The sequence below is a fragment of the Chrysemys picta genome, chromosome 24 (assembly GCF_011386835.1).
Source record: "Chrysemys picta bellii isolate R12L10 chromosome 24, ASM1138683v2, whole genome shotgun sequence".
In the NCBI taxonomy this organism is placed as follows: Eukaryota; Metazoa; Chordata; order Testudines; family Emydidae; genus Chrysemys; species Chrysemys picta.
Genome location: NC_088814.1, coordinates 12,583,074 through 12,863,082, shown reverse-complemented (window position 1 = coordinate 12,863,082; position 280,009 = coordinate 12,583,074). Strand labels below are relative to the sequence as shown.

At 55.6% G+C, this 280,009-nt stretch overlaps 8 protein-coding genes and 1 long non-coding RNA gene across 21 annotated transcripts in view; 3 read left to right on the top strand and 6 right to left on the bottom strand.

The window, feature by feature from the left end:
- LOC101941646 (zinc finger protein 34-like) overlaps positions 1-4,286 on the bottom strand; it is a 27,791-nt gene extending 23,505 nt beyond the window's left edge. For 3 of the 7 annotated variants that reach the window (XM_065577735.1, XM_065577736.1, XM_065577739.1), the window contains exon 1: positions 3,876-4,183. The gene's annotated coding sequence lies outside the window, so the exon portion shown is untranslated. Of the gene's footprint in view, positions 1-3,875 lie in introns of all 7 variants that reach the window. The other 4 variants (XM_065577738.1, XM_005313009.5, XM_008176810.4 and 1 more) reach the window with 4 other exon arrangements.
- A 4,446-nt stretch (positions 4,287-8,732) lies between these two features.
- Positions 8,733-20,477, bottom strand: LOC101941363 (E3 ubiquitin-protein ligase TRIM15-like). 2 transcript variants are annotated; one of them, XM_065577751.1, is made up of 7 exons: positions 20,346-20,477; positions 19,543-19,611; positions 18,791-19,003; positions 18,169-18,191; positions 16,594-16,709; positions 16,287-16,319; positions 8,733-12,470 (listed from the first exon to the last, which is right to left on the bottom strand). In XM_065577751.1, the coding sequence occupies exons 1-7, from the start codon at positions 20,406-20,408 to the stop codon at positions 12,412-12,414; spliced, it is 576 nt and encodes a 191-aa protein (XP_065433823.1). In that variant the 5' UTR covers positions 20,409-20,477; the 3' UTR covers positions 8,733-12,411. The 2 variants fall into 2 exon arrangements, with proteins under 2 accessions (XP_065433823.1, XP_065433824.1); XM_065577752.1 differs by having other exon boundaries at positions 16,594-16,706.
- A 4,818-nt stretch (positions 20,478-25,295) lies between these two features.
- PRR29 (proline rich 29) lies at positions 25,296-44,724 on the top strand. The gene is made up of 6 exons (XM_005313011.4): positions 25,296-25,478; positions 28,043-28,133; positions 30,736-30,851; positions 35,884-36,083; positions 37,834-37,904; positions 38,496-44,724. The coding sequence occupies exons 1-6, from the start codon at positions 25,413-25,415 to the stop codon at positions 38,525-38,527; spliced, it is 576 nt and encodes a 191-aa protein (XP_005313068.1). The 5' UTR covers positions 25,296-25,412; the 3' UTR covers positions 38,528-44,724.
- Positions 44,725-49,197: 4,473 nt separating this feature from the next.
- Positions 49,198-102,837, bottom strand: LOC122172107 (alpha-2-macroglobulin-like protein 1). 2 transcript variants are annotated; one of them, XM_065577634.1, is made up of 36 exons: positions 102,538-102,837; positions 101,316-101,505; positions 100,698-100,860; positions 100,172-100,224; positions 99,115-99,135; positions 97,992-98,145; positions 95,899-95,983; positions 95,135-95,270; positions 89,219-89,333; positions 88,164-88,273; positions 77,680-77,844; positions 76,904-77,134; positions 75,335-75,398; positions 75,045-75,190; positions 71,981-72,130; positions 70,891-71,079; positions 67,769-67,892; positions 66,673-66,802; positions 65,865-66,090; positions 65,495-65,621; positions 62,728-62,849; positions 62,124-62,175; positions 61,095-61,169; positions 60,518-60,694; positions 59,963-60,044; positions 59,529-59,685; positions 58,205-58,279; positions 57,523-57,679; positions 53,960-54,165; positions 53,381-53,596; positions 53,106-53,230; positions 52,575-52,665; positions 52,082-52,150; positions 51,530-51,632; positions 49,922-49,963; positions 49,198-49,588 (listed from the first exon to the last, which is right to left on the bottom strand). In XM_065577634.1, exons 1-36 carry the CDS (start codon positions 102,606-102,608, stop codon positions 49,554-49,556), a joined length of 4,434 nt encoding a protein of 1,477 aa, XP_065433706.1. In that variant the 5' UTR covers positions 102,609-102,837; the 3' UTR covers positions 49,198-49,553. The 2 variants fall into 2 exon arrangements, with proteins under 2 accessions (XP_065433706.1, XP_065433707.1); XM_065577635.1 differs by lacking the exons at positions 95,135-95,270; positions 95,899-95,983; positions 97,992-98,145; ... (3 more) ...; positions 101,316-101,505; positions 102,538-102,837 and adding an exon at positions 92,758-92,897.
- A 22,365-nt stretch (positions 102,838-125,202) lies between these two features.
- LOC101942093 (alpha-2-macroglobulin-like protein 1) lies at positions 125,203-184,166 on the bottom strand. Its single transcript, XM_065577638.1, is given in 37 exon segments — positions 125,203-126,661; positions 127,001-127,042; positions 128,539-128,641; positions 129,089-129,157; positions 129,581-129,671; positions 130,112-130,236; positions 130,387-130,602; positions 130,867-131,072; positions 134,614-134,770; positions 135,409-135,483; positions 143,296-143,452; positions 143,723-143,804; positions 144,257-144,433; positions 144,817-144,891; positions 145,492-145,543; positions 146,101-146,222; positions 147,667-147,793; positions 148,029-148,254; positions 149,640-149,802; positions 151,106-151,217; positions 154,239-154,439; positions 155,075-155,224; positions 158,076-158,221; positions 158,365-158,428; positions 167,366-167,596; positions 168,145-168,309; positions 175,239-175,348; positions 176,297-176,411; positions 177,516-177,645; positions 177,910-177,994; positions 179,147-179,300; positions 180,139-180,159; positions 181,196-181,248; positions 181,722-181,884; positions 182,333-182,412; positions 182,415-182,521; positions 183,915-184,166. Coding segments are annotated over 37 exon segments (4,458 nt in total). The 5' UTR covers positions 183,986-184,166; the 3' UTR covers positions 125,203-126,626.
- Positions 136,316-138,362, top strand: LOC135977329 (myb/SANT-like DNA-binding domain-containing protein 2). Its single transcript, XM_065577637.1, has 2 exons — positions 136,316-137,240; positions 137,787-138,362. The coding sequence occupies exons 1-2, from the start codon at positions 136,700-136,702 to the stop codon at positions 138,254-138,256; spliced, it is 1,011 nt and encodes a 336-aa protein (XP_065433709.1). The 5' UTR covers positions 136,316-136,699; the 3' UTR covers positions 138,257-138,362.
- Positions 184,167-194,033: 9,867 nt separating the features above from the next.
- Positions 194,034-251,349, bottom strand: LOC101942890 (alpha-2-macroglobulin-like protein 1). The gene is made up of 36 exons (XM_065577633.1): positions 251,041-251,349; positions 249,849-250,038; positions 249,325-249,487; positions 248,430-248,482; positions 247,388-247,408; positions 246,270-246,423; positions 244,220-244,304; positions 243,814-243,949; positions 242,619-242,733; positions 241,564-241,673; positions 227,085-227,249; positions 226,307-226,537; positions 223,831-223,894; positions 223,542-223,687; positions 220,965-221,114; positions 219,863-220,057; positions 216,721-216,844; positions 215,626-215,755; positions 214,817-215,042; positions 214,447-214,573; positions 211,372-211,493; positions 210,764-210,815; positions 209,733-209,807; positions 209,149-209,325; positions 208,594-208,675; positions 208,158-208,314; positions 206,855-206,929; positions 206,086-206,242; positions 202,633-202,838; positions 202,054-202,269; positions 201,779-201,903; positions 201,271-201,361; positions 200,778-200,846; positions 200,227-200,329; positions 194,756-194,797; positions 194,034-194,422 (listed from the first exon to the last, which is right to left on the bottom strand). The coding sequence occupies exons 1-36, from the start codon at positions 251,109-251,111 to the stop codon at positions 194,388-194,390; spliced, it is 4,440 nt and encodes a 1,479-aa protein (XP_065433705.1). The 5' UTR covers positions 251,112-251,349; the 3' UTR covers positions 194,034-194,387.
- Positions 251,350-254,237: 2,888 nt separating this feature from the next.
- LOC135977359 (uncharacterized) lies at positions 254,238-270,509 on the bottom strand. Its single transcript, XR_010594813.1, has 3 exons — positions 270,354-270,509; positions 264,361-264,506; positions 254,238-256,147 (listed from the first exon to the last, which is right to left on the bottom strand). It is a non-coding gene; the product is annotated as an uncharacterized LOC135977359 (long non-coding RNA).
- Positions 270,510-274,894: 4,385 nt separating this feature from the next.
- Positions 274,895-280,009, top strand: part of LOC101941091 (alpha-2-macroglobulin-like protein 1) — a 62,385-nt gene continuing 57,270 nt past the window's right edge. For 3 of the 5 annotated variants that reach the window (XR_010594738.1, XM_065577461.1, XM_065577460.1), the window contains exons 1-5: positions 274,899-275,192; positions 276,209-276,398; positions 276,766-276,928; positions 277,402-277,454; positions 278,486-278,506. Coding sequence is in view for 4 of the 5 variants with exons in the window: in XM_065577461.1 (XP_065433533.1) it covers positions 275,122-275,192; positions 276,209-276,398; positions 276,766-276,928; positions 277,402-277,454; positions 278,486-278,506 (498 nt within the window). In the remaining variant the exon portion in view is untranslated. Of the gene's footprint in view, positions 275,193-276,208; positions 276,399-276,765; positions 276,929-277,401; positions 277,455-278,485; positions 278,507-280,009 lie in introns of all 5 variants that reach the window. The other 2 variants (XM_065577464.1, XM_065577463.1) reach the window with 2 other exon arrangements.

The window sequence follows — 280,009 nt, the reverse complement described above, 5'->3', positions numbered from 1 at the left end:
GCTCTAGAGAGAGGCAGCAGGTCCAAACCCAACCCAACCTTACCTGTGATGAGTGGCTTATACTGCAGTCTGCCCCAGGGTGCAGGGGCTAGTTGGTGACTGGCAGTGGCCTTATTCTGAGGTGAGGTAGGGATAGTGGGTGGGGGTTCCCCAGAGAGGGGAGACCTAGAGGCAGAGTGTGGGGGTATTGCCAGGGGGCAGCACCCCAGATCAAAGGGCACCGGGGTCTGGGAGGGACACGGGGCCAGCGGCAGCGGGACACCAGCCTGCAGAGGGTGCTCCAACAGCTGGATGAGCTAATTCCCGAGAAAACCAGGAGGAAGCACCACCGGGGTGAGTCCTGCTTGCTTACACGGGGGCTGGACTGGGCGGTGCAGGGGAGGGGAGGGAGGTGGTATTTCAGTGGGGCCAGGGGGGTTCAGCCCTCAGCTATTTTCTTTGGAGTAATATGGCCCTCACCGCTTTACGAGTTGTGCAGGCCTGTTATAGACTAACAGACGTATTGAAGCATGAGCTTTCGTGGGTGAACACCCACTTCTTCGGATGCAAGCTCATGCTCCAATACGTCTGTTGGCCTATAAGGTGCCACAGGACAATTTGCTGCTTTTACAGATCCAGACTATCACGGCTCCCCTCTGACACATAAACAAACTTGTTTGTCTGAGCGATTGGCTGAATAAGAAGTAGGACTGAGTGCAGTTATTTTTGTCCATAATTCTACATTTGTAAGTTCAGCTTTCATGATAAAGAGATTGCACTACAGTACTTGTATGAGGGAAATTGAAATTGAAAATTTAAAAATACTATTTCTTTTGTTTTTTTACAGTGAAGATACTTTTAATCAAAAATAAATATAAAGTGAGCACTGTACACTTCGTATTCAATTGCTTTCAAGGTCCCTTCGAGTTCTACGAGATAGGTATATCTCCATATAAATCAATCTATTTGAAAATGTAGAAAACATCAAAAATGAAATAAATGGTATTCCATTACTGTTTAACAGTGTGATTAATTTTTTTAATCACTTGACAGCCCTAGTTTTTACTAAGCAGAAGATCTAAACTTTTCTCCCGAGGGGCAGTTGTATCCTCCCCTCTTCCAGGCTTCCCTCCACATTAGACCTGGCTTTTCACCCCCTCCCCACCACCAAGGCAGAGACGCTGAGCCCCAGTTGTGTTAAGCATTTATTCTGCCACCAGGAGCTTGAGTCAAACCCTCTCTCTCATTCCCAGCCCAAGCAAACCCTAGGTGCGGGGCCTTCCGAGGACATGCCCACGTCAGAGGTAATGACACTGACTTGCTGGGCAACAGAAAGATGGGTGGAAGAGCCAGGAACAGATCTTATTAACACTGAGCTTCTTGCGAATGATTTTGTGACTACACAAATTGGTATTTCTTTCTCTGGATATCAGCCGGGAAAGTCACTAAATTGGTCATTTTGACACTTATTTCCTCGCCAGGGAAACTAAATCTAGTGACAAAAATCACTACCGTGGCAACACCCTTCCCCCCCCCCCCCCAGTTTTGCCCCTGGAGCAGACCCTGGGGAAGAACTGAGAGCAGCAGGTTCAGAGTTGTTTGCTCAGCACTGTAATGGGCCACCCTCTTATCACTTCAGAAATTATTGTTTCCTCTCTTGGTATCCTGCTGTTAATTGATTTATCTCCTTAGACTGACCTCACGCTTGGTAAAGCACCCCCAGCCTTGGAGAATAGCTAATGTGGTTCCTATTTTCAAGAAAGGGAAAAAAAGTGATCCGGGTAACTACAGGCCTGTTAGTTTAACATCTGTAGTGTGCAAGGTGTTAGAGAAAATTCTGAAAGAGAAACTAGTTGAGGACCTGGAGGTTAGTGGCAATTGCAATAAATTACAACATGGTTTTACGAAGGGCAGATCGTGCCAAACGAATCTGATCTCCTTCTTTGAGAAAGTAACGGATTTATTAGATAAGGGGAATGCGGTGGACCTAATATACTTGGATTTCAGTAAAGCGTTTGATACTGTACCCCATGAGGAATTATTGGTTAAACTGAAAAACATGGGGATTGATATGAAAATCCAGAGGTGGATAAGGAATTGGTTAATGGGGAGAATGCAGCGGGTCGTATTAAAGGGTGAACTGTCAGGTTGGAGGGAGGTTACTAGTGGAGTGCCTCAAGGTTCGGTTTTGGGACCCATTTTATTTAATCTATTTATAACTGACCTCAGAACCGATTGCAAGAGTGGGCTGATAAAGTTTGCGGATGATACGAAGGTGGGAGGCGTTGTAAATTCGGAAGAGGATAGGGATATCCTGCAGAGAGACTTGAATGACCTTGTGAATTGGAGTATCAGAAATAGGATGAAATTTAATAGTGAAAAGTGTAAGGTGATGCATTTGGGGATGACTAATAACAATTTTAGTTACAAGATGGGGACGCATTGGTTAGAAGTAACGGAAGAGGAGAAGGACCTAGGGGTCCTAGTAGACCGCAGGATGACTGAGTCGACAATGTGACGTGGCGGTGAAAAAAGCCAATGCGGTCTTGGGATGCATTAGGCGAGGTATATCTAGTAGGGATAAGGAGGTCCTGCTTCCGTTGTACAAGGCGCTGGTGAGACCTCATTTGGAGTACTGTGTGCAGTTCTGGTCTCCCATGTTTAAAAAAGATGAACTCAAACTGGAACGGGTGCAGAGAAGGGCCACTAGGATGATCAGAGGAATGGAAAACCTGTCGTATGAAAGGAGACTAGAGGAGCTTGGGTTGTTTAGTCTGACAAAGCAAAGACTGAGAGGGGATATGATTGCTATCTTTAAATATATTAGAGGGATTAATACAAGGGAGGGAGAAGAATTATTCCAGCTTAGTACTAACGTGGATACGAGAACGAATGGATACCCTGTTTCCCCGAAAATAAGACAGTGTCTTATATTAATTTTTGCTCCCAAAGATGCGCTAGGTCTTATTTTCAGGGGATGTCTTATTTTTCAGAAATGAAAAATGCCTTATTATCGGTGGATGCCTTATTATCGGGGAGGTCTTATTATCGGGGGGATGCCTTATATTACAACGAGAGGCAAAACTGTAAGTAGGCCTTATTTTCGGAGGATGTCTTATTTTCGGGGAAACAGGGTATAAACTGGCCGTGGGGAAGTTCAGGCTTGAAATTAGACGAAGGTTTCTGACCGTCAGAGGGGTGAAATATTGGAACGGCCTTCCGAGGGAAACGGTGGGGGCGAGGGACCTGTCTGGTTTTAAGATTAAGTTAGATAAGTTTATGGAGGGAATGGTTTAATGGTAAAACATAGTAGTCAAGGAAAACCAAGCAATGGTAGGTAAATAGATAATGGCTAAAAGGGGTCAGGATGGAGACTCTTGCCTATATGCTCGGGGTCTTACTGATCGCCATATTTGGGGTCGGGAAGGAATTTTCCTCCAGGGCAGATTGGCTGAGCCTCTGGAGGTTTTTCGCCTTCCTCCGCAGCATGGGGCAGGGATCTCTAGCAGGAGGGTCACTACCGATTGAAGTCACTAATAACAGGATTGGGGACTTCAGCAGCAGAGTCCAGGGAAGGGGTAGGGACGGTTTTATGGCCTGCAGCATGCAGGGGGTCAGACCAGATGATCATAATGGTCCCTTCTGACCTTAAAGTCTATGAGTCTATGTATTTATACCTGCTCCTGTATGTTTCACTCCATGCATCTGATGAAGTGGGTTCTAGCCCAGGAAAGCTTATGCCCAAATAAATGTGTTAGTCTCTACAGTGCCACAAGGACTCTGCGGTTGTTTTTGCTAAGGGGGGAACAGATTCCCAGGGGCTGCCAGCGCCAGGCCCCCCATCCCCTGGTGCGGGGGGGGAGGTTTCCTGCCCCACTCCCCGGAGTCTCAATTACCTGCAGTCTCCACTCAGGCGTTGATGTCTCTAGAGCCCGGGGCTACTCCCGGCCAGGGAGAGAGTCCGGCTGGGCTGGCCACACTCCCCAGCGGGGCAGAGCCCGGGCTCGGCTCCCCACGCCCCGCAGCTGCGCAGGATCTGATCTCACCGATCTCCCCTCGCCGCTTCCTGTGCCCCGGAATAGCCGCCCGGGCTCGGCCCAGCGCGGGGCGCTTCCAGCCCGGGCAGGAGCCGCCCCCGGGCACAGGGCCGGGGATGGGGGATAACGAGGGTGACACGTTCCCGGCTCCGGTTCCTGCAGCGCCCCGGGCAGGTCCCCCGGGGCCGAGCGGGGAGCAGCGCCCGGGCGTCTCTGTCCTGCAGCGCCCGCGTCAGTCTCCGGCTGCTGCCCCGCGTTAGAGCCGCTCTGGCCGCGGCCAGGGGCTGCTCGGGGCCGGGGCCGGGGCCGGAACCGGGGCCCTCCCCTGGGGGGCGGCCGGGAAACTCCCACTCCTGGGCCCTGCTCGGAGCAACTACAGGCGCCAGGGTCCCTTATCGTCACACCGGCCTCGGGGAAACGCTGTCCCTCTGCACCCCGCTGCCTCCTGGGCCCCCACCCGCATCGCCCCGACTCCCTGGGTCCCCCATCGCCCCTGGCTCCCACTGCCTCCCTGGGTCCCCCCCATCACCCCGACCCCTACTGCCTCCCTGGGCCCCCACCCATCTCTCCATCGCCCCGACTCCCACTGCCTCCCTGGGTCCCCCCATCACCCCGACCCCTACTGCTTCCCTGGATCCCCCACCCATCTCTCCATCGCCCCTGGACCTCGCTGCCTCCCTGGGCCCCCACCCGCATCGTCCTTGGCTCCCACTGCTTCCCCTGGGCCCATCACCCCGACCCCTACTGCTTCCCTGGGTCCCCCACCCATCTCTCCATCGCCCCTGGCTCCCACTGCTGCCCTGGGCCCCATCACCCCCATCGTCCTTGGCTCCCACTGCTTCCCCTAGCTCCCCCCCATCACCCTGACCCCCACTGCCTCCCTGGGCCCCCCACCCGCATCGCCCCGGCTCCCACTGCTTCCCCTAGCTCCCCCCCCATCACCCTGACCCCTACTGCCTCCCTGGGCCCCCCACGCGCATCGCCCCTGGCTCCCACTGGTTCCCCTGGGCCCATCACCCCGACCCCTACTGCTTCCCTGGGTCCCCCACCCATCTCTCCATCGCCCCTGGCTCCCACTGCTGCCCTGGGCCCCATCACCCCCATCGTCCTTGGCTCCCACTGCTTCCCCTGGCTCCCCCCCATCACCCCATCGTCCTTGGCTCCCCCCATCACCCCGACCCCTACTGCCTCCCTAGCTCCTCCCCCCATCACCCCGACCCCTACTGCCTCCCTAGCTCCCCCCCCATCACCCCGACCCCTACTGCCTCCCTGGCTCCCCCCATCACCCGGACCCCTACTGCCTCCCTAGCTCCCCCCCCATCACCCTGACCCCTACTGCTTCCCTGGGCCCCCACCCGCATCGCCCCTGGCTCCCACTGCTTCCCTGGGTCCCCCCCATCACCCCGACCCCTACTGCTTCCCTGGGTCCCCCACCCATCTCTCCATCGCCCCTGGGCCCCCACCCGCATCGTCCTTGGCTCCCACTGCTTCCCCTAGCTCCCCCCCCATCACCCTGACCCCCACTGCCTCCCTGGGCCCCCCACCCGCATCGCCCCTGACCCCCACTGCCTCCCTGGGCCCCCCACGTGCATCGCCCCTGGCTCCCACTGCTTCCCCTGGGCCCATCACCCCAATCCCTACTGCTTCCCTGGGTCCCCCACCCATCTCTCCATCGCCCCTGGCTCCCACTGCCACCCTGGGCCCCATCACCCCCATCGTCCTTGGCTCCCACTGCTTCCCCTGGCTCCCCCCCATCACCCCATCGTCCTTGGCTCCCCCCATCACCCCGACCCCTACTGCCTCATTGGGTCCCCACCCATCTCTCCATCGCCCCTGGACCTCGCTGCTTCCCTGGGCTCCTCACCTCCCCCCATCGCCCCTGGCTTCCACTGCTTCTCTGGGTCCCCCTCATTACCCCTGACCCCCACTGCCTCCCTATGCTCCCCACCCATCACCCCAGGCTCCCACTGCTTCCACAGGCTCCCTCTACCCCTCATCACCCCTGGCCTCCCTGGGTCCCCCATTGCCCCTGGATCTCCCACCCATCCCCCATTGCCTCTGGACCCCACTGCCTCCCTGGGTTCCCCCCCATCACCCCTGGACCATGCTGCTCCCCTGGGCTCCCCATCATCCCAGGGCCCCGCTGCCTCCTCCCTCACTGCCCTGAGCTCCTTTCTGCAGCCTCGCACCCTATGCCAACCCCCCTTCTTGCCTCTTGACCATGGTGCCCTGGCTGGTCACCCACATCACCCATATGTAAGGCCAGCCTTGATATTATCCTACTGATACAAGGGTTGCCCCTCTGGTGAGCGTGAGATGTCCTGGGCCTTGCCGGTCAGGTTCCTAGTGGAGGAGAAATCAGTGTACAGAGGCTGGGTGAATTCTAAGTGTGATTTGCTTTATTAACATAATACAGCAGTCCTGGAACAGAGGCAAACCGCACACGGGAAATCCCCTCCTCCCAAAATCTCAGCATGCACCAATGCCTGCTTCCCAGGAAGCTACTCTGTGCCAAGAATTGCCTCCAAATACAGAGAGACAGCAGCCGCTGTCTGCCACAGCTTCTCTCCTAGGACAACTGCATCACTGAATGCACAAGATTGTCTTCCAAAGGGACTGAACAAGAACTCATCAGCCTATGTAACAAGAAGGGCCACCTGGTGCCGCTCACCATAATAATCCTTCAGTGGGATGGAGCCAGAAGTTCTTGGATGAGAGGCCTGTTTCACCTGGGGCTGCCCTGCTCAGACCGTGAAGCGTATTGACAGCAAAGGGCATAATAATAAGCAAAGATTTCCCCCACCCAAAACACAACTGGCGTCCGGCAGCAGCGGCTGCACCAGGGGAGGCTGAGCCTCTCCAGGCCTATTATACCCACCGCCCGTGGGGCCGTGATTTCGGGTGGGTAGTCAGGGATGAGCAGGCAGCAATAGAAGAGCAGAGTCAGAGACTTCAAGCTAAACGGGCTACCCAGGATCTCACCAGCTTGGCAGGGGCGTGTGGTCATGGAGACCAGGGGATTGGGATTGCCTGCAGTGTCAGGCACACAATTTTGCTAGGAGACAGGAGTGTTATTGTTCTCAGAACGGTTGGGAGGGGGAGACTATAACCTAGAGGTGCCCAGGGAGGCATCCTGTCCATATTCAGTCTGGGATGGGACGTATCCAGTTGCCCTATGCTCCAGGGGGTGATCAAGGGGTGCCCTATGAGGGATTTTTTGATAGACACTGGAGTAGTTATCAGCTTGACTATCATAGAAATCATAGAATCATAGGACTGGAGGGGACCTCGAGAGGTCATTTAGTCCAGTCCCCTGCATTAATGGCAGGACTAAGTATTATCTAGACCATTCCTGACAGGTGTTTGTCTAACCTGCTCTTAAAAATCTCCAATGATGGAGATTCGACCACCTCCCTAGGGAACCCATTCCAGTGCTTCACCACCCTCCTAGTGAAATAGTGTTTCCTAATATCCAACCTAAACCTCCCCCATTGCAACTTGAGACCATTGCTCCTTGTTCTGCCATCTGCCACCACTGAGAACAGCCGAGCTCCATCCTCTTTGGAAACTCCCTTCAGGTAGTTGAAAGCAGCTATCAAATCCCCCCTCACTCTTCTCTTCTGCAGACTAAACAAGCCCAGTTTCCTCAGCCTCTCCTCATAAATCATGTGCCCCAGCCCCCATGATCATTTTCATTGCCCTCGAGTTTCCCGGTCTGGACGGCAGATGGATGACTCCATCCCCCTTAGGAGGGAGTCCCCGACCACCACCACCCATCTCCTCCTCTTGGAAGTGGTGGTCATGGAACCCACGTCCCTAGGACAATGCATCCCATGCCCTCTGGTCAATGGGGTCTCCTGATCCCTTCCCTCAGATGACTCTACCAAACCATTCTCCACCGTAGTACCTGTGCAGAGAGCCTGAAAACGGTTTCTTACCTCTCTCTGCATTGGGGGTATGTGTGTTCTCCTTCTTCTTCTGGAGGTCACATGCTGCCAATTTTCTTCCCCATTCTGCACTGCCCTCTCTGATTAAGTCTATGTAAATTACGTTCAGGGTTGTGAAAAAGCCACCCCCTGAGCGACGTAAATTACATCAACTTGAAGCAGTGTCTACACCGATCTATGTTGGCGGGAGACACTCTCACGCCGCTACAGTTTCCGCCTCTGATTGAGGTGGACTACTTATGCTGACGGGAGAGCGTTCTCCTGTTGGCATAGCACGTCTTCACCAGACACGCTGCAGCAATGCAGCTGCGCCGATGTAGTGTGGTAGCGTAGACTAGCCCTAAGTGCATTCAAAAAAGAACTAGATAAGTTCATGGAGGATCGGTCCATCAATGGCCATTAGCCAAGATGGTCAGGGATGCAACCCCATGCTTTGAGTGTCCCTAAACTGACTGGTGCTCAATCCTGGATTCTCAGAGGTGTGTGTGTGTGTGGAGAGAGGAAAAAGTCACACACCCACACACCCACACACACACACACCTCCCCCCCCCCCCGAGTTTTGGCACAATGCCCAGCTAACTGATTACACTTAAAAAGCAAAAAACAAAACAAACCCTGTTAAATCTGTTGCAAAATAAGAGTTGGTCTGGTTCGCACAGTCCTTGCACACACAACTAATCCCACTGATTTCAAAGAGTAAAGTCGGAAGGATCGGGCCCAGCAGCAATGCTTTCTCTACCCAGGGCATAAAAATATGATTGAAAAATTGTTTGAGAATTGAACAAACCAATTTAGTTTAATACACCAGGTGCATGTGATAGTCTGAAGCATTCTATAAAAATAATTATTAGGTTTGTTAAAAAAGGGTAACAAAGTGAACAAACGACTAGGTAAAAGTGGAGAATTGTGGTTAACAAAAAACCCTAAACAAACAAAACACGTTAAAATATATTAAACATACATGTTTTCTTCCAGTACATGAAACATGCAGCACAGCACATCGTAATGCTTTTTTACACTCAGTGGGGCTAACTTTTATTCTTATATTCAAATTCTGTTTGTGTTCTAATTCTCAAAGTTCACAATGCTACTGTATAAGTTAGCATAAGACACCATCATTTCACTTTCAGTGGTGCTTCTGTATTTTCTGCTGAGAAAGCTCTAACTCTGAAATCATCATCATAAATGAAGAGGATCTCATATTTACATATAGTATATCACATGCTCTATCTAGTTTAAGGAAGGTGGGGAGGGGCCCCCAAAATTTTTTAATCCGGACCTGCCTGGGCCACAACTGTTTTGGGAACCAAATGTTTTGCCTAGTTCCAAGTCACTTCCTGTGAAATTCTCTCCCCAGATCATCTGACACGTTATTGACCCAACCAACTGAACAACAGTGTGATCATATCCAATTACTTCAGCTAGTTGCACCATTTGTGGTGTACTGTTGTTCACCATTTCAGTATGGAGATTTAAAATATACGACTAGTTCCTTGGTAGCATGCCCAATAAATTGGAGCATTCTCTCCCGGTGACTGAAAGAATTTCCTCTCTGTCACCGTGGAGGGATGGGGGAAAAAAACCACAAGACTATTTTAGCAAATGGTCATCTGTTTCAAAGTCCCTAATAAATCTGATCTACATTCTGTCCAACAAAATATCCAGTTACGTGACCAAACTGCATTCAGGAAAGAGAAATCCATAATGCAGAGAAATATGATAATTACTGTGTAATACACTATGAATTCCAGAGGAGGTTCTATGTAGTGATTCAAAAGTCAGGAGGATAAATTCTCCCACTGTGTTCTCCTATGATCCATTCAAACCTGCTTCACTCAACACCACCTCATTATTTTCAACAGTTTTAGCATAATTGAAATGGGGGAAAACAGCAGTTTTTCCATCTGCTCAGCAGGAAAAAGCCCCAAAGTCACTTTTTCAATCAATGGAAACGGGGATTTAAGATCAGACCGACCACACTGGCTTTGGGATCCACTCAAATCTCCCCTCTAGGTCTGTGACACTTTCATTTCCAGTGCTTACAAGTATGTGATTCCGAAGCACAGAGCTGAGAACAGTGTGTCACATGACACTTTGAGAGGTGGAGGGACAGAATAAATTCTAAAGCCGTAGCAGTGAGGGAGTACTCTGACAATCACCCTGCTAGTGGGGGAACAAGAATACTCCTGAGGCAATTCTGTGCCACTGCGCAATGCAGAATTTTGCAGAAATTAATGGTTTTTACGCATAATTTCCTTTCCCCCCTAGAAATAGGCTGCGATGCTGCTGGCCGCCAGCAGGGGCCGCTGGACTCGGCTAAGCCCTGCTTGCACACACAAGACACTGCGGGGGTGGGGAGGACCAGGGGAGAGAGTAGAGAGTTCCTGGCAGCTGCAATTCCCCGCACGCCCCGAGGGAAAGAGCGGGCGGTGTGCGGGAAACTCCACACGAGCCTGGGACCCAGCAACAGGCGGTTTCTCCCTCTGGATCCGTGGCCAGTAGGGGGCTGGTGTCTGAGCTGGGAGGACCATGGCTGGACTCTGGGTGGTGGGGGGATGGGTGCCTGGGCTGGGGGGACCACGGCTGGGCTCTGGGTGGTGCGGGGATGGGTACCTGGGCTGGGGGGACCACGGCTGGGCTCTACACGGGAGGGGGGCTGGTGTCCAGCCTAGGGGGGCCACGGCTGTGCTCTGCATGGGAGGGGGGCTGGTGTCTGGCCTAGGGGGGCCACAGCTGGTCAGGGGGGGAGGAAGGAGAGCTGGTGTCTGGCCAGGGGTGTGTGTCACAGCTGGGCTCAAGGGGGGGGGGGGGAGCTGGTGTCTGGCCTGAGGGGGCCACGGCTGGGCTCTGACCACTCGGCTGGGCTCTGGGTGGGGGTGGGGTGGGGCAGAGAAACAGGGACTAGGTTGTCATAGAGGTTTCTTTAACTCTCTGCTCCTGGGGGAAATTTTGTGTGTGTCTGTATTGTTACAGTCATATTTGCTGACAAGTATTTTGAAATAAATTACCAAAATAATTGAAACTGGCATGATTATGTAGTATTTGTTTTCAGAATTTTAAAATATTGTGTGCAGAATTTTTATTTTTTTGGCGCAGAGTTTTTATTTTTTTGGCGCAGAGTTCCCACAGGAGTAAATAGAAATGTGATGCTTGGGATTGTCTGCACTAGGAAGAGTGATGGAGGTTGGGTCAGCTTAAGGAGAAATGCGCTAGCTAACCCCAACCATTTTAGCAGGGCTATGTCTTTACTGCAAAAATAGTTTAGTATTTAAATCAAGCTAGCTACCTCCACGGAAAACCCTAGTAGAGACAAAGTCCAAGTAGATTTTTACCTCAATGTAGCTAGTTGAGGTCATCCCTATCTCCCTATCTGGGACTGACAGACATTCCTGTCAGGAGGGGCACACACTCCCATGCCTTAGAGGATATCAAGGAATTGATAGAACAGACAACAGGCTTCACCCCAAAGAAAGATGAGCAGCAAAAGCGGGCAATTCACCTGGGGGATCTGAAGGACCACAGTGAAGCAAATGGTGCAAACAGCTTTAAAGGTCACTATGTGGGAAATAGCAAATGTATTATAAAAAAAAAAAACTTCGGCCAGCCCTAGCCAAGCTATTTATGGGATTACTCTCCCTTGTGGATCCTCTGATGCGTAATAAGGTGTGAGTTCTGATTGAAACTTTTCCCACATGCTGAGCATTTAAAGGGTCTGTCTCCTGTGTGGATTGTTTCATGTCTAATAAGGTCAGAGCTCCGAGTGAAGCTTTTCCCGCACTCTGAGCATCTATAGGGTCTCTCCCCCACATGCGTTCTCTGATGCTGAGTAAGGTTTGAGCTGTCAGTGAAGCTTTTCCCACAGTCAGCACATGTGAAAGGTCTACTGCCCGTGTGGATTCTAAAATGTGTAATAAGGTTTGAGTTCCGATTGAAGCTTTTCCCGCACTCAGAACAGGTAAAGGGTCTGGTTCCTGTGTGGATTGTCTGATGTGCAATAAGGTTTGAGCTCACACTGAAACTTTTCCCGCACTCGGAGCATTTAAAGGGTCTCTGTCCTGTGTGGAGTCTCCGATGTCTACTAAGGTGCGAGTTCCGATTGAAGCTTTTCCCGCACTCGCAGCATCTATAGGGTGTCTTGCCCATGTGGATACTCTGATGTGTAATAAGAGCTGAGCAGCTACTGAAGGTTTTCCCACACTCCGTGCAGGTGTTTTTTCTCACTCCTGGGGGGATTCTCTGCTGGGCTGTGGTTTCCTGGAGGTCCTGGCCACTTCCCCGACCATCCCCTGGCTGATTTCCCTGCTGCTTCTCTGGCCAGAACGGACTCTCATGACCTTTTCTCTGCTCACGACTCCAGTGAATATTCTTTTCAGATCTTTCTGATAACATCCCGGGTGGTTCCACATGCAGAGTATCTCCCTGCTGCGGATTCTCCTCCTCGTTCTCACTCACTGCCCCATCACCTGCTGCAACAGAGAGAGAATCCAGTCATGAGTCGTTCCCTGCTCTGGAGAAAGGGGGAAAACAAACCAAAATAACTGCTGGAGAGATGGAAAAAATCAGGAGCTGACTCCTCCCAAAACTTTCCCCCGAGGAGAGCGAGGACAGGACCAATCTGCCTCCACTCCGGGGGAAGGGGCGTCAGGGAGGAAGCTGTGCCAGATGTCAGTGAGGATGGGTGGGAAGCTTTGACCTCCTTCATGAGGACGCATCACATGCTGCGGACAACCCTAAACCCAGAGTTCACAAGGTCTTTATAGGGAATCCCAAGCTCTTTTCATTACACGCACAAGTTTTGAGTTAGCACAGATGGGAATGAGTTAAACTATCAGCTCCCAGGATCTCTTGGCTCTGAGCTTGTTCCACATTAGATTTGGAAACTGGAAACCCCGCTCAGGGGAAGAAAATAAGTGAGAGCAGGTGAATTTGTGGGAGATTTGTCACAATGTCCTATTATTTAAAGCAGTAAAATCCCAGAGCCAGCTCCCCAGGTGCTCAAAGCTGCATGATACTCAGCTAACGGGGAGACTTAACTATCCACATCTCTGCTGGGACCACACACAGCCAGATAAAAGAGGGGATCCTAAAATACAGAGAACACATTTCTACGTCCCAGAAAGAGGGAGCTCCAGCCAGAGGGGACACCGCCTGGATCCAGTTCTCACTGACACGGACAATGCGAGTGTCCTACAGAAGCAGAGACCGGTGAGCGTGAGCTAGAGGGGTTTCAGCCCAGTAAGGGATGGGAGGTGTCAATGAACGCAGCAATGCAGAGGTAACAGATGTCAGGAAATCTAGTGAGTCAGGTGCAGTGCGAGAGAGTATTAAAATTCCCCAGCATGTGGAACATGGCTGGGAAATTACAGAATATAATTCAGGAGCAAGAGACTCTTATTTTCTCTGCAAAAGGAGAATGTGAGAAACAAGAATCGGGCCATGTGGCCTCAGGAGGGACTGGCTCAAAGCTCCAAGGAGCCTGCAGGGTAGAGAGACTGTGGCTGCTGCAGACAGAGAGGGGGAAGCGACATTCTCCGAGTCCCCAGAAATCTCAGCACATTGTGACATAAACACCGAAGTGCCCATTTGTGCTGGGGAAGGGAGTGTGAGGGGAGAACGTAAGGACTGGGGAACAGTGTCTGCAGGCTCAGTGGGTAGGGAAGGGCACCCGTGGGGGGAAGTGAGTGATGGAGAGAGGACAAGAGATAAGAATGTGAAAAAAATATGTAAAAGAAAGTGAAAGTGGACTAAAGAAAATGGAGGGTGGGTTTCAAAGCAATGGGGCCTGGGCAGAGATTCTGTGTTAAGGGGCTGGGATCCCCCAAATCTCCCCTCCCCTGTGTAGCCCATGGAGCCCTCACCGTCATCTGGCAGAGGACTCACCAAACTGTGACTCTCCTCAGGGGACAAAGGGTGTCAGCAACACACTGTTGTCATTATCCGTACTAAAAATTGTCATGTCAAGTATCCTATGCAAACAGGTAACATGCCCGTCATTAATAGTACCGTGTGCTACACATCCTGGTCATATGTAAAGAATTATAGGCATGTGCTGAAAAGGTTTTTAAAATGTTTTTTATAAGCAGTGCATAAACTCAGCCTGCCCCAGACAAAGGGATGCTGTTTTCCTGTGTCCCCAATGGAAATGGAACCAGGTAGTTCCTGGGAGGACAAAGAAAAGCCATCTCCATATAACAAACCAAACCCTCAAGCTAAACCAAGTGCGGAGTGGGGTGGGAGGAGAGCCCATTTAGCACTCATGACGGGGAATGCAGCCTGCACACCAAGGAAGCCTTCCTGGCTCTTGGCACAGAGACAACAGTCGCTGGGTCACACAGCCAAAGGCAGCCATTCTGACACCCATCACCTAGGGGACTACGGGGGAGAAGCACCCTTTGAGCTCATACAAAGTGGATCTTTTTGGCCTGAAAACCCGGGATAGCTGGAACTGACTACAGCTGATCAGTGACTTCAGCCCTCATATAGGTTGCGCCGATCACAACAAGTCTTCCATTCTTCTCTTATCCCGGCCTTCCTTCTCCAGGTGTGGCCATGCCTTTGCAGGATAAAATCTTCCCATCTCTTTGGAGGTCAGCTGAGTGGTCGTTTCAGTTCCCGTGGGTACCATTCAGCGACAGCTGCAGTCCATCGATTGTCAGTGAGCCTTGCTATATGCCCACCCCATCACATTTTACTGTACCTGCTTTCAACAACATCCTACACTCCACTCTACTGTCTCATCACGTCATTGGGAACTTGGTCGCTGATTGAAATCCCCAGAATTCTTCTTTCCATCACCCTCTCCGTGACAGACAAGCTGTTGCTCCTCTATCTTCCTAAGCACCCATGTTTCGTTGCCGTATAACATTGCCGGCAGTACTGTTGACTTGAAGAGGTTGGCGTGTGATGACTTGTTGATTTTTCCTTGGAGGGCATCCTTGATAGAACTGAATGCGCGCCAACAGGCTTGCTTTCTTTGCGATAGTTCACCTTCCTGATCGTGGTGCGTGTTGATTTCTTGGCCCAAACAGACGTAATGCTCAACAACTTCTCTTTGTTCCCCCTTGACTATGACACCTCTACCCCGATATAACGCTGTCCTTGGGAACCAAAAAAATCTTACCGCGGTATAGGTGAAACCGCGTTATATCGAACTTGCTTTGATCCGCCGGAGTGCGCAGCCCCGCCCCCCCGGAGCGCTGCTTTACCGCGTTATATCCGAATTCGTGTTATATGGGGTCGCGTTATATCGGGGTAGAGGTGTATTTGGGCTTTTGGCAAGGCATCAAACCGCATAAATTTCATTTTAGAGCGGTTCATTTTCAGTCCAGCAGCTGGCCCGGGGCCCTGCCCAAGCAGGGGTCTGGGGGCCACCGGAGCAGTGGCCCCAGGGGGGACAGAGCAGCCGCTGGGTCCCCAGGGGCTCCCAGCTAAGATTTAATCAGGGGTATTTATAGTAAAGGTCACAGACAGGTTCCCAGGGTCAGTCCACATATGCTATAGTAGCCAGCTGCTCATCCAAACTTGGGCCATATACAATGCAGTGCTCTCTTCCTATTCATAGCCAGTAGTGATCAAATCTGACCCAGTGTTTCTCAACTGATGGGTCACGGCCCCCAGGGGACTCAGGAAAGGCGGTCATGGGGGCTAGGAAATACAGAAAGCTTTATTAGGACCTAAATAAAGAGAATCTCATTCCCCCAGAGCCTGCACACGCTTATCCCTCAAGGTCAGGGATTCTCTGTCGGCCTCTTGAAACACACACCGCGAAGGCTTAACACCCTTCCATTGGTCTGTTCTTACTTTAGAGTAAATGTAAGAAAGTGGCAAAAATTCTTTACCTCAGATAAAGGATCCCCAATGTGAAGTGTGAGAAACACTGATCTCCACTAGCGAAGCCCCCTCCTCCTTCAGAATGAGCCCCTGTACAGCTCAGTGCTCTCTTCCCTTCACAGCCAGTCTGCACACCGTATAGCAGCCCCATTTTACATTCAGGATCAGTCTAGACAAGGGTTCCAATCCCTCACTCCCGAGACTCTGCTGCCGCCCTGTGGCGACGCCCATTAAAGCTGCAGGCTGCACCGTGTAAGGATGTTGCAGCCTCGTCTCCCCATTTCACACCACTCAGGTTCTTGTTCCTTCCCTCAAAGGGAAATGCACCCGTCAGCTCAGGATTCACTCTGACCCCCACCAGACCTCACCGCAGGAGTGACCTGGGCAGTCGCTGTCCCACCGCTTTCAGGTTTATCTCGGGCTGGAGGCAGCAAGCCCCTGCCGCTAACATGGTTCTTGGTCTGAATCCCCCCCATGAGAGACAGAAACGTACCTGTGTTGTTCTCCAGCTCCAGTCGCAGAGTCTCTGGGGAAGGAGAGGATGGGAGAGGTGAGAATTCAGGCCCTCGCATTCATGGGCATATTCCTATTGGTTACTAACGTACCTGCTGTTCATTATGAGATGGTGACCCAGTGCGCGGCTGATAACTCAGGCAGAGCCAGCCCCACAGGCTACTCGCATGGGGAAGGGAAACTCCCTGAGCTGGAGCCCAGGGTCAGCGACACACTATAGCCCGACTCCTCCCCAGGGCGAGGGGCCCTCTAACCAGAAGGGACATTGCTGCCAAACTCCAATTCACCTTTGAATCCCAGCAGCACCTCCTGCAGGATAGCACTTTTCAGAGAGAAATCGCTGAGTCTCTTCTCCAGCTCCGCAAACCCCAGCTCTGGCTTCTGAAACGGCCCGTCCTCCCTGCTGAGGAAAGCAGGAAGGGTGAGACATGGGTCTGATCCCCAATCCCAGAAGCCCCCAAACTCTGGGAAACCTGCATCTGAGCTTTATCATCTGAGATGTCACCTGCCCACAGCCCTGTGCTCTCCATGGGCCCAGAGAGATGGGATGTGGGGAGCCTTTGGGGCCCTGAATGGAGACAGGTTCTGGTGCCCTCCCTGGGACACGCTGGGGTGCTGTGCCACCCTCCACTCTGGGTTATTCCAGTAACAAGGGGCACCAGCATTGGGATATGTGGAAAGGGAGGAGACAGAGACCAGAGAGTGGGCGTGTCTCATGTGCTCACAGTGGCCACAGACAGAGCCCAGGTCTTCTCCGGGGATTGAACCTGGACCATTTAATGCCAATAGCCCTGAGAACTTCAGCTAAAGCAGTGACCTCCGGGGTGTCAGCCCCATTGGTGGAGAGGCCTGTATCCCTTATCATTGTCCTTAGGCTAGGGCATAAACTGGGGACACCCAGGCACAAAGATCCAGGGGGGGGGGAATCTGCCCTTTATATAGAAAGCTTTTAATTACTGTTATTTATAAAGTACTTCATTGTCACAACTTTTTCACTCACTGGGAAAACAGCCACTTCTCTATTTCTACCCTGTTTCCCTGCCTTCCCCCTGCCCCTCTCTCTCTCATCTTTGTCTGTTGTGCCTCTCCTCTGTTCTTCCCTCCCTAGAGCAACTCCCTATTCCTACTGCTCAAGGGCTTCACACCTGTCCCCTCCCCATCCCACCTGCTACAGAGCTCAGCAGTGGACATTCAAGTGACATCATTTCAGCTACACACCAATGAGACTCCCAGGGGAGTTCACACATCTCTGAACCGGGTTTCAGGCTGTTTCACAGACTCAGGCCTGGGCTGCACTAGAATATTAGGTTGTCTTAACTACATTGCTCAGGGTGTGAAAAATCTACACCTCTGAGCAGCATAGATAAGCCAACATGAGTGCCCCGACAGACAGTGCTAGGTCGAACGAGGGTCTTCCATCGACCTAGCTCCTGCCTGTGGGGAGGTGGATCACCTACACCAGTGGGATGACCCCTCCCATCACCATAGGGAGCATCTCCACTGAAACGCTGTAGACAGGCCCTCAGGAAGGCACCATCGCCTCCCTTTGCATTTCGGAAGGTTTCTTTGCAACTGCGAAGGCTAGAAACCTAAGCTGAGATTCTGCACACTGTGAACACGTGATGTGGCCACGTAAACACATGAGCCAGGCTGGGTCCGGCCCACAGGCCCTATGTTTGCCAGTCCCCATTAGCTGTCAGATAGTAAGAGGCTCTTCTCCTTCCTGAGGCAGCCACTAAGGAAAGACGTGATCTCAGGCACTCAGCCAGCAGGTCACAGCGGGGGAAGCGCCGCAGTCAGGAGAATTCCAATTCTAAACCATCGCTTTCCACACGAACGGTGCCATGGAGCCCAGGACGTACCTGCTCTCAGTGCGTCCAGCACCCTGCACAGGGGGAGAAAGGAGAGGCAGTCAGTGGGCCTGTCCCAGGCTGGGGTGGCCTCCTGCTCTGCAGGGGAGTCACCACTGGAGCCGCGGGTATTTGGGGAATTTCAGACACTTGGGTTCACATCTCCCTTCCCCACTGCTGGGACATCTGCCCTCAGCAACCCCAGGAGTCCCTGCTAGGTCGCCATCGGGGAAAGTCTCTCCCCAGGCACTTGACAGGAAGAGAATATTCCCCCTAGTGCTGAGAGCCCCCCCAAGTCCCCTCACAACACTGAACCCACTAGCCTGAGATGACATGGGACCTTGGGCCTGGTGGGGGGGAGGGTGGGCTGGGAATTTCACCCTCAAAGTGCAAACGCAGATAGACATTTACAGGGCAGGAGAGACGGTCTTGGGGTTACAGCACCCAGGACTCCCAGGTCCCAGCCCTGGCTCTGCCACAGACTCACTGTGTGACTGGGGCAGGACTGCGCTCCGTCCTGTGCCTCACTTTCCCCTTTGTACAATAGGGATAATGTCCCTGACCCACCTTGTGAGGGGCGTTGGGGTCTAGGGCTGAGAAGCAGCGTATTAGCACTGCCATAAGCCAGTCTGACCTGTGGGGATTGGCTCCCTGGCTGCTGCTGCCCCTCCTCTCCAAGCAGGGAAATCTCCCCGGATGGTCTGGAGACGCCCTCATCCCGTCTCCTGACGATGGCTCTGGCTAGCTCTTCCAGCTGGGACAGCAGGAGCTGCTCCTGCTCCTCCAGAAACCCTCGCAGCTCCTTCCACTCCGCAACGATCTTCTGCCTCTCGGCTTCCGTCTGTTTCTGCAACCCAGGGAGAGGGCGGCTCGGTAACAGGGAGAATCAGACCTGTGCCCCCAGCAGATGGGAGTTATTTACCAGAACACAGGGTTGATGCAGCGGGTGATGGGAGCTCAGTTAGGCCAGGAAGGGTGCAGGAAGGAGCGTGGGGTGAGCTGCACATGGCTAACGGGGGGAGGGGGGGGGCTTTCCCCCCAAAACCTCATCAAATTGCACTTAGCCAAACTCTTCATCTGCCCACCCACATTTCCTCTCCTTCCCCACCCATCTCCCCTAGGCACTAGAGAGGAACCCTGGTCACTACAATATCTGAGCAGTCCTTGGGCAAGGTCTCTCCAGGCCACAGACCGACACTGTCCTGCACAGCAGCCTCTTGGACCCTAAACACATCATGTTGCCCCCACGTCTGACCCTGCCCTCTCCCTGGGCTCCAGTGGGGATGTTTCCTGGCTGAGGCTGGCAGGACGGGCCCTGCGTTTGGTGTCACTCAGGACACTCTGATCCCAGGCAAACCTGAGGGGCAGGGGGCTCTGGGCACCTACCAGCAGCTCTGCACTTTGCCGCTCCTCCTCGGCTTTTCCCTCACAGGCCAGATGCTCTCCCGGTGCCTCCTGGAAGAAGCGGGGGGAGGGATGTTACAAACTGCTCGAAAGAGCCTCACAGCTTCCAGATTTCAGGGCCCAATCCTGCCCTGTACATGCCTGTGCAGAGCCCCTGGGACTCAAACTTGCTTGGCAGATACAGTTCAGCCTCAGTGAGGAAGATCTCAGGGGGGCAGTGAGAGCAGAACCAGGTTTTCCAAGGAAGACACAGGACACCCTGGTGAAGTGACAGGGCTGCAGCCCAAACCTGAGCCCCAAACATTCCCCAGCCCCACCCACATCCCAAACAACCAACTTCAGACATTCCCCAACTTCCCCAGCTCCAACCCCAACATACCCAAAGTGCTGGATCTGAACATGGACCCCCTCAAACCCAATATCCCCCAAACCACCCCCCCAATGCTCCGACCCCTGCACACACACTGGCACACCCCCAAGGCCAAGCTTAAACCTCCCCCACATCTACAGACCAACACATCACGGACTATCCTGGCTAAGAGCCATTCACCAGCCGGGTCCGCGCCCCGTGCTCCCGGTGTGGACGCTCCCTGGGTCTCTACCCCGGCATCGGGGATAGTCCGGCTCGTCCCCTGGCCCCGACACCCCGGTGCTTCCCCGGCTGCGGGGCGCGCGGAGCAGGTGTGTCCCCGGGACCCGCTCCGACCCCCGGCTCCCCGCCGCGCCCAGCCCGGACCCCCCACGGGCCCCCCCGGCCCGTGTCCCGGCCGCGCGGCCCCGCCCACCTCGCCACCCCGCTGCCGGCGGGGCCGGAGCAGCCGCCGCGCTGGGCCCCCGGCCCCGGCCATGGCTCCTCGGCTGGACAAAGGGCTGCGGGCGGGGCGGGGGGCGGGGCCGCCCCGGATTGGCCGAGCGGCGGGTAGGGCCCGCGCAGGGGGGTTTGTGACGCTCGGGGACTCGAGCTCCCGAGAGAGGAGCCCGGAGCCCAGGCTCCGCGGGGCGGCGGGGGGGAGCTTGGGGGTCTCGGGCCGGGTTGCAAATCAGGAGGGATGGGGTTTTTGGTCAAAAACAGTCACGATCTGCTTCCTCCTGGCTAATGTGACAAATGGGTCCATTGGATGGTTGAGGCGCGCTGTTTCACTTTGGGTGTGAATACGTGAAAAGGGAGGTTAGGTTTGGGGTACAGCCCTGCCCCTGAGCCCAAGGTGAGACCAGAGTGGCCCCTTTCATTTTTTTCACTGGCTTCCTCCTTGCCTATTTCCAATGACTTGGCTGCCCATGCACCTGCCACTGGTCCAGGGCTTGCGAATCAGGAGGGATGGGGGGGGGGTTGTGGTCGAAAACACTCGCGATTTGCTTTTATGATTTGCATTATACACATGAACACAACTCTTAACTCCTTATTGCACAGTTCTACAGGGGTTCTAAGCAAGATTCTTAACAGAAGGTTAACAAATATTCTATGAGAGAGAGAGAGAGACTCCTTGCTAAAGGAGCTTGGTCTGAAAAAGAAAGCTTGCTCAGGTCCGTGCCTCAGTTTCCCTACTCCGCAGCAACTACTCAACAATTAACATGTGATTAGGGTCACATGCTGCCTGTGTTTGTTCAAGAATTTGTGACCAGCTTTGCACAATACTTTGGGGTATGCTCATTTATTAGGGTTACTCTTCTGGAGGGGGTGTGGTTGTGTAATTCTATCAATGTACTGCTTGTGTGCCCAATGGAATGAGTCGAACAGCACTTTCAAGCTGACACCCTTATTTGTCCCAGATTTAGCATGTCCCTATCCCCACGCTTACATCACAATTGTATTGGTAGTAACCCACTTGATGAGCAAACCCCAGAGTATTTTGGGGCGCTACAGGGATCTGTAGCTTAGGTAAAAGAAGCGTTGCTGCAGAATAAATGTGGAAGATACAAACACAAGAGGAAAGTTATTTATGGACTAATAGTGATAACTACTCAAGGAGCCTAAACACAAGAAGTTACATTATTAAAGGTTAATAGAAAAGAAAAGAGAGAGGGAAAATGAGGGTTTCACCCTAGGGTGACCAGCCGTCCCGATATTATTGGGACAGTCCCGATTTTAGGGGACTTGTCCCGCGTCCCGACCTTACATCGGTCGGGACGCACTTTGTCCCGATATCTGGACCGTCTGGTGGAGAAGGACCGCAAGCTGCTGCTGGCGCCGCTCGCCTCTTCTTTCTGGGGCAGCGCAGCTCCCGGCGCCCGCCCGCCAGCAGGAGCCTGCAGTGCAATGCCCAGAGGAGGTCTCCGCCGCGTGCTGCAGGGGCGGGGCTTGCAGGCGCGGGCAGCGGGCAAAGAGTCCCCCGCCCCCGCCCTCCCCCCTCGACCCAACCTGCGACCCTAGGAGCCAGAGGGACCTGCCTGCCAGATGCTTCCCGGGAGCCGCTCCAGGTAAGCACCGCTGGGACTCACCTCGCCCCCTGGCAGGTCCCTCTGGCTCAGGGGGGACTCTGTGTGCTGCCGGTGCCTGCAAGCCCCGCCCCGCCTTTCCCGGCCAATGGGAGCCACCCGCCACGGAGCTCGCGCTTGTGGCGGGCGCAGCACGTGGAGAGTCTGGAGACTTCCCTTGCTGCTCTCACCTGAGGAGCCGGAGACCTCCCAGCAGGGCTGGTGAGTGCAGCCAGGGAAGGGGGCAGGGTCTGATGGTGAGTGTCTGGGAGGTGTGGGGGGGGTGCTGGGCTGTGAGGGTGTGGAGGGCGCTGGGCAGTGGGGGAGATTTGTGTGTTTTGGGGTGCTAGGCAGTGGGGGCCTGTTGGGGGGGTACTGGGAAGTGGGGGAGATCTGTGTGTGTCAGGGCACTGGGTGGGGGGGGTCTGTGTGGGGCATTGTGTAGTTGTGGTGGTGGGGCTGTGGGGAAAGGCACAGGAAGGGAGAGGAAATCTGTGTGTATTGGGAAAATAGCGAGTGGGGGGTTCTGTGTGGGGTGCTGGGCAGGTGTGGTGGGGCTGTGGGTGGGTGGGCGCTGGGTAGGGGTAGTGGTGTGCACAACACTGTGCATTTGTTGTGGGGGAGCTCTGGGCATAGTGGGTTCAGGGGGTGCAAGGCATAATGGATACAGGGGGCACTGGGCAGGGGAACTGTGTGGCGCAGCATGGGCCCACCCCCAACAGGAAGGGGCATGCTGGTAGCACAGGGCCAGCCGGACCAGTGTGCCTCTGGCGATGCCATGCATGCCCCATTTCCCCTGGCCGGCCCCGCCCTTCCCGCTGCTCACCTCCTCAACTGAAGGCGGGAGTAGGGAATGCAGGGGTGGGTCCCGGCAGTGCTTACTTGGCGTGGCTCCCAGGAAGCGGCCGGCAGGTCCCTGAGGTAAGTGTCAGAGGCTTAATCCTTCTCCCCAGCAGAGTGGGTGCAGACCGGTCCACCTTGCTCATGGCAGAGCCAAGGAAAGGAGGCACCTGCCTCTGCACACGCTGATTCAGGCTAAGCACTGCTAAGCTGCTGCCCAGGTCACTTCCCCACCTTAGCAAGCAGGGATTACCCCTGGCAGCGTACATCTGCTTGATGTACATTGTCCCGATATTCAGGTAAAATTTTACATTTGGTTGTGAAGGTTACTGGGCATGCTCAGGTCGGGTGAACATGCTCAGTGCACCCCAAGTCACCCAAAGTCAGGAATTGGGAGCGGGAGCTGTTTGTGTCATTACAGGCCGGCTGGTGTCCGGGGCCGGAGCCGAGGGGAGCGGCTGGTGCTGGGGGAACATGGAACAGAGCCCGAGCAGTGGTTACAGGATGCAGGGGGTTGAGGGAGCTCGGGGAAAGCGCTGGGGCCGGGCAGGAAAGTGCCTCTGCACAAATGGGCCCAGGGCCCTCGGCTCTCGCAGCCCCGGGAACCTGCTCCCCTGTGGCAGTGATGCTGCAGGAGGGAGCCGCATTAACACCATGATTAGCCCCATGCTCTCGCTCCAGCCAGGACCTGCTCCGGGGGCAGAACCCAGCGAGTCAGGTAGCAAAGGGGGTGGGAACTGCTCAGAACGGCTTCACCGGGCCCATGAAGCAGCCCTTTCCCGCACCCACACCTTCCTGCTCTGGACCAATCCCTGGGAGGACCCCTTCCGTGTGCCAGGCTCCCTTAGGGTCTGACTTTGTCATCAGGGCAAGCCCCGGCCCCCTTGGCTTCACCGCCTCCTTCAGCCAAACCCTGGAGCCGCCAGCAGCACCCCTGCTTGGCACCGTGAGCTCCCTGCCTTGTACACCCAAAGGGAGCAACGCACCCCACCTTCAGCATGTGAGTGACTCTCAGGCTACATCTACACTACAGGGGGGGAGTCGATTTAAGATACGCAAATTCAGCTACGTGAATAGCGTAGCTGAATTCGACGTATCGCAGCCGACTTACCCCGCTGTGAGGACGGTGGCAAAATCGACCTCTGCGGCTTCCTGTCGACGGCGCTTACTCCCACCTCCGCTGGTGGAGTAAGAGCGTCGATTCGGGGATCGATTGTCGCGTCCCGATGGGACGCGATAAATTGATCCCCGAGAGGTCGATTTCTACCCGCCGATTCAGGCGGGTAGTGTAGACCTAGCCTCAGCCAATGTGGTAAAAGCATTGGGGTTTATTAGCTGGGGGGGGGAGGGATAGCTCAGTGGTTTGAGCATTGGCCTGCTAAACCCAGGGTTATGAGTTCAATCCTTGAGGGGGCCACTTGGGGATCTGGGGCAAAATCAGTACTTGGTCCTGCTAGTGAAGGCAGGGGGCTGGACTTAATGACCTTTCAAGGTCCCTTCCTGCTCTATGAGATGGGATATTATTATTATAGCTGTCTGCAGCACAGAGTAGACTGTCCTTGATTAGCACAGAGAACAGCTGGGAGAGCTACAAGAGGTGGCTAGGCTGAGGAGCATCCATGCCCACAAGGAATTCCTTGAGAGTATTCATATGAAGACCTCCAAGGCCGTGGAAGCTCTCCAGCTACAGAGGACTGCTGTCACACCACCGAGGGAGAAGGATGTGGCTCTGTCACAGGGAGGACACTGGCAGCTGGTTACTTCTGTTCAGCAGGGCAAGGCTAGGAGCCCCTGGGAGCAGAGAACCAGAGATGCCCAAGGTCCCACGGGAAGAGTGTAGTACAGCTGGGCACTGAACCCTGGTCTCACAAGGCCTCGTGCACTAACCACTGGACCATGCTGCCTTTCTGTCTTAGTAGCCCATGAGCTTTGGAAAATCCCACCAAGTGCATCTTCAGTGCCTGGTACCTTTACAAATCTGACCCTCCTTTGCTGCTAGGAGGTTCTGGTCCCTGGTCCGCAGTGGGAGCTGGGCGATTGTTCTTGCTTTAATCTGAGCTCAGCTGCTGAAATCTTTCTTTTTGGTCACTTTTCGGGTTTGCTGATACATGGCCTGGCTTTTGAGCTGTTCTCCCCAAAGCTCAGGGTGACGGCACCGTTGCTGGTGCGTGGCTAACCCCACGGGCGCAGGGATGTGCACCCGGAGCCACAGTATGAACCCCTGCCTCATGCTGGTGAGTGTTTCCTCGTATCAGGATCACCCTCTGGCCCTAGCAGGACGCTGGGGCTACATGCTTGTGCCCTCTAAGGCTAGGAATGCCAGAATGAAGGCTGCATGCACACCCTTAACTCTGCCCCCCGTGTGTGCCTGCTTCATTTCAGTGCAGGGGTTCCCCAGGGCCTGTGTCTCTGGGGACACAATGCACTGGGAGAGCCCAGCTGAGACGCCTTCTCTGCCTCCGGAGCAGGTTTGTTTACACACGGCATCTATAGCAACAAATTGTGCTGGCTGCCTACTGCTTTCTTGCTCCCTGGAGGGTTGCTCCCATCCAGTCCTCACTGGCAAGCTCCTTCCAGACGGGGGCTGCGCCTTCACCATGAATTTGGGGGCAGCTGAGGCCTGGGGGGAGACTCCCCCACGGGTGCAGATCATCCAACAGCCGGTAAGTAAATCCCGGAGACCGAGCCGCAGATTGAGGTCTTGCTGAGTTGCCCATGCATGGCTGGCTGGCACTGCCTGGCCCCAGGGACTGGGCAGCTATGGGGGAACCAGGTCCCGATTCCACAGGCTGGGCTTCCCTTTACCATGGTGAGAGACGTTCAGGGCACTGAGTTTCTAGCTGTTCCTCCATTCCTCTGCCAGGACTGCTCATGACAGCGTCCGCCCTCAGGAGACCTGGGCTCTCTGACGGGGCCAGGGCTGGGGAGGAGAATAGGGTGAGACAAGGGGGGCCGGGTGTGGGGTAATCAGGGGAGGGACTGGGATGAGGTGTGGGGGGGTTGGTGAGTTGGGGTGGGAGTGAGCGGGCCAGGAGTGGGGGGCACTGGAGCGAGGTGAGGGTGGAAGTAGGTTACCACCTTTGAAATGCAAAAACACCAGCACCCACCCCCACAAGGCAAACCCGCCACAACCCCAACCAACCACAAGGCAACTCCGCAACCCCTTGCAACAGCCACTTTATAGTGTTTAGAGAGAGAACACCCATAGAGAAGACTGACGACATCCCAGGTCCCCTCACTCTTGTGTGTTGGTGGGCAGACAGCGGCTGTGTTTTCAGTAGTTTTGATCTGTTATCGCGTAAACTGCGGCAGTGGGAGTGCTGCAGCGTCTCTGGCAGGACACAGACACTTTGACCATTAGCTAGCCCCGTGCAGTGTGACAAACGCAAATCTTTAGACACACATGGAAAAAAAACCCAGCAGATTAAATTACTTTTCTGGCAACAGCAAATCCATAAAAAAATGGTCAGGCCGGTCAAATACCAGCCAGGTGGTAAGCCCAGATGGGAGTTGGGGGTTGGGGTGAGGTGAGGCTGGGAGTCGGGTGGAATTGGGGTGAGGGAGGACAAGGGGCAGGTGGGATTGGGGTGAGGGGGGAGTTGGGATGAGGTGGGATGAGGGGGGTTGGGATTGGGGTGAGGGAGAACGAGGGGGGGTTGGGATTGGGGTGAGGGGGGTTGGGATGAGGTGGGAGTGGGGGGTTGGGGTGAGGTGATGCTGGGAGTTGGGTGGGATTGGGGTGAGGTGGGATGAGTGGGGGTTAGGATTGGGGTGAGGGGGGTTGGGGTGAGGTGGGAGTGGGGGGTTGGGGTGAGGTGAGGCAGGGAGTTGGGTGGGATTGGGGTGAGGGAGGGTTGGGGTGAGGTGAGGCTGGGATTGGGGTGAGGTGGGATGAGTGGGGGTTGGGATTGGGGCGAGGGGGGAGTTGGGGTGAGGGAGAACGAAGGGGGTTGGGATTGGGGTGAGCGGGGTTGGAATGAGGTGGGAGTGGGGGATTGAGGTGAGGTGAGGTTGGGAGTTGGGTGGGATTGGGGTGAGGTGAGGCTGGGAGTCGGGTGGGATTGGGGTGAGGGGGGGAGTTGGGGGGGTGAGGTGGGATGGGGGGGTTGGGATTGGGGTGAGGGGGGAGTTGGGGTAAAGGAGAATGAGGGGGAGTTGGGATTGGGGCGAGGGGGATTGGGATGAGGTGAGGCTGGGATTGGGGTGAGGTGGGATGAGTGGGGGTTGGGATTGGGGTGAGGGGAGTTGGGATTGGGGCGAGGGAGATTGGGATGAGGTGAGGTTGGGATTGGGGTGAGGTGGGATGAGTGGGGGTTGGGATTGGGGTGAGGGGGGAGTTGGGATTGGGGTGAGGGGGGTTGGGATGAGGTGGCAGTGGGGGGTTGGGATGAGGTGAGGCTGGGATTGGGGTGAGGTGGGATGAGTGGGGGTTGGGATTGGGGTGAGGGGGGAGTTGGGGTGAGGGAGAACGAGGGGGGTTGGGATTGGGGTGAGGGGGGTTGGAATGAAGTGGGAGTGGGGGATTGGGGTGAGGTGAGGTTGGGAGTCGGGTGGGATTGGGGTGAGGTGAGGCTGGGAGTCGGGTGGGATTGGGGTGAGGGGGGAGTTGGGGTGAGGTGGGATGAGTGGGGGTTGGGATTGGGGTGAGGGAGGTGGGATGAGGGGCGGTTGGGGGGGAGGTTTGGGCTGGGACTAGGCTCCTTGTGAGACTCCCCCGTGACTGCTCTTGGCTTTGCAGGGTGCGAGGCCCTGTCCGGAGCCCTTGCCTGCGAGGGCAGAGGGTCATCGAGGGCTGCCCCGTGCTGAGACCTCCCAGACATGCATGTGCTGGCAGTAGGGTGACCAGACGTCCCGATAAAATCGGGACCGTCCCAATTTTTTGCTGTTTGTCCCGATATTTTGCTCCACCGGCAGCACTCGGCTTTTTTTTTTTTGCCCCCCGCCTTCCCCCCCCCCCGCCCCGGGTTGTCCCAATATTTTCTTCATCTCATCTGGTCACCCTAGCTGGCAGGCTGCAGCAGGCCAGCTCCGCGCTCAGTGTGGGGCTCGCCCTCCAGAGGGGTGGGGTGCGGCCCCCCAACCCCCAGCCCTGCCTCTGCCCAATCACCCCCCCAATCCCAGCCCTGCCTCCCCCAATGGCCCCCTCACTCCCAGCCCTTCCTCCCCCCAATCGTTCCCCCCACCCCGCAGCCTTCTCACATTAGTTGCTCTCTGCATTATTTTCTAGATTCCCCAGCAGCCGATGACAATATTTCAGCAGATCCCTGGGATCCTGTCTCCTTTCACTCAGCCCGTAAGGCCAGGACATGTCCGAGAAGGTAGGAGACTAAAACACAAAACCTTCCCTGCAAGTTCAGCAACGCTAACAAATACTCAGGCTGAAATTCTCATGCTAAAAACCCACCAGAACAATGGTTTAAACGGACATCTTTATCCATCCGAAAGAAACCAAACAGCGCACGTCATCCCCTTCAAAGCAGGTACTCGTGACCCTGAGCCTGCTTGGTGCCAACTTGTAGTGGGCATAGAGGCTGCCTAGAGGTTTACAGGGATACCTTGGGTCTAATGCCTACACAACAGTATGGCAAAGCATGGCAGTGACGTCTCTACCAACAGCCAGTAAAGCGCTGGTCGTCCTAGTCACTGGGAGATGTATGTACGGGCGATATTTAAGGAGATATGTAGCCATACTGAAAACTATGCTCTGAAGGTGTGTAAGTTCAGACAGGTCATCTGAAGGTGATAAACAGATTCGGTTCAGGCAGGGGGTAGGAGACGCTTCTCTCTCCCTGGCTGACCTTTGGGTGTCTTACAACATAAGTCGATCTGCATCTGGTGCCATGAGCTAATCAAGATTGTCTAGTCAAGGAGAGATCATGAAATCTGCAGGAAGAAACAAACAGCAGGAGGTTGTCCTGTTTATGACTGAGATCAAAGAATTCGACCTACACCCTGAGCGGTGTAGGTAAGCCAACCTAACCCCCCAGTGTAGGCAGTTCTACACAGAACAAGGAGCAATGGTCTCAAGTTGCAGTGGGGGAGGTCTAGGTTGGATATTAGGAAACACTATTTCACTAGGAGGGTGGTGAAGCTCTGGAATGGGTTACCTAGGGAGGTGGTGGAATCTCCATCCTTAGAGGTTTTTAAGGCCTGACTTGACAAAGCCTTGGCTGGGATGATTTAGTTGGGGTTGGTCCTGCTTTGAGCAGGGGATTGGACTAGATGACCTCCTGAGGTCTCTTCCAACCCTAATCATCTATGATACTATGATAGCTTGATGGAAGAATTCTTCCCTTGACCTAGGCCTTGTCTACACTACACAGTTTTGTCGACAAAAGCTGTTTCATCGACAAAACAGTGGCGGTGCACACACTGCAATGCTCCTTCTGACAATACTCTGCTGCTTTGCCGACAAAATAAAACCACCTTGACGAGAAGCGTAGAACTTTTTGCAGCACAAAGTGTTAGTGTGTAGACACCGCACTTGGCTATGTCACTGTACATGGCCTCCAGGAGGTGTCCCACAATGCCCATCCTGACTGCTCTGGTCAGCAGTTCAAACTCCGCTGCTCTGCACCCAGGTAGCAGGCATTCACCCCTCCCCCTTTAAAGGCCTGGGAATTTTTGAAATTCCACTTCCTGTTTCCTCGGCGTGGAGATCTCATCTCGCATCTTCCCAGCGAGTAGGTGGCGAGTAGCACAGTGGGATAGCTACCCACAGTGCACTGCTCTCGCTGTCAATGCTAGAGCACCAACTGTGGACACGCTCCACCAACAGAAGGAGCGTCATGGGAACATGCACAAGTGGTGTCATTATACCAGTTTTTGATTGTCTGCGTAACTTGCGTTGACGAAACTGTGTAGTGTAAACAAGGCCCTAGTGATTAGCATCTCGTGAGGAGGCGGCTCCCCTATGCCAACAGGAGGACCCCTCCCATTGCTGCAGGTCGTGTCTACACCGGAGCACTAGAGGCGCAGCTGTGCCACTGTAGCATTTCAAGTGTAGACAAGCCCTTAGTCTGGTATCTCAGGAGAATGAAGAGAGACACCTGGTACCTACCTAGCAGACAGGCAGCCAGCACGCTTGTCTTCAGAATGGAGGGCCAGGGCCAGCCTGTCTGTTAAACTCTGGGAGGAAGAGTCTGGTTGAGCTAACCTGTATGAGACAGGGGAATGGTTGTTAGGTAAGTCTAAGCTCTAGAAGGCGTGCTATGACCTTTTTTTTAAAGATGGAACCAGTTGTTTCCAACACTTCTACCCACTTGCTATTACTTGAATCACTGTTAAATACGCTTACACTTGGTTTCCCCATGAACCAGTGCTGTGAGCTGAGAGGAGCGGTGGTCCCGTGGTGTCTCTGGTAATCTGGGGTGCTGGTCCTTTGGGAGCAGCGGATCTGGGAATTCTGCAAGTGGCCAGTGAAACGGGGGCTGGACACTCCAGGGGATGCTCGGGGCTGGGCGTGTGCCTGTTGCTAACCAGCAGAGTGGGCAGGTTGAGAGACAAGGGCTTGTGTTGCCCGTTGCCGGTGGGGAGCTGACCCCTTGCAAGCACAGACAAGCCTCCCTCATGCTAGGAGCAGGTGGTAGCGAGGTGCCTCCCAACCCTGGTCATCCACGGGTTGACTGTTTCGAAGCATCTTGCTTCATGCTTTTCTTAGGAGATCACAGCTGACATCTGCTCAGACCGCTGCAATTCCTGAAACCAGTGACAGGAATTCCTGACACAGCAAAGCAATGGCCAAGTCTCCTAAAATACGATTAACAGCCTCTTATCGATCTTCTAGGCGCTCTGTGCACAACAGTCAGCAAATAGCTTGGCGTTAGTCAGTCTAACTGACCTTTGCTTCCAACTGAATGGCTTTGCTCTCTCGTTCTCACCCAGCTCTATAATGAGGGGTTGTTCTTTTCCCCTTGGCAGATCTGATAGAGTTCATGATGATACAAAACGCCCAGATGCATCAGGTGATCATGAACAACATGACGATGGCTGCACTGACATCCTTTGGATTCAGCCCAGCTCCTGCTGCTGCCCAGGTAGGTGTGTCCGACTGGGATGAGATTGTCACGCTGTCCGAAATAGCCCACAACCATGAGCACCTGCCTCAGGGCAGACTGTCAGAAATCAGGGCAGACACCCCTAGCTGGTGGTGTGGTCTCTAATTAGATTTCACCAAGCCGGTAACAAATGTGAATTCCTGGATCACTATCCCAGTCTGACCATGGAGTCACAGACAGTCCCCTTGGACTCTCCAATCTATCTTGCCACCCCGGCAAACTGGACTTTGGGATAAATGGTCACTTACATCAAAAATCACACCACATTCAGGTTCCTTCCAGTCCCGAGAGCCCAGTCACTTACCCCAGATTAACTGGTACCCTAGATCTTACACCAAAGACAACCCCTGTAGCCAATTCTATAGTAAACTAAGTAAAGGTTTATTAGCTAAGAAGAAGGAATGAGAGTTAGTGAGAGGTTAAAAGCAGACTGTGAAGAACTTCAAAAAGATCTCACAAAACTAAGTGATTGGGCAACAAAATGGCAAATGAAATTTAATGTGGATAAATGTAAAGTAATATGATGGGGGCTAATTTAGCTACAACTAATCAGGAAAGAGATCTTGGAGTCATCGTGGATAGTTCTCTGAAGACATCCACGCAGTGTGCAGCAGCAGTCAAAAAAGCAAATAGGTTGTTAGGAATCATTCAAAAAGGGATAGAGAATAAGACGGAGAATATCTTATTGCCCTTATATAAATCCATGGTACGCCCACATCTTGAATACTGCGTACAGATGTGGTCTCCTCATCTCAAAAAAGATATATACTGACATTAGAAAAGGTTCAGAGAAGGGCAACTAAAATGATTAGGGGTTTGGAACGGGTCCCATATGAGGAGAGATTAAAGAGGCTAGGACTTTTCAGCTTGGAAAAAAGGAGACTAAGGGGGGATATGACAGAGGTATATAAAATCATGAGTGGTGTGAAGAAAGTGAATAAGGAAAAGTTATTTACTTGTTCCCATAATATAAGAACTAGGGGCCACCAAATGAAATTAAAGGGCAGCAGGTTTAAAACAAATAAAAGGAAGTTCTTTTATTAGTTAGTCCGCACTAGAGGGGGGTGAAGTCTAGTGCACACTAGTGTGTTACACACTAATAGGCCCTTGTGAGTGCTGCTGGTGCGCACTGAAAGTTCCCTAGTGCAATACCATTTGAAACAGGCCATTAGCACGCACTAAGGCCAGACGGTGCGCAACACACTACTGCAGACTAGAATCGACACCCCTCTGGTGTGGGCTTCAGGCTGAACCAGCTCCTTAATGCCAGTCAACATGGGTGTAAGCGCGGCCCTTGGTGCACAGGCTGGCTGTGCACAGGGCTGCGCGTTCACTGAACAACGAGGATGGAAGCAATTTATTGAACATAACAGCCCTGCAAAGGATTGAATGTAATAGTTGATTCAAAGCACAGTGATTAATATTTCATTCCCACAGGGGCAACAAATGTTGTTTCCCTTTCGGAGGACGCAGCAGCTGTGGGCAGTGTTTGTTGCTGAATAACTGTCATGTCCCCGATTCCTTCCCACCCCTCTGTAGCCTGGACGAGACAGGGTCCTGCGTGAGTGTGTGATCTCTGAGTTGAAGGCTGACTCGGGAGGTGTACATGCCAGGGGGCCGGAGGAGAGGGCTGCTGTGTTCTGAAAAGTGACTAAATGGCTCCAAGAGGGTAGTTTCGATGATTCCAGATCCGATGTGAGCGAGTAGATCAAACGGATGTTCTACTAGCTTATAGCCTCATAGACCCATAGGGCTAGGAGGGACTGCAAGATGCAGGATTCCCGCCTGTAAACTCCCCTGGGCTCCCAGAGTCAAGCTGGGTCCTTTCCTTGCTTTCCATCACCAGTTTTAACACCAAATCAGGCCCTCCAGGGCACCTGTGCAGCCCCATTGTCTTCAGTGGCTCTTGCCCTGGTGGAAGAGGCTGGAACTTAGCTACCATTTCTGTGGATGATGCACCAGGAGGAGCAGACTCCAGCTCCCTCTCCCTTAGCCTCTGTGGGCGGATGGGAGGGAACACCTGGGTTTTGTCCCTGTAGCAGGCAGATCTGACTTTGTGCTACAGGAGCAGCTGAGTTTGAAGGGCCCGTACTTGCGAAGATTGCCAGGATGTCTTTGGTGAACTCGCCGGCATTAAAGACACACATTGCTCTTGATTAAAACGTGAGGTAACCCCACAAATTGCTCCACCCAGGAAACTTTCAGGGGACCTTAGAAACCAGACTCAGCTGAATTTAGAAGTTACGGTATAGGAAAGCCAGGGGTCTGACGGGGTACATCCAACGGCGTTGGTAGAAAAAACCAATAAGGTTCTGCGGACATGCCTAGAACCAAAAGAACATAATGCAGCGTCTGCTCTCCAGGAAGGTATTTATAGACTGGTCCAGTCATCTGTTAACTTTCACTTGGATACCCTAGACTGAGCTTCTATAGCTCTCAGCGTGAGACAGGTTTGCCAGACCCCGAATCCTTCTTGTGCCTCTTTCCCAATGTGTCAACATCCTTTATAAAATGTGGACACCAGAACCGGACCCAGGAGCCAGTAATGGTCTCCCCAACGTTGTGTACGGAGGTAACACCACCACCCTGCTCCCATTCTGTATGCTCCTGTTCACACAGCCCAGGATCGCATTAGCTTTAAGCTGTGTTCTGCCCTGGCCCCAAAGTCCCATTCAGAGTCACTGCTTTCCAGTGTACCCCCCTACCCAGTAAGTGGGACCCACATTCCTTGTCCCTAGATGTTTGACCTGGCACTTGGCTGCATTAACGCACACATCGTTCAAGTGAGCCCAGCTCTCCAGGCGATGCAGCCTGTTCTGGAGAATTGCCCTGGCCTGATGACTGTTTACCTCCCCACCAAGGCTGGTGTCATCTGCAGATTTCAATGGCATTGCATTTTGCATGGTGGGGTGAGACTCAGTTACGCTGAGGGTTGCGGGGGGAGAAGTAGTTCCACAGGCCCCCACCACAATGCTAACTCTGAGACGGGCCTGCCTGGGCCTGGTAAGGGCAACCACAGGCTAAAATACTGCGTGGCGTGACTGGAGCACGGGCAGAGCCAAAAGGGGAGGCTCGCTGTAACAGGGTGGTCTTGGTAACCCTGAGCCTGACCCGGGAACCCTGCCTACCACCTTTTGTTTGGACTTCTGTCACCCCAGAAGGGGATTGACCAATGGGGTGACTCAGCCAGCCGGCTAACCTATGGGAATCCCAAGGAGAGGCAAAGCCCTGGTGAGGGAAATTGAGGCAGGGAGCACCTGCAGTGCCGTGCTTGGCCAGCAGAGGGTGCTAGAAGGCAGGCCTGCCTTGTGACACTTAGGATATGCCAGTTGGCAGGATGCCCAGTTTATAAACACTGACTCGCTCAATTTAAAATCAATCAGTCAATCAAATTGCAATCTCCTCCCCTCCCCACAGCAACAGAGAACTCAGCTGGGAACACGCGAGGGATTCTCTGCTCGCTCCCCCACCTGCATGGCTGGGAAGGGGCCAACGCCAGCCCCACATCCTAGCCCCGGGGGCTGTAAGGAAAGCTGCTCTCCTCATGGAGCTACCCCCCAGGCCCACTGCTTGGCTGAAGGCACCTGCTCCCCTGGCCCACCCTGAACACCTGAAACCAACAGCCTGGCTGCAGAGAGGAGCGCTCAAAAGTCAGGAAACGCCCAAGTCAAGGCAGCTGCCTCTTCCGCTGCCCGAGCCGTGTGGTGAATGGAGCCCGGCCCCATCCCCGCCACACACCCCGCCTCTGGCACCGCGCAATGCACAAGGTGGGCCGTCGGCACGTGGCATTTCACGACGTTTAAGGGCTTCCCTCTGCAGCGTGAGTGTTCACGCACCATAGCGCTTTGCATGGGATACAGCCGCCCCTGCCAGCCAGCCGTGGGCCGCAGCCCCAATACAGGAGCCTGCTGTACGGCAGAGCTCCCTGGCTGGCTCAGGCCCTCCATCTCCAAAGGCCTGCGGAGCTCAGCCCCTCGCCTGGGGAGCCAAGGGGACTCCCAGGGCCTAGCGGGCTGAGGCGTGACCCTCATGGCCGAGCAGGAACGGACTCAGCTGTGCTGAACGCCATCGGAACGACTTACCAGGGACTGGGGTGGATTCTCCATCCCTGGCCTTTTTAAAATCAAGATGGGATGTTTTTCTGAAAGCTCTGTTCTAGTTCAAGAAGGGATTAATTCATCCCTAGAGCCCACGGTGTACAGGTCAGACTGGGTGATCACTGGGGAACCTGCCGGCCTGACAGTCTCTGAAACACAAAGGGGATTTTTTCCCTCTGGTTCTCCAGCTTCCAGCCCATGCTGCCCAGTGTCACCGCACAGGGTGTCCCTAAGGCCTGGCCTGGGCTCCTGGAAGGTACTGCTGGCCCCATGACAGTCTCATGCTACAGCAGGAGATCACAGGACTTACGAGGAGAGGCTGAGGGAACTGGGCTTATTTAGTCTGCAAAGAGAAGCGTGAGGGGGGATTCGATAGCAGCCTTCAACTACCTGAAGGGGGGTTCCAAAGAGGATGGATCTAGACTGTTCTCAGTGGTGGTAGATGACAGAGCAAGGAGCAATGGTCTCAAGTTGCAGTGGGGGAGGTCTAGGTTGGATATTAGGAAACACTATTTCACTAGGAGGGTGGTGAAGCACTGGAATGGGTTCCCTAGGGAGGTGGTGGAATCTCCATCCTTAGAGGTTTTTAAGGCCCGGCTTGACAAAGCCCTGGCTGGGATGATTTAGTTGGGGTTGGTCCTGCTTTGAGCAGGGGGTTGGACTAGAACCTCCTGAGGTTTCTTCCAACCCTGATACTCTATGATTCTATGATCAGGGTCACCGGGTGTAAGCTGTAAGAGTGTCCGGCAAGCCCAGCTGTGAGCTGCAGAGCCTGTGAGCGTGGAGGCGTCTTGCTGGGCTTAGGAATCAGTTCTCTAAACACAGTTACCGAGAGTCAGGTAAAGCTTCAGGGATAGTGATCATGGCCAGGGGCAAGGAGACACCCCAAGGTGCCTTTTATTCCTTCCCTGCAGGTGAACCTGGTCCCTCTCCACACTGAAGATGAAGAAGCAGATGTGGTATTCCACCACCACTACGCACCATACCCCACCGCCACTCCCGGCCCCCCATGGCAGCCCCTGGCGCAGCCTCCAGCATGGGCACAGGAGCCCCCTAGCATACGCCACGTCAGCCAGGACCCGCACCCAGCGCCAGCAGGCCGGACTCAGGACGAGTGAGTAACGAGAATGCACCGTCAGTGGGGAGCCAGCCACAGGAGGCGTACGGAGCCGGAAGCTGAGCGCTGGGGAGGTGGACCCAGGCCAGCGGAGAGAGGAGAGGCTGGTGCCATGGGCAGAGAAGGGGGCTGATGGGTTTATCAAACGAGCAGGGAAGGTGGGAAACGCCCATCGCATCAGAGTGGGAGATGGGCGGAGCCAGCTGCAGGGAATCCAAGAAATCCAATAAATTCTCCCATTTAATTAACTTCATCCGCTCCTACCGGGTTAGAATCCCATGGACCTCACTCACCAGCTCCTGGGCCCTGCCTCCTCCCACTCAGACCCTGGGCCAGTCCCTTCTGTGGAGGCAGGGAGGGGTGCAAGGGGGGGACAGGCTGCTGCCACTGGGGTGGGGGAGCCATTCCAAGGTACGTATTAAACTCTCAGTCTGGGCACTAGCAGGGGCCTGTCTGGAGAGAAGGGAGTGTGAGGCCCCCCGTACATTGTGGGAGATATAGCTCGGCCCACAGAAGGGATTGGGGGCATGTGGAAACCGAACTGCAGCTCCCATAAGGCACTGCAGGGACAGACAAAGAGAAAAGTTTGGTTTGGGGACTTTCCGTTTTTTAACAAAAACGTGAATTTTCCCAGGGAGCGCCGTGAACACAGTCATTGGGGCAGAAACCCAATTTTTGGGCATCCTGTTTACACGAACAGTTTTCACCCAGCCCTCGCCACCAGGGGTGACGGAGAGCAGCCGGGGAAACTGGACAGTGGGATCTGGGGCCTCAGGGGGCAGCTAATTTTATAAGATATAACTAACCAGACCCGCACCTTCGACATTCATGTCCTTGTGGCTAGGCACTGGGGTGGGATTCAGGAGATCCAGGTTCGATCCCTGACCCTGACACAGACTCCCTGAGTAACGCTGGGATAGTCACATCATCTCTGTGCCTCGGTTCCCCAGCTGTAATGTAGGGATGGAACATTCCTCTCTCCTGCCCTTTGCCTTCTCTGTTCACACTGTGAGCTCCTTGGGGCGGGGAGTGGCTATCACTCTGTGTGTGCGCACGCGCATGCGTGTGTGCGCACAACGTGTGTGTGTGTCTGAATGGCCTGTGCAGGGTGGCTGAGGGCCGGGCTGCCCATATCATCCTGTCCTGGGCACGTCTCTGAGGCTCCTGGAGCTGGCCCCAGTGTGCAGCACCTGGAACAACAGTGTTTGTGCCTGTGTGCACGTGCGCACAGCACCCTGACACAACTGTGTGTGTGTGTCTGTGTGTGCAGCACTTGGCACAACAGTATGTGCAGCACCCTGACACAACAGTGTGTGTATGTGTGTGTGTGTGTGTGTGTGTGCAGCACCCTGACACAACAGTGTGTGTGTGTGTGTGTATATGTGCAGCACCTGGCACAACAGGGCTCCTCGACTAGCTGAGGCCCATGGGTGCTACTACAATAACTAGCACCCTGGGTGGGGAGAGGAGATTTAGGAGTGGGTGGGTGACAGGTGAAGCATCACTGGGAGATGGGCTACACCATGGGTTGGGGAGGAGATTTAGGAGCGGGTGGGAGTGCCGGACTCAGCCTTCCTACTGTGTGAGCCCAAGGGTCTTCTCTGCCTGGGCTCTCTGCCTCCAGGACTCCCAAATCTGTTCCCTCCACTAGTCCCTGCAGGCCGCAGTGGTTTGGCTTGTTTCGGGGGATGGGGAGCTCCCTCCCCCCCATCGCTGCTGACCCCCTGCCCTCGCTTTGTTTCCACAGCAAAGTGGTCCCTCCGCCCCCACCGCCCAGCGCCACGGGGACAGTGGGAGCTGACGTCCCGCCGGCCGTGGGTAAGGACGTCCTTCCCCGCCCAAGCCTGCCCATGGCACAGCTCCTGCCCGCAGGGGTGGCCATCTCTCCCCTCCAGCCGCAGACAAACCCCTTCCCCTTGTGGCTCCCCCCTGCCTGACGGGGGTTGTGAGGGGCCCAGCCCCACTCCTCCTCCCTCCAGCCTTCGCAGCACTGTCACTGCCACCTCCCCGGCTGCTTGCACAGGCCTTAAACCTCCCACGTCCCATGCCATGGGCCCAGCCCATGTACACAGAACTCACCTTCCCCTGTCAAAGGCCCAGGCCCCGGGTCAGGGATCCAGACAACAACAGCCCCAAGGCCCAGGCGCAGGGTCGGTAAATGCAGATTAGCTCCAGCCTGCTGCACAGCGTTGTAGGGCAGGAGCCTTCCTGCTGCTATCCCTGCCTGCTCCCCTTGGGCCCTGCTCCCACGGCCCACATGGCCAGGCCGAATCCCTCCCAGCCCTCGCTGGGCGGCTCCGGGCCCGGCGTTGGGGTCCCTCTGCCCTTGCATCCCTCTGACATCCGGCAGGGCAGGGCCATGGGCTGCCCCCTCGCTGCACTGCCACCACCTCCCCTTTCTCTCCGCAGAGTATTACGACTACACCCAGGGCAAGCTGTGAGCCTGGCTCTGTGCCTCCTGGGAGCTCTCCTCTTCGCCTGCATCCCCGTCCCTGCCTGGCTCCGGGGATCCCTGCTGCAGGAGGGGTTCCCCTGGCCCAGCGAAGCTGGTGCGTTGGGCCCTGACCAACCGCTCTGTCCTTCGTCCCCGCTCGTTAACTGGACTAGCTCCTGCAGTGACAGGCAGCCGCCTGATGCGTCCTCTCCTGTCCCTCACCTCGCTCCACCCCATGGAGCCGGAAGGGCAACCTGCCTGGACTCGCCTCTCAGCTACTAAGAAGGTGCTTCATTGTCTAGTTGTTTCCACAGTGTGGTTGTCCCCTGACGTGGCAGCTTCTCCTGCCCCAGGGAGGAAGAGGTTGTGCTATTAGGTGCAGCTACTGGCAGGGGGAGGGATGCGTCCTTCCCACCACGCACCCCACTCCCCCTTTTCTGTCTGCTGGCATCCCCTTGCTGTAGCCTCAGGACTAATGCATGTCTCCAGCATCCCTCATTTAACGTGCTTATGCCTCTCCTCCGATGACACATCAGCCGGAGCTCCCTTCTGCTGCTGCCGTGGAAGGGACCTCGAGGTTCCTGGGGAAGTGGAAGACCCCAGGTGTCTCCAGCATGGGGGACAGTGCTGGTGTCCTGGGCCCGGGTCTCCCAGGACGGGCAGGGCTGGTGCCTGGTTGTCAGCCATGTCTAAGCGCCACCTCTGCCCTCACTGTCCTTATGTGACAGCTACACTCTTGGCCCACACACCGGGGATTGAATCGGTGCCCTCCTGAGCTAGCTGTGAGCGCCTGGAGCTGGGGGCCGTGACAGCTGTGGATGGGCCTAAGGGGGAGCTGATAGACCCACCCACCAGTGGGTTACATGCGCCGCTGGTGTCTCCAGGATATGAGGGAACAAGCCAGCTGCCTGCCCTCTGCATCGCATTGAGATGAGCAGGAGGGCACAGGGCAGCGTCTGACGAGCAGAGAGGCAGGTGTCACGGACTCTCAGAATTCGTGCTCTCTCCCGGCTCCGTACAGTCCATGGGGGGGACCCCCTTCGGTGTGACAGCCCTTCTCGGGGGTCTGCTCTCTGTCAGGGGTCAAGCCACAGCCCCTTCTGCCTCCTGGAACCACACCTCTCTGCGCCTTAGCACGCCTGTCTCTCGCAGTGGGTCCTCTCAGAGAATCCACTTGCTCTGGACCCCCGGGCCCTCCATTCCCAGAGGGAATGATTCAACCCTGTTCTCTAGACCGGAGCGACTCTCAGCCAGCGTGAAACAAGGGTTTATTGAGCGTCTGAACACAGCACAGGAAACTCTCAGGGCCTCAGGCCTGGCCTCCCGCAGCACAGGACATCTAGGTCTGTCCCGCCTCCAGGTGGGCTCTGGCTGCTCTCCCCTCCGAGCCCAGAGACCCCCTCCTTCCAGCTGGGCATCCGATATCACCGTCCCCCAAGTCCCGCCTCCGTCCTTTGTCTTCTGTCCCAGGTAAGCAGGCTGCCTGGGCCTCCTCTGCTCCCAGCCTCTCCTCTCATCCGTCCTTTTTCATAGATTCTAGGACTGGAAGGGACCTCGAAGGGACCTGGAGAGGTCATCGAGTCCAGTCCCCTCCCCTCTGGCTGGAACTGGCTGGTCAGGTCACCGGGGTCCTCCCTCCGCAGCCCATTGTCCTCCCACTGGCCAGAACCAGCTGTGACTCCTGAGCTGGGCCTCCCAGTCACCAGGTCACCAGTCACTGGGGTATCCATTCTCCAGGCCGTTCGCTGGCCCTCTGTAACAACAAACTCCCTCTCCCGTCACCTCGTTAAACCAGTAACACACAGGGAAAGTGAGTCCCACCCCCTCTGCATGCAAGCCATTGAAAACAACAAGAAACCCCCCTGCTTCATCACAGCAGGCTGTGTCCCAAAGCGAGCAGGAGGCAGGAGATTGGGCAGGGTGGAGGCAGTGTCTAGCCGAGCCCAGCAGAGCGGTGGCCAGGAGGAGCAGCCCGGGGAGGCTGGGGGCAGACGCAGAGGAGGCCGAGCAGCCTGGTGAGGATGGGGCGGTGCTGCTGGGAGAGTCCTAGGGGAGCAGGCGCAGTGACCCACAGCGCTGGGGGAGGCAGTGGGGCCTAAGGGACAGCGGGATGGGGATGGGGGGAGTGGTTTGAGCAGAGGCCAGGGCTGACTGGCGCCTTGAGGAGGCAGGGGCTCTGAAGCCAGCTGGTGGTGGGGGGGTCCCCAGTGGAGAGGGGGCTGGCCCAGCCCTCTAGGCCAAGGGGCCATGTGGGGAGAGCTGTCTGCAGGGAGGGGACATGGGATCCCTGCCTGGGTGCTATGGGTCAGGAGATCCGCCAAGGGGCCGTGCCAACCTAGACACCAGCTGCAGAGCTGAGCCCAGGTCTAAGACACACCCAAGAGGAGATGGGCATGAGGGACAAGGACAACCAGGAACCCTCCTATCAAACCATCCCTAGGGCCTCGGGGAGGAATTCCCCTCTGCTGGGCTAGTTACACCCCCGTTCTGCCGGGCTGAGGGGTGGCTCTGCCTTCGTGGTGAGCCGTGGCTTTATGGCAGCTGGCCCGTGGTCTGAACCGTGCACAGGGCTGGCCTGTGGGTCTGTGCTGCGCCAGGCTGCTCCCTGCCCTGGGGTGCTGTGTGGCTGTGCCAGGCACAAAGTGGGTCACAGCAGCAGGGTGAGGCTAGGGGATGGTAGGTGAGGCACGTGGGGCAGCCCAGGCTAGGGGCCTGCCAGGCTGCATGGCCCGTGCAGGGCAGCTGAGGGCCGGGCTGCCCGTATCATCCTGTCCTGGGCACTTCTCTGAGGCTCCCAGAGCTGCCCCTACTCCAGCGTGGCTGGGACCCTGCTGGCCACCACAGCAGGAAACCCTCATGAGGTAAAAGGCCTGGCCAAAGGAGAGGAGCTGGGTCACTGCAGACCCCGCCCCATCCCATGGTTCCTCGAGGCCTCTCCAAACAGTCCAGCCGCCTGTAGGAACTGGGCTGCTGACCGAGATCACCCTGAGAGGGGGTCCCTGGAAAGGGGAAGGAGCCTTTCCTCCTGCACCTGACAGCCAGCTTCACTCCCAGAGGCTTGGGGGTGGGGGTGGGAATGGCCATCAGAGAGAGGGTTTGGGATGATCACATCCCCACCACCTCCAGATGGGGGGCAGGGGGTGGGGAGCAAAGCAGCAGCAGGTCAGCAGAGCAGATGAGTGATGGCCTCAGCTGAGGAGTTAATCCATCCAGGCCCTCCGCGATGGATCAAAGGATGGGCCACAAACTCTGTGCTAATCCCCTGGCTCCCCCCGGCAGATTCAGAGCAGGAGACCTGGGTTTCTTTAAAGAGAAGAACACGGAGCTTAGCATGTGAGGAACCCAAACAGATCCCCAAATAACCCCCAGCCCACTGTCCCTTGTGACGGCCCAACTGGAGGAAGGGCTCCCAGGACTGGCAAGTTATCATCTCAATTGGGACAATCTGGAGGTTACAAGGTGGCAAACAAATGAGGCCTTCATCTCCCACACCTTGTCTAGCCTGAAAGTCCCTCCCTGTCTCTAGCTGCCATGGGATCTGTATGCCCTGAGCCTGCTCCTTCTCCTGAGCCCGCCACATCCCTTCCCTACAGCTCCATGGGTCACCTCAGCCTTAGGTTGCCCGTTGTAGAAAGGTCACCTGATCGGCGGGGGCCCTGTGCCATTCCCTCTAGCTCTGGGATTCTCCAGCGCTTGGACCAGCTCTCCATAGACTTGCATGTACATTTGCATGCCTGATTTGTACATGCAGTCACAGCAACAGGGCACATGCAGCCAGCTGGTCACTAATGCACACGGTCCCTCCGTGCTTGGTTGCCCTCCAGGACAAAAGGGGGGACATAAGAATAACCATACTGGGTCTGACCAATGGTCCATCTAGCCCAGTATCCTGTCTTCCGACAGTGGCCAATGCCAGGTGCCCCAGAGGGAATGAACAGGCAACCATAGAGTGATCCATCTCCTTTGCCCATTCCCAGCTTCTGGCAAACATAGGCTAGGGACACCATCCCTGCCCATCCTGGCTAATAGCCATTGATGGACCTATCCTCCATGAACTTATCTAGTTCTTTTTTGAACTCTGTTATAGTCTTGGTCTTCACAACATCCTCTGGCAAAGAGTTCCACAGGTTGACTGTGTGTTGTGTGAAGAAATACTTCCTTTTGTTCGTTTTAAACCTGATGCCTATTAACTTCATTGGGTGACCCCTAGTTCTTGTGTGATGTGAAGGAGTAAATAACACTTCCTTATTCACTTTCTCCACACCGGTCAAGATTTGATAGCCCTCGATCATATCCCCTCTTAGTCATCGATTTTCCAAGCTGTAAAGGCCCAATCTTTTTAATCTCTCCTGATATAGCTGTTCCACCCCCAATCGTTTTTGTTGTCCTTCTCCGTACCTTTTCCAATTCTAATGTAAGCAGAGTCAGAATGAGCTCTAACCGGACATCTGGTGGTGAGCTGTGGAAAAGGGGCTGATCTCATTTGCATGGGCACACCCACCCTGCCTAGCACGATGGGACTGCTTGCCCAAATGGTCATTTTGGCTGCTGTGGGATCCCTAGTCTCTTTGTTATTGGGGCAGGAGTAATAAAGTGTTATCTGGTTATGTGAATCAAGGACAGTAGAACTCGCCCTCAACTGAGTAGAATTCCCCAGGCAAGGGACATGGGTGACCTGCCCATGAATAAGCCCAGTGAACTTAGAGAGACTAGGGATAGGTATGTGTATTTGGTAGTGCAGGCTCTGAGCACCACATTGATCCCTTCTTTCTCCACAGTGTAATAATAGAGCTAATTTTGACTCCTTTAGGAGGCTTGTTGTATGCTGTAAAACTGAAATCAGGATACCTAAATCTAAGCATTAGAGTAGACCTACTTTGGCCTAGTGGTTCTGAGTGCACTAGCACTGAGGCTCCCCTGCTAACAGCTGAAATCACTAAAGAGCTGAAGTTACTAAGAGCTGAAATAATTGAGTCAAAATGTGACTGTAAATAGAGAATAATCACTGAGCAAGTATGTTTCCAGTGGGGTCTCCCAGGAATCGGTTCATCACTGATAAAGTTTGCAGATGACAAATGTAAGCAGAGTCAGGATGAGCTCTACCCTGACATCTGGTGGTGAATTATGGCGAGTGTGGAAAAGAACTCCAGGGGCTGATCTTGTTTGCATAGGCACACCCACCCGCCTGGCATGAAACAACAGCAACTCAAAGTGGTTACTTTGGCTGGTGTGGGATCCCCAGTTTTCTCTGTTATTGGGGCAGGAAGAATAAAGTTTTGTTACCCTGATTCTGTGAATCAAGGCCAGTGGAACTGTTGTATGACAGAAGGACTGAGTGAGTCCTTCACCATTACCTAAGTAGCACTTGCTTGACAAGGGGCATGGGTTACAAAACCCAGTGAATTGAGAGGGGATGTGGACAGGGATTTGTACTTGATGGTATGGGACCCCTCTGAGGGTTTGAAACACCAATTGCACTACTGCTTCTCTCCACTGTTGAATGTCAGAGCTAATTTTGATTCCATTAAGAGTCTAGTTACAGCCTGCTGAGCTGAATTCCCGTTGGGCCAATGGTGCACTAGCACTGGGGCTCTCCTAGTATGAGCTGAAATTGCTAAGAGCTGAAATCACAAATCCTGTTTGTGGTGTTTTTCCAATTTAATGCTGATGTTGTTTACCTCATGTTATTAAACATTTTCTGTTACACTCAGACTCCGTGCTTGCGAGAGGGGAAGTATTGCCTCTTAGAGGCACCCAGGGGGTGGTACAATAATTGTCCCAGGTCACTGGGTGGGCGCTCTAGCCGGTTTTGCATTGCGTTATTGAAACGGAACCCCTAGATACAGAACCCGGCCCTTGTTGCTGCCAACTTAGATGGGCAGAAGGGTTACACACAGAAATTGGGGGAGTGGTAAATAATGCAGAGGACAGGTCACTGATACAGAGCAATCTGAATCGCTAGGCCTCTTCACCCCGAAAGCAGTCACAAATAACTGATATAATTAGGATGGGTCTATACGTATGTATTGTTTTTACTGTTATATTTGTTAAGATTTTTTTTGTAACCATGTTTGCCCCTGTAAGTACAAAACAAATGTAAATACATAAATAAAAAATTGTATATAACTGGTCACTATGACACCATACTTTTGAAGCTGTTTACCAGTCTTCCTGGTGCCATTAATAAATCCCTCTAGTACTGTCTGTGCTTGCCTAATTCTTGGGGAAAAGAATCTTTTTGCCTAACACTATGGACAGATTTCACAATGACAGAAAGGGGCCATGACCGGGACACACTGCAGTGCAGGGTCATAGAGAAGGCGCTGCAGAACGCCTACCACAAGGTGCAGAAGGCAAAGCGCCGCTCCGGTGCTGTGCCCACGAACTGCCAGTTCTACAAAGAGCTGGACACGATACTTGTGGCAACCGCACCTCCACTGCGAAGGCCACTGTGAATACTTTGGTGGCTCACGTGCCAGTCGAGAGTGCACTGAGCCAGGAGGAGGAAATCTTGGATGAAGATGTGGAGTGGGAGGAGGACCCAGAGGCAGAGGATGACTTGGAGGTTAGAGGTGCATGCAGCCAGGAGCTCTTCTCTATCCCGAAGGAGGCTAGCCAGTCACAGCTGTTGGAGCTTGGCAAAGTGCAAACAGTAGAGGAGGCCCCTGGGAAGTGGCTTTGAGTTTGGAAATTGCTGAAGTGAGTGGTTGGGGGCAGGAGGGTTGCAAAAAGCAGGCTTGTGTCTGTATGATGCACGTACCACCACATGCCTCGTCTGAGCGGCGGAACAGGGTGTTGATTGACTCCCTCACTTCACGGGAATCTGCCTCAGAGATCTCCACAAAACTCTCCTGGAAATACTGGGCAATCCGCTGCCACAGGTTCTTTGGCAGAGCTGCTTTGTTTCTTGCCCCATTAACAGTAACTTTCCCGCACCACTCTGCTGTCACTGGGTGAAAGGGGGCATTGCTGCCCACAGGCGAGCTGCATAAGGGCCAGGGCGGAAACCGCAGTCTTGGAGAAGACCCTCCCTTGATTCCCTGCTCACCCATCTTCTATAATGAACACAGCCTGTGGAAAATGTGGGCACAGTAATGATTATAAGCCTCCCCCCGCCTACAGTGCTGGCTCTCCCCAAGAGCCACGTGCCCAGTGGACAGTACGGTCCTGGAACACTGATTTCCCCTGCCCCTGAGGCTACTCACCAGTTTGGGGGTCTTGTGGCTCACGTGTGCTTGCCTGGGGTCAGCCAGTTACTGACAGGTATGTGAATAGTGGCTGTGTTTTAAATCACTGAATCAGTGGTCCGTGTGTTGCAAACAATACCGCTTCTGTAAAATGCTGTATTTTGGCTTCACAGATATGACCTTGGGAGCCCAGCCTCCCTCTTTGTGATCACCGGCTGAACGGCTGCATGGAATTAGAAAGCAGCCACAAAGAACTAAAGAGGACTTTCTGCGTGATGTCATGATGCACTCCACAGCCGAAAAACAAGAATTGAAAGAGAGGCGGGACACCGAGAAGAGGGATTGAAAGGAGAAGGCGGTGCGCCAGAACGAAGCCCCGGAGCAGCTCTTAAATATTATGGAGCGCCAAGCGGACATGCTCTAGGCACTACTAGCACTGCAAATAGAGCAGCTCCGCGCCCGCCCTCCCCTGCAGCTGCTGTCGCAAATCGCTTTCCCATGCTCCCCCCAGACACCACAAACACAGTCTTATCAACCTCCTGGCTCCAGTCTGTACCCGCTGCATTCCACTCCTGCCCGTCACAGTCCAGTCCTGCAGACTCCCACTACCCACTGCACTCAACACCCATCCCTCTGCAGTTTAGCCCTGCTGAAGTACAGTATCCGCTGCACTGTACTGCAAGAGACAAGGTTGCATATGATACCTGGATGTACACAAATCTTTAACTATCCCAGGATCCCACCACCTCCTAGGACCCTCCCTTCCCCCATCCCCCACAGTGCTGATGTGGTTTTTTTGTTTGTTTCTCTCCTCCGGTTGTTGTTTTTTAATAAAAGAAATGTTTTGGTTTTGAAAGAATCTTTATTCCATTAATTGAAACCAAACAGAGCCCTGCAAAGCAACAGGCAGTTTCCTTAAACCTTCATAGTGCATCGTCTGCACCTGTTACAATCACCTCCTAGCATTACAAGCACTGCACTCCCGAACATAGCAACAAATATTAGTGGCTTTCAGATTCAAATTGCTGCCTCAGGGCATCCCTGATCCTTATGGCCCTGCAAATCAGCCTCCAGGCACTGAGCCTCAGCGGTCCAGCCCTGTGTGAGGCTTTCACCCTTCCCTTCACAACTATTATTGAGGGTATAGCACGTGGCTATAAGCATAGGAATATTGTCATCGGCCAGGTCCAGCTTCCCATAAAGGCAGCACCAGCGGGACTTTAAACGCCAAAAGCACACTCAACAGTCATTCTGCACTTGCTCAGCCTGTTGTTGAACTGCTCCTGCTGCTGTCAGAGTTCCCTGTGTATGGCTTCATAAGCCACGGCATTAAGGGGTAGGCAGGGTCTCCCAGGATCACAATGGACATTTCAACTTTCCCTACGGTGATCTTCTTGTCCAGGAAGAAAGTCCCAGGTTGCAGCTTCCAGAACAGACCAGTGTTCCAAAAGATGAGCATGTCATACACCTTTCTGGACTAGCCTGCGTTAATGTCTGTGAAACGCCCACGGTGATCCACAAGCGCCTGGAGAACCATAGAGAAATACCCCTTGCGACTAATGTACTCGGTGGCTAGGTGGTCTGCTGCCAGAATTGGAATATGTGTGCCATCTATTGCCCCTCCGCAGTTAGGGAAGCGCATGTTGCCCAGAGTCACGGTCTTTCCCAGCAGGATGCGATTAATGGCCCTGCACACTTCCGTCAATACGAGTCCGACAGTCAGCTTTTCCACTCTGAACTGATTAGCGACCAATTGGTAACAGTCTGGATTAGCCAGCTTCCATGGTGCAATCACCAGCACTTCTCCAACGACAGGGCAGCTCTCATTCTCGTGTCCTTGCGCCGCAGGACCGGGGTGAGCTCATCCCACAGTCCCATGAATGTGTGTTTCCTCATCCGAAAGTTCTGCAGCCACTGCTTATCATCCTAGAAGTGCATGACGATGTGATTCCACCACTCAGTGCTTGTTTTCTGACCCCAAAAGCAGTGTTTCACTGTGGTCAGCACCTCCATGAATGCCACAAACAATCTCGTGTCGTAGCTACTACACGTGGCGAGATCAATGTCACACTCCTCTTGCCTTTGTAGTTTAAGGAATAACTCCACTGCCACTTGTGACATGTTATTCAGAGCCAGTAGCATATTGGTCAGCAGTGCGGGATCCATTCTTGCAGCCAGAAGAAGCAGGGCGCGCAGAACACAAACCGTTGAAAAATGGCGCCAAATGCGGACGGAAGCACAGGGATTGCTGGGACGCGAAGCAATGCATCACGGGTCATTGGGACAGGATCCGGGATGCCCTGCGATCCCTCCGCCTTCCCACAATTCTTAGCAGCAGTAGAGGAAGAGATGCTCAGTGGGAATAGCTGCCCTGAGTGCACCGCTCCAAATACTGCTGCAAGTGCCTCAAGTGTGAACACGCTATTGCGCAGGCAGCTGACGGTGTGAACACACAACCGCAGTTTCCCTTCAGTGCTCTCTGAGCGGTGATGGAACCGCCGGTGATGTAACTCTGCCAGTGTAGACATACCCTTAGACAGGCACGTGCAGCCCTCTGGGACGTATTTGTGCCTCCTTTCCAACTGAGACTGAGCTTGTGATCGTGACTCTTTGGTGAATCTTTCACACTCTGGCCCTGGGGAAAGCCCCTGCACCTACAAACTGCATCAGGTGCCTTTAACATCTGCACACAGGAAAATGAGCTTCCTGCTTTTAAAGGGGACCTGCAAAGAGTTCTTGCTTCTTTACGATGGACAGGGAGGGTCTGAACAGTCTATGGATTTATTTTTCTTGTTTCCTATTTACCCTGTAAGTATCAGGAATGTCGAGTCTGCTCTGCCCTGGGGTCTCTGGAGGACTGGCTGGGTATCCCACAGCATGTACATTTGGCTCTCATGCCATGGTTGACTGGGGATAGACCGTTCACACAGATCGCCTTTCCCCACAGTGTTCATTGGTCCGTGGAATTAAGCAGATGGTAACAAAACACAAACAGAACAAGCAAGAGTTGTAAGGAGTCGGACAAGCTATTCCTCCCTCTCTTAGGCCTTGACTTATAAAAGCAATTTAGTTCAACCCATGCAAGCCGGTAGAGGTGCTCCTGTCGGTCTGAGAGAAGAGTTGATTCTGGTTTAGCTTGAATTCCTAATTGATTGAACCTAAACTAAAATAACCTCCGTCACACCACAATAAGTGCATCCACACTGGGGTTTTCACAGGTGTAAGTAAACTGGTTTAAAAAACTAACTTCAGTTGAATTGGTTCATTTTCATGTAGACGCGTGTAACGAGGGCAGCTCTGCCAGGCGGGGCTGGAACCCGGGAGGCTGTCGCTGACGCTGCCTGACCCAGGGTTAAAGCCAAACCCCACAGCAATGACCGAAGGGCTGGGGAAGGGGACAGAGCCACGGTCCCAGGATCTCACTGCTCTAAGGATGCACAGGAGCCGTGTGAGGAGCAGCAGCAGGGCAGGAACAAAGGACAAAACAGCCTCACAAAGACATGGCAGGTTTATTATTTTGTTTTACACTGAACCTGCCTCTCCAGGCAGGATGGGCAGCAAACCCCAGGGGTCCCCACTGCAGCCACTGGTCCCCGCATGTGACAGACAGCTGGGATCACGCGGGCCGGTCTGGAGGCTGAGAGATGGGAGAGCAGGTGGGATGTTTGCAGAGCGAATGGGGAGGCGTTGGCTGAAGAAGGTGCTAAGGGGGATAGTGCAGCTGGTTCGGGGAAGAGCAGCAGCTGAGACGAGGCCTGTCCGTGCCCCCCCGATCCTGGGGTGTCGGCTGCCGGCGCGGGGCTCTCGGGACGGAGGGGAGGGGGCTGCCCAGCAGGGGTGGGGGCCTCATTGGGAATTTCCCATTGTGTTGGTGTCAGGGGCTTTAAACAAACACAAACATCCCTTGAGATGGGACCGAAATCACACCCCCCCCAGCAGACACCTGTAGACATGGCCCCCCAGAACTCTCTCAACACCTGATAAGACTGTCCCCTCAGAGTCACTCCCCAGCCTGAAGACAGATTCCCTTGTGTCCCACATAGACCCTTTCCCCCAGATGTCTCTCCCCCCACACACATGGTCCTGGTGGGTTCCATGCTCCCAGCTCCCCCTCCTTTGCCGTCTACAACACACACAGACCTCTCCGGCCCATGGACTCCCCCCACCCATAAAGTTTTGGGGACTGGAGTTATGTGTGGGTGCATCAAACCTACCTGAGCCGCAGGGGGCGCTGTACTCAGCCTCTGTGTGTTCACCTGCAACAGCAAGGGATGTAAGGAATGGAGGAGAGACCCAGTGGGGGGATGAGAACCCCTCCCCCTATTCCCACAGAGGCAAAGTCTGTTACCCCTCCCCCAGGGGAACCCTGCTGTATGTCTGAACCCTAGAAGGGAGTGAGAGGTCGCCCCCAGCTGTCTGAATGGGGCTGTGCGCTCTCTCCCATCCCCCATCTCCAAGTAAGTCAGATGGGCTTCATTACTCGCCCCTCCAGGCACCCAGGGAAACCATCCTGCCACCTCCTGGGCCCAGCACAAAGGGTTCTGGGGGCGTCTGAGAAGCTTGATGGTAGAGGAAATGTGGGGAACCCGAAAGGGTGTGTGTGACAAAGTGGGGGATTTTCTTGTTTTTTCCTTGGTTTTCCAAAGGTTTGCATGCAGAGGGAGTGGGACTCAGTGTCCCTGGGTGTTACTGGTTTAATGAGGTGAGGGGAGAGGGAGTTTGTTGTTCCAGAGGACCCGAGAGGGACCTTGGGACCCCAGCCGATGGGCTGGAGGATGGACACCCCAGCGACTGGTGACCTGGTGACCTGGTGACCCGGAGTCCCAGCTCAGGAGTCCCAGCTGGTTCTGGCCAGTGGGAGGACAATGGGCTGCGAAGAGAGGGCCCCAGTGACCTAACCAGCTGGTTCCAGCCAGAGGGGCCAGAGGACAGATGAGAGGAGAGGAGGACCAGGCGACCCTGTTTACGACCCAGTTTACCTGGAGAGAAGACAATGGACAGAGGCGGGGCTTGGGGCCGGTTATATCAGAGGCCCAGCGGGGAAGCAGGGGGGCTCTGGGCTGGAGAGGAGGAGCAGGCAGAGCCCCCCTGGATGCAGTGGAGACTGGGATGTGCTGTGCTGAGGGAGGCCAGATTTGAGGCCCTGAGAGTTTCCTGTGCTGTGTTCAACGCTCAATAAACCCTCCTGTTTTATGCTGGCTGAGAGTCGCTCCGGACTAGAGAACAGGGTTGCATCATCCCCTTCGGGGGGTGGAGGCCCCGGAGGTCCAGAGCGAGGGGACTCCTTGAGGGGGCCCACAGCAGAGACAGACGTGCTAAAGCTCAGAGAAGTGCAGCTCCAGGAGGTGGAGGGGCCTGACCCTGAGAGCGAGTGGACCCCTGAGAAGGGCTGTCTCACTGAACGGGGCACCCTCCACGGACTGCACGGGGCCAAGAGTGGGCACGATCAGTGAGTCCGTGACAGGGGGGACTCCCCTGCTCCTGCTGGGATAGCTCCAGTTACACCAGCCCCATGCGCCCCACTAGCCCGACAAGCACATGGCTGCCGTATCCCGCTAGGTGAGCCAACCCCACAGATCAAACCCGGGAACACGCCCCCAGCAGGTGTCTCCAGCTTGACCCCCGCAGGCCCACAGCTGGTCGGCTGCCAGCCTCTGCCCAAGTGCTGGGCCAGGCCTGAGCAGGGGGCTAAGATCAGCCATGGACATGGGTCACAGGGAGCAGGGGGGATTGCAATGGCACCACCCTCTACCCAGGCACTGGTTGTGCCACAAAGCCCAGGAGAGCGTCTGTAAAGGTGGCGGATCTCGGGCGGGACTCACCCGTCTCGTAGTAATCGTACAGTCTCACTGGGGCTGCTCTGAGATTCTTCACAGGGAAATCCTGCTCCAGGGAGAAGGTGAAACTTGCTGCCTCCTTCGTCAGCTACCGAGAGAGCGACAGAGCGAGCGCCTGGGTTGAATGTCTGCACTGGCAACTCGAACCCCCTCCTCCCCGAGGCTCGGCCTGGCCCAGCCGCTTCCCCCTGCCCCTGCAGCCTGGAGCAGTGAGAAAATGCTCCCCCCGAATCCCTGTTCCACCCCCCTGCAAAATGTGACCCCTTTCATCACACTCAGGGCCCAGCTCTAGCCCCCACAACCCTGAGCTCCCCATCGCTCTGTTCACGACCCTCGCTGGGGTTTGGCTGAGTCTGGTCCCATCTCCCCGTCCTTTATGGAAATGGGTCACTTGGAACCAGGGAAGATTTCAGTGACCCCACGCCGGGCGTGTGACACAGAGCCCAGGAGAGCAACTGTAATGAGGGTGGAGCCAGGGCAGGACACGCCCTCCCCGTTCACACCAGGCCCCCGGAGCCCTGAGCCTCACGCACTCACCTGGTCCAGATAGAGCGTCACCTGGTCATTCTGCACCTCCAGCCACTTCACCAAACGCTGCTTCTCCAGCTAGGAGCAGAGGGAGGAAACGGCTGAGCCAGGAATGGAGGGGCTGGGGCCGGAGTCACTGCTCTGCTGGGGGCTGGAACATGGGGCACCAAACGCTCCCGTTGCCGAGGGACCTGGCTGCCACCCCCAATGCCAGTCACAGCTGAGCACTGGGTGTCTGCTGGGGGAGGGGCGGGAGTCTAGACATGGGCGTTGTGTCGTAGGGGGAGCTAAGCAGGGTCCGGACCTGCTCAGTGACTGGATGCGAGACCCAGGGCTGCACAGTGCCCCACGGCAGGGGGCAGGGCTCTGCAGGGGGAGCTCCTCCTGGGGGTCAGAGCTGCAATCTGTGCTCTCCTGGGGGTCTGGGCTCTCCCCCATGGATCAGCCCCTGGTTTCATGCTGTGTGACTGGCCCGGCCTGTTCTCCTCCCTGGGAAGTTCACCTGCCGCAGGGAGCTCTTGACGGGGATGTAGCCGGACGGCAGCTTGACCTCGATGATGGCCATGTTGGTGGCTGGGCGCTCCCCGCTGTATCTGCAACAGGAGCCGTGCACTGAGGTCGGGGTTTGCCCTGGATACAGACCCCAGGGGGATGGAGGGGAAGGGGAGGCCTCCCGTCTTCTCGTCCCTGCAGGCGTCTCTAATGCCCTCTGCCTGCTCTGGGCTGTGATCCCCGCTAGCCCCCGGCCAGCCCTGAGCTCCCCAGGCAAGGGGCCCCGGCACCAGGAGCTCCTTGGGAGCCGACTGTCCATTAGATCAGCCCCGGGACCAGCCCTTTAGTCCCTGGCACATTCCAAGGGCCTCCTGCCTCTGCCCCGAGCCCTGTGGGGGGATGGCTCCCCCGACGATCGATTCCTGCCCCATCCCGGCCCTGCAGTGGGGCGGCTCTGCCCCGGCCATTTCCCCGTTGCCTGGGGCCTGCCCCTGCCCCCAGGCGCTCTGACCCAGCGGGGGTGAGGGGCTGGGGTTCGTACCGGGCGTGCAGCACGAGGCTGAAGCGGGATCTGGCGCTCTCGGTGCACTCCTTCGGCTCCGTCTCCACCCGCAGGTCAAAGGTCGCGGCGCTCTTTGGGGGCGGCACGTTGTAGCGCAGAGTCAGCTGGGAGACAAGCAAGAGGGTTGGGGCAGAGCCTGCTGCCTCCGCCACAGCAGATCAGAGCCTGGGCCCAGAGCCAGGCGCCGTGGGGCAGGGCAAGGGCACAACCAGTCACCGCTGGGCCGGCTGCTCCCCAGGGGCTCCTGCACTCACCTGCACAAAGACACAGCCCTTGCCGCTGGCCCGCACCGTGTACTGCCCGGGGATCTCCTGCAAGGCCGCTCGTTGCAGCACCAGCCGGTTGGCGTTCTCCACGTGGAATTGCTGCCGGGCCCCGGCCTGGGAGCTCACCGTCACCGACGCAGCCCCGCTCGCGCTGTGCGTCAGGGCTGCGTATTTGGCCAGGGCCTGCAGGGCCACCATCATGTCCTGGGGAGGAGAGTCACTGAGCTGCTGTCATGCTCTGGGGAGAGGAGCCCGGCTCAGACTCACTGCAGCAGGATCAGGACCCGCCGGGTCTCCCCCAGCAGACACCCAGTGCTCAGGTGTGACTGGCATGGGAGGCCGCAGCCAGGCCCCTCGGCCACGGGGGCGTTTGGTGCCCCATGTCCCAGCCCCCAGCAGAGCAGTGACTCCGGCCCCAGCCCCAGTCCATGAGGAGGCTCTGCACCCAGGACTCCCTCTCCCAGGAAGGGCCCCAGCTCAGCTTCTGAGATGCAGTCCCCAGGGGGCTCCTAACCCCTTCCTGCACCAGGGCCCCAGCGCTGGTTTACCTGAGGGCAGGGGTGTTACCTGCGTGTAGGCAAAGCCCCCGTAGGGGTAATGCTGCTTGCTGAGCCAGCGGATGATCTGGACAGCGGTCCCCATGTCGGCAGCAGACACGTTGGGCAGGGAGAGATAGGCCAGGAGCACGTAAGCCGTCATCTCCACCGACGGGGCATGGTTCCCATAGGGGCTGGGCAGGGCCTTCACCTTCCTCTGCCAGTAGAGCTGTCCCCCTAGGAGAGGGGCCGAGGGAAGGGCAGCCCCACGGCTGCAGTTACAACACAGTGGGTCACCTGTTTGCTTTCCAAAGGGGCCCCAGGGGCTTCCCGGGCCAGAGGGACTCCTGCTCCCCACTGAATGCAGCCACCTCTGGGGCAGGACACGGTAGCTGATTCACAGCGCACAGGAGGGCTACACAAGTGTAACACAACACCCCTGGGTGGGTTGTCAGCAGGGACTGAACCCTGGATCTCTGACTCAAAACCCCTGAGCCTCTGCTGCCTGAGCTAAAAACTCAGTCCCGGTGGCTCACTGGCTGCAAGTGACCCCTTAACCTATGTGGTGCAGCCGCTCGGGGGCCAAGGTGGTGCTAACCCAATGGAGCCCTAACAGGAATATTCCCCCCACCCCCACAGGCCCATTACAAATATTAGCTGCATTATAGCCCCAAACCAAGAAATAGCCCTGTGTCGTTGCACTCCATATTATTTATGAAAATATGCTCATGAGACTAATATGACATCACTGAGATACACGTTACGCAAGATGGCTCATGTGAGATATCATTGGAAAGGTTCTGATTTACTGAATGTGATTATCCAATTCTTATGCATGTATCATCTCTGTATCTAAAGTTAGGAATATGGACTATGTAACCATTAAAAGTGGGTGTGTATTGGGAAGACACCCACCGAGGACAGGCCATCAGATTTGATAGGCCGTCAGGAAGGAACAAGACCATGAAGATACTAATCTCTCTCCCTCCTGGGAAGTGTCCAGAGATGTAACTGTGGTGGTCTTGTCACCTGATTCTAAACATTACCTGGGACTTCTTGTAACTTTCCACTGGAAGAGAAGGGGGGTCAAGTCTGGGAAACAAAGGATTCCCGCCTTATGTAAATCCTATTTAAGGGTGGGGAGGAAGGCAAATGGGGGGACTCCTCTCCATGGCCTGTCTGCCCAAGAAGAAAGACTGCTAAAGCCACCTCGAGGGCAGGCAAGCGGGGAGTTCAGACTGAGACAGGGGTCCAGTCTGAAAAGAAATGTAACTGGAACTCTGAACCACAAAAACTTTGCAACCTGCCTAAAATAACATTTAGGATAAGAAATTACATTTTGTAACCTATTTCTTAAGTATATTAAGCTTAGCTTGTGTACTTTGTTTTATTTGCTCAGTAATTTGCTTTGTTCTGGCTGTTCTCTCTTATATTCCCTTACAATTCACCTTTTGTAGGTAATAAACTTATTTCTCGTTTATAATCTAACCCAGTTTGTACACTTTCGAACTGGGGAGGGGGCAGGAAGTCAGGCACATCTCTCTTCACACTGAGGAAGAGGGCAGATTTTTATGAGCTTGCGCTGTGGAGATTTTTCTATACAGCGCCAGACAGTATTATTCTGGGTTTATCTCCCAAAGGGATGTGCACGTGAGTGCTGGGGGAGTCATCACACACAGAGCTGACGTCAGTCTGTGTCTGCAGCTGGGTGTGGCCCTACCTGTGTGTGCTGCAAGAGGCCAGAGAGCCTAATTCAGCAATGCACGGAGGGAACCCTGGCAGGCTCAGTGAAATCCCAGTACATCAGATGGTATCCCAGAAGCGGGGTCCAACCCATCACAATACCAACCCCCCCGCAAACCGACACCCTGTTAAACAGGCCACGTTACATTAGATGAACGGATTTTGGGGGTAATACCAAACTGGGCGCCCCATGATCTGCTTGGGGCCCTAAGCAATTGCTTAGTCTACTTATGCCTCGTGCCACCACTGCTAGAAGGGGACAGAGAGCCCCTGACAGAATGAGGGGCCCCCGTGGCTGGGACAGGAGGGCAGCATGACCCAGGTGAAGGGCATGGATGGCGCTGACACTTGGTAAACACCACCCTCCATGGGGTCTTTGTGACCTCAGAGACAGGTCCTGTTACCCGAGGGCTGTTTTACCCCAGTGCCTAGTGGCCCCTCGGTGCCCCCAGCAGCAGAGTCCCCCTCTCCCCTCCCTGGGGCAGGAGCCACGTGCTGCTCCCAGCACTTCTTACCCGCCTCGGGGCAGGGCAGGAGGTGACACACACAACTCGCGGGCACAGACCAGCTGCAGCCGCCGCGCTGGGGCTTGGAGAGAAGGGACTTTTCACCTGAGCCGAGATACGACAGAGCTGCCTGGACTATGCAGGTGGTTCCCCTCTGTGGGGGGACGTCTCCCCAGGGCCTGGCAGGAACCGAGCGCGCCAGGCCTCAGCTCCAGGCACGGGTCAGTCTGAGCTCGAATGGCACCGAGGAGACGCACAGAGATCACTGGGGCGTGTTCATGACGAGTGCATCTGAAGAAGTGGGTATTCACCCACGAAAGCTCATGCTCCAATACGTCTGTTAGTCTATAAGGTGCCACAGGACTTGGCTGCTTCATGACAAGTGTGAGGGACCCAACCTGGCACTCCAAGCGCCCCCTGGCCTCATGCCGAGGGCTCCTTCAGCTCAGCACCGACGTGGGGCAGCACCACTTCCTGCGTCCCCAGCCGCGCTCCCAGTGGGCCTCAGGCCTCACATGGGACTTCCCGCCCTATGGGGAGCTGGCCCCAGGCTGCATCGCTCACACCGCGGCTGGGCTGGGAGTGGCACAAACCCAAGGGCATCTGTGCAGGGAAAGGCTAGGGGAACTGGAGCTGGGGGACATGGGGCAGACAAGGGGGCAGCCAGAGACCTGCTTCCCTGTACAACCCCCTATCCTAGAGACGGCAGGGCCTAACCGGCCCCAGCCCCAGCCCTGGCTCTGGCCCCGGCCCAGTGCAGTCTGTTTCCCTCCCAGTATTAACCGGGCCAAGCAGAGAAGCCTCGGGCAGGGACTCCCCAGCTGGGATGTCCCCAACACAGGATGGGGCTGGAATCCTCTGGCATCTCCCCAGGGCTCGGTTACGGCCCGTTCCCCTTGGGAGCTGCCTACGCAAGGCCCGGCGCCATGGACTCTGAGCCCACTGGACCCCTTCACGCTCCTGGCCCCGGGTGCGTTAGAGGGCTGGGTTGGTACATGGCGCTTTACCCCTCTAGGTTCTCAGCTCCGATCCCCCAGGCTGGCAGCGACCCAGCCTCGTCCCCCTTTGCTCCGTGCTCTGGGCACCGGGAAATGGCGGGACGATCTCACTCCAACTGTGAGGGAGAAGTGTCACCACGACAGAGCCCAGCGCGTCGGCCCCTCGCTGGCAGCCTCAGCAGAGACCACGGACTGACTGGGACACGGAGACCCAGCTCCTCTGCCAGGCTGAGGAGATCCCGGGGCGGGGGGCACCTGGGTAGGCAGGGCCCTGGGGGGCAGCTGGCCCTGCCCTGTATCTAGAGACCAGCAGCGAGGAGAGCACTAGAACGAGGTGCTGCCGGTACCGGCGCTGACGCTGTGCTGGGCCAGGCGCTGCAGAAGGGCGTCCCGCAGCTCAGTGCTCCCCGCCAGCCCGAAGGCATAGGCCAGCAGCGCCTGCGTGTAGAGGTCGCTGGTGCTCGACTCCCGGAGGCACTGGAGGGCCCTGGTCACCATGGGGTCCTGGGACGGGGGAGACACCGAACAGACTCCCCGTCAGGCTGAACCGGCCAGAGGAGATGCTCTGCACCTGGGCACGTCCCCCGGCAACCACCCCATGGGGCACAAATACCCCCTCCCGCCAGCCTGTCGTCACCTCCCCCGACCCATCCCCCCACCGCCACCCACACCCTGCACCCCACAAGCCTCGCCAGACCCCCTCCCCCGAGTGCTAGACACCGAAACAGCCCAGCCCCTCCCCAAGCTGCTGAATCTTCCTCCGACCCTGACCCCCGCTGAACTCCCCACACCACCCTGACCCCCACCTTGGTACCAACCCCCCACTGACCTGTCACCTTCTCCTCCCCCCACCAACCCGCCTCTCCCCTGCCCCCCACAGCACCGTGACCCCCGCCTTGGTACCAACTCGCCACTGACCTCTTGACTTCCCCTCCCCCTACCAACCCGCCCCTCCACAGCCCCCAACAACACCCTGACCCGCCCGAATCCTGCCGGCCCCTCCCCTGGGACAGCTGGGCTTGGCCTCACCGTGAGCGGCTGCCCCAGCTCCAGCAGCGCTGCTGTGATGTAAGCCGAGAGAGAGAGCTCGTCCACCACGCCGCCCTGAGGGGGATGGAGACATTGGGAGCTGGCTCAGACCGAACTGCAGGGCTCGTTGCCCGGAGCAGGTGAGCCGCTGCCCAGGACAGGCCCATTGGGACAGAGAAACCCGGCTCCAGTGCTCCGAGTGGCTGGATTTGGGTCCTGCCTCCTGATGGGACCTGTCAGGCCCATCTGGGTCCCGAGCAGCTGCCCCAACCCCCCAAGTCATAGCAGCCAGGGAGGCCACAGGGTGGCAGTGAGTTCCACAGCTTTGTTATAGGGAGAGGCGGTGGCTGCTCCATTGTCAAGGCTGTATAAAATTTCAGTATAAAATCCTATCTGAGCCCCCCTGGAACCAGAGGCTGGGAAGTTGGTTTGAACTGACATTTGCCAGATTTCCTGTGAAGACCAGGGGCCGTTTCTGCAGAGGCTGAGGGATTCGCCTCTCGCTGGGCGAGTTCCTGCTCATTAAATCGTCCCCCCATGCAGAAATCTGGACTTTGCCTAACATTTGTCTCCTTCTAGCTCCCAAACAGCCGGGTACAGCCCCGGCCCCTCCCGTAGTGTCCCGGCTCCCTGCAAACTCCGGGGCAGTGGCAGGAATTGGGCTGTGACTTGCGCTGGGTGGGAATTTCCTGCTGAAATGATTTCTCGACAGACGACGCAGTTTCCACAAAACCAAAACTTTGCAGGAAAACGTTACTAATGCTGAAACATTTCGATTTCTGTTGGGAAAATGGAAACGCAACATTCTACTGTGAGTTGGTGGGGCTCAAATCGCAGCCTCGCGGGTTGGTGACCTGAACCGAAACCTTCCATTGCAAACCGGTTCAACATTCAGCTGCACTAGCCTTGTGCCCCCATTCCCCCATGGACTCGGCTCCATCGGACTACATCTCCCATGATGCACCGCGACCACGCTTCTAACTGAGCCGCATGGGGAGTTGTGGGAGTCCCATGACTTCAGGGCTGGGCTGGGCCCTGCCCCTCAGGCTCTCCGTGCCAGGCAATGGGTGCGGGGTCTGCTCAGTGCCTGCGGGGAGACCGGGCTGTGCAGGAGCCAGGGGGGCTGGGCCAGGGCTGCTCCCTCGTTCGGTGCAATAACCCGCTGCCCCGGCCGTTCCAGCCATTCAGCCGTTGCTAAAAACCCAGGGAAATACCCCAAACCGACACGGGTGACAACAACCAGCTGCCATGAGAGGCCCCCACCCCCTTCCCCAGCTTGTCCCCTCCTCCCCCATCCCATCAGCCCATCCCCCCAGCCTCCCACCTGCAGGGCGTTGTTCAACAGCTTCCCCACACTGCGGAAGCAGCCGGTCTTCCGCTGGCGGCGCTGTAGCCACCTTAGGGCATCCTCTAGGTGCTTCTCGTCGATGGAGATGTAGGGTCTGGCCTGGCCAAAGGACTTGAGAACGAAGGCCGTCAGCCTGGGTGGGGAGAGACCCCGTGAGAGGGACACTCTGCAGGAGATGCTGCGGGCCAGGAGGGAGGTGCGTGGGGGACGGGATGGGGGTCAGCATTGTGGGGGTGAGCAGAGCTGTCAGGGGCGCCCAGGATGGCAACGGGGGGATTTCGAGTGAGTATGTGGGGCAGAGCTGTGTGGGGAGCAGGACTGGAGTAGCAGTGGGGCTGGGGGTCAGGCTGCAGCCTGGTAGGCCCTGCCCACCCAGAGCCCTGACTTGCCCGTGCCGTGCGGCCCCTCACCAGGTGTTGCCCGTGGCGTCTCTCTTCCTAGAGGCGCTGTAAGAGCCGTCATTGTGCTTATAGAGCAGCTCGCGCTGATAGCCTGCAGGGATGGGAGACAGACAGCGAGTCCTGGATCCGATCACCCCCAGGGGCTAGAATCCACGCCCAGCCTGCGCCCCGTGGGGCCCACTAGCCCTCCCCTGCCCCACGACGCTGAGACTCAGAGATTCCAGGGGTCGGTTAGAATTGGGGGACGGAGTTAAGGCTGAATAGGGCCCTGATCCCCCAAAACTCCAGTGCCCGAACCTGGGGCTGGATCCCAACCAGCGCCCCCTAGAGGGGAAAGGGCTCCTCTCCCATTCCCTGAACCCTGAGTCAAACAGTCCTTATGTCCTGGGCCTCAGGACTGGTGCCCCAGAAAGGAAAGGTCAAGGATCTAATTCCCTGACCCCCAGAGCCAGCCAGGGCCCTGATCTGGAGCTGGATTGGAACCCGGGCCCCAAAGATGGCTTGGACAGGGCCCTCGCATGGCCCCGCCATGCCCTGGGGGCACAGGGGCAGGAGGACACTCACCTCTCCGGAGGAATCCCTGGGCCTTGTCTCTGATCTCCGGGCTCAGCTGCCCGCTCTTCTCCAGGTACTGCTGGGTGTTGATGTTGTGAGCGAACCGGACCATGTTCTCCTCTCCGGATCCGTAGGGCATGGCCAGCAGGTGGTCTATGTTCTGCAGAGCTGTGCCCATTATGTCTCCTGGCACCAAGGGAGTCGGGGGAGCAGAGAATTACCAGGCTGCACAACAGCTGCTCCGTCCCTAACACCACGTCAGTGGAGTCCTGGCACGCGGGGGCCAGAGCCCCCAGTTCAATTCAGGCCTGGTGGGGTTACGTGGATACGTGGTGATGAATGGCCAAGACGCCAATGCCCTGACACAGCTTCATGGCATCACCGCGTGAGTCTATTGCCCCTCGCTGGGGACGAGGCCCTGGAGCACAGACTGCAGGGACCAGTCCTGCCCTGGCCCGAGACACCCACTGGACCTCATTGGTCTTTTCCATCCAGGATGCCCCAGCCTCAGAGCGCTGGGCCACAGACGGGCTGGATGGCGAAGGGCACCGCGCCCTGGCAGGGATGGGGCAGGGGAATTCCTTACCGTGGACAGTCACGTGGGCCTGCTCGGACCCCGCCAGGACATTCGCTGGCAGCTGCAAGGAGATTTCTTCGGAGTCTGCGTAACACAAAGGCAAAGACACACCGTTAAAGGCCTGTTGGGAACCTGCCCGTCTCCAGCCAATCAGATCCCTCCATTCCTCACCGTCTGGGGCTCTCGCCCAGTCACAGCCCCTCTCTCAACCCCAAGCTCCCCCAACCATGGCACATACGTGCCCTTGAGGGCGAGGGCTGGGGGTTCTCAGCAGAGGGTCTTGCCTGTGGGACTCGGTCCCTCTCCTGGCCCCAGAGAGCCGGTGTGACGAGCTCTGCAAGGAGCATCGTACACAGGGGACCAGGCTGCAGGGGAGGGGAGCTGGTGCAACATGGGCCCAGTCATAGGCGCCGACTTTACCTGGCGCCGGCGGGTACTTGCGCCCCTCCGGCTCTGGCCCCGCTCCAACTCCACCCCTACCCTGCCCCCATTCCAACCCCTTCCCCAAATCCCCATCCCTGCCTCCTCCCCTGGGCGCGCCGCATTTCCCCTCCTCCCCCCTCCCTCCCAGGCTTGCCGCACAAAACACCTGTTTCGCAGCAAGACTGGGAGGGGGAGAAGCGGAGCAGCGGCAGCAGGCTCAGGGGAGGAGGGGGAGGCGGAGGTGAGCTGGGGCTGGGAGCTGCCGGTGGGTGCAGTTTTTCCCCATGGGTGCTCCAGCCCCGGAGCACCCACGAAGTCAGCACCTATGGGCCCAGTGAGACTCGGGAGCAGGAACCGGACATGCTCGAGCCTTCGGCCCACGGCAGACAGTTCCATAACTGCCCACTAGGGGGTGCATCTTCCCCAGGCAGCTGGGCCTGGACCCTGTCCCAGGCAGGTAATTGGCCTGGATGCCCCCTGGTCCGGTCCGGCCTGGCGGCTCCTGTGCCCCTAGCTGGGCCATCCAGTGGCTCAGCCATCACTGACGTGCCGCAGCCAAGAGACTCCCCGTGTTAGTGACACCCACTGAGCCCCGCACAGGCGCTGGGATCCTACCTTCCTGGCAGAGCAGGGAGCTGTGCGCCTTCTCCTCCAGGATCCCCCCCGGCTGTGGGGAAGGAGCATCAGACAGAAGGTCAGGAGAAGGAACTGCGCACGTCACAGCCTGACAGGGCCTGCTGGGTCAGCCAGTGCCCCTAGCCAGGGCAGGATCATCCCCTACAGCCCGTGCTGTGGGGCTCGGGCACATCCAGCTCTCAGCGCCCCAGCGATGGGGCTCCCGTCCCTTCCCCGGGGAGACTCTTCCCAGCCCAGCAGATCTCGCGGCTTCTTCCTCTTCAGCACGGAGCTTCCCTCTGCTAGTTCCCTCCGCCTCCTCGAGCCCTCCCGTGTGTCACACTCAGCCACCCCCCTTGGGGCTGACCCCCATCTCTGTCTGCCCCAGGACTCTCCCACCAGCTCCCTGATCTCGCTGGGATGGGGCCACGTGAAGGGGCAGTGCAGGTCAGGGTCCGGGACGGGACGTGGTGCTGGGGCATTATTTTCTGTGGCAGGACAAAGAACAATCACAAGTGCAGACTCGGCCCACGGCTCCCAGGGGCTGAGACCCAGGCCCCGGATCTCCCTCCGCTCTGCCCAGAGGCCCCGACCAGACACTGACCTGGACCAGCAGGGTATTTATCACGGTGTTCACTCGCCCCTGAGCCGGCACCACAGCCAGCTCGTTGCCGCACAGCTCCTCGGTGCGCAGAGCCTCGGTGCTGACGGTGAAGTTCACCTCCCCTGCCGAGCAAGGCGGGAGACACCCCCGTTAGATAGCCCAATGCCCCTGCCGGAGGCAGAGAGGAGCCCATGTCTGAGGGGGCAGAATAGTGGAAGTAGAAGGGGGAGGGTAGTGAAGAAGGGAGAGCAAAGCAGAGGAAATGGAGAGCGAGAGAATGGGGTAGAAAAGAGAGAGAAGGAAAGGGAGGAAGGGAAGGACGGAGGGAAGTGATGAGCGGAGTGTAATGGGTTTCTTTGCCTTAGCCCTTGTGTGGGAACAGCGAATGGCCACCCAGAACCTGCCCCCTCCCTGCTGAAATCACTGACAGCTGCGTTCAGGGGGGGGAATCTCAGAACGTGACATCGCAGCAGCGGCCAGCGGGACGGCAGAGGGGTCCTGGCCTACAGGGCTCGGTAAGGCAGACTGCTGGAAGCGTGTGGGGAGAAACTTTGCTTGAATCTGATGTAGTTTGTTAAGGCAGGTAAGAACAGATTTAAAAATTTTATTAAAGTTAATGTTTAAATTTAATATACATGAGTTAAGAGGGAAGGTATTGTACATCTGGGTCAGACTTGGGTTATGAGGGATTACAGGTATTGGTTGCAAGGATGAAAAGATACATACATATCGCATAACCAGCATAGACCCAGATTGGGGTGCAAGGGTTTTTAAAGTGTCAGTGGATAAGTGGGCTCGGGTACGCCACCCATGGAATGAATAAGGAGTCCAAGTCAGTATCGGTGTAGCGGATAAGTACATGGGTGGGGTGCGTCCCTGGATCCGTCAGGGAAGGAAGTGGGCTATTTCCCTGGTCGGCGGTCTCAGTTACTCAGTGTGGTATTGACGGTGTCCTGTGATGTGTTCCATATAAATGTCTCTGGACCACCTGATGGTGTCGGACACCATGAGCTGTCTCATGAGCCGGGCATAGCGTCAACTGACTCCGCACGCTCTCAGAACCGGCTCGTTGTGGGGGTCCCACGAGCCCAGGGCTCCCATGATCAGGGCATGGATCTGGACCTCGAGCCCTGGGGTCTCAGAGTCTCAGCCAGCGGGGTGTACTTTGATGCCTTCCGTGCTCGGGCCTTGTTGAGGGCCAGTGACCGGTTTTCAAAAGGCACCGTGACGTCTACAATGAAGACCTTCTTCTTTTTTGCATCCGTCATGACGATGTTGGGTCGCAGTCAGCTGTCTGTCCCGGGGATGGCGGAGTCGAGGGTGATCTTCCCCAGGGACGGCGGGATGGCTTTCACCAGCCGGTTCTGGATGGTGTTGTGTCGGTGCCGCCAGACTCCGGAGTGCTGTTTGCATCCACACAGGACGTGGGGCAGGGTCTCGTTTGCGTAGCCACATTTCCTGCAGCGCTTGTCCTGGTTGCCATGGCGGATGGCTCCATTGAGGGGGATGCAGTTGAGTCAGGCCTTGTGGACAAACGGCCAGTCGGCGAACCTGGTGAAGCTGCCCCGGGGAGGAAGTGGTTGCTGGCGTCCCACTTGCTGGACACCTCGAACACCTTGCCCTGGTCCGGCTTCCGCTTGAGATTCTCGGCATAGTGGTAGCGGATGGTGTCCTTCAGGGTCCTTTCCAGCATAGCTCTGGCGGTTGGGGTGACGCTGGTGTGGTCCGGGGTCTTTAAGTATGGCACCAGTATTCCCAGCTCCCGGCGCCCCTCGCACCACTTCCATCAGCAGCTGATCCTCTTACCCAGGAGTAAACATCTTCTCTTTATTTTTCTTGTAACCATTTCTGACTGTTATGCCCCATTCCTTGTACACACTTAAAATCTCTCTCTTTGTGGTTCATGAATGTGTTTGATTGTTTTATCTAATCCAGTGTGTTTAAATCCAAGTGTCTGGGCAACTCCATGTGGGGTGACAGGACGAGTGCATGGTATTCTCGTAAAGGAATATTGGCCGTAATGTAACTTGTATTGCCAGGAGAGGGCAGGGGAGACAGGACAGACCTTTCTGGAGGAAGATCTGGGACTGGGGGATGTTGGGGTCACCCTGCAGTATAACCCAGGCTGGCGAGAGCCAGAGTGTAACCTGGGAGTGGCAGGCAGGCTGCAGTCACACACAGACGCTCAGGGTGTGGCTTGCGTGCTGGGGCTGTGTGTGAGCAGCCCAGGTGGGAGCTACTGAAGGCACCCAAGGGCGCAGGTCAGGGGTGACAGAGCTGCTCATTAGTCTGGATTGTGCCCTGCTATGGCGCAGTGGCTCAGCGGCAGAGAGACAGCGGCAGCTGGGAGCCAGCTGCAGACAGCAGCAGTGGAGGCGTTGCCAGTGAGTGGGGCCGAGCTGGCTCTGTGCTATGCTGCTAAGGGGAAGTCCCAGATATTGAACCCGACCCTTGCTGCTGCCAGCTCCACCTGGCAGAGGGGTTAACGTGAAAGGGGATTTTCTTCTGGGGTGTCCTCGCCTCCCCTCCCCGCAGCTCTTCCCGTCCCTTCCCCTTCCCCTCGGCCCTGTGCCCTGCTCCTCACTCCCAGCACAGAGCCCCCAATGCCCCTTACCGGTCTGTCCCCCACGCAGAGCCTCCATAGGCCCCTACCTGCCTCCCAATTGTAAAGGCTCCAGCACCCCTTCACTGCCCCCCCTTGCAGAGCCCCCCACCCCTTCCCTGCCCATCCCCTCCCCTCCGGCACAGAGCCCCCAGCGCCCCTTACCCAGGCTGCTCACCGTCACCTCCCACTGGAAGGTTTTCCCTTCGTCTGCACAGAGGCAGCTGGTGTAGGCGCCGTCCTCACCTGCCTGCACCTGGAACTGCGCAGACTCCGCCAGCGTCACTCGCACCTGTGGGGCCAACATGAGAGCCCCCTTAGGGCTGTGGGGGACGTGCTCACACGCGCAGCTCCAGCCGAGACGTGACCCCTCTGGGGCTCAGGCCTCCTCACCGCGATGTGCTTACCCCAGTGGTCACAGGATCACAGCCAGTGACTGCCGGTGTCACTCGCCGGCCTGCGCCACTGCCCAGCTCCCTAGCCCCAGGTCATCAGCCGCAGCAGACCCAGCCGGTCAGCCCCGGGTGGCGCTCACCTTGATGCACTGCCGCAGGTAGTTGAAGACGGTGGCCTTTAGGGTGAAGGTCTCTCCCCGGATCACAGAGTACGGCAAGGCCACCTCCACAAAGAAGGGTTTGAAGGCCGTGAAGGTGGCCGTGGGCGAGAGCCCAAAGCCGACCTCCGCCGTGCAGAACATCCCAGCTTTCCACTCCGTGATGGTGTCGGGCACCGAGACTGGGACGTCCTTGGAGCCCCCCTCGCTGGGCCGGGACGGACACAAACAGAGCATCAGACATGCGGCCGCCCCCTGGGAAACACCCATGAGCACAGCCACCGGAGACGTCCCTGCCCGACACTCCGCTGGGCTGGAGCCTAGGCAGTGGCACAGAAACAGGCCAATCCCGGACAGCAGAGAGGGGAAGAGCTGTCAGTGCCCCCCTCTCGTCTCCTCCTCTGCCCCACGCCAGGTAGCGCAGGATTCTTCCCTGCCCCGGGACTCTCCCGGCAGGGCTCAATGTCCCACGGGATGGGGATCCCCCCTTCCGCAGCCAGACACGTCTCCCTGTCAGGGGGCTATTCCTGGGGTCAGCCTCAATTCCCCCTGCTCAGGATCCCCTGCCCCTCCCACTTGTTCCCCATGTGCCACCCTCCATGTCCCCCTCCGGGGGGTTCAAACCCCTCCCATGTTCTCAGCGTCGGAGCTCCCGGGCACCGTGTGGGAATGAAAACCCCACGAAGGACATTGGGGTCGGGATGATAAACACCCTGCCGACCACGACGGGATCCAGGGAATGGCCTGGAGGCCACTCCGCAGGGACGGTTTGTGATACCTCCTCACTCACCCCACAGGCACCAGGTCCCACAGCCACGTCTCTGTGAAGTACGCATGTGGCGCTGGCTCCTCCTGGGTGCAGCGTTCTGGCACGGGCTGGGTATTGCTCACTGGGCTCCCTGCTGCACTAGCCACACTTGCTGCCCCAGGGATCATGCCAAGAAAAGATACAAAGGGGGGTTGAGGGAGCCCCACGCTGGTTTGCGGGCAAATCCAGACGATGATTCACGTGTGTTTGCACCTGCAAAGTCTTGATGTTTGGGGACATTTCGGGGGCTGCACGTGGCCCCTGGGAGCTCTGAGAACTGACCCCTGCTGGCAGGGCTGGGGCTGGAGGGGGTGGGGCTGGGGGTGTCCTACGTGCAGCACACACTGGTGGACTCAGCACATGGGCAGGAGCCAGAGAGTCCTGAGCTCAGTCCCAGCTCTGCCCTGAGCAGCGTTAAGAGTACGTTGCACTCCCAGAGCCCTACACAAAGAGCCGCTAGCCAGGCAGGTCAAATCATTAGCCCCACTGAGCAGCTGGGACATGGAGGCCCAGAGAGGCTCAGTGCGTTTCTACCGCAACCACTGAATATGAGTGGGCATTGCAAGACTTGATGTGATCATCTCCATAACAGCCAGCTTGACTCTCAGATCCCAGGGCAGCGCGTGAGGCTGGAGCTAGAAAAACCATCGGTCTCCGTGTGAAGCGAGTGTATCTGGGCTGGAGTCACAGAGAGACAGGCAAGGAGCTGGCCGATGCCACGGTCACCCCACTTGGCACAGTGTGATTAGCATGTGTATTGGGGTGGTGTCCGCAGGGGGTCGGGTACCGTCCCTCCACAGGCAGCTGCAGGCCCTGCTTCAAAGAGCCTCCAGCCGAAGGGGGAGGAGCAGAGCTGAATTGGAAGGGTCAGATGATTACGTGTGCCCAGCTCCCACTGAGAACACTGGAGAAACCCTCCCACCCTGGCCCCATTGAAAACAATGGAGAATCCCCACGCAGGATCAGAACCCAGGTTCCAGGCCCGATCTATGAGCCCATAGGACCATCTCCCCTCAGAGGGCAGAGAGGGCATTTGGAATTGCTGATCAAGAGGGATGGAAGTGCCCAGTCCACTGACCTGGTGAGGACAATGCGGGGCCGTGCCCGACAGCTGAGGCTAGGATATCATGATGTATTAAAAAGCGTTTATGTTCACAGGGCTCCTTGGTGTTGGTGTTGGTGAGAATTTTCAAAGCCACATCCTGGGTGAGAAGGAAGACAGAGGAAAAAACATCCGGAGCTCCTAAATTAGGGGACTGTGGCATCATACTTTCGCGTTTCTCCTCCCCCACCTACGCTGGAAGCAACAAGAACACTGGGAGGACAAAGACTTCAGCTGAGGAGACTGGTCCCAGGCTTAAAAGGGGAAGCCTGTGTGTTAAGAACTGTAACCTCTAGTGGGGTGAGAAAACTGCTTGATCCAAATACTGCCTAGTGTAATAAGGTTTAAGATCTAGACTGTGTACTTACCTTTTATTTTCTTTGGTAGCTATCTCTGACCTTTTGTGCCCACCACTTATAATCACTTAATCACTATCTTTCTGTAGTTAATAAATCTATGTTATATTTTACAGAAAACAGGGTGTTTTGGTTGAAGTCTTGGGAAATCTCAGCTGAGGTTATAAAGGCTAGTGTGTGTCCTCTCCACATCGAGGGAGGGGTGGGCTGGGTAATAAATGTACACTGGCCAGGCTTCTGACCAGGCCAAGATGGTACAGTTCCGGGGTGCAAGGCAGGGGGCTTGGGAGATTGGCCGGTGCCTTTCTCTGTGTGATTTGTATGCGGCTCTGGGAGCATTCATGCAATCTAGCTGGGTGGGGGGCTCCACATGCTGTTGTGCTGAGTGATCACAGCGCCTGGAGGGGTTTGCTGCTTGTCACTAGCAAAGCACTGTGAGAGACAGCCCAGGCTGGAGAGTGAAGGGGGCACAGCAGTATCCCAGTTCCAGGGTGTACCCGGGGATCCCATCACACAGAGCTGTGCCTGCGACAGGAGGAGAGGGGCACGTAAACCTCGAAGGGTCCAGTCTGCCTCAGTCCAGCCCTGAGCAGCCTGCTTGGATTCTCCTAACCGGGTGCTGGAGGCTTTGCCCTTCCCTCTGCTCGATGCTTATTCCCTTGGTAACCCTCTGCAGGAACAGCAGCGTCTGCACGTGGCTCTTACAGCCCTTGAAAACGTCGCCCTCAACCCCAGTTTTTGGTCTCAGGCAAAACTGCCAAATGGAGCCGCTGCAGAGCGGAGGCTATGGGGGTGCAACCCGCATCCTCCGAAACCTGCCCTGGGTGGGGCCTGAACTCACAGCCCGTGGGCACCCCGGCAATCCACGGGCCACAGCACGTCCCCTGGTGCCCCTCGGTCACTGTGACACCAGACTGCCTGCAAACCCGCTGGCTCCACGGAGCCCCAGCCTGGCTGCCTCCATTCAGGTCACCCCCCCCCCCCAATCAGGGCAAAGAGCATGATGAGAACCGGGCGGTCGTGTAAACCCATTTTATGGGGGGGGGCTGTATCTTGCCCCCCGACACTCAAATGACCCCACATGTGGCCCACTAGTCCCACCCTGCACTGCCATGAGGCACGGCAAATCTCAGGCCAGGCTGTGGATGTCAGAGCACTCAGACACTCCTCTTTAAACAGCCAGCGACACTCAACATCCGCTCGAGCAGAGCTGCTGCCACCCCTGCAATGTGCAGCACCCGCCCATGGGGCCGTCCGCGCTCCCCGAGCTCCCCCTGCGGCAGCATCTGTCTGGTCCCCTGGTGCCCAGAACCCAACGCCCCCGCCCACCTGGGGGACAGTTCAGGGGAGTGACTTGTCCACTGGGCAGCCCCTAGATGCCGCGGTGCGCGCGGTGCTGGGTGCCATGGGCAGCACGCTCACTGTACAGTGCTGCTGGCAGGTGGAGGGCGGGTCCCGGCCCATTCCACTATGGCCGTCTGACTAGGCTCCCAGGCCCTGGGCAGGCTGCCATCACTCAGAGCAGCCCCCAGCTGGGACAGAGCCCCGGTCTCCTGACTCCCAGCCCCTGAGGGCTTTGGGAGGACGTCGTCCATCCCTCCCTCTGGCGGGGAAAGATACCATCACCCTCCGCACCCATCCTCCACCCCCTCCACACCCATTCCTCCACCTCCCTCCTTGCCCCATCTGCATCCATCCCCCACCCCTTCCTTACCCCCTCCACATCCATCCCCCCCAACTCCCTCCTTTCCCCCTCTGCAGCCATCCCCCACCCCCTCCTTGCCCCCCTGCACATTTCACTCAGGTGGCTTCCTCCTCCTTCAGGCTGCCTGGGACGGGCAGGAGAGCACTGGGAGCACCAGAGGCACCGTCTCCGCGAGCTCCGTTCCCACACCCGGTGCCACCGCGGGTCCTGCTGGTCGGAGGAGCCATTTCAGGAAAATCCTGCTCTGCCCCTGTGGCCTGGGCTGGAGCAGGCTCAGTTGCTCTGTGGCGAAGGCACGCGCAGGCCGGTCGAAGGGATGGAGCAGGCGCGGTGCAGAGGGATTCCTCGCAGAATAATGCTGCCAAACTCCAAGCCTCTGCTGGGCATGTGGGACCTGCCATTCCCAGGAGCTTCCCATTCAGACGAATGGGAGCTGCATGTCATGGGAAAGGCAAAGGGCACCTCCCTGACCCCAGGCGACCTCCCGGCCAAGGGTCAAGTCTCTGCTCCGAGGCAGGGAGCTTCTCAATTAAACAGCTTCATTTTATAATGGGAAAACCGAGTATTTTCCCCATCTCCCCTTCTGAGCAACTGCTGAGCTGTGTTAGCTGAAACCCCTCAGAAAGTTCAGCCTGAGGCCGACCCCTGGCAGGAGAAATTTCAGCCCCAACCGTTTCAGTCTGACAAAGTTACAAGAACTGAAAACTTCTAATGGGAAGTGCCAGAGAACTGTAACTGGAGGTGGCGCTGCCAGTCCCACATGTAATATCCCTGTGCCCAGGAGTGGGGCGGGATGGGGTGTTCCTGTTCCCTGGATACGCCGGGGATCTGTCTTAGGGCCTGGGCCGTGTCTGAAGGTGGCTGGGGAGGTGTATCCCAGGCCTGAGTTTGCTAGGAGCATCCCTGGGGATTCATTGGAACAGGCCGGACCGTTTGGTGGGATGTTGCCCCTGGTTACCAGCAGCTCTGGGCACATCGGAGCCAGTTTAGTCCTTTCAGGCTAGAGGACTGTGAGGCCTGGCCAGGCCCAACCCTACCTTAAACAGGCTGTAGGCATTAGGCAGTGCGGGAGTCTGGCTGCTAGTCCCTCTGCGACACCTCCATCTGCCAACGCGGCAGTTAAGAACCGCACCGGAGCTACCTGGGTACCCATGATAACATGACTCAGGCTCTCGCACTTCATTGGGATAGTCTCCTTGGGGAAAATCGGGGAGCAGTTTATAGACCTAAAGACAAACACAGACAACATCAGCCATGAAACTAAGACACGAGCTACCCCAGAGCCAGCTCCTGCCCCTCCTCCCACTAACACATCACCCCACAAACCTTCGCTCTCACCCCAGCCTCATCTCGAGCCTGGAAACCTCCCCCCACCCTGCCCATCCCCCATCCCGCACATGGGTGTCTGTCCCTGCACCTCCCCCCCAGCCCTAGGAGAGGGACCCGCGGCTCCCAACACCCTGGGAGAACCTGGGAGGAGCAGGTGCCCCTTCTCTCTGTGGGGCAGCGAATAGCTCTTAGCGCCCCTCCCTCACTCTGTCCGGATCAGAGAGGGGTCGCATCGGGGGCTGGCCCTGGGACCATGGCTCACAGGGACACGTGACTCAGTCCCTGGCCCACCGAGTCCCGTCTCCTGCTGCCCAAAGGGGCTTGGGAGGCTCCACTCGCCGTGTGCAGAGCCCTTGAGCTCCTGGACGGCAGGCGTCAGTGACGGGCCGAGTGCGATCCCGTCACCCGGGCAGGGACAACTCCCACAATGCACCTGGCCAGATGTCCCCTGCTGTACATGGGGGGCAGGGGATTCTCCTGCTCCCGCCCCTGGGGACCAGCTCTGCCCTGAAGAGCGAGCTCTGGTTACCCCAGCCATTATCTCAGCTCTGAGCTCCATGTTCCCAGCCAGAGCCGGGGTGAGGGGTGCCAGGAGGGGGGCATTGCAAGAGCTGAAGGGAGAACAGGCAAGGCAAGCGGGGACCCCCCAGAGTTAGGGGGTGTCAAGTGCCATGGGAGCAGCCCCCAAACCGGGGAGAGGTGGCCTCGAGGGGTGTCCCCCAGCGGCCGTGCATTGCTCCTCCCTGCGAGGGGGGAGGACTTGTCGGGGGAGGGCCAGGCGACCGGCTCTGGACTCACCGTGTCGACACTGAGCTCGGCCTCGGGCTTCATGAGCAGCACGCTCTGATCCACGGCGCGGACGGCGCACAGGGACCCGGGGGCAGCCTGCACCCGCAGCTGGAGCTCTGAGCCCGGCAGGGCCCGGTCCTGCGAGAAGGCCAGCTTCACCTGGCGAGGCACAACGCGTCACAGGGGAGGGAGAGAGAGACCCCCGGGGCAGGAGGAGACAGGCCTGGGCAGGGGCGGGGGCAGGCACCGAGTGTCACTCTGGACCCAGGCCCCACTGGCTGAAGGGCTGGGGCTTTGGGAGTCGGTGCTGGGGGTGGGGGGTTGAAGCAGCCCAGGCTCATTCAACGCCCCCGTGGGACGGCTCAGAGAGCTGCAGTTATTCATAGACACCCGGGGGTGGGGGTGGGGTGGGGGGGGGATAGGAGGTGCAGGGGGGTAGGGATTCGACAGGATCGCCAGCCCCACCAGTTAAAACTCATGAGTCAGACCCCCGAAAAGTCCTGAGATTCTTGATGAGGACGAAGCCCTGGGCTGCAGCCTGTCCTCTGGCTCCTCCGCTCCCCCTGTCCCCCCTTCCCCCAGTGTGTCTGGACATGCACAGCACTGCCCGGGGGGGTCGGCTGAAGGCTGAGCGATGAGGCCAATACCAAACAGGTGCCAGTTGCCGGGGGGGCAGCCGCCATTGCCGAGGGGGGCATTGAAATTCCCCCAGGTAAGAGTGCATTGCCTTCCCGGACTGGGGCCGGGGGGCAGAAGGGTCACACTTACCCCCAGGGCAGTGCGGTGAAGTTGGAGGGGGCAGAAGCACTCAGCCAGACCCCACAAGATGGAGGGGAGAGGTAGAGGAGGAATTCTGTATCTTTACCTCCCTACTCCCAGAAAGGAGGGGCCTTCCCCCCAACTGACCCCTATGTGCAGTGGGGAGGGGGCTGACGGCTGGTCCCTGGCAAAAGCTTTTTCTCAATGACAGGGACGTGGAAAAATTGGAAAGAGTCCAGCGGAGGGCAACAAAAATGATTAGGGGTCTGGAGCATGTGACTTATGAGGAGAGGCTGAGAGAACTGGGATTGTTTAGTCTCCAGAAGAGAAGAATGAGGGGGGATTTGATAGCAGCCTTCAACTACCTGAAGGGGGGTTCCAAAGAGGATGGAGCTCGGCTGTTCTCAGTGGTGGCAGATGACAGAACAAGGAACAATGGTCTCAAGTTGCGGTGGGGGAAGTCCAGGTTGGATATCAGGAAAAACTATTTCACTAGGAGGGTGGTGAAACACTGGAATGCGTTACCTAGGGAGGTGGTGGAGTCTCCTTCCTTGGAGGTTTTTAAGTCCCAGCTTGACAAAGCCCTGGCTGGGATGATTTAGCTGGGAATTGGTCCTGCTTTGAGCAGGGGGTTGGACTAGATGACCTCTTGAGGTCCCTTCCAACTCTGATATTCTATGATTCTATGATTCTATGACGTCCCCCTGCCGGCTGCCCGGAGAGGGGAGCCCCAGCCCTCATGGGGGGAAGTTTCTACTGGCTAAGAGTGGGAGCCGGCTGCCGGCCCAGAGGAGGAGAGGGGCCCCTCCCCTCATGACACTTGTGCCCCAGTCGACTGGAGGGGCAGCGGCCCCCTTAGAAGCCCTGTAAAGAAATATGGCCAGCTGGCCACCCCCGCAAGCCTCCGGAGGGGAAGGGGGATCAGACCATCATATCCTGCCCCCCGCCCCAGGAATCTCCCAGGGTGAAAAGGGGCAGGCGCAGGTTGGAGGATGGGCAGTGGGTAGGGTTGAGGTGACAGAAGTTCTGGGGGGTTGGGGGAGCAAGTGGCTGCGGAGACTGGGGAGTGGGCAGGGCTCAGGGCAGCAGGTACCTGCCGGGGAGCCCAGCATGGGATGGGGAGGGGACGGGTCCTGGTCAGTGGGATGGGAGGGACAGAAGCAGGAGCTCTGGGGAGCTGGGCACAGGGAGGGTGAGGGGTGGGGCAGGAGAGTGCAGGCAGGCAGTGTGACAAAGTGGGACTGTTCTTAATGTTTCCTCTGAATACTGTAGGGGTGCCACAGTTTCCCCTATGCATCTCTTAAGTCTCTAGGTGGTGGGATAAGGGGGTGTAATTGTTGCAGAGCGGAGGGCCAGTGTACATAAATGGCCGACACTCTGTCTCCTGACAACTAATGGCCGGGGCCCTTCCTCCCTGCAAGGTGATAGCTAAAGGTGTTGGAGAACAAAGGAATCAGGTGACCTCCTGGCCCAGGAAAGGGACAAAGTTCAGAGAAGGAGGGGCTGGAGGGGGAGTCAGTTTGGAGCTGGCTGGGGACGTGGAGTGAGTGCAGACGTGGCTCACTGTCCCCCAAAATGGACCTGGCTGAGGGGTCCTGTTCTCTGTACCTACAAGCTCTGTTTTAGACCGTGTTCCTGTCATCTAATAAACCTCTGTTTTACTGGCTGGCTGAGAGTCACGTCTGACTGCGAAGGGGGGATGCATGCAGGACCCTCTGGCTTCCCCAGGACCCCGCCTGGGCGGACTCACTGTGGGAAGCGCACGGAGGGGCATATGCTGAATATTCCAAGGTCAGACCCAGGAAGGTGAAGCCATGTGAGCTTCTTGCCCTGGAGACAGTCTGCTCACAGAGAGGAGACTTCACCAAAGTCCTGCCTGGCTTCATAGGGAGCAGTTCCAGAGCATCGTCCAGGGACTCAGGGACAGGCAGCAGGTACCTGCTGGGCCCGGAGTGAGAGGCTGAGCCCGCGGGGGAAGCAGGGTGGGCTGGGGGAGGCAGGAAGGGTTTGGGGGAGCAGGTACTTGCTGGGGCCAGGGAGAGCGGAATGGGAGGGGGGAGGGCAGGCACTTGCTCCTCCATTGTGCGGGGGCCGGAGCTCTTCCCATCACCGCGGGAATGCCTGCAGCAGGGGCGAAATGGCTAGTGATCAATTCACCAGAGCTGGCACTAACGCAACAACCCTGGTGCTGCTGTAAGGCCGGGGAAGGGAGGGGCCGAGGGCATCCAGCGATGCCCCTGCTCAGGGCTCCTGTTATGGGGCAGGGAGCGATTCCCCCACCCCAGAGGCTCCTCCGCCCGAGTCCCAGGCTCACCTTGTTCGGGAGGCACTTGGCCGTGTGCAGCCGGGCACGGTCGGCAGCCATCTCGCCATCGGGCAGCACCGTGTAACCCAGCACCGTGGCAGCGGGCGCCAGGTCAGCGCCGATGGGCAGCTCCACGGAGAAGGAGCCTGTCAGCCCTAGGGATGGTGGGAAACACCCAGGGGAAGTCAGTCCCAGCCAGCAGAGCCCCCTCCCCCAACCCAGCACCTGCTCAGGGGGCTCAATCCCCAGTAGCCCCCTGGGCGCCCCCTATCTGCACAGACCCCTCCCCTCACACTTACCAGCCCCCTCCCTGAGGTCCAGCCCCTTGTGAAGGATCCTGGCGATGGCTCCCTTGGCCACGACCTGCGGAGGAGGAGGCGGGGGTCACTGAGCTGTGTGATGCTGTGTGGAGTCTGGGAGACACTTTATGGTATTGTTGATACCAACATTAGAAAATTGCAGGGAATCTGACAGATATGCCATGGAAGGTGTCTGTGGAAATGGTGCGATTTGCCAAGTATGAGGATCTTGTTTATATGTTTGTATCACCTTTGTATTGTGTTCTAGGTCTGTGTGGTACATCTGTATTTCAAAACTCAGGCTGTGGTTCTGGGTGACACCCCCAGACAGATTGGCATCAGCACTGCGGAGCCTGTTCGATGGCCCATCACGGGTCATCTGCCCTACAGTGAGCCCATTGAAAGGAACTAGGGGATACATCTTAGGAGTTAGCAAGGCATGTAGGGGTAGGCTGGTGGACAGAGAACTCTAAGGCTTTTCCATGCCATGTGCTGTGCAGCTGGTGTTTGGGACAAAGTAAACCACATGAGAAAGGACCATAAAGGGCAGCTGCATCGTCTCCATTTTGTCTCCAGTCCTGCTTCTTACCTCTGGAGTAACTTTTCTACAAATAAAGCTCTGAACAAAGGACTGAACAACCCATCCAAGTTGTGGATCTGTCCCAGAGGGACTTTCAAGCCAGCAAACTCACCAATACTGCTCAGAACCTGATATATGGACTTTGACGTCTCTGTTTGTATGTGATTGTTTTACCATTTAACAACTCTCTTCTCGTTCTTTCTTTTTTCCTTATAATAAACCTTTCCTTTCAGACACTAAAGGACTGGTTGGCAGCGTGGTATTCTGGGTAAAATCCAAACTAATATTGGCCTGGTGATGTGGCTGACTGTTTGGAGTCAGAAGAACATTTTGTATAGTGAGCAGAGGTTTTAAATGACTTCTCACTGTCCTGGACCTAGGTGCTGATTGGAGGCCAGAGAACTGGAATGCAGTAGAGGGGGCTGTATGATTTCTTTTTTAGCTTCTAGATAACCAACATGGGGGGGTGGGAATCAGGAGCAGTTTGCGACTGGTTGGTGAGTCTAACTTCAGTGTGAACCACCAGTTTTGGAAGAATCTGCTCTTCTTTTTGCAGCCTGTCCTGACCTTGGCATTTCCAGTGAGGGCTGCCACAGGCGCACTTGGTCACAAGCTGATGCTGTACAGGGGGCTGACAAACACCCTGACATGGGGGTGGCCACGCAGGCTGGAGTCAGGGCAGGGTGAGGCCTCTCCTCCCCATGGACTGAGCCAGCAGAGGTGGGGGTGCAAGGAAGAAGATTCAGGCAGGTATCCCATTCCCCAGCCCCCCCCGGCCAGCCAGCCCCCGCTTTGGGGCCAGATTGGAACCAGAGCCCCTAATGGGGAAAGGCGAAAAGCCACGCCCTGATCTAGCCCAGCCCTGGTAATTCAAAGGAAACGTTCGATTCCCCACTGCTCTGCTGTGGGGACACAGTGCTGACTCCGCACCTCCTGCTCACACACACACACACACGTGCATATGCTTTAGTCTCTCAGGACGGGCTCACCAGGAAGATGAAATCCAGGCTCCTGGACCCCTTCCCCAGGGCCTCCTTAGCAATGACGTAATCCACCTGGAGCTGCTGGGCCTGGTCGCAGGGCAGCACCCCTCCCAGCGAGCGGATCTTCAGGAAACTCTGGCTCTTGGAGTAGAAGGACGTCAGGTGACGATCGGCATCCGGGTAACGGGGAGAGACTCTGTCATACTCAGCGCTGTTGTTCACCTGCTTGAAGTGCCCCTGGGGGATAGAGAGAGCGATGGGGCTCGCCGGGGTGCAGAGCACCCAGCACAGGACAGGAATGCAGCCGGGGCAGGTTCCGATGCTGCCAGCTGAGCTCACCCCCATGGCCCCTCGCCCTGCGTCCGTAAGAGTGACATGGAAAATCCCAGTGGTTCGAATGGGGCAGCCCGACAGCAGCAATGGGTCAGCCCCTGAGCTGAGCTGCCCGAAGGGGGCGACCTTCCTAACTAAACCCCACCCCAAATATTAATGAGAAGACAAGTGATGGCACTAAGATGCCGTTTGCGTCACCCCATTGATGGCTCTGCTGGTGGGGTCTGCACCTCCCCCCCCCCCGCCCCACCGTCTGTCCTGGCTATTCAGCCTGCAGGCGCTTCGGGCAGGGCCGTTTGCTACGCTGAGTGTGTGCAGCACCCAGCACCATGGGGCCCCAATTCTGGCTGCTCCTTAGGCACCACCCTAATAAACATCAACAATCACAGACACAGTAACAGAGGCTGGAGTGCAGGGGCCCCACTGGGGCTCGGAGGCCCGTCACTTACCCTCAGATTGACGCTCCCGGTCCAGCCGGAGGTGTCCAGCTGGAAGGAGGCTCTGCCAGACTCGTCGGTCAGGAAGGTCTGGTTCTTATTCTTATCCCCATAGCTAACAAAGAGCTGCAGCTTCTCATTCTTCAGCACAGAGCCATCTGCCGTTTCCAGGAGCATCTGAGCCGGGAGAGAAAGGGGGAGACGCACAGCTCAAGGGAGCAGACTCCTGGGAGAGTGTTGCCCACTAGGTATTAAAGAGCTGGCTGGGAGCAGAAAGGGACAATGCAATCCAGCCCTGAGATGCACTGGGAAAGCCCAGGGCTGGGATGGGGTGTTGGGGGTGAGGACTGAGGGGCATTAGCAGATCTGGGAAGAAGTTGGGGCAGGACTGGAATAGCTGGGGGTGCTGGGGTGAGCACTGAGGAGTGACAGGTTGTCCGACCCCTTGACTGAGCCCTCCCTTGGGATGTGGGACTCTGCAGTCCAGCCGTCCCCAGGCCCTGAAACCAGGGCCTCAAATCTCCCAGTTCCGTTGTTTTGCTTACACACATTCCCTCTGAGTCCCATCTGGGCTGTTGCCACACTGGGCTTTAAGATTAACCCCTTAGGGACAATGTGGTAGGGAAGCAAGGAACCCGGGGTTAACAAAGGAATTTCTAAACCACAGTCACTTAGACGGCTCAAGAGTTACAGATCTTTGCCAGAGAACAAATGTCCTGATGAGCACCCTTCTCTAGTCTGATCTCACCCTGCCTCTGACTCTGGGGTTTGTCAACAGTTCCGACTGGGCAGAATCCCTCCCGCCTTGTCTGTCTCCAGCCAGTCTTTCTGGCATGTGGTGATGGTCGGCACGGCTGCACAGAGCAGCGCCCCTTCTTAAGTAGAGCCTCTCTGGACCCTTCTGCTATGCGCTCAGCTGGAAAACGCCTTCCCCCTCCCCCAGACATGTTCACCCCACCTGCGGGCCCTTGTGTAGAAATAACATTGTTCTGCGGGGGTGGGCCAGTGTAGTAGTAGGATTTTATGTTTGTATTTTATATAATTTAGAATGAAGGATAAAGAATAATAATGTAGCATGTATTAAATATATTGGTGTATGATTTGATCATATCCTGCAACCACGCTTTTTGAATAGCAGAAAGGAATGGCCTAATGGGCCGTTGGTAGAGATACATCAGCCAGAATCTGTGTCTGTGCTGATTTCAAGGCAGTGACAGACTTTTGCGGGTCACCAATTTGTTGTAGGTTTAGCATTTTAAAATAAGTAAAAGAATGCGGTGATTGTTTTTCTTTTGCATTTCAATTTAATGTTCCTGTTCAAAATGTTCTGTGAAATTAATTCTGTTTTGCAAGTGAATGAGGAATGTGTGTGTTAAGAGATAAGCATGAAGGCCATCGCTGAGCCAGATGTACAGGGAGTAACCGGAGACAGACGCAAGGGCGCCAGGAGGCTGCAACACGCCCCTGTTGAAATAGGCAGATTGACGGCTCTAAAGATGAGACAGGCACCTATCACTGGGGACAAGATAGCTGTGATAAAGAATGAGAAGGACAATTTAAGAAAACAAACACTCATCAAACAACAATTGATTACAGCACGACGGTGCAAAACTCATTGGTCCCAATGCAGAAAAATCACTATATAAACAGGGTGCCTTGCCATGAAACTTTGGGTTTGTCCTGCCAAGACTTCCCTGGAGCATCATGTCACGAACAACAGAAGCCGGCTCCTCCCTACCTGTGATCAACCTAGCTGGCCACTAGGTTGATCCGGACTCTGGACTGGTAACTATAACATCGACTGGCGGGACAGTGTGTGTGTATGGTGTGATTGAATGCATATGCTAATTGTATATCGTCAATAAACACAGCGTATTTCCTTTTCCCCTGAAAAAGATCCTGTGTGCTTTTTATAAGCATAACACCAGTAGTTGAGAGACAATCAAAATTGATGGCGCTAGATTGCCATCTTGAGATCTTCTCCATGATAGTCCTTCAACAAAGTGTCACGCACCATTTCTAGGCTGGGCACCTGTTGAGAATACAATATGATAATCTGCCTTGGGTAAATTTAGGCATGTGCACAGCACATCATACAATGGGAAGGTACTTACCTGTTAGTAACTAGAGTTCTTTGAAATGTGGTGTCTATATGTGCTCTACTTCTGGTGTGCATATGCCCCTGTCATAACTATAAAGGGAAGGGTAACAGCTGTCCTGTGTACAGTACTATAAAATCCCTTCTGGCCAGATACTCCAAAATCCTTTTCCCTGTAAAGGGTTAAGAAGCTCAGGTAACCTGGCTGGCATCTGACCCAAAGGACCAATAAGGGGACAAGATACTTTCAAATCTTGGGGGGGGGGAGAAGGCTTTTGTTTGTGCTCTTTGTTTTGGGTTGTTCGTTCGCTCTTGGGACTGAGAGGGACCAGACATCAATCCAGGTTCTCCACATCTTTCTAAAAAAGTCTCTCCTATTTCAAACTTGTAAGTAAAAAGCCAGGCAAGGCGTCTTAGTTTTACTTTGTTTTTTCAACTTGTAAATGCACCTTTTACTAGAGTGTTTATCTTTGTTTGCTGTACTTTGAACCTAAGGCTAGAGGGGAGTCCTCTGAGCTCTTTAAGTTTGATTACCCTGTAAAGTTATTTTCCAAACTGATTTTACAGAGATGATTTTTACCTTTTTCTTTAATTAAAAGCCTTCTTTTTAAGAACCTGATTGATTTTTCCTTGTTTTAGATCCAAGGGGGTTGGATCTGTATTCACCAGGAGTTGGTGGGAGGAAGGAGGGGAATGGTTAATTTCTCCTTGTTTTAAGATCCAAGGGGTTTGGATCTGTATTCACCAGGGAATTGGTGAAAGGTTTCTCAAGGCTTCCCAGGGAAGGGAATTAGCTTGAGATGGTGGCAGCGGACCAGAGCTAAGCTGGTAGTTAAGCTTAGAAGTTTTCATGCAGGCCCCCACATTTTGTACCCTAAAGTTCAAAGTGGGGATACAGCCTTGACATGGTGGCATAGCGGTGGGATTCATTTTAAACCCAAAAGCCAGTAAGATTTTTTTTTCCTTCTAGCTGCTTGGAAAGCAGAGCTGAAGGTAGATGCATATCTTATCTCTCCTTGCCTGAAGGCAGAGGTGTTAAGTTTTTTTAACAAGAGCCTTTGTTAAGAGAAGGGTTCAATTATTGAGCAAACTGGTAAAAGGAATTTACAAGCTGAATTGTTTTTTTTTTTCTTTTTACATCCTCGGGAGTAGCTAGTTAGAAAGTCTCTGTTAACTCAGCAGCAGCCAGAACTGAGAGCATCCCAGTTTCAGTCAACTGCAGAGGAGTGTGACCCAGCACAAGAAAACAGGAAAATGACTACAAAAGAAGAAAAAGCCAAAGAGGAGGCCCACAAGAGAGCTATGGAGCTGAAAGAAAAAGAGATAGAGCTGAGAGACAGAGAAGAGAAAGCCAAAGAGGAGGCCCACAAGAGAGAGATGGAGCTGAAAGAAAAAGAGATGGAGCTGAAAGAAAAAGAGATGGAGGAGAGAGAAAAAGAAAGGAAGCATGAACTGGAAGTAGCAAAGGCTAGGCCGGATACAACAGCCAATCCTAACAACCCCTCTCCAGGTACCACTTCCCATCCCAGAAAATTCCCCACCTACAAGGCAGGCGATGATACTGAGGCCTTCCTAGAAAATTTTGAAAGGGCCTGCCTTGGATACAGCATCACTCCAGACCAGTACATGGTAGAGCTGAGGCCGCAGCTCAGTGGACCCTTAGCAGAGGTGGCGGCTGAAATGCCTAAGGAACACATGAACAATTATGAACTTTTTAAAAACAAGGCCAGACTCAGAATGGGGCTAACACCCGAGCATGCCCGTCGGCGGTTCAGAGCCCTAAGGTGGAAACCAGATGTGTCATTTACCCGGCATGCCTACCACATTGACAAAAATTGGGATGCCTGGGTATCAGGAGCAAATGTTAAATCTCTGGAAGATCTGGTTTCCCTAGTAAAAATGGAGCAGTTTTTAGAGGGTGTTCCTGAGGAAATAGAAAGGTACATCCTAGATAGGAAGCCCAAAACTGTAACCGAGGTGGGGGAGATTGGAGCCAAATGGGTGGAGGTGGCAGAAAAGAAAAAAACTAGTAGCAGTTGGAGCAAATATCAGAAGGGGCAATCCGAAACCAAACCTTACCACCGGGGACAACCCAAGGCCCCACCCACATCCCAAGGGAAACCCCAGACGCCTTCTCACCCCACCACACCACTCTCCACCAACCAACATCGCCCCGGTGATACCTTAGCAGGGCGATGTTTTAAATGTAATGAACTGGGACATATAAAGGCTCACTGCCCCAAGAACCCCAACCGATTACAGTTCATTACACCACAATCACACCAAAGATCCCCAGACCCAGATGCCTCTCTCATACCCTCGGAGCGAAGGGAAACCTTGAGAGTGGGCGGAAAGAAGGTTATCGCTTGGAGGGACACTGGGGCACAACTGTCAACTATCCACCAATCCCTAGTGGACCCCAAACTCATCAACCCGGAGGCTCCAGTGACAATTCAACCCTTCGTGTCACAGTCTGTAATCTTGCCTACAGCCAAGTTGCATGTCCAGTACAAGGGCTGGTCAGGAATGTGGACTTTTGCAGTCTATGACAATTATCCCATTCCCATGCTGCTGGGGGAAGACTTGGCCAACCATGTGAAGCTAGCCAAGAGGGTGGGAATAGTCACCCGCAACCAGGCTAAGCAAGCTTGCACCCCCATCCCTGTTCCTGAGCCGTCCACCAGGGCCCCGCCTGTGTTACCAGAGACCCAGACAGAGGTGGTGAAACCAGATCCCCTGCCAATGACTGCAACAGCCGTAGTGGATCCAATCCCAGAGACCCAGCCAAAGCCAGTCCCAGAACCGGAACTGGCAACGCAACCAGCACCAGAACTATTGCCAGCACTGAGTCCAGCGCTTGCAAACCCGTCTACAACTTCAACACCAGAGGGCACCAGCGAGCCTGACCTGGCGGAAGCAGCAGATAACCCTACCCAAGAGGCTCAGCCAGAGCCTGAGATACCACATAGTCACCAGCGGACAGCGGTTCACAGTCAATGGAAACAGCCCCAGCACCTGCATCGCTTCCAGAGGGACCAAGCCCCAGTCCACAGTCCAAGGAGGAACTGATGTCTCCAGCATCAAGGGAACAGTTCCAGGCCGAGCAGGAAGCAGATGACAGCCTTCAGAAAGCTTGGGCGGTGGCGCGGAGCACCCCACCACCTCTCAGCTCTTCTAACCGATCCCGGTTTGTTGTAGAACAAGGACTTTTATACAAGGAGACTCTTTCTGGTGGGCACCAGGAAGACTGGCATCCTCAAAGACAGTTGGTAGTTCCCACTAAGTATCGGGTAAAGCTCTTGAGCTTAGCCCATGATCATCCCAGTGGCCATTCTGGGGTGAACAGAACCAAAGACCGGTTGGGGAAGTCCTTCCACTGGGAGGGAATGGGCAAGGACGTTGCTAATTATGAGTCTTGTGAGGTGTGCCAACGAGTGGGAAAGCCCCAAGACCAGGTTAAAGCCCCTCTCCAGCCACTACCCATAATTGAGGTCCCATTTCAGCGAGTAGCTGTGGATATTCTGGGTCCTTTCCCAAAGAAGACACCCAGAGGAAAGCAGTACGTACTGACTTTCATGGATTTTGCTACCCGATGGCCGGAAGCAGTACCCTTAAGCAACACCAGGGCTAAAAGTGTGTGCCAGGCATTAACAGACATTTTTGCCAGGGTAGGTTGGCCCTCCAACATCCTTACCGATTCGGGAACTAATTTCCTAGCAGGGACCATGAAAAACCTGTGGGAAGCTCATGGGGTGAATCACTTGGTTGCCACCCCTTACCACCATGAAACCAATGGCCTGGTGGAGAGGTTTAATGGAACTTTGGGGGCCATGATACGTAAATTCGTAAATGAACACTCCAATGATTGGGACCTAGTGTTGCAGCAGTTGCTTTTCGCCTACAGGGCTGTACCACATCCCAGTTTACGGTTTTCACCATTTGAACTTGTGTATGGCCGCGAGGTTAAGGGGCCATTACAGTTGGTGAAGCAGCAATGGGAGGGGTTTACGCCTTTTCCAGGAACTAACATTCTAGACTTTGTAAGCAACCTACAAAGCACCCTCCGACACTCTTTAGCCCTTGCTAAAGAAAACCTCAATGATGCTCAGGAAGAGCAAAAGGCCTGGTATGATAAACATTCCAGAGAACGGTCCTTCAAAGTAGGAGACCAAGTCATGGTCTTAAAGGCGCTCCAGGCCCATAAAATGGAAGCGTCGTGGGAAGGACCATTCACGGTCCAGGAGCGCCTAGGAGCTGTTAACTATCTCATAGCCTCCCCCACCTCAAACATAAAGCCTAAGGTATACCATGTTAATTCTCTTAAGCCCTTTTATTCCAGAGAATTAAACATTTGCCAGTTTACAGCCCAGGAAACAGATGACGCGGAGTGGCCTGAAGGTGTCTACTACGAAGGAAAAAGGAATGGTGGCGTGGAAGAGGTGAACCTCTCCACGACCCTTGGACGTCTGCAGCGACAGCAGATCAAGGAGCTGTGCACAAGCTTTGCGCCAATTTTCTCAGCCACTCCAGGACGGACCGAACGGGCATACCACTCCATTGACACAGGTAATGCTCACCCAATTAGAACCCCACCCTACCGGGAGTCACCTCATGCCCGAACTGCTATACAAAGGGAGATCCAGGACATGCTACAGATGGGTATAATCCGCCCCTCTAACAGTGCATGGGCATCTCCAGTGGTTCTAGGTCCCAAACCAGATGGGGAAATACGTTTTTGCGTGGACTACCGTAAGCTAAATGCTGTAACTCGTCCTGACAACTATCCAATGCCACGCACAGATGAGCTATTGGAGAAACTGGGACATGCCCAATTCATCTCTACTTTAGACTTAACCAAGGGGTACTGGCAAGTACCCCTAGATGAACCCGCTAAGGAAAGGTCAGCCTTCGTCACCCAGGCAGGGGTGTATGAATTCAATGTACTCCGTTTTGGGTTGCGAAATGCACCCGCCACCTTCCAAAGACTTGTAGATGGTCTCCTAGAGGGATTGGGAGAATCTGCAGTTGCCTACCTCGATGATGTGGCCATTTTTTCTGATTCATGGACAGAACACCTGGAGCACCTGGAAAAAGTCTTCGAGCGCATCCGGCAGGCAGGACTAACTGTTAAGGCTAAAAAGTGTCAAATAGGCCAAAACAGAGTGACTTACCTGGGGCACCAGGTGGGTCGAGGAACTATAAATCCCCTACAGGCCAAAGTGGATGCTATCCAAAAGTGGCCGGTTCCAAAGTCTAAGAAACAGGTCCAATCCTTCTTAGGCTTGGCTGGATATTATAGGCGATTTGTACCCCACTACAGCCAAATCGCCTCCCTGCTGACAGACCTAACCAGAAAGAAACAGCCAAATGCAGTTCAGTGGACTGATGAGTGTCAAAAGGCCTTTAACCAGCTTAAGGCAACACTCATGTCTGACCCTGTGCTAAGGGCCCCAGACTTTGACAAACCGTTCCTAGTAACCACAGATGCGTCCGAGCGAGGCGTGGGAGCAGTTTTAATGCAGGAAGGACCGGATCAAGAATTCCATCCTGTCATGTTTCTCAGCAAGAAACTGTCTGAGAGGGAAAGCCATTGGTCAATCAGCGAAAAGGAATGCTACGCCATTGTGTACGCGCTGGAAAAACTACGACCATATGTTTGGGGATGGCGTTTCCAACTACAAACAGACCATGCTGCACTACAGTGGCTTCATACCGCCAAGGGAAATAACAAAAACCTTCTTCGGTGGAGTTTAGCTCTCCAAGATTTTGATTTTGAAATACAACACATTTCGAGAGCTTCTAACAAAGTGGTTGATGCACTCTTCCGGGAGAGTTTCCCAGAGTTAACTGGTTAACAATTGTTCTTGGAATGAAACATATTGTTAGTTTTTATATAATCAGTAGTATGTCTAAAGGTACATGTGTCTTATTAACTCTGTTTTCTCCTAGAACTCCAGGAAGAAATCACAGCCAGTGTAGAACCGAATATCCAACACTATCTGTGATTTGGGGGGCGTGTCATAACTATAAAGGGAAGGGTAACAGCTGTCCTGTGTACAGTACTATAAAATCCCTCCTGGCCAGAGACTCCAAAATCCTTTTCCCTGTAAAGGGTTAAGAAGCTCAGGTACCTGGCTGGCATCTGACCCAAAGGACCAATAAGGGGACAAGATACTTTTAAATCTTGGGGGGGGGAGGCTTTTGTTTGTGCTCTTTGTTTGGGAGTTTGTTCGCTCTTGGGACTGAGAGGGACCAGGCCTCAATCCAGGTTCTCCACATCTTTCTAAACAAGTCTCTCCTATTTCAAACTTGTAAGTAAATTGCCAGGCAAGGTGTCTTAGTTTTACTTTGTTTTCTCAACTTGTAAATGTACCTTTTACTAGAGTGTTTATCTTTGTTTGCTGTACTTTGAACCTAAGACTAGAGGGGAGTCCTCTGAGGTCTTTAAGTTTGATTACCCTGTAAAGTTATGTGCCATACTGATTTTACAGAGATGATTTTTACCTTTTTCTTTAATTAAAAGCCTTCTTTTTAAGAATCTGATTGATTTTTCCTTGTTTTTAAATCCAAGGGGGTTGGATCTTGATCCACCAGGAGTTGGTGGGAGAAAGAAGGGGGGATGGTTAATTTTTCCTTGTTTTAAGATCCAAGGGGTTTGGATCTGTATTCACCAGGGAATTGGTGAAAGGTTTCTCAAGGCTTCCCAGGGAAGGGAATTAGCTTGAGATGGTGGCAGTGGACCAGAGCTAAGCTGGTAGTTAAGCTTAGAAGTCTTCATGGAGGCCCCCACATTGTACCCTAAAGTTCAAAGTGGGGATACAGCCTTGACAGACACAGAAAGAGGTGACGTAGCAGGCACCTGAGGAGGAGATCTACTCCCACGCTCCTACATCCCCGGCAGGATGGTGTCCATCACACTCGAGGTCGCTAACTGGGGCAGGCACAGCCTTAGAGGCGGAAGAGATGGCTGCCACGGTACTTTTTACCCAAGGGTGATCGGTCCTAGGAGGATCCTGCATCTCTTCAGGGACTGAGCCTGGCCTCCTAGTCTTCTCCAGGAGAAATACCTTCAGTCTAGTCTCCCTGGATTTCACAGCCCATTTGGGGAGGGTTCTGAAGTCCCTGCACTGCTCTCTAGTGAGTGTCTGTGAACCCAGACAATACAGACACTTAGAGTGTCTGTCGTTCCGGGCATGGCAGAGCCACATGAGGGGCATAATTTTAATCCTGCGGACTAAACCCCCCGTATGTGGAGAAGACATCAACTGCTCACCTCAGATCCCTACCCTCCCCCCCGTACCAGGATTCGTAGACTCCAAGGCCAGAAGGGACCATTGTGATCATCCAGTCTGACCTCCTGCATAGCACAGGCCAGAGACCTGCCCCAAAATAATGCCCAGAGCCGACCTGTTAGAAGAACATCCTGTCTTCATTTACACATTGTCAGGGATGGAGAATCCACCACGAACCTCGGTAAAGTGTTTAAAATTTACACCTTATTTCCAGTTTCAATTTGTCTAGCTTCAACTTCCAGCCGTTGGATCGTGTTCGGCCTTTCTCTGCTAGACTGGATATTTGTTCCCCGATATTCACAAATTGTAATCAAGTCACCCTTTAACCTTCTCTTTCTTAAGCTAAATGGACTGAGCTGTTTGAGTCTATCACTATAAAGCATCCTGTCTAATCCTTTCACCAGTCTTGGGGGCTCTTCTCTGAACCCTCTTCAATTTATCAATATCCTTGTTGAATTGTGGGCACCAGAACTGGACACGGTGTTCCAGCATCAGTTGCACCCCTGCCAAATACAGAGTATCCGACTCGAGAGTCCCCTGTTTATACATCCCAGAATTGCATTAGCGCTTTTGGCCACAGAATCGCACTGGGAGCTCATGTTCAGCTGATTATCTACCACGACCCCCAAGTGTTTTCCAGAGTCCCTGCTTCCCAGGCTAGACTCCCCCACCCCGTACGTATGGCCGACATTCTTTGCTCCGAGGAGAGGGAGTCTACGACTGAAATCCTCCCTACAAGAGGAGAGTTCAGCTAAACTAACTAAACCACTATCTCCAGTAACAATTATTAACTATCAAAATGACTATTTACAAAACGTAAAGAGAAAAACTTCAGCGGAGCAGGAGACCGGTCACTGCTGCTGGCTCTGTCTCTCAGCCAGGGGCTGTGAGAAGGAACTGAGGGTTGGCTGGTTGCTCAACCCCCATTGTGCCGTCGGTAAGAGGGGGCTTGAGGACATGGAGAGAGCAGCTAAAGCATTCTGATCTCCAGTGCATGGGGCACATGGGCACCAGAAGTGCAGCACATCCAGCAAGCAGTCAACCTCAATGGAGGTTCCAGTTTGGTACAGACATAGTCCACTCTGTCACACCGGTAATCCCGTTACCTTGCCAGTGTAGGGCATTCCAGCCTTGTAGGTAGCGTCAGCATCCTCAAAGGTCACCGTAGCGATTTCAGACATGATGTTGCAGCTCTTGGTCACGTTGAGCTCCACCCCTAGCAGGAGAGGGAGGCACAATAGGAGGAAGGTGCTGGGAACGACACCGGAATTCAGACTACATCCCAGGTTTCTGTCCATAACAATCTGCACAGCCATTTCTACCCCCTCTCGCTATGGACTGGAGGGTGTCATTTGGGGGAGAATTTGGGAGGTTCGGCTGGGGGCGGAGAAGGATTTTCCTGGGGAATCTGGAAACTAGAAAATTTAGATCCACCTTCCCCTGGTGCTTAATCCCAAACCAGCCACTTGACATTTGCCAGCAGGGTCTCCTGGCTCTGCGGCCCTTTCCCCAGCAGAGAGCTCCTTACTGAACAACCCCAGAGCTGACCCCGCACACAGGCCTCTCGGCACAGGGCCTGCCCCCAGAAAGGGCCTTTTTCAGAAGTGCCCAGTGACCCGTTGCCGTTCTGGACCCACTCTCCTCCAGCCACTTCACCATCGCTGATGCCAGCACCCGAGGTTAACGTTGTAGCCACCCCACAGTTACAGTTTTCAGCCAAATGGGTGTCGGCCGCTCTGGAAATCAGGATTCTTCTGAGTTAAATGTGGAGTTATCTGGGTTCGTTGCTAAGCGATTAGCACTTGCAGTTTCGAACGCTAAGCGCTAACGTCACTGAGGCCGTGACTCAGGGCCCAGCGACACAGGCTGGGCCTTCACTCCGCTCTGCCAGCTCAGTGCACAGCCAGAGGCCACTCGTGGGAGGGTGTTTAGTCTTTGCGTGAACGTGCCCAGGTCTGAACTCCTCATGAGGGATCGATCCCAGTGATGGGCTGAACCAGAACTCCAGATCCAATCTCCCAACGCTACCTCTGGGCCCGTCTCTAAAGCAGCTGGGCTACAAATGACATGACCACATGGGCAAGTGAGCCCCCTCTGCCCCTGGGGGTTTAGTGCTGGGGGCTGCCTGGGGGTGTGCATGTGTGCTTGATTTCAGTCCCACCTGTCTCCTCCTCCACGAGAGACGCCTTGGCCTGGAGGCTCATCCTGTAGCCAGAGTGGGACAGCTTCAAAGGATCCGTCCCCACCTCTCTGGAAAAGCAGCCATTTCTCTTAGTCTGGAGGGACAGAATCACAGCCCTTTAGACTCATAGACTCATAGACTTTTAGGTCAGAAGGGACCATTATGATCATCTGGTCTGACCTCCCGCATGATGCAGGCCACAAAGCCGTCCCTACCTTATCCCTTGCCTCTGCTATTGAAGTCCCCAAATCCTGTGGTTTAGAGACTTCAATTAGCCGAGAATCCTCCAGCTAGCGATCCCTGCCCCGTGCTGCAGAGGAAGGCGAAAAACCTCCAGGGCCTCTGCTAATCTACCATGGAGGAAAATTCCTTCCCGACCCCAAATATGGCGATCAGTAAAACCCCGAGCACGTAGGCAAGATTCTCCAGCCTGACCCTCATTAGCCATGATACTATTTACCAGCAATGGCACGCTGTTCATTTGACTAAAATCACGTTATCCCATTAAACCATTCCCTCCATAAACTTATCTAGCTTAATCTTAAAACCAGACAGGTCCTTCGCCCCCACCGTTTCCCTCGGAAGGCCGTTCCAATATTTCACCCCTCTGACGGTCAGAAACCTTCGTCTAATTTCAAGCCTAAACTTCCCCACGGCCAGTTTATATCCATTCGTTCTCGTGTCCACATTAGTACTGAGCTGGAATAATTCCTCTCCCTCCCTTGTATTTATCCCTCTGATATATTTAAAGATAGCAATCATATCCCCCCTCAGCCTTCGTTTGGTCAGGCTAAACAACCCGAGCTCCTCGAGTCTCCTTTCATACGACAGGTTTTCCATTCCTCTGATCACCCTAGTGGCCCTTCTCTGTACCTGTTCCAGTTTGAGTTCATCTTTTTTAAACATGGGAGACCAGAACTGCACACAGTACTCTAAATGAGGTCTCACCAGTGCCTTGTACAACGGAAGCAGCACCTCCTTATCCCTACTAGATATACCTCGCCTAATGCATCCCAAGACCGCATTGGCTTTTTTCACCGCCACGTCACATTGTCGACTCATAGTCATCCTGCGGTCTACAAGGACCCCGAGGTCTTTCTCCTCCTCCGTTACTTCTAACCGATGCGTCCCCAGCTTCTAACTAAAATTGTTGTTAGTCATCCCTAAATGCATCACCTTACACTTTTCACTATTAAATTTCATCATCCCCCAAACGAATCTGATCTCCTTCTTCGAGAAAGTAACGGACTTATTAGATAAGGGAAATGCGGTGGACCTAATATACCTGGATTTCAGTAAAGCGTTTGATACGGTACCCCATGAGGAATTATTGGTTAAACTGGAAAAGATGGGGATCCATATGAAAATTCAGAGGTGGATAAGGAATTGGTTAATGGGGAGAATGCAGCGGGTGGTATTGAAGGGTGAACTGTCAAGTTGGAGGGAGGTTACCAGTGGAGTTCCTCAGGGTTCAGTTTTGGGACCCATTTTATTTAATCTATTTATAACTGACCTCGGAACCGATTGCAGGAGTGGACTGATAAAGTTTGCGGATGATACAAAGGTGGGAGGCGTTGCCAATTCGGAAGAGGATAGGGATATTCTGCAGGGAGACTTGAATGAGCTTGTGAATTGGAGTATCAGAAATAGGATGAAATTTAATAGTGAAAAGTGTAAGGTGATGCATTTGGGGATGACTAACAACAATTTTAGCTACAAGCTGGGGACGCATTGGTTAGAAGTAATGGAAGAGGAGAAGGACCTAGGGGTTCTTGTAGACCGCAGGATGACTATGAGTCGACAATGTGACGTGGCGGTGAAAAAAGCCAATGCGGTCTTGGGATGCATTAGGCGAGGTATATCTAGTAGGGATAAGGAGGTGCTGCTTCCGTTGTATAAGGCGCTGGTGAGACCTCATTTGGAGTACTGTGTGCAGTTCTGGTCTCCCATGTTTAAAAAAGATGAACTTAAATTGGAACGGGTGCAGAGAAGGGCCACTAGGATGATCAGAGGAATGGAAAACCTGTCGTATGAAAGGAGACTCGAGGAGCTCGGGTTGTTTAGTCTGACAAAACAAAGGTTGAGGGGGGATATGATTGCTCTCTTTAAATATATCAGAGGGATAAATACAAGGGAGGGAAAGGAATTATTCCAGCTTAGTACTAATGTGGACACGAGAACGAATGGATATAAACTGGCCGTGGGGAAGTTCAGGCTTGAAATTAGACGAAGGTTTCTGACCGTCAGAGGGGTGAAATATTGGAACGGCCTTCCGAGGGAAACGGTGGGGGCGAGGGACCTGTCTGGTTTTAAGATTAAGTTAGACAAGTTTATGGAGGGAATGGTTTAATGGTAAAACATATTAGCTGAGGAATACCAAGCAATGGTAGGTAAACAGTATAATGGCTAACAAGGGTCAGGCTGGAGACTCTTGCCTACATGCTCGGGGTCTTACTGATCGCCATATTTGGGGTCGGGAAGGAATTTTCCTCCAGGGTAGATTGGCTGAGGCCCTGGAGGTTTTTCGCCTTCCTCCGCAGCATGGGGCAGGGATCTCTAGCAGGAGGGTTCTCTGCCAATTGAAGTCACTAAGACACAGGATTTGGGGACTTCATCAGCAGAGTCAAGGAAGGGTAGGGACGGTTTTGTGGCCTGCAGCATGCAGGGGGTCAGACCAGATGATCATAATGGTCCCTTCTGACCTTAAAGTCTATGAGTCTATGAGTCATCCTATTTCTGTTACTCCAGTTCACAAGGTCATTCAAGTCTCCCTGCAGAATATCCCGATCCTCGTCCGAATTGGCAATACCTCCCAGCTTTGTGTCATCCACAAACTTTATCAGCCCACTCCTACAATTGGTTCCGAGGTCAGTAATAAATAGATTAAATAAAATGGGTCCCAAAACCGAACCTTGAGGAACTCCACTGGTGACCTCCCTCCAACCTGATAGTTCACCCTTCAATACGACCCGCTGCAGTCTCCCCATTAACCAGTTCCTTATCCACCTCTGGATTTTCATATCGATCCCCATCTTTTCCAGTTTAACCAATAATTCCTCGTGCGGTACAGTATCAAACGCTTTACTGAAATCAAGGTATATTAGGTCTACCGCATTTCCCTTATCTAATAAGTCTGTTACTTTCTCAAAGAAGGAGATCAGATTGGTTTGGCACGATCTGCCTTTGGTAAAACCATGTTGTAATTTGTCGCAGTTGCCATTGACCTCAAGGTCCTCAACTACTTTCTCCTACAGAATTTTCTCCAGGACCTTGCACACTACAGATGTTAAACTGACAGGCCTGTAGTTACCCGGGTCACTTTTTTTCCTTCTCTTGAAAATAGGAACCACATTAGCTATTCTCCAGTCCAACGGAACAACGCCCGAGTTTACAGATTCATTAAAAATTATCGCTAAGGGGCCTGCTATTTCTCGCGCCAATTCCTTCAATATTCTCGGATGAAGATCATCCGGTCCGCCCGACTTAGTCCCATTAAGGTGTTCAAGTTTGGTTTCTACCTGGGATACCCCGCAGGTGTCAGCTCAGCAGGTCTCTAATCAGGCTTGGGCTGGTTAGTGCTGGGACGGGAGACATTCAAAGAAAACCTGGGGGCTGAAGTCAGCAGCAGGGGGCGCTCTCACCTTGGAGTCAGCTGGAGCTGCTGTGGGTGGGATGAGATGTAAAACAGGCCCTGGCCGCTCGTGCCCATCACAGATCCTCTGGTGCTTATCCCCCATCGTCGTGGTAACGCTGTCTAATTCCAATCACCCCCCTAACCCCCCAGGGACTGAGAGCATTCGGGGAGATCTGGATGTAAGCAGAGTCAGGATGAGCTCTACCCTGACATCTGGTGGTGAATTATGGCGAGTGTGGAAAAGAACTCCAGGGGCTGATCTTGTTTGCATAGGCACACCCACCCGCCTGGCATGAAACAACAGCAACTCAAAGTGGTTACTTTGGCTGGTGTGGGATCCCCAGTTTTCTCTGTTATTGGGGCAGAAAGAATAAAGTTTTGTTACCCTGATTCTGTGAATCAAGGCCAATGGAACTGTTGTATGACAGAAGGACTGAGTGAGTCCTTCACCATTACCTAAGTAGCACTTGCTTGACAAGGGGCATGGGTTCCAAAACCCAGTGAGTGGAGAGAGGATGGGGATAGGTATTTCTGCCTGATGGCATGGGCCCCATCTGAGGGTTTGAAACACCAATTGTACTACCTCCTCTCCCCACTGTTGAATGTCAGAGCAGCTTTGATTCCATTTGGAGTCTAGTTACAGGCTGCTGAGCTGAATTCACTTTGGGCCAATGGTGCATTAGCACTGGGGCTCCCCTACTATGAGCTGAAATTGCTTAGAGCTGAAATCACAAAAAGAGCTAAAGTTATTAAGAGCTGAGATCACTGAGTGCTGTGTTAACTAGTGGGGAAGCCTGAAGCTATATTGCTAAGCAGCTGGTGGAGCAATTTGTGGGGATGACTGGAGGAGCAGTGAGCGGCGCAGAGCCTTGGGAGAACGGCTGGAGTGGCTCACAGGTTGGTGAGCGGAGCAGCTTGTAGAGCGGAGCAGTTTGTGGGACGGCAGGAAGTGGACTGGCTTGTGGTGAAGGCTGTGGTGGAACCCCATGGAGAGATGGCCAGCTGGCCTCGGATCATGTAAGGTGCCCCTTAACACCTGGTGTGCCCCCCCTTTTACTCTGGGGCTGTACTGACCGGGGCAGAGACTTTGGGGTCTGTTGGACTTTGGGGACTTTGGGTGGTTGCTGGATCCAAGAGACTTTGGGGGTGTTGGACTCTGGGGACTCTGGGTGATTTTTGGGTTGCTAGATTCAAGAACCAAAGGGAAAGGACATAGCCCAATTTGCTGGGGTGGGTTTTTCGCTCATGGTTTGTGTTAGGAATCCTGTTTGTGGTGTTTTTCCAATTTAATGCTGATGTCGTTTACCTCATGTTATTAAACAGTTTCTGTCACACTCAGACTCCGTGCTTGCGAGAGGGGAAGTATTGCCTCTTAGAGGCGCCGGGGGGTGGTATGTAATTGTCCCAGGTCACTGGGTGGGAGCTCGAGCCGGTTTTGCATTGCGTTATTGAAACGGAACCCCTAGATACAGAACCCTGCCCTTGTTGCTGCCAACTTAGATGGGCAGAAGGATTACATGTATCTTCCATTGCCCCTGCCTAACGAGAGCTGCTGATGAGGAAGGGCGGCCCCGTAACCTGGGGCACTAGCCTAGGTCTGGAGAGACCTGGGCGCAAGTCCCTGCTCTGCCACAAGCTGCCTGCAAGTCCCTCTGAGTATGGCTCCAGCAGAAACACCCTGCGGCCGCGAGTCTCAGAGCCCAGCCCTGCTGACCCCGCTTGTGCTGCGGGGCTAAAACCAGCAGGTCGACGGTCGGGTTCAGGCGCTAGACCCGGGATGGGGGGAGGGTCTCGGAGCCCAGGCTCCAGCCAAGCGTCTACACTGTTCCTTTAGCCCCGCGGCGCAAGCCCCAGGCAGTAGAGCTGGGCTCGGAGACGCTGCCGCAGGGTTCTTGCTGCGCAGACGGACCCTGAGCATCTCCGTGCCTCAGTTCCCCATCTGTACAATGGGGACAGGAGCCTGCCCTGCCTCCCGGCGGCTAGGAGGATTAGTGAGGCACTGAGATATTGTGGGGAAGGGGGGGGCATATAAGTCCCTAAGCCCAGCTACACAGCTGCCAGTCCCCACCCCCAGCCTGCCAGATGGGGACCCGGATGGATCCAGGGCCTGATTCGTCCGCACTTACACCAGCTTTACACCAGTGTCACCAACCTCACCAAGGGAAATCACAGCGCCCCCTCTGGCCAGTGTAAGAAAAACATGGAGAGGAGCCTCCTCCAGCAGCATGTCATGTACCTCCCCCCGCCCCAGTCACACTCACCTGGCCAGTAAGCTCCGTGCACAGAGTCAAGCTTGGCTCCTTAAACAAACCGGATGGAGACCAGCGATGTGATGGGTGTGTCTTCGAACACAGGCTGGCCTGGACCCTCCCCAGGACGGGCTTTCCGGAGGTGTATCTGTTTAGCAGAGGGGAGGGAGAGGGTAAGTGGGAGGGGAGGGGGCCAACGCCCCTGCCCATGGGGGGGGTCCCTGCTGGGGTGGGGCTGGTCATATTAGCCAAGGAATACCAAGCAATGGCAGGTAAATAGTATAATGGCTAACAGGGGTCAGGCTGGAGACTCTTGCCTACATGCTCGGGGTCTTGCTGATCGCCATATTTGGGGTCGGGAAGGAATTTTCCTCCAGGGTAGATTGGCTGAGGCCCTGGAGGTTTTTCGCCTTCCTCCGCAGCATGGGGCAGGGATCTCTAGCAGGAGGGTTCTCTGCCAATTGAAGTCACTAAAACACAGGATTTGGGGACTTCAACAGCAGAGTCAAGGGAAGGGGTAGGGACGGTTTTGTGGCCTGCAGCATGCAGGGGGTCAGACCAGATGATCATAATGGTCCCTTCTGACCTTAAAGTCTATGAGTCTATGTGTGTGGGAGTGAGAGCCCCAGGGAGCCCTGCCTGGCCATGAGTATGGGGCAGAGGGGCGTAGGCAGGGAAGGGGCAGGTCAGATCCTGGCCTGGAGGGCGGGGGAGGAAGGTCCAGGGCAGTTCCAGCCCCCCGTTTATCAGCCCGGCAGGGCTGGTTTCACACTCACCGGCCGCACACCCGCAGCAGGAGAGTCTCATCCAGCACCGTCACCACGGGGGGCAGCTCCAGGGTCACTTCGAACTTGGGCAGCACTGGGGGGGCAGAGAGGGACAGGGTGAAACCGAACCGCAGCCCTGGCTTGGGGGTTTCATCGCGATCCTCGGCCTTGGAGCTTCTCCCCGGGTCTTGCAGCCCCCCACCAACCTGCCGGCTGGGCGGGAAGGGGAAGGGCCCGGAAATGGAGCCGGGCTGGGAAGAGGCTGCAACAGGAGCCTCAGCCGGCAGGAGTCTTTTCAACCCCACTGACAATAAACTGAAAAACAGCCTCTGTCCCCCACTGCCTGGCTCCAATGGAGGGTTTGGGCCTTGGTCCATGTGGGGCTGAGAGTGGGGATGCGCCAGGGACCATGTGGGGCTGAGAGCGGGGTCACATCAGGGACCATGGGGGCCCAGGGGACGTGGGCGTTTCTCCTGGCTGATGAGGTCCCGGCTGTTTCCCTCTGGGAGCTGGTGTTCGGCTGGGACCTCGTCCCCAGCAGGGCCCCGCCAGGCAGCCTGGACAGACAGGGCCAAATTCACCCCTGGGCTCAGGCCAGAGGAGCCGGGGGGCTGCTCCAGGGCAGTTTGTCCCTCAGGGTCTGGGCCGTCCTGGGGCACTGACAGGAGCTGGCTGGGCGGCTCCGAGGCCCAGAAGCCCCAGGAGGGAAGCGTGTGTTGGGGCTGGGTGAATGTGCAGCCCGGGGATGGGCCAGTGAAGGAGGGGGGGTATTTGGGGGTGCTTCATTTTTCACTCCTGCTCAGGGGATGGGGGACTGGCCAGTAGGGGAAGGGTGGGAGTATTGGGGGGGGGGGCTCAGGGGCAGGTATCTGAGGTGAGGGCGGGGGTGGGAGGCAGTTGGAGGGTCTGTGGCAGGTGTCTCGGGCGAGGGGCAGTTGTGGGATTAGGGGCAGGTGGGGGTCAGTGGCAGCTGTTTGAAGGGAGACATCAGAGCTCTTCTCTCCCCTCCCCCGCAGGAGCCAGAGGAGGTTTTTTGGGGGGGGGGATGGAGAGGGGGCCGCTGACATTTCCCTCCTTCTCCCAGCAACACCCGCTCTGGGAAGGGTGTGGGGGAATTGTGTGACGAGCCCCTTGTGCTCCAGGAGGAGCAGAGGTGGGGCTAGGGGGCACAGGGTTGGAATGGTCTCTCACAGTGTGGGTTACCTACTTACGCTAAACAATCTGTTCCACCATGTACTTAGCTGTGATGCTCTGAGTACCTTAGAATCATAGAATATTAGGGTTGGAAGAGACCCTAGTCCAACCCCTTGCTCAAAGCAGGACCAATCCCCAACTAAATCCCCAAACAGCCCCTTGAAGATTGAACTCACAGCCCTGGGTTTAGCAGGCCAATGCTCAAACCACTGAGCTATCCCTCCCCCCATCACAGGGCAGCTGTAGGTGGGTGGGTGCTAGGCTGGGCAGAGGTGGGGCTGGAGGGCACAGGGCCGATGTGGGTGGGTGCTGAGGTGGGGCTGGGGGGACAGAGTTAGATGCTGGGGGTTGGTGAGAAGCTGGAAGCTACGTCCCATCTGGCAGCCAGCGAGCTCCAGCAGCAGGAGCCAGGATCAGCTCCCACGATAACTTTGGTGACACGGTAACTGCCCCCATCCACCTCCCACACACCGGGGGGGGAGGGCGGCGGGGGCCGGGGACTGCAGAAATCCTAAGTCAGACCAAAAACATGGAACAGCCATGGTTCTGACTCATGATGTTGGTGTGTCTGGGGCCAGCCATAGTGAAATCCCCAGTTCTGTATCTCCCCAGCCGTGCTGACCTTAGACCTCCCCCAGGGCCCTAGAGCAAAGTGGGGCAGGACTGGGGCAGGGCAGCGAGACTGAATTCCCCCTCCCCCAGGGCCCTATTGCGGGAGGAGTGGGCATGGGGTGGCTGAGGCCCAGGAGAGCTTGCAGCTGGCTGGGCCAGTCCCAGGGCTCTGAGCTCCCAGGGACCCTCTGACAGGGATCCACGGACACCTCGCCCCAGGGAGACTCAGGAATCCCCCTCCACCACCACGTGCCTGAGCCACGGCCTGGGTCGCTGACCTGGGACCCAGTACGCACCGTATTCCTCCACGCTGAACGAGTGCCTCGTCCCCTGCGCCTCGATGGCGTACGTCCCCAGGGCCGGCTCTGCAGACAGCGGGAGGGACAGATCCACGATGCCCTGCTGCGGAGTCACATCTTGCCACTGGGCGATGCGGTTCCCACTGGGATCCTGGCAAACGGACACGCCCAGCTCAGCCGCTGCCCCCACACACGGCTTCTCCCCGGCAGCCCCCGAGTGCCTTGTGCTGCCGACAGGGCTGGATCGACGCCCGGGGGCTCAAATCCTTCTCCTTAGCCTGGAGCAGGCACCGCCGGGCAGCCGCTGGGTAAGGGGGCCCCTGCCAGTGCCCCTCAGCCCTGACCCGAGGTCACCACCCCTGGGGGGAACAGGCTCCCGAGGGACACCCCATCTCCAGCCTGGACAAAGCCCAGGGAACTCGCCGTAGGGACCGTTTCCATCTCAGTGCTAGGCCTCTGTGGGTATGTTTCCTGTCCTCCTCCCCCCACGCAGCCTCCCCAAACCTCCACCCCTCCCCTCTACCCCTGCAGCTCCCAGAGACCCTCCCTCCTCCCCTGCCCTTCCCCCATTCAGGCTCCCAAGGGAGCTCCCCGCTGAGTTCCCCACTGGCCTGATCAAGTCACCGCCTGACCCAGAGTTAGGGGGCTGGGAACATTCGGGGTGAGTGACTCAGGCAGGGATCCCAGCTAGGGCGACCAAACAGCAAGTGTGAAAAATGGGGACAGGGGGTGGGGCGTAATAGGAGACTATAAGAAAAAGACCCAAAAATCAGGACTGTCCCTATAAAATCGGGACATCTGGTCACCCTAATCCCAGCCAGGTCCAAACCCACCTGTCTCCTGGACAGACAGCCCCAGATGCTGCAAACTCGGGGTGGGGAGGACGTAACCCGATGGCACAAATATCCCTTCCCTGCCCCCCATGTGGTCCAGCTCAGAAACACCCCGTGCTCTGGGACCCTTTGCATCCCCACAGCAGGGCAGAGGGGTCTAGGGCTGGATTGCTCGACACTGTGGTCACAGCCCAGACTCCTCTGGGATCCCCACGACTGAACACCCCCTGGGTGCCCTCGGATGAGCCAGACAGGAAGAGGAGGAGGCTGGAGAGGCACAGACTGACCTGCACGGTCACCAGGGGCAGCTGCAAAGCAAACAGACAGGAGATCGCTGGTTAGCGGGACAGGAAACACCCCCACTGCCCACAGGTCTGCCTGTGACCTCCCCAGGGCTGGGGTGTCTCTGGGGCCTTGGGGGATCATGCAGACAGCAGCGGGGGTGACCGAGAGAGCAGGGACAGGAAGGGGAGCCCATGAGGCTGCAGCCCTCGCACCTCCCATAGGCCCCACCCCTCCCTGCAGTGGTGGATACAGGGCAGTGGGTGGCTGGTCTGTGCGTGGAGGAGCAGGGCGAGATGCTGGGGTCTCTGCCAAGGGGCAGTCTAAGGGCCGGGGGTCTGCGTTGCAGCCAGTGCCCGAGCGAGATGGTTGGGAGGGGAGCTGTCAATTTGTGTTTCCACACTGGGCCCGATTCTGCCACGTCACTCAGAGTGCACAGCACGGTTAGGCTGAAAGGTGCTAATGACTGTCATCCCAGGAGAGGGGGCTGGCATCCACAGCCAATCACAGACTGCACTAAAGCCAGTGGGTGCCCAGCGCCCTCATTCCGGCTCCATGCAATGTGCAATCAACCCTCTCTGCGCAGTAAAGAGACTGCAACCAACAGAGGCCACTGCCCAAGGCACTAGGTCTGTAGCCCAGGGGGCTGCTCCACACGGCTGTTTTCAGCAGGCCACCACAAGCCCTGCTACTGCAAGGCTGTTAACCTGCCCTGGGAGACTCGCCCCCTGCAGCAGTGTAGACCAGGGTGGCGGCTGAGGCATTCCCAGAATACCGGAGATCCCAGTATTTCCAGGATTGGCATGGGCCTGTCCCCGCTGGCGTGACCTCGCACACTCGGTGTGTGTGAGTTCACACCAGCAGGGGCAGAGCAGTGTGCTCTTCCAAATGGCACCCCCCACCCAATATCAGACACAAGCACTGGACGGGGGCAAATCACCCAAGAAGAGGACTGTCCGATTTCAAACCGGATGAATGGCCTGCCTGGTGTAGACAAACCTAACATGTCCAGTGCTCCAGGGCCCTGTTACCCTGCCCCCAATCCCCACCCCCAGCTCTCACCTTCGGGGTACTGGGAACGAAGTCTTTGTCCAAACTGACGATTCGAAACTTCACTGGAAAGGAGCAGAGGCAGAGGCGGGAATCAGCCCCGGCTCGGTTTCTCTGAGTGAATTCCCAGCTGGGGAAGGTGCCAGCCGGACGCCCTGGGCACTGACAGCCTCTGTGAACCCGCAGAATGGGCCCAGCCCGGGCAGCGCAGCGCCAGCTTCCCCACGTTGCCCTCTGCCAACGAGCCACGGCTCTGCCCTGCATGGCTGGAGGCTGCCAGGGGAGGCCGATTGGTGCCCCCTGCAGTGTCTGTGCCATCGCCAAGGATGGGCTGAGACCCCCACTTGGTTCCATACAGGCCCCCAAACAGGCCTCAAGCTTTGGGCCTCTTCTCCCCTGGGGCCAGGTGCAGATAGGGTCCTAGAAGTGAGAGTCCCGAATCCCCCGCTAGGCCCCAAGCCCGACCCCAGAGCCCGGGAGTCCGTCCCAAGGGCCTGGGGCCACAGGTAACTCCCTCCAGCAGCTCCTGCCCTCTCACCTGTCTGTCCCGGCTTGTAGACGGCCTTGTCCGTCTGCACAAAGGTCCTGGGCTGCAGCGCCCGAAGCAGCACTTTCTTCCGCTCAGAGAACTGCAGGGCATCTCCCCGGATCGAGACGTGCAGCTCTGCCACTTCCTGCTGCCCCCCAGACGGGGCTGGAACCTGCACACGGGAAACCCCAGCAAAGCCACAGCGGCCAGTAACCAGCCAATCGTGGTGCAGATCCACTATTGCATGGGGGGGGGGGGGGGGCAGTGGTGTTTGTGAGTCCCTGTTCCAGCCCCCCCAAAACACAGGAACCACCCTCCCCAGCCTGGGGGCCCTGAATGGGAGGGAGCATGAACCTGGGGCGTTCGATGGAGTTGGAAGCCAGGGCGCTCTCTGTGCCCCCCACCCCATCCCCGCTCCCCCCCTGCCTGTCGCTGCTGAGGGATGGGCTCGAGTTCTGTGGCTACAGCTGCCCATTGAGTGACCAGCTCCGTGCCCATGGCCAGTCCCCTGAGCCCTGCTGTGCCCAGGGCCTGAGGCTGGGCTGGGGCTGCAGACCTGGGGCTGACGGGCTCCGTGCCCATGGCCAGTGCCCGGGGCCGTGCCGATGGCTGTGGGCGGGGGCTCACCTGGAAGCGCACGTTCTTGTGCAGACGGGGCTCCTGGACCTCTCTCTCCAGCAGGGTGATAGCGCTGGGACCATCCCCCCTCTCCAGCCGGACACTCACCCGGACGGTCTCTTTGAGGTCGCTGAGATGAACTGACACCGTCCCCGTGTGGGGGTGGTAGAGTACGGCTGGGCTCACCACCACATAGTGCCTGGGGAGGGGAAAGCACCATGGGCAGTGGGGGAGTGGGATGGGAGGGGATAGCCCAGAGCCTCCCCCAGGACCGGGGTGACTCCCGATTTCTGAGTGTCCCTCCTTCTGGGGCCAGAGCTAGGTTGACCGTGCTATAGGCTGATTCGTTTCTCTAACCACAGGGCAGGGGCAGGGCAAGGCCCCCGCTCTACATCCCCCACCCCAGCCTGCCTCCCGCAGAGCTGGAGGAGTCCCGGGGGTGCAGAGAGGGGCTCAGTCCCCCTCCATCTCCGGCCTCTCGGCTGCTCGGTCTGCCCAGAAGGGGGCAGCTAGTGGCGCTGAGAGTGAGCAGAGTCCCCTGTGCACGGCGGGGGGAGGCTGGTTAGTCTGGGGCTGTACTGAGCACCTGAGTCCTTTGCAGCCAGTAACTGGCTTAGATACAGCCCCACCCCCACCCCCAGCTCAGTCTGCACCCCGGAGCCTCCACCTGCTCTCGCAGGAACCCTTCGGCGTTTGCACCTTCGGGGCACTCCCAGGTTCTGGCTGAGACGTTCGTTTAACGCACTGGGTTCGTCGGTAATTCCTGTTCTATTTCACTGGTGCCTAGAGGCCCGGGCCAGCCTAGCCCCCCTGTGCTGGGGCTGGACAGACTCGCAGGCAGAGACAGGTCATGGCCTGAAGGGGTGACAAGCTGATGGGAGCAGGCGGCCGCAGAGGATCATCACCCCATGGTACAGGGGAGCTGAGGCTCAGAGGGTCGGTGTCTGGCCGGGGGTGCACAGTGTGTCTGTAGCAGAGCCAGGCACTGAACCCAGCTCTCCTGCGCCCCAAGCCACTGCCTTAACCAGAGCCACCCTCCCCCGCCGCTGGGAGGGACAGGACCAGGCGGGCCCAGGAGGGACCCAGCATCAGGGACTGAGCTCCCAGGGGAGAACGGACCTGTCCCCTCAGTTTTGGATCGAGCAGCCCCCTCATCGGTGCCCTCGGCTGCTTCCAACCCCCCTGCACCGCCCACCATGCGGACAGACAGACAGACACGGACAGGGCTTACGGCTCTGCAGACGTCCCAGCTGTGAGGTGCAGGAGGAGCAGCAGGCAGGCCAGGGTTACTGGGGCCCCCATTCCTGGGGTGCAAGCAGACGGGCAGGCACAAGGGGACACACACACGTCACCCCCCTCTGGGTCCTTCTTCCTCCCTCTCCCCCCCGCTCTGTGCTGGAGACCAGCCTGCTCTGCCCTGATATACACTCTGGAGCCGGAGCTTCGCTTTGATCCGGGGTAAACAAGGGACGTGTCAGGTCTCTGGCTGGGGCTGGGGACGCAGCCAGGACAATATTTACCCACCACCCCCAGCTGCTGGATTCGAGGCTCTGACAGGTTGTTGCAGCTTGAGTCAGAGGATGCTGCCTGGCAAAGGCTCAGACAAGCCAGGAGGCCCCTCGCATTGGTTACACGGCAGGGGGTGGGACCCCTCTGGGGGTCGGTGTTGGTGCAGTAGCCGGGATGCTGGGAAAGCCCTGGCAGGAGCAGGGGGGAGGAGCTTGCTGAGAAATGAGTTTGTAACCCCTCTGCCAGGTGGGACCGGCGGGAACCAGGGCCGGGTTCAATATCTAGAGGATCCTTTTCAACAAAACAATACAGAACCGGCTCGAGCCCCCACCCAGTAACCTGGGGAAATTACACCCCACCCCTGGGTGCCTCTGGGAGGTAATACTGCCCCACTCGCAAGCACAGAGTCTGAGTGTAGAAAAGGAAACGTTTAATATCAGGAGGGAAGTCACCTGACAGTAATTAGGGAAAAAGCAGGATTCATAAACATAAAACTGTGAGCAGGACGCCCAGCCCAGAGTGCCTGGGGCCGAGTCTTCTGCCTTCTGCCTCATGTTCTTGGGTTCTACAGCCACAGCTCCTGTTCTGTGCCCCTCTCTGCTCCCTCACCCCACCCCACTCACAGTGGTTGTCCGGGTCAGTGAGAACCCAGGGTTCAGAGGTGCAGCTGTGTGAGTTCACCTCCCACCCCGGGAAGAAGGCACCTTGCTTGCTCTGCCATCTCAGCACTTGTGCTGGCTGGTCACCTCGCCAGCTGCTCGTTCCGCTCACTGGCCGCCCCGCCAGCTTCTCGTTCCGCTCACTGGCCGCTCATTCACCGGCCCACTGCTCCCCGGCCAACTGTCAGTCACCTGCCTGTCTGCTGTGACCTCTTCAGGTCAGTCTCTAGTGAGTTTCAGCTCTTTGCAGGCTGCGCAGAAATCCTGTCCCATCGCAAGTGATTTCCGCTCTCATTTGAACACTTTAACATAACAAAAGGCTCTTAATGGAGCCTATTTAGCTCTATCTTTGAAGGGTGGGAGGAACATCTGAAACCAGACTAGGGACCCTTAGGGAGAGTTTACGTCTCCTGGCTGGGATACCTGTCTCCTCCCCTCTTACTTTCTCCAGGGTCTGGCATTCAAGCTCCTGGCTTAACGAGGCCCTTTCAGCGGAGGGCGACCCCCTCACTGGCGACAGGTTAAGCACAATTTTCCTGCCCTTTATTCATACAATAATGACAACACTCTGATAATAGCATTTCACACCCCTGCATTCAGTACTAATGTGAGTTCTAACCTAACACCAGCCGAGTTGATCGCTTGGAGTGACACCGCTCTATCTGCTGGATAGCTGGGCAGAGTAGGTGTGTTCACGTAAAATCAGTTTGCTCCTGAAGTCTCTCCCCATCCCAGGAAGGTGTCAGGGGAGAACTCAGTCAGACCCTGCTCACAAGTTTGTTAATGTGGGTTCTGGCCACAGGTGCCAACCTTCAGCTTTCCCCAGGAGAGCTCAACCCCTGTTCGGCCCCGAGGCACCACCCCTACTCCACCCCTAACCCCAAGTTCCCACCCTCACTCCACCTCTTCCCACCCCACTTGGCCCCTCCCTGAGGCTCTGCCCATGCCCACGCCTCTTCCCGCCTCTGTTCCTCGCACAAGCATGCCCCACCCTTGCTCTGCCTCTTCCCACCCCTGCTCTTCCCCCTCTCCCCAGCATCTCCCACCCACCGCTGAACACCTGATCGGTGGTGGGTGGGAGGCACTGAGGGAGGGGGAGGAGCTGATCGGCTGGTGGGTGCTGATTTTTCTGTGGGTGCTCCAGCCTCACAGCACCCACGGAGTCAGCGCCTATGGTTCTGGCAGCGACCCCACTACTGCAATGCAAATGAGAGGAACGTTGGGGTTGCTGAGCATGTCTCAGGAAAGCCCCATTCACGATCGCTTCTAACGTTCCCACACTGGGACTGCCGGGGAGGAACTTTCCATGCTCAGGCTGTGCTGTGGGTTGAATGTTTTTGTAACTTTCAGCAAAAACGAGTTGAGGCATTTCTGAGAACACGGTTAGCATTAACACAGGTAATCCATTTTCCTGACCATTTCTTTGACGAGCTCTAGCACTTCTATGCTTTGGAGCCTGGAATTAAAATTTGGCAGGCGGATTGTGCTCGGGGAAGAGCATTTTTTCCCCTATTGCCATGAAAATCCATATAGATCTGGCTAGTTTATAAAGTGCAGAACATTGCCATTTGCACATGGTCAGTAGAGTGTCTCTGACTTGTTTCTGAGTCTCTGACAACTTGGAAGAAAATGATCTTTTATGGTTATGGATCCCTGTCCTAATGGATACAGCACAAGATGGGGGTTAACTGGTGTCTGGGGCAGATCACCAAATCCCACTAAGGAACAGTATGAGAAGCTCCTTATGCAGCTGTTGATAGAGTGTAGGAAAAAAATCTGTTTGATCCTGGGGGATTTCAATGTGAGTGACACATGCTGGAGGTCTGATGCTGCTAGTACTAAAACATCCTTGGAATTTCTCATTGATGACATTTTCCGAACTCAAAAGTGTTGCATCCGCCATGGGAGTGATCTATATGAGCCCTCGCCTTGAGAGATAAGAGGAACTGATCACAGAACTAACCATGAACTGTAGCCTACGTACAACTGATAATTACTTGATCCCATTTACAATATGCCAAGAGAGTAAAGTCCAGACCAGTAATATTTCTACTTGGTGCTTTGAAAGGGCCTGTTTCACAAAACTGAAAACAATTATGAGCCAAGCCAGCTGGGAGGAAGAATTTAATTAGAAAAATGTGACTGATAATTGGGAATTGTTAAAGAACACTTCATTAGATGCCCCTAAAGCAACAATCAAGGACGGCAGCATACTAGTTAAAAAAAACTGACCTGGCTTAGAGGGCACATGAAAGCAACTATAAATTTTTTTTAAATGATGTATATCAAAGGGAAGAAAGCAGAAGTTGACATTAATGAATATAAATCAGACACTAGGAACTGTAGAAAATTGATAAGGGAAGCAAAGTGATACATGAAGAAATCTATGGCCAGTAAGGACAATGAGAAGGAATTTTTAAAGTATATTAGGAATAAAATAAACCCTAAAAATTGTATTGGTCCATTACTAGATGAAATGGTGGAATTATCAATAATAAAGCAGACAGGGGTGCCAGAAAAGGGGGGGGGCAGGGAGCCATGGCCCCATCACTTTTAAAAGTAGGAGAGCTATGCCCTCCCACTCTTTACTGTCCGTAAGGGCGAGCGATGGAGGAGAAGGGGGCAGAGAGGAGCGAGAAGACATGTGGTCTTAGGGGGAACAGCAGCACAGGGGTGGGACCTTGTGAGGAATGGCAGTATAAGGGCATGGCCTCAGGGAGAAGGGGCAGTGTGGGGGTGGGATCTCAGGAGGAAGGGGAAGCGTAGGGGTGGGGCCATGGTTCGGTGCCGGTGGCCCACCCACTTTTAGGGAGCAGCCACCACTCCTGAATACAAAAAAGGCAAAACTGTTCAATAAATATTTCTGTTCTGCATTTGAGAAAAAAATGATGAATTTGTCATATCATATGAAGGGGAGAACTCTCATTACATTCCACTAGTATCTGGGGAGAATGTTAAACACGAGTTACTAAAGATAGACATTTTTAAATCTACAGGTCCAGAGACCTCGTTGAACCCTTAATGTTGATTCTCAGTAAGTCTTGCATACTGGGGAAATTCCGGAAGACTGGAAGAAAGTTAATGTTGTGCCAATACTTTAAAAAGGTAAATGGGATGACCTGGGTAATTAGAGGCCTGTCGGTCTGACATGGATCCCTGGCACAATAATGGAGTGGCTGATACGGGACTTGGTTAATAAAGAATTAGAAGAGACTCTCATGATTAATGCCAATTAGCAATGGGCTTATGGAAAACAGATCTTGTCAAACTAATTTAATATTTTTTATGAGATTATAAGTTTTTTTAGCTAAAGGTAATACTGTCAATATAATGTACTGAGATTTCCATAAGGCGTTTGACTTGGTACCACATGACATTTTGATTAAAAAAGCAAGAATGATATAAAATTAACATGGCACACATGAAATGGATTTAAAACTGGCTAACCGATAGATCTCAAAATGTAACTGTAAATGGGGAATCATCATTGATCAGATGAGTTTCCAGGGAATCACGTAGGGATCAGTTCCTGGCCCTGTGCTATTTAACATTGTTATCAATGACCTGGAAGAAAACCTAAAATCATCAGTGATAAAGACTGCAGACAACACAAACATGGAGGGAGTGGTAAATAACAACGAGGGCAGGTTACTGATAAGTTGGGAAGCTGGGAGCAAGCACACAATATGTGTTTCAATGTGACAAAATGTAAATGTTCACATCTCGGAACAAAGACTGTGGGCTGTATTTACAGGATGGAGGACTCGATTCTGTGCAGTGATGACTCTGAAGCAGATTTGGGGGTGGTGGGGGATAATCAGCTGAATATGAATTTCCAATGTGATGCTGTGGCCCAAAGGGTTAATGTGATTCTTGGATGCATAAACAGGGGAATCTGCAGTAGGAGCACAGAGGTGATTTTATCTTTGTACAGTATTTGGCACTAGTGCGACCACTGCTGGAATCCGGTGTCCAGTTCCGGTGTCCATCATTCAAGAAGGATTTGATAAATTGGAGAGGGTTCAGAGAAGAGCCACGAGAATGACTAAAGGATTAGAAACATGCATCCGAAGAAGTGAGTTGTAGCCCATGAAAGCATATGCTGAAATAAATTTGTTAGTCTCTAAGGTGCCACAAGTACTCCTGTTCTTTTTGCGTTATAGTGATATCCTCAAGAGCTCAATTTATTTAGCTTACCACAGAGATGGCTAAGGAGAGATTTGATTACAGTTTATACTCCTGGGGGAATTCTGTGCCTCTGCGGGGCTGCAGAATTCATGACTTCCGCAGATTTCTTGGCTCCCCCGCAGAAAAATGGGGGAGCGAAGACATCTGTGTGGAACACGTGTCCCTTCCCCCACAGCTTGGGTGCATCTGCTGGGAGCAGCCGGCAGCAGATATTAGATCACCACGGGGGCAGGAAGGAGGCTGGGCGTGGGTCCGTGGAGAGGCGTTAAGGGGGTGAGGCTGGGCACCTGCCTGCATGCGAACAAGTGTGAGAGACACACTCGGTCCCTCTTGCTCACTGTTGCTGCATCCCGGGCTGGGAGGCATAGTGCTGTGTGAAGCAGGCTCTGTCCCTGAGGCAGAGCAGAAATGTAACAACTAAGCAGGCAGGCTGCTAATGTTCCCATGGTTAGTGACTTGTTCCCATTCTTAGTCAATTAAGGCTCCTTTACCTTGCCAGAGTGGTGCAAAGGAGCCTTATTGTAAATGACAGTAACAGAGTCCTAAACTAGGAAGGTCTCTGGGCTTTCTCGCTTTTTTCCTGAGCCAGAGGGGCACAAGGGGTTAGAGTACGGCTCAGGATCTATTTCACTTACCCGTTGAAAAAAAATGCAGGACAGTGATTAGCAAAACTGTCTGACTTTTATGTGTGAAAGTCTGACCAATTTAAAGCAACATTCTACTTTACAGAACACCAAACACCAAAATAAAAGTCAAATAATTTAAATGAAAATCCAGGATTATAACTGGAATGCAGGGTCTTGGTTACCAAGTATTTGTAACTTAACTTTCATGTTTAGGACATGCTAAACAGTTCTTGTGATTTTTTTTCTGTATAGTAGTTTAAATAAGTTACCCAAATAAATGAAACTGGTGTGATTATATAGCATTATTTTGACAAAAAATATGCAGAATTTTGGATTTTTTGGTGCAGAATTTTGGATTTTTTTGGTGCAGAATTCCCCCAACAGTAAGTCTATAAGCACCTACTCGGGGGACAAATATTCGATAACAGACTCTTCAATTTAGCTGAGAAAGGCATAATATGATCCAATGGCTGGAAGTTGAAGCTAGACAAATTGAGACTGGAAATACGATGAGCATTTTTAACATGGAGGGTAATTAACCAGTGGAACAATTTACTGAGCGTTGTGATGAATTCTCCATCACTGGCAATTTTGAAATCAAGGTTGGATGTTTTCCTATAAAATCTGGTCTAGGAGTTATTTTGGGGGAGTTTTCAGGCCTGGGTTATACAGGAGGTTAGACTAGATGACCACAATGGTCCCTTCTGTCCTTGGAAAATATCAGGCTATGAATATTTGCCACTAAAGTCCTCGTATATTGCATCTGTGCTGAGCACGCTCCAGCCCTGGTCTCTTCCATCCACACTGAATATGCAATGATTGGGACTGGCTGGATCCTGCAGGGAGACTATCAAGGGAGCTCTGGGTTTGGGAAGAGGGGGATGGGAGAGGGCTGGTCTGTCACACCCAAGCACAGATACCGGCACTGCGGACACCTACACAGTGAGGCTGCAGCCTGCTTGCCCTGGCTTGGTGTCAGCTCCAGGGATGCAGAGATCTGGCCCCAGGTCACTGCCCCTTGCTGGTTTACCCTCAAATATTTACCATGGTTCAAAGGTAACAGGGATTTCAGTCCCACCAGGCAAACAGGGCCCTTTGGGGCTGGTGAAGCCGGGGGTGGGGTGGGAGGCCGCTGCCCAGGGGAGAGCAATTCAGGAGGTGGGTGAGTGTCAGGTATCAGGCCTGGGGCCCGTATCCCTTAGATCGGCGTCTGTGGAACAGCTCAGGTCTCTGTCACGGCCAGTCCTGGCATCACAGAGCCAATTCTGCCCTCGGTCACAGCTGGGCATCCCAAGACAGCCCCAGCCAACAACCCAAACAGGCTGCGCAGCCCCAGTGTGGTCTGGGCACAGCTGCGGGAGCGTCTCCCAGAGCAGCATTCGCCCCCCGGAAATCAGAGCTGGGACTGAGCGACTGGGGACAGCTCGTCCTGCCCCTCCCGACCCAGCCCTGTCCCCGGTCAGTGCAGGGCTTTCCCAGGGCTGGATTGAAATAACTCAGGGGGTGGGTCTGCAGCGCCCCCTGCTGACCAGGCTAATGGCTCTCACGATGAGGAAACGCCTGGCGGTGCCCAGCGACAGCCCATCACTGCTGTGGAGATGACAGGGAGCCACGTTCTATGATGTCTGGTGAGGGCCCAAGCGAGTGGGGGGGGAGTGGGGCACTCGGTGAGTGTGGGTCACAGCGACACAGCGCTGGCCTGAGAGACAGAGAGCACCATGGACTCTCCAGAGCAGCCCCACTGCTGCTCCCTGAGGGTTGGCAGGTTTAGTTCCCACACTGCTTAGGGAGTCCTGTATGTGCTGAGCGTGCAACGTCCCTCTGTGTGTTTGAACCTTCAGCACAGGCTGCTACTCCTTGCGCCACGGCATTATGTTCAGTGGCAACAGGAGCAGGTTGTTGTCCTGGGTGGGTGATGGGCTATTTGGCTCAGTGGGCTGGGTGGGACGGAGGTCCTGCTCCATGTGATCCCCCAGAGGTGCCATGGGCCGCTGGAGCCATGTTCTGTGCCCAGTGAGGGAAGCCCACACCTCTTGCTAGAGCAGCTCCCACTTGTTTCCAGGACAGGAGCTGGCGCTGCTGCTTTGGGGGTGGCGGCAGGAGGCGGCACTGTGGGAGGTTCGAGCTCAGTGATATTCAGGCAGGAACACAAGTGCCGGAGGGGAAATGGGGATTGTTCTGAACAGTTTATGTCAGTGGTTCTCTCTCCACCTGTGGCCCGAGGACAAACGGGGGCTGGCAAACTAGGTCTAAAGTGTCGTTCCTATAGAACAGTGGTTTTCAACTTGTGGTCTGAAGCCTCCTGGGAGTCCGCAGACTCTGTTTAAGATTTCCAAAGGGGTCTGCAGCTCCATTTGAAATGTTTTAGGGGTCCCCAAATGAAAAAAGGTAGAAACCCCGGGGTTCCTATCTAAGCAATATCTGAATGGAATCTGATGGAACAAAGAAAAGCCAATTCTCCAGCCTGAGGGCTGAATATCAAAAACCCACTGCAAAAAATGGCGGGGTGAGAGCATCTCAAAGAAAAGACTGCGAGATGATTTTATCATGGAAAGGGTCAGGCAGCTGTGACAGACCCAGACCAGTGAGGTACAGGAGTCTGGTAGAGGGCAAATATACTGGTCACTGGATGAGTAGTTTTCTGTTCCCTGAGTGACCAGAGCAGGGGCTGCACTAGAGTAATCAGGAACCTGCTAGAACCAGTTAAGGCAGGCAGGCTAATTAGGACACCTGGAGCCAATTTAGAAGAAGCTTCTAGAAGCAATTAAGGCAGGCTCATCAGGGCACCTGGGTTTTAAAAAGGAGCTCACTTCAGTTTGTGGGGTGAGTGTGAGGAGCTGGGAGCAAGAGGTGCAAGGAGCTGAGAGTGAGAGGGTGTGCTGCTGGAGGACTGAGGAGCACAAACGTTATCAGACACCAGGAGGAAGGTCCTGTGGTGAGAATAAGGAAGGTGTTTGGAGTAGGCCATGGGGAAGTAGCCCAGGGAGTTGTAGCTGTCATGCAGCTGTTACAGGAGGCACTATAGACAGCTGCAGTCCACAGGGCCCTGGGCTGGAACCCGGAGTAGAGGGTGGGCCCGGGTTCCCCCCAAACCTCCCAATTGACCTGGACTGTGGGTTCTCCCAGAGGGGAAAGTCTCTGGGCTGTTCCCCAACCCACATGGTGAATCTCTGAGGCAAGAAAATCCGCCAATAAGTGCAGGACCCACCAAGATAGAGGAGGAACTTTGTCACACAGCCTAAATAGAGGGGCTGCTATTAGCTCCCCCATAAACATCACTGGGAACAGGAATTAAATACCACAAGCTCTGTTAGTGTAACGTTATCGTTACAGAAGCCAGGCCCGGGCAAAGAGAAAGAGAAATACCTTTTTGTGACTGCCCCCTGGCTGTACACTGGACAATACCGTCTTTCAATATGGGAGCACTTCCTATTCCCCAAATATTAAAGTCCAGTTCTCCTGCCCCTTAGGCCTTGTCTACACTGCCAAGTTTCTGCTCAGTAAAGCAGCTTCTTCTTCGAGTGCTTGCTCATATCAATTCAAATTAGGTGTGCGCATGCTGCGTGCATGATCGTCGGAAGATTTTTACCATAGCAACACTCGTTGGGTCAACTGAGGGCCCCCCTGGAGTGGTGTGCTTATGGCGCCAGATATATGCCCCTGCCGACCCAGCGCCCCCTCAGTTCCTTCTTACCGCCTGTGATGGTCGTTGGAACTGTGGAGCGTGGCTTAGCTGAACTCCACTTCCCTAGCATATAGTGTAGCACTCACTAATAGTTGTAAATAGTTTTAAAAGTAATTATTAGTTATTGTTTTAGTGTAAATAGTAGTTGGGGGTAAGTGGCTCCTCCCCTTCCCTCCTTCCCAGTACCCGGGCTGATGCCTAGATCTCCGGGTTTCAAACTGCTCGGCCTGCCTTAAGCCGATGCCTATGGGAGAGCCCCACAACTCCTGTTTGAAGTGCCTGGAGGAATCCCACCAGTCCGATAAGTGCCACATTTGCAAGGCATTCAAGCCAGGGACTAAAAAGGAGCAGGACTTTCGCTTGAAGCCGCTCCTTATGGAAGTGGCACTTAGCCCAATGTCCTCGGCTCCATGCTGAGACCCGGCGCCAACTTCGTCGGTTCAAAGCGCGCCTGCAGCACTGGAAGTGTCAGCACTGCGTCCGGACACCAGCAAAGACTCCTGGCACCAGGCATCTCTGGCACCTCTACCAGTGCGGCGCTGTTCACTGTCTCTGGGACTGAAGAAGCAGCAGAAACAACCCGCTGCTCCCTTGCAGTTGCCGGCATCGCCTGTCTCTCCCTCAGAGCCATGTCCCGTGTTGGACCATCCCGCAAAGGCACCAACCCCGGTACTGTTGACTCCGGCGCCAGAAGAGCCGTCGAGTCTGGTACACGTAAGCTCCCCAGTGCGTACCGTGGTCGAGCTCGGGCTGCCGTCCACTCCGGAGACTTTCTCCACGGCACGCGACCTGATTGCGCTCACCGAGCCAAGACCGTCGCAACCTTCGGTGCCGCTGGTATGGGCTGTTCCCTCAAAAGGAAAGCCCTCCATGATGCGTCCTCCGTCGCAGAGTGACACAGGACGGCACCAATCCCGGTCCCAGTCACGGTCCCGATCCAGACGCTAGTCTCATTCACGGCACTGCTTGCAGTCCCAGCACCGGTCACCATCTCGGTGCCGGTCGCACTTGCGGCGTCGCTCCACCTTGCAAAGATCTTCTTCCCGGTACGGTTGGTAACAGTGTAGCTCCCAGCACTGATCTCAACACTGCCCTGGGCACCGAGCTACTCTGAGTCGATCCCGGCACCATTCCGCCCATAGATCTTTGTCGAGGTCAAGATCTGCCTCCCGGCACCGATATGACCGCCGGTCCTGATCAGGATCGCGGTACCGCTGGAGACCACAGTGCCGATCCCCATCTCCACGGCGTGGGGCGGTACCTCACGACAAGGCGAGCCAGCATACACGCTCAGCTCCACCTTGGCCATTCCGTCCCACCTCAAGGTCATCCCAGGCAGAAAGTGGCTACCATGTCCAGGACCAAGATGCAGACGGTGCTAACCAATGGCATGACAAGGGACATTACCCTGGTCAGAGACCTCCGCAATGGTCCTTTTGGACCCCTCGGGTATACCATCAGTCCCAAGGTGTTCCCTCGGGGGCTTCTTGCTCTGCCCACTCGGAGCCCCTAGTGTCGGAGGCCACTGTGAGTCACCCTCCCCCAGGTGGTTCGGAGGCGACGGCTCTACCCTCAGCTCAGGCCCATGCCCCCAGCATGGTGGACCTAGGGCAGCTGGACCCTCCCCAGCAAGACCTTCCCCAGGACCCGTGAGTCCCAGGTATTTCCTCCTCCTCTTCGCCTGACGAGGCAGTGGTGGGTACGTCCTCCTCTGGCCCCCCACCTATAGACCTCCGTGCACACCAGGAGTTGCTCCGCAGGGTGGCACAAAACATGAACCTCCAGATGGAAGAGGTGGTGGAGGTCGAGGATCCTGTAGTGGACATTCTCTCGGCCGACACCCCGACCAGGATAGCCTTTCCCTTTATCCGGACCATTCAGGCTAATGCCACTACGATCTGGCAATCTCCGGCGTCTATTCCTCCTACTGCCAAAGGGGTGGAGAAGAAGTACTTGGTTCCCTCCAAGGACTACGAATACTTGTACATTCACCGCCAGCCATGCTTCCTCGTTGTACAGTTGGTTAACGAGAGGGAAAGAAACGACCAGCAAGCTCCCGCTCCTAAATCCAAGAACGCTAGACGCCTGGATATATTTGGGCGCAAAATTTACTCTGCTGGTGGTTTGCAGTTCAGGGTGGCCAACCAGCAGGCCCTCTTGAGCCGCTACAATTATAATACCTAGAACTTGATGCAAAAGTTCGAAGAGCTTATTCCTCAGGAGTCTAGGGAGGAGTTCGGGGCCCTAGTAGAGGAGGCCAAGAAGGTAGCCAGAACATCTTTACAAGCCTCAATAGATGCGGCAGACTCGGCAGCTAGGACTCTAGCCTCGGGTGTAGCTATGCGCCACATCTCGTGGCTACAGGTCTCTGGTCTCCTACCGGAACTCCAGCAGACTATTCAGGACCTACCCTTCGATGGCCATGGTCTGTTTTCGAACAAGACAGACTCTGGACTTCAGAGTCTGATGGACAACCGGGCCATCATGCATTCACTGGGTATGCCTACCCCGGTGACGCAGCGTAGGCCCTTCCGACCCCAACCCCAGCGCATCTACCCTAATCCCCGGCCGAGACAGGACTTCTCTCGAAGACGCGGCCGGGGTGGTAGGCGGAGACAGTCTGGTCCTCAGAGGGGCCAGAACCAGCCCCCCCACCCCCCGAAACCATTGGCGGGGTATAAACAAAATGTTTGAAGATGCGCACGAGGGCAGAGCATCAGTCTCCTTCCAGGATCCTTCCCTGCCTTTTAACAACCGCCTCTCCTATTTCCTCCCTGCGTGGTCCCATATAACATCAGACCGCTGGGTCTTATGTATGGCGGAAAGTGGATACCGCCTTCAATTTGTTTCACCCCCCCACCCTTCCTCCCTGTCCCTCTTCAGAGACCCATCTCACGAGCAACTCCTTATACAGGAGGTGCAAACACTCCTAGCTATCAGAGCTATAGAGGAGGTTCCAAGGGAACTGAGGGGCAGGGGGTTTTACTCTCTTTATTTTCTAGTTCCTAAGGCAAAGGGTGGGCTACGGCCCATCCTGGACCTGCACCGACTCAACAAATTCATGGTAAGGTTGAAGTTTCGCATGGTTTCCCTGGGGACCATTATTCCTTCCCTGGATCCTGGAGACTGGTACGCCGCCCTCAACATGAAGGACGCATACTTCCACATAGCGATTTACCCACCGCACAGGTGCTTCCTTCGCTTTGTGGTCAACCAACAGCACTTCCAATTTACCGTCCTCCCCTTCGGCCTATCCACGGCACCAAGGGTCTTTACAAAGTGTATGGCCATCGTAGCTGCCTCACTCCGTCAACATCGGATCCAAGTGTTTCTGTACCTCGACGACTGGCTCATTCGGGGTCGTTCCAAGGACCAGGTGCAATCTCATGTTCAGTTCACCATGAGCTTGTTCAGACAGCTGGGTCTGCTGCTCAATGTCGAAAAGTCCACTTTGGAGCCAACCCAAAAAATAGACTTAATCCGATCAGTCCTGGATTCTAATCTCGCCCGGGCGTGTCTACCACATGCCCGCTTCCAGTCCATGGCGAGCATTATCCATGGCCTCCAAAGTTTCCCGACCTCGACAGCACGGACGTGCCTCGGTCTCCTGGAACACATGGCATCTTGCACCTTTGTGACCAGACATGACAGACTGCGCCTCCGTCCACTTCAGTCCTGGCTCTCAACCGTATACCACCCAGGCTGGGACAACATGGGCACAATGGTCACGGTACCGCAGGAAGTCTTAACCTCCCTGGTCTGGTGGCTGAACCCCAACTCGGTATGCGAAGGGGTACCATTCCATGCCCCGCAGTCCTGCCTGGTCCTAACCACGGACGCATCATCTTTGGGTTGGGGTGTCCACCTTGCGGGCCTTCACACACAGGGCCTTTGGTCCACACAAGAGATATCCCTACACATCAACGTACAGGAGCTGAGAGCAATGCGCCTGGCGTGCCAAGTGTTCCATAAGCACCTTCAGGGCCATTGTGTTGCAGTTCTGACAGACAACACAATGGCCATGTTTTATATCAACAAACAAGGGGGAGCGTGATCATCCCCCCTTTGTCAGGAAGCCATTCACCGGTGGGAGTTCTGCATAGCCCACTCGATCAACCTAGTGGCGTCGTTTCTCCCAGGAGTCCAGAACACCTTGGCGGACCACCTCAGCAGGTCCTTCTGAGTGGTTGATTCGCCCGGACGTCATACACTCTGTTTTACGGAAGTGGGGGTTTCCCCAGATAGACCTATTCACCTCTCGCGAGAATTGGAAGTGCCAGGTGTTCTGCTCTCTCCAGGGACGCTCCCTGGGTTCCCTGTCAGATGCCTGCCTGATACCGTGGACAGACCACCTGTATTATGTCTTTCCTCCATTCCCGTTAGTCCACAGGGTCCTTCTCAAGTTGCACAGAGACAGGGCCCGCTTAATTCTGATCGCCCCGGCGTGGCCAAGGCAGCATTGGTACACCACACTCCTCGATCTGTCGGGGACCACCCCAATCCCACTTCTGTTGTGGCCGGATCTGATCACTCAGGAGCACGGCCGACTCTGTCATCTGGACCTGCAATCCCTCCACCTCACAGCATGGATGCTGCATGGCTAACTCAATCTGATCTGCGTTGCTCCCGCTCGGTGCAGCACGTACTCTTGGGTAGCAGAAAGCCCTCTGCTAGGCCCATGTATTTGGCCAAGTGGAAGCGTTTCTCCTGCTGGTGTGCCCTGACCAATACTGCCTCTTTGGAGGCACGAGTACCTACCATCTTAGACTACCTCTTGTCCTTGAAACAGCAGGGCCTGGCAGTTTCATCCATCAGAGTACACCTAGCAGCAATTTTGGCCTTCCACCCAGGCGAAAATGGGTGCTCGGTCTTCTCCAATCCTATGGTCAGTAGGTTCCTCAAGGGACTAGAACATCTGTATCTGCAAATTTGGCATCCGGCCCCTACGTGGGACCTCAACCTGGTCTTATCCAGACACATGGGTGCCCCGTTTGAGTCGATGGCCACCTGCTTGTTCCTGTACCTTTCCTGGAAGACAGCCTTCCTCGTAGCTATCACCTCGGCGAGGTGTGTGTCAGAGATTAGAGCCCTCACGTCGGACCCACTCTATACGTGTTCCATAAGGACAAGGTACAGCTGTGACCACACCCTGCCTTCCTTCCTAAGGTGGTGTCTGCCTTCATGTCAACCAAGACATATTCCTTCTAGTCTTTTATCTGAAGCTGCACGCTTCTTGACAAGAACAACAGCTTCACTCCCTGGACATTCACAGGGCCCTTGCCTTTTACATCGAATGAATGAAACCTTTTAGGAGGACAACCCAACTGTTCGTAGCTGTGGCAGACTGGATGAAGGGCCTTCCGGTCTCCACCCAGCGCATCTCGTTGTGGATCACATCATGCATCCGTGTGTGCTATGACTTGGCTAGTGTCCCAACTACGCCAGGCCCAGGCAAAGAGAAAGAGAAATGCCTTTTTGTGACTGTCCCCTGGCTGTACACAGGACAATACCGTCTTTCAATACAGGATCACTTCCTATTCCCCAAATATTAAAGTCCAGTTCTCCTGCCCCCTTAGGCCTTGTCTACACTGGCAAGTTTCGGTGCAGTAAAGCAGCTTTCTGTGGTGTAACTAGTGAGGTGCACACATGGCAAAGTCACTTAAAGCACAGAAACTGCACAGTTGCAGCGCTGTAACAAAACGACCCCGCCGAGAGGCGTATAGCTTTCTGCGCCAGGGCTACAGCGCTGCGCTGCCACTATAGACACCCTGGTCAATTGCAGCACTTTGATTGGCCTCGGGGTGGTGTCCCACAATGCCTGTTCTCACCTCTCTGGTCATCGGTTTGAACTCTACCACCCTGCCCTCAGGTGACCAACCGTGAGCCCCACCCCTTAAATTCCTTGGGAATTTTGAAACTCCCCTTCCTGTTTGCTCGGTGACACATTCAGTGGTTTCATCCAATCACTCCAGGTGACCATGCCTCCTCCACGCACCAGGCGATCCCCCGCTTGGAGCAGTGCCGAGCTGCTGGGCCTCATCGGCATTTGGGGAGAGGAGGCTGTCCAGTCCCAGCTGTGCTCCAGCCATAGGAATTATGATACCTATTGTCAGGAAGGAGTTAAAATTTAGCCAGCAGACAAGACAGAAACCGCAAATTAAGTAAGAAAGCTGGGAAGCAAGGACATAGTTTCTGTCAATATGTGATAACTTAGGTACTTAAATATTTACCCAGTGCCTCAGCTTATTAGTAAGAAAGGACAATGCTGACCACCCTCAAGGCCCCCGGATATTTGTAAGCACTTATCACTACCCCTCCCCACTCTGCCCACCTCCCACCCCGCCACTTCGCCCTGAAAGCAGTCACAAATAACTGATGTAATTAGGATGGGTCTATACGTATGTATTGTTTTTACTGTTATTTTTGTTAAGTTTTTTTTTTTGTAACCATGTTTGCCCCTGTAAGTACAAAATAAATGTAAATGCATAAATAAAAAATTGTATATAATGGGTCACTATGACACCATATTTTTGAAGCTGTTTACCAGTCTTCCTGGTGCCATTAATAAACCCCTCCAGTACTGTCTGTGCTTGCCTAATTCTTGAGGAAAAGAATCTTTTTGCCTAACACTATGGACAGATTTCACGATGACAGAAAGGGGCCATGACCGGGACACACTGCAGTGCAGGGTCATAGTGAAGGTGCTGCGGAACGCCTACCACAAGGTGCGGGAGGCAAAACGCCGCTCTGGTGCTGCACCCATGAACTGCCGGTTCTACAAAGAGCTGGATGCGATACTTGGTGGCAACCACACCTCCACTGCGAAGGCCACTGTGGATACTTCGGTGGCTCACGTGCCAGTCAAGAGTGCACTGAGCCAGGAGGAGGAAATCTTGGATGAGGATGTGGAGGGGGAGGGGGACACAAAGGCAGAGGACGACTCGGAGGTCAGAGGTGCATGCAGCCAGGAGCTCTTCTCTCCCTAAGGAGGCTAGCCAGTCACAGCTGTTGGAGTTTGGCGAAGCACAAGCAGGAGAGGAGGCCCCTGGTAAGTGGCTTTGATTTGGACAATCGCTGAAGTGAGCTGTTGGGGGCAGGAGGGTTGCAGAAAGCAGGCTTGCGTCTGTATGATTGTGATGAATTGGGACTGTTCTTACTGTGGTTTTTGAATGCTGACAAGGGAGTGTGGCTAGGATAGTCTGCATTGGGGGATGGGAGACTGACTGACGGAGAATACCTGAGCATGCCTGAGGCAGACGGGGCTCTGACCTCCCAAGGGGGGCTGGGGTGCCCGGGGTCCCCAAGATGGACCTAACTGAGGGGGTCCTGTCATCTGTGCCTGCAAGACCTGTCTTGGACTGTGTCCCTGTCGTCTAAATAAACCTTAAAAAGAACAGGAGTACTTGTGGCACCTTAGAGACTAACAAATTTATTAGAGCATAAGCTTTCGTGGGCTACAGCCCACTTCTTCGGATGCATAGAATGGAACATATATTGAGGAGATATATATACACACATACAGAGAGCAGGAACAGGTGGGAGTTGTCTTACCAACTCTGAGAGGCCAATTAAGTAAGTGAAAAAAAACTTTTGAAGTGATAATCAAGCTAGCCCAGTACAGTACAGTATAGTACCTGTTCTTTTTGCGGATACAGACTAACATGGCTGCTACTCTGAAACCTGTAAATAAACCTGCTTTACTGGCTGGCTGAAAGTCATAGTGAATCGCAGGAAGCTGGGGGTGCAGGGCCCTGTGTCCCCCCACATTCCATGACAACTGGTGGCAGAGGTGGGATCTACTGCACCCCGTGGATGGCGCTTCCTGCAGTAAGTGACTGGGGAGCAATAAAACGAAGGGGGATCGACGGGGACCAGGTGGGCTGAAGAGTCAGAGAGAGACGGTTCAGGGGGCGATTAACCCCTGGGAGTGTGTGACCAGAGAGAAGGACTGTTGCAGTAACAGGGTCCCCCGGGGGATCGCAGCGAGCGGTCCCGGGGTGGAGGAGTCTGCAGCTCGACCCTGGCAGAGAGGTGGTGACCTGAAGAGGGGCTGGCACACTAGGGGTCCCCCTGGAACGGTGGAAAGCGGAGAGCGCAGGCCGGCAAGTGGCCAGCAGGAGGATGTATGCTAAACGCCTCAAGAGCGACCTGGTGGAGCTGTGCAGGCAGAGGGGCTACGCATTGGGAGGTCCACCAAAGAACAGCTGATTGCCCAGCTGGAGGAGAGGGATCACTTGGATGAACCGAGCCCTGTGCCTGAGAGAAGCCGCCCGGCGGATACAGCGTGAGCCCCGGGGCCTGACATGGCTGGGAGGGGTCAGACTGCTGCCGAGGACATCCCGAGACCCTGCCTACCTATGCCTAGGGGAGGGGTTAGGGGAAGCCCAGCGAATACTGAGGGCACCCTGACCCTGGCGGCCAGCAGGGGATCGTCCCGGCGGAGCTCCCCGTCCCTGGAACGGATGTGGCTGGAATGTGAATGGGAGATAAGACGAGAAGAGCTCGAGTTAAGGAAGCAAGAAATGAAGCAGGAGCGGGAATAGAAGGAGAAACAACGTCAGCATGAGCGGGACCAACGTCAGCATGAGCTGGAACTGGCCAGGCTGAGGAGCAGTGGGGCCCCAGCTGCGGTGAGTGAGGGGGGACCCAAGACTGCAAAGACCTTTGATAAGTGCTGCCTGGCCCAGCGTAAGGAGGGGGAGGACATGGATACCTTCCTGACAGCCTTTGAGAATACCTGCGAGCTGCTCCAGGTTGACCCTGCAGACAGGCTCCAGTTTCTCATCCCCTCACTGGACTCCACAGCCAGGGAGGTGTACAGCCGACTGAAAGGGGCAGAGACAGGGGACTACGAACTGTTCAGAAAGGCCCTGCTCCGCGAGTTTGGGCTGATCCCTGAGATGTACCGGCAAAGGTTCCGGAGTCAGCGTAAAACCCGTGAGGTCACATACCTACAACTAGCCAACCGGGCGCAGGGGTATGTCCACAAGTGGACAGCTGGGGCCCAAACTAAAGAGGACCAGCTTGACCTATTCGTACTGGAGCACGTGTATGAGCAGTGCCCATCCGACCTGAGGCGATGGTTGATGGACCAAAAGCCGGAGAACCCGCAGCACACAGGCCAGTTGGCCGACGAGTTTGTGAACAGTCGGGCAGTGGATAACAGGGAGGAGTCCCAAAGGAACAGTCCCACCACAACGCAGAGCGAGAGTCACCATGGGACCTCCCAGCGGGGAAATATGGAGAACGCCCGCCAAAGGGGAACATCCAGCGTCAGGTCCATCTGACCAGCTTGAGGGGACCCATGGGACATGGGCTGCTATCACTGTGGCCAGAGAGGCCACATATGGGCCCAGTGCCCCAGGCTCAGGGACAGACTGAGCGGACCCAACCCACAGAGGGTTGACTGGGTAGAGACCCAGCCGGACGAGGGGCAGCATTCCCCGGCCAGGGGGGCTGGCAGCGTACCACCTGCTAAGGAGGGAGGAGAGCTCCAGGCCAGCTCCTCAGGGGGGCTGGATGCTCCAGACTCAGGGTTTTTGGTTATACGGTGGGTGCGGGGCTGTCCCTCCGGAGAGAGTACCTTGTTCCCCTGGAGGTGGATGGGAGGAAGGTCAATGGATACTGGGATACGGGCTCAGAGGTGACGCTGGTCCGGCCCGAGGTGGTGGCCCCAGATCGGGTGGTGCCCGACACCTACCTGACCCTGACGGGGGTGGGTGGGACCCCATTCAAGGTGCCTGTGGCAAGGGTACACCTGAAGTGGGGGGCCAAGGAGGGCCCCAAGGACGTGGGGGTACACCCGTATTTGCCCACTGAGGTGTTGATGGGGGGGGGGAACCTGGAGGACTGGTCAAGCAACCCCCAGGGTGCCCTGGTTGTGACCCGCAGTCAGAGCCGGCAAGGGGCACTGCGCCCTGGCCCTGGGGATGGTGCCTTGCCTGAGGCGCAGGACCCTAACCTGGTGGGGAGGGAACACCCAGGGACACGGCTCAGGGAGGCTGCAGCTTCAGACCCAGCCGGCGAGAAAGAGCAGGTGGCCATCCCTGTCCCAGCTGCTGAGTTCCAGGCCGAGTTGCAGAGAGATCCCTCCTTGCGGAAGATAAGGGACCTGGCCGACCTCAGTGCAGTACAGACCATGGGACGAGGTGGCCGGAAAAGGTTCCTGTGGGAGAAGGGGTTCCTGTACCAAGAATGGGCTCCCTCAGGAAAAATGGAGTCAGGGGGGATCAGGAGGCAGCTGGTGGTACCCCAGAAGTATCGCCGCCAGCTGCTGTGCCGGGCCCATGACATTCCCTTCTCAGGGCACCAGGGAACCTGGCGTACCCAGCAGAGGCTGCTATGGAGCTTTTACTGGCCTGGGGTCTTTGTTACTGTCCGACAGTACTGCCGATCCTGTGACCCCTGTCAGAGGGGGAGGAAGGCCCGGGACAAGGGAAAAATGGCTTTAGGACCCTTGCCCAGCATAGAGGAGCCTTTCCAGAGGGTGGCCAAGGTTAAAAGGGGGGCTCTGAACCAAGAGAGCCCGAATCACTGACCTCCAGACTGGAACGCTGGGAGAAGACCAGGGCCGGCTTTAGGCCGATTCAGCCGATTCAGCTGAATTGGGCCCCGTGCCAAGAGGGCCCCGCGCCGCAGCTCTCCACCCCGCCCCCAGCTCACTTCCCCCTCCTCCCCTCCCCTGCACGCTCCGCCCCCTGCTCCTCCCCCCGCCCCTGCTTCCCGCGAATCAGAGGTTCGCGGGAAGTCTGAAAAGAAGCAGGGGCGGGCAGACAGGCTGGCAGCACCAGGTAAGCTGGGATGGTGGGGGGCATGAGAAAGGCTCCGGGGAGGCGCGGTGCGGCCCAGTCCAGCCCCGGCCGAGCACCTCCGGCCCCAGCAGCTCCAGCCCCGGGGCGCCAGCCCGGCCCGCTCAGCTCGGCTCCGGCCCAGGCCCCGCGGCCTGGTTCGGGCCCGGCCCGTGTCTGGCCCCCCAGCTCAGCTCCAGCCCGGCCCCCGTGGCTTGGCTACGGCTCAGGCCCTGCAGCTCGGCTCGGGCCTGGCCCCCCGGCTCAACTCCAGCCCGGCCCCGGCTGAGCGGCTCCGGGCCAGACCCAAGCCCCACGACCCCGGCTGGAGCTCCGGCCGGAGCGGGGCCCGATTCCTGGGGGCGGGGCTTGCGGCAAGCCACGCCCCCAGGAATCGGGCCCTGCTCTTGCTAAAGCCGGCCCTGGCGAAGACCCCAGCCCAGTTGGAACCACAGGGGTATTGGGGTGGGAAAAGGGCACAGGCCACATAAATCTTCCCACATGCAAACTACGAGTGCCATCGAGCACCCCAGACCTAAGGGGAGGCGTGAAACTGGAGGGGCCTGGTGTAATTCTCACCAAGAAATGGGAGGGATGCTGGGGCATCCACGGGAACGGGGGTAGGTTCGAACTTCCCCGGGTCAATGGCTAAAGTGACCCCGCTCAGTTCGGTCTCGAAGGGGGGAGAGATATGACGAACTGGGACTGTTCTTACTGTGGTCTTTGAATGCTGACAGGGGAGTGTGGCTAGGATAGTCTGCATTGGGGGATGGGAGACTGACCCATGGAGAATACCTGAGCATGTAACATGAGAACCCAGGAAGGGGTTAGAGGCCAGGTGACACCTTTGCCCAGGGAAACTGAAAAAAAAGCTGTGGGAGGGGTCGCTGAAGGGAGAGTTTCAGGAGCTGGCTAGGGACTTGGCTGGGAGGCAGACAGGGCTCTGACCTCCCAAGGGGAGCTGGGGTGCCCGGGGACCCCAAGATGGACCTAACTGAGGGGGTCCTGTCATCTGTGCCTGCAAGACCTGTCTTGGTCTGTGTCTCTGTCGTCTAAATAAATCTTCTGCTTTACTGGCTGGCTGAGAGTCATGGTGAATCGCAGGAAGCCGGGGGGTGCAGGGCCCTGTGTCCCCCCACACTCCGTGACAATGATGCATGTACAACCACATGTCTAGTCTGAGCGGCGGAACAGGGTGTTGATTGACTCCCTCACTTCACGTGAATCTGCCTCAGAGATCTCCACGAAACTCTCATGGAGATACTGGGCAATCCGCTGCCACAGGTTCTTTGGCAGAGCTGCTTTGTTTCTTGCCCCATTAACGGTAACTTTCCCGCACCACTCTGCTGTCAGGGGGAAAGGGGGCATTGCTGCACACAGGCGAGCTGCATAAGGGCCAGGGCGGAAGCCGCAGTCTTAGAGACGACCCTCCCTTGATTCCCTGCTTACCCTCAGCAGCGAGATATCTTCCATAACGAACACAGCCTGTGGAAAATGTGGGCACAGTAATGATTATAAGCCTCCCCCCCCCTACAGTGCAGGCTCTCTCCAAGAGCCACGTGCCCAGTGTACAGTATGGTCCTGGAACACTGATTTCCCCTGCCCCTGTGGCTACTCACCAGTTTGGGGGTCTTGTGGCTCACGTGTGCTTGCCTGGGGTCAGCCAGTTACTGACAGGTATGTGAATAGTGGCTGTGTTTTAAATCACTGAATCAGTGCTCTGTGTGTTGCAAACAATACTGCTTCTGTAAAATGTTGCATTTTGGCTTCACAGATATGACCTTGGGAGCCAGCCTCCCTCTTTGTGATCACCGGCTGAACAGCTGCACGGAATTAGAAAGCGGCCACAAAGAACTAAAGAGGACTTTCTGCGTGATGTCATGATGCACTCCACAGCCGAAAAACAAGAATTGAAGGAGAGGCGGGACACCGAGAAGAGGGATCCAAAGGAGAAGGCGGTGCGCCAGAACGAAGCCCCGGAGCTTCTCTTAGACATTATGGAGCACCAAGTGGACATGGTCTAGGCACTACTAGCACTGCAAACAGAGCAGCTCCACGCCCGCCCTCCCCTGCAGCTGCTGTTGCAAATCTCTTTCCCATGCTCCCCCCAGACACCGCCAACACACCCATATCAACCTCCTGGCTCCAGTCTGTACCTGCTGCATTCCACTCCTCCCCAACACAGTCCAACCCTGTGGACTCCTAGAACCCAAAGCACTCAACACCCATCCCTCTGCAGTTTAGCCCTGCTGAAGTACAGTATCTGCTGCACTGTACTCCAAGGGACAAGGTTGCATATGATACCTGGATGTACACAAATCTTTAATCGTCCCGGGATCCCACCTCTTCCTGGGACCCTCCCTTCCCCCATCCCCCACAGTGCTGATGTGGTTTTTTTGTTTGTTTCTCTCCTCCGGTTGTTGTTTTTTAATAAAAGAATTGTTTTGGTTTTAAAAGAATCTTTATTCCATTAACTGAAACCAAACAGAGCCCTGCAAAGCAACAGGTAATTTTCTTAAACCTTCATAGTGCATCGTCTGCACCTGTTACAATCACCTCCTAGCATTACAAGCACTGCACTCCCGAACATAGCAACAAATATTAGTGGCTTTCAGATTCAAATTGCTGCCTCAGGGCATCCCTAATCCTTATGGACCTGAGCTACGCCCCTCTAATAGCCCTGGTCTTTGGCTGTTCAAATTCAGCCTCCAGGCACTGAGCCTCAGCGGTCCAGCCCTGAGTGAGGCTTTCACCCTTCCCTTCACAACTATTATTGAGTGTATAGCACGCGACTATAAGCATAGGAATATTGTCATCGGCCAGGTCCAGCTTCCCATAAAGGCAGCACCAGCGGGCCTTTAAATGCCAAAAGCACACTCAACAGTCATTCTGCACTTGCTCAGCCTGTTTTTGAACCGCTCATTGCTGCCGTCAAAGTTCCCCGTGTATGGCTTCATAAGCCACAGCATTAAGGGGTAGGCAGGGTCTCCCAGGATCACAATGGACATTTCGACTTCCCCTACAGTGATCTTCTCGTCCGGGAAGAAAGTCCCAGGTTGCAGCTTCCTGAACAGACTAATGTTCCGAAAGATGCACGCGTCATGCACCTTTCTGGACTAGCCTGCGTTAATGTCTGTGAAACTCCCACGGTGATTCACAAGCGCCTGGAGAACCACAGAGAAATACCCCTTGCGATGAATGTACTCGGTGGCTAGGTGATCTGCTGCCAGAATTGGAAAATGCATGCCATCTATTGCCCCTCCGCAGTTAGGGAAGTGCATGTTGCCCAGAGTTGAATTGGTTCATTTTCATGTAGATGTGTGTAACGAGGGCAGCTCTGCCAGGCGGGGCTGGAACCCGGGAGGCTGTCGCTGACGCTGCCTGACCCAGGGTTAAAGCCAAACCCCACAGCAATGACCGAAGGGCTGGGGAAGGAGACAGAGCCACGGTCCCAGGATCTCGCTGCTCTAAGGATGCACAGGAACCGTGTGAGGAGCAGCAGCAGGGCAAGAACAAAGCAACAAAACAGCCTCACAAAGAGGTGGGTTTTTGTATTTTGTTTTACACTGAACCTGCTGCTCCAGGCAGGATGGGCAGCAAACCCCAGGGGTCCCCACTGCAGCCACTGGTCCCTGCGTGTGACAGACAGCTGGGATCACGCGGGCCGGTCTGCAGGCTGAGAGATGGGAGAGCAGGTGGGATGTTTGCAGAGCGAACAGGGAGGCGCTGGCTGAAGAAGGTGCTAAGGGGGATAGTGCAGCTGGTTCAGGGAAGAGCAGCAGCTGAGACGAGGCCTGTCCATGCCCCCCCGATCCTGGGGTGTCGGCTGCCGGCGCGGGGCTCTTGGGACAGGAGGGGAGGGGGCCTCATTGAGAATTTCCCATCATGTAGGCATCAGGGGCTTTAAACAAACACAAACATCCCCTGAGACAGGATCAAAATCACCCCCACACACCTGGCACACACCTGTAGACATGGACCCCCAGAACTCTCCCAACCCCCACAAAGACTCTCCCCTCAGAGTCACCCCCCGTCCTCAAGACAGATTCCCTTGTGTCCCACATAGACCCTTCCCGCAAGATGTCTCTCCCCCCACACACATGGTCCTGGTGGGTTCCATGCTCCCATCTCCCCCTCCTTTGCCATCTACAACACACACAGACCTCTCCAGCCCATGGACTCTCCCCCCCCCACATAAAGTTGTAAGCACTGGAGTAGTGTGTGGGTGCATCACACCTACCTGAGCCGCAGGGGGCGCTGTACTCAGCCTCTGTGTGTTCACCTGCAACACAAGGGATGTAAGGAATGGAGGAGAGACCCAGTGGAGGGATGAGAACCCCTCCCCCGAATCCCACACAGGCAGAGTCTGTTACCCCAGCCCCAGAGGATCCCTGCTGTAGGTCTGAGCCCTAGAAGGGAGTGAGAGGTCGCCCCCAGCTGTCTGAATGGGGCTGTGCGCTCTCTCCCATCCCCCATCTCCAAGTAAGTCAGATGGGCCCAGAAATTATCACTCAGTCACCCCTCAAAACGCTCATGGAAACCGTCCTGCCACCTCCTGGGCCCAGGACAAAGGGTTCTGGGGGCATCTGAGAATCTGGATGGTAGAGGAAATATGGGTGGCCCTAAAGGGGGGGGAGGTGACGAAGTGGGGGAATTTCTTGTTTTTCCTTCGTTTTCCAATGGTTTACATGCAGATGGGGTGGGACTCAGTGTCCCCAAGTGTTACTGGTTTAACAAGGTGAGGGGAGATGGAGTTTGCTGTTACAGAGGACCAGAGAGGGAATTTGGGACCCCAGCCGATGGCCTGGAGGATGGACACCCCAGCAACTGGTGACCTTATGATCTGGTGACCCGGAGGCCCGGCTCAGGAGTCGCAGCCAGTTGTGGCCAGTGGGAGGACAATGGGCTGTAAAGAGAGGACCCCGATGACCTGACCAGCTGGTTCCAGCCAGAGGGGGCCAGAGGACAGAAGAGAGGCGAGGAGGACCAGGCGTCCCAGTTTACAAACCTGTTTACCTGGAGAGAAGACAATGGACAGAGGCAGGGCTTGGGGCTGGGGATCTCAGATTCCCAGCTGGGAAGCAGGGGGGGTCAGGGCTGGAGAGGGGGAGCAGGCAGAGCCCACCTGGATGCAAGGGAGACTGGGATGTGCTGTGCTGAGGGAGGCCAGGCCTGAGAGTCACTCCAGGCTACAGAACAGGCTACAGAACAGGAGGCCGCGGGGGTCTAGAGCACGTGGAGCACGTGCCCACAGCAGAGACAGACATGCTAAGGCTCAGAGAGGTGCGGTTCCAGGAGGTGGAGGGGCTTAACCCTCGAGAGAGAGTTGACCCCCAAGAAAGGCTGTCGCACTGAAGGGGGTTCCCCCCCACAGACCACACGGGGCCAAGAGTGGGCACGATCTGTGAGTCCATGACAAGGGGAACTCGCCTGCTCCTGCTGGGATGGTTCCAGTTACACCAGCCCCATGCGCCCCACTAGCCCGACAAGCACATGGCTGCCGTGTCCCGCCAGGTGAGCCGACTCCACAGATCGAGCCTGGGAACACGCCCCCAGCAGGTGTCTCCAGCTTGACCCCCGCAGGCCCACGGCGGGTCGGCTGCCAGTCTCTGCCCAAGTGCTGTGTCCAGGCCCGAGCAGGAGGGTGAGATCAGCCATGGAAAAGAGTCACAGGGAGCAGGGGGGATTGCAATGGCACGACCCTCTACCCAGGCACTGGTTGTGCCACAGAGCCCAGGAGAGCGGCTGTAAAGGTGGTGGATCGCGGGCGGGACTCACCCGTCTCGTAGTAATCATACAGTCTCACTGGGGCTGCTCTGAGATTCTTCACAGGGAAATCTTGCTCCAGGGAGAAGGTGAAACTCACCGCCTCCTTCGTCAGCTACCGAGAGAGCGACAGAGCGAGCGCCTGGGTTGAACGTCTGCACTGGCAGCTTGAACCCCCTCCTCCCCGAGACTCACACTGGCCCAGCCGCTTCCCCCTGTCCCTGTGGCCTGGAGCAATGAGAAAATGCTCCCCCCGAATCCCTGTTCCACCCTCCTGCAAAATGTGACCTCCTTTCATCACACTCAGGGCCCAGTTCCAGCCCCCAACCCTGAGCTCCCTGTCGCTCCGTTCATGGCCCTCCCTGGGGTTTGGCTGAGTCTGGTCCCATCTCCCCGTCCTTTATGGAAACGGGTCACTTGGAACCAGGGAAAATTCCGTGACCCTACACCGTGCATGTGACACAGATCTCATGAGAGCAACTGTAATGGGGGTGGAGCCAGGGCAGGACACGCCCTCTCCATTCACACCAGGCCCTCGGAGCCCCAAGCCGCCCGCACTCACCTGGTCCAGATAGAGTGTCACCTGGTCATTCTGCACCTCCAGCCTCTTCACCAAACGCTGCTTCTCCAGCTAGGAGCAGAGGGAGGAAACGGCTGATCCTGGAACAGAGGGGCTGGGGCCGGAGTCACTGCTCTGCTGGGGGCTGGGACATGGGGCACCAAACGACCCCATGGCTGAGGGGCCTGGCTGCCACCCCCATGCCAGTCACACCTGAGCACTGGGTGTCTGCTGGGGGAGGGGCGGGAGTCTAGACATGGGCGTTGTGTTGTAGGGGGAGCTAAGCAGGGTCAGGACCTGCTCAGTGACTGGATGGGAGACCCAGGGCTGCACAGTGCCCCACTGCAGGGGGCAGGGCTCTGCAGGGGGAGCTCCCCCTGGGGGTCAGAGCTGCAATCTGTGCTCTCCTGGGAGTCTGGGCTCTCCCCCATGGTTCAGCCCCTGGTTTCATGCTGTGTGACTGGCCCGGCCTGTTCTCCTCCCTGGGAAGCTCACCTGCCGCAGGGACCTCTTGACGGGGGTGTAGCCGGACGGCAGCTTGACCTCGATGATGGCCATGTTGGTGGCTGGGCACTCCCCACTGTACCTGCAACAGAAGCCGTGCGCTGAGGTCGGGGTTTGCCCTGGATACAGACCACAGGGGGATGGAGGAGGAGGGGACGCCTCCCATCTTCTCGGCCCTGCAGGCATCTCTAATGCCGTCTGCCTGCTCTGGGCTGTGATCCCCGCTAGCCCCCAGCCAGCCCTGAACTCCCCAGGCAAGGGGCCCTGGCCCCAGGAGCTCCTTGGGAGCCGACTGTCCATTAGATCAGCCCCGGGACCAGCCCTTTAGTCCCTGGCACATTCCAAGGGGCCCCTGCCTCTGCCCTGAGCCCTGTGGGGGGATGGCTCCCCCGACGATCGATTCCAGCCCTGCCCTGGCCCTGCAGTGGGGCGGCTCTGCCCTGGCCATTTCCCCGCTGCCTGAGGCCTGTCCCTGCCCCCGGGCGCTCTGACCCAGCGGGGTTGGGGAGCTGGGGCTCGTACAGGGCGTGCAGCACGAGGCTGAAGCGGGATCTGGCGCTCTCGGTGCACTCCTTCGGCTCCGTCTCCACCCACAGGTCAAAGGTCGCGGCGCTCTTTGGGGGCGGCACGTTGTAGCGCAGAGTCAGCTGGGAGACAAGCAAGAGGGTTGGGGCAGAGCCTGCTGCCTCCGCCACAGCAGATCAGAGCCTGGGCCCAGAGTCAGGGGCCGTGGGGCAGGGCAAGGGCACAACCAGTCACTGCTGGGCCGGCTGGTCCCCAGGGGCTCCTGCACTCACCTGCACAAAGACACAGCCCTTGCCACTGGCCCGCACCGTGTACTGCCCGGGGATCTCCTGCAGGGCCGCTCGCTGCAGCACCAGCCGGTTGGCGTTCTCCACGTGGAATTGCTGCCGGGCCCCGGCCTGGGAGCTCACCGTCACCGACACAGCCCCGCTCGGGCTGTACGTCAGGGCTGCGTATTTAGCCAGGGCCTGCAGGGCCACCACCGTGTCCTGGGGAGGAGAGTCACCGAGCTGCTGTCACGCTCTGGAGAGAGGAGCCCGGCTCAGACTCACTGCACCAGGATCGGGACCCACCGGGGCGCTGAGACCAGGACCCCGGCTCCCAGTCCCTGAGGGCAGGGGGCTCTGCACCCAGGACTCCCTCTCCCAGGAAGGGCCCCAGCTCAGCTGTGAAGATGCAGCCCCCGGGGGGCTCCTGGCCCCTTCCTCCACCAGTCCCCCAGCGCTGGTTTGCCCCAAGGGCAGGGGTGTTACCTGCGTGGAGGAGAAGCCCCCATAGGGTTTCTGCTGCTTGGTGAGCCAGCGGACGATCTGGGCAGCGGTCCCCATGTCGGCAGCAGACACATTGGGCAGGGAGAGATAGGCCAGGAGCACGTAAGCCGTCATCTCCACCGACGGGGGCTGGTTCCCATAGGGGCTGGGCAGGGCCTTCACCTTCCTCTGCCAGTGGAGCTGTTCCCCTAGGAGAGGGGCCGAGGGAGGGACAGCCCCACGGCTGCAGTTACAACACAGTGGGTCATCCGTTTGTTTTCTAAAGGGGCCCCAGGGGCTTCCCAGGCCAGAAGGACGCCTGCCCCCCATTGAATGCAGCCACCTCTGGGGCAGGACATGGCAGCTGATTCACAGCACACAGGAGGACTACACAAGTGTAATGTGACACCGCTGGGTGGGTCGTCAGCAGGGACTGAACCCTGGATCTCTGACTCGAAACCCCTGAGCCTCTGCTCCCCAAGCTAAAAACTCAGCCGCGGTGGCTCACTGGCTGCAAGTGACTCCTAAACCTATGTGGTGTGGCCGCTCGGGGGCAAAGGTGGTGCTACCCAAAGGGGGGCCTGACAGGAATATTCCCCCCCCCACCAGCCCATTACAAATATTAGCTGCATTAAATCCACAAACCAAAAAATATCCCTGTGACTTTGCACTCCATATTCTTTATGAAAATATGCTTATGAGATGAATATGACGTCACTGAGATATACGTTACGCCAGATGGCTAATGTGAGATATCATTGGAAAGGTTCTGATTTACTAATGTGATTATCCAATTCGTATGCATGTATCATCTCTGTATCTAAAGTTAGGAATATGGACTACGTAACCATTACAACTGGGTGTGTATTGGGAAGGCATCCACTTATGACAGGCCATCAGATTTGATGGGCCATCAGGAACAACAAGACCATGAGGATACTAATCTCTCTCCCTGTTGGGAAGCATCCAGGGATGTAACTGTGACACTGCTAGGTCAGGTGGTCTTGTCACCTGATACTAAACATTACTTGGGACTTCTTGTAGCTTTCCACTGGAAGGGAAGTGGGGGCAAGTCTGGGAAACAAAGGATTCCCGCCTTATGTAAATACTAGTTAAGGGTGGGGAGGAAGGCAAATGTGGGGACTCCTCTTCATGGCCTGTCTGCCCAAAAAGAAAGACTGCTAAAACCACCTGGAGGGCAGGCAAGCGGGGAGTCCAGACTGAGACAGGGGTCCAGTCTGAAAAGAAATATAACTGGAACTCTGAACCACAGATACTTTGCAACCTGCCTAAAATAACATTTAGAGTAAGAAATTACATTTTGTAACCTGTTTCTTAAGTATATTGAGTTTAGCTTGTGTACTTTGTTTTATTTGCTCAGTAATCTGCTTTGTTCTGGCTGTTCTCTCTTATATTCCCTTACAACTCACCTTTTTGTAGGTAATAAACTTATTTCTCGTTTATAATCTAACCCGGTTTGTACACTTTCGAACTGGGGGGAGGGGGCAGGAAGTCAGGCACATCTCTCTTCACACTGAGGAAGAGGGCGGATTTTTATGAGCTTGCGCTGTGCAGATTTTTCTATACAGCGCCAGACACTATTATTCTGGGTTTATCTCCCAAAGGGGTGTGCACGTGAGTGCTGGGGGAGTCATCACACACAGAGCTGACATCAGTCTGTGTCTGCAGCTGGGTGTGGCCCTACCTGTGTGTGCTGCAAGAGGCCGGAGCGCCTAATTCAGCACCGCACGGAGGGAACCCAGGCTGGTGGAGCAGGAGAGGCTCAGGACTAGTCTACACTGGCAACACTAAAGCGCTACTGCAGCAGTGCTTTAATGTGCCTTGTGTGGTCCTCTCCCAGCGCTCTAAAAATCCCACCTCCACGAGGGGCGCAGCTCCCAGCGCCGGGGCACTGTCTACACTGGCGCTTTACAGCGCTGCAACTTGCTGTGATCAGGGCGTGTTTTCCCACACCCCTGAGTGAGAAAGCTGCGGCGCTGTTAATTGCCAGTGTAGACAAGTCCTCAGTGAAATCCCAGTACATCAGATGGTATCCCAGAAGCGGGGTCCAACCCATCACAATCCCAACCCCCCCCCGAAACCGACACCCTGGTAAACAGGCCACGTTACATTAGATGAACGGGTTTGGGGGGAAATACCAAACTGGGGGCCCCATGATCTGCTTGGGGCCCTAAGCAATTGCTTAGTCTGCTTATGCCTCATGCAAACACTGCTAGAGGGGGGCAGAGAGCCCCTGAGAGACTGTGGGGCCCCCCGGGGATGGGGGCAGGAGGGCAGCATGACCCAGGTGAAGGGCATGGATGGCGCTGATGCCTGGTAAACACCCCCCTCCACAGGGTCTTTGTGACCTCGGAGACAGGTCCTGTAACCCGAGGGCTGTTTCACCCCAGTAACTGGCGACCCCTGGGTGCCCCCAGCAGCAGAGCCCCCACCTCTCCCCTCCCTGGGGCAGGAGCCAGGTGCTGCTCCCAGCACTTCTTACCCACCTCGGAGCAGGGCAGGAGGCGACACACACAACTCGCGGGCACAGACCAGCTGCAGCCGCCACGCTGGGGCTTGGAGAGAAGGGACTTTTCACCTGAGCTGAGACACGACAGAGCCACCTGGACCATGCAGGCGGCTCCTCTCTGTGGGGGACGTCTCCCCAGGGCCTGGCAGGAACCGAGTGCGCCAGGCCTCAGCTCCAGGCACGGCTCAGTCTGAGCTCGAACGGCGCCGAGGAGACGCACAGAGATCACTGGGGTGTGTTCATGACGAGAGTGAGGGACCCAACCTGGGACTCCCAGCGCCCCCTGGCCTCCTGCTGGGGGCTCCTTCAGCTCAGCACCGATGTGGGGCAGCGCCACCTCCTGCGTCCCCAGCCGCGCTCCCAGTGGGCCTCGGCCCTCCCATGGGACCTCCCGCCCTATGGGGAGCTGGCCCCAGACTGCATTGCTCACACCGGGGCTGGGCTGGGAGTGGCACAAACCCAAGGGCATCTGTGCAGGGAAAGGCTAGGGGAACTGGAGCTGGGGGATGGGCAGCCTCCCAGCAGGAACACGGGGGCACATGGTGCAGACAAGGGGGCACCCAGAGACCTGCTTCCCTGTACAACCCCCTCTCCCAGAGACGGCAGGGCCTAGTCGGCCCCGGCCCAGTGCAGTCCATTCCCCTCCCAGTATTAGCCTGGTCAAGCCGAGATGCCTCGGGCAGGGACTCCCCAGCTGGGATGTCCCCAACACAGATGGGGCTGGGATCCTCTGGCATCTCCCCAGGGCTTGGTTACCACCCATTCCCCTTGGGAGCTGCCTACGCAAGGCCCTGCCCCACAGGCTCTGAGCCCACTGGACCCCATCACGCTCCTGGTCCCGGGCGCTTTAGAGGGCTGTGTTGGGACATGGGGCTTTGCCCCTCTAGGTCCTCAGCTCCGATCCCCCCCAGGCTGGCAGCGACCCAGCCTCGTCCCCCTTCGCTCCGTGCGCTGGGCCGTGGGAAATGGCGGGACGATCTCACTCCAGCTCTGAGGGGAGAAGTGTCCCCATGACAGAGCCCAGTGCGTCGGCCCCTCGCTGGCAGCCTCAGCAGAGACCACGGACTGACTGGGCCACGGAGACCCATCTCCCCTGCCAGGCTGAGGAGGTCCCGGGGCAGGGGGCACCTGGGTGGGCAGGGCTGCAGGGGGCAGCTGGCCCTGCCCTGTGTCTAGAGGCCGGCAGCGAGGAGAGCACTAGAGCGAGGTGCTGCCGGTACCGGCGCTGACGCTGTGCTGGGCCAGGTGCTGCAGAAGGGTGTCCCGCAGTTCACTGCTCCCCGCCAGCCCGAAGGCGTAGGCCAGCAGCGCCTGAGTGTAGAGGTCACTGGTGCTCGACTTCCGGAGACACTGGAGGGCCCTGGTAACCATGGGGTCCTGGTACGGGGGAGACACCAAACAGACTCCCCGTCAGGCTGAGCCGGCCAGAGGAGACACCCCGTGCCTGAGTGTGTCCCATGGCAACCACCCCATGGGTCCCTAATACCCCCTCCCACCACCCTGTCATCACCTCCCCCGACCCTGCCCCCACAACCACCTGCACCCTGCGCCCCACAAGCCTCGCCAGACCCCCTCCCCCGAGTGCTAGACACCGAACAGACTCTCCATCAGGCTGAGCTGGCCAGAGGAGACGCCCCGCGACTCGGGCCTGGGCGTGTCTCCCGGCAACCACCACATGGGGCCCTAATACCCCCTCCCGCCAGCCTGTCATCACCTCCCCCCGACCCATCCCCCCACCGCCACCCGCACCCTGCACCCCACAAGCCTCGCCAGACCCCCTCCCCCCGAGCGCTAGACACCAAAACAGCCCGGCCCCTCCCCAACCTGCTGAATCTTCCTCCGACCCCGACCCCAGCCCAACTCCCCACAGCACCCTGACCCCCGCCTTGGTACCAACCCCCCCGACCTGTCAACTTCCCCTTCCCCCACCAACCCGCCTCTCCACTGCCCCCCACAGCACCCTGACTCCCCCCAGCTGCCGGCCCCTCCCTGGGGACAGCCGGGCTTGGCCTCACCGTGAGCGGCTGCCCCAGCTCCAGCAGCACCACCGTGATGTAAGCCGAGAGAGAGAGCTCGTCCACCACGCCGCCCTGACGGGGATGGAGACATCGGGAGTTGGCTCAGACCGAGCTACGGGGCACGTTGCCAGGAGCAGGTGAGCCGCTGCCCAGGACAGGCCCACTGGGCCTGAGAAGACCCGGCTCCAGCGCTCCGAGTGGCTGGATTTGGGTCCCGCCGCCTGCTGGGACCTATCAGGCCATCTGGGTCCCGAACAGCTGCCCCCAGTCGTAGCAGCCAGGGAGGCCACACGGTGGCAGTGAGTTCCACAGGCTAATTCAAGAGAGGTGGTAGCAACTGCATAGCCATGGCTGCACTGGGCTCCCAGCATAAAATCCTACCTGAGCCCCCCCTGGAACCAGAGGCTGGGAAGTTGGTTTGAACTGACATTTGCCAGATTTCCTGTGAAGACCAGGGGCCGTTTCTGCAGAGGCTGAGGGATTCAACCCTCGCTGGGCAAGTTCCTGCTCATTAAATAGTCCCCCCCGTGCAGGAATCTGGACTTTGCCTAATATTTGTCTCCTTCTAGCTCCCAAACAGCTGGATACAGCCCCAGCCCCTTGTGACGTTATGAGTGTAATATAATATCTCACTGAAAGGTGACAAGGCCAGAACGAGTTAATTAACTCACAGACTGACCTGACCCATGGCCGAACTTTAGAGACTGGTTAGGAAGATATGTAAATGAATAGAGCTTTGAAATGCAAGTCTGCATTGTTAGAGATCGAAGGGGAGATGTTTGCTCAGGTCTTGTGATGTAAGCAAACAAGTCTTGTCTATTGCTATAGCTTTAATTCAAAGATCAAAAAAGGAATATTAACGTTTATGAAGACACTTGAGAGAAATAGTATTATTGTCTCTATGGCCTGGTCTACACTACGGGTTTAGGTCGACTTTAGCAGCGTTAAACCGAATTAAGCCTGGACACGTCCACACAACGAGGCCCTTTCTTTCGACTTAAAGGGCCCTTTAAACCGGTTTCTTTACACCACCTCCGACGAGGGGATTAGCGATAAAACCGGCCTTTGCGGGTCGGAATTGGGGTAGTGTGGACGGAATTCGACGTTATTGGCCTCCGGGAGCTATCCCACAGTGCTTCATTGTGACCGCTCTGGACAGCGCTCTCAACTCAGATGCACTGACCAGGTAGACAGGAAAAGACCCGCGAAGATTTGAATTTCATTTCCTGTTTGCCCAGCGTGGAGAGCACAGGTGACCACGCAGAGCTCATCAGCACAGGTAACCGTCATGGAGTCCTCCCAGGATCGCAAAAGAGCTCCAGCATGGACCGAACGGGAGGTACGAGATCTGCTCGCCATATGGGGAGATGAAGCAGTGATAGCTGAACTCCGTAGCAGTAAAAGAAATGGAAAAGTATTAGAAAAGATCTCCAAGGCCATGAAGGACCGAGGCCATAACAGGGACACACAGCAGTGCCGCGTGAAAATTAAGGAGCTACGGCAAGCCTACCACAAAGCCAGAGAAGCAAACGGAAGGTCCGGGGCAGAGCCGCAAACTTGCCGCTACTACGCGGAGCTGCATGCGATCCTAGGGGGTGCAGCCACCACTACCCCAACCGTGTGCTATGACTCTCTCACTGGAGAAACACACAGGGAAGACGGTTCGGGGAACGAGGAAGATGACGATGGAGGTACTGTAGGTAGCTCACAGCAGCAAGGAAGCGGAGAAACCGGTTTCCCCAACAGCCAGGATATGTTTGTGACCCTGGACCTGGAACCAGTAACCCCCGAACTCACCCAAGACCCTCAGGGCACACAGGAGACCTCTGGTGAGTGTAACTTTGTAAATATTTGTAAACATTACAAAAAAAAAGCAAGCAAGTCTGTTAACGTGTATGGGGATGGAGCGGAAATCCTCCAGGGACATCTCCAGAAAGCTCTCCTGGTTGAAATGGGGTGATTTTATTAAGGGGGACATTCAGAGGCGCCCGTTCCTGCTATTCTGACCAGAAATATTCCCCGCTGTTAACCACGCGGTGGGGGGGAGGGGTGAAGTGATCATCCCAGAGAATCGTGTGTGTGTGTGTGGGGGGGTGGTTTACTTGTGTTTGTGCCGCATGTTAACCGGGAAACCGCAGCCCCCTCCTTTTACATTGAAACCCCATTTTAAATGGACAACCCAATTCATCCTTGATATGGGAAATGCGCTGCTGTTTGCAACCTTTCCCGCATGTTAAGAAGGTTAAAAAAGCCAAAACACTGTGGCCTACGATGGCTGCCTGCAAGCCGAAATATGCGACCTTGTAATGAAAGAGTGTACCCATTGTTCCCTAAAATGTGTCTTTTTTAACCACCTCTCCCTTCTCCTCCACCAGCTGCAAATGTTTCTCCTTCGCAGAGGCTCGTGAACATTAGAAAGAGAAAACGTAAGACGAGGGACGAGATGTTCACGGAGCTGCAGATGTCCTCCCACGCTGATAGAGCACAGCAGAATGCGTGGAGGCAGTCAATGTCGGAGATGAGAAAAGCCCAACATGAACGAGAGGAGAGGTGGCGGGCTGAAGACGATAGGTGGCGTCAGCTTGCAGACAGACGGCAAGAGGCAATGCTCCGTCTGCTGGAGCATCAAAGTGATATGCTCGAGCGTATGGTTGAGTTGCAGGAAAGGCAGCAGGAGCAGAGACCGCCGCTACAGCCCCTGTGTAACCAACAGCCCTCCTCCCCAAGTTCCATAGCCTCCTCACCCAGACGCCCAAGAACACGGTGGGGGGGCCTCCGTCCACCCAGTCACTCCACCCCAGATGATCGCCCAAGCATCAGAAGGCTGGGCTTCAATAAGAGTTAAAGTTTTAAAATGCAGTATGTCCTTTTCCATCCCTCCTCCCCCACCCATCCCAGCTACCTTGGCAATTATCCCCCTACCTCTGTAAGGAACTAATAAAGAATGCATGAATGTGAAAAAACAATGACTTTATTGCCTCTGCAAGCGGGAGGGGAGGGGAGGGTGGGGTGGGGTGGTTGGTTTACAGGGAAGTAGAGTGAACCGGGTCGGGGGGGGGGGTTGGAGGGTTCATCAAGGAGAAACAAACAGAAGTTTCACACAGTAGCCTGGCCAGTCACAAAACTCGTTTTCAAAGCTTCTCTGATGCGCACCGCGCCCTGCTGTGCTCCTCTAACCGCCCTGGTGTCTGGCTGCGCGTAATCAGCGGCCAGGCGAGTTGCCTCAACCTCCCACCCCGCCATAAAGGTCTCCCCCTTACTCTCACAGATATTGTGGAGCGCACAGCAAGCAGCAATAACAATGGGGATATTCTTTTCGCTGAGGTCTGAGCGAGTCAGTAAGCTGCGCCAGCGCGCTTTTAAACATCCAAATGCACATTCCACCACCATTCGGCACTTGCTCAGCCTGTAGTTGAACAGGTCCTGACTCCTGTCCAGGCTGCCTGTGTACGGCTTCATGAGCCATGGCATTAAGGGGTAGGCTGGGTCCCCAAGGATCACGATAGGCATTTCAACATCCCCAATGGTCACTTTCTGGTCCGGGAAGAAAGTCCCTTCCTCCAGCTTTCGAAACAGAGCAGAGTTCCTGAAGACGCGAGCATCATGTACCTTTCCCGGCCATCCCACGTTGATGTTGGTGAAACGTCCCTTGTGATCCACCAGGGCTTGCAGCAGCATTGAAAAGTACCCCTTGCGGTTTACGTAGTCAGTGGCTTGGTGCTCCGGTGACAAGATAGGGATATGGGTTCCGTCTATGGCCCCGCCACAGTTTGGGAATCCCATTTCAGCAAAACCATCCACTATTGACTGCACGTTGCCCAGAGTCACTACCCTTGCTATCACCAGGTCTTTCATTGCCCTGGCAAATTGGATCACAGCAGCCCCCACAGTAGATTTGCCCACTCCAAATTGATTCCCGACTGACCGGTAGCTGTCTGGCGTTGCAAGCTTCCACAGGGCTATCGCCACTCGCTTCTCAACTGTGAGGGCTGCTCTCATCTTGGTATCCTGGCGTTTCAGGGCAGGGGAAAGCAAGTCACAAAGTTCCATGAAAGTGCCCTTACGCATGCGAAAGTTTCGCAGCCACTGGGAATCGTCCCATACCTGCAGCACGATGCGGTCCCACCAGTCTGTGCTTGTTTCCCGGGCCCAGAATCGGCGTTCCACGGTATCAACCTGCCCCAGTAACACCATGATTTCCACATTGCTGGGGCCTGTGCCTTGTGAGAGGTCTATGGCCATGTCAATTTCCTCATCACTCTCGTCGCCGTGCTGCAATCGCCTCCTCGCCTGGTCCGGGTTTCGCCTTGGCATGTTCTGGCTCTGCATATACTCCAGGACAATGCGCGTGGTGTTCATAGTGCTCATAATTGCCGCGGTGATCTGAGCGGGCTCCATGATCCCAGTGCTAGCTATGGCGCCTGGTCAGAAAAAAGGCACGAAAGTAGTATCTGATGGACCAGGAGAAGGAGGGAGGGCGGGAGGGAGGGAGGGCCGAGTGACGACATGGCGTACAGGTACAGGAACAGGGAGAAACACAAACAACTGTCACACAGAATGGTGCCCCCAAAGATTAAACTGGAAACCCTGGGCTTAGCAGGCCGTTGATTTCACGGAGGAAGGGGAAGCAAATGAACACAGAACAAATCTATTTTTTACATCTTAAGGTGGCAGCCGCCGCTGCAGCATGAGTGACAGCCATACCAATACGACGACGATGGGTACCAATCATAATATACCATCATCTGCCAAAAGGCAAGGGGCTGCTGCGTAGCAATGCAGCCCCACGTCTGCCAGCCCCACGTCCGCCAGCACCCAGCATCGCCCTCGGCCTCTTCTGGGTGCTTAGCAGACAATACTGGGCAATTGGCAGAAAATAGTATATTATGACTGGTAACCGTCATCATCAAAACAGTAGCATGTCTGCCCAGGTGGCCATGATTGACAGCCATACCAGTATGACGACGACGGGTACCAGTCATAATATACCATCGCCTGGAAGGGGCTGGTGCAATGCAGCACTACGGCTGCCAGCCCCACGGCTATCACTCATGCTACACTGTCTACCGCCAAAAGGCAGTTAGCAGCTGCTGCTGTGTAGCAATGCAGTCCCACGTCTGCCGGCACCCAGAGGACATATGGTGACGGTGAGCTCAGCTGAGCTGAGCGGGCTCCATGCTTGCCGTGGTATGTTGTCTGCACAGGTAACCCAGGTAAAAAGGTGCGAATCTATTGTCTGCCGTTGCTGTGACGAGGGGGGAGGGGCCTGACGACATGTACCCAGAACCGCCCGCGACACTGTTTTGCATCATCCGGGCATTGGGATCTCAACCCAGAATTCAAAGAAAAGGCGCGAACCGCTTCTCGGCTCGAGCTGTGGCGCAAACGTAGTATCTGACGGCCTAGGGGAAGGAGGGAGGGGGGCCGAGTGACGACATGGCGTACAGGCACAGGGAATTAAAATAAAGAACGGTGGCTGTGCATCAGGGAGAGACACAAACAACTGTCACAGACTGGTCCCCCCCAAAGATTAAACTGAAAACCCTGGGTTTAGCAGGCCGTTGATTTGACGGAGGGAGGGGGAAGCAAATGAATACAGAGAAAATCTATTTTTTTACATCTTAAGACGACGGTGCAGCGTGACTGATAGCCCTCGGCATCTTTCTGGGTGCTTGGCAGCAAATACGGGGCGGCGTATGACGATGGTCTTCAGGCCTATTGCACAATCGGCTGCTCGGGGAAGACTCTGCTAACGTGCGATGACCCGACTTGTAATAGGCCGGCTAACAGTCATAATACACCATTTACTGCCAAAAGGCAAGCCCCACGGCTGCCAGCACCCAGATCGCCGATGAAGGCTACCAGTCTACTGCACCGTCTACCGCCAAAAGGCAGTTAGCAGCTGCTGCTGTGTAGCAATGCAGTCCCATGTCTGCCGGCACCAAGAGGACATATGGTGACGGTGAGCTCAGCTGTGCTGAGCGGGCTCCATGTTGTCTGCACAGGTAACCCAGGTAACCCAGATAAAAAGGCGCGAATCTATTGTCTGCCGTTGCTGTGACGGGGGAGGGAGGGGCCTGACGACATGTACCCAGAACCGCCCGCGACACTGTTTTGCATCATCCGGGCATTGGGATCTCAACCCAGAATTCCAAGGGGCGGCGGAGACTGCGGGAACTGTGGGATAGCTGTGGGATAGCTACCCATAGTGCAATGCTCCGGAAGTCGACGCTAGCCTCGTACTGTGGACGCGGTCTGCCGACTAGAGCACCTAGAGCATTTTATTGTGTGGACATACACAATCGGCTGTATACAACCGATTTCAATAAAACCGGCTTCTATAAATTCGAACTAATTTCGTAGTGTAGACATACCCTATGTCTCTTTGAAGGTTGTGGTAACCTGTATCTGAACTGTTTAATGGATAAATTACCATGTGCTAATTTGCCATGATGTTTAGGAGAAGGAGAGTTAAGCCTATTGTTTTCTCAGGCCAAAAGGCTGCTGGAAATGTATAAAAACCTTGGGACACGATCCTTCTTCATCTCAGATCTGCTTTGGGTTTCAAGAGGGGGAAACCTTAAGCCACAAGGATTGAGATCCCCAGTCACTGACTGGAGTCACCCTGAATATGGACATTGGACTATAACCTATGGACTATTTCTAAAAGGACTTTTGGCAACTGCAAGCTCATCTCTGCTATGTATCAGAACCTCAAGAATTGAACTCAAGTCTGTCTGTATATTGATCTTTTAACCAACACTCTCTTTTTTTCTTTTTAAAATAAATTTTAGTTTAGTTAATAAGAATTGACTATAAGCGTGTATTTTGGGTAAGATCTAAGTTATCATTTGACCTGGGTCTGGGGCTTGGTCCTTTGGGATCAGAAGAACCTTTTCTTTTATATGATGAGATAAGATTTTCAGTAATCATCATTATATCTGACATGTGTGTCTGGACGGAGGCCTGAGGCTGGGCACTTTAAGGGAACTGTGTTGTTTGGACGTCTGCATAACCAGTGAGGTAATACAGAAGCTGCTTTGTGCTGGCTTGGTAAATCTAAGTATTGGAATATCCACCCGCATTTAGGGATTGTCTGCCCCGTTCTGTCTGCAGTTCACCCTGATTGAGTGATCTCAGCTGGCTCCCACGGGCAGCATCGTCACCCCCCTTTTGTAGATTCCCGGCTCCCTGCAGACTGGGGGCAGTGGCAGGAATTGGGCTGTGACTCGAGCTGGATGGGAATTTCCTCCTGAAATTATTTCTCGACAGGCGACGCAATTTCCACAAAACCAAAACTTGGAGGGAAAACGTTACTTTTGCTGAAACATTTCGATTTCCGTTGGGAAAATGGAAACGCAACATTCTGCTGTGGGGCGGCGGGGCCCAAATCACAGCCTGTCGAGTTGGTGACCTGAATCTAAACCTTCCACTGCGAACCCATTCAACATTCAGCTGCACTGGCCTCATGTCCCTGTTCCCCATGGACTTGGCTTCTTCGGACTACATCTCCCATGATGCACCACGACCGCCCTTCTGACTGAGCCGCATGGGGAGTTGTGGAAGTCACATGACTTCAGGGCTGGGCTGGGCCCTGCCCCTCAGGCTCTCCGTGCCAGGCAATGGGTGCGGGGTCTGCTCAGTGCCCGCGGGGAGACCGGGCTGTGCAGGAGACAGCGGGGGCTGGGCCAGGGCTGCTCCCTCGTTCGGTGCAATAACCCGCTGACCCGGACGTTCCAGCCATCCAGCCATTGCTAAAAACCCAGGGAAATCCCCCAAACCGACATGGGTGACAACAACCAGCTGCCATGAGGGGCCCCCACCCCCTTCCCCAGCTTGTCCCCTCCTCTCCGATCCCATCAGCCCATCCCCCCAGCCTCCCACCTGCAGAGCGTTGTTCCACAGATTATCCACACTGCGGAAGCAGCCGGTCTTCTGCTGGTGGCGCTGCAGCCACCCTAGGGCGTCCTCTAGGTGCTTCTCGTCGATGGAGATGTAGGGTCTGGCTTGGCCAAAGGACTTGAGAACGAAGGCCGTCAGCCTGGGCAGGGAGAGACCCCATGAGAGGGACACTCTGCAGGAGATGCTGCGGGCCAGGAGGGAGGTGCGTGGGGGACGGGGCTGGGGGTCAGCATTGTGGGGGGTGAGCAGAGCTGTCAGGGGAGCCCAGAACGGGACCAGGGTGGGGGTTTGGAGTGAGTACGAGAGGCAGAGACGTTCTGGAATAGCAGTGGGGCTGGGGGTCAGGCTGCAGCCCGGTAGGCCCTGCCCACCCAGAGCCCTGACTCGCCCGTGCCGTGCGGCCCCTCACCAGGTGTTGCCCTTGGCATCGCTCTCCCCAAAGTTGCTGTAAGAGCCATCATTGTGTTTGTAGAGCAGCTCGCGCTGGTAGCCTGCGGGGACGGGAGAGAGACAGCGAGTCCTGGATCCGCTCACCCCCAGGGGCTAGAATCCACTCCCAGCATGGGGCCCGCTAGCCCTCCCCTCCCCCACGACGCTGAGACTCAGAGATTCCAGGGGTCGGTTTCAATAGGGGGATGGAGTTAAGGCTGAATAGGGCCCTGATCCCCCAAAACCTGCAGTGCCCTGACTTGGGGCTGGATCCCAACCAGCGCCCCCTAGAAGGGAAAGGGCTCCTCTCCCATTCCCTGAACACTGAGTCAAATAGGAACTCAGAACTGGTGCCCCAGCGAGGAAAGGCCAAGGATCTCATTCCCTGACCCCCAGAGCCAGCCAGGGCCCTGATCTGGGTCTGGATTGGAGCCCGGGCCCCAGAGGTGGCCTGGACAGGGCCCTCGCATGGCCCCACCATGCCCTGGGGGCGCAGGGGTGGGAGGACACTCACCGCTCTGGAGGAATCCCTGGGCCTTGTCTCTGATCTCCGTGCTCAGCTGCCCGCTCTTTTCCAGGTACTGCTGGGTGTAGATGTTGTGAGCAAACCGGACCATGTTCTCCTCTCCATTATCATCGGACATGCCCAGCAAGCGGTCTATGTTCTGCAGAGCCGTGGCCATTATGTCTCCTGGCACCAAGTGAGTCGGGGAGCAGAGAATTACCAGGCTGCACAACAGCTGCCCCGTCCCTAACACCACGTCTGTGGAGCCCTGGCATGTGGGACCCAGAGCCCCCAGGTCAATTCAGTCCTGGTGGGTTTACGCGGATACGTGGTGATGAATGGCCAAGACGCCAATGCCCTCAAAAAGCTTCATGGCATCACCGCGTGAGTCTATTGCCCCTCGCTGGGGATGAGACCCTGGAGCACAGACTGCAGGGACCAGTCCTGCCCTCATTGGTCTTTTCCATCCATGATGCACTGGCCTCTCTGATCAGAGCGCTGGGCCACAGACGGGCTGGCTGGCGAAGGGCACTGTGACCTAGCAGGGTGGGGGCAGAGGAATTCCTTACCCAGGACAGTTATGTGGGCCCGCTCGGACCCTGCCAGGACATTCACTGGCAGCTGCAAGGAGATTTCTTCGGATGCTGTGTAACACGAAGGCAAAGACACACCGTTAAAGGCCTGTTGGGAACCTGCCCCTGCCTCCAGCAAATCAGATCCCTCCATTCCTCACCATTTGGGGCTCTCGCCCAGTCACAGCCCCTCTCTCAACCCCAACCTCCCCCCACCATGGCACACACGTGCCCTTGAGGGCGAGGGTTGGGGGTTCTCAGCAGAGGGTCCTGCCTGTGGGAGTCGGTCCCTCTCCTGGCCCCAGAGAGCCGGTGTGACGAGCTCTGCAGGGAGCATCGTACACACAGGGACCAGGCTGCAGGGGAGAGGAGCTGGTGCAAGAGGGGCCCAGTGAAACTCGGGAGCAGGAGCCGGACATGCTCGAGCCTTCGGTCCATGGCAGACGGTTCCATAACTGCCCACTAGGGGGTGCATCTTCCCCGGGCAGCTGGGCCTGGACCCTGTCCCAGGCAGGACATTGGCCTGGATGCCCCCTGGTCCGGTCCGGCCTGGCGGCTCCTGGGACCCTAGCTGGGCCATCCAGTGGCTCAGCCATCACTGACGTGCCGCAGCCAAGAGACTCCCTGCGTTAGTGACACCCACTGAGCCCCGCACAGGCGCTGGGATCCTACCTTCCTGGCAGAGCAGGGAGCTGTGCGCCTTCTCCTCCGGGATCCCCCCCGACTGTGGGGAAGGAGCATCAGACAGAAGGTCAGGAGAAGGGACCGCGCACGTCACAGCCTGACAGGGCCTGCTGGGTCAGCCAGTGCCCCTAGCCAGGGCAGGATCATCCCCTACAGCCCGTGCTGTGGGGCTCGGGCACATCCAGCTCTCAGCGCCCCAGCGATGGGGCTCCCGTCCCTTCCCCAGGGAGACTGTTCCCAGCCCAGCAGATCTCACGGCTTCCTCCTCTTCAGCACGGAGCTTCCCTCTGCTAGTTCCCTCCGCCCCCTCGAGCCCTCCCGTGTGTCACACTCAGCCACCCCCCTTGGGGCTGACCCCCATCTCTGTCTGCCCCAGGACTCTCCCGCCAGCTCCCTGATCTCGCTGGGATGGGGCCGCGTGAAGGGGCAGTGCAGGTCGGGGTCCGGGACGCGGACGGCGCGGTGCTGGGACAATTATTTTCTGTGGCAGGACAAAGAACAATCACAAGTGCAGACTCAGCCCACGGCAACCAGGGGGTGAGACCCAGGCCCCGGATCTCCCTCCGCTCTGCCCAGAGGCCCCGACCAGACACTGACCTGGACCAGCAGGGGCTTTATCACGGTGTCCACTCGCCCCTGGGCCGGCACCACGGCCACCTCTGTGCCGCACAGCTCCTCGGTGTGCAGAGCCTCGGCGCTGACGGTGAAGTTCACTTCCCCTGCCGAGCAAGGTGGGAGACACCCCCGTTAGACAGACCAACGGCCCTGCGTGAGGCAGAGAGGAGCCCGTGTCCGAGGACGGGAGAATAGTGGGAGGGGGAGGGTGGTGAAGAAGGGAGAGAAAAGCAGAGGAAATGGAGAGCAAGAGAATGGGGGAGAAAAGAGAGAGAAGGAAAGGGGGGAAGGGAAGGACGGAGGGAAGTGATGAGTGGAGTGTAATGGGTTTTTCTGCCTTAGCCCTTGTGTGGGAACAGCGAATGGCCACCCAGAACCTGCCCCCTCCCTGCTGAAATCACTGACAGCTGTGTTCGGAGGGGCGGGGGTGGACCTCAGAACATGACATCGCAGCAGGAAGCAGCAGCGGCCAGCGGGATGGCAGAGGGGTCCTGACCTACAGGGCTCGGTCAGTGAGACTGCTGGAAGCAAGCAGGGGCAAACTGTGTTTGAATCGGATGTAGTTTGTTAATGCAGGTAATAGTAAACGTCTTCTCTTTATTTGTCTTGTAACCATTTCTGAGTGTTATGCCCCATTCCTTGCACTCACTTAAAATCTCTCTCTTTGTGGTTCATGAACATGTTTGATTGTTTTATCTAATCCAGTGTGTTTAAATCCAAGTGTCTGGGTAACTCCATGTGGGGTGACAGGACGAGTGCATGTTATTCTCGTAAAGGAATATCGGCCGCAATGTAACTTGTATGGCCAGGAGAGGGCTGGGCAGACAGGACAGACCTTTCTGGAGGAAAATCTGGGACTGGGGGCGTTGGGGTCGCCCTGCAGTATAACCCAGGCTGGCGAGAGCCAGAGTGTAACCTGGGAGTGACAGGCAGGCTGCAGTCACACACACACGCTCAGGGTGCGGCTTCCATGCTGGGGCTGGGTGTGAGCAGCCCAGGTGGGAGCTACTGAGGGCACCCAAGGGCGCAGGTCAGGGGTGACAGAGCTGCTCATTAGTCTGGATTGTGCCCTGCTATGGCGCAGTGGCTCAGCGGCAGAGAGACAGCGGCAGCTGGGAGCCAGCTGCAGACAGCAGTAGTGGAGGCGTTGCCAGTGAGTGGGGCCAAGCAGGCTCTGTGCTGCGCTGTTAAGGGGAAGTCCCAGATATTGAACCCGACCCTTGTTGCTGCCAGCTCCACCTGGCACAAGGGTTAACGTGAAGGGTTTTTCTGCTGGGGTGTCCTCGCCCCCCCTCCTTGCAGCTCTTCCCGTCCCTTCCCCTTCCCCTCGGCACCAAGCCCTGAGTGACCCTGTTCTGCGCCCTCCTCCTCACTCCCAGCACAGAGCCTCCAATGCCCCTTACCCGTCTGTCCCCCACGCAGAGCCTCCAAAGACCCCTACCTGCCTCCCTAGTGTGAAGGCTCCAGCACCCCTTCACTGCCCCCCGCACTGTGTAGAGCCCCCCACCCCTTCCCTGTCCCTCCCCATCGGCACAGAGCCCCCAGCACCCAGGCTGCTCGCCATCACCTCCCACTGGAAGGTTTTCTCTTCATCTGCACAGAGGCAGCTGGTGTAGGCGCCGTCCTCGCCCACCTGCACCTGGAACTGCGCAGACTCGGCCAGCGTCACTCGCACCTGTGGGGCCCAACACGAGATCCCCCTTAGGGCTGTGGGGGACGCGCTCACACGCGCAGCTCCAGCCGAGACGTGACCCCTCTGGGGCTCAGGCCCCCTCACTGCGATGTGCTGACCCCAGTGGTCACAGGGTCACAGCCAGTGACTGCCGGTGCCACTCGCCGGCCTGCGCTGCTGCCCAGCTCCCCAGCCCCAGGTCATTGGCCCCAGCAGCTCAGCCCCGGGCGGCGCTCACCTTGATGCACTGCCGCAGGTAGTTGAAGACGGTGGCCTTTAGGGCGAAGGCCTCTCTCTGAATCACAGAGTACGGCAAGGCCACCTCCACAAAGAAGGGTTTGAAGGCCGTGAAGGTTGCGGTGGGCGAGAGCCCAAAGCCCACCTCCGCCGTGCAGAACATCCCAGCTTTCCACTCCGTGATGGTGTCGGGCACCGAGACTGGGACGTCCTTGGAGCCCCCTTCGCTGGGCCGGAACGGACACAAACAGAGCATCAGACACGCGGCCGCCCCGTGGGAAGTGCCCACGAGCACGGCCACCGGAGACGTCCCTGCCCGACCCTCCGCTGGGTTGGGGCCCTGGGCTGGTGGCACAGAAACAGGCCAATCTCAGACAGCAGAGAGGGGAAGAGCTGTCAGTGCCCCCCTCTCGTCCCCTCCTCCGCCCCACGCCAGCTAGCGCAGGACCCTTCCTTGCCCCGGGACTCTCCGGGCTGGGCTCAATGTCCCACGGGATGGGATCCCCCCCTTCCGCAGCCAGACATGTCTCCCTGTCAGGGGGCTTGTCATAACTATAAAGGGAAGGGTAACAGCCCTTCTGTGTACAATACTATAAAATCCCTCCTGGCCAGAGACTCCAAAATCCTTTTCCCTGTAAAGGGTTAAGAAGCTCAGGTAACCTGGCTGACACCTGACCCAAAGGACCAATAAGGGGACAAGAGAGCCCAAATACAAGAGAGAGGACAAGATACTTTCAAATCTTGGTGGGTGGGGGGAAGGCTTTTGTTTTGTGCTCTTTGTTTGGGAGGTTGTTCGCTCTTGGGACTGAGAGGGACCAGACATCAATCCAGGTTCTCCAAATCTTTCTGAACAAGTCTCTCATATTTCAAACTTGTAAGTAAACAGCCACGCAAGGCGTGTTAGTTTTATCTTTGTTTTCTCAACTTGTAAATGTACCTTTTACTAGGGTGTTTACCTCTGTTTGCTGTAACTTTGAACCTAAGGCTAGAGGTCCTCTGGGCTCTTTAAATTTGATTACCCTGTAAAGTTATTTTCCATCCTGATTTTACAGAGATGATTTTTACCTTTTTCTTTAATTAAAAGCCTTCTTTTTAAGAACCTGATTGATTTTCCTTGTTTTAGATCCAAGGGGGTTGGATCTTAATCCACCAGGAGTTGGTGGGAGAAAGGAGGGGGGATGGTTAATTTCTCCTTGTTTTAAGATCCAAGGGGGTTGGATCTGTATTCACCAGGGAATTGGTGAAGAGTCTCTCAAGGCTACCCAGGGAAGGGAATTAGCACATTGGGATGGTGGCAGCAGACCAGATCTAAGCTGGTAGTTAAGCTTAGAAGTTTTCATGCAGGCCCCCACATTTGTACCCTAAAGTTCAGACTGGGGAAGCAGCCTTGACAGGGCTATTCCTGGGCCCAGCCTCAATTCCCACTGCTCGGGATCCCCTGCCCCTCCCACTTGTACCCCATGTGCCACCTTCAATTCCCCTTTGCTGTGCTGGGTTCCTCTCCGCTGGCAACAGGGCACAGGAACCAGCCCCATGCGAGCAGCCAGCCCTCCCCCAGCCAGTGCACCACTTCTGGGAGCTTCTGCTTTCCAGGGTCTGGCCTGGAGGCCGCTCCGCAGGGACGGTCTGTGACAGCTCCAGGTCCCACAGCCACGTCTCTGGGAAGTACGCACGTGGCACTGCCTCGTCCTGGGCGCTGGGACCTGGCGCTAGCAGGCCATTGATCACTGGGGTCCCTTCTGCAATATTCACCATTTCTGCCCCAGGGATCATGTCTAGAAAAGATACAAAGGAGGGTTGAGGGAGCCCCACCCTGGTTTGGGGGCAAATCCAGACAACGATTCACGTGTGTTTGCACCTGCAAAGTCTCAATGTTTGGGGACATTTCGGGGACTGCACGTGGCCCCCCAGGAGCTCTGAGAACTGACCCCTGCTGGCAGGGCTGGGGCTGGAGGGGGTCGGGCTGGGGGTGTCCTACGTTCAGCACACGCTGGTGGACTCAGCACATGGGCAGGATCCAGGGAGTCCTGAGCTCAGTCCCAGCTCTGCCCCGAGCAGCGTTAAGGGTACGTTGCACTCCCAGAGCCCTGTACAAAGAACCGCTAGCCAGGCAGGTCAAATCATTAGCCCCACTGAGCAGCTGGGAGATGGAGGCCTAGAGAGGCTCAGTGCGTTTCTACCACAACCACCGAGCATGAATGGGCATTGCAAGACCCCATGTGATCACCTCCATAACACCCAGCTTGACTCTCAGATCCCAGGGGAGTGTGTAGGGCTGGGGCTGGAAAAGCCATCGGTCTCTGTGTGAACATGAGAATGGCCAGACTGGGTCAGACCAAACCGTGGCCTATACCAGGTGCCCCAGAGGGAATGAACAGAACATGGAATCATCAAGTGATCCATCCCCTGTCGCCCATTCCCAGCTTCTGGCAAACAGAGGGTAGGGACACCATCCCTGCCCATCCTGGCTAATAGCCATTGATGGACCTGTGCTTCATGAATTAATCTAGTTCTTTTTGAACCCTCTTATAGCCTTGGCCTTCACAACATCCTCTGGCAAAGAATTCCAGCTGAAGGAGGAGGAGCAGAGTTGAATTGGAAGGGTCAGATGATCATGTGTACCCAGCCCCCACTGAATACACTGGAGAAACCCTCCCACTCCTGCCCCTTTGAGAACAATGGACAAACTCCCACCCTCGGCATCTTTGAGAACAATGGAGAAACCCCCACCCTCCACCTCATTGAGAACAATGGAATAGACAAGGACAGTGTCAGAACCAGGATCAGAACCCAGGTCCCAGGCCTGATCCACGAGCCCACGTGTTTCCCCTCAGAGGGCAGAGAAACAACAAGGAGTCCAGTGGAACCTTAAAGACTAACAGATTTATTTGGGCATAAGCTTTCCTGGGTAAAAACCCCACTTCTTCAGATGCTAAATCTCGTAGCCTTTAAGGTGCCACCAGAATCCTTGTCGTTTTTGTGGCTACAGGCTAACACGGCTATCCCCTGATACTAGAGGGCAGAGAGGACATTTGGAATTGCTGATCAATGGGGATGGAAGCTCCTGGCTCCACTGACCTGCTATGGAGAATGAAATGTCAATGTCACTATGCTGGTCTATGAAGACTCCATTTTCACAGGGCTGCCTGGTGTTGGTGTTGGTGTTGGTGAGAATTTTCAAAGCCGCATCCTGAGAGAGAAGGAAGATGGAGGTAAAAGCATCAGGAGCAGCGAAAGCACCAGAGGCAGCGTGGTGCCTGTTGTTACTGCCCAAGGTCACACAGCAACAGAGCAACACATGAGCAGAATTCACAGAGACCTGGCCGCTGCCCAGCACCTGCAACTGGCTTTGCAAAGGGGCGGAATCAGTATTTTACATATGGGGAAACCGAGGCACAGGGCCACAGAGCGCAGGGAGGGGAAAGACCCATCGGCTCATCTCTCCGCCCCCTCGTCTCCTGGGGCCAGGGCAGGGCTGATCCTTCCAGCACTTCTTCCCAGGGGTTTGGCTTTAGCACTAAAAGTGCCAAGCGAGGGGGCCTCCTCCATGAGACGATTCCAGCCTCACACATCGCACTGTCGGGCTGTTCTCCCGCTGATGGTTCCGGCAGCTGGATCCCAGGACTCCTCGCTGTGCCCCATGACATTCAGCGCGGGCCGGAGGCTGGGACATAGGGCTGGGAGTCAGGACACTCCCTGTTCCTCCCTTCACCGCCCACCTGCTGGGTGATGTTGGCAGGTCCCGTCTCCTCTCTCGCCCTCTCCCTCCCTTTGCCTGCTCAGCCTGGGAGCTCTCAGGGCAGGGGCGTGTGTGACTGTCTGTTAAACGCCCCCAAACGTCCCGGACGCAGCCTGAAGGTTGCCCAGCGGTGCCCCTGCCCTTCTGGACTGGGGAGAGCACCTCGCCCTGACCCGCTGAACACCAGGCAATGAAGAGTTAAGGGAGGTGCCACCCCAGCCCAGCCTCAGCTCTGCCCAGGAGCTGGCACTGCCCACAGGGCAGGTGCCAGAGGTGGCGCCATGGGCAGTGGATGTGATGAATGACTGAGAAGGGGCCCTTGGCTGTGGGACACGATGGGAATTGCTGCGAGGCTGTGCTCACTGTGCTGGGTGCAGCTGGGTGCGATGGGCAGGAGAGGAGCACGTGAACCTCGAAGGGTCCAGTCTGCCGCAGTCCAGCCCTCAGGAGCCTGCTTGGATTCTCCTAACCGGGTGCTGGAGGCTTTGCCCTTCCCTCTGCTCGATGCTCATTCCCTTGGCAACCCTCTGCAGGAACGGCAGCATCTGCACGTGGCTCTTACAGCCCTTGAAAACGTCGCCCTCAACCCCAGATTTCGGTCTCGGACAAAACTGCCAAACGGAGCCGCTGCAGAGCGGAGGCAACGGGTGCAACTCGCAGCCACTGAAACCTTCCCCAGGTGGGGCCTGAACTCACAGCCCGTGGGCACCCCGGCGATCCACGGGCCACAGCACGTCCCCTGGCGCCCCTCGGTCACTGTGACACCAGACTGCCTGCAAACCTGCTGGCTCCACAGAGCCCCAGCCTGGCTGCACATGCGCCTCCCACTCTCTGGGGCCTTTGTTCAGGTCACCTCCCCCTCTGGTTCTGGACATTCCCCTCAGTAACGTTGGGAATATTGCTCCCCAGAGGGGGTGGGCACTAGCTGGGGTAAATCCCAAGCAGCTGAGATCAGTTCGGAAAAATAAGAGCCAGAGTTGGAGCCCCAAGTGCGGGCAAACAGCATGATGAGAATCGAGCGGTCATGTAAACCCATTTTATGAGGGGGGCTGTATCTTGAGCCCCCCACCCCCGCTCAAATGACCCCGCATGTGGCCCACTAGCCCCACCCTGCACTAGTCCCGTGGTGCCCAGAGCCCAACGCCCCCGCCCGCCTGGGGAACAGTTCTGGGGAGTGACTTGGCCACTGGGCAGCCCCTAGATGCCGCGGTGCACGCGGTGCTGGGTGCCATGGGCAGCACGCTCACTGTACGGGTGCTGGCAGGGGGAGGGCGGGTCCCGGCCCATTCCACTAGGGCGTCTGACTGGGCTCCTAGGCCCTGGGGAGGCTGCCATCACTCAGAGCAGCCCCGAGCTGGGACAAAGCCCTGGTTTCTTGACTCCCAGCCCCTGAGAGCTTTGGGAGGACGTCGTCCATCCCTCCCTCTGGCGGGGCAAGATGCCATCACCCCACCTCCTCCTCACCCATCCCCTCTACCTTGCCTCCTCTGCACCCATCCCCTTCCCGTCCCCTGCACATTTCACTCAGCCCTCCTCCTCCAGGCTGCCTGGGATGGGCAGGGGAGCACTGGGAGTACCAGAGGCACCATCTCCGGGAGCTCCGTTCCCACACCCGGTGCCACCGCAGGTCCTGCTGGTCGGAGGAGCCATTTCAGGAAAATCCTGCTCTGCCCCTGTGGCCCCGGGCTGGAGCAGGCTCAGTCGCTCTGTGGCGAAGGCGCGCGCAGGCCGGTCGGCATGTAGGAGGGGATGGAACAGGCGCGGTGCAGAGGGATTCCTCGCAGAATAATGCTGCCAAACTCCAAGCCTCTGATGGGCATGTGGGTCCTGCCATTCCCAGGGGCTTCCCATTCAGCCAAATGGGGGCGGCATGTCATGGGGAAGGCAAAGGGCACCTCCCTGACCCCAGGGCGACCTCCAGACCAAGGGTCAAGTCTCTGCTCCCAGGCAGGGAACTTCTCAATTAAACAGCTTCATTTTATCATGGGAAAACTGAGTATTTTCCCCACCTCCCCTTCTGAGCAACTGCTGAGCTGTGTTAGCTGAAATGCCTCAGAAAGTTCAACCTGAGGCTGACCCCAGGCTGGGAAAATTTCGGCCCCAACCGTTTCAGTCTGACAAAGTTACAAGAACTGAAAACTTACAAAGGGAAGTGCCAGAGAACTGTAACTGGAGGTGGCGCTGCCAGCCCCACATGTAATATCCCTGTGCCCAGGAGTGGGGCGGGATGGGGTGTTCCTGCTCCCTGGATACCCCGGGGATCTGTCCCAGGGCCTGGGCCATGTCTGAAGGTGGCTGAGGAGGTGTATCCCAGGCCTGAGTTTGCTAGGAGCATCCCTGGGGATTCATTAGAACAGGCCGGACCATTTGGTGGGATTCACCCCTGGATGCCAGCAGCTCTGGGCACATCGGAGCCAGTTTAGTCCTTTCAGGCTACAGAGGAGTGTGAGGCCTGGCCAGGTCCAACCCTACCTTAAACAGGCTGTAGGCGTCATGCCGAGGGGGAGTCCAGCTGCTAGTCCCTCTACTCTGCCTCTGCGGTAGCTCAATATACGTGACACTTAAGGCGCGGAAGTCTAAATCTAGAGCCAGGGACGGATGAGAACATGGCTGAAGTACTGGCACTGGGCCGAAATAGTCTTCTCGGAAAAAATTGAGGAGCAAGTTATAGACCTAAAGACAAACACAGACCATGAGCTATGAAACCAGGACACGAGCTACCCCAGAGCCAGCTCCTGCCCCTCCTCTCACTAACACATAAATTTTGTAAATTTGTAAATTGTAAATTTGTAAATCACCCCACAAACCTCCACTCTCGCCCCAGCCTCATCTCTAGCCTGGACCCCCCTCCCCACCCTGCCCAGCACCTATCCCCATCCCCCACCTGTCCTTGCAACCCCGCCCCCCAGCCCTAGGATAGGGACTCACGGCTCCCAACACCCTGAGAGAACCTGCTGTGCATGGGGGCAGGAAATCCTCCTGCCCCTTCCCCTGGGGACCAGCTCTGCCCTGGAGAGCGAACTCCGGTTACCCCGGCCATTATCTCTGTTCCGAGCTCCATGTTCCCAGCCGGAGCCGGGGTGAGGGGTGCTGGGAGGGGGGCACTGCAAGGGCTGATGGGAGAACTGGCAAGGCAAGCGGGGACCCCCCAGAGTTAGGGGGTGTCAAGTGCCATGGGAGCAGCCCTCAAACCGGGAGAGGTGGCCTCGAGGGGTGTCCCCCAGCCGCCGTGCATTGCTCCTCCCTGCGAGGGGGGAGGACTCGTCACGGGAGGGGCCGGGCGAGCAGCTGAGCTGCTCTGGACTCACCGTGTCGACGCTGAGCTCGGCCTCGGGCTTCATGAGCAGCACGCTCTGATCCACGGCGCGGATGGCGCACAGGGACCCGGGGGCAGCCTGCACCCGCAGCTGGAGCTCTGAGCCCGGCAGGGCCCGGTCCTGCGAGAAGGCCAGCTTCACCTGGCGAGGCACAGCGCGTCACAGGGGAGGGGCAGAGAGACCCCCAGGGGCAGGAGGAGACAGGCCTGGGCGAGGGGGGCAGGCACCAAGTGTCACTCTGTCCCCAGGCCCCGCTGGCTGAAGGGCTAGGGCTTTGGGAGTTTGTGCTGGGGGTAGGGGGGTTGAGGCAGCTGTGATATTATTGACATGAACTGTGACCGTATAGATCATTGTTGCAACCAAGGTCCTATAGTTGCACCAAATCTTGTACAAAGGAGGACCAGTAAGGTGTCTATGGAAAGGTTACAATTTGCTGGTTCTGATGATGCTGTCTGTATGGGTGTATCATTTTTGTACTCAAAGTTATGAGTATTGGCCATGTACTTGTATCTCAATGTGTTTTGATTGTAAATAGCCTCAGTGAAGCATTTGGTCAGCTTCTTCAGAAAGGACTATTCTCAGTAAGTGCCCAATCAAGACACACTTACCTGACAGTGAACTTTGGGAGACGCTAGTCCACATCTGAGCTTTCCTGGGAACGTTCAAACTAACATGTAAACAATGGCTTCGGCCTGTAAAGAACTGAGTCATGCATGGACATGTGACTTGCCCATGTGACTCCTAACTCCATCTTGAAGCTGCTGTCTTGAATGGAGAACCAAAGGGTTTCCGCCCACAAGAGAAAGAATACAAAAGGCCCTGAAAACCCCTCCATTTTCTCTTCAATCCTGCTTCTTACTTCCGGAGGAACTTTGCTACAAAGTGAAGCTCTGAACAAGGGACTGAATGACCCATCCCAGCTGTGGATGTTCCAGAGACTCAAGTTGAACCTGCAGTTTATTCCATCACTGCTACAAGCCTGAACCAAGAACTTTGCCATTACTGTATGTAATTGATTCCTTCAACCAATTTTAGCTCTCAGCTATATTTCTTTCTTTTTAAGAATAAACCTTTAGATTTTAGATTCTAAAGAATTGGAAACAGCGTGATTTGTGGGTAAGATCTGACTTGTATATTGACCTGGGTCTGGGGCTTGGTCCTTTGGGCTTGGGGGAACCGTTTTTCTTTTACTGGGGTATTGGTTTTCATAACCATTCGTCCGCATAATGAGTGGCACTGGTGGTGATACAGGTAAACTGGAGTGTCTAAGGGAATTGCTTGTGTGACTTGTGGTTAGCCAGTGGGGTGAGACCAAAGTCCTCTCTGTTTGGCTGGTTTGGTGCCTTAGAGGTGGAGAACCACCAGCCTGGGGCTGTAACTGCCCTGCTCTAAGCAATTTGTCCTGAATTGATACTCTCAGTTGTGTCCCGCCAGAGACTGCCTCATTATAAGAGCCCAGGCTCATTCAGCGCCTCCGTGGGACGGCTCAGGGAGCTGCAGTTATTCATAGACACCCGGGGGTGGGGGAATAGGCGGTGCAGCGAGGTAGGGATACGACAGGATCACCAGCCCCACCAGATAAAACTCATGAGTCAGACCCCCTAAAAGTCCTGAGATTCTTGACAAGAATGAAGCCCTGGGCTGCAGTCTGTCCTCTGGCTTCTCCACTTCCTGCCCCCACCCACCCCAGTGTGTCTGGACATGCACAGCACTGCCTGGAGGGGTCGGCTGAAGGCTGAGCGATGAGGCCAATACCAAGCAGATGCCAGTTGCCGGGAGGGCAGCCACCATTGCCGAGGGGGGCATTGAAATGCCTCCAGGTAACAGTCCACTGCCTCCCCGGGCTGGGGTTTGGGGAGCAGAAGGGTCACACTTACCCCCAGGGCAGTGGGGTGAAGTGGGAGGGGGCAGAAGGACTCAGCCAGGCCCCCACAAGATGGAGGGGAGAGGTAGAGGAAGAATTCTGTATCTTTACCTCCCTAGTACCAGAGGGGAAGGGCCTTCCCCCCAACTGACCCCTATGTGCAGTGGGGAGGGGGCTGATGGCTGGTCCCTGGCAAAAGCTTTTTCTCAATGACAGGGATGTCCCCCTGCCGGCTGCCCAGAGAGGAGAGCCCCAGCCTTCATGGGGCGGTGTTTCTACTGCTCATCTGGCTAAGAGTGGGAATCGGCTGCCGGCCAGAGGAGGAGAGGGGCCCCTCGCCTCATGACACTTGTGCCCCAGTCGACTGGAGGGGAAGCGGCCCCTTAGAAGCCCTCTACAGAAATATGGCCAGCTGTCCTCCTCCCCACCCCCCGCGAGCCTCCAGAGAGGAAGGGAGCTCAGACCATCATATCCTGCCCCCTGCCCCAGGAATCTCCCAGGGTGAGCAGGGGCAGGCACAGGTTGGAGGATGGGCAGTGGGTAGGGCTGAGGTGGCAGAAGTTCTGGGGGGTGGGGGAGCAAATGGCTGCAGAGACTGGGAAGTGGGGAGGGCTCAGGGCAGCAGGTACCTGCCAGGGAGCCCAGAGTGGGCCGGGGAGGGGCCAGTGGGATGGGAGGGACAGAAGCAGGAGCTCTGGGGAGCTGGGTACAGGGAGGCGAGGGGTGGGGCAGGCAGGAAGCAGGTACCTGCTGGGCCTGGAGTGAGAGGCTGAGTCCACGGGGGAAGCAGCGTGGGGTTGGGGGAGGCAGGAAGGGTTTGGGGGAGCAGGTACTTTCTGGGGCCAGGGACAGCGGAATGGGAGGGCGGGGAGGGCAGGCAGCTGCTCCTCCATTGTGCGGGGGCCGGAGTTCTTCCTGTCACCGCGGGAACGCCTACAGGTGGGGGCGAAATGGCTAGTGATCAATTCACCAGAGCTGGCACTAACGCAACGACCCTGGCGCTGCTGTAAGGCCGGGGAAGGGAGGGGCCGAGGGCACCCAGCGATGCCCCTGCTCAGGGCTCCTGTTATGGGGCAGCGAGCGATTCCCCCACCCCAAAGTCTCCTCCACCCTGAGCCCTGGGCTCACCTTGTTCGGGAGGCACTTGGCCACGTGCAGCCAGGCGCTGTCGGCAGCCATCTCGCCATCGGGCAGCACTGTGTAACCCAGCACCGTGGCAGCGGGCGCCAGGTCAGCGCCGACGGGCAGCTCGACAGAGAAGGAGCCCTTCAGTCCTAGGGATGGTGGGAAACACCCAGGGGAAGTCAGGCCCAGCCAGCAGAGCCCCCTCCCCCAGCCCGGCCCCTGCTTTGAGACTCAAACCCCAGTTGCCCCCTGGGCGCCCCCTATCTGCACAGACCCCTCCCCCGCCACTTACCAGCCCCCTCCCTGAGGTCCAGCCCCTTGTGGAGGATCCTGGCGATGGCTCCCTTGGCCACGACCTGGGGAGGAGGAGACGGGGGTCACTGAGCTGTGTGACGCTGTGTGGAGTCTGGGAGACACTTTATGGTATTGTTGATACCAACATTAGAAAATCGCAGGGAATCTGACCAGATATGCCATGGAAGGTGTCTGTGAAAGTCGTGTGATTTGCCAAGTATGAGGATCTTGTTTATATGTTTGTATCACCTTTGTATTGTGTTCTAGGTCTGTGTGGTACATCTGTATTTCAAAACTCAGTCTGTGGTTCTGGGTGACACCCCCAGACAGATTGGCATCAGCACTGCCGAGCCTTTTCGATGGCCCATCGCGGGTCATAGCCCAACAGTGAGCCCATTGAAAGGAACTAGGGGATACACCTTAGGAGTCAGTAAGGCATGTAGGGGCAGGCAGGTGGACAGAGAACTCTAAGGCTTTTCCATGCCATGTGCTGTGCAGCTTGTGTTTGGGACAAAGGAAGTACCAGCCACATGGCAAAAGGAATATAAAGGGCAGCTGCATCTTCTCCATTTTGTCTCCATTCCTGCTTCTTACCTCTGGAGTAACTTTTCTACAAATAAAGCTCTGAACAAAGGACTGAACGACCCATCCAAGCTGTGGATCTGTTCCAGAGGGACTTTCCAGCCAGCAAACTCACCAATACTGCTCAGAACCTGATATATGGACTTAGACGTCTCTGTTTGTATGTGATTGTTTTACCATTTAACAACTCTCTTCTTGTTCTTTCTTATAGTAAACTTTTCATTTCAGACACTAAAGGACTGGCTACCAGCATGGTATTTTGGGTAAGATCCAAACTAATATTGGCCTGGTGACATGGCTGACCCTCTGGGATCAGAAGAACATTTTGTATAGTGAGCAGAGGTTTTAAATGACTTCGCACTGTCCTGGACCTAGGTGCTGATTGGAAGCCAGAGAACTGGAATGCAGTAAAGGGACTGTGTTATTTGTTTTTTAGCTTCTAGATAACCAGCGTCGGGAATCAGGAGCAGTTTGCAACTGGTGCATGAGTCTAACTTCAGTGTGAACCACCAGTTTTGGGCAGTGCGGATTTAGAGTTAGTGGGACCCTATGCTTCATTTTCAGCACCGCCCCCCTCAACACCCCACCAAGAAAAAGAACATTCTCTCTTATCTCCCCCCCATTTTTCATTATTTTTTTCTTCATCCTCCTCCTACTGTACGGGGAGATTTTGGCAAACCAGTAAAGTGCCTGAAACCACTATGGCTTATTGCTAAAAGCAGCCTATTCAGCACTCTCAGCTTGACCAAGGCAGGAGGGGAGGGAGGGTTTTGGGTGCCACAGAAAGGGCAGCTTGACCCGCATCCTTCCTGATCAGAATTGTGTTGAAGTTGTTGATACATGCATTTTAGAAGAGCAGGATGTGCCCCAGGAATGTCTATTGGGGCCTCAAGGCTGCAAATTCTGGAAAAACCCACACCTGGTTAATCAATAATCAGAAGGAACCTCTTGCTTGACCATTGAAACTGCTTACTTAACAAGTTTTCTTTAAGGGACATGTCATTCTATTACTAATGTATAAATAAGGGGGAAAGTTTGAGGTAGTTGGACTCTTTTGGACTTGTTTGGACTCTCCCTCTGATTACATCTTGCGGTCCCCCCCGGCAGATGGAAGATTTGGCCACTAGAAGCCTGCCACTGTGTCACTTGAGAACCACACTCAGCTTTGGTAATTATCGAGGGTTGGGGGTATTTTACTAACCTGTTGCGGACGTGTGTAAGTGCTTGAGACTAAGTAAAGTTTAGCTTTAAGTGAAAGCACTTTTGTGTTGTCCTGTTTGTGCCAGCCACCTGTCGGTCGGATGGCCGTGTCTCCCCTGATTTATTTCCTGACACCATCTCGCACAGAGTGAAAGTTACCAAGAGCTGTGGGTTGAAAGAACCTCGGGTAACAGAATTTGGAGGCCCCAGCAAGGAGTAGTAGAGAGGAAGGAGACAGATGGTACAAACAGTTTGTAGTTTGTCCATTGCAATAGGAAGTAAAAGATGGTGGGGTGGTGTCGCGCCCTACAAGTTCCCGTGTCGCAGTTCGCGAGTTAATTTACGATACATGCTGTTACTGGGACTCAGAACTCAGGCTGATTGCCTGCTCAAGTGGAGAAATTATGTCCAGAGACAGGGAAACAACTGGAAAAAATGAACAGTTGAACATGATGTTGGGAAACAGCTTGACAGATTTTGTACAAGAGTATGGGGGTAATGGACCCTGGAAGCCCAGTGCCTTCACTGGCCCCAGAGCCTTCCTGCAGCTCCACAAGCAATGGGATATCTGGGTTAGTGCAGGAAGGTGGGGAGGTCCAAATGTTAGGGCAAAGAAAAAGGCTGCTTTGCAGGGATTCTGGATGGTTGCGACAACACTGGATCAGGAGATAGTTCAGTTAAAAGACCAGGTGCAGGAATTGGAAAGAATCAGAGCAGAAAAGGAAAGTGAAGTGATTAATTTGAAGGCAGAATCTGATGCTCTCGGAGCTACGTCTCTGACACAAGTAGCACGGATTGTAGGAATGCAGAAGCAGGTATGCGACAGTGAGTGGATCAGTAGTAAGTTGCGGGGGAAGTGTCTGAGTTGAAACAGCAGACCACGGAGAGCAAAGCTGCAGTCAGAGCCCTTTTGAAGGATTCACAAAGCAGAACCCAGGCAGACTACGTGCCCTTAAGGCTCAGTTGGGAGAGCAAAGGGGGATGGTGGCAGCGATCAGAGGGAATTGTAGCTGGGAGGAAGACATAGAATCAGAGGAGGATCCCAATGTATCCCCCCCCTTATTGTAATTATGAGCTGACAGACCCTGTGAGTTCACCCTGGATCCCATCGGGCAGTCTCCATATAGCCCCCTACAGGAATCACTGGAAGAGCTCCAAAGACCTCCTCCAATGGCCCCCATAGTCAGTACCTCAGGCACAAAAAGGGGACCCCAGGGAGGTCAGGGAGGAACAGAGGAGCGGGTAGAGACTAGACCCTTTACCCCTGACCAGGTTAGGATAGTAGGGAAACCAGTTGGCCCGCTGAATAGGAGCACAGCCTTGGGGTGGATGGTAAGCAGGAGCAGCTCTATGTATTTTGCCGCCCCAAGCATGGCAGGCAGGTGGCTTTCGTCGGCGCGCCTGCAGGAGGTCCGCTGGTCCCACACCTTCAGCGTACCTGCCGCCAAATTACCGCCAAAGATGCGGGACCAGCGGACCTCCTGCAGGCAAGCCACCGAAGGCAGCCTGACTGACGCCCTCAAGGCAACTGTCAGGCCGCCCCCCCCGTGGCTTGCCGCCCCAGGCACGCGCTTGGCACGCTGGTGCCTGGAGCCGCCCCTGATGGTAAGAGTATCTGACACGGCTGGATTCACTCCGGCTGATATGGCAGCTATATGCAGGGAGTGTATGTCCCCTGAGGATTTTGCAGGGCTCCCTTATGAGATCCAGATGTCCCCCCACCTCCCCGAGCAGATAATACAGAGAAGCACATAAATGTGCAGAGAGAAGTAATACACACCCTCTTCCGGGGAGAAATTCCCACAGTTATATTTCACCAGGAGAAGCAATAGGCCGGGGAGAGAGTAGAAAGTTATGTAGCCAGAAAGAAATTGGCATGGAGACATTCTGGGCTGACAAATGTCATTACCCCAGACTTTGCAGCCCTCTCTTTCAAACAAGCTTTAATCCAAGGATTTCTCCTTTTAATTCGTAAGGCCTTAGTGGGTATGAATCTGGCAGCAGTTCGAACAAGAGCTATTGAGGATAGAACAAAGCAGGCCTATGAGGTCCAAAAGGATATGCACCCTCCTAAAAGGAAACCTGATAAGGTGGCTGCTGTAGCCTCTCCAAGTAGCACGCAGGGAAAAGAAAGAGGAGACAGACCCCATAAGGGCCGAGGCAGAACCCCCGACCCATGGGGTGGGGAAATTTGGAAGGGACTTCTAATATATGAGCAAAAGGAAATGATAGACCAGCTGCCTACCGCTGAACTTCTAGCGAAATTGGCAGAACATGAACTGGCTGAGCATCAAGGAAAAAGCGCCAGTGCACCACCGACTGCTGCCCTATAGGGAGGCTGGGTGCCCCAGGATCCCCCAATTGTAGCACACTTAAACACCGATGAGTGGGGGAGGTTCATGGTTTATGTGAAGTTTGCAGGAGGGGCGTTCGGACAGAATTTACTAGTGGACTCAGGTGCCACCTACTCCCTAATTAGTACCCAAAATAAGGACCTGTTTGGACCTCTGGCTGGAGTCAAAACGTTACAGGGATTTAATGAGGCACAAAGCATCGTCCCCTTCTGTAAAAAATCCCATATAGTGTTGGGACAAAGAAAAGCCAAGGGCAATTTGGCTTGATGGTTTTGGGGGGAGAAGGCATTCTAGGAATAGATGCTCTGAGGGAATTGAGAGTGCTGGTTGATCGTGCTAACAGGGTTTTGTGGGAAATATCTCCGTGCACCCCATGGGAGCCTGTGGAGATTTCAGCCAGCTATCGAATAGCAGCCCTTAAGGCATCTGAGGAACTGGAATGGCCTGCCTGGCCCCCAGCAGTTTTGGAAATTGCCGAGAAATACCGGGAGGTGTGGGCCAAGAATAAAATAGAATGTGGTCAAATTGATGCAGAAATCCTAGTCACAGGCTCTGATCCTCCGCCCCAGAAGCAGTATCAATATCCAAAGGAGGCGGGAGCCAGCCTGAAGGAAACAATTGATGGGCTTCTGAGCCAAGGAGTTTTAGTGGAGCAGCCCAGCACTAACATGCTGCCCTGTGGCCCGTCCTTAAGAGTGATGGCAAAACCTGGAGGCTTGTGATGGATTTTCACCCCCTCAACCAGGTGACTCCACCTATGGCCCCCATAGTGGCTAACTATCAGGAAGTAATGGCTTCCATTGTAGGAGGAGCCCAGTGGTTTTCAGTTTTAGATTTGGCGAATGTTTTCTTTGCTATCCTCTTACACCGGGACAGCTACTATAAATTTGCTTTCACTTTTCAGGAAAAACAATTGTGTTTTGCCCGGGTCCCCATGGGATGGAATAATGCACCTGTTATCTGCCATGCCCATGTAGCAAAAATGTGGGAGGGAATGTCTGAAAGGGATAGTGTGATTTTTTATGTGGATGATGTCCTGGTCTGTACACAGACCCAAGAGGAAAATTTAAAGGTGTTGGACAGAGTGCTGCAAAAGATTCAGGAAACAGGGTTTAAAGTAAGCCCAAAGAAGGCCAACTGTTCTCCCAACAGGTACACTATCTTGGGGTAACCCTGGGACAAGAAGGGCGCTCCCCTGACCAACAGAGGGTTGAGTTGATTCTCAAACGCCCAGCCCCCACAAATGTAACTGCTCCAAGATCCTGAGGGATAGCTCAGTGGTTTGAGCATTGGTCTGCTAAACCCAGAGTTATGAGTTCAATCCTTGAGGGGGGGGGCCGTTTAAGGAACTGGGGTGAAAAATCTGTCTGGGGATTGGTCCTGTTTTGAGCAGGGGGTTAGACTAGATGACTTCCTGATATTCTATGAGTGTTTTGTGTTGCACATGTCCAACAGCCCTGCCTGCAATGTGGTCCTGGCTGTGTATGTTGCTATCTGGATTCTTGCATTTGTAGGTCTACGCTTCTGATATTGATGCACCAAAAGCTGTCGTGATCAAGACACTGGAGTGTGAAGTAAACAATACCCTCAACATTGCTCCAAGTCCCACATATGTCTCAGGGGAAAGCCTCCATCTTGGACCAACAGATGGCTATAACCCCACTTCCGTGAGGTTAAAAGGTTTGAACAAAGTAAACATCACTGTCGGAATGAGTGGGGAAGCAACACGTATAATGGTTTGGATATAAATGATAGTCCACTTTGGCGGCTAAAGAATCCCAGAATGATTGGTGGAAACATCACTATCCTCATGCATACTGTACTATCCCCTTCCCCTTTTGGGCCCGGGAGAGCAGATTTATTAGTGGGAGGAATTGGAAAATACTACCCAGATAAATTAGGCTGTCGGGTGGGAACAAACAGGCTGCTGCATAATTGTAACCAACCTAGGTGTGCGCAGCTGTGAACTGACTGGCCTGAGAAAACAGGAAACAAACCAATCCGATTTAAATTAGAATATGCCATCTACCTCACTGGGAAGCAGACGAATTTGGAAAAACCAGAATTGTACATAGTCACACCAGGAGGGGAATGGAAGATCCTCCTGTCCTGTTCCAACAGGAACTAGTGGCCGCTCAAAGAAGAGCTCCTGTCTCCGCGATGTGGAGAGCAGCATCAGTTAATCTGGTGTGCTAGTGAGGAAATTATCAACATGTAGATTAGCATGACAGGAAAATGGCTTCTGCGAGGGCCTCATGGGGTAAAAAGTTGCAATGTTTGGGTTTTGGACCCACCAGTCACTAATTTAATCGGTCCCTATGTTGTCCGAACCAATGTCAAAAAGCAATTGGTGACTCACCCTACTCACTCCCTCAAAAAGGTCATTCTAGATCTAAGTTTGACAAGGGTCTCAGTGATAGAGCCCCAGTGTAAGCAATTTGTTCCGCCCTTATTTGAAGGTTGGAAAAATTGGATGGAAACACACAATATTCCCAAACCAGACAGTTCTAGCAGGGAACATAGAAGGGTAAAAAGAGACTTATGGGGAGCAATTGGAACGGGAGGCGCAGTCTTTAACAGCATTAATGAGGAGGTGCTTGCAAACAAGACGAATGCGATGGAAGCTCACATAAAAGATTTGGCTACACCTATTAGGGTATCATTCGAGCAATTAAGCTCTCTGCAATCCCAAGTAGCAAATATCTTAGAGGAATGGGGAAAAACGCAAGAGGAAGACCATCGCCGCCTCTTGCAGGCTGTTGGCACTCTGCAAGCTAACACTTCTTTAGCTATGGCGTGTATGCAAATGCAAGTATGGATGATTGATGCAGTAAAAGATATGATTCATGATGGTATGAATGGGGTGCTCCCAGTAGAAATTAGAAGCATCATTTGGAAAAATTCCACCCAAACTGAAAGAGAGTTACAGGCCTGGTGGAAAATGGTAAATTTCACCTATAATCAAGAGTCAGAGGAAATCACGGTCTTTGTTTTGCTAATGTTCCAAGCAGAAATAAAATGGGTTTCTCCCATTGTGGCTTTAGGCCTCAATATTAATCAGACCGTAATGGAACCTATCGACCACAGAGTGTGGGTGGTAAAAGATGATCAAAAATGGAAAACGTAGGATTGGGAGCCTGTTTAGAGGAATCTGGAATTGGAGATGAATGTAACCAAAATGCCCTCCAACCTCAGGATGTATGTTTGGAAGTAACTGAAGGAAAATGCCATTATGCTATTAACCCATTTGTAAGTAACAATTCTGTGTTTGTGTATCTAGGAAATCATTGTGTATGTCTTAGAAGTTGGTGTCCTACATTTCTTGTTAATTTTGTGCATAAAATAAATCATAATGCTTATGAGAATAAAGGTTTCTGTCATATGGTAGCAATTAGGGGATGTGATTTTGAATTTCATGTACCTGAATTTAAATATAGTCAGTTAAAAGTGTCTTATACTTTGTATTCTATTGTAAAACCTGTTGCGGACGTGTGTAAGTGCTTGAGTCTAAGTTTAGCTTTAAGTGAAAGCACTCTTGTGCTGTCCTGTTTGTGCCGGCCATCTATCAGTCGGACGGCCGTGTCTCCCCTGATTTATTTCCTGACACCACCTTGCACAGAGTGAAAGTTACCAAGAGCTTTGGGTTGAAAGAACCCCGGGTAACACTATATTATAAGTAATAGGAAGGAAATGAAAATAAAGTGAGGTACTTTGATTGGGGCAGGGCGTGAGGGGTCGGGCTCTGGGAGGGAGTTTGGGTGCGAGGTTCGGGCTCCGGGCGGGTGTGGAAAGGGTCAGGGGGGTGATGCTTACCATGGGTGGCATGGCTCCCAAAGCGACCAGCACACCCCTCTGGCAGCAGCTCCTAGGTGGGGGGGAGGGACCAGGGGGTCTCTCTGCACCGCTGCCCACAGGTGCCACCTGCACAGCTTCCATTGGCTGCAGTTCCCGGCAAATGGGAGCTGCGGAGTAGGCGCTCAGGACAGGGGCAGAGCACAGAGACACACTCCCCCCCCCGGGGCCGCAGGGACATGCCGGCTGCTTCTGGGAGCGGCGCGGAGGGAGGGAGGCAGCGTGGTCAGGGAGCCGCCTTAGCCCTGCTCTGCTGCTGCTGGCATGTCTCTGCGCGCCCCTTGTGGGGAGGGGGCAGCAGGTCTCCGTGCGCTGTTTGGGGCGGGAGCAGCATGTGGAGCCACCTCTCACCCACCAGGGGCACGCAGAGACGTGCCAGCAGCCGGCCACTTCTGGGAGCAGCCTGGGGTCACCGGCCACAGAATGCAGGCAGCCTGCCTGAGCCCTGCTGCGCCGCCGGCCGGGACTTTGGGGCAGGTTGTCCGATGAGATTTGTCCTGCAGTTTGGTTTGTTTCATGGTAAATCTGCCTCTGGTTTTGGGAGAATCTGCTCTTTTTTTGCAGCCTGTCCTGACCTTGGCATTTCCAGTGAGGGCTGCCCCAGGCACACTGGGTTACAAGCTGATGCTGTACAGAGGGCTGACAAACGCCCCGACGTGGGGGTGGCCATGCAGGCTGGAGTCAGGGCAGGGTGCAGCCTCTCCTCCCCATCGACTGAGCCAGCAGAGGTGGGGGTGCAAGTAAGCACATTCAGGCAGGTATCCTGTTCCCCAACCCCCCCAGACCAGCCAGCCCCCGCTTTGGGGCCAGATTGGAACCAGAGCCCCTAGTGGGGAAAGGGGAAAAGCCCCGTCCTGATCTAGCCCCGCCCTTGTAATTCAAAGGAAACATTCGATTCCCCACTGCTCTGCTGTGGGGACACAGCGCTGATAGCGCACCTCCTGCTCACACACAGACACACACGCATGCACAAACACACACACACACTGTAGTCTTTCAGGACGGGCTCACCAGGAAGATGAAATCCAGGCTCCTGGACCCCTTCCCCAGGGCCTCCCTAGCAATGACGTAATCCACCTGGAGCTGCTGGGCCTGGTCGCAGGGCAGCACCCCTCCCAGCGAGCGGATCTTCAGGAAACTCTGGCTCTTGGAGTAGAAGGGCTCCAGGTGACGATGGGCATCCTGGTAACTGGGAGAGACTCTCCCATTTAAAGAGCTGCCATCCACCTGCTTGAAGCGCCCCTGTGGGATAGAGAGAGCGATGGGGCTCGCCGGGGTGCAGAGCACCCAGCACAGGACAGGAATGCAGCCGGGGCAGGGCAGGCGCTGATGTTGCCGGCTGAGCTCACCCCCATGACCCCTCGCCCTGCGTCCGTAAGAGTGACATGGAAAACCCCAGCGGTTCGAATGGGGCAGCCCGACAGCGGCAATGGGGCAGCCCCTGAGCTGAGCTCCCTGAAGGGGGCGACCTTCCTAACTAAACCCCACCCCAAATATTAATGAGAAGACAAGTGGTGGCACTATGATACCATTTGCATCACCCCATTGATGGTTCTGCTGGTGGGTTCTGCGCCTCCCCCCCCTGCCCCACCGTCTGTCCTGGCTATTCAGCCTGCAGGCGCTTCGGGCAGGGCCGTTTGCTACGCTGAGTGTGTGCAGCACCCAGCACCATGGGGCCCCGATCCTGGCTGCTCCTTAGGCACCACCGTAATAAACATCAACAATCACAGACACAGTAACAGAGGCTGAAGTGTAGGGGCCCCACTGGGGCTCGGAGGCCCGTCACTTACCCTCAGAGTGACGCTCCCTGTCCAGCCGGAGGTGTTCAGCTCAAAGGAGGCTCTGCCAGACTCGTCGGTCAGGAAGGTCTGCTTCTTATTCTTATTCCCATATCTAACAAAGAGCTGCAGCTTCTCATTCTTCAGTGCAGAGCCATCTGCTGTCTTCAGGAGCATCTGAGCCGGGAGAGAAAGGGGGAGACGCACAACTCAAGGGAGCAGACTCCTGGGAGAGTGTTACCCACTAGGGGCTAAAGAGTTGGCTGGGAGCAGAAAGGGACAATGCAATCCAGCCCTGAGATGCACTGGGAAAGCCCAGGGCTGGGATGCGGTGTTGGGATGAGGCCTGAGGGGCATTAGAAGATTGGGGAAGAAGTTGGGGCAGGACTCGAATAGCTGTGGGTGCTGGGGTGAGCACTGAGGGGTAACTGGTTGTCTGATCCCTTGACTGAGCCCTCCCTTGGGATGTGGGACTCTGCAGTCCAGCTGCTCCGAGGCCTGAAACCAGGGCCTCAGATCTCCCAGCCCCGTTGCTTTGCTTACACACATTCCCTGGAGGATAGCGTGGACTGCACCCTCAGCAAGTTTGCAGATGACACTAAACTGGGAGGAGTGGTATACGCTGGAGGGTCGGGATAGGATACAGAGGGACCTAGACAATTTAGAGGATTGGGCCAAAAGAAAACTGATGAGGTTCAACAAGGACAAGTGCAGAGTCCTGCACTTAGGATGGAAGAATCCCATGCACCACTACAGACTAGGGACCAAATGGCTAGGAAGCATTTCTGCAGAAAAGGACCTAGAGGTTACAGTGGACGAGAAGCTGGATATGAGTCGACAGTGTGCCCTTCTTGCCAAGAAGGCTAACGGCATTTTGGGCTGTATAAGTAGGGGCATTGCCAGCAGATCGAGGGACATGATCATTCCCCTCTAGTCGACATTGGTGAGGCCTCATCTGGAGTACTGTGTCCAGTTTTGGGCCCCACACTACAAGAAGGATGTGGAAAAATTGGAAAGAGCCCAGCGGAGGGCAACAAAAATGATTAGGGGTCTGGAGCACATGACTTATGAGGAGAGGCTGAGGGAACTGGGATTGTTTAGTCTGCAGAAGAGAAGAATGAGGGGGGATTTGATAGCTGCTTTCAACTACCTGAAAGGGGGTTCCAAAGAGGATGGATCTAGACTGTTCTCAGTGGTAGCAGATGATAGAACAAGGAGTAATGGTCTCAAGTTGCAGTGGGGAAGGTTTAGGTTGGATATTAGGAAAAACTTTTTCACTAGGAGGGTGGTGAAGCACTGGAATGGGTTACCTAGGGAGGTGGTGGAATCTCCTTCCTTAGAGGTTTTTAAGATCAGGCTTGACAAAGCACCGGCAGGGATGATTTGGTTGGTGTTGGTCCTGCTTTGAGCAGGGGGTTGGACTAGATGACCTCCTGAGGTCCCTTCCAACCCTGATATTCTATGATTCTATGAAACTGCTTCCCCCCACCCACTAGGCCAGTAACTCTGACTGCTAGACGTGGCTTTTCTTACTGGGGCCTTTAAAATCTCCCCTATTGCTCCTCAAGGAGCCAACAAAGGGTGTCTGGGAGTTCAGAAATGGTCCAATCGCCTGGTGCTGTGTCTGTCGCTGCGGGAGGCGAAACGAGATCCAGCACTGTCAGCAGTGGCGTGGTAGGACCCGTGCGATGGATGCTGAGTGCCGGAAATGGGACGTCTGGGCCACAGGTGCAGGTAGCAGAGGCACTGAGGAGACGGCACCTGGTGCAATGAAGGCGAGAGCTCCGGGCGTGATGCATCGGTGCGGCAAACAGTGGTGCCAAAAGCACCAGCAGCAGCACCAGCAGCAATGACTGTGCCGCAAGCAGTGGTGCTGAGAGGCCACCACCAAGTGAAATCCTCTCTGGGCACCAAGGGATGAGCCAGCAGCGGAACCAAGGACTCAGGATTCCTGCTCTCTGGGCGCCAGAGGGACCAGGGATTGGCCTCGAGCTGCCCTTCTTAAGTGACACAGAAAGAGGTGACGTAGCAGTCACCTGAGGAGGAGATCTACTCCTGTGCTCCTTGGCAGGATGGCGTCCATCACACTCGAGGTCACTAACCGGGGCAGGCACAGCCTTAGAGGCGGAAGAGATGGCTGCCAGGGTACTTTTTACACAAGGGTGATCGGTCCTAGGAGGATCCTGCATCTCTTCAGGGACTGAGCCTGGCCTCCTAGACTTCTCCAGGAGAAATCCCTTCAGTCTAGTCTCCCTGGATTTCACAGCCCGTTTGGGGAGGGCTCTGAAGTCCCTGCACTGCTCTCTACCGCGTGTCTGTGAACCCAGACAATACAGACACTTAGAGTGTCTGTCGTTCCGGGCATGGCAGAGCCACATAAGGGACATAATTTAAATCCTGGGGACCAAACCCCCCATATGTGGAGAAGACAGGAACTGCTCACCTCAGAGTCCTACCCCCCATATCACGATTCATAGACTCCAAGGCCAGAAGGGACCATTGTGACCTCCTGCATAGCACAAGCCAGAGACCTGCCCCAAAATAAATCCTAGAGCCGATATGTTAGAAGAAAAGACAGTTACCTTTTCCATAACTGGTCATTTCGAGATGTGTTGCTCATGTCTATTCCGCAGTAGGTGTGCGTGCTCGCCACGTGCACCGGTGCCAGAAGTTTTTCCCCTACCAGTACCCATATGGGAGTGCCCCCCGTGACCCCTGGAGTGGCACCTGCCTGGCGCGGTATAAGGGGAGCAGCGCGCTCCCCCCACCCTCAGTTCCTTCTTGTCAATCAACTCCGACAGAGGGGAAGGAGGGTGGGATGTGGAATAGACATGAGAACACATCTCAAAGAACACCATTTACGGAAAAGGTAACTGTCTTTTCTTCTTCAAGTGACTGCTCATGTGTATTCCACAATAGGTAATTCCAAGCTATATCTGTTGGAGGTGGGTAGGAGTTCACAAGTTCTCAGGACAGAGTACCGCCCTGCCGAACCTGGCGTCATCCCTGGTTTGGTAGGCGAGGTGAATGTGTGAACCGAAGACCACATGGCGGCCCTACAAATGTCCTGGATAGGGATGTGGGCCCCAAAGGCAGGCAATGAGGCCTGTGCCCGGGTCGAGTGTGCCCTCAGAATGGGTGGCAGGGGAACGCCCGCCAGCTCATAACAGGACTGGATGCATGAAGTGATCCAGTTGGACAGCCTCTGAATGGAGATCGGCCGAGGGGACAAACAGTTACGAGGACTTCCTGAACTGCTTAGTCCTCTCGAGGTGAAAAGCCAAAGCCCGCTGCACGCCGAGCGTGTGGAGACGGCACTCCTCACTGGATGCATGAGGCTTGGGGCAGAGGACTGGTAGAAAAATGTCCTGACCCATGTGGTATGCGGAGACCAACTTAGGGAGGAATTCGGGGTATGGGCGGAGCTGGACCTTGTCCTTGTGAAAGACCATGTATGGGGGTCAGGGCCCTAAGCTCCGAGACACGTCTAGCCGACGTGATAGCAACCAGGAAGGCCACCTTCCATGAGAGGTGAGACCAGGAGCACGTGGCCAACGGTTCAAAGGGGGCCCCGTAAGACAAGCTAAGACCAGGTTTAAGTCCCACTGTGGAATCAGGGGTCTAGAGTATGGGAAGAGGCGTTCCAGACCTTTAAGGAACCGGACAGTCATAGCATGGGAGAACACCATGTGTCCTTGCATTGGGGGATGGAAGGCCAATATGGCCACCAGGTGCACTTGACCGACAAGGGTGCCAGGCCCCGGGGTCCTCAGGTGGAGGAGGTAATCAAGGATAAGCTGGATAGGGGCAGACCCTGGAGAGACACCCTGGTCCACCGCGCACTTAGAGAATCGTGACCACTTAGCCAAGTAAGCGCAGCGAGTGGAGGGCCGTCTACTTTCAAGGAGGACACGCTGAACCTGTTCCGAGCACTCCCTCTCCTCTCCCCCTAACCATTGAGCAGCCACACTGTGAGATGGAGAGCCGCCAGGTTGGGATGGAGGAGGCGGCCCTGGTCCTGTGAGAGCAGATCCGGGCGGAGCGGTAACAGCCACGGCGGAGCTACCACCAGGCTCATGAGGGTCCCGTACCAGTACTGCCTGGGCCACGCCGGGGCAATCAGGTGGACCTGGGCCTTGTCCAACTTTATCTTTTCCAGGACCCTGCTGATTACAGGGAACGGGGGAAAGGCATAGAGAAGCCTGCCTGACCAGGACAGGAGAAAGATAGCATCGGAGATAGCGCCACTCCCCAACCCCCCTGGAGCAGAGCCGGGGGCATCGCCGGTTCTCTCGAGTCGCAAACAGGTCCACCTGGGGAGTTCCCCACCTTCGGAAGAGCTGGTGGGCCACTTCTGGGTGAAGGGACCACTCGTGTTGCGAGGAGAAGTCCCTGCTTAGCCGATCCACCTTTTCGTTCCAGGCGCCTGGTAAGTGGGAGGCCTTCAGGTGGATATTGTGGACTTCAGAAGTCCCACAGCCTGAGGGCTTTGTGGCAGAGGGCGGAAGATTGGGCCCCGTCTTGCCTGTTGATATAGCACATGGAGGCCATGTTGTCCATGAGGACCTTAACTACCTTGCCCTCCAGGCGCGAGCGAAAGGCCATACACGCCAGCCACACCGCCCTGAGTTCTTTGACATTTATGTGTAGATTTGGGTCTTGAGCCGACCACAGGCCTTGGGTCTGAACGCTCCGCATGTGGGCTCCCTAACCCAGGTCCGACGCATTGGACACCAGCTCCAATGACGGGACCTTGTCCCTGAACGGGACCCCTTGGAGCATGTTGCTTGGGGTGGACCACCACCTCAGGGAGGTGTTCACCGAATCTGGCACTGTGAGGACCTTGTCCATCCCGTCTGTGGCCTGGGAGAAATTCGAGGCCAGCCAGAGCTCGAGGGGTCTCATCCTGAGTCTGGCATGATGGACCACGCACGTGCACAGTGACATATAACCGAAGAGCTGCAGGCAAACCCTGGCTGTTGTAACCGGGAATCTCGTGACCGAGTCGATGAGACCCTTTAGGGTCTCAAACCTGTGTGGCGGGAGAGAGGCCCTGGCCGACACTGCGTCCAGGAGCACCCTGAAAAACTCTATGCGTTGGACCGGGACGAACATGGACTTGGTGTTGTTTACTAGTAGGCCCAAGGTGGTGCACGTGGACAGGAAGAGCGCCACGTGATCCCTCACCTGCAACCGGGAGATGCCATTAACAAGCCAATCATCCAGATAGGGAAATATCTGGACCCCCCCACCATCTGAGGTAGGCCACTACCATCGACGTGCATTTTGTAAACACCCTGGGGGCAGTGGACAGTACGATTCTCCAGTTTGGAAATTGGTAATGATTGTGTCCTACCACAAACTGGAGGAAGTGCCTGTGCCCCTCGAATATGTGAGCCTGGGGCCTAATGGGGATCGAGGACTGCCCAACATGGGCCTAGCCTCTGTCCCAGACTTCCCTCGGTGCCGTTGCAAGGAGTGAGTCTTCTTGGTCCTTTTGGCGTGTTCCGTGGATGGGCAGAGCTGCCAAATGGTCGATGGCAACAGTTGATCGCCGCGTACTGACAATGAGGTGCCTGGTACCAGCTCGGAGCGGTGTGCTCCATCAGGAAGGTCTGGAGCCTAATGTCTCTTTCCCTTTCGGTCTGGGGCTTAAATGCTCTCCAAATTTTGCACCTTTCGCTGATGTGGGTTTCTCCCAAGCAGCGCAAACAGACTGTGTGCGGGTCGCTTCTTGGCATAGAATGCCGACAAGAACCGCATGACTTAAACCCCAGGGCACGGGGCATGCCCCAGCCTGGGCTCACTGACTAACTAAAATTAACTATGCAGCTAACTAATTACAGGTACTAAACGAACGAACAGGGGACGAGCTACAGCGAAGTTGGAGCAGAGCACTTCCGACGCACCTTCACTGGTGGCAAGAAGGAACTGAGGGTGGGGGAAGCGTGCAGTGGCCCCTTATAGCGCGCCAGGCAGGTGCCACCCCAGAGGTCGCGGGGGGCACTCCCCCCTATGGGTACTGCTAGTGGAAAAACTTCCGGCACTGGTGCACGTGGTGAGTATGCACACCTACTGTGAAATACACATGAGCAACATTTGAAGAAGAACATCCCGTCTTCATTTACAAATTGTCAGGGATGGAGAATCCACCACGAACCTCAGTAAAGTGTTGGTTAATTACCCTCACTATAAAAAATTTACACCTTATTTCCAGTTTCAATTTGTGTAGCTTCAACTTCCAGCCGTTGGATCGTGTTCGACCTTTCTCTGCTAGATTGGATATTTGTTCCCCGATATTTACAAATTGTAACCAAGTCACCCTTTAACCTTCTCTTTCTTAAACTAAATAGATCGAGCTCTTTGAGTCTATCACTATAAGGCATCTTGTCTAATCCTTTCACCAGTCTTGGGGCTCTTCTCTGAACCCTCTTCAATTTATCAATATCCTTGTTGAATTGTGGGCACCGGAACTGGACACGGGGTTCCAGCATCAGTTGCACCCCTGCCAAATACAGAGTATCCGACTCGAGAGTCCCCTGTTTATACATCCCAGAGTCGCATTAGCGCTTTTGGCCACAGCATTGCACTGGGAGCTCATGTTCAGCTGATTATCCACCACGACCCCCAAATCTCTTTCAGAGTCCCTGCTTCCCAGGCTAGACTCCCCGACCCTGTACGTATGACCGACATTCTTTGCTCCGAGGAGAGGGAGTCTAAGACTGAAATCCTCCCTACAACAGGAGAGTTCAGCTCTAACTAAACCACTATCTCCAGTACCAATTATTAACTATCAAAATGACTATTTACAAAACGTAAAGAGAAAAACTTCAGCGGCGCAGGAGACCGAACACTGCTGCTGGCTCTGTCTCTCAGCCAGGGGCTGTGAGAAGGAACTGAGGGTTGCCTGGTTTTCTCAACCCTCATTGTGCCCTCGGTAAGAGGGGGCTTGAGGACATGGAGAGCGCAGCTAAAGCATTCTGATCTCCAGTGCATGGGGCACATGGGCACCAGAAGTGCAGCACATCCAGCAAGCAGTCAACACCAATGGAGGTTACAGTGCGGTACAAACATATCCCACTCTGTCACACCAGTAATCCCGTTACCTTGCCAGTGTAGGGGATTCCAGTCTTGTAGGTCTCGTCAGTGTCCTCAAAGGTCACCGTAGCGATTTCAGACACGATGTCACAGTTCTTGGTCGCGCTGAGCTCCACCCCTAGCAGGAGAGGGAGGGACAATAGGAGGAAGGTGCCAGGAGAGCCATCAGAGTTCAGGCTACGTCCCAGATTTCTCTCCATAACAATCCGTGCAGCCATTTTTACCCCCTCTCGCTATGGACTGGAGGGTGTGATTTGGGGGAGAATTTGGGAGGTTCGGCTGGAGTCGGAGAAGGATTTTCCTGGGGAATCTGGAAACTAGAAAATTTAGATCCACCTTCCCCCGGGGCTTAATCCCAAACCAGCCACTTGACATTTGCCAGCAGGGTCTCCTGGCTCTGCGGCCCTTTCCCCAGCAGAGAGCTCCTTACTGAACAGCCCCAGAGCTGACCCGGCACACAGGCCTCTCGGCACAGGGCCTGCCCCCAGAAAGGGCCGTTTTCAGAAGTGCCCAGTGACCCCTTGCCGTTCTGGACCCGCTCTCCTCCAGCCACTTCACCATCGCTGATGTCAGCACCCGAGGATAACGTTGTAGCCACCCCACAGTTACAGTTTTCAGCCAAACGGGTGTCGGCTGCTCTGGAAATCAGGATTCTTCTGGGCTAAATGTGGAGTTATCTGGGTTCGTTGCTAAGTGATTAGCACTTGCAGTTTTGAACGCTAAGCGCTAACGTCACTGAGGCTGTGACTCAGGGCCCAGCGACACAGGCTGGGCCTTCACTCTGCTCTGCCAGCTCAGTGCACAGCCAGAGGCCACTCGCGGGAGGGTATTTAGTCTTTGCATGAATGTGTCCAGGTCTGAGCTCCTCATGAGGGATCGATCCCAGTGATGGGCTGAACCAGAACTCCAGATCCAACCCCCAACGCTACCTCTGGGCCTGTCTCTAAAGCAGCTGGGCTACAAATGACATGACCACACGTGCAAGTGAGCCCCCTCTGCCCCTGGGGGTTCAGTGCTGGGGGCTGCCAGGCTGGGGGTGTCCATGTGTGCTTGTTTTCAGTCCCACCTGTCCCCTCCTCCACGAGAGACGCGTTGGCCTGGAGGCTCATCTTGTAGCCAGAGTGGGTCAGGTTGAAGGGAGCCGTCCCCACCTCTGTGGAAAAGCAGCCGTTGCTCTCAGTCTGGAGGGAGAGAATCACAGCCCGTTAGCAGCAGCTCTGCACCAGGCCCCGCAGATGTCAGCTCAGCAGGTCTCTAATCAGGCTTGGCCTGGTTAGTGCCAGGACAGGAGAAAACCTGGGTGCTGAAGTCAGCAGCAGGGGGCGCTCTCACCTTGGAGTCAGCCCTGACACCAGTACCCCAGCGAGGCGCTGGGGGCGCTGTGTAGCTGGAGCTGCTTTGGGTGGGTTGAGACGTAAAACAGGCCGTGTCCACCCGTGCCCATCACAGATCCCCTGGTGCTTGTCCCCCATCGTCGTGGTAACGCTGGCTAATTCTAATCACCCCCCTAACTCCCCAGGGACTCAGAGCATTCGGGGAGATCTGTATCGTTCCATTGCCCCTGCCTAACGAGAGCTGCTGATGAGGAAGGGCGGCCCTGTAACCTGGGGCACTAGCCTAGGTCTGGAGAGACCTGGTGGCAAGTCCCTGCTCTGCCACAGGCTGCCTGCAAGTCCCTCTGAGTACGGCTCCAGCAGAAACACCCTGCGGCCGTGAGTCTCCGAGCCCAGCCCTGCTGACCTCGCTTGTGCTGCGGGGCTAAAACCAGCAGGTCGACGGTCGGGTCCAGGCGCTAGACCCGGGGAGGGGGAGGGTCTCGGTGCCCAGGCTCCAGCCGAGTTTCTACACTGTTCCTTTAGCCCCACGGCGCAAGCCCCAGGCAGTAGAGCTGGGCTCGGAGACACTGCCGCAGGGTTCTTGCTGCGCAGACGGACCCTGAGCATCTCCGTGCCTCAGTTCCCCATCTGTACAATGGGGACAGGAGTCTGCCCCACCTCCCGGGGGCTAGGAGGATCAGTGAAGCACTGAGATATTGTGGGGAAGCGGGGGCTGTATAAGTCCCTAAGCCAGCTACAGAGCTGGCAGTCTCCAGTCCCAGCCTGCCAGATGGGGACCCAGATGGATCCAGGGCCTGATTCGCCTGCACTTACACCAGCTTTACATCAATGTCACCAACCTCATCAGGGCAGATCACAGCGCCCCCTCTGGCCAGTGTAAGAAAAACATGGAGAGGAGCCTCCTCCAGCAGCATGTCATGTACCTCCCCCCGCCCCAGTCACACTCACCTGGCCAGTAAGCTCCGTGCACAGAGCCCCGGTTCGCTTGGCATGAAGATAGTCACAGGGATCTGCTGGTTTTTCTTCCCGACACAGTCTGGCCTGGACCCTCCCCAGGACGGGCTTCCCATAGGTGTATCTGTTTAGCAGAGGGGAGGGAGAGTGTAAGTGGGAGGGGAGGGGGCCAACGCCCCTGCCCATGGGGGGGTCCCTGCTGCGGTGGGGCTGGTCATGTGGCTGGGAGTGAGAGCCCCAGGGAGCCCTGCCTGGCCATGAGCATGGGGCAGAGGGGCGCAGGCTGGGAAGGGGCAGGTCAGATTCTGGCCTGGGGGGCGGGGGAGGAAGGTCCAGGGCAGTTCCAGTCCCCCCCTTATTAGCCCGGCAGGGCTGGTTTCACACTCACCGGCCGCACACCTGCAGCAGGAGCGTCTCATCCAGCACCGTCACCACGGGGGGCAGCTCCAGGGTCACTTTGAACTTGGGCAGCACTGGGGGCAGAGAGGGACGGGGTGAAACCGACCCGCAGCCCCGGCTCGGGGGTTTCATCGCGATCCTCGGCCTTGGAGCTTCTCCCTGGGTCTTGCAGCCCCCCACCAACCTGCCGGCCGGGCGGGAAGGGGAAGGGCCCGGAAATGGAGCAGAGCTGGAAAGAGGCTGCAGCAGGAGCCTCAGCTGGCAGGAGTCTTTTCAACCCCACTGACAATAAACTGAAAAACAGCCTCTGTCCCCCACTGCCTGGCCCCAATGGTTAAGGGCAGGGGCAGCGCCAGGGACGACATGGGCTCGAGAGCTGGTGTTCGGGCCAGGGTCTATGTGGGGCTGAGAGCGGGGATGTGCCAGGGTACATGTGGGGCTGAGAGTGGGGACGCGCCAGGGACCACGTGGGGCTGAGAGCGGGGACGCGCCAGGGACCATGGGGGCCCAGGGGACGTGGGCGTTTCTCCCGGCTGATGAGGTCCCAGCTGTTTCCCTCTGGGAGCTGGTGTTCGGCTGGGACCTCGTCCCCAGCAGGCCCCCGCCAGGCAGCCTGGCCAGACAGGGCCAAATTCACCCCTGGGCTCAGCCCAGAGGAGCCGGGGGGCTGCTCCATGGCAGTTTGTCCCTCAGGGTCTGGGCCGTCCTGGGGCACTGACAGTAGCTGGCTGGGCAGCTCCGAGGCCCAGAAGCCCCAAGAGGGGAGCATGTGTTGGTGAATGTGCAGCGCTGGGATGGGCCAGTGAAGGGGGGGGTGTTTGTGGGTTCTTCATTTTTCCCTTATGGTAGGGGAGGGGGGATTGGCCAGTAGGAGAAGGATGGGAGTATTGCGGGGGCCTCAGGGGCAGGGTGTCTGAGGCGAGGGTGGGGGTGGGAGGCAGTTGGGGGGTCAGGGGCAGGTGTCTGGGGCGAGGGGGGATAGATGGCAGCTGTTTCAAGGGAGACATCAGAGCTCTTCTCTCCCCCTCCCCCGCAGGAGCCAGAGGAGGTTTTGTGGGGGGGGAAATGGAGAGGGGGCCGCTGACATTTCCTTCCCCCTCCCAGGAACACCAGCTCTGGGAAGGGTGTGTATGTGTGAAGAGCCCCTTGTGCTCCAGGAGGAGCAGAGGTGGGGCTGGGGGGGGCACAGGGCAGATGTGGGTGCTACCCTGGGCCCCGCTGCGTACCGTATTCCTCCACGCTGAACGAGTGCCTCGTCCCCTGCGCCTCGATGGCGTACGTCCCCAGGGCCGGCTCTGCAGACAGTGGGAGGGACAGATCCACGATGCCCTGCTGCGGAGTCACATCTCGCCACTGGGCGATGCGGTTCCCGTTGGGATCCTGGCAAACGGACACGCCCTGCTCAGCTGCTGCCCCCACACACGACTCGTCCCTGGCAGCCCCCGAGTGCCTCGTGCTGCTGACGGGGGCTGAATCGATGCCCGGGGGCTCAAATCCTTCTCCGTAGCCTGGAGCAGGCACCGCCGAGCAGCCGCTGGGTAAGGGGCCCCTGCCAGTGCCCCTCAGCCCTGACCCAAAGGCACCGCCTCTGGGGGGAACAGGCTCCCGAGGGACACCCCATCTCCAGCCTGGACAAAGCCCAGGGAACACGCCATAGGGACCGTTTCCATCTCAGTGCTAGGCCTCTGTGGGTATGTTTCCTGTTCCCGTCCCGCCACGCAGCCTCCCCAAACCTCCACCCCTCCCCTCTGCCCCTGCAGCTCCCAGAGACCCTCCCTCCTCCCCTGCCCTTCCCCCATTCAGGCTCCCAAGGGAGCTCCCTGCTGAGTTCCCCACTGGCCTGATCAAGTCACTGCCTGACCCAGAGTTTGGGGGCTGGGAACATTCGGGGTGAGTGACTCAGGCAGGGATCCCAGCCAGGCCCAAACCCACCTGCCTTCCGGACAGACAGCCCCAGACTCTGCAAACTCGGGGTGGGGAGGACGTAACCCGATGGCACAAATGTCCCCTCCCTGCCCCCCATGTGGCCCAGCCCAGAAATGCCCTGTGCTCTGGGACCCTTTGCACCCCCACAGCAGGGCAGAGGGGTCTAGGCCTGGATTGCTGGACATTGTGGTCACAGCCCAGACTCCTCTGGGATCCCCGCGACTGAACACCCCCGGGGGCCCTCGGATGAGCCAGACAGGAAGAGGAGGAGGCTGGAGAGGCACAGACTGACCTGCACGGTCACCAGGGGCAGCTGCAAGGCAAACAGACAGGAGATGGCTGGTTAGAGGGACAGGAAACACCCCCCACCGCCCCCGCGTCTGCCTGTGACCTCCCCACGGCTGGGGTGTCTCTGGGGCCATGGGGGATCATGCAGACAGCAGCGGGGGTGACCGAGAGAGCAGGGACAGGAAGGGGAGCCCATGAGGCTGGAGGCCTCGCACCTCCCATGCTCTCCTCCCTGCAGTGGCGGATACAGGGCAGTGGGTGGCTGGTGTGTGCGTGGAGGAGCAGGGCGAGATGCTGGGGTCTCTGCCAAGGGGCAGTCTAAGGGCCGGGGGTCTGCGTTGCAGCCAGTGCCCGGGCGAGATGGCTGGGAGGGGAGCTGTCAATCTGTATTTCCACACTGGGCCTGATTCTGCCACGTCACTCAGAGTGCACAGCACGGTTAGGCTGAAAGGTGCTAATGACTGTCATCCCAGGAGAGGGGGCTGGCATCCACAGCCAATCACAGACTGCACTAATGCCAGTGGGTGCCCAGCGCCCTCATTCCGGCTCCATGCAATGTGCAATCAACCCTCTCTGTGCAGTAAAGAGACTGCAACCAACAGAGGCCACTGCCCAAGGCGCTAGGCTCTGTAGCTCAGGGGGCTGCTCCACACGACTGTTTTCAGCAGGCCAGCACAAGCCCTGGTACTGCAAGGCTGTTAACCTGCCCTGGGAGACTCGCCCCCTGCAGCAGTGTAGACCAGGGTGGCCGCTGAGGCATTCCCAGAATACTGGAGATCCCAGTATTTCCAGGATTGGTGTGGGTCTGTCCCCGCTGGCGTGACCTCGCACACTCGGTGTGTGTGAGTTCACACCAGCAGGGGCGGAGCAGTGCGCTTTTCCAAATGGCGCCCCACATCCAATACCAGACACAAGCATGCACTGTACGGGGGCAAAGCACCCATGAAGGGGACTGTCCAGTTTCTAACCGGATGAATATCCTGCCTGGTGTAGACAAACCTAACGTGTCCAGTGCACCAGGGCCCTGTTAACTGCCCCCCTCCTCCACCCCCAGCTCTCACCTTCCGGGTACTGGGAACGAAGTCTTTGTCAAAACTGAAGATTCGAAACTTCACTGGAAAGGAGCAGAGGCAGAGGCGGGAATCATCCCCGGCTTGGTTTGTCTTTGTGAATTCCCAGCTGGGGAAGGTGCCAGCCAGATGTCCCAGGCACTGACAGCCTCTGTGAACCCGCAGAATGGGCCCAGCCAGTGCAGCGCAGCACCAGCTTCCCCCCGCTGCCCTCTGCCAATGAGCCACGGCTCTGCCCTGCATGGCTGGAGGCTGCCCGGGGAGGCCGATTGGTGCTCCCTGCAGTGTCTGTGCCATCGTCAAGGACGGGCTGAGACCCCCACATGGTTCCATACAGGCCCCCAAACAAGCCTCAGGCTTTGGGCCTCTTCTCCCCTGGGGCTGGGTGCAGACAGAGGCCTACAAGTGACAGTCCCGAATCCCTCACTAGGCCCCCAGCCCGACCCCAGAGCCCGGGAGTCCGTCCCAACGGCCTGGGGCCACAGGAAACTCCCTCCATCAGCTACTGCCCTCTCACCTGTCTGTCCTGGCTTGTAGACGGCCTTGTCCGTCTGCACAAAGGTCCTGGGCTGCAGCGCCCGCAGCAGCACTTTCTTCCACTCAGAGAACTGCAGGGCATCTCCCCGGATCGAGACGTGCAGCTCTGCCACTTCCTGCTGCCCCCCAGACGGGGCTGGAACCTGCACACGGAGACCCCCAGCAAGGCCACAGCAGCCGGTAACCGGCCGATCGTGGTGCAGACCCGCTATCACGTGGGGGGGGGGGGCAGTGGTGTTTGTGAGTCCCTGTTCCCGCCCCCCAAAGACAGGAACCCCCCTCCCCAGCCTGGGGGCCCTGAATGGGAGGAAGCATGAACCTGGGGCGCTCGATGGAGTTGGAAGCCAGGGTGCTCTCTGTACCCCCCACCCTATCCCCACTCCCTCCTGCCTGTCGCTGCTGAGGGATGGGCTCGAGTTCTGTGGCTACAGCTGCCCATTGAGTGACCAGCTCCGTGCCCATGGCCAGTCCCCTGAGCCCTGCTGTGCCCAGGGCCTGAGGCTGGGCTGGGGCTGCAGACCTGGGGCTGACGGGCTCCGTGCCCATGGCCAGTGCCCGGGGACGTGTTGATGGCTGTGGGCGGGGGCTCACCTGGAAGCGCACGTTCTCGTGCAGACGGGGCTCCTGGACCTCTCTCTCCAGCAGGGTGATAGCGCTGGGCCCATCCCCCCCTCCAGCCGGACGCTCACCCGGACGGTCTCGTTGAGGTCGCTGAGATGAACTGACACCGTCCCCATGTGCGGGTGGTAGAGTACGGCTGGGCTCACCACCACATAGTGCCTGGGGAGGGGACAGCACCGTGGGCAGTGGGGAAAGGGGAGGGGAGGGAACAGCCCAGGGCCTCCCCCAGGATAGGGGGTGACTCCCGATTTCTGAGTGTCCCTCCTGCTGGGACTGAGCTCAGTCGACGGCTCTGGAGGCTGATTCGTTTCTCTAACCACAGGGCAGGGGCAGGGCAAGGCTAGGGTTACCATACGTTTGGATTTTCCCGGACATGTCCGGCTTTTTGGGCCTCAAATCCCCGTTGGGGGGAAATCCCCAAAAGCCGAACATGTCCGGGAAAATAGGGACATGCGGGGCCGGGGGTGCTGGGCCGGGGGCCAGGGCCGGGCTGGGGCCGGTGGTGCTGGGCCGGGGCGGGGCCAGGCTGGAGACGCCAGGGCCGGGGCCGGAGGGAGCCGCTCGGTTGGGGGGGCCAGACTGGGCCGCGCCTCCTCCTCCCTCCCCAGCTTACCTGCTGCCTCTTCAGGCTTCCTGCGAATCAAATGTTTGCGGGAAGCAGGGGAGGGGGCAGAGTTGGGGCGGGGACTTTGGGGAAGGGGTGGAGTTGGGGCGGGGGTGTGGGCGGGGCTGGGGGCAGGGCCGGGGCCCCGTGGAGTGTCCTCTTTTTGGACACTCAAAATATGGTAACCCTAGGCAAGGCCCCCCGCTCCATCCCCCGCCCCAGCCTGCCTCCCGCGGAGCTGGAAGTGCCCCCGGGGGCGCAGAGAGGGGCTCAGTCCCCCTCCATCCCCGGCCTCTCGGCTGCTCGGTCTGCCCAGAAGGGGGCAGCTAGTGGCGCTGAGAGTGAGCAGAGACCCTTGTGCACGGCACGGGGGGTGGGGCTGGCTAGTCTGGGGCTGTACTGAGCACCTGAACCCTTTGCAGCCAGTAACTGGCTTAGATACAACCCCACCCCCACCCCCACCCAGTTTGCACCCCGGGACCTCCGCCCACTCTTGCAGGAACCCTTTGGTGTTTGCACGTTCGGGGCACTCCCAGGTTCTCGCTGAGACGTTCGTTTAACGCACTGGGTTTGTTGGTAATTCCTGTTCTATTTCACTGGTGCCTAGAGGCCCAGCCCAGCCTGGTCCCCCTGCGCTGGGGCTGGACAGACCCGCAGGCAGAGACAGGCCGTGGCCCGAGGAGGTGACAGGCTGACGGGAGCAGGCGGTCGCAGCAGATCATCACCCCACTGCCTTAACCACAACCAAACTCTCCCGCCGCTGGGAGGGGCAGGACCAGGAGGGCCCAGGAGGGGCCCAGCGTCAGGGACTGAGCTCCCAGGGGAGAACGGACCTCTCCCATCAGTTTCGGATCGAGCAGCCCCCTCATCGGTGCCCTCGGCTGCTTCCAACCCCCACCCCACACTGCCCACCACGCGGACAGACAGACAGACACGGACAGGGCTTACGGCTCTGCAGATGTCCCAGCTGTGAGGTGCAGGAGGAGCAGCAGGCAGGCCGGGGTTACTGGGGCCCCCATTCCTGGGGTGCAGGCAGACAGGCAGGCACAACGGGACACACACACGTCACCCCCCCCGGGTCCTTCTTCCTCCCTCTCCCCCACGCTCTGTGCTGGAGACCAGCCTGCTCTGCCCTGATACAGACTCCGGAGCTGGAGCTTCGCCTTTGATCCGGGGTAAACAAGGGACGTGTCAGGTCTCTGGCTGGGGCTGGGGACGCAGCCAGGACAATATTTACCCTCCACCCCCAGCTGCTGTATTCGAGGCTCTGACAGGTTGTTGCAGCTTGAGTCAGAGGATGCTGTCTGGCAAAGGCTCAGATGAGCCAGGAGGCCCCTCGCATTGGTTACACGGCAGGGGGTGGGACCCCTCTGGGGTCGGTGGTGGTGCAGTAGCCGGGATGCTGGGGAAGCCCTGGCAGGAGCAGGGGGGAGGAGCTTGCTGAGAAATGAGTTTGTAACCCCTCTGCCAGGTGGGGCCGGCAGGAACCAGGGCCGGGTTCAATATCTAGAGGTTCCTTTTCAACAAAACAACGCAGAACCGGCTCGAGCCCCCACCCAGTAACCTGGGGAAATTACACCCCACCCCTGGGTGCCTGTGGGAGGTAATACTGCCCCACTCGCAAGCACAGAGTCTGAGTGTAGAAAAGGAAACGTTTAATATCAGGAGGGAAGTCACCTGACAGTAATTACTGAAAAAGCAGGATTCATAAACATAAAACTGTGAGCAGGACGCCCAGCCCAGAGTGCCTGGGGCCGAGTCTTCTGCCTTCTGTCTCATGTTCCTGAGTTCTACAGCCACAGCTCCTGTTCTGTGCCCCTCTCTGCTCCCTCACCCCACCCCACTCACAGTGGTTGTCTGGGTCAGTGAGGACCCAGGGTTCAGAGGTGCAGCTGTGTGAGTTCACCTCCCACCCCGGGAAGAAGGCACCTTGCTTGCTCTGCCATCTGAGCACTTGTGCTGGCTGGTCACCTCGCCAGCTGCTGGTTCTGCTCTCCGGCCGCCCATTCACCAGCCCACTGCTCGCCGGCTAACTGTCAGTCACCTCCCTGTCTGCTGTAACCTCTTCAGGTCAGTCTCTAGTGAGTTTCAGCTCTTTGCAGGCTGGGCAGAAATGCTGTCCCATCACAAGTGATTTCCGCTCTCATTTGAACACTTTAACATAACAAAAGGCTCTTAATGGAGCCTATTTAGCTCTATCTTTGAAGGGTGGGAGGAACATCTGAAACCAGACTAGGGACCCTTAGGGAGAGTTTACGTCTCCTGGCTGGGATACCTGTCTCCTCCCCTCTTACTTTCTCCAGGGTCTGGCATTCAAGCTCCTGGCTTAACGAGGCCCTTTCAGCGGAGGGCGACCCCCTCATTGGCGACAGGTTAAGCACAATTTTCCTGCCCTTTATTCATGCAATAATGACAACACTCTGATAACAGCATTTCACACCCCTGCATTCAGTACTAATGTGAGTTCTAACCTAACACCAGCCAAGTTGATCGCTTGGAGTGACACCGCTCTATCTGCTGGGTAGCTGGGCAGAGTAGGTGTGTTCACGTAAAATCAGTTTGCTCCTGAAGTCTCTCCCCGTCCCAGGAAGGTGTCAGGGGAGAACTCAGTCAGACCCTGCTCACAAGTTTGTTAATGTGGGTTCTGGCCACAGGTGCCAACCTTCAGCTTTCCCCAGGAGTGCTCAACCCCTGCTCGGCCCCGAGGCCCCACCCCCACTCCACCCCTTACCCCAAGTTCCCACCCTCACTCTGCCTCTTCCCGCCTCACTCCGCCCCTCCCTGAGGCTCTGCCCATGCTCACACCTCTTCCTGCCTCTGCTCCTCTCACGAGCATGCCCCACCCTTGCTCTGCCTCTTCCCACCCCAGCTCCTCCCCCTCTCCCGAGCACCTCCCGCCACTGCTGAACACCTGATCGGCGGTGGGTGGGAGGCACTGAGGGAGGGAGGAGGAGCTGATCAGCTGGTGGGTGCTGATTTTTCCATGGGTGCTCCAGCCTCACAGCACCCACTGAGTCGGTGCTTATGGTTCTGGCAGCGACCCCACTACTGCAATGCAAATGAGAAGAACGTTGGGGTTGCTGAGCATGTGTCATGAAACCCCCATTCACGATCGCTTCTAACGTTCCCACACTGGGACTGCCGGGGAGGAACTTTCCATGCTCAGGCTGTGCTGTGGGTTGAATGTTTTTGTAACTTTCAGCAAAAACGAGTTGAGGCATTTCTGAGAACACGGTTAGCATTAACGCAGGTAATCCATTTTCCTGACCATTTCTTTGAAGAGCTCTAGCACTTCTATGCTTTGGATCCTGGAATTAAAATTTGGCAGGGGGATTGTGCTAGGGGAAGAGCATTTTTTCCCCTATTGCCATGAAAATCCATATAGATCTGGCTAGTTTATAAAGTACAGAACATTGCCATTTGCACATGGACAGTAGAGTGTCTCTGACTTGTTTCTGAGTCTCTGACAACTTGGAAGAAAATGGTCTTTTATGGTTATGGATCCCTGTCCTAACCGATACAGCACAAGATGGGGGTTAGCTGGTGTCAGGGGCAGATCACCAAATCACACTAACGAACAGGATGAGCAGCTCCTTATGCAGCTGTTGATAGAGTGTAGGAAAAAAAGCTGCGTGATCCTGGGGAATTTCAATGTGAGTGACACATGCTGGAGGTCTGATGCTACTAGTACTAAAACATCCTTGGAATTTCTCATTGATGACATTTTCTTAACTCAAAAGTGTTGCATCCGCCATGGGAGTGTTCTATATGAGCCCTCGCCTTGAGAGATAAGAGGAACTTGTGACGGGTTGGATCACAGAAACCCCCTTGGGAGCTGCCACCCGATGTGCAAAGACTACTTCTGCTCCTGTTTTCCCTGCCAGCTCAGGACTCCAGCACCCTGTCTTGCTGAGCCAGCCACTCCTGTCTGGCTCTAACACAGACCCAGGGTCTGAATCACTTGTCCCAAAGCTGCAAGTTTACCTGAAAACAGCTCACAGTAGTGTGCTTGTCTTTAGCACTCAGATGCCCAACTCCCAATGGGGTCTAAACCCAAATAAATCTGTTTTACCCTGCATAAAGCTTATGCAGGGCAAACTCAGAAATTGTTCACCCTCTATAACACTGATAGAGAGATATGCACAGTTGTTTGCTCCCTCAGGTATTAATACATACTCTGAGTAAATTACTAAATAAAAAGTGATTTTATTAAATACAGACAGTAGGATTTAAGTGGTTCCAAGTAGTAACAGACAGAACAAAGTAAGTCACCAAGTAAAATAAAATAAAATGCGCAAATCTATGCCTAATCAAACTGAATACAGATAATCTCACCCTCAGAGATGCTTCAGTAAGTTTTTTTCTCAGACTGGACACCTTCCAGGCCTGGGCACAATTCTTTCCCCTGGTACAGCTCTTGTTGCAGCTCAGGTGATAGCTAGGGGATTCTTCATGATGGCTCCTCTCTCCCCTTGTTCTCTTCCACCCCTTTATATATCTTTTGCATAAGGCGGGAACCCTTTGTCCCTCTGGGTTTCCACCCCCTCTCACTGGAAAAGCACCAGGTTAAAGATGGATTCCAGTTCAGGTGACATGATCACATGTCACTGCAAGACTTCATTACTCACTTGCCAGCACACACATATACAGGAAGACTCACAGGTAAACACAGCCATCTGCAGACAATGGGAGTCATCAAGATTCCAAACTCTCCTTAATGGCCCACACTTTACATAATTACAATAGGCCCTCAGAGTTATGTTTTATATTTCTAGTTTTAGATACAAGAGTGGTACATTTCTACAAATAGGATGATCACACTCAGTAGATTATGAGCTTTGTAATGATACCTTACAAGAGACCTTTTGCATGAAGCATATCCCAGTTACATTATATTCACTTATATTTTTATAAAACCATATAGACTGCACAACGTCACAGAACTGATCACAGAACTAACCATGAACTGTAGCCTACGTACAACTGATTATTACTTGATCACATTTACAATATGCCAAGAGAGTAAAGTCCAGACCAGTAATATTTCTACTTGGTGCTTTGAAAGGGTCTGTTTCACAAAACTGAAAACAATTATGAGCCAAGCCAGCTGGGAGGCAGAATTTAATTAGAAAAATGTGACTGATAATGGGGAATTGTTTAAGGGCCTCGGGGAGGAATTCCCCTCTTCTGGGCTAGTTACATCCCCGTTCTGCCAGGCTGAGGGGTGGCTCTGCCTTCGTGGTGAGCCGTGGCTTTATGGCAGCTGGCCCGTGGTCTGAACCGTGCACAGGGCTGGCCTGTGGGTCTGTGCTGTGCCAGGCTGCTCCCTGCCCTGGGGTGCTGTGTGGCTGTGCCAGGCACAAAGTGGGTCACAGCAGCAGGGTGAGGGCTAGGGGATGGTAGGTGAGGCACGTGGGGCAGCCCAGGCTAGGGGCCTGCCAGGCTGCATGGCCCGTGCAGGGCAGCTGAGGGCCGGGCTGCCCGTATCATCCTGTCCTGGGCACTTCTCTGAGGCTCCCGGAGCTGCCCCTACTCCAGCGTGGCTGGGACCCTGCTGGCCACCACAGCAGGAAACCCTCATGAGGTAAAAGGCCTGGCCAAAGGAGAGGAGCTGGGTCACTGCAGACCCCGCCCCATCCCATGGTTCCTCGAGGCCTCTCCAAACAGTCCAGCTGCCTGTAGGAACTGGGCTGCTGACCGAGATCACCCTGAGAGGGGGGCCCTGGAAAGGGGAAGGAGCCTTTCCTCCTGCACCTGACAGCCACCTTCACTCCCAGAGGCTTGGGGGTGGGGGTGGGAATGGCCATCAGAGAGAGGGTTTGGGATGATCACATCCCCACCACCTCCAGATGGGGGGCAGGGGGTGGGGAGCAAAGCAGCGGCAGGTCAGCAGAGCAGATGAGTGATGGCCTCAGCTGAGGAGTTAATCCATCCAGGCCCTCCACGATGGATCAAAGGATGGGCCACAAACTCTGTGCTAATCCCCTGGCTCCCCCCGGCAGATTCAGAGCAGGAGACCTGGGTTTCTTTAAAGAGAAGAACACGGAGCTTAGCATGTGAGGAACCCAAACGGATCCCCAAATAACCCCCAGCCCACTGTCCCTTGTGACGGCCCAACTGGAGGAAGGGCTCCCAGGACTGGCAAGTTATCACCTCAACTGGGACAATCTGGAGGTCACAAGGTGGCAAACAAATGAGGCCTTCATCTCCCACACCTTGTCTAGCCTGAAAGTCCCTCCCTGTCTCTAGCTGCCATGGGATCTCCACTGTATGCCCTGAGCCTGCTCCTTCTCCTGAGACCGCCACATCCCTTCCCTACAGCTCCATGGGTCACCTCAGCCTTAGGTTGCTCGTTGTGGGAAGGTCACCTGATCGGCGGGGGCCCTGTGCCATTCCCTCTAGCTCTGGGATTCTCCAGCGCTTGGGCCAGCTCTCCATAGACTTGCATGTGCATTTGCATGCCTGATTTGTACATGCAGTCACAGCAACGGGGCACATGCAGCCAGCTGGTCACTAATGCACACGGTCCCTCCGTGCTTGGTTGCCCTCCAGGACAAAAGGGGGGAAAATAAGAATAACCACACTGGGTCTGACCAATGGTCCATCTAGCCCAGTATCCTGTCTTCCGACAGTGGCCAATGCCAGGTGCCCCAGAGGGAATGAACAGGCAACCATAGAGTGATCCATCTCCTTTGCCCATTCCCAGCTTCTGGCAAACATAGGCTAGGGACACCATCCCTGCCCATCCTGGCTAATAGCCATTGATGGACCTATCCTCCATGAACTTATCTAGTTCTTTTTTGAACTCTGTTATAGAATTGGTCTTCACAACATCCTCTGGCAAAGAGTTCCACAGGTTGACTGTGTGTTGTGTGAAGAAATACTTCCTTTTGTTTGTTTTAAACCTGATGCCTATTAACTTCATTGGGTGACCCCTAGTTCTTGTGTGATGTGAAGGAGTAAATAACACTTCCTTATTCACTTTCTCCACACCAGTCAAGATTTGATAGCCCTCGATCATATCCCCTCTTAGTCATCGATTTTCCAAGCTGTAAAGGCCCAATCTTTTTAATCTCTCCTGATATAGAAGTTGTTCCACCCCCAATCGTTTTTGTTGTCCTTCTCCGTACCTTTTCCAATTCTAATGTAAGCAGACTCAGAATGAGCTCTACCCGGACATCTGGTGGTGAGCTGTGGAAAAGGGGCTGATCTCATTTGCATGGGCACACCCACCCTGCCTAGCACGATGGGACTGCTTGCCCAAATGGTCATTTTGGCTGCTGTGGGATCCCTAGTCTCTTTGTTATTGGGGCAGGAGTAATAAAGTGTTGTTATCTGGTTATGTGAATCAAGGACAGTAGAACTCGCCCTCAACTGAGTAGAATTCCCTAGGCAAGGGACATGGGTGACCTGCCTATGAATAAGCCCAGTGAACTCAGAGAGACTAGGGATAGGTATGTGTATTTGGTAGAGTGGGCTCTGAGCACCACATTGGTCCTTTCTTTCTCCCCAGTCCTTTAGGAGGCTTGTTATATGCTGTAAAGCTGAAATCAGGATACCTACATCTAAGCATTAGAGTAGACCTACTTTGGCCTACTGGTTCTGAATGCACTAGCACTGAGGCTCCCCTGCTAACAGCTGAAATCACTAAAGAGCTGAAGTTACTAAGAGCTGAAATAATTGAGTCAAAATGTGACTGTAAATAGAGAATAATCACTGAGCAAGTGTGTTTCCAGTGGGGTCTCACAGGAATCGGTTCATTACTGATAAAGTTTGCAGATGACACATGTAAGCAGAGTCAGGATGAGCTCTACCCTGACATCTGGTGGTAAATTATGGCGAGTGTGGAAAAGAACTCCAGGGGCTGATCTTGTTTGCATAGGCACACCCACTCGCCTGGCATGAAACAACAGCAACTCAAAGTGGTTACTTTGGCTGGTGTGGGATCCCCAGTTTCTCTGTTATTGGGGCAGGAAGAATAAAGTTTTGTTACCCTGATTCTGTGAATCAAGGCCAGTGGAACTGTTGTATGACAGAAGGACTGAGTGAGTCCTTCACCATTACCTAAGTAGCACTTGCTTGACAAGGGGCATGGGTTACAAAACCCAGTGAATTGAGAGAGGATGGGGATAGGGATTTGTACTTGATATGGGCCCCATCTGAGGGTTTGAAACACCAGTTACACTATCTCCTCTCTCCACTGTTGAATGTCAGAGCTAACTTTGATTCCATTAAGAGTCTAGTTAGAGACTGCTGACCTGAATTCACTTTGGGCCAATGGTGCACTAGCACTGGGGCTCCCCTACTATGAGCTGAAATTGCTAAGAGCTGAAATCACAAAAGAGCTAAAGTTATTAAGAGCTGACATCACCGAGTGCTGTGTTAACTAGTGGGGGAGCCTGAAGCTATATTGCTAAGCAGCTGGCAGAGCAATTTGTGGGGATGACTGGAGGAGTGGTGTGGAGCCTTGCGGGGCCAGTTGGCGCGGCCCAAGGAATGGCGAGTGGACCTGTTTGTGGGGACGGCTGGAGCGGCTCACAGGTCGGGGAGCGGAGCAGCTTGTAGAGCGGAGCAGTTTGTGGGACGGCAGGAAGTGGACTGGCTCATGGTGAAGGCTGTGGCGGAACCCCACGGAGGGACAGCCAGCCGGCCTCGGATCACATAAGGTGCCCCTTAACACCCTGTGTGCCCCCCCACTTTTACTCTGGGGCTGCACTGACCAGGGGCAGAGACTTTGGGGTCTGTTGGACTTTTGGGACTTTGGGTGGTTGCTGGACCCAAGAGACTTTGGGGGTGTTGGACTTCGGGGACTCTGGGTGATTTTTGGGTTGCTGGATTCAAGAACCAAAGGGAAAGGACACGGCCCAATTTTGCTCATGGTTTGTGTTAGGAATCCTGTTTGTGGTGTTTTTCCAATTTAATGCTGATGTCGTTTACCTCATGTTATTAAACATTTTCTGTCACACTCAGACTCCGTGCTTGCGAGAGGGGAAGTATTGCCTCTTAGAGGCACCCAGGGGGTGGTATGTAATTGTCCCAGGTCACTGGGTGGGAGCTCGAGACGGTTTTGCATTGCGTTATTGAAACGGAACCCCTAGATACAGAATCCAGCCCTTGTTGCTGCCAACTTAGATGGGCAGAAGGGTTACACACAGAAATTGGGGGAGTGGTAAATAATGCAGAGGACAGGTCACTGATACAGAGCAATCTGAATCGCTAGGCCTCTTCACCCCGAAAGCAGTCACAGATCACTGATATAATTAGGATGGGTCTATACATATGTATTGTTTTTACTGTTATATTTATTAAGATTTTTTTTGTAACCATGTTTGCCCCTGTAAGCACAAAATAAATGTAACTGCATAAATAAAAAATTGTATATAACTGGTCACTATGACACCATACTTTTGAAGCAGTTTACCAGTCTTCCTGGTGCCATTAATAAATCTCTCTAGTACTGTCTGTGCTTGCCTAATTCTTGGGGAAAAGAATCTTTTTGCCTAACACTATGGACAGATTTCACGATGACAGAAAGGGGCCATGACCGGGACACACTGCAGCGTTTCACTGTGGTCAGCACCTCTGTGAATGCCACAAACAATCTCGTGTCATAGCTACTACATGTGGCGAGATCAATGTCACACTTCTCTTGCCTTTGTAGTTTAAGGAAAAACTCCACTGCCACTCGTGACATGTTATTCAGAGCCAGTAGCATATTGGTCAGCAGTGCGGGATCCATTCTTGCAGCCAGAAGAAGCAGGGCGCGCAGAACACAAACCGTTGAAAAATGGCGCCAAATGCGGACGGAAGCACAGGGATTGCTGGGACGCGAAGCAATGCATTATGGGGCATTGGGACAGGATCCGGGATGCCCTGCGATCCCTTCGCCTTCCCACAATTCTTAGCAGCAGAAGAGGAAGAGATGCTCAGTGGGAATAGCTGCCCTGAGTGCACTGCTCCAAATACTGCTGCAAGTGCCTCAAGTGTGAACACGCTATTGCGCAGGCAGCTGACGGTATGAACACACAACCGCAGTTTCCCTTCAGCGCTCTCTGAGCGGTGATGGAACCGCCGGTGATGTAACTCTGCCAGTGTAGACATACCCTTAGACAGGCACATGCAGCCCTCTGGGACGTATTTGTGCCTCCTTTCCAACTGAGACTGAGCTTGTGATCGTGACTCTTTGGTGAATCTTTCACACACTGGCCCTGGGGAAAGCCCCTGCACCTACAAACTGCATCAGGTGCCTTTAACATCTGCACACGGGAAAATGAGCTTCCTGCTTTTAAAGGGGACCTGCAAAGAGTTCTTGCTTCTTTACGATGGATAGGGAGGGTCTGAACAGTCTATGGATTTATTTTTCTTGTTTCCTATTTACCCTGTAAGTATCAGGAATGTCGAGTCTGCTCTGCCCTGGGGTCTCTGGAGGACTGGCTGGGTATCCCACAGTATGTACATTAGGCTCTCACACCTTGGTTGACTGGGGATAGACCGTTCACACAGATCGCCTTTCCCCACAGTGTTCATTGGTCCATGGAATTAAGCAGATGGTAACAAAACACAAACAGAACAAGCAAGAGTTGTAAGGAGTCGGACAAGCTATTCCTCCCTCTCTTAGGCCTTGACTTATAAAAGCAATTTAGTTCAACCCATGCAAGCAGGTAGAGGTGCTCCTGTCGGTCTGAGAGAAGAGTTGATTCTGGTTTAGCTTCAATTCCTAATTGATTGAACCTAAACTAAAATAACCCTCCGTCACACCACAATAAGTGCATCCACACTGGGGTTTTCACAGGTGTAAGTAAACTGGTTTAAAAAACTAACTTCAGTTGAATTGGTTCATTTTTATGTAGACGCGTGTAACGAGGGCAGCTCTGCCAGGCGGGACTGGAACCCGGGGGGCTGTCGCTGACGCTGCCTGACCCAGGGTTAAAGCCAAACCCCACAGCAATGACCGAAGGCCTGGGGAAGGAGACAGAGCCACGGTCCCAGAATCTGGCTGCTCTAAGGATGCAGAGGAGCCGTGTATGGAGCAGCAGCAGGGCAGGCACAAAGCGACAAAACAGCCTCACAAAGACATGGCAGGTTTATTATTTTGTTTTACACTGAACCTGGCTCTCCGGGCAGGATGGGCAGCAAACCCCAGGGGTCCCCACTGCCGCCAATGGTCCCCGCGTGTGACAGACAGCTGGGATCACACGGGCCGGTCTGGAGGCTGAGAGATGGGAGAGCAGGTGGGATGTTTGCAGAGCGAATGGGGAGGCGTTGGCTGAAGAAGGTGCTAAGGGGGATACTGCAGCCGGTTTGGGGAAGAGCAGCATCTGAGCCGAGGCCTGTCCGTGCCCCCTCGATCCTGGGGTGTCGGCTGCTGGCGCGGGGCTCTCGGGACGGAGGGGAGGGGGCTGCCCAGCAGGGGTGGGGGCCTCATTGGGAATTTCCCATCATGTTGGTGTCAGGGGCTTTAAACAAACACAAACATCCCTTGAGATGGGACCGAAATCACCCCCCCCCAGCAGACACCTGTAGACATGGCCCCCCAGAACTCTCTTAACACCTGATAAGACTGTCCCCTCAGAGTCACCCCCCAGCCTGAAGACAGATTCCCTTGTGTCCCACATAGACCCTTTCCCCCAGATGTCTCTCCCCCCCACACACATGGTCCTGGTGGGTTCCATGCTCCCAGCTCCCACTCCTTTGCCGTCTACAACACACACAGACCTCTCCGGCCCATGGACTCCTCCCACCCATAAAGTTTTGGGGACTGGAGTTATGTGTGGGTGCATCAAACCTACCTGAGCCGCAGGGGGCGCTGTACTCAGCCTCTGTGTGTTCACCTGCAACAGCAAGGGATGTAAGGAATGGAGGAGAGACCCAGTGGGGGGATGAGAACCCCTCCCCCTAATCCCACAGAGGCAAAGTCTGTTACCCCAGCCCCAGGGGATCCCTGCTGTAGGTCTGAACCCTAGAAGGGAGTGAGAGGTCGCCCCCAGCTGTCTGAATGGGGCTGTGCACTCTCTCCCATCCCCCATCTCCAAGTAAGTCAGATGGGCTTCATCACTCGCCGCTCCAGGCACCCAGGGAAACCATCCTGCCACCTCCTGGGCCCAGCACAAAGGGTTCTGGGGGCATCTGAGAAGCTTGATGGTAGAGGAAATGTGGGGAACCCGAAAGGGGGTGTGTGACAAAGTGGGGGATTTTCTTGTTTTTTCCTTGGTTTTCCAAAGGTTTGCATGCAGAGGGAGTGGGACTCAGTGTCCCTGGGTGTTACTGGTTTAATGAGGTGAGGGGAGAGGGAGTTCGTTGTTCCAGAGGACCCGAGAGGGACCTTGGGACCCCAGCCGATGGGCTGGAGGATGGACACCCCAGTGACTGGTGACCTGGTGACCCGGAGTCCCAGCTCAGGAGTCACAGCTGGTTCTGGCCAGTCGGAGGACAATGGGCTGCGAAGAGAGGACCCTGGTGACCTAACTAGCCGGTTCCAGCCAGAGGGGCCAGAGGACAGATGAGAGGAGAGGAGGACCAGGCGACCCTGTTTACGACCCAGTTTACCTGGAGAGAAGACAATGGACAGAGGCGGGGCTTGGGGCCGGTTATATCAGAGGCCCAGCGGGGAAGCAGGGGGGCTCTGGGCTGGAGAGGGGGAGCAGGCAGAGCCCCCCTGGATGCAGTGGAGACTGGGATGTGCTGTGCTGAGGGAGACCAGATCTGAGGCCCTGAGATTTTCCTGTGCTGTGTTCAAAGCTCAATAAACTGAGCGGCGAATAGCAGAGGCTAACAGCGGGAGTTTGCCTGGGAGTTCGCTTGGGGAGAGCACACTGAGGCTTTCATCTGCAGGTTTCTCAGAGTAGTTCCTGCAACAGTTGAGGAAGCTCTTAAGAGGATGGTGATATGGAAGGTGAGCGATCAGCTGTTGTAACCTGCACAGGTTGTGCCATGTTTGTCTTTCTTCCACAGGACAGAAGCGACTTTGTCTGTACAAAGTGCAAGCTGGTCTCCATGTTGGAAGAGAAGGTTCGAGGGCTGGAGAAACGAGTGTCGACTCTGCGTTGCATAAGGGAAAATGAAGATTTCCTGGACAGACGTCAGGAGATGCTTCTACGGCCACAATGTTCTGAAGATTCAGAGCAGGCGCAGCAGGGACAGAAGGATTGTGAGGAGGTTTGGCAGCATGTGACCTCCAGAAGGAGAAAGAGGAGCGTCCATGCACCAGCAATGGAGATACAGGTGAGCAATCGTTTCCATGTTCTCTCTACAGGTACTAATGCGGAGAGTGGACTAGATGACCCATCTGAGGGAAGGGAGCAGAAGGAGACTCCACCAATTGGAAGGCAAAAGATGCACTGTCCTAGAGATGGGGGTTCCACGACCACCACTCCCAAGAGGAGGAGGAGGGTGGTGGTGGTCGGGGACTCCCTCCTCAGGGGGACTGAGTCATCTATCTGCCGCCCCGACCGGGAAAACCGAGAGGTCTGCTGCTTGCCAGGAGCTAGGATACACGATGTGACAGAGAGACTGCCGAGACTCATCAAGCCCTCGGATCGCTACCCCTTCCTGCTTCTCCACGTGGGCACCAATGATACTGCCAAGAATGACCTTGAGCGGATCACTGCAGACTATGTGGCTCTGGGAAGAAGGATAAAGGAGGGAAGGACCAAAGCCCTGAGGTAAGTGGGGAAATGGGATCCTGGGAGGAAGCACAAGCAGGAGAGCGCAAGAGGGGAGGACTCCTGTCTCATGCTGAGAAAGAGGGACGATCGAGGAGTTATCTTAAGTGCCTATACACAAATGCAAGAAGCCTGGGAAACAAGCAGGGAGAACTGGAAGTCCTGGCACAGTCAGGGAACTATGATGTGATTGGAATAACAGAGACTTGGTGGGATAACTCACATGACTGGAGTACTGTCATGGATGGATATAAACTGTTCAGGAAGGACAGGCAGGGCAGAAAAGGTGGGGGAGTTGCGTTGTATGTAAGAGAGGAGTATGACTGCTCAGAGCTCCGGTATGAAACTGCAGAAAAACCTGAGAGTCTCTGGATAAAGTTGAGAAGTGTGAGCAACAAGGGTGATGTCGTGGTTGGAGTCTGCTATAGACCACCAGACCAGGGGGATGAGGTGGACGAAGCTTTCTTCTGGCAACTAGCAGAAGTTGCTAGATCGCAGGCCCTGGTTCTCATGGGAGACTTTAATCACCCTGATATCTGCTGGGAGAGCAATACAGCGGTGCACAGGCAATCCAGGAAATTTTTGGAAAGTGTAGGGGACAATTTCCTGGTGCAAGTGCTGGAGGAACCAACTAGGGGCAAAGCTTTTCTTGACCTGCTGCTCACAAACAGGGAAGAACTAGTAGGGGAAGCAAAAGTGGATGGGAACCTGGGAGGCAGTGACCATGAGATGGTCGAGTTCAGGATCCTGACACAAGGAAGAAAGGAGAGCAGCAGAATACGGACCCTGGACTTCAGAAAAGCAGACTTTGACTCCCTCAGGGAACAGATGGGCAGGATCCCCTGGGAGAATAACATGAAGGGCAAAGGGGTCCAGGAGAGCTGGCTGTATTTTAAAGAATCCTTATTGAGGTTGCAGGAACAAACCATCCCAATGTGTAGAAAGAATAGTAAATATGGCAGGCGACCAGCTTGGCTAAACAGTGAAATCCTTGCTGATCTTAAACGCAAAAAAAGAAGCTTACAAGAAGTGGAAGATTGGACAAATGACCAGGGAGGAGTATAAAAATATTGCTCAGGCTTGCAGGAGGGAAATCAGGAAGGCCAAATCACACTTGGAGTTGCAGTTAGCAAGAGATGTTAAGAGTAACAAGAAGGGTTTCTTCAGGTATGCTGGCAACAAGAAGAAAATCAAGGAAAGTGTGGGCCCCTTACTGAATGAGGGAGGCAACCTAGTGACCGAGGATGTGGAAAAAGCTAATGTACTCAATGATTTTTTTGCCTCTGTCTTCACGCACAAGGTCAGCTCCCAGATTGCTGCACTGGGCAGTACAGCATGGGGAGAAGGTGACCAACCCTCCGTGGAGAAAGAAGTGGTTCGGGACTATTTAGAAAAACTGGACATGCACAAGTCCATGGGGCCGGATGCGCTGCATCCGAGGGTGCTAAAGGAGTTGGCGGGTGAGATTGCAGAGCCATTAGCCATTATTTTTGAAAACTCATGGCGATCGGGGGAGGTCCCAGATGACTGGAAAAAGGCTAATGTAGTGCCCATCTTTAAAAAAGGGAAGAAGGAGGATCCGGGGAACTACAGGCCAGTCAGCCTCACCTCAGTCCCTGGAAAAATCATGGAGCAGGTCCTCAAGGAATCAATTATGAAACATTTAGAGGAGAGGAAAGTGATCAGGAACAGTCAGCATGGATTCACGAAGGGGAAGTCGTGCCTGACTAACCTAATTGCCTTCTATGATGAGATAACTGGCTCTGTGGATGAGGGGAAAGCAGTGGATGTGTTATTCCTTGACTTTAGCAAAGCTTTTGATACGGTCTCCCACAGTATTCTTGCCGCCAAGTTAAAGAAGTATGGGCTGGATGAATGGACTGTAAGGTGGATAGAAAGCTGGCTAGATCGTCGGGCTCAACGGGTAGTGATCAATGGCTCCATGTCTAGTTGGCAGCCGGTTTCAAGCGGAGTGCCCCAAGCGTCGGTCCTGGGGCCAGTTTTGTTTAATATCTTTATTAATGATCTGGAGAATGGTGTGGACTGCACTCTCAGCAAGTTTGCAGATGACACTAAACTAGGAGGCGTGGTAGATACACTAGAGGGTAGGGATCGGATACAGAGGGACCTAGACAAATTAGAGGATTGGGCCGAAAAAAACCTGATGAGGTTCAACAAGGACAAGTGCAGAGTCCTGCACTTAGGACGGAAGAATCCCATGCACTGCTACAGACTAGGGACCGAATGGCTAGGTAGCAGTTCTGCAGAAAAGGACCTAGGGGTCACAGTGGACGAGAAGCTGGATATGAGTCAACAGTGTGCTCTTGTTGCCAAGAAGGCTAACGGCATTTTGGGCTGTATAAGTAGGGGCATTGCCAGCAGATCGAGGAACGTGATCATTCCCCTTTATTCGACATTGGTGAGGCCTCATCTGGAATACAGTGTCCAGTTTTGGGCCCCACACTACAAGAAGGATGTGGAAAAATTGGAAAGAGTCCAGCGGAGGGCAACAAAAATGATTAGGGGTCTGGAGCACATGACTTATGAGGAGAGGCTGAGGGAACTGGGATTGTTTAGTCTCCAGAAGAGAAGAATGAGGGGGGATTTGATAGCAGCCTTCAACTACCTGAAGGGGGGTTCCAAAGAGGATGGAGCTCAGCTGTTCTCAGTGGTGGCAGACGACAGAACAAGGAGCAATGGTCTCAAGTTGCAGTGGGGGAGGTCCAGGTTGTATATCAGGAAAAACTATTTCACTAGGAGGGTGGTGAAACACTGGAATGCGTTACCTAGGGAGGTGGTGGAGTCTCCTTCCTTGGAGGTTTTTAAGGCCCGGCTTGACAAAGCCCTGGCTGGGATGATTTAGCTGGGAATTGGTCCTGCTTTGAGCAGGGGGTTGGACTAGATGACCTCTTGAGGTCCCTTCCAACTCTGATATTCTATGATTCTATGATTCTAAACCCTCCTGTTTTACGCTGGCTGAGAGTCAGTCCGGACTAGAGAACAGGGTTGTATCATCCCCTTCGGGGGGTGGAGGCCCCGGAGGTCCAGAGCGAAGGGACTCCCTGAGGGGGCCCACGTCAGAGACAGATGTGCTAAGGCTCAGAGAGGTGCGGCTCCAGGAGGTGGAGGGGCCTGACCCTGAGAGAGAGTGGACCCCTGAGAAGGGCTGTCTCACTGAAAGGGGCACCTCCCACGGACCGCACGGGGCCAAGAGTGGGCACGATCTGTGAGTCCGTGACAGGGGGGACTCGCCTGCTCCTGCTGGGACGGCTCCAGTTACACCAGCCCCATGTGCCCCACTAGCCCGACAAGCACACGGCTGCCGTGTCCCGCCAGGTGAGCCAACCCCACAGATCAAACCCGGGAACACGCCCCCAGCAGGTGTCTCCAGCTTGACCCCCGCAGGCCCACGGCGGGTCGGCTGCCAGCCTCTGCCCAAGTGCTGCGCCCAGGCCTGAGCAGGGGGCTAAGATCAGCCATGGACACGGGTGACACGGAGCAGGGGGGATTGCAAGGCACCACCCTCTACCCAGGCACTGACTGTGCCACAGAGCCCAGGAGAGCGGCTGTAAAGGTGGCGGATCCCGGGCGAGACTCACCTGTCTCATAGTAATCGTACAGTCTCACTGGGGCTGCTCTGAGATTCTTCACAGGGAAATCCTGCTCCAGGGAGAAGGTGAAATTCGCCGCCTCCTTCGTCAGCTACCGAGAGAGCGACAGAGCGAGCGCCTGGGCTGAATGTCTGCACTGGCAGCTCGAACCCCCTCCTCCCCGAGGCTCGCACTGGCCTAGCCACTTCCCCCTGCCCCTGCGGCCTGGAGCAGTGAGAAAATGCTCCCCTGAATCCCTGTTCCACCCCCCTGCAAAATATGACCCCCTTTCATCACACTCAGGGCCCAGCTCCAGCTCCCCAACCCTGAGCTCCCCGTCGCTCCATTCATGGCCCTCGCTGGGGTTTGGCTGAGTCTGGTCCCATCTCCCCGTCCTTTATGGAAATGGGTTACTTGGAACCAGGGGAGATTTCAGTGACCCCACGCCGGGCGTGTGACACAGAGCCCACGAGAGCAACTGTAATGAGGGTGGAGCCAGGGCAGGACACGCCCTCCCCATTCACACCAGGCCCACGGAGCCCCGAGCCTCCTGCACTCACCTGGTCCAGATAGAGCGTCACCTGGTCATTCTGCACCTCCAGCCACTTCACCAAAGGCTGCTTCTCCAGCTAGGAGCAGAGGGAGGAAACGGCTGAGCCAGGAATGGAGGGGCTGGGGCTGGAGTCACTGCTCTGCTGGGGGCTGGAACATGGGGCACCAAACGCCCCCGTGGCCAAGGGGCCTGGCTGCCACCCCCCATGTGAGTCACAGCTGAGCACTGGGTGTCTGCTGGGGGAGGGGCGGGAGTCTAGACATGGGTGTTGTGTCGTAGTGGGAGCTAAGCAGGGTCCGGACCTGCTCAGTGACTGGATGGGAGACCCAGGGCTGCACAGTGCCCCACGGCAGGGGACAGGGCTCTGCAGGGGGAGCTCCCCCTGGGGGTCAGAGCTGCAATCTGTGCTCTCCTGGGGGTCTGGGCTCTCCCCCATGGATCAGCCCCTGGTTTCATGCTGTGTGACTGGCCCGGCCTGTTCTCCTCCCTGGGAAGTTCACCTGCCGCAGGGAGCTCTTGACGGGGATGTATCCTGACGGCAGCTTGGCCTCGATGATGGCCATGTTGGTGGCTGGGCGCTCCCCGCTGTACCTGCAACAGGAGCCGTGCACTGAGGTTGGGGTTTGCCCTGGATACTAGACCGGAGGGGGAGGGGAGGCCTCCCATCTTCTCGGCCCTGCAGGCATCTCTAATGCCCTCTGCCTGCTCTGGGCTGTGATCCCCGCTAGCCCCCGGACAGCCCTGAGCTCCCCAGGCAAGGGGCCCCGGCCCCAGGAGCTCCTTGGGAGACGACTGTCCATTAGATCAGCCCGGGGACCAGCCCTTTTGTCCCTGGCACATTCCAAGGGCCTCCTGCCTCTGCCCCGAGCCCTGTGGGGGGATGGCTCCCCCGACGATCGATTCCTGCCCCGCCCCAGCCCTGCAGTGGGGCGGGTCTGCCCCGGCCATTTCCCCGCTGCCTGGGGCCTGTCCCTGCCCCCGGACCCGGTGGGGGGCTGGGGCTCGTACCGGGCGTGCAGCACGAGGCTGAAGCGGGATCTGGAGGTCTCGGTGCACTCCTTCGGCTCCGTCTCCACCCGCAGGTCAAAGGTCGCGGCGCTCTTTGGGGGCGGCATGTTGTAGCGCAGAGTCAGCTGGGAGACAAGCAAGAGGGTTGGGGCAGAGCCTGCTGCCTCCGCCACAGCAGATCAGAGCCTGGGCCCAGAGCCAGGCGCCGTGGGGCAGGGCAAGGGAACAGCCAGTCACCACTGGGCCGGCTGGTCCCCAGGGTCTCCTGCACTCACCTGCACAAAGACACAGCCCTTGCCGCTGGCCCGCACCGTGTACTGCCCGGGGATCTCCTGCAGGGCCGCTCGCTGCAGCACCAGCCGGTTGGCGTTCTCCACGTGGAATTGCTGCCGGGCCCCGGCCTGGGAACTCACCGTCACCGACACAGCCCCGCTCGCGCTGTTCGTCAGGGCTGCATATTTGGCCAGGGCCTGCAGGGCCACCACCATGTCCTGGGGAGGAGAGTCACCGAGCTGCTGTCACGCTCTGGGGAGAGGAGCCCGGCTCAGACTCACTGCAGCAGGATCAGGACCCGCCGGGTCTCCCCCAGCAGACACCCAGTGCTCAGCTGTGTCTGACATGGGGGGTGGCAACCAGGCCCCTCGGCCACGGGGGCATTTGGTGCCCCATGTCCCAGCCCCCAGCAGAGCAGTGACTCCGGCCCCAGCCCCAGTCCATGAGGAGGCTCTGCACCCAGGACTCCGTTTCCCAGGAAGGGCCCCAGCTCAGCTTCTGAGATGCAGTCCCCAGGGGGCTCCTAACCCCTTCCTGCACCACGGCCCCAGCGCTGGTTTACCTGAGGGCAGGGGTGTTACCTGCGTGTAGGCAAAGCCCCCGTAGGGGTAATGCTGCTTGCTGAGCCAGCGGACGATCTGGACAGCGGTCCCCATGTCGGCAGCAGACACGTTGGGCAGGGAGAGATAGGCCAGGAGCACGTAAGCCGTCATCTCCACCGACGGGGCCTGGTTTCCATAGGGGCTGGGCAGGGCCTTCACCTTCCTCTGCCAGTAGAGCTGTCCCCCTAGGAGAGGGACCGAGGGAAGGGCAGCCCCATGACTGCAGTTACAACACAGTGCGTCACCTGTTTGCTTTCCAAAGGGGCCCCAGGGGCTTCCTGGGCCAGTGGGACTCCTGCTCCCCACTGAATGCAGCCACCTCTGGGGCAGGACACGGCAGCTGATTCACAGCGCACAGGAGGGCTACACAAGTGTAACGCGACACCCCTGGGTGGGTCATCAGCAGGGACTGAACCCTGGATCTCTGACTCAAAACCCCTGAGCCTCTGCTGCCTGAGCTAAAAACTCAGCCGCGGTGGCTCACTGGCTGCAAGTGACCCCTAAACCTATGTGGTGCAGCCGCTCGGGGGCAAAGGTGGTGCTAACCCAATGGAGCCCTAACAGGAATATTCCCCCCACCCCCACCAGCCCATTACAAATATTAGCTGCGTTATAGCCCCAAACCAATAAATAGCCCTGTGACGTTGCACTCCATATTCTTTATGAAAATATGCTTATGAGACTAATATGACATCACTGAGATACACGTTACGCAAGATGGCTCATGTGAGATATCATTGGAAAGGTTCTGATTTACTGAATGTGATTATCCAATTCTTATGCATGTATCATCTCTGTATCTAAAGTTAGGAATATGGACTATGTAACCATTACAAGTGGGTATGTATTGGGAAGACACCCACCGAGGACAGGCCATCAGATTTGATAGGCCGTCAGGAAGGAACAAAACCATGAAGATACTAATCTCTCTCCAACCTGGAAAGTGTCCAGGGATGTAACTGTGACACTGCTAGGTCAGGTGGTCTTGTCACCTGATACTAAACATTACTTGGGACTTCTTGTAACTTTCCACTGGAAGAGAAGGGGGGTCAAGTCTGGGAAACAAAGGATTCCCGCCTTATGTAAATCCTATTTAAGGGTGGGAAGGAAGGCAAATGCGGGGGGACTCCTCTCCATGGCCTGTCTGCCCAAGAAGAAAGACTGCTAAAGTCACCTGGAGGCAGGCAAGGGGGGAGTCCAGACTGAGACAGGGGTCCAGTCTGAAAAGAAATGTAACTGGAACTCTGAACCACAGAAACTTTGCAACTTGCCTAAAATAACATTTAGGATAAGAAATTACGTTTTGTAACCTATTTCTTAAGTATATTAAGCTTAGCTTGTGCACTTTGTTTTATTTGCTCAGTAATCTGCTTTGTTCTGGCTGTTCTCTCTTATATTCCCTTACAATTCACCTTTTGTAGGTAATAAACTTATTTCTCATTTATAATCTAACCCAGTTTGTACACTTTCGAACTGGGGGGAGGGGGCAGGAAGTCAGGCACATCTCTCTTCACATTGAGGAAGAGGGCGGATTTTTCTATACAGCGCAAGACAGTATTATTCTGGGTTTATCTCCCAAAGGGTTGTGCACGTGAGTGTTGGGGGAGTCATCACACACAGAGCTGACATCAGTCTGTGTCTGCAGCTGGGTGTGGCCCTACCTGTGTGTGCTGCAAGAGGCCGGAGAGCCTAATTCAGCAATGCACGGAGGGAACCCTGGCAGGCTCAGTGAAATCCCAGTACATCAGATGGTATCCCAGAAGGGGGGTCCAACCCATCACAATCCCAACCCCCCCCAAACCGAAACCCTGTTAAACAGGCCTCGTTACATTAGATGAACGGATATTGGGGGTAATACCAAACTGGGGGCCCCATGATCTGCTTGGGGTCCTAAGCAATTGCTTAGTCTACTTATGCCTCGTGCCACCACTGCTAGAGGGGGACAGAGAGCCCCTGACAGAATGAGGGGCCCCCGGGGTTGGGACAGGAGGGCAGCATGACCCAGGTGAAGGGCATGGATGGCGCTTATGCCTGGTAAACACCGCCCTCCACGGGGTCTTTGTGACCTTGGAGACAGGTCCTGTTACCCGAGGGCTGTTTTACCCCAGTGCCTGGTGGCCCCTCTGTGCCCCCAGCAGCAGAGCCCCCACCTCTCCCCTCCCTGGGGCAGGAGCCACGTGCTGCTCCCAGCTCTTCTTACCCGCCTCGGGGCGGGGCAGGAGGCGACTCACACAACTCGCGGGCACAGACCAGCTGCAGCCGCCGCGCCGGGCTCGGAGAGAAGGGACTTTTCACCTGAGCCGAGACACGACAGAGCCGCCCGGACTACGCAGGTGGTTCCCCTCTGTGGGGGATGTCTCCCCAAGGCCTGGCAGGAACCGAGCACGCCAGGACTCAGCTCCAGGCACAGCTCAGTCTGATTTCGAATTGCGCCGAGGAGACGCACAGAGATCACTGGGGCATGGTCATGACGAGTGTGAGGGACCCAACCTGGGACTCCCAGCACCCCCTGGCCTCATGCCGAGGGCTCCTTCAGCTCAGCTCTGACGCGGTGCAGCGTCACCTCCTGCGTCCCCAGCCGCGCTCCCAGTGGGCCTCAGGCCTCACATGGGACCTCCCGCCCTCTGGGGAGCTGGCCCCAGGCTGCATCGCTCACACCACGGCTGGGCTGGGAGTGGCACAAACCCAAGGGCATCTGTGCAGGGAAAGGCTAGGGGAACTGGAGCTGGGGGACATGGGGCAGACAAGGGGGCAGCCAGAGACCTGCTTCCCTGTACAACCCCCTCTCCCAGAGATGGCAGGGCCTAACCGGCCCCAGCCCTGGCCCTGGCCCCAGCCCAGTGCAGTCCGTTTCCCTCCCAGTATTAACCGGGCCAAGCAGAGAAGCCTCGGGCAGGGACTCCCCAGCTGGGATGTCCCCAACACAGGATGGGGCTGGGATCCTCTGGCATCTACCCAGGGCTCGGTTATGGCCCGTTCCCCTTGGCAGCTAACTACGCAAGGCCCTGCGCCACGGACTCTGAGCCCACTGGACCCCGTCACACTCCTGGCCCCGGGCGCGTTAGAGGGCTGGGTTGGTAAATGGGGCTTTACCCCTCTAGGTTCTCAGCTCCGATCCCCCAGGCTGGCAGCGACCCAGCCTCGTCCCCCTTCGCTCCGTGCGCTGGGCCCTGGGAAATGGCGGGACAATCTCACTCCAGCTCTGAGGGGAGAAGTGTCCCCACGACGGAGCCCAGCGCATCGGCCCCTCGCTGGCAGCCTCAGCAGAGACCACGGACTGACTGGGCCACGGAAACACAGCTCCTCTGCCAGGCTGAGGAGATCCCGGGGCAGGGGGCACCTGGGTGGGTAGGGCCGTGGGGGGCAGCTGGCCCTGCCCTGTGTCTAGAGGCCAGCAGCAAGGGGAGCACTAGAGCGAGGTGCTGTCGGTACCGGCGCTGACGCTGTGCTGGGCCAGGCGCTGCAGAAGGGCGTCCCGCAGCTCAGTGCTCCCCGCCAGCCCGAAGGCGTAGGCCAGCAGCGCCTGCGTGTAGAGGTCGCTGGTGCTCGACTCCCGGAGGCACTGGAGGGCCCTGGTCACCATGGGGTCCTGGGACGGGGGAGACACCGAACAGACTCCCCGTCAGGCTGAACCGGCCAGAGGAGACGTCCTGCGCCTGGGCACGTCCCCCGGCAACCACCCCATGGGGCACAAATACCCCCTCCCGCCAGGCTGTTGTCACCTCCCCCGACCCATCCCCCCATCGCCACCCACACCCTGCACCCCACAAGCCTCGCCAGACCCCCTCCCCCAAGCGCTAGACACTGAAACAGCCCAGCCCCTCCTCAAGCTGCTGAATCTTCCTCCGACCCTGACCCCCGCCGAACTCCCCACACCACCCTGACCCCCACCTTGGTACCAACCCCCCCGGACTTGTCAACTTCCCCTCCTCCCACCAACCTGCCTCTCCACTGTCCCCCACAGCTCCCTGACCCCCACCTTGGTACCAACCCCCCCCGACCTGTCAACTTCCCCTCCCCCCACCAACCCGCCTCTCCCCTGCCCCCCACAGCTCCCTGACCCCCGCCTTGGTACCAACCCGCCACTGACCTCTTGACTTCCCCTCCCCACACCAACCCGCCCCTCCACAGCCCCCAACAACACCCTGACCCGCCCGAATCCTGCCGGCCCCTCCCCTGGGACAGCTGGGCTTGGCCTCACCGTGAGCGGCTGCCCCAGCTCCAGCAGCGCTGCCGTGATGTAAGCCGAGAGAGAGAGCTCGTCCACCACGCCGCCCTGAGGGGGATGGAGACACCGGGAGCTGGCTCAGACCGAACTGCAGGGCTCGTTGCCCGGAGCAGGTGAGCCGCTGCCCAGGACAGGCCCATTGGGACAGAGAAGACCCGGCTCCAGAGCTCCGAGTGGCTGCGTTTGTGTCCTGCCTCCTGCTGGGTCCTGTCAGGCCCATCTGGGTCCCAAGCAGCTGGCCCAAGTCATGGCAGCCAGGGAGGCCACAGGGTGGCAGTGAGTTCCACAGCTTTGTTATAGGGAGAGGCTGTAGCTGCTCCATTGTCAAGGCTGTATAAAATTTCAATATAAAATCCTTTCTGAGCCCCCCTGGAACCAGAGGCTGGGAAGTTGGTTTGAACTGACATTTGCCAGATTTCCTGTGAAGACCAGGGGCCGTTTCTGCAGAGGCTGAGGGAATTGCCCCTCACTGGGTGAGTTCCTGCTCATTAAATTGTCCCCCCATGCAGAAATCTGGCTTTGCGTAAGATTTGTCTCCTTCTAGCTCCCAAACAGCCGGGTACAGCCCCGGCCCCTCCCGTAGTGTCCCGGCTCTCTGCAAACTCCAGGGCAGTGGCAAGAATTGGGCTGTGACTTGCGCTGGGTGGGAATTTCCTCCTGAAATGATTTCTCGACAGACGATGCAGTTTCCACAAAACCAAAACTTTGCAGGAAAACATTACTAATGCTGAAACGTTTCGATTTCTGTTGGGAAAATGGAAACGCAACATTCTACTGTGGGTTGGCGGGGACCAAATCGCAGCCTCGTGGGTTGGCGACCTGAATCTAAACCTTCCACTGCAAACCGGTTCAACATTCAGCTGCACCGGCCTCGTGCCCCCATTCCCCCATGGACTCGGCTCCATCGGACTACATCTCCCATGATGCACCGCGACCACCCTTCTGACTGAGCCGCATGGGGAGTTGTGGGAGTCACATGACTTCAGGGCTGGGCTGGGCCCTGCCCCTCAGGCTCTCCGTGCCAGGCAATGGGTGCGGGGTCTGCTCAGTGCCCGCGGGGAGACCGGGCTGTGCAGGAGCCAGGGGGGCTGGGCCAGGGCTGCTCCCTCGTTCGGTGCAATAACCCGCTGCCCCGGTCGTTCCAGCCATCCAGCCATTGCTAAAAACCCAGGGAAATCCCCAAAACCGACATGAGTGACAACAACCAGCTGCCATGAGGGGCCCCCACCCCCTTCCCCAGCTTGTCCCCTCCTCCCCCATCCCCCCAGCCTCCCACCTGCAGGGCATTGTTCAACAGCTTCCCCACACTGCGGAAGCAGCCAGTCCCCAGCTGGTGACGCTGCAGCCACCTTAGGGCGTCCTCTAGGTGCTTCTCGTCGATGGAGATGTAGGCCCTGGCCTGGCCAAAGGACTTGAGAACGAAGGCCGTCAGCCTGGGTGGGGAGAGATCCCGTGAAAGGGACACTCTGCAGGAGATGCTGCGGGCCAGGAGGGAGGTGCGTCGGGGACGGAGCTGGGGGTCAGCATTGTGGGGGGTGAGCAGAGCTGTGAGGGGCGTCCAGGATGGGAACGGGGGGATTTCAAGTGTGTATGTGGGGCAGAGCTGCGTGGGGAGCAGGACTGGAATAGCAGTGAGGCTGGGGGTCAGGCTGCAGCCTGGTAGGCCCTGCCCACCCAGAGCCCTGACTTGCCCGTGCCATGCGGCCCCTCACCAGGTGTTGCCCCTGGCGTCTCTCTTCCTAGAGGCGCTGTAAGAGCCGTCATTGTGCTTATAGAGCAGCTCGCGCTGATAGCCTGCAGGGATGGGAGAGAGACAGCGAGTCCTGGATCCGCTCACCCCCAGGGGCTAGAATCCACCCCCAGCCTGCGCCCCGTGGGGCCCACTAGCCCTCCCCTCCTCCACAACGCTGAGACTCAGAGATTCCAGGGGTCGGTTAGAATTGGGGGATGGAGTTAAGGCTGAATAGGGCCCTGATCCCCCAAAACTCCAGTGCCCGAACCTGGGGCTGGATCCCAACCAGCGCCCCCTAGAGGGGAAAGGGCTCCTCTCCCATTCCCTGAACCCTGAGTCAAACAGTCCTTATGTCCTGTGCCTCAGGACTGGTGCCCCAGAAAGGAAAGGTCAAGGATCTAATTCCCTGACCCCCAGAGCCAGCCAGGGCCCTGATCTGGAGCTGGATTGGAACCTGGGCCCCAAAGATGGCTTGGACAGGGCCCTCGCATGGCCCCGCCATGCCCTGAGGGCACAGGGGCGGGAGGACACTCACCTCTCCGGAGGAATCCCTGGGCCTTGTCTTTGATCTCTGGGCTCAGCTGCCCGCTCTTCTCCAGGTACTGCTGGATGTAGATGTTGGGAGCGAACCGGACCATGTTCTCCTCTCCGGATCCGTAGGGCCTGGCCAGCAGGTGGTCTATGTTCTGCAGAGCTGTGCCCATTATGTCTCCTGGCACCAAGGGAGTCGGGGGAGCAGAGAATTACCAGGCTGCACAACAGCTGCCCCGTCCCTAACACCACGTCAGTGGAGCCCTGGCACGCGGGGGCCAGAGCCCCCAGTTCAATTCAGACCTGGTGTGGTTACGTGGATACGTGGTGATGAATGGCCAAGACGCCAATGCCCTGACACAGCTTCATGGCATCACCGCGTGAGTCTATTGCCTCTCGCTGGGGACGAGGCCCTGGAGCACAGACTGCAGGGACCAGTCCTGCCCTGGCCCGAGACACCCACTAGACCTCATTGGTCTTTTCCATCCAGGATGCCCCGGCCTCTCTGATCAGAGCGCTGGGCCACAGATGGGCTGAATGGCGAAGGGCACCGCGCCCTGGCAGGGATGGGGCAGGGGAATTCCTTACCGTGGACAGTCACGTGGGCCTGCTCGGACCCCGCCAGGACATTCGCTGGCAGCTGCAAGGAGATTTCTTCAGAGTCTGCATAACACAAAGGCAAAGACACACCGTTAAAGGCCTGTTGGGAACCTCCCCGTCTCCAGCCAATCAGATACCTCCATTCCTCACCGTCTGGGGCTCTCGCCCAGTCACAGCCCCTCTCTCAACCCCAAGCTCCCCCAACCATGGCACATACGTGCCCTTGAGGAGAAGGGCTGGGGGTTCTCAGTAGAGGGTCCTGCCTGTGGGACTCGGTCCCTCTCCTGGCCCCAGAGAGCCAGTGTGACGAGCTCTGCAGGGAGCATCATACACATGGGGACCAGGCTGCAGGGGAGGGGAGCTGATGCAACATGGGCCCAGTCATAGGAGCCGACTTTACCTGGCGCCGGCGGGTACTTGCGCCCCTCCGGCCCTGGCCCCGCTCCAACTCCACCCCTACCCTGCCCCCATTCCAACCCCTTCCCCAAATCCCCATCCCTGCCTCCTCCCCTGGGCGCGCCGCATTTCCCTTCCTCCCCCCTCCCTCCCAGGCTTGCCGCACAAAACACCTGTTTCGCGGCAAGAGTGGGAGGGGGGAGAAGCGGAGCAGCGGCAGCAGGCTCAGGGGAGGAGTGGGAGGCGGAGGTGAGCTGGGGCGGGGAGCTGCCGGTGGGTGCAGTTTTTCCCCATGGGTGCTCCAGCCCCGGAGCACCCACGAAGTCAGCACCTATGGGCTCAGTGAGACTCGGGAGCAGGAGCCGGACATGCTCGAGCCTTCGGCCCACGGCAGACAGTTCCATAACTGCCCACTAGGGGGTGCAACTTCCCCAAGCAGCTGGGCCTGGACCCTGTCCCAGGCAGGACATTGGCCTGGATGCCCCCTGGTCCGGTCCGGCCTGGCGGCTCCTGTGCCCCTAGCTGGGCCATCCAGTGGCTCAGCCATCACTGACGTGCCGCAGCCAAGAGACACCCCGTGTTAGTGACACCCACTGAGCCCCGCACAGGCGCTGGGATCCTACCTTCCTGGCAGAGCAGGGAGCTGTGCGCCTTCTCCTCCAGGATCCCCCCCGGCTGTGGGGAAGGAGCATCAGACAGAAGGTCAGGAGAAGGAACTGCGCACGTCACAGCCTGACAGGGCCTGCTGGGTCAGCCAGTGCCCCTAGCCAGGGCAGGATCATCCCCTACAGCCCGTGCTGTGGGGCTCGGGCAAATCCAGCTCTCAGCGCCCCAGCGATGGGGCTCCCGTCCCTTCCCCGGGGAGACTCTTCCCAGCCCAGCAGATCTCGCGGCTTCTTCCTCTTCAGCGCGGAGCTTCCCTCTGCTAGTTCCCTCCACCCCTTCGAGCTCTCCCATGTGTCACACTCAGCCACTCCCCTTGGGGCTAACCCCCGTCTCTGTCTGCCCCAGGACTCTCCTGCCAGCTCCCTGATCTCGCTGGGACGGGGCCGTGTGACGGGGCAGTGCAGGTTGGGGTCCGGGACGTGGACGGTGCGGTGCTGGGACATTATTTTCTGTGGCAGGACAAAGAACAATCACAAGTGCAGACTCGGCCCACGGCCCCCAGGGGGTGAGACCCAGGCCCCGGATCTCCCTCCGCTCTGCCCAGAGGCCCCGACCAGACACTGACCTGGACCAGCAGGGGCTTTATCACGGTGTCCACTCGCCCCTGGGCCGGCACCACAGCCAGCTCGTTGCCGCACAGCTCCTCGGTGCGCAGAGCCTCGGTGCTGACGGTGAAGTTCACCTCCCCTGCCGAGCAAGGCGGGAGACACCCCCGTTAGATAGCCCAATGCTCCTGCCTGAGGCAGAGAGGAGCCCATGTCTGAGGGGGCAGAATAGTGGAAGGAGAAGGGGAAGGGTAGTGAAGAAGGGAGAGCAAAGCAGAGGAAATGGAGAGCAAGAGAATGGGGTAGAAAAGAGAGAGAAGGAAAGGGGGGAAGGGAAGGACGGAGGGAAGTGATGAGTGGAGTGTAATGGGTTTCTTTGCCTTAGCCCTTGTGTGGGAACAGCGAATGGCCACCCAGAACCTGCCCCCTCCCTGCTGAAATCACTGACAGCTGCGTTCAGGGGGGGAATCTCAGAACGTGACATCGCAGCAGCGGCCAGCGGGACGGCAGAGGGGTCCTGGCCTACAGGGCTCGGTAAGTCAGACTGCTGGAAGCGTGTGGGGAGAAACTTTGCTCGAATCTGATGTAGTTTGTTAAGGCAGGTAAGAACAGATTTAAAAATTTGATTAAAGTTAATGTTTAAATTAAATATACACGAGTTAAGAGGGAAGGTACTGTACATCTGGGTCAGACTTGGGTTATGAGGGATTACAGGTATCGGTTGCAAGGATGAAAAGATACATACATATCACATAACCAGCATAGACCCAGATTGGGGTGCAAGGGTTTTTAAAGTGTCAGTGGATAAGTGGGCTCGGGTACGCCACCCATGGAATGAATAAGGAGTCCAAGTCAGTATCGGTGTAGCGGATAAGTACATGGGTGGGGTGCGTCCCTGGATCCGTCAGGGAAGGAAGTGGGTTATTTCCCTGGTCGGCGGTCTCAGTTACTCAGTGTGGGATTGACAGTGTCCTGTGATGTGTTCCATACAAATGTCTCTGGACCACCTGATGGTGTCGGACACCATGAGCTGTCTCATGAGCCGGGCATAGCGTCGACTGACTCCGCATGCTCTCAGAACCGGCTCGTTGTGGGGGTCCCACGAGCCCAGGGCTCCCATGATCAGGGCGTGTATCTGGACTTCGAGCCCTGGGCTCTCAGAGTCTCAGCCAGCGGGGTGTACTTTGATGCCTTCCGTGCTCGGGCCTCGTTGAGGGCCGGTGACCGGTTTTCAAAAGGCACCGTGACGTCTATGATGAAGACCTTCTTCTTTTCTGCATCCGTCATGACGATGTTGGGTTGCAGTCAGCTGTCTGTCCCGGGGATGGCGGAGTCGAGGGTGATCTTCCCCAGGGACGGCGGGATGGCTTTCACCAGCCGGTTCTGGATGGTGTTGTGTCGGTGCCGCCAGACTCCGCAGTGCTGTTTGGATCCACACAGGACGTGGGGCAGGGTCTCGTTTGCGTAGCCACATTTCCTGCAGCGCTTGTCCCGGTTGCCGTGGCGGATGGCTCCCTTGAGGGGGACGCAGTTGAGTCAGGCCTTGTGGACGAACGGCCAGTTGGCGAACCTGGTGAAGCTGCCCCGGGGAGGAAGTGGTTGCTGGCGTCCCACTTGCTGGACACCTCGAACACCTTGCCCTGGTCTGGCTTCCGCTTGAGATTCTCGGCATAATGGTAGCGGATGGTGTCCTTCAGGGTCCTTTCCAGCATAGCTCTGGCGGTCGGGGTGACGATGGTGTGGTCCGGGGTCTTTAAGCATGGCACCAGTATTCCCAGCTCCCGGCGCCCCTCGCACCACTTCCAGCAGCAGCCGATCCTCTTACCCAGGAGTAAACGTCTTCTCCTTATTTTTCTTGTAACCATTTCTGACTGTTATGCCCCATTCCTTGTACACACTTAAAATCTCTCTCTTTGGGCTTGTCTATACTTACCGCGCTGGTTCGGCGGCAGGCAATCGAACTTCTGGGTTCGATTTATCGCGTCTAGTCTGGACGCGATAAATCGAACTCAGAAGTGCTCCCCGTCGACTCCGGTAATCCTGCTCGCCGAGAGGAGTACGTGGAGTCGACGGGGGAGCCTGCCTGCCGGGTCTGGACGGCGGTAAGTTCGAACTAAGGTACGTCGACTTCAGCTACGTTATTCACGTAGCTGAAGTTGCGTACCTTAGTTCGATTTGGGGGTTTAGTGTAGACCAAGCCTTTGTGGTTCATGAATGTGTTTGATTGTTTTATCTAATCCAGTGTGTTTAAATCCAAGTGTCTGGGCAACTCCATGTGGGGTGACAGGACGAGTGCATGGTATTCTTGTAAAGGAATATCGGCCGCAATGTAACTTGTATTGCCAGGAGAGGGCAGGGGAGACAGGACAGACCTTTCTGGAGGAAGATCTGGGACTGGGGGATGTTGGGGTCACCCTGCAGTATAACCCAGGTTGGCGAGAGCCAGAGTGTAACCCAGGAGTGGCAGGCAGGCTGCAGTCACACACCGACACTCAGGGTGCGGCTTACACGCTGGGGCTGGGTGTGAGCAGCCCAGGTGGGAGCTACTGAAGGCACCCAAGGGGGCCAGGCAGGGGTGACAGAGCTGCTTATTAGTCTGGATTGTGCCCTGCTATGGCGCAGTGGCTCAGCGGCAGAGAGACAGTGGCAGCTGGGAGCCAGCTGCAGACAGCAACAGTGGAGGCATTGCCAGTGAGTGGGGCCGAGCTGGCTCTGTGCTATACTGCTAAGGGGAAGTCCCAGATTTTGAACCCGACCCTTGTTGCTGCCAGCTCCACCTGGCAGAGGGGTTAACGTGAAAGGGGATTTTCTGCTGGGGTGTCCTCGCCGCCCCTCCCCGCAGCTCTTCCCGTCCCTTCCCCTTCCCCTCGGCACCAAGCCCAAGTGATCCTGTTCTGTGCCCTCCTCCTCACTCCCAGCACAGAGCCTCCAATGCCCCTTACCCGTCTGTCCCCCAAGCAGAGCCTCCATAGGCCCTTACCTGCCTCCCAATTGTAAAGGCTCCAGCACCCCTTCACTGCCCCCCCTTGCAGAGCCCCCCACCCCTTCCCTGACCCTCCCCTCCCCTCCGGCACAGAGCCCCCAGCGCCCCTTACCCAGGCTGCTCACTGTCACCTCCCACTGGAAGGTTTTCCCTTCGTCTGCACAGAGGCAGCTGGTGTAGGCACCGTCCTCGGCCGCCTGCACCTGGAACTGCACAGACTCCGCCAGCGTCACTCGCACCTGTGGGGCCAACACGAGAGCTCCCTTAGGGCTGTGGGGGACGCGCTCACATGCACAGCTCCAGCCGAGATGTGACCCCTCTGGGGTTCAGGCCCCCTCACCGCGATGTGCTGACCCCAGTGGTCACAGGATCACAGCCAGTGACTGCCGGTGCCACTCGCCGGCCTGCGCCGCTGCCCAGCTCCCCAGCCCCAGGTCATCGGCCGCAGCAGACCCAGCCGGTCAGCCCTGGGCGGCACTCACCTTGATGCACTGCCGCAGGTAGTTTAAGACGGTGGCCTTTAGGGTGAAGGTCTCTCCCCGGATCACGGAATATGGCAAGGCCAGCTCCACAAAGAAGGGTTTGAAGGCCGTGAAGGTGGCCGTGGGCGAGAGCCCAAAGCCGACCTCCGCTGTGCAGAACATCCCAGCTTTCCACTCCGTGATGGTGTCGGGCACCGAGACTGGGACGTCCTTGGAGCCCCCCTCGCTGGACCGGGACGGACACAAACAGAGCGTCAGACATGCGGCCGCCCCCTGGGAAGCTCCCACGAGCACAGCCACCGGAGATGTCCCTGCCTAACCCTCCGCTGGGCTGGAGCCTAGGCAGTGGCACAGAAACAGGCCAATCCCGGACAGCAGAGAGGAGAAGAGCTGTCAGTGTTCCCATCTCGTCCCCTCCTCTGCCCCACGCCGGCTAGCGCAGAATCCTTCCCTGCCCCATAACTCTCCGGGCTGAGCTCAATGTCCCACGGGATGGGGTTCCCCCCTTCCGCAGCCAGACACGTCTCCCTGTCAGGGGGCTATTCCTGGGTGTCTGCCTCAATTCCTCCTGCTCGGATTGACCGGCCACTCCCACTTGTTCCCCATGTGCCACCCTCCATGCCCCCGTCCGGGGGGTTCAAACCCCTCCCATGTTCTCAGCGTCGGAGCTCCCGGGCACCGTGTGGGAATGAAAACCCCACGAAGGACATTGGGGTCGGGATGATAAACACCCTGCCGACCACGACAGGATCCAGGGAATGGCCTGCAGGCCACTCCGCAGGGACGGTTTGTGATACCTCCTCACTCACCCCACAGGCACCAGGTCCCACAGCCACGTCTCTGTGAAGTACGCATGTGGCACTGGCTCCTCCTGGGTGCAGCGTTCTGGCACGGGCTGGGCATTGCTCACTGGGGTCCCTGCTGCACTAGCCACACTTGCTGCCCCAGGGATCATGCCAAGAAAAGATACAAAGGGGGGTTCAGGGAGCCCCACGCTGGTTTGCAGGCAAATCCAGACAATGATTCACGTGTGTTTGCACCTGCAAAGTCTTGATGTTTGGGGACACTTCGGGGGCTGCACGTGGCCCCCGGGAGCTCTGAGAACTGACCCCTGCTGGCAGGGCTGGGGCTGGAGGGGGTGGGGCTGGGGATGTCCTACGTGCAGCACACGCTGGTGGACTCAGCACATGGGCAGGAGCCAGGGAGTCCTGAGCTCAGTCCCAGCTCTGCCACGAGCAGCGTTAAGGGTACGTTGCACTCCCAGAGCCCTGCACAAAGAGCCGGTAGCCAGGCAGGTCAAATCATTAGCCACACTGAGCAGCTGGGACATGGAGGCCTAGAAAGGCTCAGTGCGTTTCTACCGCAACCACTGAGTATGAGTGGGCATTGCAAGACTTGATGTGATCATCTCCATAACAGTCAGCTTGACTCTCAGATCCCAGGGCAGCACGTGAGGCTGGAGCTAGAAAAGCCATTGGTCTCCGTGTGAAGCGAGTGTATCTGGGCTGGAGTCACTGAGAGACAGGCAAGGAACAGGCCGATGCCACGGTCACCACCACTTGGCACATGTGATTAGCATGTGTATTGGGGTGGTGCCCGCAGGAGGTCGGGTACTGTCCCTCCACAGGCAGCTACAGGCCCTGCCTCAAAGAGCCTCCAGCCGAAGGGGGAGGAGCAGAGCTGAATTGGAAGGGTCAGATGATCACGTGTGCCCAGCTCCCACTGAGAACACTGGAGAACCCTCCCACCCTGGCCCCATTGAAAACAATGGAGAATCCCCACACAGGATCAGAACCCAGGTTCCAGGCCCGATCTATGAGCCCACAGGGCCGTCTCCGCTCAGAGGGCAGAGAGGGCATTTGGAATTGCTGATCAAGAGGGATGGAAGTGCCCAGTCCACTGACCTAGTGAAGACAATGCGGGGCCCCGCCCGACAGCCGAGGTTAGGACAGCACGACGTGTTATATAGCGTTTATGTTCACATGGCTCCTTGGTGTTGGTGTTGGTGAGAATTTTCAAAGCCACATTCTGGGTGAGAAGGAAGACAGAGGAAAAAGCATCCGGAGCTGCTAAAAGAGGGGACTGTGGCATCATACTTTCGCGTTTCTCCTCCCCCATCTACGCTGGAAGCAACAAGAACACTGGGAGGACAAAGACTTCAACTGAGGAGACTGGTCCCAGGCTTAAAAGGGGAAGCCTGTGTGTTAAGAACTGTAACCTCGAGTGGGGTGAGAACACGGCTTGATCCAAGTACTGCCTAGTGTAATAAGGTTTAAGATCTAGACTGTGTACTTACCTTTTATTTTCTTTGGTAGCTATCTCTGACCTTTTGTGCCCACCACTTATAATCACTTAATCACTATCTTTCTGTAGTTAATAAATCTGTTTTATATTTTACAGAAAACAGGGTGTTTTGGTTGAAGTCTTGGGAAATCTCAGCTGAGGTTATAAAGGCTGGTGTGTGTCCTCTCCACATCGAGGGAGGGGCGGACTGGGTAATAAACTTACACTGGCCAGGCTTCTGACCAGGGCAAAATGGTACAGTTCCGGGGTGCAAGGCGGGGAGCTTGGGAGATTGGCTGGTGCCTTTCTCTGTGTGATTTGTATGCGGCTCTGGGAGCATTCATGCAATCTAGCTGGGAGGGGGGCGGGGGGGGGGCTCCACATGCTGTTGTGCTGAATGATCACAGCGCCTGGAGGGATTTGATGCTTGTTACTAGCAAAGCACTGTGAGAGACAGCCCAGGCTGGAGAGTGAAGGGGGCACAGCAGTATCCCAGTTCCAGGGTGTACCCGGGGATCCCATCACACAGAGCTGTGCCTGCCACAGGAGGAGAGGGGCACATAAACCTGAAAGGGTCCAGTCTGCCTCAGTCCAGCCCTGAGCAGCCTGCTTGGATTCTCCTAACCGGGGGCTGGAGGCTTTGCCCTTCCCTCTGCTCGATGCTCATTCCCTTGGCAACCCTCTGCAGGAACGGCAGCGTCTGCACGTGGCTCTTACAGCCCTTGAAAACGTCGCCCTCAACCCCAGATTTCGGTCTCAGGCAAAACTGCCCAACGGAGCCGCTGCAGAGCGGAGGCTATGGGGGGTGCAACCCGCAGCCTCCCAAACCTGCCCTGGGTGGGGCCTGACCTCACAGCCCGTGGGCACCCCGGCGATCCACGGGCCACAGCCCGTCCCCTGGCGCCCCTCGGTCACTGTGACACCAGACTGCCTGCAAACCCGCTGGCTCCACGGAGCCCCAGCCTGGCTGCACATGCGCCTCACTCTCTGGGGCCTCAGTTCAGTCCCCCTCCCCTCCCCATCAGGGCAAAGAGCATGATGAGAACCCGGTGGTCGTGTAAACCCATTTTATGAGGGGGGCTGTATCTTGCCCCCCCCCCACTCAAATGACCTCCCATGTGGCCCACTAGCCCCTCCCTGCACTGCCATGAGGCACAGCACATCTCAGGCCAGGCTGTGGATGTCAGAGCACTCAGACACTCCTCTTTAAACAGCCAGCGACACTCAACCTCCGCTCGAGCAGAGCTGCCAACCCCCTGCAATGTGCAGCACCCGCCCATGGGGCCGGCCGCGCTCCCCGAGCTCCACCCGCGGCAGCATCTGTCTGGTCCCCTGGTGCCCAGAACCCAACGCCCCCGCCCGCCTGGGGAACAGTTCTGGGGAGTGACTTGGCCACTGGGCAGCCCCTAGATGCCGCGGTGCACGCGGTGCTGGGTGCCATGGGCAGCACGCTCACTGTACGGGGCTGCTGGCAGTGGGAGGGCGGGTCCCGGCCCATTCCACTATGGCCGTCTGACTGAGCTCCCACGCCCTGGGGAGGCTGCCAACACTCAGAGCAGCCCCCAGCTGGGACAGAGCCCCGGTCTCCTGACTCCCAGCCCCTGTGGGCTTTGGGAGGACGTCGTCCATCCCTCCCTCTGGTGGGGCAAGATGACATCACCCTCCGCACCCATCCTCCACCCCCTCCTTTCCCCCTCCGCACCCATCCCCACAACTCCCTCCTTGCCCCCTCTGCACCCATCCCCACAACTCCTCCTTGCCCCATCTGCATCCATCCCCCACCCCCTCCTTGCCCCCCTGCACATTTCACTCAGGTGGCTTCCTCCTCCTCCAGGCTGCCTGGGACCGGCAGGGGAACACTGGGAGCACCAGAGGCACCATCTCCGGGAGCTCTGTTCCCACACCCAGTGCCACCGCAGGTCCTGCTGGCCGGGAGGAGCCATTTCAGGAAAATCCTGCTCTGCTCCCATGGCCCGGGCTGGAGCAGGCTCAGTCGCTCTGTGGCGAAGGCGCGCGCAGGCCGGTCGGCACGTAGGAGGGGATGGAGCAGGCGCAGTGCAGAGGGATTCCTCGCAGAATAATGCTGCCAAACTCCAAGCCTCTGATTGGCATGTGGGTCCTGCCATTCCCAGGAGCTTCCCATGCAGCCGAATGGGGGCTGCATGTCATGGGAAAGACAAAGGGCACCTCCCTGACCCAAGGGCGACCTCCCGGTCTAGGGTCAAGTCTCTGCTCAGAGGCAGGGAGCATCTCAATTAAACAGCTTCATTTTATCATGGGAAAACCGAGTATTTTCCCCACCTCCCCTTCTGAGCAACTGCTGAGCTGTGTTAGCTGAAACCCCTCAGAAAGTTCAACCTGAGGCTGACCCCTGGCTGGGGAAATTTCGGCCCCAATCGTTTCAATCTTACAAAGTTACAAGAACTGAAAACTTCTAACGGGAAGTGCCAGAGAATTGTAACTGGAGGTGGTGCTGCCAGCCCCACATGTAATATCCCTGTGCCCAGGAGCGAGGTGGGATGGGGCGTTCCTGCTCCCTGGATACGCCGGGGATCTGTCTCAGGGCCTGGGCCGTGTCTGAAGGTGGCTGGGGAGGTGTATCCCAGGCCTGAGTTTGCTAGGAGCATCCCTGGGGATTCATTGGAACAAGCCGGACCATTTGGTGGGATGTTGCCCCTGGTTACCAGCAGCTCTGGGCACATCGGAGCCAGTTTAGTCCTTTCAGACTAGAGGACTGTGAGGCCTGGCCAGGCCCAACCCTACCTTAAACAGGCTGTAGGCATTAGGCAGTCGGGGAGTCCAGCTGCTAGTCCCTCTGCGACACCTCCACCTGCCAACGCGGCAGTTAAGAAATGGAACCGCACCGGAGCTACCAGGGTCCCCATGATAACATGACTCACGCTCTCGCACTGCATCGGGATAGTCTCCTTGGGGAATATAGGGGAGCAGTTTATAGACCTAAAGACAAACACAGACATCAGCCATGAAACCAAGACACGAGCTACCCCAGAGCCAGCTCCTGCCCCTCCTCCCACTAACACATCACCCCACAAACCTTCGCTCTCACCCCAGCCTCATCTCTAGCCTGGAAACCTCCCCCCATCCTGCCCATCCCCCATCCCCATCCCCCACATGGGCGTCTGTCCCTGCAGCTCCTGCCCCAGTCCTAGGACAGGGACCCGCGGCTCCCAACATCCTGGGAGAACCTGGGAGGAGCAGGTTCCCCCCTCTCTCTGTGGGGCAGCGAATGGCTCTTAGCGCCCCTCCCCCACTCTGTCCGGATCAGAGAGGGGCTGCATCGGGGGCTGGCCCTGGGACCATGGCTCACAGGGACACATAACTCAGCCCCTGGCCCATCGAGACCCATCTCCTGCTGCCCAAAGGGGCTTGGGAGGCTCCACTCGCCGTGTACAGAGCCCGTGAGCTCCTGGATGGCAGGCGCCAGTGACGGGCCGAGTGCAATTCCGTCACCCGGGCAGGGACAACTCCCACAATGCACCTGGCCATATGTCCCCTGCTGTACATGGCGGGCAGGGGATTCTCCTGCTCCCGTCCCTGGGGACCAGCTCTGCCCTGAAGAGCGAGCTCTGGTTACCCCGGCCATTATCTCAGCTCCAAGCTCCATGTTCCCAGCCGGAGCCATGGTGAGGAAGTGCCGGGAGGGGGGCACTGCAAGGGCTGAAGGAAGAACAGGCAAGGCAAGCGGGGACCCCCCGAGTTAGGGGGTGACAAGTGCCATGGGAGCAGCCCCCAGACTGGGGAGAGGAGGCCTCGAGGAGTGTCCCGCAGCGGCTGTGCATTGCCCCTCCCTGCAAGGGGGGAGGACTCGTCGCAGGAGGGGCCGGGCGAGTGGCTCTGGACTCACCGTGTCGACACTGAGCTCAGCCTCGGGCTTCATGAGCAGCACGCTCTGATCCACGGCGTGGACGGCGCACAGGGACCCAGAGGCAGCCTGCACCCGCAGCTGGAGCTCTGAGCCTGGCAGGGCCCAGTCCTGCGAAAAGGCCAGCTTCACCTGGCGAGGCACAGCGCGTCACAGGGGAGGGGGAGAGAGACCCCCCAGGGGCAGGAGGAGACAGGCCGGGGTGGACCAGGCACCGAGTGTCACTCTGGCCCCAGGCCCCGCTGGCTGAAGGGCTGGGGCTTTGGGAGTCGGTGCTGGAGGTGGGGGGTTGAGGCAGCCCAGGCTCATTCAGCGCCCCCGTGGGACAGCTCAGGGAGCTGCAGTTATTCATAGACACCCAGGCGGGGGGGGATAGGAGGTGCAGGGGGGTAGGGATATGACAGGATCGCCAGCCCCACCAGATAAAACTCATGAGTTAGACCCCCAAAAAGTCCTGAGATTCTTGACGAGGATGAAGCCCTGGGCTGCAGTCTGTCCTCTGGCTTCTCCGCTCCCCCTGCCCCACCCCACAGTGTGTCTGGACATGCACAGCATTGCCCGGGGGGGTCAGCTGAAGGCTGAGCGATGAGGCCAATATCAAGCAGATGCCAGTTGCCTGGGGGGCAGCTGCCATTGCTGAGGGGGGCATTGAAATGCCCCCAGGTAACAATGCATTGCCTTCCCGGGCTGGGGCGGGGGAGGGGGGGGGGCGCAGAAGGGTCACACTTACCACCAGGGCAGTGGGGTGAAGTGGGGGGGGGGCAGAAGGACTCAGCCAGACCCCACAAGATGGAGGGGAGAGGTAGAGGAGGAATTCTGTATCTTTACCTCCCTACTCCCAGAGGGGAGGGGCCTTCCCCCCAACTGACCTCTATGTGCAGTGGGGAGGGGGCTGACGGCTGGTCCCTGGCAAAAGCTTTTTCTCAATGACAGGGACGTACCCCTGCTGGCTGCCCAGAGAGGGGAGCCCCAGCCTTCATGGGGGGAAGTTTCTACTGGCTAAGAGTGGGAGCTGGCTGCCGGCCCAGAGGAGGAGAGGGGCCCCTCCCCTCATGACACTTGTGCCCCAGTCGACTGGAGGGGCAGCGGCCCCCTTAGAAGCCCTCTAAAGAAATATGGCCAGCTAGCCACCCCGCAAGCCTCCAGCGGGGAAGGGGGATCAGACCATCATATCCTGCCCCCTGCCCCAGGAATCTCCCAGGGTGAGCAGGGGCAGGCGCGGGTTGGAGGATGGGCAGTGGGTAGGGTTGAGGTGACAGAAGTTCTGGGGGGTTGGGGGAGCAAGTGGCTGCAGAGACTGGGGAGTGGGGAGGGCTCAGGGCAGCAGGTACCTGCCGGGGAGCCCAGCATGGGATGGGGAGGGGACGGGTCCTGGTCAGTGGGATGGGAGGGACAGAAGCAGGAGCTCTGGGGAGCTGGGCACAGGGAGGGTGAGGGGTGGGGCAGGAGAGTGCAGGCAGGCAGTGTGACGAAGTGGGACTGTTCTTAATGTTTCCTCTGAATACTGTAGGGGTGCCACAGTTTCCCCTATGCATCTCTTAAGTCTCTAGGTGGTGGGATAAGGGGATGTAATTGTTGCAGAGCGGAGGGCCGCTGTACATAAATGGCCAACACTTTGTCTCCTGACAACTAATGGCCGGGGCCCTTCCTCCCTGCAAGGTGATAGCTAAAGGTGTTGGAGAACAAAGGAATCAGGTGAGCTCCTGGCCCAGGAAAGGGACAAAGTTCAGAGAAGGAGGGGCTGGAGGAGGAGTCAGTTTGGAGCTGGCTGGGGACGTGGAGTGAGTGCAGATGTGGCTGACTGGCTCACTGTCCCCCAAAATGGACCCGGCTGAGGGGTCCTGTTCTCTGTACCTACAAGCTCTGTTTTAGACCGTGTTCCTGTCATCTAATAAACCTCTGTTTTACTGGCTGGCTGAGAGTCACGTCTGACTGTGAAGTGGGGGGCAGGACCCTCTGGCTTCCCCAGGACCCCGCCTGGGCGGACTCACTGTGGGAAGCGCACGGAGGGGCATATGCTGAATACTCCAAGGTCAGACCCAGGAAGGTGGAAGCCATGTGAGCTTCTTGCCCTGGAGACAGTCTGCTCACAGAGAGGAGACTTCACCAAAGTCCTGCCTGGCTTCATAGGGAGCAGTTCCAGAGTATCGCCCAGGGACTCAGGGACAGGCAGCAGGTACCTGCTGGGCCCGGAGTGAGAGGCTGAGTCCGCGGGGGAAGCAGGGTGGACTGGGGGAGGCAGGAAGGGTTTGGGGGAGCAGATACTTGCTGTGGCCAGGGAGAGCGGAATGGGAGGGGGGGGATGGCAGGCACTTGCTCCTACATTGTGCGGGGACTGGAGCTCTTCCTGTCACCGCGGGAATGCCTGCAGCAGGGGCGAAATGGCTAGTGATCAATTCACCAGAGCTGGCACTACCACAACGACCCTGGCGCTGCTGTAAGGCCGGGGAAGGGAGGGGCCGAGGACACCCAGCGATGTCCCTGCTCAGGGCTCCTGTTATGGGGCAGCGAGCGATTCCCCCACCCCAGAGGCTCCTCCTCCCTGAGCCCCATGCTCACCTTGTTCGGGAGGCACTTTGCCATTTGCAGCCGGGCGCAGTCGGCAGCCAGCTCTCCATTGGGCAGCACCGTGTAACCCAGCACCTTGGCAGCAGGCGCCAGGTCAGTGCCGATGGGCAGCTCCACAGAGAAGGAGCCATTCAGCCCTAGGGATGGTGGGAAACACTCAGGGGAAGTCAGTCCCAGCCAGCAGAGCCCCCTCCCCCAGCCCGGCCCCTGCTTTGGGGCTCAAACCCCAGTAGCCCCCTGGGTGCCCCCCATCTGCACAGACCCCTCCCCCGCCACTTACCAGCCCCCTCCCTGAGGTCCAGCCCCTTGTGGAGGATCCTGGCGATGGCTCCCTTGGCCACGACCTGCGGAGGAGGAGACGGGGGTCACTGAGCTGTGTGACGCTGTGTGGAGTCTGGGAGACACTTTATGGTATTGTTGATACCAACATTAGAAAATTGCAGGGAATCTGACAGATATGCCATGAAAGGTGTCTGTGGAAATGGTGCGATTTGCCAAGTATGAGGATCTTGTTTATATGTTTGTATCACCTTTGTATTGTGTTCTAGGTCTGTGTGGTACATCTGTATTTCAAACTCAGGCTGTGGTTCTGGGTGACACCCCCAGACAGATTGGCATCAGCACTGCCGAGCCTGTTCGATGGCCCATCACAGGTAGGGTTACCATAAGTCCGGATTTTTCCGGACATGTCCGGCTTTTTGGTCGTCAAATCCCCGTCCGGGGGGAAATTCCAAAAAGCTGGACATGTCCGGGAAAACAGGGAGGGGTCGTGGGGCTTGGATCCGCGCTGGGGCCGGAGCTGGAGCCGCTGGGGCCGCCGGTGCTCGGCCGCCGGCCGGTGCCGCTCAGCCGGGGCCGGTGCTGGGGCTGGTGCCCCGGGGCCCGATCCAAGCTGGAGTCGCCGGGGCTGGAGCCGCTCGGCCGGTGCCCCGGGGCCTGATCCAAGCTGGAGCTGCCGGGGCCGGGGCGTGCCGGGGCCGGTGCGCTCCGCCGGAACCGGGGCCGGCGCCCCAGGGCCCGAGCCGAGCCAGGCCGGAGCCACCGGGGCCAGAGCCGCTCGGCCGGGGCCGGTGCCCCGGGGCCCGAGCCGAGCTGGAACCGCCGGAGCCGGGGCGGGCCAGGGCTGGCACGCTCGGCTGGAACTGGGGCTGGCGGCCCAGGGCCGGAGCCGAGCCGGGTCGGAGCCGCCGGGGCTGGAGCTGCTCAGCCAGGGCTGGTGCCCCGGGGCCCGAGCTGACCTGCAACCGCCGGGGCCGGGGCGGGCCGGGGCTGGCGTGCTCGGCTGGAACTGGGGCTAGCACCTCCTCGCGCCCCCCCCGCCCCAGCTTACCTGCTGCCTGCCTCTGTTTCAGGCTTCCCGCGAACATTTGATTCGCGGGAAGCAGGGGAGGAGGAGGAGCAGGGGGAGGAGCGTTCAGGGAGGGGGCGGAGTTGGGGTGGGGCGGGGAATAAGGCAGACTTGGGGTGCGGCCTCTTGGAGTGTCCTCTTTTTCTTATTTTAAAAAATGGTAACCCTAATCACGGGTCATCAGCCCGACAGTGAGCCCATTGAAAGGAGATACAGCTTATAAACCAGCAAGGCATATAGGGGCAGGCTGGTGGACAGAGAACTCTAAAGCTGATTCTTCCATGCCATGTGCTGTGCAGCTTGTGTTTGGGACAAAGTAAACCACATGAGAAAGGACCATAAAGGGCAGCTGCATCGTCTCCATGTTGTCTCCATTCCTGCTTCTTACCTCTGGAGTAACTTTTCTACAAACGAAGCTCTGAACAAAGGACTGTATGACCCATTCAAGCTGTGGATTTGTTCCAGAAGGATTTTCAAGCCAGCAAACTCACCAATACTGCTCAGAACCTGATATATGGACTTTGAAGTCTCTGTTTGTATGTGATTGTTTTAGCCATTTAACAACACTCTTCTTGTTCTTCCTTTTTTCCTTATAATAAACCTTTCCTTTCAGACACTAAAGGACTGGCCGGCAGCGTGGTATTTTGGGTAAGATCCAAACTAATATTGGCCTGGTGACATGGCTGACCCTTTGGGGTCAGAAGAACATTTTGTATAGTGAGCAGAGGTTTTAAATGACTTCTCACTATCCTGGACCTAGGTGCTGATTGGGAGCCAGAGAACTGGAATGCAGTAGAGGCGGCTGGGTGATTTCTTTTTTAGCTTCTAGATAACCAGCGTGGGGGTGGGGGGAATCAGGAGCAGTTTGCGACTGGTTGGTGAGTCTAACTTCAGTGTGAACCACCAGTTTTGGGAGAATCTGCTCTTCTTTTTGCAGCCGGCCCTGACCTTGGCATTTCCAGTGAGGGCTGCCACAGGAGCACTTGGTCACAAGCTGATGCTGTACAGGGGGCTGACAAACACCCTGACATGGGGGTGGCCACACAGGCTGGAGTCAGGGCAGGGTGAGGCCTCTCCTCCCCATGGACTGAGCCAGCAGAGGTGGGGGTGCAAGGAAGAACTTTCAGGCAGGTATCCCATTCCCCAGCCCCCTCCCCCCCCCCCCCCCCCCCCCCCCCCCCGGCCAGCCAGCCCCCACTTTGGGGCCAGATTGGAACCAGAGCCCCTAGTGGGGAAAGGGGAAAAGCCCTGTCCTGATCTAGCCCAGCCCTGGTAATTCAAAGGAAACGTTCGATTCCCCACTGCTCTGCTGTGGGGACACAGCGCTGACTCCGCACCTCCTGCTCACACACACACACACACACACACACACACGTGCATATGCTTTAGTCTCTCAGGACAGGCTCACCAGGAAGATGAAATCCAGGCTCCTGGACCCCTTCCCCAGGGCCTCCCTAGCAATGACGTAATCCACCTGGAGCTGCTGGGCCTGGTCGCAGGGCAGCACCCCTCCCAGCGAGCGGATCTTCAGGAAACTCTGGCTCTTGGAGTAGAAGGGCTCCAGGTGAAGATCGGCATCCCGGTAACTGGGATAGTCTCTCCCATTCAAAGAGCTGTGATCCACCTGCTTGAAGTGCCCCTGTGGGACAGAGAGAGCGATGGGGCTCGCCGGGGTGCAGAGCACCCAGCACAGGACAGGAATGCAGCCGGGGCAAGCCAGGCTCTGATGTTGCCGGCTGAGCTCACCCCCATGGCCCCTCGCCCTGCGTCCGTAAGAGTGACATGGAAAACCCCAGCGGTTCAAATGGGGCAGCCCGACAGCAGCAATGGGGCAGCCCCTGGGCTGAGCTGCCCGAAGGGGGTGACCTTCCTAACTAAACCCCACCCCAAATATTAATGAGAAGACAAGTGGCAGCACTAAGATGCCGTTTGCGTCACCCCATTGATGGCTCTGCTGGTGGGTTCTGAGCCTCCCCCCCCCGCCCCACCGTCTGTCCTGGCTATTCAGCCTGCAGGTGCTTCGGGCAGGGCCGTTTGCTACACTGAGTGTGTGCAGCACCCAGCACCATGGGGCCCCGATCCTGGCTGCTCCTTAGGCACCACTGTAATAAACATCAACAATCACAGACACAGTAACAGAGGCAGAGTGCAGGGGCCCCACTGGGGCTTGGAGGCCCGTCACTTACCCTCAGAGTGACCCACCCGGTCCAGCCGGAGGTGTCCAGCTCGAAGGAGGCTCTGCCAGACTCGTCGGTCAGGAAGGTCTGGTTCTTATTCTTATCCCCATAGCTAACAAAGAGCTGCAGCTTCTCATTCTTCAGCACAGAGCCATCTTCCGTCTCCAGGAGCATCTGAGCCGGGAGAGAAAGGGGGAGACGCACAACTCAGGGGAGCAGACTCCTGGGAGAGTGTTGCCCACTAGGTATTAAAGAGCTGGCTGGGGGCAGAAAGGGACAATGCAATCCAGCCCTGAGATGCACTGGGAAAGCCCAGGGCTGGGATGGGGTATTGGGGTGAGGACTGAGGGGCATTAGCAGATCCGTGAAGAAGTTGGGGCAAGACTGGAATAGCTGGGGGTGCTGGGGTGAGCACTGAGGGGTAACAGGTTGTCTGATCCCTTGACTGAGCCCTCCCTTGGGATGTGGGACTCTGCAGTCCAGCCGCCCCCAGGCCCTGAAACCAGGGCCTCAGATCTCCCAGCTCCGTTGTTTTGCTTACACACATTCCCTCTGAGTCCCATCTGGGCTGTGGCCACACTGGGCTTTAAGATTAACCCCTTAGGGATAATGTGGTAGGCAAGCAAGGAACCCGGGGTTAACTAAGGAATTTCTAAACCACAGTCACTTAGACGGCTCAAGAGTTACAGATCTTTGCCAGAGAACAAATGTCCTGATGAGCACCCTTCTCTAGTCTGATCTCACCCTGCCTGTGACTTCTGGGGTTTGTCAACAGTTCCAACTGGGCAGAATCCCTCCCACCTTGTCTGTCTCCAGCCAGTCCTTCTGGCATGTGGTGATGGTCGGCACGGCTGCACAGAGCAGCGCCCCTTCTTAAGTAGAGCCTCTCTGGACCCTTCTGCTATGTGCTCAGCTGGAAAACTCCTTCCCCCTCCCCCAGACGTGTTCACCCCACCTGCGGACCCTTGTGTAGAAATAACATTGTTCTGCGGGGGTGGGCCAGTGTAGTAGTAGGATTTTATGTTTGTATTTTATATAATTTTGAATGAAGGATAAAGAATAATAATGTAGCGTGTATTAAATATATTGGTGTATGATTTGCCAGCCACCCTTTTTGAATAGCAGAAAGGAATGGCCTAATGGGCCATTGGTAGAGATACATCAGCCAGAATCTGTGTCTGTGCTGATTTCAAGGCAGTGACAGACTTTTGCGGGTCACCAATTTGTTGTAGGTTTAGCATTTTAAAATAAGTAAAAGAATGCAGTGATTGTTTTTCTTTTGCATTTCAATTTAATGTTCCTGTTCAAAATGTTCTGTGAAATTAATTCTGTTTTGCGAGTGAATGAGGAATGTGTGTGTTAAGAGATAAGCGTGAAGGCCATCGCTGAGCCAGATGTACAGGGAGGAACCGGGGACAGACGCAAGGGCACCAGGAGGCTGCAACACACCCCTGTTGAAATGGGCAGATTGACGACTCTAAAGATGAGACAGGCACATATCACTGGGGACAAGATAGCTGTGATAAAGAATGAGAAGGACAATTTAAGAAAACAAACACTCACCAAACAACAATTGATTACAGCATGAGGGTGCAAAACTCATTGGTCCCAATGCATAAAAATCACCATATAAATAGGGTGCCTTGCCATGAAACTTTGGGTTCGTCCTGCCAAGACTTCCCCGGAGCATCATGTCGTGAACAACAGAAGCCGGCTCCTCCCTACCTGTGATCAACCGAGCTGGCCACTAGGTTGATCCGGACTCTGGACTGGTAACTATAACATCGACTGGCGGGACAGTGTGTGTGTGTGGTGTGATTGAATGCATATGCTAATTGTATATCTTCAATAAACACAGCGTATTTCCTTTTCCCCTGAAAAAGATCCTGTGTGCTTTTTATAAGCATAACACCAGTAGTTGAGAGACAATCAAAATTGATGGCACTAGATTGCCATCTTGAGATCTTCTCCATGATAGTCCTTCAACAAAGTGTCACGCACCTTTTCTAGGCTGGGCACCTGTCGAGAATACAATATGATAATCTGCCTTGGGTAAATTTAGGCATGTCACAGCACATAATACAATGGGAAGGTACTTACCTGTTAGTAACTAGAGTTCTTTGAGATGTGGTGTCTATATGAAAAGAAGAACAGGAGTACTTGTGGCACCTTAGAGACTAACAAATTTATTAGAGCATAAGCTTTCGTGGACTACAGCCCACTTCTTCGGATGCTGTAGTCCACGAAAGCTTATGCTCTAATAAATGTGTTAGTCTCTAAGGTGCCACAAGTACTCCTGTTCTTCTTTTTGCGGATACAGACTAACACGGCTGCTACTCTGAAAGGTGTCTATATGTTCTCTACTTCTGGTGTGCATATGCCCCATGCACCAGAGATCTGAATGCATTAGCCAGCAGTGTCCATTGGTTGTGCCTGCACCCTGCATGCCTCCCTTGGGAGCTGGGATCTAAGATATAACTAGTAAGCTGTGGTGAACTGGTCCTTTGGGAGCAGCAGGCCTGCTGATTCTGTGAGTGCCCAGAGGAGAAGGGGCTGGACACTACAGGGGATGTTCAGAGGACTGGGTTCTATTACTCCCAGATCCTTTCCAGCAGCACTATCACCTGGCCAGGTGTTCCTCATTTTGTAATTGTTCATTTGATTTCTCCTTCCTAAGTGACATCTTCATCATGTGAGCCCATGGGAAGGAGGCCCTTGAAGAATTCCACCTGGATTTCAACAATTTCCACCCCACCATCAACCTCAGCCTGGACCAGTCCACACAAGAGATCCACTTCCTGGACACTACAGTGCAAATAAGTGATGGTCACATAAACACCACCCTATACCGGAAACCTACTGACCGCTATACTTACCTACATGCAGAGGTGAAAGTAAGCCGGTACGGAGGACCGGTAAGAAAAGTGCATTAGCGCACCGGCAAGAAAATGGAGCATTCTCTCCCTCTCTGACTCCTCCGCCTGGCTCCAGCAATATTGAGGGTCCGGGGGCCTGGCTCCACGAATGTTCGGGGCCGGGTCTCCCCCCTGGCCCCACCTGCTGCCCCCCCCCCACGCCTCTCCTGAGTATGAGCTGGCCCCCCTTTGCTGCCCCCATGCACCTCCCTGGATCCGGCTGGAGCAGAGCTTCCCTGTGTCTCTCCCCTGCAGCTCCATGCTGCCTGCCTGCATTAACTGCCGCCACAGGGTCCTAGTGCCCCCCCACCCCAATACTGCCAGGGCAGGCTGCCCTTCCCCCTCAGACCCTTTCATTTTCAGGTGGGACCCTCCACCAGTACAGCCACCCCCCCCTGCCCGCAGTCACTGCTCTTGCCCCATGCTGGGTAAGGGGCAGCCCCATCCCCCATCCCCAGTGAAGCTACAGTGAGGGGCAGCAGCAGGGGAGGAGGCGCACATGTGATAGCAGCCCCCCCCGGCATGGCACCCACCACAGGGGAGGCGAGGGGGATTCCCGGATCTGAAAGGGGCCCTAGGAGCACGTGCAGTGACAGTGGGGGGGGTGAGTGTGCTGCCGGGGGGAAGAAGGGGGTCCCTACCCCAGAGCTCACTGCTGCTGGCAGGGAGAGGGCTGGGGAAGAGTACTCCTTTCTGGCTCCAGTCCCAGGGCAGCCTGCCTGCACCCCAAACTCATCTCCAGCCCTGCCCCACCCCAGAGCCCACACCCCCAGCCAGAGCCCTCATCCCCCCGCACCCCAACCCTCTGTCCTAGCCCTGAGCCTCTCCAACACCCCAAACCCCTCATCTCCAGCCACACCCCAAATCCACCCCAAATCCACCCCCAGCCTCACCCCACAGCCCTCACACCTGCACCCCCTCCCTCCGCACCCCCTCCCATCCCCAAACTCCCTCCCAGAGCCTGCACCCTGCACCCCTCCTGCACCCCAGTCCCCTGCCCCAGGCCAGGGCCTGCACCCCAGACATCTTCCCCCACCCAAACTCCCTCCCAGAGCCTTGGGCAGGTGGGGGGTGGAGTTTGGGGGGGCAGAGTTTGGGCAAGGACAGGTTCTGGGCACCACCAAAATTTCTACAAACCTGCCGCCCCTGCCGGCAAGAGCTGGTGCGCCATACTGGGGTGGACCAGCTTCCTGAGGCAGCAATTTAAGGGGCTGGAGCCCAGGGCCCTTTAAATTGCCACCAGAGCCCCACTGCCGGAGCCCTGGGGTAGCGGCGACAGGGCTCGGGTGGCGATTTAGAGGGCCCAGGGCTCCTGCCGCCACTATCGCCCCAGGCCCTTTAAATCGTCGCTGGAGTCCCACTGCCGCTACCCCAGGGCTCCGGGGACAATTTAAAGGGCCTGGGATGGTAGAGGCAGTGGGAGCCCCGGGCCCTTTAAATACCTCCTGGAGCCTGCTGGAACCCTGGGGTAGCGGCGGTAGGGCTCTGGTGACTATTGAAAGGGTTTGGGGCTCCCGCTGCCTCTACCACCCCGGGCCCTTTAAATAGCCACCCGGAGCCCTGCCGCCGCTATCCCAGGGCTCCAGCAGCAGGGCTCCGGAGACGATTTAAAGGGCCCTGGAGGGCAGCGGCAGCCAGAGCCCCGGGCCCTGCTGCTGGAGCCCCGGGGCTCCATCGGCAATTTAAAGGGCCCGGGGCTCTGCTGCGGTAGCAGCAGCTAGAGCCCCGGGCCCTTTAAATCACCCCCTTTAAATCACCCCCAAACCCCAGGGCTCCCAGTCACCTCTGCAGCTGGGCGCTCAGGGGGTGATTTAAAGGGCTTGGGGCTCCCAGCTGCTGCTACCACAGCCCTAGCCCCAGGCCCTTTAAATCCTGATTTAAAGGGCCTGGGGATTTAAAGGCCCCGCCTCTTCCGGTGGAGGCCACGCCCCTCCTCAGGACTCCGGAGTACCCGCAAGTCCTTTAAGTTACTTTTACCCCTGCCTACATGCCTCCAGCTTCCATCCAGGACACATCACACAATCCACTGTCTACAGCCAAGCCCTAAGATACAACTGCATTTGCTCCAATCCCTCATAGAGATACAAACACATACAAGATCTTTATCAAGCATTCTTAAAACTACAGTACCCACCTGGGGAATTGAGGAAACAGATTGACAGAGCAAGACGGGTACCCAGAAGTCACCTACTACAGGACAGGCCCAACAGGGAAAATAACAGAACACCACTGGCCATCACGTACAGCCCCCAGCTAAAACCTCTCCAGGGCATCATCAACGATCTACAACCTATCCTGGAAAACGATCCCTCACTCTCACAGACCTTGGGAGACAGGCCAGTCCTCGCTTACAGACAGCCCCCCAACCTGAAACAAATACTCACCAGCAACTACGCACCACACCACAGAAACATTAACCCAGTAACCAATCCCTGTAGCAATACAGCACCCTTGGGGTTAGTCACTGTCTGTAGTGTGTGTTTGTTTGTGTTTGGGGGTTAATTGCTGTGTGCTGAGCTTGTGTTTGTCAGTCTGTTTGTTTGGTTGTTTGAAGGACCGTGTGCTGTGGCTGGCAGTTGGAAGCTGTGAGCTTCAAAGGAAAGTCTGAAAGCTAGAAGCCTCTGGTAAGTGGCTGAGCCTTAAACAGTGGGTGGGGCATTCACATAGGCCAGGGCTTTATAACATAGTGCACAAGCGACCAGGGAGCTTTTGCGAACAGGGGCTGCTAACGGAGTTTCGCAAGGCAGTTTGGAAGGGGAGTGGGAGGGGAGCGGGGGTCCCTTTATTCCCCTTAAAACCTATAAACCAAACTACATTCAAAACCTTTTGCTTAAACAACCCTTTCATTAACTAGGAGACAATGCAGGCAGAAGCCCAGCAGCAGAGTGGGGGCTATCCAGTTTATTGCACTGAGTGCAGCATGTATGATTACCTGCCCCGTGGGCAGGTGGTGTATGTGTGCATTCGGTGCAAGGAGCTCCTGGCCCTCAGAGACCACGTACGGACTTTGGAGGCCAGGGTGGCGGAACTGGAGGAGCTAAGGGAGGCAGAAAGGTATGTTGATGAGGCTTTCTGGGACACTGTAGAATTGTCCCACCTCCGGTCAGACAGCCCCTGCGCTGTTGAGGAGGATGAAAGGCCCAGGGAAGCAGAGCAGTCAACGGGAGCAGAGGGAAACCTTCCCATAGTTGGGACCCTCCTTCCAGACTGTGCTGGGGTTGCCTCTCGCACTGAGGTTGCCTCTCTGGTGGAGGGAACTCCAGTTGCTAGGAAAAGGTGTTAGTAATGGGAGATTAGATCATTAGAAACCTAGATAGCTGGGTTTGTGATGACTGGGAGAACCGCATGGTGACTTGCCTGCCTGGTGCAAAGGTTGCGGATCTCTCGAGGCATCTAGACAGACTTATGTATAGTGCTGGGGAGGAGCCGGTGGTTGTGGTACATGTACGTACCAATGGCATAGGGAAGGGTAGGAGAGATGTCCTGGAGGCCAAATTTAGGCTGCTAGGGAAGAGACTGAAATCCAGGACCTCTATGGTGGCATTCTCAGAAATGCTCCCAGTTCCACGTGCAGGGCCAGGTAGGCAGGCAGAGCTTCAGAGTCTCAATGCGTGGATGAGACAATGGTGTAGAGAGGAGGGGTTTACATTCATTAGGAATTGGGGAAACTTCTGGAATGGGGGGAGCCTATACAGGAGAGATGGGCTCCACCTAAACCAAAGTGGAACCAGACTGCTGGCACTAAACATTAAAAAGGTTGTAGAGCAGTTTTTAAACTAGGAGATGGGGGAAAGCCGATTGCTGCAGAGGAGCATGTGGATCGGACAGAGACTTCTCTTAGGGGAGAGTCTAATGATAGAGAATCTCCAGGTTATAGTCAGGAGCAGAGGATGGAGGAGGATAATGTAAGGGCCAGATCAGATGATAAACATTCACATAAAAAATAATCTAACACATCAGAAAAGGGCAGACAAATAAACAGTGACAAGTTTTTAAAGTGCTTGTACACAAATGCTAGAAGTCTAAATAATAAGATGGGTGAACTAGAGTGCCTTGTGATAAAGGAGGATATTGATATAATAGGCATCACAGAAATGTGGTGGACTGAGAGCAATCAATGGGACACAATCATTCTGGGGTACAAAATATATCGGAAGGACAGAACAGGTCGTGCGGGGAGGGGAGTGGCACTATATGTGAAAGAAAATGTAGACTCAAATGAAGTAAAAATCTTAAGTGAATCCACATGTTCCATAGAATCTCTATGGATAGAAATTTCATGCTCAAATAAGAATATAACATTAGGGATCTATTATAGACCACCTGACCAGGACAGTGATAGTGATGATGAAATGCTAAGGGAAATTAGAAAGGCTATCAAAATTAAGAACTCAATAATAGTGGGGGATTTCAATTATCCCCATATTGACTGGGGACATTTAACTTCAGGACGAAATGCAGAGATAAAATTTCTTGATACTTTAAATGACTGCTTCATGGAGCAGCTGGTACAGGAACCCACAAGGGGAGAGGCAACTCTAGATTTAGCCCTGAGTGGAGCGCAGGAGCTGGTCCAAGAGGTAACTATAACAGGACCACTTGGAAATAGTGACCATAATACAATAGCATTCAACATCCCTGTGGTGGGAAGAACATCTCAACAGCCCAACACTGTGGCATTTAATTTCAAAAGGGGGAACTATGCAAAAATGAGGGGGTTAGTTAAACAGAAGTTAAAAAGTACAGTGACTAAAGTGAAATCCCTGCAAGCTGCATGGGCGCTTTTTAAACACACCATAATAGAGGCCCAACTTCGACGTATACCCCAAATTAAGAAACACAGTAAAAGAACTAAAAAAGAGCCACCGTGGCTTAACAACCATGTAAAAGAAGCAGTGAGAGATAAAAAGACTTCCTTTAAAAAGTGGAAGTCAAATCCTAGTGAGGCAAATAGAAAGGAGCATAAACGCTGCCAGATTAAGTGCAAGAATGTAATAAGAAAAGCCAAAGAGGAGTTTGAAGAACGGCTAGCCAAAAACTCCAAAGGTAATAACAAAATGTTTTTTAAGTATATCAGAAGCAGGAAGCCTGCTAAACAACCAGTGGGGCCCCTTGATGATCAAGATACAAAAGGAGCGCTTAAAGATGATAAAGTCATTGCGGAGAAACTAAATGGATTCTTTGCTTCAGACTTCACGGCTGAGGATGTTAGGGAGATTCCCAAACCTGAGCCGGCTTTTGTAGGTGACAATCTGAAGAACTGTCACAGATTGAAGTGTCACTAGAGGAGGTTTTGGAATTAATTGATAAACTTAACATTAACAAGTCACCGGGACCAGATGGCATTCACCCAAGAGTTCAGAAAGAACTCAAATGTGAAGTTGCGGAACTATTAACTAAGGTTTGTAACCTATCCTTTAAATCAGCTTCTGTACCCAGTGACTGGAAATTAGCTAATGTAACGCCAATATTTAAAAAGGGCTCTAGAGGTGATCCCGGCAATTACAGACTGGTAAGTCTAACGTCGGTACCAGGCAAATTAGTCGAAACAATAGTTAAGAATAGTACCAGAGGGGTAGCCATGTTAGTCTGGATCTGTAAAAAGCAACAGAGGGTCCTGTGGCACCTTTAAGACTAACAGAAGTATTGGAGCATAAGCTTTCGTGGGTGAATGCCCACTTCATCAGATGCAAGTAATGGAAATTTCCAGAGGCAGGTATAAATCAGTATGGAGATAACGAGGTTAGTTCAATCAGGGAGGGTGAGGTGCTCTGCTAGCAGTTGAGGTGTGAACACCAAGGGAGGAGAAACTGCTTCTGTAGTTGGATAGCCATTCACAGTCTTTGTTTAATCCTGATCTGATGGTGTCAAATTTGCAAATGAACTGGAGCTCAGCAGTTTCTCTTTGGAGTCTGGTCCTGAAGTTTTTTTGCTGTAAAATGGCTACCTTTACATCTGCTATTGTGTGGCCAGGGAGGTTGAAGTGTTCTCCTACAGGTTTGTGTATATTGCCATTCCTGATATCTGACTTGTGTCCATTTATCCTCTTGCGTAGTGACTGTCCAGTTTGGCCAATGTACATAGCAGAGGGGCATTGCTGGCACATGATGGCATATATAACATTGGTGGACGTGCAGGTGAATGAGCCGGTGATGTTGTAGCTGATCTGGTTAGGTCCTGTGATGGTGTTGCTGGTGTAGATATGTGGGCAGAGTTGGCATCGAGGTTTGTTGCATGGGTTAGTTCCTGAGTTAGAGTTGTTATGGTGCGGTGCATGGTTGCTGGTGAGAATATGCTTAAGGTTGGCGGGTTGTCTGTGGGCGAGGACTGGCCTGCCTCCTAAGGTCTGTGAAAGTGAGGGATCATTGTCCAGGATGGGTTGTAGATCACTGATGATGCGTTGGAGAGGTTTAAGCTGAGGACTGTAGGTGATGGCCAGTGGAGTTCTGCTGGTTTCTTTTTTGGGCCTGTCTTGTAGCAGGAGGCTTCTGGGTACATGTCTGGCTCTGTTGATTTGTTTCTTTATTTCCTTGTGTGGGTATTGTAGTTTTGAGAATGCTTGGTGAAGATCTTGTAGGTGTTGGTCTCTGTCTGAGGGTTTGGAGCAGATGCGATTGTACCTCAGTGCTTGGCTGTAGACGATGGATTGTGTGGTGTGACCGGGGTGGAAGCTGGAGGCATGAAGGTAGGCGTAGCGGTCGGTGGGTTTTCGGTATAGGGTGGTGTTAATGTGGCCATCGCTTATTTGTACTGTGGTGTCTAGGAAGTGGACCTCCCGTGTAGATTGGTCCAGGCTGAGGTTGATGGTGGGGTGGAAGCTGTTGAAATCATGGTGGAATTCTTCCAGGGTCTCCTTCCCATGGGTCCAGATGATGAAGATGTCATCAATGTAGCGTAGGTAGAGAAGGGGCGTGAGTGGACGAGAGCTGAGGAAGCATTGTTCCAGGTCAGCCATAAAAATGTTGGCATATTGTGGGGCCATGCGGGTGCCCATGGCGGTGCCACTGGTCTGGAGATATATATTGTCACCAAATTTGAAATAATTGTGCGTGAGGATAAAGTCACAGAGCTCAGCAACAAGTTGTGCTGTGTCATCATCAGGGATACTGTTCCTGACAGCTTGTATTCCATCTGTGTGTGGGATGTTTGTGTAGAGAGCCTCTACATCCATGGTGGCTAGGATGGTATTTCTTGGGAGGTCACCAATGAATTGTAGTTTTCCCAGGAAATCAGTAGTGTCAAAGAGATAGCTGGGAGTGCTGGTGGCGTAGGGTCTGAGTAGGGAGTCCACATATCCAGACAGTCCTTCAGTGAGAGTGCCAATGCCCAAGATGATGGGGCGTCCAGGATTTCCAGGTTTGTGGATCTTGGGTAGTAGATAGAATAACCCCGGTCGGGGCTCTAAGGGTATGTTGATTTGTTCCTGTGTTAGTGTAGGGAGTGTCCTGAGTAGATGGTGCAGTTTCTTAGTGTATTCCTCAGTGGGATCTGAGGAAAGTGGCCTGTAGAATTTGGCATTGGAGAGTTGTCTGGCAGCCTCCTTCTGGTAGTCAGACCTGTTCATGATGACAACAGCACCCCCTTTATCAGCCTCTTTGATGATAATGTCAGGGTGGTTTCTGAGGCTGTGGATGGCATTGCGTTCTGCACGACTTAGGTTATGAGGCAAGCGATGTTGTTTTTCCACAATTTCTGCCTGTGCACGTCGGCGGAAACATTCCATGTATAGGTCCAGACTGTCATTTCAGTCAACCCGCCAACCTTAAGCATATTCTCACCAGCAACCATGCACCGCACCATAACAACTCTAACTCAGGAACCAACCCATGCAACAAACCTCAATGCCAACTCTGCCCACATATCTACACCAGCAACACCATCACAGGACCTAACCAGATCAGCTACAACATCACCGGCTCATTCACCTGCACGTCCACCAATGTTATATATGCCATCATATGCCAGCAATGTCCCTCTGCTATGTACATTGGCCAAACTGGACAGTCACTACGCAAGAGGATAAATGGACACAAGTCAGATATCAGGAATGGCAATATACAAAAACCTGTAGGAGAACACTTCAACCTCCCTGGCCACACAATAGCAGATGTAAAGGTAGCCATCTTACAGCAAAAAAACTTCAGGACCAGACTCCAAAGAGAAACTGCTGAGCTCCAGTTCATTTGCAAATTTGACACCATCAGATCAGGATTAAACAAAGACTGTGAATGGCTATCCAACTACAGAAGCAGTTTCTCCTCCCTTGGTGTTCACACCTCAGCTGCTAGCAGAGCACCTCACCCTCCCTGATTGAACTAACCTCGTTATCTCCATACTGATTTATACCTGCCTCTGGAAATTTCCATTACTTGCGTCTGATGAAGTGGGCATTCACCCACGAAAGCTTATGCTCCAATACTTCTGTTAGTCTTAAAGGTGCCACAGGACCCTCTGTTGCTTTTTACTAGTTAAGAATGAAATTGTCAGACACATAGAAAAACATAAACTGTTGAGCAATAGTCAACATGGTTTCTGTAAAGGGAAATCGTGTCTTACTAATCTATTAGAGTTCTTTGACGGGGTCAACAAACATGTGGACAAGGGGGATCCAGTGGACATAGTGTACTTAGATTTCCAGAAAGCCTTTGACAAGGTCCCTCACCAAAGGCTCTTACGTAAATTAAGTTGTCAAGGGATAAAAGGGAAGGTCCTTTCATGGATTGAGACCTGGTTAAAAGACCGGGAACAAAGGGTAGGAATTAATGGTAAATTCTCAGAATGGAGAGGGGTAACTAGTGGTGTTCCCCAAGGGTCAGTCCTCGAACCAATCCTATTCAACTTATTTATAAATGATCTGGAGAAAGGGGTAAACAGTGAGGTGGCAAAATTTGCAGATGATACTAAACTGCTCAAGATAGTTAAGACCAAAGCAGACTGTGATGAACTTCAAAAAGATCTCACAAAACTAAGTGATTGGGCAACAAAATGGCAAATGAAATTTAATGTGGATAAATGTAAAGTAATGCACATTGGAAAAAATAACCCCAACTGTACATACAATATGATGGGGGCTAATTTAGCTACAAGAAATCAGGAAAAAGATCTTGGAGTCGTCGTGGATAGTTTTCTGAAGATAGAACAGATAGTTCTCTGAAGATGTCCGAGCAGTGTGCAGAGGCAGTCAAAAAAGCAAACAGGATGTTAGGGATCATTAAAAAGGAGATAGAGAATAAGAATATATTGCCCTGATATAAATCGATGGTACGCCCACATCTCGAATACTGCATACAGATATGGTGTCCTCATCTAAAAAAAGATATACTGGCACTAGAAAAGATTCAGAAAAGGGCAACTAAATGATTAGGGGTTTGGAACGGGTCCCATATGAGGAGAGATTAAAGAGGCTAGGACTCTTCAACTTGGAAAAGAGGAGACTAAGGATATGACAGAGGTATATAAAATCATGAGTGATGTGGAGAAAGTGGATAAGGAAAAGTTATTTACTTATTCCTGTAAGCGGAGTCAGGATGAGCTCTACCCTGACATCTGGTGGTGAAGTATGGCAAGTGTGGAAAGAACTCCAGGGGCTGATCTTGTTTACATAGGCAAACTCACCCGCCTGGCATGAGACAACAGCAACTGATAGTGGTTACTTTGGATGGGGTGGGATCCCCAGTTTCTCTGTTATTGGGGCAGGAGGAATAAAGTGTTGTTACCCTGATTATGTGAATCAAGGATGATGAAACTGTTTTATGACAGAGGATCTCACCATCACCTAAGTAGCACTAGCTAGACAAGGAACATGGGTTCCACAACCCAGTGATTTGAGAGATGATGGGGACAGGTATTTGTATCTGATAGTATGGACCCCTTTTGAGAGCCTGAAACACCAATTGCACCACCTTTCTCTCTCCACTGTTGAATGTCAGAGCTAACTTTGATTCCATTAAGAGTCTAGTTACAGGCTGCTGAGCTGAATTTGCTTTGGGCCAATGGTGTACCAGCACTAGGGCTCCCCTACTATGAGCTGAAATCACAAAAGAGCTAAAGTTACTAAGAGCTGAGATCACTGAGTGCTGTGTTAATTAGTGGGGGAGCCTGAAGCTATATTGCTAAGCAGCTGGTGGAGCAATTTGTGGGGACGACTGGAGAAGCAGCGAGTGGTGCGGAGCCTTGTGGGGCCAGTTGGAGCGGCCCAGGGAATGGCGTCGGAGCTGTTTGTGGGGACGGCTGGAGCGGCTCACAGGTCGGTGAGCCAAGCAGCTTGTAGAGCGGAGCAGTTTGTGGGACAGCAGGAAGTGGACTGGCTCGTGGTGAAGGCTGTGGCGGAACCCCACAGAGAGACGGCTGGCCTCGGATCACGTAAGGTGCCCCTTAACACCCTGCGTGCCCCCCCTTTTACTCTGGGGCTACACTGACCAGGGACAGAGACTTTGGGGGTGTTGGACTTTGGGGACTTTGGGTGATTTTTGGGTTGCTGGATTCAAGAACCAAAGGGAAAGGACACAGCCGAATTTGCTGGGGTGGGTTTTTTTGCTCATGGTTTGTGTTATGAATCCTGTTTGTGGTGTTTTTCCAATTTAATGCTGATGTCGTTTACCTCATGTTATTAAACATTTTCTGTTACACTCAGACTCCGTGCTTGCGAGAGGGGAAGTATTGCCTCTTAGAGGCACCCAGGGGGTGGTATGTAATTGTCCCAGGTCACTGGGTGGGGGCTCGAGCCGGTTTTGCATTGCGTTATTGAAACGGAACCCCTAGATACAGAACCCGGCCCTTGTTGCTGCCAACTTAGATGGGCAGAAGGGTTACACTTAAGCTAAATGGACTGAGCTGTTTGAGTCTATCACTATAAGGCATCTTGTCTAATCCTTTCACCAGTCTTGGGGCTCTTATCTGAACCCTCTTCAATTTATCAATATCCTTGTTGAATTTTGGGCACTGTAACTGGACACGGGGTTCCAGCATCAGTTGCACCCCTGCCAAATACAGAGTAGCAGACTCGAGAATCCCGTTTATACATCCCAGAATCGCATTAGCACTTTTGGCCACAGCTTCGCACTGGGAACTCATGTTCAGCTGATTATCCACCATGACCCCCAAGTGTTTTCCAGAGTCCCTGCTTCCCAGGCTAGACTCCCCCACCCCGTACCCATGGCCGACATTCTTTGCTCCGAGGAGAGGGAGTCTAAGACCGTAATCCTCCCTAAAACAGGAGAGTTCAGCTAATCTAACTAAACCACTATCTCCACTAACAATTATTAACTATGAAAATGACTATTTACAAAAGAGAAAAACTTCACCGGAGCAGGAGACCGGTCACTCCTGCTGGCTCTGGCTCTCAGCCAGGGGCTGTGAGAAAGAACTGAGGGTTGGCTGGTTGCTCAACCCCCATTGTGCCCTCGGTAAGAGGGGGCTTGAGGACATGGAGAGCGCAGCTAAAGCATCCGATCTCCAGTGCATGGGGCACATGGGCACCAGAAGTGCAGCATATCCAGCAAGCAGTCAACACCAATGGAGGTTACAGTTTGGTACAGACACAGTCCACTCTGTCACACCGGTAATCCCGTTACCTTGCCAGTGTAGGGCATTCCAGCCTTGTAGGTAGCGTCAGCGTCCTCAAAGGTCACCATAGGGATTTCAGACATGATGTCACAGCTCTTGGTCACGTTGAGCTCCACCCCTAGCAGGAGAGGGAGGCACGATAGGAGAAAGGTGCTGGGAGCGACACCAGAGTTCAGACTACGTCCCAGGTTTCTCTCCATAACAATCTGCACAGCCATTTCTACCCCCTCTCGCTATGGACTGGAGGGTGTGATTCGGGGGAGAATTTGGGAGGTTCGGCTGGGGGCGGAGAAGGATTTTCCTGGGAAATCTGGAAACTAGAAAATTTAGATCCACCTTCCCCTGGGGCTTAATCCCAAACCAGCCACTTGACATTTGCCAGCAGGGTCTCCTGGCTCTGCGGTCCTTTCCCCAGCACAGAGCTCCTTACTGAACAACCCCAGAGCTGACCCCGCACACAGGCCTCTCGGCACAGGGCCTGCCCCCAGAAAGGGCCATTTTCAGAAGGTGCCCAGTGACCCGTTGCCGTTCTGGACCCGCTCTCCTCCAGCCACTTCACCATCGCTGATGCCAGCACCCGAGGTTAACGTTGTATCCACCCCACAGTTACAGTTTTCAGCCAAACGGATGTCGACCGCTCTGCAAATCAGGATTTTTCTGGGTTAAATGTGGAGTTATCTGGGTTCGTTGCTAAGTGATTAGCACTTGCAGTTTTGAACGCTAAGCGCTAACGTCACTGAGGCCGTGACTCAGGACCCAGCGACACAGGCTGGGCCTTCACTCCGCTCTGCCAGCTCAGTGCACAGCCAGAGGCCACTCGCGGGAGGGTGTTTAGTCTTTGCGTGAACGTGCCCAGGTCTGAACTCCTCATGAGGGATCGATCCCAGTGATGGGATGAACCAGAACCCCAGATCCAACCCCCAACACTACCTCTGGGCACATCTCTAAAGCAGCTGGGCTACAAATGACATGACCACATGTGCAAGTGAGACCCCTCTGCCCCTGGGGGTTCAGTGCTGGGGGCTGCCTGGGGGTGTCCATGTGTGCTTGATTTCAGACCCACCTGTCCCCTCCTCCACGAGAGACACCTTGGCCTGGAGGCTCATCCTGTAGCCAGAGTGGGACAGCTTCAAAGGATCCGTCCCCACCTCTCTGGAAAAGCAGCCATTTCTCTTAGTCTGGAGGGAGAGAATCACAGCCCGTTAGCAGCAGCTCTGCACCAGGCCCTGCAGGTGTCAGCTCAGCAGGTCTCTAATCAGGCTTGGGCTGGTTAGTGCTGGGCCGGGAGACACTCAAAGAAAACCTGGGGGCTGAAGTCAGCAGCAGGGGGCGCTCTCACCTTGGAGTCAGATGGAGCTGCTGTGGGTGGGATGAGACGTAAACAGGCCCTGGCCACCCGTGCCCATCACAGATCCCCTGGTGCTTGTCCCCCATCATCGTGGTAACGCTGGCTAATTCCAATCGGCCCCCTATCCCCCCAGGGACTGAGAGCATTCGGGGAGATCTGTATCTTCCATTGCCCCCGCCTAATGAGAGCTGCTGATGAGGAAGGGCGGCCCCATAACCTGGGGCACTAGCCTAGGTTTGGAGAGACCTGGGGGCAAGTCCCTGCTGTGCCACAGGCTGCCTGCAAGTCCCTCTGAGTTCGGCTCCAGCAGAAACACCCTGCGGCCGCGAGTCTCAGAGCCCAGCCCTGCTGACCTCGCTTGTGCTGCGGGGCTAAAACCAGCAGGTCGACGGTCGGGTCCAGGTGCTAGACCCGGGGAGGGGGGAGGGTCTCGGAGCCCAGGCTCCAGCCAAGCGTCTACACTGTTCCTTTGGCTCCACAGCGCAAGCCCCAGGCAGTGGAGCTGGGCTCCGAGATGCTGCTGCAGGGTTCTTGCTGCGCAGACGGACCCTGAGCATCTCCGTGCCTCAGTTCCCCATCTGTACAATGGGGACAGGAGCCTGCCCCACTTCCCGGGAGCTAGGAGGATCAGTGAGGCATTGAGATATTGTGGTGAACGGGGGGGGAAAGGGAGGGCATAGAAGTCTCTAAGCCCTGCTACACAGCTGCCAGTCCCCACCCCCAGCCTGCCAGATGGGGACCCTGACGGAGTCAGGGCCTGATTCGTCTGCACTTACACCAGCTTTACATCAATGTCACCAACATCACCAAGGGAAATCACAGCGCCCCCTATGGCCAGTGTAAAAAAAACATGGAGAGGAGCCTCCTCCAGCAGCATGTCATGTACCTCCCCCTCCCCGGTTGCACTCACCTGGCCAGTAAGCTCCGTGCACAGAGTCAAGCTTAGCTCCTTAAGAAATCCGGATGGAGACCAGCGATATGATGGATGTGTCTTCGAACACAGGCTGGCCTGGACCCTCCCCAGGACGGGTTTCCCGGAGGTGTATCTGTTTAGCAGAGGGGAGGGAGAGGGTAAGTGGGAGGGGAGGGGGCCAACGCCCCTGCCCATGGGGGGGTCCCTGCTGGGGTGGGGCTGGTCATGTGGCTGGGAGTGAGAGCCCCAGGGAGCCCTGCCTGGCCATGAGCATGGGGCAGAGGGGCGCAGGCAGGGAAGGGGCAGGTCAGATCCTGGCCTAGGGGGCCGGGGAGGGGAGTCAGGTCCAGGGCAGTACCAGCCCCCCCCTTTATCTGCCCGGTAGGGCTGCTTTCACACTCACCGGCCGCACACCCGCAGCAGGAGCGTCTCATCCAGCACCGTCACCACGGGGGGCAGCTCCAGGGTCACTTTGAACTTGGGCAGCTCTGGGGGCAGAGAGGGACGGGGTGAAACCGACCCGCAGCCCCGGCTCGGGGGTTTCATCACGATCCTCGGCCTTGGAGCTTCTCCCCGGGTCTTGCAGCCCCCCACCAACCTGCCGGCCGGGTGGGAAGGGGAAGGGCCCGGAAATGGAGCCGGGCTGGGAAGAGGCTGCAGCAGGAGCCTCAGCCGGCAGGAGTCTTTTCAACCCCACTGACAATAAACTGAAAAACAGTCTCTGTCCCCCACTGCCTGGCCCCAATGGAGGGTTTGGGCCTTGGTCCATGTGGGGCTGAGAGCGGGGTCACGTCAGGGACCATGGGGGCCCAGTGGACGTGGGCGTTTCTCCCGGCTGATGAGGTCCCGGCTGTTCCCCTCCGGGAGCTGGTGTTTGGCTGGGACCTCGTCCCCAGCAGGCCCCCACCAGGCAGCCTGGCCAGACAGGGCCAAATTCACACCTGGGCTCAGCCCAGAGGGGCCGGGGGGCTGCTCAAGGGCAGTTTGTCCCTCAGGGTCTGGGCCGTCCTGGGGCACTGACAGGAGCTGGCTGGGCGGCTCCGAGGCCCAGAAGACCCAGGAGGGGAGCGTGTGTTGGGGCTGGGTGAATGTGCAGCCCGGGGATGGGCCAGTGAAGGAGGGGGGGTGTTTGGGGGTGCTTCATTTTTCACTCCTGCTCAGGGGATGGGGGACTGGCCAGTAGGGGAAGGGTGGGAGTATTGGGGAGGGGGGCTCAGGGGCAGGTATCTGAGGTGAGGGCGGGGGTGGGAGGCAGTTGGAGGGTCTGGGGCAGGTGTCTCGGGTGAGGGGCGGTTGGGGGGTTAGGGGCAGGTGGGGGTCGGTAGCAGCTGTTTGAAGGGAGACATCAGAGCTCTTCTCTCCCCTCCCCCGCAGGAGCCAGAGGAGGTTTTTTGGGGGGGGGATGGAGAGGGGGCCACTGACATTTCCCTTCCCCTCCCCCTCCCCGCAACACCCGCTCTGGGAAGGGTATGGGGGAATTGTGTGAAGAGCCCCTTGTGCTCCAGGAGGAGCAGAGGTGGGGCTGGGGGGCACAGGGTTGGAATGGTCTCTCACAGTGTGGGTTACCTACTTACGCTACACAATCTGTTTCACCGTGTATTTAGCTGTGATGCTCTGAGTACCTTAGAATCATAGAATATTAGGGTTGGAAGAGACCCTAGTCCAACCCCCTGCTCAAAGCAGGACCAATCCCCAACTAAATCCCCAACGGCCCCTTGAAGATTGAACTCACAGCCCTGGGTTTAGCAGGCCAACGCACTGCGCTATCCCTCCCCCCATCACAGGGCAGCTGTGGGTGGGCGGGTGCTAGGCTGGGCAGAGGTGGGGCTGGAGGGCACAGGGCCGATGTGGGTGGGTGCTGAGGTGGGGCTGGGGGGACAGAGTTAGATGCTGGGGAATTGGTGAGAAGCTGGAAGCTCCGTCCCATCCGGCAGCCAGTGAGCTCCTGCAGCAGGAGCCAGGATAAGTTCCCACGATAACTTTGGTGACATGGTAACTGCCCCCATCCACCTCCCACACACACTGGGGGGCGGCGGGGGCCGGGGCTGCAGAAATCCTAAGTCAGACCAAAAACATGGAACAGCCATGGTTCTGACTCATGATGTTGGTGTGTCTGGGGCCAGCCATAGCGAAATCCCCGGCTCTGTATCTCCCCAGCCGCGCTGACCTTAGACTTCCCCCAGGGCCCTAGAGCAAAGTGGGGAGGACTGGGGCAGGGCAGGGAGACTGAATTCCCCCGTCCTCCAGGGCCCTATTGAGGGAGGAGTGGGCATGGGGTGGCTGAGGCCCAGGAGAGCTTGCAGCTGGCTGGGCCAGTCCCAGGGCTCTGAGCTCCCAGGGACCCTCTGACAGGGACCCACGGACACCTCGCCCCACAGAGACTCAGGAATCCCCCTCCCGCACCACATGCCGGAGCCACGGCCTGGGTCGCTGACCTGGGACCCACTACGAACCGTATTCCTCCACGCTGAACGAGTGCCTTGTCCCCTGCGCCTCGATGGCGTACGTCCCCAGGGCCGGCTCTGCAGACAGTGGGAGGGACAGATCCAAGATGCCCTGCTGTGGAGTCACATCTTGCCACTGGGCGATGCGGTTCCCGCTGGGATCCTGGCACACAGACACGCCCAGCTCAGCTGCTGCCCCCACACACGGCTTCTCCCCGGCAGCCCCCGAGAGCCTCGTGCTGCCGATGAGGGCTGGATCGACGCCCGGGGGCTCAAATCCTTCTCCTTAGCCTGGAGCAGGCACCACCAGGCAGCCGCTGGGTAAGGGGGCCCCTGCCAGTGCCCCTCAGCCCTGACCCAAGGGCACCGCCTCTGGGGGGAACAGGCTCCCGAGGGACACCCCATCTCCAGCCTGGACAAAGCCCAGGGAACTCGCCGTAGGGACTGTTTCCATCTCAGTGCTAGGCCCCTGTGGGTATGTTCCCTGCCCCCTGCACGTAGCCTCCCCAAACCTCCACCCCTCCCCTCTGCCCCTGCAGCTCCCAGAGACCCTGCCTCCTCCCCGCCCTTCCCCCATTCAGGCTCCCAAGGGAGCTCCCCATTGAGTTCCCCAATGGCCTGATCAAGTCACTGCCTGACCCAGAGTTAAGGGGCTGGGAACATTCGGGGTGAGTGACTCAGGCAGGGATCCCAGCTAGGGCGACCAAACAGCAAGTGTGAAAAATGGGGACAGGGGGTGGGGCGTAATAGGAGACTATATAAGAAAAAGACCCAAAAATCACGACTGTCCCTATAAAATCGGGACATCTGGTCACCCTAATCCCAGCCAGGCCCAAACCCACCTGCCTCCCGGACAGACAGCCCCAGACACTGCAAACTCGGGGTGGGGAGGACGTAACCCGATGGCACAAATGTCCCCTCGCTGCCCCCATGTGGCCCAGCCCAGAAACGCCCTGTGCTCTGGGACCCTTTGCACCCCCACAGCAGGGCAGAGGGGTCTAGGGCTGGATTGCTGGACACTGTGGTCACAGCCCAGACTCCTCTGGGATCCCCACGACTGAACACCCCCGGGGGCCCTCGGATGAGCCAGACAGGAAGAGGAGGAGGCTGGAGAGGCACAGACTGACCTGCACGGTCACCAGGGGCAGCTGCAAAGCAAACAGACAGGAGATGGCTGGTTATAGGGACAGGAAACACCCCCCATGGCCCACGGGTCTGCCTGTGACCTCCCCAGGGCCGGGGTGTCTCTGGGGCCATGGGGGATCATGCGGACAGCAGCGGGGCTGACCAAGAGAGCCGGGACAGGAAGGGGAGCCCTTGAGGCTGGAGCCCTTGCACCTCCCATGGGCCTCACCCCTCCCTGCAGTGGTGGATACAGGGCAGTGGGTGGCTGGTCTGTGCGTGGAGGAGCAGGGCAAGTCTCTGTCAAGGGGCAGTCTAAGGGCCAGGGGGTCTGCGTTGCAGCCAGTGCCCGGGCGAGATGGCTGGGAGGGGAGCTGTCAATCTGTATTTCCACACTGGGCCCGATTCTGCCACCTCACTCAGAGCGCACAGCACGGTTAGGCGGAAAGGTGCTAATGACTGTCATCCCGGGAGAGGGGGCTGGCATCCACAGCCAATCACAGACTGCACTAAAGCCAGTGGGTGCCCAGCGCCCTCATTCCGGCTCCATGCAATGTGCAATCAATCCTCTCTGCGTAGTAAAGAGACTGCAAAAAACAGAGGCCACTGCCCAAGGCGCTAGATCTGTAGCCTAGGGTCTGCGCCACACGACTGTTTTCAGCAGGCCAGCACAAGCCCTGCTACTGCAACTCTGTTAACCTGCCCTGGGAGACTCGCCCCCTGCAGCAGTGTAGACCAGGGTGGCCGCTGAGGCATTCCCAGAATACCGGAGATCCCGGTATTTCCAGGATTGGCGTGGGCCTGTCCCCGCTGGCGTGATCTCGCACACTCGGTGTGTGTGAGTTCACACCAGCAGGGGCGGAGCAGTGCGCTCTTCCAAATGGCGCCCCCCATCCAATACCAGACACAAGCACTGGACGGGGGCAAATCACCCAAGAAGAGGACTGTCCGATTTCAAACTGGATGAATGGCCTGCCTGGTGTAGACAAACCTAATGTGTCCAGTGCTCCAGGGCCCTGTTACCTGACCCCTACCCCCAGCTCTCACCTTCCGGGTACTGGGAACGAAGTCTTTGTCCAAACTGACGATTCGAAACTTCACTGGAAAGGAGCAGAGGCAGAGGCGGGAATCAGCCCTGGCTTGGTTTGTGTGAGTGAATTCCCAGCTGGGGAAGGTCCCAGCCGGACGCCCTGGGCACTGACGGCCTCTGTGAACCCGCAGAATGGGCCCAGCCCGGGCAGCGCAGCACCAGCTTCCCCACGCTGCTCTCTGCCAATGAGCCACGGCCCTGCCCTGCGTGGCTGGAGGCTGCCAGGGGAGGCCGATTGGTGCCCCCTGCAGTGTCTGTGTGTGACGGAGCAGGGAGCGGGGCAGATTTGAGCGGGGGGGAGAATTAACACCTTCTGCCCGGGAGACTGAACAAAGGAGAGGAGGAGCTGGGGGGAGGGGGAAGAGAGGAGCTGCAGGAGGAGTTTTGGTTTTGGTTTCAGTTTTGGGCTGGGTGGTGCAACGCAGGGAACCCCAAGCTGGGGTCTAAGCTCCCTGAACCTCCCAGAGGGACCTAATTGAGGGGGGTCTGGTCGTACCTACACGCTCTGCTTGAGACTGTGTTCCTGTCCTTAAATAAACCTTCTGCTTTACTGGCTGGTTGAGAGTCACAGTGAATCTCAGGAAGAGGGGTGCAGGGCCTTGACTCCCCCACACTCCGCGACACTGTGCCATCGCCAAGGACGGGCTGAGACCTTCACTTGGTTCCAGACAGGCCCCCAAACAGGCCTCAGGCTTTGGGTCTCTTTTCCGCTGGGGCCGGGTGCAGACAGAGGCCTAGAAGTGAGAGTCCCGAATCCCCCGCTAGGCCCCAAGCCCGACCCCAGAGCCCGGGAGTCCGTCCCAAGGGCCTGGGGCCACAGGTAACTCCCTCCAGCAGCTCCTGCCCTCTCACCTGTCTGTCCCGGCTTGTAGATGGCCTTGTCTGTCTGCACAAAGGTCCCAGGCTCCAGCACCCACAGCAGCACTTTCTTCCGCTCAGAGAACTGCAGGGCATCTCCCTGGATCGAGACGTGCAGCTCTGCCACTTCCTGTTGCCCCCCGGATGGTGCTGGAACCTGCACACGGGAAACCCCAGCAAGGCCACAGCGGCTGGTAACCAGCCGATCGTGGTGCAGATCCGCTATCGCATGGGGGGGCAGTGGTGTTTGTGAGTCCCTGTTCCAGCCCCCCCAAAACACAGAAACCCCCCTCCCCAGCCTGGGGGCCCTGAATGGGAGGGAGCATGAACCTGGGGCGTTCGATGGAGTTGGAAGCCAGGGTGCTCTCTGTGCCCCACACCCCATCCCCGCTCCCTCCTGCCTGTCGCTGCTGAGGGATGGGCTCGAGTTCTGTGGCTACAGCTGCCCATTGAGTGACCAGCTCCGTGCCCATGGCCAGTGCCCGGGGCCGTGCCAATGGTTGCAGGCGGGGGCTCACCTGGAAGCGCACGTTCTCGTGCACACGGTGCTCCCGGAACTCTCTCTCCAGCAGGGTGATAGCGCTGGGCCCATCCCCCCTCTCCAGCCGGACGCTCACCCGGACGGTCTCATTGAGGTCGCTGAGATGAACTGACACCGTCCCCATGTGCAGGTGGTAGAGTACGGCTGGGCTCACCACCACATAGTGCCTGGGGAGGGGAAAGCACCGGGGGCAATGGGGGAGGGGGAGGGGACGGGGGGGACAGCCCAGAGCCTCGCCCAGGACCAGGGGTGACTCCCGATTTCTGAGTGTCCCTCCTGCTGGGACAGAGTTGGGTCGACAGCGGTGGAGGCTGATTCGTTTTTCTAACCACAGGGCAGGGGCAGGGCAAGGCTCCCCCGCTACATCCCCCGCCCCAGCCAGCCTCCCACGGAGCTGGAGGGATCCCGGGGGCACAGAGAGGGGCTCAGTCCCCCTCCACCCCTGGCCTCTTGGCTGCTCGGTCTGCCCAGAAGGGGGCAGCTAGTGGCATTAAGAGTGAGCAGATACCCCTGTGCATGGCGTGGGGAGGCTGGTTAGTCTGGGGCTGTACTGAGCACCTGAGCCCTTTGCAGCCAGTAACTGGCTTAGATACAGCCCCACCCCCACCCCCAGCCCAGTCTGCACCCCGGGGCCTCCGCCCAGCTTCACAGGAACCCTTTTGCATTTGCACCTTCGGGGCACTCCCAGATTCTGGCTGAGACATTCGTTTAACGCACTGGGTTCGTCGGTAATTACTGTTCTATTTCACTGGTGCTTAGAGGCCCAGCCCAGCCTGGTCCCTCTGCACTGGGGCTGGACAGACCCAAAGGCAGAGACAGGCCACGGCTTGAGGAGGCTGACGGGAGCAGATAGCCGCAGAGGATCATCACCCCATGGTACAGAGGGGAGCTGAGGCTCAGAGGGTCGGTGTCTGGCCGGGGGCACTGAACCCAGCTCTCCCACGCCCCAAGCCACTGCCTTAACCAGGGCCAAATGCCCCACCACTGGGAGGGGCTGGACCAGGGGAGCCCAGGAGGGACCCAGCATCAGGGACTGAGCTCCCAGGGGAGAACGGACCTGTCCCCTCAGTTTCAGATCGAGCAGCCCCCTCATCGGTGCCCTCGGCTGCTTCCGACCCCCCCGCACTGCCCACCACGTGGACAGACAGACAGACACGGACAGGGCTTACGGCTCTGCAGCCGTCCCAGCTGTGAGGTGCAGGAGGAGCAGCAGGCAGGCCGGGGTTACTGGGGCCCCCATTCCTGGGGTGCAGACAGACAGGCAGGCACAAGGGGACACACACACGTCACCCCCCTCTGGGTCCTTCTTCCTCCCTCTCTCCCCCGCTCTGTGCTGGAGACCAGCCTGCTCTGCCCTGATATACACTCTGGAGCCGGAGCTTCGCTTTGATCCGGGGTAAACAAGGGACGTGTCAGGTCTCTGGCTGGGGCTGGGGACGCAGCCAGGACAATATTTACCCTCCACCCCCAGCTGCTGGATTCGAGGCTCTGAGGTTGTTGCAGCTTGAGTCAGAGGATGCTGCCTGGCAAAGGCTCAGACAAGCCAGGAGGCCCCTCGCATTGGTTACATGGCAGGGGGTGGGACCCCTCTGGGGTCGGTGGTGGTGCAGTAGCCGGGATGCTGGGGAAGCCCTGGCAGGAGCAGGGGGGAGGAGCTTGCTGAGAAATGAGTTTGTAACCCCTCTGCCAGGTGGGGCCGGCAGGAAAGAGGGCCGGGCTCAATATCTAGAGGATCCTTTTCAACAAAACAATACAGAAGCGGCTCGAGCCCCCACCCAGTAACCTGGGGAAATTACACCCCACCCCTGGGTGCCTCTGGGAGGTAATACTGCCCCACTCGCAAGCACAGAGTCTGAGTGTAGAAAAGGAAACGTTTAATATCAGGAGGGAAGTCACCTGACAGTAATTAGGGAAAAAGCAGGATTCATAAACATAAAACTGTGAGCAGGACGCCCAGCCCAGAGTGCCTGGGGCCGAGTCTTCTGCCTTCTGCCTCATGTTCTTGGGTTCTACAGCCACAGCTCCTGTTCTGTGCCCCCTCTGCTCCCTCACCCCACCCCACTCACAGTGGTTGTCCGGGTCAGTGAGGACCCAGGGTTCAGAGGTGCAGCTGTGTGAGTTCACCTCCCACCCCGGGAAGAAGGAACCTTGCTTGCTCTGCCGTCTGAGCACTTGTGCTGGCTGGTCACCTCGCCAGCTGCTGGTTCCGCTCACCGGCCGCCCCGCCAGCTTCTCGTTCCACTGACTGGCTGCTCATTCACCGGCTCACTGCTCCCCGGCCAACTGTCAGTCACCTGCCTCTCTACTGTGACCTTTTCAGGTCAGTCTCTAGTGAGTTTCAGCTCTTTGCAGGCTGGGCAGAAATGCTGTCCCATCACAAGTGATTTCCGCTCTCATTTGAACACTTTAACATAACAAAAGGCTCTTAATGGAGCCTATTTAGCTCTATCTTTGAAGGGTGGGAGGAACATCTGAAACCAGACTAGGGACCCTTAGGGAGAGTTTACGTCTCCTGGCTGGGATACCTGTCTCCTCCCCTCTTACTTTCTCCAGGGTCTGGCATTCAAGCTCCTGGCTTAACGAGGCCCTTTCAGCGGAGGGCGACCCCCTCATTGGCGACAGGTTAAGCACAATTTTCCTGCCCTTTATTCATGCAATAATGACAACACTCTGATAACAGCATTTCACACCCCTGCATTCAGTACTAATGTGAGTTCTAACCTAACACCAGCCAAGTTGATCGCTTGGAGTGACACCGCTCTATCTGCTGGATAGCTGGGCAGAGTAGGTGTGTTCACGTAAAATCAGTTTGCTCCTGAAGTCTCTCCCCGTCCCAGGAAGGTGTCAGGGGAGAACTCAGTCAGACCCTGCTCACAAGTTTGTTAATGTGGGTTCTGGCCACAGGTGCCAACCTTCAGCTTTCCCCAGGAGTGCTCAACCCCTGCTCGGCCCCGAGGCCCCACCCCCACTCCACCCCTTACCCCAAGTTCCCACCCTCACTCTGCCTCTTCCCGCCTCACTCCGCCCCTCCCTGAGGCTCTGCCCATGCTCACACCTCTTCCTGCCTCTGCTCCTCTCACGAGCATGCCCCACCCTTGCTCTGCCTCTTCCCACCCCAGCTCCTCCCCCTCTCCCGAGCACCTCCTGCCACTGCTGAACACCTGATCGGCGGTGGGTGGGAGGCACTGAGGGAGGGAGGAGGAGCTGATCAGCTGGTGGGTGCTGATTTTTCCATGGGTGCTCCAGCCTCACAGCACCCACTGAGTCGGTGCTTATGGTTCTGGCAGCGACCCCACTACTGCAATGCAAATGAGAAGAACGTTGGGGTTGCTGAGCATGTGTCATGAAACCCCCATTCACGATCGCTTCTAACGTTCCCACACTGGGACTGCCGGGGAGGAACTTTCCATGCTCAGGCTGTGCTGTGGGTTGAATGTTTTTGTAACTTTCAGCAAAAACGAGTTGAGGCATTTCTGAGAACACGGTTAGCATTAACGCAGGTAATCCATTTTCCTGACCATTTCTTTGAAGAGCTCTAGCACTTCTATGCTTTGGATCCTGGAATTAAAATTTGGCAGGGGGATTGTGCTAGGGGAAGAGCATTTTTTCCCCTATTGCCATGAAAATCCATATAGATCTGGCTAGTTTATAAAGTACAGAACATTGCCATTTGCACATGGACAGTAGAGTGTCTCTGACTTGTTTCTGAGTCTCTGACAACTTGGAAGAAAATGATCTTTTATGGTTATGGATCCCTGTCCTAACCGATACAGCACAAGATGGGGGTTAGCTGGTGTCAGGGGCAGATCACCAAATCACACTAACGAACAGGATGAGCAGCTCCTTATGCAGCTGTTGATAGAGTGTAGGAAAAAAAGCTGCGTGATCCTGGGGAATTTCAATGTGAGTGACACATGCTGGAGGTCTGATGCTACTAGTACTAAAACATCCTTGGAATTTCTCATTGATGACATTTTATTAACTCAAAAGTGTTGCATCCGCCATGGGAGTGTTCTATATGAGCCCTCGCCTTGAGAGATAAGAGGAACTTGTGACGGGTTGGATCACAGAAACCCCCTTGGGAGCTGCCACCCGATGTGCAAAGACTACTTCTGCTCCTGTTTTCCCTGCCAGCTCAGGACTCCAGCACCCTGTCTTGCTGAGCCAGCCACTCCTGTCTGGCTCTAACACAGACCCAGGGTCTGAATCACTTGTCCCAAAGCTGCAAGTTTACCTGAAAACAGCTCACAGTAGTGTGCTTGTCTTTAGCACTCAGATGCCCAACTCCCAATGGGGTCTAAACCCAAATAAATCCGTTTTACCCTGCATAAAGCTTATGCAGGGCAAACTCAGAAATTGTTCACCCTCTATAACACTGATAGAGAGATATGCACAGTTGTTTGCTCCCTCAGGTATTAATACATACTCTGAGTAAATTACTAAATAAAAAGTGATTTTATTAAATACAGACAGTAGGATTTAAGTGGTTCCAAGTAGTAACAGACAGAACAAAGTAAGTCACCAAGTAAAATAAAATAAAATGCGCAAATCTATGCCTAATCAAACTGAATACAGATAATCTCACCCTCAGAGATGCTTCAGTAAGTTTTTTTCTCAGACTGGACACCTTCCAGGCCTGGGCACAATTCTTTCCCCTGGTACAGCTCTTGTTGCAGCTCAGGTGATAGCTAGGGGATTCTTCATGATGGCTCCTCTCTCCCCTTGTTCTCTTCCACCCCTTTATATATCTTTTGCATAAGGCGGGAACCCTTTGTCCCTCTGGGTTTCCACCCCCTCTCACTGGAAAAGCACCAGGTTAAAGATGGATTCCAGTTCAGGTGACATGATCACATGTCACTGCAAGACTTCATTACTCACTTGCCAGCACACACATATACAGGAAGACTCACGGGTAAACACAGCCATCTGCAGACAATGGGAGTCATCAAGATTCCAAACTCTCCTTAATGGCCCACACTTTACATAATTACAATAGGCCCTCAGAGTTATGTTTTATATTTCTAGTTTTAGATACAAGAGTGGTACATTTCTACAAATAGGATGATCACACTCAGTAGATTATGAGCTTTGTAATGATACCTTACAAGAGACCTTTTGCATGAAGCATATCCCAGTTACATTATATTCACTTATATTTTTATAAAACCATATAGACTGCACAACGTCACAGAACTGATCACAGAACTAACCATGAACTGTAGCCTACGTACAACTGATTATTACTTGATCACATTTACAATATGCCAAGAGAGTAAAGTCCAGACCAGTAATATTTCTACTTGGTGCTTTGAAAGGGTCTGTTTCACAAAACTGAAAACAATTATGAGCCAAGCCAGCTGGGAGGCAGAATTTAATTAGAAAAATGTGACTGATAATGGGGAATTGTTTAAGGGCCTCGGGGAGGAATTCCCCTCTTCTGGGCTAGTTACACCCCCGTTCTGCCAGGCTGAGGGGTGGCTCTGCCTTCGTGGTGAGCCGTGGCTTTATGGCAGCTGGCCCGTGGTCTGAACCGTGCACAGGGCTGGCCTGTGGGTCTGTGCTGTGCCAGGCTGCTCCCTGCCCTGGGGTGCTGTGTGGCTGTGCCAGGCACAAAGTGGGTCACAGCAGCAGGGTGAGGGCTAGGGGATGGTAGGTGAGGCACGTGGGGCAGCCCAGGCTAGGGGCCTGCCAGGCTGCATGGCCCGTGCAGGGCAGCTGAGGGCCGGGCTGCCCGTATCATCCTGTCCTGGGCACTTCTCTGAGGCTCCCGGAGCTGCCCCTACTCCAGCGTGGCAGGGACCCTGCTGGCCACCACAGCAGGAAACCCTCATGAGGTAAAAGGCCTGGCCAAAGGAGAGGAGCTGGGTCACTGCAGACCCCGCCCCATCCCATGGTTCCTCGAGGCCTCTCCAAACAGTCCAGCTGCCTGTAGGAACTGGGCTGCTGACCGAGATCACCCTGAGAGGGGGGCCCTGGAAAGGGGAAGGAGCCTTTCTTCCTGCACCTGACAGCCAGCTTCACTCCCAGAGGCTTGGGGGTGGGGGTGGGAATGGCCATCAGAGAGAGGGTTTGGGATGATCACATCCCCACCACCTCCAGATGGGGGGCAGGGGGTGGGGAGCAAAGCAGCGGCAGGTCAGCAGAGCAGATGAGTGATGGCCTCAGCTGAGGAGTTAATCCATCCAGGCCCTCCACGATGGATCAAAGGATGGGCCACAAACTCTGTGCTAATCCCCTGGCTCCCCCCGGCAGATTCAGAGCAGGAGACCTGGGTTTCTTTAAAGAGAAGAACACGGAGCTTAGCATGTGAGGAACCCAAACGGATCCCCAAATAACCCCCAGCCCACTGTCCCTTGTGACGGCCCAACTGGAGGAAGGGCTCCCAGGACTGGCAAGTTATCACCTCAACTGGGACAATCTGGAGGTCACAAGGTGGCAAACAAATGAGGCCTTCATCTCCCACACCTTGTCTAGCCTGAAAGTCACTCCCTGTCTCTAGCTGCCATGGGATCTCCACTGTATGCCCTGAGCCTGCTCCTTCTCCTGAGCCCGCCACATCCCTTCCCTACAGCTCCATGGGTCACATCAGCCTTAGGTTGCCCGTTGTGGAAAGGTCACCTGATCGGCGGGGGCCCTGTGCCATTCCCTCTAGCTCTGGGATTCTCCAGCGCTTGAACCAGCTCTCCATAGACTTGCATGTACATTTGCATGCCTGATTTGTACATGCAGTCACAGCAACAGGGCACATGCAGCCAGCTGGTCACTAATGCACACGGTCCCTCCGTGCTTGGTTGCCCTCCAGGACAAAAGGTGGGAAAATAAGAATAACCACACTGGGTCTGACCAATGGTCCATCTAGCCCAGTATCCTGTCTTCCGACAGTGGCCAATGCCAGGTGCCCCAGAGGGAATGAACAGGCAACCATAGAGTGATCCATCTCCTTTGCCCATTCCCAGCTTCTGGCAAACATAGGCTAGGGACACCATCCCTGCCCATCCTGGCTAATAGCCATTGATGGACCTATCCTCCATGAACTTATCTAGTTCTTTTTTGAACTCTGTTATAGTCTTGGTCTTCACAACATCCTCTGGCAAAGAGTTCCACAGGTTGACTGTGTGTTGTGTGAAGAAATACTTCCTTTTGTTTGTTTTAAACCTGATGCCTATTAACTTCATTGGGTGACCCCTAGTTCTTGTGTGATGTGAAGGAGTAAATAACACTTCCTTATTCACTTTCTCCACACCAGTCAAGATTTGATAGCTCTCGATCATATCCCCTCTTAGTCATCGATTTTCCAAGCTGTAAAGGCCCAATCTTTTTAATCTCTCCTGATATAGAAACTGTTCCACCCCCAATCGTTTTTGTTGTCCTTCTCCGTACCTTTTCCAATTCTAATGTAAGCAGAGTCAGAATGAGCTCTACCCAAACATCTGGTGGTGAGCTGTGGAAAAGGGGCTGATCTCATTTGCATGGGCACACCCACCCTGCCTAGCACGATGGGACTGCTTGCCCAAATGGTCATTTTGGCTGCTGTGGGATCCCTAGTCTCTTTGTTATTGGGGCAGGAGTAATAAAGTGTTGTTATCTGGTTATGTGAACCAAGGACAGTAGAATTCATGACAATAAGAAGGGGAGTTTTGTAAGTATATTAGGAACAAAAAGAATCCTGACAATGGTATTGGTCTTTTACTAGCTGGAAATGGTAGAATTATCAATAATAATGCAGAAAAGGCAGAAGTGTTCAATAAATATGTCTGTTCTGTATTTGGGGGAAAACATGATATAGTCTCATCATAGAGTGATACTAACACTCTTTCCATTCCACTAGTATCGCTGGAGGATGTAAAGCAGAAGCTGGTAAAGTCGGACATTTTAAAATCAGCATGTCCAGATAAATGGCATGCAATAGTTTTAAAGAGCTAGTTGAGGATTAGTTGGGATTAGGTCCTACTTAGTTGGGATTAGGTCCTGCTTTGAGCAGGGGGTTGGACTAGATGACCTCCTGAGGTCCCTTCCAACCCTGACATTCTATGATTCTATGATAGGAGCTGGCTGGACCATTGATGTTGATTTTCAGTAGATCTTGGAGCACTGGGAAAGTTCCAGAAAACTGGAAGAAAAATAATGTTGTATCAATATTTATAAAGGGTGAACAGGATGACCTGGGTAATTAAGCCTGACATCATTCCTGGACAAGAAAATGTGGTGACTGATATGGGACTTGATTAATAAAGAATTAAAGAAAAGCAATGTAATTAATGCAAATCAACGTAGGTTTATGGAAAATAGATCTTGCCAAACTAACTTGTTATCTTTTCTGATGAGATTAAAAGTTCGGTAGATAAAGGTAATAGTGCTGACGTAATATACTTAGACTTCTGTAAGGCATTTGACTCTGTACTGCACATTTTGATTAAGAACTAGAACAATATAAAATTAACTTGGCCAACATTCAATGGATTTAAAACGGGCTAACGGATAGGTCTCAAAATGTGACTGTAAATAGAGAATAATCACTGAGCAAGTGTGTTTCCAGTGGGGTCTCCCAGGAATCAGTTCTTGACCCTTCGCTATTAAACATAAAATCATCACTGATAAAGTTTGCAGATGACACAGAAATTGGGGGAGTGGTAAATAATGCAGAGGACAGGTCACTGATACAGAGCAATCTGAATCGCTTGGTAAACAGGGTGCAAACAAACAATGTGTGTTTTAATACGGCTAAACGTAAATATACACATCTAGGAACAAAGACTGTCGGCCATATTTACAGGATGGGGGACTCCATCCTGGGAAGCAGGGACTCTGAAATAGATTTGGGGTGGGGGTGGATAATCAGCTGACCATGAGCGCTCAGTGTGATGCTGTGGCCAAAAAAGCGAATGTGATCCTGGGATGCATAAACGGGAATCTGGAGTAGTAGAGAGGTGATTTTATCTCTGTATTTGGCACTGGTGAGCCCACTGCTGGAAAACTGCCTGGGCAGTGCATATAGGAAGTTAAACCTCCCCCAAAAAGGCTGGCCATGCAGGAGGGCAAATGCCGCGGATGCGATGTGGGTCACCTCCCTTTGGCGGCGCTCCAGCACACCGCCTTTGGAGTATTAGGATACGTCTATACTTACCTCCGGGTTCGGCGGTAAGCAATCAATCTTCTGGGATTGATTTATCGCGTCTTGTCTAGACTTCAGCTACGTTATTCATGTAGCTGAAGTTGCGTATCTTAGTTCGAACTGGGGGGTTAGTGTGGACCACCCCTTAGAAGTGAAGCTCCCTAGAAGTGCGGGGGCCACCAGTGCCAGGACCTTGGCCCCACCCGTGCTGTGCCCCAAGGACCTGCTCTTGCTCCGCCTCTTCCCCCAGCACCCCACCAGCTCGCTGCTCCCTCCTTTCTGCAGTGGAGAGGAGCAAGCAGCAGGCAGGTGGGCTTTGGGGGAAGAGGTGGAGAGGAGTGAGCAGCGGGCAGCCTCAGGGGAGGAGGCAGAGAGGAGCAGGAGGGGTTCGGGGGAGGGGGAAAAGCAGGGGCAGTAAGAGGAGGGGTGAGGGAAGGGCCTCAGGGGAAGAGGTGAAGTGGGGGCAGGGCCATGGTCTGAGCGCCAGTGCCCTTCGCCTTCTAGGGAGCTTCCAGTGCCCACATGTAAGCCTCCCCAGATGGAAGATTCATGTGCCACGTATGGAATCCTGTGTCATCTGGTGCCCACAATTCAAGGGAGATGTTGATAAATTGGAGAGGGTTCAGAGAAGAGCCACGAGAATGATTAAAGGTTTAGAAAACCTGCCTCCTAGTGCTAGATGCAGGGAGCTCAATCTATGTAGCTTAACAAAGAGATGGTTCAGGGGTGACTTGATCACAGTCTGTAAGTACCTATATGGGGACCAAATACTTAATAATGGGCTCTTCAGTCTAGCAGAGGCAGGTCCAACACGAACCAATGGCTGGAAGTGGAAGCTAGACAGATGCAACCTAGAAATAAGGGGCACATTTTTGACAGTGAGGGTAATTAACCATTGGAACAATTTCTCAAGGGCTGTGGTGGATTCTCCGTCTCTGGTAGCTTTTAAATCAAGACTGGATGTTTTTCTAACAGATCTGCTCTGGGAATTATCTGGGGGCAGGTCTCTGGCCTGTGCTCTGTAGGGGCTCAGACTTTATGGTCGAGTGGTCCCTTTTAGCCTTGGAATCTGTGAATCTAAGATAAGCAGCAGGTGTGCCCGCGGCTTGGATCTCTGCCAGGGCGGGGGTAGCACAGTTCTCAACCTGGGGCTCTGACCACCTTTCCCATACAGTTACATGTGGGGGAGGTTTGGGAGGGGGGTGTTAAGAACCACTGGTTTAGAGCTTGGAGTAAGGACACGGGAGTGAGGATTCCTGGGTTCTGTTCCAGCTACCACTGACTCTCTGCGTGACCTTGGAAGAGTCACTTCCCCTCCGTGACCTGACAGTTCCCCTCTAAAATGGGGATACAGACAAGGTGGGCCAGGGGCTAACGGACTTCGGCGGGACTGGCTAGTTTGTCGTGGTACCAGTTGAGCTTTCCCCTGAATTGGAGGCTTTGGGCTCTGTGTACGCTGCCCCCCTGCCCCCCATGCCTGGCAGCTCCAGGGACGGGGGTGCTGAGCCGCAGTGGAAGCTGCACCAATGCTCAGCCCCGCTCTGGTCTCCCCACCTGCCCGGTTGTTTTGTTCTGTGCAGGTTCTTCCGTGGCCCTCAGCACCGTGTGTCCGTGCGGCCCAGCTAGCAGGATGCAGAGCCGAGGGCTCCTGGTTTGTCAGCGTTCCAGAGGCGCTGCGGCCGGCCGGTGTTTGCCTTTGGGAGCAGTTTGCTGGGAGTCCCAGGGAATGGCATTGCCTGGACACTTGGTGTTCGTAGCCTGGCAGGGTCAGATTGTGCCCACCTAGATGTGTGCTGGATCCTCTGTGTCTGCTTGTACCCGGGGGGGGACAGGTTCCTCTCAGCCCTTGTCCCACACAGGGAAAAAGGGGCGGTATCCAGACAAGGGTTCTTGCTGCACCTCAGGAGCGCCCTGTGCCGGCAGGACGTGGCACGAAGAGCAAGATTTGCCCGGCGCAGAGCCTCAGCTCATTCGTGCATCAAGGCACCAGAACCAGCCCAAAGGGGCCACCTGGGCTGGAATCGGGCAACGCAGCTCAGCTGCTGCCAGGCCTGGGGACCCTCGGAAAGCTGTCTGAGCCCCCTTCCAGAGGATGAGACCAGATGCACCCACACCCCTTCCCGTCAGACCTGGGAGCGACTGCATCGTGAACAGGCCCATCCGCACCTGTTCTCAGGGATGAGGCGCGCGCCTGTTGGGGGCGAGGAAGGGTTGATACGTTATCACTGAGCTGCCATGGGTCATGTTCGTTACTGCCAAGGGGCAAGCTGGGCTTGTGCTGCCCCTCAGTGGCGCTCAGCCGCCTGCTGGGTGGCTCGTGGTGCCAGGCCGAGCGCTCCCACAGAGTGGGAGTCAGGGGGGAACAGGTGCTGGCCGACAGCGTGTCCGAGCACCAGGGTCTCTGGAGAGGTTTGGGGAGCTGTGTCCCTGCCAGGGACGGTGAGGTCACTGGGGGTGAAGGCTGTTTGGGGGGGTCTGGGGTGATGGATCTGCAAAGCAGAGACTCCATTGCCCATCAGCGCCCTTCCCCACTGCACTGCACTGCCCCTGCCCCAGGTCAGGTTCCAGGAGGTGGCTGCTGGGCTCTGCCACTGGCAGCAGGGAGCTGGAGAGAGGCCCAGGAACAGGCTGTGACCACCAGCCAACGAAGGAGGCGGCGAGTTTCACCCTCTCCCTGGAGCAGGATTTCCCTGTGAAGCATCTCAGAGCAGCCCCAGTGAGACTGTACGATTTACTATGAGAGGGTGAGTCCTGCCCGGGCTCCAGCCTTGCTATGGCCACTCCCATGGGCTCCGGGTGATTAGGATGGGGTGGGGTCACTGAAATCTCCCCTGAAGCCCAGTGACACATGTTTGTGGCTCATTTATCACTCGGGCCTCTCCCTACCTGAGCTCTGATCAGCTCAGTGCTCAAATATGAATATTTATGACTCCACCTACCATGGAAAGTTACTCTCCAGTTCATGAGCCAAACCATTTAAGGCTGGCTTGTTTAATAAAAAGAAATTTGATATGCTGTTTTGTGTGCTTAATGAAATTCCAGTTACCGTCCTAATGCAGCTTGGCAAAGTCAGGGGCAAAAAGTTAATTCTCCAGTAAATAAGCAATATCTCATTCCTCATTTGCAGCATACTAAAAAGGTACAATTCATAAGAATCTGAAATTATTAAGCTATAGAATTACTTAAATGTATATTTATAGTATACCCTCCTAGCTAGCAACAATATGTACCAAATCTAGTGTAAAGGCTCCATTTATCTGTACATCACCATGTTTGAATGGTTATATCACCCCATGGGAATGCATCTTTCTTTAGAAGATATTTGAAGTACAAATGGAAAAGTTGATTAAAACTGATTTAAACTGAGACTTTTCACTTGGTGATTTAAGTCATTATTTAAATCACTGAATTAAATCACCTTGATTTAAATCAATTCACTCCGGTTATTTCATAGAATCATAGACTATCAGGGTTGGAAGGGTCCTCAGGAGGTCATCTAGTCCAACCCCCTGCTCAAAGCAGGACCAATTCCCAACTAAATCATCCCAGCCAGGGCTCTGTCAAGCCTGACCTTAAAAACCTCTAAGGAAGGAGATTCCACCACCTCCCTAGGTAACCCATTCCAGTGCTTCACCACCCTCCTAGTGAAAAAGTTTTTCCTAATAGCCAACCTAAACCTCCCCCACTGCAACTTGAGACTTGTTCTGTCATCTGCCACCACTGAGAACAGCCGAGCTCCATCCTCTTTGGAACCCCCCTTCAGGTAGTTGAAAGCAGCTATCAAATCCCCCCTCATTCTTCTCTTCTGGAGACTAAACAATCCCAGTTCCCTCAGCCTCTCCTCATAAGTCATGTGCTCCAGCCCCCTAATCATTTTTGTTGCCCTCTGCTGGCTTCTTTCCAATTTTTCCACATCCTTCTTGTAGTGTGGGGCCCAAAACTGGACACAGTACTCCAGATGAGGCCTCACCAATGTCGAATTTTTACCAATTCATACTTTGTGGTGAATATGCATGTTCTTTTGTTGCTGTACTATGGCAAGCAGCAAGAGGCAAAGGATTGTAGGAAACTGGTATTACACGTGTTGCTCAGAACCGCAGACGGAAACCCTTTGATTTCAATAGGGGTTGGGCACCTCCATACCTTTGAGGAACTGGGCCTATGTTCTCACCCTTGGTCTGGGAAGCCCTGCAACAATTCCGGCCCCCATCTAAAATTTCTCAGGCTCTTGGCGTCTCCTCACCCTGAGGAAGGGGGCAGCAAGTGGTAACACACCTGTCCTCTCTAGACTGCCCATTGGAGAGGAGCAGTTGGGGGGCTGCCCATACTGGGCAAGGAGAAGGCTAGGAATCGCGTGCCCCTCCCCCCCCCCCCGAAGAACCACTGACCCAGGCAGAGAAGCTCCCTTTGAGCTCATGGTAACCGCCAAGGAGCTGATGTTATCCACTGACACTTGGGAGGGTGTGTGATAGCCACCTCAATGTAAACAGAGGCTGGAGCAGGGACTGTCTCTTTGCTGGGCATTTGTACCGCACCTAGCACCCAGGGACCTTGATCCATGACAACACAAATAAACATTAACAACCGGGACCGTGGGAGGAGATTAGCAAAGGGAGCGTCTAGGCAGAACATCAGGAGAACCGTGCTGACACTGAGGTGCAGGGGCCAGTGCACAGACTGCCAAGGGACAAGGAGACATGAGAACCCCATAGCCAGGGATTTAGAACAAGTAGGTGCAAAGCACTGGAAAGCCTGCATGGGGAATGATCCCACACTGGCCTGGGGCATGGGCTGGATACAACCCTGCAAAGCTTTGCCGTCTCTTAGGCCTTGTCTACACTACAGCTTATGTTGGTATAACTGATGTCGCTCAGGGGTGTGAATAGACCACCACCCTGAGCGACGTAAGTTACACCGACCTAAGCGCCGGAGAGCTTCTCCTGCCGACATAACTACCGCCGCTTTCAGGGGCTGGAGGAGTTGAGCCACCCTTGTGTTGGGATAATTGAAATAAGAAATACAAAATGGAGTCTGTGACATGTGACTTTGGAACTCCATCCTTGTTTACCTCAGGGGCACTGACTCTAAGCTAGCCCCAACTGGTCAGGACTGGATTTTCCCGCCTTTGGGCTCCGGACATTCCATCTGTTTTCTCGCCCAAATCCCTGAAGGTTCTATCACCTCAGACTTGCTTGGCGTTGCTATTTGGAACAGTTCAATTTTAACATCTATAAAAGACAGACCCCAGCGTGGGTGCGGGGCTGTCCATCTGAGCGGCAGCCTGTGCACGGTGCGGTGCGGGTCTCATCGTGGTCCCGACCATGTCGATGAGAGTGACACCTACCCAAAGACACTGGAGACGACCTTCAACACCTACCTTATCCTGCTGTTCCATCTCCGGAGGGCGTCTCTTCCACGGAGCTCACCACCCATCCGCTGGGCTCCTCAGAGTTCCTCCTCGACGGCTTTCCACTGGCCCGAGAGTTGAGGTCCTGAGCACCAGCACTGCACACAATTCAGCACCTAAGTGAGGGAGGAAGAAATCAATCTCTGTTACAGGGCACTTGACCAAGGGAGGAATTTACCTGGGTCGGGGCTTTATGCCCCATTGGAAGTCACTGTCACTATTGTTATTGGTTGTAATACTGGTCTGCGTTTGTGGTTTTCCCCCTTCCCTATCAATTGTATTCTTATCCCTAACACACATCTCTTTGCTTTCACCTGACTTACCCGTCTCCTCTTCATCATACACCGCACCATACCTGGGGTATTGGTCCACTGGGTGATTAGATACCAGAGTGGGTCGTATCTGCACTTCTGAGAAAAAGGGGTATCCATTTTCTTTCCCTCTACCACACCCGATTTATTCTGAGTTACCTTTTTCCCCCTTTTGAGGCAACACTTGTTAGCTCTCTAGTGTAGCCATTGCCTTAGGTATTCTGCTGGTATACCCCGTCACATCCCCGTACAGCCCCTAGCGCAGGCGCAGTGCGAGCTGTGTAAAGGTGCTAATACTGGGATAGCTATTGCCGCATGGGAAGGGGAATAAGTTGTACTGGGCTAAGGCACCTCATCCCAGTATAACTGCATCCACACTGGGAGGTGCCCTGGTCTAACCGTATCAGTAAAACAATCACACAGTTATATGGTACAAGTTATATGGGTACAAAGCCTGAGTGCGGCCAGGCCCGGCGCAACGACCCTATGACGTCCCAATTCGAAGGGAATAAAGAGACTTCCCAGCAGAACCACCCTACTCCGCTACAGAGCCACCCTATTTGTGTTCTTCCCACTGTTAATACAGCGCTGATCCCCCAGGCTCCAGAGAGATCCGGTGCCCCATTGCGCTGGGCGCTGCTCAGCCAGACATGGAGACAGCTCGCCACTCTGAACAGACCAAACTCTATAGACCTGAATAGACCATCCCACTTTGCAGAGCATTTTAACCCCTCATGTCCCAGTGCCTGGACCCAGCTCAGCCCACTGACCCGAGGGTGCCCCCATCACAGCAGTCGCCTGGTGTCCAGGGGTGGAGCGTTACTGGGCACCAGGGACAGAGCCACTGGCATTCAGCATCAAAACCAACAAGGAGAGCCCAGGAGATCTGGGGTTTAGCTGGCATCCAGTAACTGCCTTCTCTGGCTGTTTGCTCTCACCCCAGTCCCCAGCAGGGCAGAGGTCACAGCAGCTTCAGCACGAGGGTCTGAGGCCAGGGGTTTTCAGCTGAAAGGATTTGGGTTCTTTTGAAAAATCACACCCTTAAATCCCAACTGAGGCTCTGATCCCCCGAGGCAGCTCCTGGGGCACTGGAGGGGTAGGGCTGCTAACTTTCTAACTGCACAAAATCGAACACCCCTGCCTCACACCGAGGCCTCGCCCCTGTCCCACCTCCCTGGCTGGGGTTGTGAGCTCTGGGAAGGGGCCAGGGATGAGAGGTTTGGGTTGAAGAAGGGGGTTTCAGGCTGGGGCTGAGGAGATTGAAGTGTAGGAGGGGGCTCAGGGCTGGGACAGAGGGTTGGGGTGCAGGCTGCAAGAGGAAGTTTGGGTGTGGGAGGGGGCTCAGGGCTAGGGCAGGGGGTTGGGGTGCAGGAGGGGGTTCAGGGTGCGGGGTCTGGGCAGGAGTTAGGGTGCATGAGGGGGTTCTGACCTGGGACAGAGGGTTCGGGGTGTGGGCTCTGTCCCGGTGACACTTACTTCAGGTGGCTTGCAGTGGGTGGTGCATCAGGGCTAAGGCAGGCTCCCTGCCTGCCCTGGCTCCGCGCTGCTCCCAGAAGTGGTCAGCATGTCTGGCCCCTAGGCAGAAGTGCAGTCAGGCGGCTTTGCACAGTGTGCACTGCCCACTCCCACAGATGCTGCCCCCGCAGTTCCCATTGGTTGCAGTTCCCGGCCAATGGGAGCTGTGGAGGTGGTGCTCGGGGCCGGGGCAGCGCGCGGAGCTTCCCTGATCACACCTGTGCCTAGGGGGCCACAGGGACATGGCAGCTGCTTCTGGGAGCTGCGCGGAGCCAGGGCAGGCAAGGATCCTGCCTTAGCACCGGTGCACCGCTGATCAGACTTTTAACGGCCTGGTGAGCAGTGCTGACTGGAGTGGCCAGGGTCCCTTTTTGACTGGGCGTTCCGGTTGAAAACTGGATGCCTGGCAACCCTATGGAGGGGTGAGGACAGCAGGGAGGATCCCTGCTTACAATCTCTCTTACTCCTACACAGGACCCCTTGCTCCTACACATGGGGGGGGGGGCGCAGCGCTGAGGGGTTCCTTGTCTCCTCCTAGTCTTGGCCTTGCATCAGGCCTGGCCAAGGGAGATGGGGGCAGATCTCCCGAGGGTGCTGGGCCTGCGCTGACTTGTCTCTCTCCAGCCTCCGTGGGAGAGGAGCCATGGCCAGAGAAGAGGGTCTCCACTCAACGAGTGCCCACCTCCACTGCAGTGAGGCACTCAGGGCCCAGGACGTGGGTAGTGTGGGGAGCAGGGCAGGGGGCACCATGACAAGGACCTTCTTGCCCTGCCCCTCGCCCACTTGGCAGGAGGCCGTGACCAGCTGTGTGTCGCACTCAGGCAGAGCGCGAGGACGAGCTGGATGTGGCCAAAGTTCAGGAGAGTCACACCCCTCAGCTGCACAATGACCCTCGCTCCACCGACAAGCCATCTGCATGCCCTGTCGCCCCGGCTCCCAGAACAGGCCCACTCCTGCTCTTCGGGTGCAGTGCGAGCTCAGAGCCCTGGGCTCTGCTACCTTGCCAGGTACCCGCCCCCAAGCTGGTCGGGGCTCCCTTCACTCGTCTAGCCTGGCGGTGGCTGTTCCCTCAGTCCAGCCTGCTCCCTCCAGCAGCCGCTTTCCCCCAAGCTGTGCAGCCTTCACCCAGCACCATCCCTTCATGAGCCGATCGGCCCGGAACAAACCAGGTGGCCTGACCCAGTCCTGTCCCCGTCGGGGCACCGCTGAGCTGTTCTGGGCTGGCATTCCACTCTGCCAGTGGGAGGGGGGTTGTTAGCAGATCAGGGGAGGCATTTCCACCACCCCAATCTAGCCAGCCAAGACTCTGGGGTCAGCTCCCCAATCAATCAGGACTCATGGCTGTCAGGCTGCCCCTTTCCCGTGGCGTTCATGTGAAGTGGGACTGGGTGACATGCACAGGCTGAATTTAGGCACTCAGGCTGGGATTTCCAAGGGAGTCCAAGGGAGTTAGGCACACACAAGTTCAGTGGGATTTGGGCACTTCTTTGGCACATTTGAAAATCCAAGGCTACAGCAATAAACTGTGGGCTAGCTTTAGCGTCTCCACACAGCCTGCTCTCTAGAGGAGCGGCGACCGATGACTCCATAGTATAGACAAGCCCAGAGCAAACCAAACAGAGACCCTGGAAAGCCCTGGCAGGGCTGGACTCTGCATGTTTCCCATGGGCTCAGGTTCTACCAATCACAACTCCCCTTTGTTTTCTGGATCCTCGGCGCCGACCCTGGGTCCACACTGGATCCCCCACGGGTTCCTGGAGTCTCTTCAGTTCTGTGTGTAGAGAGGGAGGCACGTGGGGATGCAGCCGCATCCTTCCTTAGACAGGGGCTGGCCGGAATGGATGTGGTAAAGCCAGAGATATGGCTAGGCACACGGTGCCCTGTGCGGAGAAAGCCCTGGTAGAAACGGGACACTGCACTGACCAGGGATGGATCGGGAGGGGCAGGACAAGCAGTCCTCAGTCGTTGGTCCCAGCTCTGATTTCCAGGGGGCGAATGCTGCTCTTGGAGACGCTCCTGCAGCTGTGCCCAGACCACACTGGGGCTGTGTAGCCTGTTTGGGTCGTTGGCTGGGGCTGTCTCGGGATGCCCAGCTGTGACCCAGGGCAGAATTGGGCTCTGTGATGCCAGGATTGGCCGTGACAGAGACCTGAGCCGTTCCATGGACACCGATCTAAGGGATACGAGCCCCAGGCCTGATGCTTGATGCTCACCCCCTTCCTGAATCACTCTCCCCAGGGCAGGGGCCTCCCACCCCACCCCTGGCTTCACCAGACCCAAAGGGCCCGCTTTCCCTGTTGGTGCTGAAATCCAGGTGACCGTTGAACGGTCCCTGAGGACAGGTAAATATTTGAGGGTAAACCAGCAAGCGGCAGTGACCTGGGGCCAGATCTCTGCATCCCTGGAGCTGACACCAAGCCAGGGCAAGCAGGCTGCAGCCTCACTGTGTAGGTGTCTGCAGTGTGGGGTGGGGAGGGTGACTTCAGTTGAATGCCTCCTCTTGGCCACTTACCAGCTTGCTGTGAGAGGATCCTGCTGCTGGATCTTGAATGTTTCACTCCTCCAGAGCCTGACCGGAGTCAGGCCCTGCCCCTGTCTTAGGGCTGCTGGGCACACGCTCGAGGTGCAAATCTCCTGAGAGCTGACACCACGCAGTTCCTGGAACCGGCTGGCCCCTCAAACTCGCTCCGTAGCTGAGATGCGCCCCCTTGCAGTGCTCCAACCGACAGGGTGTGCCTGCCGTGTATGTCTTCAAGGGGGTTGGTGCAGCATAGAACACGCACAGACACTTTGCAGGGGTGTCTAGTACGCTAGTGTTCTTTCCTTAAGCATGGGACATACACAGGTCTATTCAAAACTAGTGAAGCTTAGGTGCATTTCCCTGCCTCGTTCCACCGCTCCAGAGCATTCTCTGGGCTGGGCTCAGGGTTGTCCCTGGATGGCCCTGGGCTTTCTGTTGCAGTCCACAGCCGTGATCCGAAACCTGGAGCCTTCTCCCCCAGTTTGCCTATTCTGACCTCGGCCATCTCCTGCCCAGATGTCCTGCATGGCTCTTCCCCTTCTGAATCCTTCTGAAGGCCTGTTTGTCCCGTCTCCTTGTCCAGTCTGGGGAATCTCCACTCAGCTTCCGTCCTCGCTTCAGACAAGAGGAGGAAGTAGTTTTTCCTAGGCTCCAGCAAACCCATTGGCACAAGGTGCTTCACCCTGAATAGGTGGTTGCTGAGTTCTGAGGACCTACGGTTGTCCCTGATCTGGGAGGGACATGCTTAAAGCCTCGTCAGCAATGGTGGATACACAGAGACAGAAGGGCATTTATTACACAGCAATTTTCATAGAAACAACTTCATAATAACTCCCTAATACCAACAAGAAACATAGGTTCCCCAAATCAACACACTGACCAATCATCTCCCTGCACCCTCCCTTCAAACCTAACCCTTCCTTTGGAAAGTCAGTGTTCGCATCTCCGGGTTGCTCTGCAGGACTCATCCGGTCCCAGTGGAACCTCCAGCCCCCATCTGACCCCTGCATTGGATGGGGGAGTGAAAGAGACAATGCACCCACACATGGGTGAAGGTGAGATAGGGAAGTGGGTGTTTCGGTTACCCAACCTGTTTGCCCATCACTCCAGGGAGAGGGTCTCTATGCAGCAGAGCTGGGGCTGCAAGGGGAGCCGTGTGTACGTGCTGAAGCCCAAGACAGAGCAAACATGGAAACTGAATTCGCCCACCCCAGCATGGGGCTGGGGCTCTACTGGGGGAGTTTTGTGTGTGCGCCCATGAGTGTGTGTGTGTGCATATAAATGTGGGTGGGTGAGGACTCAGGCAGCTGGTAGATTTCTGCACCCGATATAATAATTACACACTTAAAACCTAGGTTAAAAACATTATTACAGTTGCAAAGTCAAGCACGTGAAAGTTAGGAAATGCCAGAATGAAGCAACAAGGAGCATGTGATTGTGTAATCAAAGAGCATGTCATAATGTAGCTGCGCAAGGGGGCTGAATGAGCGGCGCAAGGACAATCTTAATTCTGGCATTTCCTAACTACTGACTACTAGGCTTTGCAACCTTAATGTTCTTTACATGTACACCTCTACCTCGATACAACGCTGTCCTCGGGAGCCAAAAAATCTTACCGTGTTATAGGTGAAACCGTGTTATATCGAACTTGCTTTGATCCGCCGGAGTGCGCAGCCCTGCCTCCCAGGAGCACTGCTTTACCGCGTTATATCCGAATTCGTCTTATATCAGGTCGTGTTATATCGGGGTAGAGGTGTATTTTTTTCTATGTGATTTCCTGGGGTTTGGTGGGCGGCGGACAGGGTTATAAAGGAAAAAAGAAAAAAGAAATGTTAGTATATGCAACTCGAACAATCCCTTTAATAACAGGAGTTAATCCCTGGACCTTCAGCATTGCTGCACATACCTTTACCACTTCATCTAATGGAGCAACATTGTTATGTAATGAGCCATATAGACTAGCAGTCACCCATTTCACAGATGCAGGGCTTAATTTGTGCCAGGGCTAATCCCTGGCACCTCTGGGCCTGGCAGTTCAGAGCCCCGGTACCTGGGCTTGGCAGTTCAGAGCCCCGGCCTGGCAGTTCATGGCCCTGTCACCTCTGGGCCTGGCAGTTCAGAGCCCCGGCACTTCTGGGCCTGGCAGTTCATGGCCCCAGCATCTCTGGCCATTTTTGAAAGTAAAAATATTGCTTGAGCCCCAGCACCTCTTTCATTACAAATTAAGTCCTGCACAGATGGCTTAGCCAAGCACCTGGATTTGGTAGATTCTTTATGGGAGGCCGTGTAGCTAAGATTGGGGTCTGCCGTATCAGAGACCTGGGATCATTTCCAAAGGTCACCTTGTAAAATCTCTCTGATACTCTGGTTAAACTGGTGGGATGGACACTTGCCTCTCATCTAAGGTAATGTACAAGGGCTGGCTCATTAATAATAGCCGTAGAGTGCAAAGAATTAACACCAGTCAGTAGAAGACAGGAGCTCATGGTTTCCTGCCTTGCAACACAGGGCACCTTCCCCCAGGCCATGGCATATTTTGATGGGAATAACCAAGAGGATCCATTTTGTGTGTGTCCTGTCCCATCCAGGGGGCTTCTGGGGCTGGCTCCGTGTGGTAGGAGAGCAGGCTCAGGGCACATGGGCCTGTGGGGCTAGGAATAGGCTCAGTGCGATGAAGGGCAGTGGGTCTGTACAACATGTTCAGTTTGGATGGAAAGGACCAGGGCTGGAGTGTGCTCAGTGCAGATGGAATGTAGGGAGACTTTTGCAGCAAAGATTCATAGAGTGATAGATTCCAAGGCCAGAAGGGACCATTGTGATCATCCAGTCTGACCTCCTGTGTAACCCAGGCCAGGCCTGAGAACTCCCCCAAAATAATTCCTAGAGCATGTTTTAGAGAAACATGCAACCTAGATTTAAAAATCACCAGTGAGGGAGGATCCACCATGACGCCTGGGAAATTGTTTTAATGGTTAATTACCCTCACTCTTAAAAGTGTATGCCTTATCCGCAGCCTGAATTTGTCTAGCTTCAACTTCCAGCCATTGGATCATGTTAGACCTTTCTCTGTTAACTAAAGAGTATGCTTTAGAATATTTGTTCCCTGTGTAGGTACTTATAAACTGTAATCAAATCACTCCTTAGCCATCTCTGTGTTAAGCTAAATAAATTGAGCTCTTGAGGATATCACTATAACGCATGTTTCTAATCCTTTAGTCATTCTCGTGACTCTTCTCTGAACACTCTCCAATTTATCCACATCTTTCTTGAACGATGAACATCCTTCTTGAATGAATGACACCAGCAGTGGTCGCACCAGTGCCAAATACTGTACAGAGATAAAATAACCTCTCTGCTCCTACTCCAGATTCTCCTGTTTATGCATCCAAGGATCACATTAACCCTTTGGGCCACAGCATTGCATTGGGAGGTCATGTTCAGCTGTTTATCCACATACCCCCCCAAGTATCAGAGGGGTAGCCATGTTAGTCTGAATCTGTAAAAAGCAACAGAGGGTCCTGTGGCACCTTTAAGACTAACAGAAGTATTGGGAGCATAAGCTTTCGTGGGTAAGAACCTCACTTCTTCAGATGCAAGTGACCCTCTGTTGCTTTTTACACCCCCCCAAATCTCTTTCAGAGTCATCAATTCCCAGAATAGAGTCCCCCATCCTGTTAGTATGGCCTACGTGCTTTGTGTCTAGATGTGTAAATTTTCACTGAGCTACACTGAAACACATATTGTTTGCCTGTGCCCAGCTTGCCAAGATAGAATTCTGTATCAGTGTCCCACTCCTCCAATTTTTTGTGGTCTGCAAGCTTTACTAGTGATGATTTTAGGTTTTCTTCCAGGTCATTGATAAAAATGTTAAATAGTGTTGGTCCAAGAACCGATCCCTGCAGGACCCCCTGGAAACTCATCCGTTCAATGATGATTCCCCACTTACAGTTACATTTTGAGACCTATCAGTTAGCCAGTTTTTAATCCATTTAATGTGTTAATTTTGTATCAGTTTAGTTTTTTAATCAAAATGCTGTGTGGCGTCAAGTCACATGTTTTACAGAAATCTCAGTATATTACATTGACACTATTACCTTTATCAAACAAACTTGTAATCTCATAAAAAAGATATCAAATTAGTTTGACAAGATCTGTTTTACATAAGCCTATGCTAATTGGCATTGATTATATCACATTCTTTTAATTCTTTATTAATTAAGTCCCTTATCAGCCACTCCATTATTGTGCTAGGGATCAATGTCAGACGGACAGGCCTATAATTACCCAGGTCATCCCATTTACCCTTTTTAAGTATTGGCATAACAATAGCTTTCTTTCAGTCTTCTGGAACTTCCCCAGTGTTTGACTTACTGAAAAGCTCTATTAATGGTCCAGCGAGTTCTTCAGCCAGCTTTTTAAAGCTCTAGGATGTAAGATATCTGGACTTGATGCTTTAAAAATGTCTAACTTTGATAGCTGTTGTTTAACATTCTCCACAGATACAAGTAGAATAGAAAGAGTGTTATCATGTTCCTATGATATGATGACATCATCTGTTTTTTCCCAAATGCAGAACAGAAAAATTTATTGAACACTTCATCGTTTTCTGCATTGTTATTAATAATTCTACTACTTCATCTAGTAATGGACCAATATCATTGTTAGGATTCATATTTTTTCTCATATAATTTTAAAATTCCTTCTTATTGTGCTTAGTTCGACTTGCCATAGATTTTTTCTTGTATCCCTTTGCTTCCCTTATCAATTTTCTACAATTCCTAGCTTCTGATTTATATTCATTACTGTCAACATCTCCTTTCTTCCATTTGTTATACATCATTTTTATTCATCATGGTTGCCTTTATGTGCCCTCTAAGTCAGGTCAGTTTTTAAACCAGTATTGCTGCTTTCCTTGATTGTGGCTTTTGGGGCATCTAGTAAAGTGTTCTTAAACAATTTCCAATTATCATTCACATTTTTCTGATTTAATTCTTCCTCCCAGCCGTCTTGGCTCATAATTGTTTTCAGTTTTGTGAAATAGGCCCTTTCAAAGCACCAAGTAGAAATATTACTGGTCTGGACTTTACTCTCTTGGCACATTATAAATGTGATTGAGTAATGATCACTTGTACCTAGGCTACCGTTCACTTTTAGTTCTGTGATCAGTTCCTCTAATCTCTCAAGGCAAGGGTTCATATAGATCACTTCCATGGCTATGCAACACTTTTGAGTTAGGAAAATGTCATCTATGAGAAATTCCAAGGATGTTTTAGTACTAGTAGCTTCACACCATCAACATGTGTCACTCACATTGAAATCCCCCAGGATCACACAGCTTTTTTTCCTACACTCTATAAAGAGCTGCATAAGAAGCTTTTCATCCTGTTCCTTAGTGTGATTTGGTGATCTGCCCCAGACACCAGCTAACCCCCCATCTTGTGCTGTATCAGTTAAGACAGGGATCCATAACCATTCAAGATCATTTTCTTCCAAGTTGTCAGTGACTCGGAAACAAGTCTGAGACGCTCTATTGACCAGGTGCAAATGGCAATGTTCTGTACTTTATAACCTAGCCAGATCGACATAGATTTTCATGGCAACAGGCAAAACACTTCCCTTCCCCTAGCACAATCCCCCTGCCAAATTTCAGTCTCAGGCTCCAAAGCATGGAGGCGCTAGAGTTCGTCAAAGAAAAGGTCAGGAAAATGGATTGCCCTGGAAAAAACTACCTGTGTTAATGCTAACCGTGTTCTCAGAAATGCCTCAACTTGTTTTTGCTGAAAGTTTACAAAAACATTCAACCCAAGGCAGAGCCCGAGCATGGAAAGTTCATCCCCGGCAGTCCCAGTGTGGGAACGTTAGAAGCGATCGTGAATGGGGTTTTCATGAGGCATGCTCAGGAACCCCAACGTTCTTCTCATTTGCATTGCAGTAGTGGGGTCACTGACAGAACCCACTTTAACAAACTCATTTCTCAGCAAGCTCCTCCCCCCTGCTCCTGCCAGGGCTTCCCCAGCATCCCGGCTACTGCACCACCACCGACCCCAGAGGGGTCCCACCCCCTGCCGTGTAACCAATGCGAGGGGCCTCCTGGCTTGTCTGAGCCTTTGCCAGGCAGCATCCTCTGACTCAAGCTGCAACAACCTGTCAGAGCCTCGAATACAGCAGCTGGGGGTGGAGGGTAAATATTGTCCTGGCTGCATCCCCAGCCCCACGTCCCTTGTTTACCCCGGATCAAAGCGAAGCTCCGGCTCCGGAGTCTGTATCAGGGCAGAGCAGGCTGGTCTCCAGCACAGAGCGTGGGAGAGAGGGAGGAAGAAGGACCCAGAGGGGGGTGACGAGTGTGTGTCCCCTTGTGCCTGCCCGTCTGCCTGCACCCCAGGAATGGGGGCCCCAGTAACCCCGGCCTGCCTGCTGCTCCTCCTGCACCTCACAGCTGGGACGTCTGCAGAGCCGTAAGCCCTGTCCGTGTCTGTCTGTCTGTCCACGTGGTGGGCAGTGCGGGGGGGTTGGAAGCAGCCGAGGGCACCGATGAGGGGGCTGCTTGATCCGAAACTGATGGGACAGGTCCGTTCTCCCCTGGGAGCTCAGTTCCTGACGCTGGGTCCTTCCTGGGCCCCCCTGGTCCTGCCCCTCCCAGCGACAGGGGAGGTTGGCTCTGGTTAAGGCAGTGGCTTGGGGTGTAGGAGAGCTGGGTTCAGTGCCCGGCTCTGCTACAGACGCCCTGTGCGCCCCCGGGCAGACACCGACCCTCTGAGCCTCAGCTCCCCTCTGTACCATGGGGTGATGATCCTCTGTGGCCGCCTGCTCCCGTCAGCCTGTCACCTCCTCGGGCCACGGCCTGTCTCTGCCTGCGGGTCAGTCCAGCCCCAGTGCAGGGGGCCCAGCTGGGCCGGGCCTCTAGGCACCAGTGAAATAGAGCAGTAATTACCGACAAACACAGTGCATTAAACGAACGTCTCAGTGAGAATCTGGGAGTGCCCCGAAGGTACAAACACCGAAGGGTTCCTGCGAGAACGGGCGGAGGCCCCAGGGTGCAGACTGAGCTGGGGGTGGGGTGGGGTTGTATCTAAGCCGGTTACTGGCTGCAAAGGGCTCAGGTGCTCAGTACAGCCCCAGACTGACCAGCCTCCCCCAGCCATGCACAGGGGTCTCTGCTCACTCTCAGCGCCACTAGTTGCCCCCTTCTGGGCAGACTGAGCAGCCAAGAGGCCAGGGACAGAGGGGGACTGAGCCCCTCTCTGCATCCCCGAGGCCCCTCCAGCTCCGCGGGAGGCAGGCTGGGGCGGGGGATGGAGCGGGGGAGCCTTGCCCTGTGGTTAGAGAAACGAATCAGCCTCCAGCACCGTCGACCCAGCTCTGGCCCCAGAAGGAGGGACACTCAGAAAGCGGGAGTCACTCCGGTCCTGGGGGAGGCTCTGGGCTTTCCCCTCCCCCTCTCCCACTGCCCCCGGTGCTTTCCCCTCCCCAGGCACTATGTGGTGGTGAGCCCAGCCGAGCTCTACCACCCGCACACGGGGACGGTGTCAGTTCATCTCAGCGACCTCAATGAGACCGTCTGGGTGAGCGTCCGGCTGGAGAGGGAGGATGGGCCCAGCGCTATCACCCTGCTGGAGAGAGAGGTCCGGGAGCCCCATCTGCACGAGAACGTGCGCTTCCAGGTGAGCCCCCGCTTGCAACCATCAGCATGGCCCCGGGCACTGGCCATGGGCATGGAGCTGGTCACTCAATGGGCAGCTGTAGCCACAGAACTCAAGCCCATCCCGCAGCAGCGACAGGCAGGAGGGAGCGGGGATGGGGTGTGGGGCACAGAGAGCACCTGGCTTTCAACTCCATCGAGCGCCCCAGGTTCATGCTCCCTCCCATTCACAGTCCCGCGGGCTGCGGAGGAGGGTTTCCTGTATTTTGTGGGGGCTGGAGCAGGGACTCACAAACACCACTGCCCGCCCCCCCCACGCGATAGTGGGTCTGCGCCACGACTGGCCTGTTACCGGCTGCTGTGGCCTTGCTGGGGGTCCCCATGTGCAGGTTCCAGCCCCGTCCGGGGGGCAGCAGGAAGTTGCAGAGCTGCACGTCTCGATCCGGGGAGATGCCCTGCAGTTCTCTGAGCGGAAGAAAGTGCTGCTGCGGGCGCTGCAGCCCAGGACCTTTGTGCAGACGGACAAGGCCGTCTACAAGCCGGGACAAACAGGTGAGAGGGCAGGAGCTGCTGGAGGGAGTTTCCTGGGGCCCCAGGCCCTTGGGACGGACTCCCGGGCTCTGGGGATGGGATGGGGGCCTAGCGAGGGATTCAGGACTCTCATTTCTAGGCTCCTGTCTGCACCCGGCCCCAGGGGAGAAGAGGCCCAAAGTCTGAGGGCTGTTTGGGGGCCTGTCTGGAACCAAGTGGGGGTCTCAGCCCATCCTTGGTGATGTCACAGACACTGCAGGGGGCACCGATCAGCCTCCCCTGGCAGCCTCCAGCCACTCAGGGCAGAGCCGTGGCTCATTGGCAGAGGGCAGCATGGGGAAGCTGGCGCTGCGTTGCACGGGCTGGGCCCATTCTGTGGGTTCACAGAGGCCATCAGTGCCCAGGGCGTCCGGCTGGCACCTTCCCCAGCTGGGAATTCACTCAGAAAAACCAAGCCGGGGCTGATTCCCACCTCTCCCTCTGCTCCTTTCTAGTGAAGTTTCGAATCGTCAGTTTGGACAAAGACTTCATTCCCAGTACCCGGAAGGTGAGAGCTGAGGGTGGGGATTGGAAGGGGAGCCGGGTAACAGGGCCCTGGTGCACTGAACTCGTTAGGTTTGTCTACATCAGGCAGGCCATTCATCCGGTTTGAAATCGGACAGTCCTCTTCTTGGGTGGCTTGCCCCTCCAATGCATGCTTGTGTCTGATATTGGATGGGGGGCACCATTTGGCAGAGTGCACTGCTCCGCCCCTGCTGGCATGAACTCACACACACCGAGTGTGCGAGGTCACGCCAGCGGGGAGAGGCTCACGCCAATCCTGGAAATACCGGGATCTCCGATATTCTGGGAAATCCCTCAGCCGCCACCCTGGTCTACACTGCTGCAGGGGGCGAGTCTCCCAGGGCAGGTTAACAGACTTGCAGTAGGGGGACTTGTGCTGACCTGCTGAAAACAGCCATGTGGAGCAGCCCCCTGGGCTACAGACCTAGTGCCTTGGGCAGTGGCCCCTGTTGGTTGCAGTCTCTTGACTGCGCAGAGAGTGTTGATTGCACATTGCATGGAGCAGAATGAGGGCGCTGGGCACCCACTGGCTTTAGTGCAGTCTGTGATTGGCTGTGGATGCCAGCCCGGGATGACAGTCATTAGCACCTTTCCGCCTAACCGTGCTGTGTGCTCTGAGTGAGGTGGCAGAATCGGGCCCAGTGTGGAAATACAGATTGACAACTCCCCTCCCAGCCATCTCGCTCAGGCACTGGCTGCAACGCAGACCCCCCGGCCCTTAGACTGCCCCTTGGCAGAGACCCCAGCATCTCGCCCTGCTCCTCCACGCCCAGACCAGCCACCCACTGCCCTGTATCCGTCAACACGGGGGGGAGGCATGGGAGGTGCGAGGGCTCCAGCCTCATGGGCTCCCCTTCCTGTCCCTGCTCTCTCGGTCACCTCCGCTGTTGTCCGCATGAGCCCCCATGGCCCCAGAGACACCCCGGCCCTGGGGAGGTCACAGGCAGCCCCGTGGGCAGTGGGGGGTGTTTCCTGTCCCTCTAACCAGCCATCTCCTGTCTGTTTGCTTTGCAGCTGCCCCTGGTGACCGTGCAGGTCAGTCTGTGCCTCTCCAGCCTCCTCCTCTTCCTGTCCGGCTCATCCGAGGGCACTCGGGGGTGTTCAGTTGTGGGGATCCCAGAGGAGTCTGGGCTGTGACCACAGTGTCCAGCAATCCAGCCCTAGACTCCCCTGCCCTGCTGGGGGGGTGCAAAGGGTCCCAGAGCACAGGGTGTTTCTGGCCTGGGACACATGGGGGGCAGGGAGGGGACATTTGTGCCATCAGGTTACGTTCTCCCCACCCCGAGTTTGCAGTGTCTGGGGCTGTCTGTCCGGAAGGCAGGTGGGTTTGGGCCTGGCTGGGATCCCTGCCTGAGTCGCTCACCCCGAATGTTCCCAGCCCCTAAACTCTTGGTCAGGCGGTGACTTGATACGGCCAGTGGGGAACTCAGTGGGGAGCTCCTTTGGGAGTCTTATGGGGGAAGGGCTGGGGGGAGGGGGATCTCTGGGAGCGGCAGGGCAGAGGGGAGGGGTGGGGGGTTGGGGAGGCTGCGTGGAGGGTGGGGGACAGGGAACATACCCACAGAGGCCTAGCTTTGAGATGGAAATGGTCCCTGTCAAGGCTGGATCCCCACTTTGAACTTTAGGGTACAAATGTAGGGGCCTGCATGAAACTTCTAAGCTTAACTACCAGCTTAGCTCTGGTTCCACTGCCACCATTTCAATTTTTCCCTCCCTGGGAAGCCTTGAAAAACCTTCACCAATTCCCTGGTGAATACAGATCCAAACCCCTTGGATTTTAAAACAAGGAGAAATTAACCATTCCCCTCCTTCCTCCCACCAGCTCCTGGTGAATACAGTTCCAACCCCCCTGGGATCTACAACAGGGAGAAATTAACCATCCCCCCTCCTTCCTCCCACCAACTCCTGGTGAATCAAGATCCAAGCCCCTTGGATCTTAAAACAAGGAAAAATCAATCAGGTTCTAAAAAGAAAGCTTTTAATTAAAGAAAAAAAGGTAAAAATCATCTCTGTAAAATCAGTATGGAAATTAACCTTACAGGGTAATCAAACTTAAAGAGCTTAGAGGACTCCCCTCTAGTCTCAGGTTCAAAGTACAGCAAACAAAGATAAACACTCTAGTAAAAGGTACATTTACAAGTTGAGAAAACAAAGGAAAACTAACATGCCTTGCCTGGCTATTTACTTACAAGTTTGAAATAGGAGAGACTTGTTTAGAAAGATGTGGAGAACCTGGATTGATGTCTGGTCCCTCTCAGTCCCGAGAACGAACACACTCCCAAACAAAGAACACAAACAAAAGCCTCCCCCCCCCCAAGATTTGAAAGTATCTTGTCCCCTTATTGGTCCTTTAGGTCAGATGCCATCCTGGTTACCTGAGCTTCTTAACCCTTTACAGGGAAAAGGATTTTGGAGTCTCTAGCCAGGAGGGATTTTATAGTACTGTACACAGGACAGCTGTTACCCTTCCCTTTATAGTTATGACAGTCCCTATGGCGAGTTCCCTGGGCTTTGTCCCGGCTAGAGATGGGGTGTCTC

Coding starts and splice junctions, on each gene's coding strand:
- PRR29 (XM_005313011.4), top strand. CDS start 25,413: ATGAATTTGGGGGCAGCTGAGGCCTGGGGGGAGACTCCCCCACGGGTG. Junction 28,134..30,735: donor GCCAGGACATGTCCGAGAAG/GTAGGAGACTAA, acceptor TCCCCTTGGCAG/ATCTGATAGAGTTCATGATG. Junction 36,084..37,833: donor GCAGGCCGGACTCAGGACGA/GTGAGTAACGAG, acceptor TTGTTTCCACAG/CAAAGTGGTCCCTCCGCCCC.
- LOC122172107 (XM_065577634.1), bottom strand. CDS start 102,608: ATGGGGGCCCCAGTAACCCTGGCCTGCCTGCTGCTCCTCCTGCACCTC. Junction 62,850..65,494: donor GGTGACGGTGAGCAGCCTGG/GTAAGGGGCGCT, acceptor CTTGCTCGGCAG/GGGAGGTGAACTTCACCGTC. Junction 58,280..59,528: donor TGTTGAACAACGCCCTGCAG/GTGGGAGGCTGG, acceptor CATCCCCCTCAG/GGCGGCGTGGTGGACGAGCT.
- LOC101942890 (XM_065577633.1), bottom strand. CDS start 251,111: ATGGGGGCCCCAGTAACCCCGGCCTGCCTGCTGCTCCTCCTGCACCTC. Junction 200,847..201,270: donor TCAAGAGCTCCCTGCGGCAG/GTGAACTTCCCA, acceptor CTCTGCTCCTAG/CTGGAGAAGCAGCCTTTGGT. Junction 194,798..200,226: donor GTACGATTACTATGAGACAG/GTGAGTCTCGCC, acceptor TTGCTGTTGCAG/GTGAACACACAGAGGCTGAG.
- LOC101941363 (XM_065577751.1), bottom strand. CDS start 20,408: ATGGCCGGGGCCGGGGGCCCAGCGCGGCGGCTGCTCCGGCCCCGCCGG. Junction 19,612..20,345: donor GCCGGCAGCGGGGTGGCGAG/GTGGGCGGGGCC, acceptor CGCTTCTTCCAG/GAGGCACCGGGAGAGCATCT. Junction 16,710..18,168: donor GCTGGACGCACTGAGAGCAG/GTACGTCCTGGG, acceptor TGCTTTCCTCAG/CAGGGAGGACGGGCCGTTTC.
- LOC135977329 (XM_065577637.1), top strand. CDS start 136,700: ATGGAGTCCTCCCAGGATCGCAAAAGAGCTCCAGCATGGACCGAACGG. Junction 137,241..137,786: donor GGGCACACAGGAGACCTCTG/GTGAGTGTAACT, acceptor CTCCTCCACCAG/CTGCAAATGTTTCTCCTTCG.